Source organism: Onychomys torridus, chromosome 17 (genome assembly GCF_903995425.1).
Source record: "Onychomys torridus chromosome 17, mOncTor1.1, whole genome shotgun sequence".
NCBI classification, from domain to species: domain Eukaryota; kingdom Metazoa; phylum Chordata; class Mammalia; order Rodentia; family Cricetidae; genus Onychomys; species Onychomys torridus.
Window position 1 is genome coordinate 32,969,703 of NC_050459.1, and position 288,358 is coordinate 33,258,060.

The following is a 288,358-nucleotide window of genomic DNA, read 5'->3' on the forward strand; positions in this document are numbered from 1 at the left end:
GTTTGGGGTTGACACCATGAAGAAATTGTGACCATCTGTTCTTCAAAGAAGTGGCCCAAGATAGCCTGGGCTGTCTTTATTTATACAGTTTCAGTGGTTTGCATGACCGGTTTTACAATCAGTTTTTACTTCCTAAGTTTTAAAAAAATGGTTATAATAATTGCTAGTTTGTTCCTTGCTTCTTTCCCCTTCCATCTCCCAACTCTCCCACAGGTAGCCATTACCTTTTGGATTTATGTCTTTACCAGCAGAAGCATAATCAGTTTTGCAAACTATAAAGGAACTTTTCTAACTAGGCACACCTATGGGTAGAACAACGTGCCCAGTTGGCAGAACATGCTGGTGTAGCATCACGCAGGCCAAGAGACAGTTTTGTCTCTTGTGGTTAATGTTTGCATTTGATGGGGTCTGGGTTCTCATGATCCACTCACTAGCCAAAGCTGGATTAATCCATTCTACATTTTGTGCTGCGCTATCTCCTCTGGGTATACACATGAGTAGTCTCAGTCTTGAATTCTTCCTATAGGCAACGTAACCTGGAGACTTACTCCTAATAGTTGGCACTGTTTGTCCCTTGTCTATCTCTCTGAACTTCTCAGGATATTGGCACAGCTATTAGGATTGAGAGAACTGTGGGTGTCTGTGATTCTCCTTCATTCCCTATTCCACTGACTCTTGATACCATCTATTTAATAACATTTTTTAAAATGCTTGTGCTTAAAATCATTCCTTCCAGAATAGTTATGCAGATATGTAATACTAAGCTTCAGGACCTACTGTGACTCACTCAGGCCAGCAGTATAGCTAGAACGGTGAAGGCGGGGTGGGGGGGGCACTTAGCACACATACTCCCAGGGTCACACCCAGAATCATACAATGAACTGTCCACAGGTCCTTACAAAGTGGGTCAGGGTCTCCAGGGTCTTGCCACAATGAGAGCAATTCATGCTATTCTTAGGCATTGTTCCTCAAAGAAGTCACATGGCTCTTGCCAATTACTGGAGACAAAAAATGGTTTTGCTCCCATATGACATCACACAGGTCTCTGCTGGATCCCTGGCACTGTATTGTTGATGCAGCAGCTAAAGGACATCTTGAAATACACTGATGTGCTTGTTCATCTAATATACATGCTTAATATGTGGGCCTGCTTCTTACAGAAGACATTTCTTTCTTATCTCTTCATGTCTGCATTGCATACAATGTCTATTGAATACTCACTAACATAATGGGAAGTCATGTCTAGCATTTTACAGTTTGGGTGCTTGTTGTATAACAGACAGACTTTTCCTGAGGAGATGCAACACAAATGTCTACTCACTCTAGATAAGGAGCCTACAACAGATGGAAGTACAGATAACAACTTGGTGAACCAGTGATTTTATTGGAGTGAATTTCAGAAATATGAGTGTGGGTTACTTACAGTGGAAAAAATAATTCAAAGTCAGATGCATCACCAAAGCCCACCGTAGCAAAGGGGACTACTCACAAAAGCTGGAAGTCTAAAGCACACTACAAGCTTCGGACAGTATCTTTTCCAGGTGGCTGAGTTGGCCTAAGCTCCTTTCTGCAGCTTGCTGTCCTCTGCCCCTTTCAGGCTGGTCTCAGATTTTTCTTTGCAGCTTGGCTTGTCTGAGAATGACTCTCAGGAATCTTTACTATTTTCTCTTGATAGAGAGGAGCCTAGTAAATCTGGTGGATTTCAGGGACTTTCTGAAGCTACTTGAGTTGTTTATTTCCTCTCTTAAGAGATTTCCTGCAAAATGGGATGTTTCAATCTTGTAGGGAACTACTATGCAACAGTGGTGTTATAAATGTTTTGCATGTACTCATTTATTTCATGTTCACCATATAATATTACTCCCATTTTACAAAAATTTATGGTTGATAACAACAATGCAGAAATAGGGCCTGAAGAGTCTGTGGTCCAGGCTTGAAAGGGTTATGTAGCTTCTGTGAAGGATTCTGCAATAGTTTCCAGAGCCCCAGTTGTGGCCCTGGTGGTGATGGCTGAGGCTGAGACCGATTATGGCAAAACTGAATGCAAGAAGTGGATTGCTATCACCAATGTAGATCACCTGGTCAAGGACATGAAGATCAAGTCTCTGGAGATATGCCCATTCTTCCTGCCCATAAGAAACCTGAGATTGGCATATTCCTGGTAATACCACTCTTAAAGATGTGGTACTATAGATCAAGCTGATGAGGAACCAGACTTGGCTGGCAACAGACCGGTTCAAGCCTTTTGTTGCTATTGGGGGTGACAATAATTAGGCAGTTTTGGGTGTTCAGTGCTCCAAGGCATTAGCCACTGCCAGCTGAGGCGTGATCATATTGGCTAAGCTTTATCGCTGCTGGGCAGAGAGCCTACTTGGGGAATGGGATTGGCAAGTGTCACATAGTCTCATGCAAGGTGGCAGCTGTGGGTGTGTGCTGATGAGTCTCCTCCCTGCCCCCATAGCCACTGACATTATCCCTGCTGCTGCTGTACCAGAGAGGCTGCTACACATCAGCCAGGGACAACACTGCCATTCCCAGTAGCTTTGCTAAGGCCATTGTTGAAGCCCTCTTTAAGATTTACAGCTAACTGACCCACTGACCTCTGGAGGGAGAGAAACTGTGTTCATCAAGGCTTCCTATCATGAATTTACTGACTGTCTTATAAAAACCCATACCAAGGTTCCAAACAGCCAGCTCATCCACCAAGGACAGGTCCCAGTCCCACTGCCTTGGGTGCCCCCCAAACAGTTCAAACTATTCAATTGTCTCACTTATCCAGAGGGTCTGATCCAGTTGGGGGCTCCACAGCTTTTGGTTCATAATTCATGTGCCTCCATTCGTTTGGCTATTTGTCCCTGTGCTTTTCCAATCTTGGTCTCAACAATTCACACTCTTACAGTCCCTCCTCTTTCTTGACAATTGGGCTTACACAGGGACACTTTGCTCAGCCTGGAAGGAGGGGACTGGACCTGCCTGTACTGAATCCACCAGGTTGAATTGAATTCCCAGGGGAGTCTTGGCCCTGGAGGAGATGGGAATGGAGGGGAGGGGGTGGAGGGAAGGTGGGATGGGGGCGGGAGGAGCAAGGACAGGGGAACCCATGGCTGATGTGTAAAATTAAAACACAAATATAATAAATAAAAAAAGGAGAAAAAACCCATATCAAAGGACCCAGACTCCAGCAATGGTTACAAAATAGCATTTCCATATTAAAAATTTCAAGGTAAACTGAATGTATTAAACACACACACACACACACACACACACACACACACACACACACACACAGGAGAAAGAGAGAAAGAGCACAAAAGCACACAGACATGAAGTGAGCTGCCTGATATTATAAAAGCTAGAAGCAGGAGTCTAGCTATATGGCTCATGTTCCCATACAGTCCACTGTGACGAGTGGAGGGAGTATATATATACATGTAAATAAAACACTGTTTCTTCCCTTAAAGTGTTCACTCTCCAGAAAGAGGGAAATTGGCATACCTTTGATGTAATTCTAAGTGCCAGGAAGGATGTGACCATCCAGTATTTATAAGTGTGTATCTATTCTGTACTTTACAACTATCCCTTTATATATACACGGCTTCATTTTTACAAGAATCTCATGTTTTAAAATTAGAAAATAAAGAGTATTTTATCTATTGTGGGAAATAATAAACCAGACTAATTTTGTCAGCAATGGTCTCTGAAAAGAGGTCAATGGCAAAGTGAATACATTATATATTCTGTTCATTATAAGAAACCCACAGAGGGCCAACACTGGACAAAGCTACTTTTTGATCCTGAGAAAGACAAAAATAAGTACCCTCCTAGATCTTGTCAGATCATAGATAAAGCATAAATCCTGTCCACACTTCAAAATTGGTCCAACATCCACCTCTCTCAGCTGATAATATATAGCTCGTCCATTTTCATCATTTTGCCCTTAGCTCTGATCTTTTCCCTTCCTACTTTCTAGACCAAAATCATTAAGATACACTCCCAAGGGATCTCCCATTTCTAATATCTTCTCATCTGGAGAAACACACTTTCTTGAACTCTCATGAACACACCCAGATAAATCCTAAACCATAGAATGAACTCTTCTGACATAGTTTCTCTGAGACTTTACAGTTCTTACTGTGTTACCAGATGATAGCATGGAACCAACAATCTCAAAGTGGCTGCATTTCAGCTGTGCTCCCGGCAAGGTTCAGCAGACAATGACAGTGTGGCCCGTATGTGTGTCTACTGACACACTTGCTGTGTTAGCAATAAACTAGGCTTAAGAGTGGTGTGTGCATTGGAAAATGCTGGGAATTTCTTCATGTTCAAGTGTGCAAACAAGCCAAGTGTCTTAGGGTTTCTTTTTTTATTTTAAGAGAAGAAAGAAGTTTACTTTGATGTAGTTTCAATTACAGTCCATCATTGTGGGACAATCAAGGCAAGAACTTCAGCTAGCTACATCATATTCATAATCAACAGCAGAGAGAGATGTATGAACATATTCATGCTCAATCACTTGCTTGTGCTCAGCTCAATTTTTCTACCCTTAAACAGTTCAGGACTTTTAGCCTAGGGAATGATATTGCCACAGTGGAATGTGTCTGCTCAATTTGGGAGTTATTTATGAATTTTATGTCTACATATATCAGTACACCAGAAGAGGGCATTAGAACCCATGAAACTATAGTAATAGGCAGTTGTGAGCTGCCATCTGGGTGCTGGGAATTGAACCCAGGACCTCTGGAAGAGCATCCAGTGCTCTTACCCACTGAGCCAACACTCCTTAGTTAGGGTTTCTATTGCTCTGAAGAAACACCATGACCATGGCAACTCAAAAACATTTAGTTGTGGTGGTGGCTCACAGTTTCAGAGGGTCAGTCTGTTCTCATCATATCAGGGAGCATGGTCATGTTCAGGCAAATATGGTACTGGCTACATCTTGATCAGAATGAGACATGAAGTGGCCTGAGGCACTGGGCTTGGCTTGAGTATATCTGAGACCTCAAGCCCACTCCCACAGTGACACACTTCCTCTAACAAGGCCATACTTCCACCAACAAAGCTGCTTCTCCTAATAGTGCCACTCCCTATGAGCTTATGGGGGGCCAATGACATTTAAACGACCACACCTTGAGTAGGAACTGGATTTCACTCTGGTCAGAGCTTTGGTTAACATTTGACTGTGACATTCAAACCCTTTTCTTTGGTTATTATTCATTTTCTTAGGTGCATATTCTGCTTGGGTTTGCTGTCACCTGACCAGATCTTTGTGTGTGTGTGTGTGTGTGTGTGTGTGTGACCCTGCTCTCTGGTCTTGAAGTAACTACTTCTTTGGATTGTCTATTGTCAAGTCTGTATCAAGGAACCATCTATAAGGAGAAAATACACAGATCTTTAAAATCCATCATTGAGTCAGTGATAAGAAAGACTGAGTTCTGAAAATATCAGCAGATATTCAAGTTTTGTTTTGTTTTTTGTTTTTTGTTTTTTTTTTGTTTTTGTTTTTGTTTTTAAGAGACAGGGTTTCTCTGTGTAGCTTTGCACCTTTCCTGGAACTCGCTTAGGAGACCAGACTGGCCTCGAACTCACAGAAATCCACCTGCCTCTGCCTCCCAAGTGCTGGGATTAAAGGCGTGTGCCACCACTGCCTGGCTCAAGTTCTTTAGATCAAAGGAAATTACTGTCACTATTTCAAATCTGCACAAGGACTTTCCTCTTCGTCTAAGAGAAATGGCTTGTGCAGTTTCTTCTGTCCAGTGCCAGGGCATTTTCTATGTCCTCTAATTTTTTCTCTGTCCTCTAATTAATATCAGTTACCATTTGCCCAGGTTTGACAGGCACAAAATTTCAAAAAACACACTAACCTCAGGAGCCTCATGGTGTCTTCTCAATCTAAACTGGCACCTCTGTACAAATAAAATGCTGTTTGGCCAGTGGCTAGGCAGGAAGTATAGGCGGGACAAGAGAGAAGAGGATTCTGGGAAGTAGAAGGCTGGAGAGAGACACTGCCAGCCGCCGCCATGAAAAGCAACATGTAAAGACATTGGTAAGCCACAAGCTATGTGGCAAAGTATAGACTAACAGAAATGGGTTAATTTAAGATAGAAGAAGTAGATAACAAGAAGCCTGCCACAGCCATACAGTTTCTAAACAATGTAAGTTTCTGTGTGCTTTCTTGGTTGGGTCTGAGCGACTGTGGGACTGGCGGGTAAGAGAGATTTGTCCTGACTGGGCCAGGAAGGAATACTCTAACTACACAGGTCAGTAATATATAATTACTCTCTGATTATTGAAAATTTCAAGAGGCAATTCAGAAGTATAGTGGCTACTTAGGAGACCCTTGACAATGTCAAGAACAAAGCAAGGCATACATTAGACTGTGAGGACACAAAGTGGCATTACAAACTAATGAGTACATTAATAAAAATAATGGCATATGGTGATAGTACTGCTAAAGCAATACTGCAAGAAGTTTGGGTATATGTAAAGTTTCAAGAGTTTAGTATTTTCATACAATTTAAAAAATGGAGGTAACATTTTAGGAGATCTGAACCTTATCATAAATAAATGGATAGGTGAAGATCTATTGCTACGATGAAATGTCATGAACATAAACAACGTAAGGGAGAAGGATGTATTTCTGCTTCCAACTTTCAGGTCACCCTTCATTGCTGAGGGAATTCAGGGCTGGAATTTAACAAGTACCTGGGGTCATGAGCTGATGCAGAGACCATGGAGGAGTTTGCTTATTGGATACTCAGTTTGTTGTTCTGACTCTTCTTGTACCCACAGTCAATCAAGAAAATGCTCTATATCTATAGACTTACTTACAAGCCAGTCTTTTGGAGGCACTTTCTTGATCAAGATTCTTTCTTCCCAGATGACACTGTCTTGTGTTAAGCTGACATAAACTAGCCACCATAGATGTGAAACTTTATCTAGGTGAAAAAGTTTACACCAATGAGATCATCAGTGCAGAGGCAAAAGATGGAGTGTAAATGATATATTTAAGGGAATCAAAACAACTAAGCAGAACACAGTGAGAAAGTAGAAGAGAAAATAGAAAATGAGTTAGGAAAGGTCACTGTGGACAAGGCAATGAGTTCTTGAGGACACGGAATGTTATGCTTTCTCTAGGGAGGACAGAGAAAAAATGCTTTACATAGGTTTCTCTCTGAAAGGGACTGCTGTAAAATGCAGGGAAGCAGGATTAGGAGCCTGGGATTTTGGTAACAGAGGAGGATGGTGAGACTTTTAAAAGTGAAGCAGCAATGTTAATAATGATGTTTGATATTTTTCTTATGAGTGGTAGAGTTACACAATTGCAAAGGAAAACAGGCTTGCAATACTGTAGATGTAGAGGATACTGGAAACTGTGAACCTCAGGATGGATCAAGAGAATGAGGGAAATGGAATGGTGCTCTGAGGAATCAAACATCTGTCATTGGGATGGTGATGCTAATTGCTGCAAAGAAACTAAGACCTATTTGGGAGATGAACGGTGGGATAATGGGTATTGATCACATTGAGTATGTCTAGATTGTGGATGAGGATTTGCTGTCAATTATACATTTCCTCTTGTCCCTAAATAGACAAAACTTAAGGCTCTTTTCTAATGCCCTAAGGTGAAAGTAAAGGACTGTTCACTTTTAGAAGAGTAAAAGCAAAAGGAGGTGAGGAAATCATCTGCTGAAAGTACAATCTTTATTTTATTTTATTTTATTTTTGAGCTGAGGATCGAACCCAGGGCCTTGCACTTGCTAGGCAAGCGCTCTACCACTGAGCTAAATCCCCACCCCGAAAGTACATTCTTAAGACACAAACATTTCTTCTGTCTTGGTCACTGTTCTATTGCTGTTAAGAGACACCGTGGCCAAGGTAAATAGTGAAAGCATTTATTTGGGGGCTTACTTACTGTAGTGGATAGCCATCCCAGCATTGGCCTGGAAGTTCCAACCCCCATTGAGGCTTCGGTAATGATCACGCCCACAAGGCGGGGCAGAGGAGGGAGTGGAAGACCGAGGATCAAGAGAAGCTCTCTCTCTTGCTTCCGGGACCCTGGACGCTGGAGGTAGACCGAGCAGAGTTCTCCAGAGAACACCGCCGGACTGTGCTATACCTTTGCCAGACCCTGCAACTTACCCCTTCATTTGTAAGTTACCCCACAAAATAAACCTCCCTTTTAACTACGTGGAGTGGCCTTAATAATTTCACCAATAACTTACAGTTTCAGAGGCTGAGTCTATTATCATGGCAGGGAACATGGCAGCATAGGGGTAGATGCTGGAGCAGTAGCTGAGAGCTACACCCTGATCCATACAAAGAGAGAGGGGAGGGAGGAAAGCAGACAGGGAGTGAGTTAGGGAGAGAGAGAGAGAGAGAGAGAGAGAGAGAGAGAGAGAGAGAGAGAGAGAGAAAACTGGTCCTAGAAAGGTCTTTGAAATCTTAAAGCCCACCTCCAGTAACAAACTTCCCCCAATCTTCTAAGCATTCAAATATATGAGCCTATTCCGGCCATTCTTATTCAAACCACCACATATTGTGTATATATTCAATCCATAATCCACTGGCAATAACCACACAGTCAACCTGCAGATGGGTTATGCAACAAGGATCTCATAATAGATCGCTTGCACAGTCAAATGCATAGCTATGGGCAATTAGGTAATAGCCTTACTCAGCTTTAACTTAACTTAGTTCTTTTTGGAGCTTAGCTTTCTGAAAATTTTCTGATTCCAAGTACTTCTATAATTATGAATTATTTATGCTCAACTGTTAAGTTTGTCTAAAAATTTTCTTTAACAATGAGTGATCAAACCAGGCATGGTGAGTAGATGTGTATATCCTGTGCACCTCCTCTGTAGAGGCAAAAGGTTCATGATTCAAGATTAGCCTTGGTTAGAAACACAGATATAGAGTGAGACCCTGTCTAAAAAACAAAATAAAAGAACACGAACTAATTAATATGAACAGAATGCTCACTCAATTTTGGAAAATCAAAAGGCTAGAAGACATAAAAGAGACATTTATGAACTCCTTTAAAAAAGGTGATGGGTTGAGAGATGGCTCAGTAGTTAAGAGCACTGGCTGCTCTTCCAGTGAACCATCATTCAATTTCTAGCACTTACATGACTTACAACTATCTGTAACTCCAGTTCCAGGTACACTAAGAGGTATGCCCACCAAAAGGTATTTGTACCTCAATAATAGGTTACTCTGCCAATGCAGTAAGCTATATTAAAGTGAATTAAAAAGACCAGGTTTATTGGGCAAGGCACTCCCAGGTGACCTTTCCAGCCCCCAGAAGTGAGGCAGGAGAAGGGAGCAGGAGAAATCAAATGAGAGGGCTTAAATACCCTGTAGGCATGTGGGCAGCTAGCAGCTTCGGGGGGAGCCTGGACTTTTGGTGGTCTTTCTGAGAAGGCATGGTTTGGAATAAAATAAACATAAATAAAACAATTAAAAAGTTGATGTTACATATGCATGGTTACAGGGTTGAACTGACAGAGTTCCGATTTCTGCTTCACCCTTTTGTAGCTGTACCACATCACTGTTGAGTGTTAATTTATCTTAAAAAACAAAACAAAACAACAACAACAAAAACCTGTTTACTATAACTTTCCTGATAGCCACACTATGCAGTACCAGCAGTATTTATGACTTTGCAATGGAATTGACCTTGCCATATCACAGCACTGTGACTGCAGGTAACATGGGATGTTGTGATCACTATGTGAAAAATCACTAAATTAAAACTGCTGTTAGATAGCACATGAGAACATTATTTAAATCTCATGTGATAGTCTTACTGGCTAAGTAACTGTAGTCCCATGACTTTTTGTTATGTCTAGTAATCGCCTGTTGTTTCTCATATCTACAATGTTGTCTGATATCTCCCCAATACAAATATTTGTTGGCTAGAAAAAGTGAATTATTTTAACGTTAATAATATTGCATTATAATTGTTTCTTGATAATCTTATATATATATAATTATATTCATTTAAATGTACTTTTAATGATGTCTCTAGGTTTCATCACGTTATCAAAGGTGTTCATTGTACGAGTGAAAAAAACCTTGAGGTAGAGGAAAACAATGGATGTACATGCGCACTGACTATGCTCTATGCATTTTTTTGCGCAGAAAGCCTCTAGAACAAGGTTGACACTCCATGAAAAGTGAATGAATGGCTTTTAGCTATGTTGATTGCTAAGGCCCTTGATGGATGGTGGAAGAAACCAAGGCAAAGTTGTAGAGCACTTTCAATGCATCCAGGAGACTAAGCTGTCTGTTAAGTGTGGTGGGGGCTCAAGAGGCACAGCGGGGTCCCCAACTTCTCAATGGGAATGGAGCTTTCTGGCGGCTAGAGAACCAAGACGCCCATGGGATGGCCTCATGATGCAGGTGGACTTCTGGACGAATAGGCTCACTGAACACTCCTGCTTCCCAGTGTGTGTGTGTGTGTGTGTGTGTGTGTGTGTGGAGGGCTCAGACACGGCACAGAGGTGAAGGCAAGGGGCGCCGGTCCCCCTGGCTAGCACACAGGAAGACCCTGAGAGCGAGCGCAGCTCAGACGCGCGCGCACGGGAGCCGCCTTCTCGCCACGCCCACTTCCTGCTCCATCCCGCGCCATTCCCGGTCCCCTCTCCCGGTGAACCGGATGCGCTGTCAGTCTCCTCCTCCGCGTCCTTAGCCTCCACCCAGCTCCCTGGAGAAGCCGCTGCCACCCCGAGGCCTTGGCCAAGAGGCTGCTGGCGACTGGCCCGGCCCGGCGGGCGCGGGCACGGTAGGAGCTGGGCGCGCACGGCTACCGCGCGTGGAGGAGACACAGCCCTGCGGCCATGGGTGCCAGGGCCGCTCCTTCACGCAGGAGACAGGCGGGCCGCCGGTTGCGCTACCTGCCTACTGGCAGCTTTCCCTTCCTCCTCTTGCTGCTGCTGCTCTGCATCCAGCTCGGGGGCGGACAGAAGAAAAAGGAGGTAGATTGCATCCTCCGGGCGATCGCCTGAGGGCCGGGGCGGGCTGGTGCTGGCCGCGTTGCTAGGAAGCCCCGTCGCGTTGCTAGGCAGCGGGATGAGGGCGCTGGCGCCCGGGGGCGGGAGCCACGTGGGCGGGAGCGGGTGGGGCGTGTCCCTGGGGCGGCCCAGGCTGTGGATGCTGAGGGTGACCCTATTCCTACATCCAGGAAGTGGGGGCTGAAGTCGGACTGAAAGCCCATGCCTCCGAGACCATGCATGGCTGCGCTGAGCCTCAGGTGTAGGCCCGGCTTTTGGCAGTTCCTTGACATGCTGGGTGTGAATATAACCCATTGGAAGTACCTGTAAGCACAGAGGAACGATTTACCTCTTATTCAGCTCTCTTGTTTATGTTAAGACGTCATATTGGGTGTGTTATTCTGCATTCCTAATTATACCCTTGTAGAACTAAATGCTTATTTCTGTGTTCAACTCGGTGTGTAATCGAGAGAACAATCGAATTTATTTATTTTTGTTACTCTGTACTTGTTTGTGAAGTTTGGGTCTCCTGATTTCAGTTTCAACCCACCATTGTTTTGAGGGTGAGGTTTGACGTTATCTAAATGAGTTGTAAGAATTATTTGTGAAGTCAGTTTTGCAGAATTAATGTGGAAATCTGGTCTAGTCGCTTCACAAAAACGTTGATTGTGGAATTGTGACTAGAGTTTCTAATTGTAGATCAGTTTGATAAGAATACTTTTTTTTTTTTATATGGGGGAAGGTGGTTTTTACTGTTGAAATTACACAATTACATGGGGCTCATAATCTGACTCTGGTTCAATTTATTACCAGAATTCCCTTAGTAAGGTAGAGAGTGAGTAAAACTAATTTCACAGGTGAATAGTAATTTCTTCTCATCATTAATTTAAAAACATTTTTTTTAATGTTATGTGTGTGTTTTGTCTGCATGCATGTGTGGTGGTATTGTGTTCCCCGAAATATTGTGTGTTTTGCCGAAATAAACTTATCTGGGGTCAGAGAACAGGACAGCCACAATATTAAACATGAGGATAGGCAGTTGTAGCACATGCCTTTAATCCCAGCACTTGGGAGGCAGAGCCAGGCGCATCTCTGTGAGTTCAAGGCCACATTGGAAACAGCCAGGCTTGGTGACTCACACCTTTAATCCCAGAAAGAGAGCCTTTACTCCCAGGGAGTGATGGCAGAGAACAGAAAGATATAAGGTGTGAAAACCAGGCACCGGAGCTAGTTAAGCATTTGGCTGGTTAAGATTTTAGGCTTTGGAGCAGCAGTTCAGCTGAGAGCCATTGGGATGAGGACACAGAATCTTGCAGTCTGAGGAAACAAGACCAGCTGAGGAACTGGCGAGGTGAGGAAACTGGTTTGTTCTGTCTCTCTGATCTTCCAGCATTCACCCCAATAACTGGCCTCAGGTTTGATTTCATTAATAAGACCATTTAAGATTCATTCTACATGCATGTCTGTGCACCACTTGGGTTCCTGGTGTCCCAGGAGGCTTCTGACATTTGATCCTGTAGAACTGGAGTTGCAGCTGGGTATGATGGGTGTTGGGAATCCAACCCAGGTCTTCAGGAAGAACAACTGGTACTCTTTAGCAGTGGAGTCCTCTTCAGTCCCCACTCTTTACTTTTGCTTGAAATAACCTTGGGTATCAAGAACTGCCCTCCCCTTTGAAATTTTCTTTCTTTTCCTGAAAAGTTGAGCATACAAAGTTCTTGGTGTTTTGGTAAGAGATTGGAGAAGCACCACAGCTAAATTCACACTTCCAACACAAATGAGATCTTCTAGCACTTTCTCTTTTGTGGCATATTTTCCATATTTTTAAGTTCAGTCCATGAGTAAGGTCCAAGGTTTGCAGCGGGCATTTTTTTGGGGTGGGTGGGTGGGATTGTATACAAAGCAGGGCGATAGAAATTGATGAGGAACTTCGTGGGATTTGTGATGATTTTGCTCTTAAGAATGTGGCCAGGACCACTGTAAGTTGGAGGGAGACATAATAGGAAGTTTACAGGCTCATAGGTCCTTAGCATCACCAATCCTGAGGTCATTTCAATATGTAAAATGTTGGGAGACTTACTATAATTAAATAATTAAGCTTACGGTACATATTTGCTTTCCTTAAAAGTTAGAAGAGCTATTTTGGAAAAGGAAGAGATTAGGAGGCACTGAGGTGGAGGCCTTTGCCATCAAGCCTAATGACTTGAATGAATTCCATTCTGGAACCCTCATGGAGGAGAACACCAACTCCTGTAAACCATCCTTTGACCTTCACACATGGTCTTTGGCACATGTACATGCACAGACACACAAATGTAAAGGTGGGGGGAAAACATGATTCGAGATCGAAAAGGGATGTCTTCCCAAATTACCCTCTTCATAAGAAAGAGAATCAATACTCTGGTGATATTACAGGGAACGCTAGTGTATGTAAAGAAAATGGAGAGGAAATTAAACTCTTGAAGTGTCTTGAATGATATTTAGTTCACAAACTTTGATGTCTTCTAATTCTAGAAGAAAAACATACTTTGTTGGAAATGATAAAAAATGGCAGTCCAGCATTGTTTCCAGTAGATGTTTTTGTTTTTTCCTCTTTCCTGGCCTAAGAACCCAATTGTCAGTACAAGATCTCATAACATTGAATCAGAAAGCATAGCTGTTGGAACGTAATTTAAAATAGACGTAACTGACTTGTATGTCAGAATAGCAACTTGGCATGAACATGCTTTCTCTTTTAGGTGGCAAGCCGTGTTAAAGTCTGAAGTTAAACTGGGAAAATGGGTGGTGTTTGCTTTTAATAAGGATTATGACAGAAACATCTCATGGATTTTTGAGTGGCAGACAGATGGTCCAGTTGGAACTGGATCTCTGATTAGCCAGGTGGCAAGCACTTAACCTTGAAGTTTAGAGTGCTTATTTTCAAATCTAGACACCAAGTACTTCCACCTTAGGATACTGAGGTGAAGACTGTATAAAATGTCCATTACAGTGCCTCACACATAGTAGCAAGTGAAAACAGTGTTAGCTACTATCGTGTGATGCTTATAAAACGCAAGTATTAATATGATGGGGTTCCAAATTGAGAGTTAAAATTTTTCTTTTTTTTAAAATTTTCTTAAACTCTACAAAAATAAATGGTAATAGGCTCTGTAATAAATTACTATATTATAAAACACTTGAAATCTAAAGTTCTTAGGTTGTTAAAGTGCCCCGCTTTTCCATCACACATGTTAGTATAGTTCATAGTTGGTGTATGTTGTGTACACCTGTGTGTATTATGCATGTTTGTACACATTTCTTCATAAAATGACATTTACATTCCTTAAAATGAGTTTTGTTATATTTTCTGTTGAAGATCATACCCAAGAAAAATCACTGAGTAGCTGGAGACGATAGAAGATTATTATAGTTATTTCCCTTAATTACATTGAATATAGCCATTATCAACAAACTTTTGAACCCTTGTCATGCTAGGTGATAGGACTTTGTGGGAAAATTTGCAGTTTCTCGTTTTGTTACATCATTAATACTTAACCAGTTAATCACCTTCATTTAGAATTGTTTTTAATTTTTGATGACTTCTTCTGATTATGTCAAAAGGTGCTTTAAAGTGTTTTCCAGTAGACTTAGTGATATGCCAAACATTGGAAGTGTCTGTTAGAATAATTTATTGCAGCTGCTCAGTGTGATTCATCAATAGGCCGCAATATGTAGGTGATAATGCATATGCAGTGTGAAAGCCTGGGTAGCTCACAGGTCTTTTCTGAGAGAGGACCAATTTTTCCATGTGTCCTAACTAAAACATTTCCTTTTATGTATGTGTGTACCATTAATTGTAAAGAGCATTTACATGGGAATGTATAATAATATCCAGTTGTTCTAATAGTTCATCTATGAGAGACTTGAATGTATTATTGAATGTTGGTAACTAGTATATTTGAAGCCTAGAACTGAAGTAGAGGAGACAGTTTGTGACTATAGTACAAATTTCACAACTGTGTAGTAAACAACAGGCTGCTGCCCACACACATATCAAGATGTGTGATTTAATTTAGCTGTTATCTGCTAGCATGTTGAAGGCTGATTAAAAACAACAGGCCTTACCTTGAGTAGCCCAGACTGATGGTGTGTCCTGCCACTTTTTCAGAGGTGATGGGGAAAGCCATGCAGTTCTTGCGTCACAGCACCAAATAAATGATTTCTGCTCTCATCAGCTGCTGTGGTCCAATTGCTCTATGGAGATAGGAATACTGGGTCTGTGAGGGAAAGCTCTTCCAGTGCTTGCCTGACAGTTTCGTGTTTTGTCATTGGTGGTGTTGGATAGCAATGAGCAGCTATGGACCACAGTAATAGTAACAGATCAAACCCATGGTGTTACAGCTCTTGAGTAGGCCCAGAATTCCGAGACCCCCTCGGTCTACAAACATTACAGGTCTTGTGGATGTCTGAGTAGTTGCTTCTTGACAGCTGCTAGTATTGGCATTCTTGGGCCTACTGTGTTAGGATTTCTCAGGCCCTTGACTATAGCCAGAGTTACACATCCTTGGCCTATCATCCCTAAGCCTCTTACGATTGTAAGCTCCCAGGAGCCTTTCTAGTTTCCAGGACCTGTGGCTTTTCTTCCTTACAGTCTTCTCTCCTCCAGCCTTTGCCTTTTGGCCTCCGCTTGCCTTGATTTCCCTCTCTGGAACTGCTCAGCTGCCTCTTTCTTTTGCTGTGGCTCTTGCCTTGTGACCTCCCTTGTGGCTTTGGCTGTCTCTGCTTCTCCAGCTACTGTTGCTACCTTGACTCTACCGTGGGTCTCAGGAAACATCCCTGTTGCTACAGGGAGCTTCAACAGTGCTACGTCTGCAACTCAGCCTAGTGTCTCTTCCTGCTACCTGTGGACCCTGAGGGTTGAGGGTGGGGCTCACCCTTATCTGTCTTCCCTGTGGCACACTGTCCCAGGACTCTAATACATGGGAGTTCATGACTCACAATGCTAGTATTTTCTAGTCTATTGCATAAACTTCCGTTTCAGAAGATTTGAGTCAGGGTGTCACCATTTGTGCTGGCTGCTTCACTTTGATTTGACAGAGGATAACATGGAAAGGATTGTCCAAAGAGCTTGCTCACTCCTGTAGTGAGGTGCATTGCAGGAAAGGAACCTTGAGGTTAAGGAACCCAAATCTTTTGAAGAGAGCAAGTGGTTCTATTTGACCTTTGTTTTAGAGTGAAATATTGTCTTCTTTAAGCTTGAACCCCCCCCCCCCACACACACACCACCTTCCTTCCAGAGTGCACGCTCCATCATGGCTGTACTGTACAAGCATTCTTGAAAAGATAGTCCAAAACCAAGTCAATCTGTCCCTCCACTCACAGGTTATGTAGAAAGCTGTGGAGGTCCTGGCCAGCACAACTGCTAGCAGGGGATCTATCTGCATAAGGTAAGAATGAAACTCAGTTCAGCATGACTTAGCCAGTGCTGGCTCAAAATTCTGGAGTCGGGTACCAAGAGATTTATTTATTTTTTTTTTCATTTTTAAAGAGAGTACAACTTTGGAAAAGAGTTTCCTGGTGACAGTTTTCACAACAAAGCTTAGAGGCATCCAGGCATCGGATCTCCCTTGCAAAGTACATCTCTTTAGCAAAGCACCTGTGACCTTTTCCAACAGAACGGGTTCTGTTGACTGAGAAATTGTGCCCAGCATAAGGGTTTAGGGAGGAAGGGTTTGTAATAAGCATAAGGATGGGTTCTATTGACTGAGAAGCAGTGCTCAGGATTTTGGAGATTCAGATGAGGGCTGCCTCCATAAGCTAGCCAAAGATCACCAGGTTATCAAACAACATCCACTCCAGCCTTCTGGGGAAGAGGTATCAGTTCCTTCTGTTGAAGGAAAAAGCTTACCAATTCTGGTTCTCTAAGTGCTTATCTGCAGGCACCTGGACCTCCTGTGTCCTATCCTTCTACAGAATCCCTTGAAGAAAAGAATTAGAGGTAGGAGCTTTGTCAGAAGGGATCGTTGGGAAGGTGTTTTCTTCCACAGCCACATATCTGCTTCATGTGCAGTCTCATAGATTGCTTTTAACCTTCTTGCTTCCTTGCTCTTTCTAGCCCTGAATGAATATTCATTGGTCTTGGATTTGAGCTGTTATTCCTTGTGACTGATACTACATTATTTTTGCATGTTCTTATTTCCATAAGAATCCCTCGAAGCACCATGGCAATCCTACTGAGATAGAGAATTTTCCTTTGATTAAGTGTAGGAGTAATGCAGTGCTTGTTAGAAAACAGGTTGATGATGAACAACACATATTTATTGTTGTGTGTGTGCATTACCAGTGGGTGAAATCTTTACTGGTATCCAGTTAGTTTTTATTTAAATATTTTGACCAAGATCTGAGGCATCTGGCATTGAGCAAATCTAAAAGCGAGCCTTCCTTCTTTTCTCTGGTCTGGTCTTTCCGGTTTCTTCTTGCTGTTAATAGTTCTATTTGAATGGAAATTAAATGATCTATATTTAAGAACTCGATTTTTATCCAGTTACTTGTATAATGTATCATGGTCATTCTCATCTTGAGTTTTGAGTGTAGTGCCCTGGGAAGCCGGCTGCACAAAATTTCCTGGGGATTTATGCGTGGATTTGTGAATAGCTTCTTTAAAGTAGCATGCTTTTATACAGATATATAAACACACAGATATTTAGATCAAATAATTAAAGTTTCAAAATGTTATTCAGAAGCCTAAGTTGTTTTTCCTAGTGATTTTTTTTTTTTAAGCTTTGGAAGAAAAGGTTAACAGTAAGCATATAGAGTGATTTGAAAGCATTAGGTTTTAATATACACAAAATAGCACCTAAAGAAAATAGTGAACTGAAAAATAGTAAAAATAAAAGGAAGTTCTAATTGGAATGCTTGTTATTAAACTTTTAATTCATTATATAAAACTATCTACTGTGTTTGACATTTGAAGATGAGAAGGACACTTGTATTTTATGTTACCATGAGAAATCAAGTGTGTGTGTGTGTGTGTGTGTGTGTGTGTGTGTGTGTGTGTGTGTATGGAAAGAAACACACTAGCATAAATTAAGTAAGTTGTACCCAGTTTATTGAATGGGAATGTTGCTGTTTATTTTAGAAATGTGTTTTTAAAGATGGCGTAACATTATCAGTAGGATTCTGTTCAACTACTGGAAATAATTTGGTACAGAATCTTCTCTGCAGATGGAGCCAAGCATTGGCAAGCCACTTCTTTTATCTGTAGGAATTTTGTGACAAAATTTAAAGATGATATACAATTGGTTATAAACTGAGTAATCTGTTAAAATAATGAACAAATACCATAGTATACCATGCTGAATGTAACAAATTGGGATTGAGAACAGTCTTAGATTGTGCTAGAAAATGATAAATAGTAGCAGAGCAGAGAAGCTCTATTGTGCCCTCAGTTAGAGTACGCAGTGAGTGAATGCCCCTGAACCCCCTCCCCACAACTCACAGCTTCAACCCTGACCTGCAAGTGATAGCTACAGAGATGAAGGGAGTGATTAGGTCCTGACTTTTCAGTCCCTCATCAGTGACTTTCCATGAAGGAGACTGCAGGGAGAGCTCCTGCTCCCTTTGCCATGCAGTGTTAAAAAGGCAGACCAGTTGGCCAGCTGAAGGGAATCCGCAACAGAACCTGACCATATTGGCACCTGGTGTTGGATTTCTAGATTTCTGTATCTTGGTTGGTCGTCCCCCTTCTGTCCCCCCCCCCCCCATTGCCTGTAGGCAAGTCTGAGGACATTTTTGTGATTAATGATGGATGTTGGAGTAGAGTCCAGCCTCCACTGTGGATGGTGCCACCTCTGGTCTGATTCCTTGGGGTTTATACAAAAAATTGGCCTAGTAAGCCAGGAGGAGCAAGCCAGTAAGCTGCAGCTCCTGTCTCTAGGGAGACTGTAAACTGTAAGATTAACAAAAACAGTTTCTCCACAAGTTGCTTTTGGTCCTCATGTTTTATCTCAGCAATAGAAAGCAAACTAAGAACCTTATATATGATAGCTTGGTATAGCAATCCAGCCTACCCAAGACACAGATACAGGCATATTTTAACAAGATCATATGTGAAAAAAGAATTGAGCCATCTCTAGCTCAACAATGATCATCTATTCTTCTGGCTAACATTTGAAATAGGCTTGTGCAAAGTATACAATTAAAACCTCTCTTAAAGAGGAAGCTAGGTAGCAAGCAGCATTCCTTTGGCTTCTCTGCTTCACTTCCTGCCTCTAGGCTTCTTCCTTGACTTCCTTTCATAAGGGACTGTAAACTGTCATTTTAAATGCCGCCTTGCCTCCCCAAGTTGGTTTGGTCAGTGTTTTATCACAGCAATGGAAAAGCAAACTAAGACATAGGGTAAGCTGAAAACAGAGCAGATACCCAAGGGATATAAGCCGGTGAAAAGGGAGAGCGCTCCAGGCGAATGGAAGAAAAAAAAAAAGCATTGATAAAGGGCTCAAAATATGACAAAGAATAGCAGATTTGAAGAACTTGAAGGAGTTCCTAAGACTAATAAGCACTATATGGAGGAGTCATGGCTTGAGATTAGAGTGGAGGCTTGGGGTCAAGTCCCAGGGAATCCATGGGCTATGTAAAAGTATACAGCTTCATTCTAAAACTCAGTAGAAAGACTGGGAGGGTTTTGTATTCTGGAGGTGAAGTTTATGTTCAGAAATGCTTCTCTGAGTGTGATGTGGAGAATAGCTTTGATGGGGAGGTGAGATTAGAAAAAGTAACAGTAGTCTCTTAAGAGGTATTGCAAAAATATGAGGAAGTGTTGACTTGAACTTGGTTGTGGCAGGGAAATAAGGAAAAAAGGATGGATTGCAGAGCTGTTTAGGAACCAGACAAGACAGCACTTGGTAATTGATTGTGTGGGGTAAGGGAGGGGTCAAGAATGGTGACTCTAGTTTTTAATTAAACACAATTATGTTCCCTGAAGTAGTAAATGGAAAGGAAGATAATATGTTCAGTTTTTAATTTGTGAGATGCTTTTGTGAAAGTCAAAGCTGCATGTTTGGTGACAGTAGAATATATGTGGAACTTGAGTAGATGATGAAATGGATTTAGAAATCATTAGCGTAATTGTTAATGAATTCATGGTTGTTGATAATTGAAGACAATACTAAATCCTGAAACATGCTAATAATTTGGTGTTGTACCAACAGTGTCTATGTGGAAGAACCAAAGACTATATTACTAGAGAGCTAGGAAGAACCCTGCTTGAGCTTAAATGTCACAAAAGAGAATATTTCAAGGACAAATCTCCATGAATGGTGTCTGCTGTATAGTTTAAAAAAAATGTCCTTTGGATTTAGCAAGATCACTTTTACTGTAAGGATCAGTATGCATCCAGTTAGTGAATAAGAAGGCTGAGAGGAAAAGAGAGCAAGGCAGCAAGCAATTTTGTTCTTAATGGGAGCAGAATTTAGCCGATGGTAGCTGGGAAAGAAGCTGAAAAGAAAATTGATAGAATCAGGTGACAAAGAGTAGGATAAAGAATGCCATTTGAAGAGGTGTATTAGTCTCATAAAGGAAGAGATATGGTGGCTCAGGGATGCTTTCAAATGTTTGGCTTTCTTACATATATGTGGTAGTGCCTTAGTCGATTGGGACCACTGGACAGTGAAAACTAGCTTCAAAGCAGTAGAAGTATATTTGTCAGCGTCTGGGGGCCTTGGACATCCACAGTCATGATGCCCTCAGATTTGGTGTTTGATTGGAGGAGGGGACTTTTTCATAGCTGGTAATTTTTGACTGATCTTCATGTGGTGGCATTGTTACAGGAGGCTAGGTAGAAAGAAGGAAGGGTCCCTGACTTTGTTCCTAGGACTTTCCTTCTACTGCTTGCCAGAGAGAGAGAGTGGATGCAGATATATGCTTTTCTTTTCTTTCTTTTTTAAATTTTATTTATTCATTTACTTATTTAACTTTCTGTTTATTTATTTAATGTGGTGTTTTTGACTGTATATAATCTTTGAGGGTGGTGGATCCCCTGGAACTGGAGTTATAGACAATTGTCAGCTTCCATGTGGGTGCTGGGAATTGAACCTGGTTCCTCAGAAAGAGCAGCCAGTGCTCTTAACCACTGAGCCATTTCTCCAGCCCCTGAGCTTATGTCTTTTTAGTAACCAGTGTTTTTTGTGCATGGACAATGACTACATGAACATATTATGAACAGTTGTAGAGAAAGACCTCTCATGTCATTTTCCTGCTGTGGCTTAGCATTTCAATCAATATACTGCATTATATATATATTTTTTATTCTAAATTGTCTTAAAGATAATTATCATTATCAGTTTTCTCTTTATAGGCACAAGCTCGATGGCATTTCCTCGTCGGCTTAGTGCCATGAGAGTGCCCGGACACGATCTGATCTTTTCCCATCTTTCTCTGGTCATGAGACCACCCCTTCACCATTACCGTCCACTGCTGTTGCCAGGTCTCACCTGTGTTGCATTAAAGGCTTCCTCTGAGTTTCAGTGTTAGTGTGCTCTTGAGACTAGGAATGTAGAAAGGATACACACAAGTCTGGTTGATTTTGGTATTTGTTTCCTACTGCAAAGTGCCACATTTTTATGGCTCTGAACAATGACAAGTTACTGTTTCACAGTCCTAGAGATGAGTTGTTAAAACCTCAGCCTCACTGAACAATTAGCTGTGGGTAGAATTTGTTCTTTGAAGGCACTGAGGAGAATATTCAGTTTCTTACTTAGATAGCTTACTTAAAAACAAACAAACAAACAAACAAAAACAAACAAACAAAAAAACCACTATGACAAGTCCCACCTCTTCTGTGTGTTTAAATATGCTCACTTTAGAGTAATGCATTTTCCCTGCATGTGCATCTTGGGAGATACTGTACCTGGAGAACACTCACCTTTACCTAGCATCTATTAAAAGCCACTGAGCCTCCAAACTGACTTATTGGCATGCATTCTCAGTGTCTTCTCTGGATGACACTGTCAGAACATGGCATTGTTTGTACACTTAGAGGAGGATTTGCCCACAGTGTGCTCTTTACCTTGTCTAGAATAAAGCCTGGGACTCAATAACTATTTAATGGATGTCCCCTTCTTACATGAGATACAGAAATTGTATTGCTAGAATATTTTTATCACAGCATGTAAAAGAATGTTTCTGTGGGTTAGGAGCAAATTTCATTGGCTAGCCCTACTGTGAAAATACTGAAAAATGCTATATGGCAGTCTAGGAAATATTATTTAAGTTTTATTTTACTTTGCAAACAGGACTGAAGATAACATCTTTTTCACTATCCATATGGCTCAGCTTTGTAATCATTTACTTAACCCTACTGTGCACAGTCCAGTGAATGTTTCATAGAACTTTTTTCTTTTAAATGTGGCTAAAAAATAGCTTACGGTCCTTTATCTTCCAATCTTTCATGGAACCTTGCCTGCTATTCTGCCCAAAGTTATGTACTTAATATTAAAGGACTAGTTAATTATTCCTCAAATATACTAGGTTTCCTTTTCTTTAAATAGTGCTTTGTAAGAGAACTGCTTAGAAATGTAATTTAAAGGACTAACAATATTACATAGTGAAAAATAAAAAAGGCGTCACAATTACATTTTTAGCTGATCATATTCTTATAACTATTCTCATAGCTATTTAAAAAGTATTTGATTTATGTATTTACGTATGGGTATGTGTAGGGTGGTATGTGTGTATGACACATGCTTATGTGTTCGAACAGAGGCCGGAAGAGGGTGTCCCATCTCCTGATGACAGAATTACTGTCTGACCTGGGTGCTTTGCTGAGATGCAAACTTGATTCCTGTGGAAAAATAGCAAATACTCCTAACTGTTGAGCCTTCTCTCCAGCTCATAATTGGTCATGGTTTTGAAATGGTAATTATAAACTTTCATGAATTTTGGAAATTAACAAAGAATAAGTAAAGCTGATACTTTTTTGGTGATTTTTTTTTCAGTGAAATTGTATGAGAATGGAGTAGGATATTTTCAGTTATTATGTGTATGCTAGATTTTGGAACATGATTCTAGGTGCAGGTGGCATGTTTGGTTTTGATATGGGGATTGAGTCGTGGTCTCACATTTACACTTGGCAAGTGTTGCACTATTGACTATATTTGCAGTTGATGTGCATCCTTCTAAAGTCATTCTGAACAGTTATTTATGTTTTCACCAGCCTTTCTGGGGGCTTTCGTAACACCCATATTCTCTTGTGAAGCACCCAGCATCTTCATTCTTGTTCTTTTTCTCTTTTCCTATGTTCATTATTATAATCCTGTCAGATGCTCACTTATTGTTTGCTTTGTGTTTAATTTGAGCAATTTTCTGTCGTTTTCTTAAGTATGTTTTTAGTTAAGTATAGCAGTTGCCAAAAAATTTTGTTATATGATGGATTGATTAGAAAATAGGGGGAATAAAGATACTTGTTTGTTCAGGCACAGAGTACATTTTATAAGAAGTTGGTCCTTTGTGAATCTTACATGAACAGGTTTTGAGTGTCTATACACATTTGAGTTTGTATATATACCTATTACTTAAATGTGTGTGTGTGTGTGTGTGTGTGTGTGTGTGTGTGTGTGTGTGGGTGTGTGTGTATGAAGGGGAGGAGGAGGTGGAGGAGGAGAGATGGTCCAAATGGAAATAGCCAGCAGATGGCCTTGCTAATTGGCTTATGAAATAGGAAGGATGTATCTTCCATTCTCTATCACTTCTGGCATAGAAAACTGCTATATAGAAGCTAAGCAGAATCCAAAGAGTTTGTCATTCATTCAGTGAGTATCTTGGTATTAGTCTGTGCCACTCTTTGGTTTTGGCATGGCTGGTACATAAATAAGATGCAGCAGAATTGTGCTCCTTCAGTGTAGCTAGGGGAGTAAGACAGCAGCAGTCAAGTCTAGACACCCCTGAACGCAGTTTTAGCTCTGTCTTCCTTGTTTTGTGAACTACCGTACCCCTATCAAACTAGATTGAATTAGGTTTATATGTCTTGTAACTCCAGGACCACTGATAAATATGAACATATATATTTGTAGTTTCTTTTACCTTTCATTAAGCATATGATATTCTAAACACAAAACCCCTTGGATTCTGATGTTTAAGTTTAGATAAGCTTTTCTTAGATTTTGTCAGTGGAGATTCCCTTGTTCTTTCTTTCCTCATGTCATAGTTCAGGCTACTGCTGTTGTGATGAAACACTGTGATCAAAACACCTAGGGAGGAAAGGTCTTATTCCCTCACACTTCCATATCACAATCCATCACTGCAGAAAGTCAGGGCAGGAATCCAAGTAGGCAGGAGCTGGAGTAGATGCTGATGCAGACGCCATTGAGGAGTGATGCTTACTGAGGTGCTCTTCGTGGCCTGCTCAGCCTGCTTTCAGACAGTTCCCAGGACCACCAGCCCAATGATGGCACCACCCACAGTTGGCTGGGCCCTCCCACAGGGACCACTAATTAAGAAAACGCCCTGGAGGCTCCTTCCTCTCAGATGACTGTAGCTCATGTCAGGTTGACATATACAACTAGCCAGCACACCACATCTTCATGTTCCATTTCAGGCTTTAGCCTCTTGGCTTTATGGCTAACCGTTTGGGCTATTTTCTATAGTTATGTAAGATGATGTAACTATTAAGTAAATGTTGCTGGGCAGACCCACTTTAGGTCAGATACTTCTGGCAAGTCTCCTATTGTGTAATTACTTTCATATTGAATGAGCAAAATTAGAGAAATAAATGTTTAATGATAGTTGTTTGTTTGTTTTTGAGGTAGCAGCCTGTACATTGTACTACAGGCTGGTACAGAACTCACTGTTGGAGCCTCAGCTGGCCTTGACTCTGAGCCAGTTCTCTCACCCCAGTCTCCTGAGTGCTGGAATTACACTCATGGGCAACCTTGAGTGACTGACATAATTACTGGATTAAGACTATGTGAGACAAATTGTTTGCAATCTTGCTACTGCAGAAATGTCTCTGAGATGCTTCTGTATTGTGTTAGCAAGTACTGTAAGATAGATAAGCAGCTTAATTCCTCAGTCACTCATCTGTTGTACTCTGCTGTTTCCATTTGTATCATTTTCCACAGTCTCTGCTGGAAAATATACAGGTAATTTATTTTCATAGAAAGTATATATATCTTCTGTTAGTGTAGACCAATTTAAGCCAGAATCAGAGGAAAATTCCTCATATGATTTTGAGATAAAAAATTGTAGCGTAATGCTAGTGAAGTCACATAACACATACACATAAAGTTTATTTAACTCATCTCGGAATATCTATATAATTATCCTGACATCTGGATGAGGGCAAAGTTAATAGCTTATAGCCAGAAGGAGCCAGCTATTGAGAAGGAAGATGACTGTGTAATTTAATCATTCAAACCAGGACACTGGAGAGTAAAAGAGAGGATGTGTTTAATAATTTTGCTGAGATAACTGGTGTAAGGTGGGGCTGTTTCTGGGGTAGCTGTGAGATCTGGTGACTGACACAAGCGGCAGGGAAGGGCTTTGCAGTGACCACCCAGATCTGAGTAATTTCGCTGCAGAGTTAGTGCAGTTTTATAGGCTGCTTCTCCGCGTCCAGCACTGCCTCACTGATGGCGTGGCTTGTTGCTCTGGTGGCACCGAGCAGGGCGGTGTCTCAGGCTGATTGCCTTCCTGCTTCGGACTTCTACAGTTCCTGAAGTTAGCTTCTACACTGTTAGTATACCTCTTCCACCTTTTCATTAATTAAGACGCAACTTATTTCCATTCAAAATTAAACTTTATATCCAGTCATTTGTAAAGATGAGTTTTTGGACTATACGTATAACACAGTGGTTAAAAAGGTCTTTCCAGAGCATCCCCAGTTTAAGAAGAGCTGCCTGTGTCAGCATTGCTCATGCACTGCTCAGCCCACCCCAAGGGTTACTCTTGCAGGATAGGGAAAGTCTGGCTCAGCACCTCATGTTTCCTTTTCCCAAGGTAATTTATGTTCTAGAACACATTAGCATTCATTTTACTATTTTTCTAGTGTTAAAACAATAGTCTTATAGTTCAGTGTGTGTGTGTGTGTGTGTGTGTGTGTGTGTGTGAGAACTTATGTCATTGAATGATGACTGATCTTCCTGATGAGGCTTGATAGAAGATGAAAGAATGTATTCTTTGGTTTGACTATGCTGTGACTATGTTTATAACATATAAAGCTATATAAATTTAAATGGGGTCCTGCCTGCCTGCCTTCCTTAATTTGTAAATTACATTAGTTACTTGTCTTGTTGCGGTGATGAAATACAAGACCAAGTAACTCTTAGTTCAGCTTACAGTGTAGGGAACCCATCATGGATGGCAGGGACTGTGTGTGCTCCTTTGCTGCTGCTCCTTTGTGCCTCTACCCAGGAGGCAGAGGGCAATTGCTGATTAGGCTTACCTTTCTTCTTTTTATTCGATTGGAATCTTAGCCCATGGAATAGTACCACTCAGAGTTACCAAGTGTCTTCCCACAGTTAACCTAATCTAGGCAATCACTTACAGCATACCAGAAACTGGTTTCCATGGTGATTGGGAATTTTGTCAAGTTGACAGTCAAGATGAATCATCACAGGGGTAATTTTAAAACATGTAATTGTATAGATTTTATTAAAGCATGTAATAATTTACTTATTGTCGGTATGCTCAACATACTTCCCACAATATGGCATACTCTAATTATTTTGTATTATCTCACCACACACCTCAGTGTGAGTTAGTTTTGCAGATGAGCTAAGTAAATTCCAGTGTTGTATAGATTAGGATGATTTACTCTAAATCAGGACCCTAGCAACTGTACCACTAAGTTCAGAATTGACACCAAAGCTGTTCCCAATTAATCATCCCTCTCTGTGCTTTTAGACTTGAAGGGGAGAGTGACTGTATGTGTGAATCTCTGGGGATCAGGAGGTACAGTATGAAGCTAGCTGACTGCTCACAATAGCTTTGTGATCTTATGTTTGATTTATATTAAACCTTTTGCAGACTTTGCTTTCTGTTCATTTTCTGTTATTTTAGCATGTGTTTCATTTATTTATTGTTGTTTCTTCATTGATTATATTGCTTTAGGATTGTATGGCCTGTTTTTCTTGGCATGCTGTCTGTTCACCCCAAAGGGGTTTGGGATTATTCTGTCAGCATCACTGCTGTGTGTTGGAGTAATTGCCAGCTTTAGGACTGTGTTTGCAGCAGTAGAGCAGCTATGTAAAGGAGTGTGGGAGAAGTCCTGGATTGGCTGGCTGCACTTGTGGGATTCTGCTGCCAGGGAGACAGGGAGCTGAAAGGGGTTGAGAGTAGTACTTTACTCAGGACACAGCACACAGGTGACCCTCAACACACCAGTACTCAGCAGTCTCTTGTCACAACGGGAAAGCCTGTGTTTAGGCTGACTGTTGAATGAGCCACTTTAAAACCCTTCAGCTGGGCGCTGCAGGAGCCAGAGCTCCATCATTCTGGTAGGGAAAGAGTCTGTGCTCTTGACGCAGAGGGAAGCCCTGCTTTGGAAGCTTTTATGCAGATACTTATTTACAGATATTTCAAAATAAAGCTGTGAGAGGCGTGCAGACATGGTATGGAGCACCACTTCCCCACAGCATGCCATCTTGACACTGTTGATAGACTCTTAGAGGAGAGGGAAAGGCAGTTGCCTTCACTGTGGAAGGTAGAGTTGAGAAGGGACGGTCACCCTCGGCCTTTCCTTAGGGAATTTTAAGCATGTCTGTTTCTTTCTCCTTTTTTCCTTCCTTCCTTCCTTCCTTCCTTCCTTCCTTCCTTCCTTCCTTCCTTCCCTCCCTCCTTCCTTCCTTCCTTCCTTCCCTCCCTCCTTCCTTCCTTCCTTTTCTTTCTTTCTTTCTTGGAGCTGGTATTTTATTTCTCAAAGTCATTCTAGACTTTTTTTAAAATATGATTTTGATAACTCTTTGGTAACATGCCTTACAAAGGGTCACACTTAGGGTCTTAGTGGTTCTCATTTTACAGTTAAGATTGTCCTGTTGGTCTTACATATCTGAAATTATATTATTTTGAATATGCTGTTTCAGGGAAGTGAATTTGTTTTGATGATGAGTGTGTTTGTGTGTGCATGTGTGTGGTATGTATGTGTCTAGTGTATATGCTCTTTTGAGGCAGGGTCTCTCCCTAAAGCTGAAGCTTGAAGTTTTTCTGCTTGTCTCACATCTAGCACACACCCGCAGTCCTGTCTCTGTCCTCCTCAGTGCTGGGATGCAGCTGTCTATGAGAGCCATTCCCACCTGTTACTTGTGTGCTTCTGGGATCTGAACTCAGGGTCTCAGGGGTCAACACAGAGCTCCAAAGCACTGTACAGTGTTTCAGCCCCCAGACTTTGAGGTAGCTGTTACGATCTGTGTCCACACGAGATTTTATGTGGGTGTTAGTCACTGGGAAAGCAGAAGGCGTAGCCAGTTTAAAACCTCAGAAACCGGTTCTTGTAGTTAGAGTTCTTTTTTTGTCTGGTCCACAGTCAGGACAGATCTCTCTCACCTGCCAGTCCCACAGTCGCTCAGACCCAACCAAGAAAGCACACAGAGACTTACATTGTTTACAGACTGTATGGCGTAGCAGGCTTTTTGTTATCTAGTTCTTCTATCTTAAATTAACCCATTTCTATTAATCTATACTTTGCCACTTGGCTCGTGACTTACCTGTCCCTTACATCTTGTCATGGTAGTGGCTCGCAGCGTCTTACCACCCAGCCTTTCACTTCCCACAATTCCTTTCTCTCTTGTCCCGCCTATCCTTCCTGCCTGGCTACTGGCCAATCAGCATTTTATTTATACAGAGTGATATCCACAGCACTTCCCCTTTTCTTTTTTGTTAAAAAAGGAAGGTTAACTTTACATAGTAAAATTACAAATAACAAAACAATTATCAAGCAAGAATTACAGTTACAATTTTAAAGAAGATATCCTATCTGTCTTATATTTGTGAGTCTAAGGTTTTATATCTAACTTATCTTTTATCATAACTGAGAAAATTATAACTATCTAGTCTTTAACTATATCAAAGACCTCAGAAGGATATAACATTAACTGAGAAATGAGAGAAGGATGTAAGCAACTTTTGGGATTCTTGCAGGGTAGACAGAGACAGCTGGCAGCTGGACAGTCACCTAATGTTCCTTTGTAAAGTTGGGGCATTTGTCTTCAGCCCACAGGGCTAGAGTCTCTTGGTCACTTCTCTCAGTGTCCTGTAGAATGTCTGGCAGTTTCTTCTGTGAAGCAGGAACCTGAAGGGCCATTTTGTCAAGCAAAGTTTAGTGGTCACCTTTCTATGGGTCCTACATGTCCAGTTGATCAAGCAGTCCAGGCAAGATCAGTTTCTTGTCCAAATGGCTACTTTTGCCAAGGTGAAGATAAGATATGAAGTGTCTTCAATGTCCATCCTCCTCTCTGAAGTAAATCGGTGTTGCCAGGAGCAGACATGTCTCACTGTCCAGAAAGTTTATATTTTAAAAATATTTTAAATGCCATATTCTGTAGACCTTTGAAGTGTTTGAAGATTACCTGTCTATCTGAAATATATCTATGTATACCTATAAAACTTAACTAACATGGCTACAAGTATGATTATCATAAATGACTATTAATCTACTTTTAATTATCTATTACAATTTTAAATGAGCTGTACAAACATAATACCTTAAACAAGAGTAGAAATATATGCATAGTATAACAAAATTAACTTTAAGTTTGTATCAATAGACTAAAATCTATACCAATGTAAAACATTTTAAATGAGTTGTTGCTCTTTAGAAGTAAGTTTATTAATCTACCCATTCATCCTATCATATCTATATCATATCTCCTTTTTTATCTTTAGAAAGAGATTGCATTTATAATCAACCTGTTTTAAATAAAATGTTGGTTTTTTTCTGTCCCACACCAGAGGGCTCTTCTGATTTGGGACACAAGAATCTTTTAACCTTTTCTGTTATCAATGTGCTTGGGTTTAGAGAAGGAGTGAGCCAGTTCCATCTCCAAAGCCAGCTGGGAATTTGGGTGTAGTTTTTCTTACTACTTCCTGTTGGAGGGGGGGTGCTGTATCTTATGGGGACACAAAGAAAATTTTAAGATTATGGAGTAGTCCGTGAGGGTAAACCTCTGAGCCAGTTGCCTTGAAACCATTCTGGATGTCAGATCATCTGGGCCATGGTGTCATCGGAGACCTTTCAGGTGGTCTTGGCTGATCAAACCTGATGTATCTTAATCTGGAACAAATCGACAGCCTCTGGCTTTCTGTGGAAACAAAAGCAGAGACTCTTTTCCAAAGCAACATATCCTTATATCCAAATTTTGAAGTCAAGGTACCTTTAAAATTTACATATTTGTTTAACTCAACAGCTTTTATGATCAAATCCTTTTTTGTAGTTAAAAATCCCAAAGACAACACAAACCAGATTCTCTGTGTAATATCCATCTTTGTAAGACTGAAGCGCCGCTGTGGCTGCTGGCTCCGCCCACCTCAGCTTCCCAAAGAGGCTGTGGTCTAGCACACACCTGCAGTCCTGTCTCTGCCCTCCTCAGTGCTGGGATGCAGCTGTCAATGAGAGCCATTCCCACCTGTTACTTGTGTGCTTCTGGGATCTGAACTCAGGGTCTCAGGGGTCAACACAGTGCTCCTAAGCACTGTACAGTTGTCTCAGCCCCCAGATTTTGAGGTAGCTGTTACGATCTGTGTCCACACGAGATTTTATGTGGGTGTTAGTCACTGGGAAAACAGAAGGCGTAGCCAGTTTAAAACCTCAGAAACCTGTTCTACTCCATCTCAGTTATGTGGGAAGACTCCTGAGAGATTAACTATCCTCTTGTTATTACTTGATCAGGCTATTTTGAAAGAAAAAAGTTTAACTTGGGAAAGGTTACTTACTGCCCATGGAGTACTTCGTTTTTTATTGGAATGTTTCTTGAGTTCATTTTTTAGGAAATTTTAGTTTTGAGATTACTTTTCAAAAGTAGGCCTAGGCCTGCCAAGTAGATTAGTAATCCCAGTTATTATGGAGGGTGAGGCAGGAGGATCAACTGTTAAGGCCTGCCTGAGTGACTCCTGGGCCAACCTAGGCAACTTAGTGATACACCCCCCCCCCCACCCCCCCAAGTTTCAGTGTTTTTTAAGGAAAAAGAGGATGGCGGAATATCTTTGGGTCAATTTATAGTGTTGCAAAAAATCAAAATGAAACAAAGTACCCAATACACCCATTGATGTTTTTTAAATACTACATCGCCATTTGTATAAATAATGGAACATATATAAGTGGACAGTGTTGTTGAAGTATTTGTAAACTGAAAGCATTTGATTTTACTTTGTAATGATATTCACACTTCCTAATAGAATGGAATTTTTTCATGGAACTAGTTTAAATATTAAATAATTTAGATATGTCATGTATTCACATATATTTACTATAAAAGAATGGTATATGTTTTATTTCAAAAATTCTTCCTGAGATATGCAGTGGTTCTCCTTTTCTTTCATTGTTGTTTTTTATGGTTTCAGTTGCTCATGTTTAGCCACAGTTCAAGTATATTAAGTGGAAAACTTAGAAGTCAGTAACTCAGTTTTAGATTGTGTGCTGTCTGAGTAGCATCTCTCATGGTCCTACTTCTTTCTCATGATGTGAGTTTTCCCTTTGTCCTGTATATCCACACTGAATATGTATATTCACACTGAGTATGTATATGTATGCCATCCACAGCATATATGTATGTGTATATCCGCACTGTATGTGTATATCTGCACTGTATGTGTATATCCGCACTGTATGTGTATATCCGCACTGTAGTTGGAGTTTTCCTGCCTGGCCCATAGTCAGGACAAATCTCTCTCACCCGCCAGTCCCACAGTCGCTCAGACCCAACCAAGAAAGCACACAGAGACTTATATTGCTTACAAGCTGTATGGCCGTGGCAGGCTGCTTGTTATCTACCTTTTCTATCTTAAATTAACCCATTTCTGTTAGTCTATACTTTGCCACATGGCTTGTGGCTTACCAGTGTCTTTACATGTTGCTTCTCAAGGCGGCGGCTGGCGGTGTCTCTCCAGCCTTTTACTTCCCAGAATTCTCTTCTCTCTTGTCCCGCCTATACTTCCTGCCTGGCCACTGGCCAATCAGAACTTTATTTACACAGAGCGATATCCACAGCACCGCACTGTATGTGTATATCTGCACTGTATGTGTATATCCGCACTGTATGTGTATATCCGCACTGTATGTGTATATCCGCACTGTATGTGTATATCCGCACTGTATGTGTATATCCGCACTGTATGTGTATATCCATACTCTATGTGTATATCCACACTCTATGTGTATATCCACAATGTATATGCCTCTCACTAGCCAGTCATTTACTAGCTATTGAGAAACAGATGAGACAGATGGTTGGGCCAGGGAAGAGGGAGAGAGAAAGAGGAAGGGTGAGGAGGTAACATCCACAGAGCTTTCAGTATAGTATTCCCTGTTCTAATTGTTTTGATTTTACCAGTTACTGCTGAGTTCTTACTGTACCTAATTTATAAACTAAACGTATTATCAGTATGAATGCACAGGGCAGCAGGTAGTAAGTTAGAGGTTAGCATTATTCATGGTGTTAGACATCTAGCAAGTATCTTCAAACCTAGCAAACATTATCAAACCACCTAGTGGATAAGGAGGTATGTGTTAATATCATTACTGATAAAAATTTTATGTTTACACTTTTAAAAAATAACATTACCGGAGGAACCCTGTCTTGAAATCCAAAATAAAAACAAAACCAGCAACAGCAACAACATTACTGTTCAAGATTGAAATACATTTTCAATTGAAGGCAGATTGTAAATGTGAATCAGAGGTGTATGTTTTATTTGGTAAAATATGTATGAAATGCCACAGCAGTTACAATTACTGATTTCAGATTTTGAGACTGTTCTCATTTTTAAAATTTAAACATTTCAATTAGACATTTATTTGAATTCATCATCAAAGCTTCCATTTAAGTTTCCTAAAGAAAGTTTTTGTATTAAAGCAAGATATCAAAGTTTGTGAAAGATGTGTGCAGAGGTCTGCCATGAGTCCATTAGTTGATGACAATCTGTTCCTTTTCTGCTAAAGTGTGTTTTGTTGGACACGGTGGCTTGATGAGCTCCTTTCTTTAGCATGCTGGAAATCCTGGCATTAGAAAGCCTCTTAGAGACACATTGTGCATCTGTCAGATGATGGAATTAATACAGAAGTGTCTTAAGTGTCTTAAAGATGACACATGCCAACTGGCAATGACTCTGACCTTGTTTTCTTTCTCTGCCTTTATTCCATTTCATTCCATAAATGTCGTATTTCTTAAGTTATTATTAACATCAAAATGCACTGCTAAGATGTTTGACATGTCTTGAGGTGGAAATAGCTCCTTGAGTGTGGTTGATGCAGCTGTGCATCTGTTTGTTTCTTTGAAACCAGCATTTATGGGTCCAGGTTGATATATACTGCACTTCTGTACCAGCACTGCTGTAGGTTCTGAACAGACACAAGGTCAGTGCTGGGATTCCTGGTGAAGTAGGGCATGGAGCATGTAACACTTACAGTGGCACAGACTTCATTGTCGCTTTGGATTGTTTGTTACTTTGGATCTGAAAGCTAGAGAGGGTTGATAGATGGAAACAATGAAAGCCATGTTATATGGGGTGTACCGCAAGTTATGTAGTAAGCTTCACTTGGAATAGGGAAGGTTGGTGTTCATGGTGGATTTCTGAGTATTTAAAAATATATCACGTGTAGCAAATACTTTTACTGTATGGCACACTAGGACAACAACAGTAAACAAATACTAAAGCAGCCTAGACTTGGTGTGTGGTTGTTACCTAGGTTGTTGCATATATTTACGTTAAGGAAGCCTTTCTAAATGTTACTGTTTTGGAATGGAATTGGCTTCCTAGTGTGAGAACATGCTGTTTTTATTATTGTGTATGTGCATGATGTGTCTGTGGACATACGTGCCCTGGCATGTGTGTGTGGTGTTCAGAGGACAGCTTCCTGGGGTTGGTTTTCTCATTCCACTCTTCATTGGCTAACAGGCTAAAACTTACTTTGCCGGGTTTCTGCCGTCATCTTACCAGCCTTCAGAGCAAATTTATCTTTACTAGAAGTGATCACCTTTGGTGAGCCACTGTAAGTTTATTCCACATGCCACACTATCTGGAGACTTTAATTAAATTGTTTTAATTACTATACCAATTATATTGTTTTGTGGAGGGAACTATAATTAATTATTCAACCACTGTGGTTTTTTTCTCTCTCCTTGGACAGCTATTGGAAGAACATATTATATATGTTAAATGTCTCTCCATGGAGGTACAGTTTTTGAGAGAAAATTGGGAATGGGTCTTTCACCTCATCAGGACACGTGGAGTCAAGTCCTTTGACCAGTGGTATAACTAGTCTGCCTGGTCCATCAGGGGATGTTTTTGAAACAGATGTAAAACAGCAACTTACAATGCAAGCGGTGGCTTAACAGTTTTAATGTCATCATTTTTGTGTGGCAATTTAAATATGTTTAGATGCTTTACTGATATTTGAGTTTTTAATTTTTTTTTCTTTTTTAGTATTCCCAGTTGTGAACTTTATAAAGTATTATTCTGTTTAAGTAAGTCGATAAAGAGCAAGTGTATAGGTTTGTCGTTATGAAATTGGCCAGTCAGTAGAACTTGAAACAAAGCAAAAAGGCCACTTAGTAGAACTTAAAAAGCAACACACAACTGATCCGTGAGGAGGCTGGGGACTCAATTTGGAATGTGTGTGCTTGTAGTGGTGCTGAAAAATGAGAAAGGTCTGTGAGGAATCTCAGGTGGGAATGGCTTCCCAAGGAACAACCATGTTAAATTAAGATGAATTTAGAAGGTTTCAAAATAGTAAGACCATTTATGAAGGGACCTGTCTGCTGTGGGGTGCTCCCTTCTAGACCCCAGGTGATGCACAGACCACATAGACACTGGACCCTGAACGGCCTTCCCCGATGACCTGGGGCTGTTTAGGACAGAGAGGGTGGGAGTCTTCCCAATTGTATGTAAGCTGTTGGATGAGTAGATCAGGCATCAGGAGGACCAGAAAGTGTGGAAAAGGGTTGGGAGGGGGTGTTACTAGCCAATCCCAGTCACAGCATAAAAATGAAGAGACTAGCATTCAGCAGGGTGCTCCCCTCTGGACCCTGGATTAGGCACAGACCACACCCAAAAGCCAATGTCCAGGCACAAACCAAACATAAAGACATCCTTTATTAAGCAAGACAGAGACAAGGTGGCTGACTCTGAATCAGGCAGAAACAGCAGCAAATAGCTTGGCAAGTGTTAATTTTAAGAGGGAAAAAAGAGATCTGTATTAGAATGAGCTAGGACATGTTGGTAAGTTCTGATTGCGTATTTTAATTAGGTCAGTCGAAATAATGAATTTTTTGTTTTGTTTTGTTTCTCCATGTAGTTTTGGTGCCTGTCCTGGATCTCACTCTGTAGTCCTGGTTGGCCTCGAACTCACAGAGATCCACCTGGCTCTGTCTCCAGAGTGCTGGGATTAAAGGCGTGCACTACCACTGCCCAGCAAAACAATGAATTTTGAGTTCTGGACCTTGATGTTTTGATAGCTGGATCTTGGAGATTAGCCTCAGGAATGTGTCAGGCATAACAAAGTGGCCAGATAAGGGAGCAGACCTTGGTGGCTAGCTTTAGGAATGATGTCAACAGTTTAGCAAGGGAGAGGGGAGAGGAAAGGACAAGACCTGCCGGTGCCACGTTTGCCCTGCTCGGGCCTGCTAGAGACTTCAGTGTGTGCTCAAGCTTTTGCTGGGGTCAGCATGGAGTGAGGCTGGAGAGGTATAAGTTAAAGATATTTTAAAAAATATGGAATACTTTATAATATTTGGAGTTTATATTGTAGGAGATGTAAAGATTTCAAAGGATGATATGCAGACACATGAGGTACTATGTATCTGCTTACAAATCATAATTGTTTCAGTAATGTACAAAGATATTGATGTGCTCCAAAATAAGTCTCAGAATTAAGGGTATGATAGTACTACTTTGGAAAAGATCATGAAAGTCGGCTGTTAAAACAGTGGAGAGAAGAGGATGGAGTAAGACAGAAATTGTAGATTAGACAACCTCTGAAATCACTGACATTAAGATAGAGTTACCCAGCTGTGTTAGGTGCCAGAAGTTGAAAGCCACAGTTTTGAGATTGAAGTAGGTGTCATAGTTATGTAAGTCAGTAGCTAAATTCATGGAAGTACGAAAAACTGCCTGAGGAATTCGTACAGAACAGAGAGCAGAGAAAACAGAATTCTCAAGACTGTGGTAAGGGAATTAGGGAAACTTGGAGAATGGTAAACTAAGAGAACCAAAGAAGTTTCCCCGAAGGAGGGACTACATGTTTTCCGATAGCATGCAGACCAACAAACTCTCCATCGAATTTGCTCATTAAAAGATCGGTTGCAGTTTGTCAGGGTTTAATAAGGCCAGTGGCTGAATTCAAGGTAAAAACAAGAGGGAAGGTTCCTGTTGGCAGGGCTTGACTAGGTAGCGTGGCCGAGAACAGCTAGAGGTAAATGCAGCTGGAACGAAAGAAGGAGCTCCTGGGGGTGGTGGGAAGGTCAGAAATAGGAAATTGGTCTGTCAGCCACTTGTCGCTGTGGCAGAATATGTGACAGACACAGAGAACAAACTCATTGCAGCCCATGGTTTCTGGGTTTGTGTCCACAGTGGTGGTGAAGTGTGATGCAGACGCCCTGGAGTGACTTCTGGCACTGGAGTGTGTAGTGAGGCTTATGACACAGGGCCTAGACCTGAAAACTGAGACAGTGTCTGCTCCTAGATCCTCCCTCTTCCACTTACACCCCATCCCTACAAAGAGCTCTCTACCTCCTGGGGGCCAAGGTTCAAGAATCTGACCTTGTTGGGGGGTGTTTCTATTCAAACCTTAATAGGGTAGCAGAGTACTAAGTAACAGAAAAACACCTCGAGGGACTGGATCTCTAGAAACCAGTGAAATGGGTTGTTTCTCAGCTGGACCTGGGACACATACTTCTAGAGTAGTGGTAAGTAGTGTTTTACATGCATTTGAGTGAAGTGCTCAGGGGTTTTACGCCATATATTTTACTTCAGTCTATGAGGTATAAGTCAAGAAACTAGATGCAGCTTGAGTCTTTGTCATTCAAAGATGTGCATCTCGTGTGCATCTCGGGCTTACATGAAACAGTGGCCGGACAGGAGTGTATCATGTACTTAAATGATACTAGTATTAGTTTAATACAAGGGTTTTCATTGTGGTCCTCATTCTGCTGCTGGCTGGTGCTTTTGCTCTGCTTGTGTAAATATGGGGTAGGCAAAGAGGAGCTGTTGGGGGCCTCTGTAGCAGCTTGGCTTTCCTTCTAGCAACAGCAAATAGAGGCAGTAGGTAGACCCTAGCAGCAGCAGCAGCAGCAGCAATGGAGGCAGTAGGCAGGCCCAAGCAGCAGCATAGAGCAGCCTGCAGTGCTAAGAGTCCTCAGGCTATCCCCTGTGTCTCGGCAAGGGCCAGTGATGGAGTCTGACAACTTGACAGCTCTCTGAACCTCCCCTGGCACCAAGTTTCTCTGGCTCATATACTTTTTCTCCCAGTTAAGTTTGACTCTTTGCTTGCTTTTCTCTTCTTTCTTTATGTTTTCCTCTCGTCTTTCCTCCCTAGTTCTGGAACTGTTCATTAGTTGCTCAGGTTGTCAGGGAGCAGGATGCCCCCCTCCTTCCATAGTTGACCGTGCCAGGACTCCCAGAGGTATCTGCTTTTCAGACTGCTTCCTCCTCAGGGTGTGGAAACCAGAGTGCATGTTGGCATGCTAGGGAGCTCGTGCTGCCCTCTCTGCATCCATGACCACCCTAGGGACCACTGCTGCTGCTTCTGCTTCGGCTGTCATGCACTCACCTGCATTGCTGCCTTCACAGTTTGTACTGGCAGTTCAGTTATTGCCACCACCACTGCTGCAGCTCCGTTGTCACCACTGTTCTCTTCTAGCTCTGATGCTCCCTTATGTTTTGCTGCGCCAGTCAGAAGGCCACTGGAGAGAGCTCTCTTTATTGGGTTTGCTGTCACACCAAGGGAGGCGGCATAGGAATGTGTCTTCATGTGCATTCAGAGTGAGCCTGCTTGAGTAGCACACCAGTCACTGCCATTGCAACCTCTGATTTGGACCAATCACAGTCTAGTCTCTAAAACACACCAGCCACAGCAGATTCTCTGCTACTATGTGGTCAGGGGAAATGCTCTTCCTTCTGCCAAGGTGGAAATGCTTGCAGGGTCATGGTCATCTAGAGTTCACTGAGGCTTGTTGTGGCCAGCTGTCTGGCAAACATTGTTTCACACATCCGAGCTATGACTGCACGTTGAATAACTAGAGCAATAGGTTCTTAAGGTGTTCATGCACTATTCCAAACAGCTGGTGCCGGCAGGATAGTGTGGCAGGCTGTTAGATTGATAGCCCTTTTATTCAAAGTGGCCAGGGCCTCAAGGGAGACCCCAGCAGCTGCTAACTGGGGAGTCAGTTTGTCCAATCCCCATTCCTTTGCTTATTTACCGGACATGAATATCAGAAACAGTGCTTACACACAAGCTTCAAGAAATTACCATTGTCCCTTTAATCCCAGCACTCGAGAGGCAGAGGCAGGCAGATCTCTGTGAGTTCAAGGCCAGCCTGGCCTACAGGTTGAGTTTCAGGAAAGGCTCCAAAGCTACACAGAGAAACCCTGTCTCAGAAAGAAATTACTGTTGGCACTAAGAACAGTTCACACAACACACACACACACACACACACACACACACACACACACACACACACACCTTTAGGGTCTTTCTATTATCTTTTCTCTCTGTTCTTTATTTCTTTTCTTACTTCTATCCAGAAGTGTTCTTTTTGTCTCTCTTGATGTCCTCCTTCTAACTAACTTTGTTTTTCCCCTTATAGCTTATATATTCCAGTAAAGTCTTTCAAATAGTATAAAAATTATAATTTGATGACATTCTATTTTCTAAGTGAATGATTATAATGAACAAATACAAGTAAACACCATGTTTTCCATATCCCTTACATGATTAAACATTTTACATATTATAGGGGGAAAACAGATTATCCCAAGAACCCACATACATTCATACCAAGCAACTTGTTATATATTAAACAGAGTGTGAGCAAGCAAGATGTTTTTCTCAGCCAGTTCTTTTGCGGGCAGGCTGCATTTTGTGGTTACAAAGAAAGGACTGATCATTTTATTATTTATCTCAAAAGGTAATCATATAAGAAATCTTAGAAGAATCAAAAATCTAAACTTTTATATATGAAAAACAGTCATCTTTATTTAACTCCCCAGGGTGCTAACCCATTCATCATCAGTTTTTTTGTATCAGGAAGCTCAGGGCAGAAATGAGCACAAGGAATTAATCATCATCTTTGATCACCAACCCATCCTAACAAGGAAGGCACATCAGCTAATAATTATGGGCTCCTTTGTTCTTGTTCCTTGACCTCAACGAGTCCCTCACTCAACTGTGTGCCTTTCTAAACCTCAGATTGTTTGCCAAGGGTTTTTTTTTTAAACCTCAAAGCAATTAACAAAAACATACTAATCTAACCTTGTCATTTTTGAAGCTTTGTCTAGGCTATGATGCATACAGAAACCTGTAAACATATCTCTCAACATTAAGGTTAAAAGAACTTGTGCTAACTTAGCTTTGGGGACTCCATTTTTTTTTTTTTTAATTTATTAACCTAAGCCACAGTCTATATGGCTTCTCTAGAGAGACTTGCTGTGAGTTACTTCCTTGTTCTTATTTTCTATCCTCTGCAGCCCCTCTTCTATCAGGGGCGGGGCAGTGGAGGAGGTCAACACTTTAAACAGTACAGCCTAAGAGGAAATCATCTTTATAACAATTCACAGGTAAAAATACCCAGTAGGACAGGATATTTCCGGGAGATGCCCACACTACATTAAAGGTAGTGGGGATATCCCCACGCCCGTTCACACCATGCCAATACTAGAGAAAAAAATGGCAGTGGCAAATTGGCCACCTGCACCTTGTGGGCACAGCTTCACAGTAAACTCCCTGATCCTCTGGCTCTTAAAATCTTCCCACGCACTTTCTTCCTCATTGCTAGCCTTAGTGTAGGAATGTTTTGTAGTTATATCCTTTGGGAATGGGCTGCACAATTCTCCATTTCGATTGGTTGTCGTTTTTCTGTAATGGTCTTTTTTGCAAAGAGAAGTTTTCTTGATGGTGGGTGAGGACTACATGTATTTGTGGGAAGGAGAAATATTTAGAGTGTACTTAGGGTTCATGCTGGTTTAGTTTAGCAGCAGGGAGAGGTAGGTCTCTCTGACCCTTCTCAATTAGACCAGCACAACCAGCTTTAGTGGAGCTTGTTAGAATGAAAAAGTTTAGGTCCTACTGACCTGGTTTTGAAATGTTCAATTAAATAAAGAACAGCTCCTTGCCAAATTCTGGTCCATGCTAAAGTTTGAGAATTGTTGCTTGGTCAGTTACACTTTGAAAACCACTGCTCTTCATATGTTAGTAGCTAGCTCCCTTCACTTTCTTACATAGGCCTATCTGGATGTCATATATAGGTTGTTAATGTTTTAGGTGCTTTTATATACATCATCTAAATATTATTTTACATTTTTTTAAAATTGTGTGTGGTGTTGTGGAATGCTTTCCTTTGGGTGTGACCTGATGATTGCTATCTTGAAACCTCAGTTGTTGTAATTTTTTTTTTTTTTTTCCGGTAGGAAGTGCTCACACTATTGGTGCTGTTAACATCCCTCCCAGAAGAGGGACTAGGGAGGATCATCAGATCCCTCATGTTTACCCAGCATCATGGAATCCTACCACAGCTGCATCTGTGGGCTTTGGGGAGGTGGGGGACTATGAAGGGGATCCAGGTGATGTACCTGTTGTGAGTCATAAACCTGTGTTGGGCGAGGCAGCTGCCAATCATCCATTCTCCTGTAAGTAACCACAATATGTTGATTGATTGGCTGAATTAGACTTGCGTGGAATTGTTTCTTTGGTTTGTTAGTATCCTGTCTGATGCCAATAGGAGGTTCGGTATGTTTCTCCAGGAAAAGTCACACACCATCTGTCACATGTAAATAGTTATGGAGGTTTAGATCCTGTTGACATGCAAAGGATTTTAGGTTTTGGAGCACTTTGGATTTCAGGGTTTGGGGTTGGAGATGCTCAGCTTGGGACATAAGGTTTACTTCTAGCTGTGCAGAACTGAAGCTGACGAAGCTGCCCTTTGTGTCTCTGTCTGGATCTTCGATGCTTTTGCCTCTGTCCTTTATGCTTTAAAAGTCTCTTTACAGATACATTGCATTCCAGAAATGCATCTTTTCTATTTAATGTGACATTACTACTTTCAGTTTTGTTCCTGTTTCTGTCTGGTAGATGTTAAAGAAAATGACCCAGAGTCTTTTCACACTCTCCCTACCCCAGTTGTACTTCATAGCTTTGGAACAGCCATTAGTATGGCATCTCCTGTTTCCTTCTGGATCCTGTAAGCTTACTGAAAGGAGCTTTTCTGGGTATACTGTTTGAAGTATTTGAGTGCAATGACAATGAAGTTTTGGGGACTGCTTTGCTCAGTCTGTTGAGAGTTGACACTTACGTTTTCAACCTGACCTGCATTAGTAAACATGGTGGCAGCTAATGATGCTGTGGTATAATTACATACCTAATATCTTTACATCATTATTTTAACATGTTTTGAATTCTTTAAAAATTCTAATTTATTTCAAATATATGATCTCTTGACTTTATTATTTTCAAATTCAAACTTCCTATAATACTTTACAGCCAACCCTTTTTCTTCACAGGTAACTGTTGTGAGGGTGTTGGTACTTACACTTTTTGTTCAGTGTGGTCCATTGTTGGTATCACCAGAGGAGCATAGAGCTGCAGTGTCGCAGACTGCCCTCCAGGAGCTCTGCTTCAGAGCCTGTTCTCTATCAAGATGCCTAGATACCCATATGTACACAACGGCCTTCTCAGATGGAATGAGATTAGGATGCAGATTGATTTTCGTAAGTGGTCAGTTAGAAAACTGAGCGAGAGGTTTCGGAGGGAAATGTAAAGTGCAAAGAAAACCTTAATGTTAGATTAGTAGTGGGTAATTAAAAAATTAAAATGACTCTGAGATACCACCTTACACCTGTCAGAATGGCTAAGATAAAAAACACAGAAGACAGCTTATGCTGGAGAGGATGTGGAGCAAGGGGAACTCTCCTCCACTGCTGGTGGGAATGCAAGCTTGTACAGTCACTTTGGAAATCAACATGGTGTTCCTTAGAAAATTGGGAATCCATCTACCCCAAGACCCAGCTGTAGCACTCTTGGGCATATACCCAAGGAATGCTCAATCATACCACAAGGGCATTTGCTCAACTATGTTCATATCATCATTGTTTATAATAGCCAGAACCTGGAAACAACCCAGATGCCCTTCAACTGAAGAATGGATAAAGAAAATATGGTACATATACACAATGGAGTACTACTCAACAGAGAAAAACAAGGACATCATGAGGTTTGCAGGCAAATGGGTGGATCTAGAAAAAATCATCCTGAGTGAGGTAACCCAGACTCAGAAGGACAAACATGGTATGTACTCACTCATAGGAGGATACTAGATGTAAAACAAAGATGACTAGACTGCTACACAACTCCAGGGAGGCTACCTAGAAAATGGGACCCTAGGAAAGACACAGCTAGATCAGGCCCTCTGGATAAGTGAGACAATTGAATAGCTTGATGTGTTTGGGAGGCACCAGGACCTGTCCTTAGTGCATGAGCTGGCTGTTTGGAACCTTGGGCTTACACAGGGACACATGCTCAGCCTGGAAGGAGGGGACAGGATCTGCCTGTACTGAATCCACCAGGTTTAAATGAATCCCCAGGGGTGTCTTGGTCCTGGAGGACATGGGAATGGAGGGGAGGGGCTCGGGGGAGGTGGAGGTGGGGGCAGGACGGGGGAAGACAGGGGAACCCATGGCTGATGTATAAAATTAAAACACATAATTAAAAAAAAATCCACAAAGAATCAATAAAAGTCAATTTAAAAAGTTAAAAAATAAAAAAATAAAATGAAACCAATTAAATTTACCTTGAAATGGAAAATTAGTGGGCTTCTCCACATTGATATTCATAATTATCATGGCAGATGTGTAAGATAGTGTTGCTATAGCCTGTACTAATTAATCCTTATTAAAATTCCACATAGAATTTTGTGGTATATAGCTATGACCTTAGATTGGGGCAATATGTGTAAACTTAAGTAGAAAGTTCAAAACTGAAGATGGAATTCAAAAGGAATAGTAAATAGAGTTTTAAAATGATATTTATACCTTGAAGTAAGAATAGTATTATTTCAGTATTTTCTCTTTTGGGCTGCTTGGTAGGATACTTATCTATATTATTATCCTAAAAATGAATAAACCAAATTTAATTTAGTCACTGTGACACTAAAAGCGACTTAATGATTGAGCCAACACAGTATCCAAATTTTGATACTAGAACACTGATATTTGATGACTTGTATACAATATGTAGTGGTCCATATGTGTATAATATGTAGTGGTCAAATCAGGGCTATGGGGATATGAATCACTTTGAAAAATTATTGTTTCTTTATTGATAGTATTAAAAATCTTCTGCACTACTTTGAAGTGTATTGTTAATTACTGTTAATCATAGTTATCCTACTAAGACTGTAAAATTATTTTTACTACATAAGTACAATAGGGTGATTTTTAAATTATTTTTTCTCTTAATCTTGAAATCTTTGTAAATAGAGGCACATACGCAAGTATTTGTGTCTAGTTATGTCTGTGTCTCTCTTAATATATGTATATATACATATATATACACATATGTATATATAATACATGTGTGTTTATGGTTGCTTCACTGTGTGTCTGTTAGTATGTGTGTATCCTTCATGCCTATCCATCTATCTAGCCATACGTTTAAACTAGTGGATCCAGTTTAGTTCCAGTGAAAGGCTTATGGACTCTATTTATACTTCTAGTAAATAAACTCTTTAGTTTATTCTCTGGGTCATCAATTTCATATTACTAAATACTAAAACACATTGTCTAAAAGTAAATTAACATAAAATGGAAAACCATAAAGAAAGTAGTGTTCAAAGTTCTAGTCATTTTTCTCTCCCTGCTTCCCATCCACCTGCAGTTGTGCATTGCAGTAGTAATGCTTATTCTGTGTACTGCCTTTTATGAAGTAGGTTTGTAAGTTCAGTAGATCTTTAGACTTGGTGAGGATTTAAAAGAAGGCACTAGAGAGAAGGAGAGATGGACAGCAGTAACCAGTAATACACAGGCATAAAGACTAAAGAACTTAAAATGTTGGGTATGGAGAGGAAAGGACAGTGAAAATTAATGAAATGATTCTAATTTAGTGGTTGGAAGAGAGAAAGATCGATGGCAGGGTGGCATGGGTAACTGGTATAGGGGAAATGTGGGCATTGAATTTTAACTATAAATTCTTATCTACCAACCTTGTGGTGTAGCTATTGTAATGCCAAACATAACATGCTGTTTGTGATTGTAGTGGTTAAAAACCTTTCCATGAGCTGTCAGACAAATATAGAGGCATAATACTTGATGTATCTGATTATCATCTCCAGTATTGATGCTGTCATTATGTCTGTCACCCATTTTGGTGTTTACTATTGATAGCAAGGTGAGATGTGTCTTAAAATAGCCTTTTGTGTTGGCTAATTTTTATATGAATTTGACACAAGTTAGAGTCATTTGGAATCTTAAGAGAATGCCTCCAAAGAATGGGCCTGTAGGCAAGTCTGTGGGTCATTTTCTTGATTGGTGATTGATGTGGGAGGACCTGTCTCACTGTGGGTGGGACCATCCCTGGGCTGGTGATCCTGGGTACTGTAAAGATCAGGCTGAGCAAGCCTGAAGAGCAAACTAGTAAGCAGCTGTCCTCCATGGCCTCTGAATCAATTCCTGCTCCTGGGTTTTTGCCCTGCTTGCGTTCCTACGTTGATTTCCTTTGTAGATGAATTGTGATGTGTAAGTGAAATAAACCCTTTCTTTCCCAAATTGCTTATGGTCATGGGTTTTATCAGAGCAATAAAAACCCTAACTAAGATACACTTCTTACTAGCTTGTATGTTACAGTTACTTTTAAATGTAAGTATACGTTTATTATGCTATCCAAAGTTGTCTCATTCTGCATTAATTCTACCAGTAAGATTTTCATCCTAGACATTCTAGTCTGCCTCTAGAATTTAAATTGACTACTTTTTTATGTCTGTTGTCTTGAGCATGTAGAATGCAGTTCATTGTCATTCCCTGCTAATTTTACCATCTGTGTTGTGGGTTTTATTGATTACTCTTCTCCTTATGTTTGAATGTGTCCTGTTTTGCTTTATGCTTGGAAGTGCCTGAGTGGATATCATACACTGTAAGTTTTACTCAGATGGCTACAGGATATGTTTGTCTTCTTCAAAGTATCACTGAGGTTTATTCTGGTTGTGATGCAAGTATTTTGATGCTTTGAAGTCTTTGTATAAGATTTATTAGGCTGAACCAGAACAGCATTCCATATGAGAGATAATTATTTTCTACAGAGGCAAGGCCTTCTGAGTACTCACTAATGCATTATAAATTATGAGTTTTGTTCCATGTGGCTGGTAGAAATGGATGCTATTCTTGGCTGTGAGTGTCAGGTAACTGATTTTCTTAAATACATGTACTGTGTACTGATTATCCATTGTCTGAGTCTCCTGAGATGGAATATACTCATGTGGCAAGTTATATGAAGCAGGTTGTTACAGGGAGCCAGGAAGGACAATGGATGCCTAGTCTGCTATTCACAGGGCTCAGGAAAGGTACCCATGTAGATCAACTCTTGATTATATGTGCCCCACTTGTACCACTAGAGTGAACTCTAGGAAGCAATCTGTCCTTGACTCAGGGCAAGATAGCAATCATAGACAGACCTCCGTTTCTAGTAAATCTCGTTGTAGTAAATCTGGCCACAGGTACATCTTCAAATGTAGGATATGATCAGCATTTAGGTGAGTATTCAAGATCTAGAGTTTTTCAGATTTCTCTCTAACTCATTAGTTCTTTACTTTGGTTCTGGTTTCCTTGGGTACCTGGCCTCTCTGTTGGTTGGTATGGCCTCCAAGGCTCAGCCTTGTATCAGTCTCTCTGAAGGAAGTAAGGCTCACTGTGTTTCCTATCTCTTCAACATTAATGCCTTTTATTTCCTGATGTGCACTGTCCTATAGTTTCATTGTGATTTCTGTTTGCTTCTGTTGGGGAGATAAATCTGTATACTTTTCTCTGTGCTGGCTAGTCTTTTTACTTGACACAAACTGTAGAGTCACCTGGGTAGACTGGATCTCCACTGAGGAGTGGTCTGTAGGCATTGCCATGGGGCAGTGTCTTCATTAATGATTGGTGTGGGAGGGCTCAGCACAGTGTGTGTGATCCCACCCTTGGGCATGTGGTCCTGAGTTGTATAGGAAAGCAAGCTGAGCATTCCTCTTGGTGTCTGCTTCAGTATTTGCCTCCAGGTCCCTGCCCTGAGTTCCTGCCTTATTTTCCTTCACTGAGGCACTGTAACTTAAGAGATGTAATGTAATAAACCCCTTCCAACCTAAGTTGTTTTTAGTCAGTGTTATTTACAGCAACAGAGAGGGAAATGAACAGAAACTTGTATCAGGAATGTGGGGTATTCTGTGATGAACCCAAACGTGTATGCTTTTTTTTTTTAGAGGATTCTGGAAGGATTTTGGAGCTTTAGCTAGAAAGTACTCTGAGCTTAATGAGCTGTTATGGGAGCTTGGAAGATAGAATGTTGAGAGAGATACCGGGGATGAATGCCTGGCTTGTGAAGTTTCAGAGGGAAGCAAAGACTGTCACAGCTGTTCATGAGATGTTTTGAATTAAGAACCATGGAAGTAAAGCATTTGCTTTACTGGGGCAGTGGATGCTGGATACCTGGGAATGATGAATCAGCTGTGATTAATAAGAGGTTGGCATCATTGAGATAAAAATTTGGGGGTCAGCATGTAGAAGCTGTGATCCAGAGGGATCCAAGGCTCTCCATCACACTGACAGCACACCTGGGCAAAGGATGCGTAATACTCACACAGTGGTGCTGATTTGAAGGCCTGGAGGGCTCATGGAGAGCAGCTGAGGCTTGGTACTGTGTGGCCAGGTCAGCATCTCCCTGAAGAGAGAGAGTAGGACAGGCTGTTGAGGAAGGTGAAGTCACAGTTGTAGTGGAAGCTCCAGGATTAAAGGAGCTGTGTAGGGAAGCTAAGGCTTCCGCCATCAGTCAAGGTCAGAAGCTAAAGAGAATCTAGGAGAAACACTGACAAAAGTGCGGCCTAAGGGACCATGGAGACCCCAGCGTATTGGAGGTAACCATCAAGGACGGTATCATGTGTGGAGTGGAGCTGACCACCACCAATGAGACAAGCTGTGTGTCCTGAGGATGGCAGAGGTACCAGAAATGGAACTGTCCACGGGTCCAGAAGATCAGAGTGAATCCTAGCTGTCAAACACTCAGTAGTTTATACTGTTGGATTTTGCATGGCCTGATTGTAACTCCACTCTGTTTCCTTCCTTTTGGAATAAGAAAGTATATAACTTATTTTGGAATTTATAGGAACCCACAATTAAGAGACTTTCCTTTTAAGATTCTCAATTTTATTCTCTTATATGTATGGTGTTTTGCCTGCCTGCATGTATATGTACCACATGTGTACCTGGTCCTCACAAAGGCTGGAAGAGGACATTGGATCTGCTAGACCTGGAGTTAGAGATGCTTGTGAGCTGCCTTGTAGGTGATGGGAAGTGAACCCAGGTCCTCTGCAAGAGCAGCACGTGCTCTTACCAGGTGATCCATCATCAATCAGCCTTGAGTCTTTTGGCTTTGGAAGTGTTCAAGTATTTAAAGTGTGAGAATTCTAAAACTTGTGCTGTTTTATATTGTTATGTTAATAGTAAAATGAAATCATTGGGGCAGAGAAATGGAAGTTTATGGATTAATGTGATGTGCCTATTTCAGGTTGTCACAGAGTCAGCTGTGCTTGCTAGCTCCTGTCAACGTGGCATGCCTGGGAAGATGGAATTTCAGCCGAATTGCCTTCTTTAGACTGACCTGTGGGCACGGCTGTGGAATAATGTCGTGATTATAATTGATGAGGGAGGGCCCAGCCCCCAGCCCACTGTGCGTGGAGACTCCCTGTGTAGGTGGTCCTGGGTTGTATGAGAAAACAATCTGAGTAAGCCATGGAGAACAAGCCAGTAAGCAGTGTTTCTCCATGGTCTTTGCTTCAGCTCCTGCCTCCAGGTTCTTGGTTAATCTCTGTAGTCAGAAATTTTCCTGTGTCCCGCCTGGCCTGGCCCATTTCTCCTACTCATGTCCCGAATCTGCTTCGTCCCAAGTAAACACACAGAAGCTTGTCTTATTTACAAACTGGATGGCCTATGGCTCAAGCTTTCACTAGCTAGCTCTTATAACTTAACCCATTTCTATTTATCTGTAAGTTGCCATGTGGCTTCTTGGCTTACTGGTACTTTCACATCTTGCTTCTCCTAGCAGGGGCTTGCAGTGAGCGTCTCTTCCACCTCCCCTCTTCCTCTCTCTTCAGTTGGAATGTCCTGCCTAACCTTTTTCTGCCTCACCATTGGCCAAAAGCTTTATTTATCAACCAATAAGAGCAACACATATTCACAGCAGAACTCCTGCCTGGCTTCCCTTGATAATGAACTCTGACCTAGAAGATGTAATAAATAAATCCTTTTTCTTCCCAAATTGGTTTGGGTCCTAATTTTACCATGGTGGAGAAACAAACTAATACACTATGCTATTCCAAACATAAGAGAGTTATATGTAGTGTTTTGTTTTCCAAAGTAATGTGAGTCTCAGAAACATTTCCAGTGTCCTGGAACTCATTCTGTAGACCCAGCTGGCCTGGAACTCACAGAGACCCACCTGCCTCCGCCTCCCGAGTGCTGGGATGAAAAGTGTCAGCCACCACCTGCCAGCTGAGAAAAATCCTTAAAGGGGAGAATTCACTTGTGTGCAAAGCCAGTGCAGCACGACATCACTCATTTTAGCTTTTCCTTTTTAAAGTGTGTGTGTGTGTGTGTGTGTGTGTGTGTGTGTGTGTGTGTGTGTCTGTCTGTCTGTCTGTCTGTCTGTCTGTGTGTAAACTAGATTTAAAGTGAGGTGTTGCCTGTGGAGCCTGCATGGGACTGGACTAGGCCTTCTGCATAATCGAGACACTTGTGCAGCTTGATCTGATTAAAGGGGCCCCTGGAAATAGCATCAGGAATTTGCCCTGGTGCATGAACAGGCATTTTGGAGCCCATTACCTATGGTGGGACACCTCGCACAGCCTTGGTGCAGTGGGGAGGGTCTGGGACCTGCCTCAACTGAATGTACCAGGCTCTGCTGACGCCCCATGGGAGGCCTTGCCTTCTTGTAGGAGGTGATGGGGGGTAGAGTGGGGAAAGAGGCTGGATGAGGTGGGAAGAGGGAAGAGGGGGATCTGTGATTGGTATATAAAATGAATAAAAATATTTATTAATAATAAAAAATAAAGTAAGTTGTTTGTGTGTGTGTGTGTGTGTGCGCATGCTCATGTGTATACACTCGTGTGTACAAGCATGCATGTATGTTAGTGTTTCACTGGTTGCATTGCTCTTTGCTCTTATATTAAATTAAATTCTCTATCATTTAATTTGCTGTATGCTATAGAGACTTAAGTAGTTAATAATCACTAATATTAATTGAATAATGAATGTGTAAAGGATGTATCTTTAATGTATTTAGTTAGACTAATCCTTAGAATTAAGATAGATAAGCCAGCTTCATGGTGATAACTAGTGTCTACTCCCTAGCTGTGGTTTCAGAGTTTTCCAGTCTTGTGTCTAAGTGTCACAGGTTCATTTTGTCAGAGTGATTTTTACAAGATGCATACTGAAGTCTGTTAGTCATTCCCTGTACAATTAGATGTTCTAGTTGTGTGTATTGTAAAAATGAGGCAGTTTCTAAAACAGAAGGATTTCTTTATAAAGTTGATATTATTTGCTTAGATACACACAGAAAAGACAATAAACTATTTCTTAGGGGGCTTTATTAAAAATGACCTGGTTGTTTCATTAACATTCACAATACTGTCCGACTTCAACCCTTACATATCAATTGTACTTCTGTTTTCCTTATAAAATGACTTGTTGACATAAAGACGTCAAAAGTGATGTGTATGTATAAGTAGCAGAAAAGTACAGTGCTCATATAAGTGCACACAAAATATTAGGTTGCATTTGAATAAAATTTTATTGATAATTCTGTTTTATGAAACACAGAGAGCCTTTTCAAGTCACAGAAGAGCTTTTCTGTGCAGCACTGTAAACTGCCCATGTTCTGCAGCGAAGCTGTTCCCTGGGGAGTGACAGATGGCTCTGTGCTCCTTGTCCACTTCTAGCTTCATTCTCTGGGTCCTACTTTCAGTTTTCCAAGATAATTTTTTGAGTAAATTCTAACTTCTTTTCCCCCCTCAAAGCATTCTCTTTGGCATGATGAGCTCTGCCCCTTCCCTCCATTAATTATAAACAGTCAAGTATATAAACTAGTAAAACTGTGAGCAGTCTAAGATATTACTGACATAAACCTAGAGCACTGGTTGTGTATAATAAGGTAAATAAATATACAGGACTTTTGATTGACACTGGTTCGGACATCCTTAGTGGATTGTTCTGCATCCTGCCACATGCACCTTCAAAATAATACAAAACAATGCCAACAACAACAAAAACGGAGTTCTGGGCTTTAACTCAGGTCCTCCATTTCAACAGAAGGAATTAAGGGCATATACTAAAAGCACATGGCTGAACCTTACTAAGTTTTTGACATTTTATAGTCCATCACTTGTCAGAAATACGTATGGGCTAGATTGTAAGGCATTTGGGGTTGTAGCTTGAGAATTTAGTTTATGTTGTGAATTGTTTTCACTTTAATTCTTTGAAGTAAATGTCTATTTTCCAATATGTGTGATATGTAAACATATGCATTGTTTTTAAACACACACGCACACACTCACTCACTTATGGCTTTATGGGCCTTTTCTTTCTTAACCTATGGCACAGCATTGGCATTTTTGGATGATGTTTTTCATGTAAAGTGGTTCTTTGTAGATTCAGTCTAAATAATTCCCATGAGCATGAAGTTACATTTAAATTGTGGGTTTCTGGCTAAATAAATCTTGTTGAGAGAAGGGGTTAGAAAACTTAATTTAAATTGTTATTTTGTGTGATATTTGTATTTATCTAGGATCCAGTTTCTTCCTCATATACCTATATAAGTCAAATGCATATTAATTTATATATTGAATTGTTTCTTTAGCATTGTATTGTTCTATAAATACTTTAGTTTCATGGTGCTTTCTTATTAAAAAATACATTTTGGAGGAGCTAGGAAGATTGCTCATTTAAATATTTGTTTTCAAACATGAGGACCTGATTTAAATCTCCCAATTGTGGGTTTTAAATGTATTTTTTTTTTTTTTTATTTAAAGCTGTATGTGATAGCATGCCTTGTTATCCTGGTGCTTGGTGGTTGGGAGCAGGTGGCTCCCTGGGGTCTGCTGGTCAGCCAATCTAACCTCTGGGGTAAGAGCCAGGCTGGTGAGAATCCCTTTCTCCAGAACCAGTAAGAAGAAAGACAGAGCCCGAAGATCACCAAAAGTCATTCTCTGGCCTGGAGATGCACATGCACACTTTTTATGTGGGGAGAAGATGAAATTCACAGGTAAATAAAGTGGTGGTGCACAGGTAGGCAATCCATCCTTGTTGCCGCACATTTTCCCGGTCTCTGCCAGAGTGGGGCATTTGTTATCATTGATGAGTATCATCAACATGTGAAGTCCAAAGATTTCACTGGGCTTACTCTTAGTGTTGTATGTTTGTGGTTTAGTTAGATAGATATGTGACTGTATCCTTCATTACAATATTAACACAAAATAGTTTGGCAACGGTCAAAATCCTGTGTTCTACATAATCACTTTTCTCTCTTACCCAGCTACTGAAAATTATTGGTCTTTTCATTGTCTCTGTAGTTTTTTTCCTTTCTAGAAGGTTCTGTAGTTAGTCAACAATAAACAGACTTACCAGATGGGTTTCTTTCCTTAGTGGTAGGTGTGTGTAAGTTTCTCCTAGGCTGTTCTGTTTTGTTTTATAGCTTATTTCCTCTTATCACCAAAAGTTCTCTATTATCTGCTGCAACTGTTTATCCAGTCACTGAGCACAGGTCATTTGGATGCTTTGGGGTTTTTGCAATATAAATAAAGTTTCTGTTAATGACTCTACTGGATTTTCTGTAGACATAGTTTTTAATTCCTTTGTGTGGGTGCAAAGGAATATGATTTGCTGGATTATATGCTCAAAGGTAATGTTAATACTCAAAGAAGTGTCCATTTGTCTCTGAAGAGGCTGTGATGTGTATACCTCCATCACTGAATGAGAATTTTTGTTCTTCCACATCTTTGTCAGCAGTAGGTATTATCATTGATCTGGATTTTGGCTATTCTGATGGGTCTTTGTCTAATTTGCATTTTACTGGAGATATATGATATGGAGCATCTTTTCATATACTTATTTATATATTCTCTAGTGATTGTGATTTAAAACAATCAGTTTGTACTCTTATCCCTTTCCTTAGGGTTTTTTTTTTTGGTATGTTTTAATTAATTAATTTATTAGCCACATTTTCAATAAGTATTTTCTCACAGTCCATTCCTTTTCTCCTCATTCCTCTGGTATTATTTTTTTTGTAGAACAGACATTTTAATGAAATTCAGAGTATGACTTTTTCAGTCATTTTTCTTGTAGATCATGTGGGTGGTCTGCTGGTAATACTTTCTCAATTTATATTCGTGGAGAAAGTCTTTATTCACTTCAATTTTGAAGGATGTCTCTTCTTTGGGCATAGAATTCTCAATCTCCTCCCCTCCCCCAGTAGTTGAACTATTTCAGTCCAGTTCTTGAATTTCTGAGAAGTCAGTTGTAATCCTTACCTCTAGTCTTCTTTAGCTAATGTTTCCTCCCCTCCCTATAGTGTTTTATCTTTGATTTTTCTTTCCTTTTAAGTGTGTGTGTGTGTGTGTTACACTTGATGTACTTGGTAGTTTTCTGAGCTTTTTGGATTTGTAGTTTTATGTCTGAAGTGAATTTGGAGAAATTCCTCACCATTACTGTTTCACATGTCTCTTCCTGTTATATCCCAGTATTTATGTTAACGATTCATACTTGTCTTACAGGACTTGGGTACTGGGCGGTATTGTGCTCAGTCTCGTTTGCTCTTCAGTGTTTTAGGTTTCTGTTTATACAGCCTCATGGTCAGAGACCTTCCTCAGCTACGGCCAGTCTACTAATAAGCTCATCAGTAGCACATCATATCCCCCTCCTGTGGCTGCCTCTCAGGAATATGTAGAGTTTATCGTCTTTATTTTTTCTTCTGGTCCTTTCTTAGGGTATCCACTTCTTTGCCTCCTTGTTTATTTTTCTTCCATTCCTGCTCCTGGCTTTCTTCATCAGGGCCTTAGCACGTAGATCATAGTTGTTGTGAATTCTCTGTCTTGGTTCTTTTAGCATCCCTGCTGCTCTGGGCTATTTTGTAGCTTATGCTTTTCTTTTTGTTATGTGTTTAATTTTTTCATAGCCATAAATGTGTCAGCGTAAAGGAACTGTTGGCTAGGCATATAGGAGATACTGTCTAATCGATTCCTTTTTCTGAATGGTGTGTCAGGTACAATGAATGGGATGTGACTGGGGAAGAGGGGAGACAAGCTTGAACACCCGAGGAGGGGCGCAGTGTGGTCTGCGATGTGAGGCTGTGGGTCTTTTGCTGTTCTAGTGTGGAAGCCGTTGAGCCGTTCGTGTGCTGTGCTCTGAATTTCTCTGTATTTGTTTAACTAGTGCTGTTGCCCACACTCATACAGAGTTTTGTCCCCAGTTGTTTGCTTAAAATGGACTGGCAGTTTAACATTGCTTAATGATAGAAATAACTAACCTGATTACTTAATGGTAGTGATTGTCTGAACTAATGTGTCCAGCTGTATGGTAGACTGTTATACATTTAATGGAGCTATTAGGAAATACACATGCTCAGTGAAATCGAGACAAGCAATTAATTAAAAGTGCAAATCTGTGACACTGTGGACTTCAGTGTATGAGTTCACTTTGCGAATGGTATATGTATTTGTTCTCATGGGTCTTTTATCCACTATTTTAATAGGCAGTACTTGCATTCATGTACTTTTTTTTTTTTCTTTTGGTGTGGTTATCTTCTGTATATTTTTGCTTTGGCATTGTATAGTATTTTCTTTCCCAAACTATTATATAGTAAACTATTCCCCAAACTGTTTTGTCCCCATTGTTCACTCTCCTAAAGAAGGGAAGGGCTGAAATGGATAAAGTGCTTTAAGGTTTGAATGGGATTTATGAAGACATCCTAGCCCACTGAATTCAACCTTCATGTGGCTTTTCCACCTAGTGGCAGAGTCTGGTAGCTCAGTATCTCAGCAAAGCAGAGGTCCTGACTTGATTTGCTTGATGTTTAAAAGCTGGGTGGATTTAGGAGGAGTGGGAAGTGAGTGTGACTGGGGTGCATGATGTGAAATTCTGAAATAATCAATAATCAATATAAATATGTGAGAAAAGCTAAATAATAAATAAAAATTCATAGACCATAGCTGATCAGGGTAGAACCTGTATTAATTTCATAACACTATAGATTTAGTTGCATATTTTGTTTTTGATTTTTTTAATCATCATCTATAAAATTGGTGGTTCTGAGGCAGAAGGCGCAGCACTGCCATATGGGATTCGAGCTAAGCCTTAGATAGCTTCGAAGGGAAATAGAGTTTTTACTTAGCATTTTGAAGACAGCAATGATGATTGTAACGTGGGGATGTTATTCATTAGTAAGAGACTGCCTGAGTGTCTCAATAGTGATGGGGTTGAGAGCTTCAGGAGGATGCTTTTTTCCTGGGTACTTAAGAAGTCTTACAGTTCTGCTTCTAGTATGTAGTAATGCTAGTCACGAGAGCAGTGGTTCTCAACCTGTGAGTGAAAACCCTTTGGGGCTGCATATCAGATATCTTGCACATCAGATATTTACATTATAATAATTCATAACAGTAGCAAAATTACAGTCATGAAGTAGCAACGAAATAATTGTTTGTTTGGGGTCACCACAGCACGAGGAACTGTATTAAGGGTGTCAGCATTAGGACGATTGAGAACCACTGATCTAGGTGAATTTCAGCCGGAATGAGTTAGTTTCTCTTCTTCAGCTGCTACATGTGCTCAATGAAGCATTTGTTTTTGCTACATGTGTGAGTAGGCTGGGGTCCTCAGGGGATGCAGTTCCTTATTCATTGAGCAATATTTTTCCCTTCTAAATAAACAAGAAAACTTAAGAGTTTTAGACCTTTACTCCACTTAGTGTATATTGAGGCTTGCTTTGTGTCCGTTTTTACAGATAATACTTGGTCTACATAAACCATGGAAGGATTTAGTCATTTGTCTCCAGTGATTTTCTTTTTAAAATTGTAATGTGCCTTTTTCGGTCTTTAGATGTAACTGCAGTACAGAGCCAGCATTTAACTCTGTTTTGATTTATATTATGTGGGACTTAATTTTCTATGAATTACTGGGCTTTTTTTCCTGCTGTTCACTCAGAGCTTTTTATATCTTATTGATTCTACTACAATATACATTTTTGGATATAACCTACATTAAATGGATTTTAATACACACATAGTGAAAAAACTTCCTACGTTTTATTTTTGGGTGACCCAAGTGAGTTGTGCCTTTAACATCTTACATTTTACATGCACTTGTGAAATGTCTTTTTTTATTTTTACTTTGATTTTTTTAGCTTATTCAGGGCAGGGTTTTCCCAGTGGTACAGGAAGCAAAGCAGTGGTCTTACATAAGGAGTATGCAATTTCTCGGTAGACAGCATCTCAGGGTCCATCTTTGTGACCACCAGCAAATCTTTATGTTGGAATTGTAGTGCTTCCTCTCTTTCTGGATTATTGGGAATATTCAATTTTTATATGTATATTGTATTCATGAGTGTGCACAAATATTGCACACAGATGAGTGCATTGAACATGAGTTTATTTAATCTCTATTAGGTTTTTATTGTTACTTGATATATTTTGCTTCATAAAGAGAAAGAAGGTAGGGTAGGGCACAGTGACATGGCTCACCGGGTCACAGCATGTGCTGCCAGATCTGACTACCTGAGTTTGATTTCTTGAATTCCACATGACGGAAAGAGAGGACTAATTCCACGGGTTGGTTGTCCTCTGATTTCCACAGTCCTACTGTGGCACACATGCTTGCACACCTATGCAACAAAATAAATAAAATGAGGTGAGGTGATTAAGGAGAATGCTTAATATTGACTCCTGATTTCCACATGCATTGGCTTGTGCACCCCACCACACACACACATATTGAGGGCGTTCTTGTTATTTTTTTTCTGGAGAAGTGCTTTGGAAACATCTTCTAATTGATTGTTAACTTTAAAGAAAAAATGTGCTGAGCATAATGGGCAATATGGTGATAGGGCCTTTGCATACTAATTCCATTTTGTTTTGTTGAGACACGTTTTCTATGTGTAGCCCTGACCATCCTAGAACTCTCTCTGTAGACCAGACTGACCTCAAACTCACAGAGATCTGCCTGCCTTTGCTTCCTGAGTGCTGGGATTAAAGGCAGGTACCACCACCGCCAGGCTTGCATACTAATTTTTAAATGCATATATAAAATGATATATATTAGAGTATAGGAGATAATCACATTGAAATGTGTTTCTCAGAATATAATGTGATTTTTATGAGTTTTCCTAGCAAGGATCTAATAATAAGTTTGACAAATATTATGATTTCAAAATAGTGCTGAGTGTGAATAATACCTTGAGCTCTCAGGAACATCAGGAACAGAATAGGAAGCAGTTGTAGTTTCTGTTGGTTGTAAAGACACAGAAACTGCTATTCATACTCCATTTGGTGCCCCTACTTAAAATTGAGATATCACATTTTAGAGAATTGTAAAACTGAAGGAATCCTCCCTCCCACTTCAAAATTCACCACTCCTGTAATACATCCATGGTAACTGTAGATCAAGATTAACGGCCTTCCTAGGATGTCTCACTTAGGAACAGTACTAATGAGGTTAGCACTCTTTATAACAAGAAAACCAAACCCCAAGTGATCATTATTAAGAGAGATGAAGCCCACGTGGCAACACACTTGCAAGCTCAGTATGTGGGCAAAATAAGTCAACTGATGCCAGGTAGAGACCAGCCTGGGCTACAGAGTGTGTTCAAGGCCAGCCTGGGCACTTCTGGCCTGCCTGAGCTGTACCATAAGACCACCTCAAACACTTAAATGGGAAAATAAAAAAGGAGGGATTTAATGTGGCGAATTAAGTGCTCCATATCAGTGGAGAAAATGGAGACACACACCTATGGGTGTCATCATGCTTACATTTCTCATCCAGAAAATTTATTTGAAATTGTCAGTATGATATTTTAAGAACATATTACACAAATTAAAGATACATGAACAATCATTGCATATTTCAGATTATGTGCCTGTTTGTCTTTAAAAGTAATACAGATAATGCAATACAGATTTAAAAACAAATGACATTTTATTGTTTTTATATAACATCACCTCAGTAAAAGAGACTCAAAAAATGGTAGAGATTAAAATGAATTCACATAATTGCATAGTTTAGTTGTTCCTGTTAAAGCAAACCAGCAGTTTAGGAACAAACCAGAAGATCCCAAGTCACTGAACATAATGAGCAGTAATTATATTTGTAGATGGTTCATTCTTGGTCATGCTTTTTATTTTTTATACTGTCTAAATTAAAACAGTTCACAAGTTTTTCAAAATAATGATTATAGTACAGAGGTATCTTATTATAGTTATTATAAACTTTCTAATAAATGGGAGTGCTACCAAGTTGGCTTAGCAGCTAGTTAAAAAGGAGTTTAACTTGTGTGCTGTGCGCTGTGTTTCTGTGTGCTGCTCCTGGACTGAAGCACAGGGTTTCTGCTTACTACCTGACTTGCTTTTCTGTTGGGAAGGTCAGACAGCCTTTGAGCAGGTGGTTATTTAGGGAGGCGCAGCGCAAGCACTAACGTGGAATATGCTGGGTGTCCTCCTCAGTGCCAACTCCACTTTGTGTTTGAGACAGGATCTCTTCACTGACTAACCCACTGAAACTAAGCAAGACTCAATTAATTATTTTCTCTGTAAGAGTTGTCTTTGTCTTGGTCCTGGTGTCACTTCATAGCAATAGAACACTAAGACACCGTCACCCCCATTTTGTTATTTGTGAAGTGATGAAGGTAAAAAATTCAACAGTACTGACTTTTATGAAGTAGAAATACACATGCACATCCATATCAGTGTGGTAAATACATGGCAGAGTGACCTTCAGGAAAGGACTATTTATTTTGGCCCCTGGCTTGATGGGTGTTGTTCAGGTCTAGAAGGCATGGTGACTTGCTTATTTGTAGTAACTGAAGCCTGCAAATGTCTTGCTTATGTGGTATGGACCAGAGAGCAGAGCACTTGGTACTGTTTCCCTCTTGAACCTTCTAAGTTACTGACTTCTTAGTTCTTTCTTATGATAAACACATAGCACCTGTGTTGTTGGGTAGAATTAATTTGGGTATAGAATAATCTGTTGCAAATTGAAAGTAGCCACTGTGAATAGTAGTCACAGAAATAAAATCATCTTTACTATCTTTTTAGAGTTATTGTCATGAAGCCATTTTCTTTTTCTCTCTCTCTTTTTTTTTTTTTTTTTTTTTTTTGAGCTGAGGATCAAACCCAGGGCCTTGTGCTTGCTAGGCAAGCGCTCCACCACTGACCTAAATCCCCAACCCTGAAGTCATTTTCTTAAGGGCCAAAGCCCCAAACACATATCACTGTATCACCACATATCACTGCTAAAATGTATTTGCTCTAATGATCTGTCTTACTCTCTTTAGAAAGTAATGCCAAAAAACATCAAAGTGATTTTGCCATTTCATAAACACAACACTAATTATGTAACAATTTCTCACTTTGTCTGTGAATTTAGCATAATGTTTTTCATGTAGTGTAAGTACTCAAAACATTGGAAAAGTCTGAGATTTAAAGTAATAACTAGGTTTTCTTAAGTATAAATATTTCCTTATGTGCTTTCTATTAATGTTGTTGAAAGAGTTTTACCTGAAGAGATGGGAACAAAATTTGACTTTCTTATCGTTTGTAGTATAAATGTTTTCCATGTGTTAGTTAATCTTGCCAACATCTTTCTAAGATTTTATTTGAATTTTGTACATGTAAAAAGATTGGAATTTGGATAAATCACAGTGCATATAACTTCAGTCATATTTTGAACTTGTCATCAAATACTTTGCCAATTAAAAAAATTAAGATATGCGTTCTCTTTTTAAGTTATATTTATTTTATATGTATGAGTGTTTGCCTGCATGTATATATGTGTATCAGATATAAATCTGGTGCCTGAGATTAGAAGGGACATTGGATCACATGGAACTGAAGTCAAGGGTGATTGTGTGCCACCATGTGAGTGTGGGGATCCAAACCTGGATCCCCTGAAAGAGCAACAAGTACTCTTAATCTCCGAACTTCTCTCTAGCTCTTTAATTCCATTTGTTACAGGTTGCAATATATTTTAGTTCACAGAAATTTGTTTGCTTACTTACTCCATTAAGTTCCATAGGCATAAAGCATTTTCACCTGTTTGATTCCTTGGTTGAAGTGAGGGTAGAAATTCATGATCATCATTCTGTTTAAGAGACCATGAGGGACTCAGGAGAAGTTTAAGTCTTTGAAATATGCTTTAGACATTGACTATTTCTCTATGTTGTCTCAAATGTACTAGCATGTGTGCATCTTGTTAAACTTCTGTTTATTTATTTTTTGCTTGTTTAGCTGTATTTTAAAGGTAGGCCCAAGTAAAAACCATGAATAATGCAGAAAATTACGTTCTCTCCTCTGCAAGACTGAGATCCTCAGATTGCATAACATCAGAATAATTGTTCTTAGGGGAGCTAGCATTTTCTGTATATTACCTCCTAACACATTTTCATTACGATTTGTCATTTTTATCACCTCATGAAAGCACTGTGTAAGGACAAGTACAGAACAAGGAGTCTAGATTATGATCTGAGTATTCAGCATTGCACCCTGCTCTCTCATGCTTGGTAGCCTTTCTGCTCCATGAGAGCCAGCTTTTTTATTTTTTAGATGTGTTTTACATTTCATAAATTTATTCATTCCAGTGTGTAATTCAGTGATTTAGTAACTTTCAGGAATGGTATATTCATCCCAGAAACATGTTTTATAGCATTTATGTGTTTCCAGTAAGAGACTCATACACATTTATCGTTCCCCAGCCCCAGCCAATGGTTTCTTTACTATTGTATCTATAGATAGTTTTCTGGACACATGTCCTGGAATCACACACTATTGTGTTCTCTGGTATCTGCTTTAAAGTGAGTAGTTTTGAGGACTATCCATATTAAATATTTATGTGAATTTTGCCTGTTTCTTCCTCAGCAGCATTCCATTATGTGGATATGCTTCATTTTCTTTATTCATTAAGCAATTAGTAGATGTTTAGGGTTTTGTGACACATAAGCACAAAAATCATGGTTTTGAAAATGTGTAAATTGTTTTAAATGTCATAATAATTTGAATTAACTTTCTCTTCTGCTGACAATCTGTGATACCTCAGTTGATTCATGAAACCAGGTCCCTTGAGTTAGAACTAATATTGAGTTTATTTTCCATTGTGTTAAAATGATTTTTAATGGAATTTCCTTTTGAACATTTCCATCTCTGCAATTGTGTTCTTGATTGATAGTTAATATTTCTGTAATTAGGAGCCTCTACTTCTGCAATCAGGAGCTTTAAGTTCATTGTTTGTATGTTGATGCTTTTAAAATAGACTCATTAAAAACTTGTTTTTCTGACCTAGTTTGCTATACATGCTGTAAGTTGATAAATAATTTGTCTAAGATATATCTTGAATAAATTATAGTAATTCCTTAATAGACTATCTTACTATAAAAGTTTACTTTTGCTTAAATATTATCCATTATAAAAATTTGCAACACAAATACCCATATTACATAAAGGCTAAGTAGTACATTTAACTGCTTCTTGATGAGTAATGATACATTTATCTCTGTAGAGTAAGCTATTGGTGTGCTACCCAACATGCTGGAAAATGGGCTTGTCTAGTGTCCTGCCTTGATGGGTTGGAATTACTCAGAAAGAATATCCTTATTTCTCCTGGTTTTCAGATTTGTGTTATGGGGCAGACAATCAGACCACATTAAAAAAGAAAAGTTTCAGCCAGGCGGTGGTGGCACACGCCTGTAATCCCAGCACTCGGGAGGCAGAGGCAGATGGATCTCTGTGAGTTCGAGGCCAGCCTGGTCTACAGAGCTAGTCCAGGACAGGCTCCAGAGCTACAGAGAAACCCTGTCTCTAAAAACCAAAAAAAAAAGAAAAAAGAAAAAAAGAAAAGTTTCAATTTCTGTTACTCATGTGATAAATTATCATTGACACTCAGTAATGACACTATAACACTTCTTATGCTAGTAAGGTAAGACACATTAGTTTGATTTAGGTAGAGTAAGCAACATTTGCATACTTTCTATTGTTTCCTTGGGTTTTTCTGGTTGTTAAGCCACAGGTGCCCTGTAGTAAGTAACTGCTGACTTTCTGAGAAGGTGAAGATGCGTGAGATGATACCTTTGAAAGTGCTCAGCTCGTTCTGAGTGGCAAGTAGAACACAAGCAAGATGACTTACTGTATTCTAAGAGTAGGTTCAGAGATAAATACTGAGCAAGCAGAAAAAGAGTAGAGGTCTTCTTGTGTTTTCTGTAGTGGCTAATTTTTTCTGCTTTAGAAATATATAATTAGTGATATGCATGTACACACATGCACACACACACACACATATTTATTCCTAGAAATTAATTTATGACATACTGTTGTAATTTAGAGTGTAGGTCTCAGAACGGAAGCTGTCATGAATTACCTCCCAGGCTGCTTTTTAGTAGAGTGACAGCATCACAGTCAGAAGTGGGAGGAAAGAAGACTTCAGTTCCCTTCAGTCCCCAAGGAGAGGAGAGTTGTTGAATTGGGTCATGCAGCTGTGCAATAGGGTGCTCAAGTGAGAGACCCAGTTCCCACATTAGAGTTTTAGCATATCATAGGCAGCTTCATGGGGTCTACAGACCCTAAATTGCAAAACATAAAGGGAGTTTCCAACTCTTACATGTTGTTTCAGGGGGTGAGGGTTAAGCTCATCACCATTTGGTCTAGGCTTTATATTAGGAGTCATGGAGTGGGAAGGCACTAGATAAAATGTCAAAGTTGTCATTGGCATGGTATCGGGAAGCTGGGCTGGCCAGCACTGGCAAGTGGGAGGGAGAGACCTCAGCTCTGTGTAAGAGCCATAATGCCATGTTGGAGAATATTAAAATATGTTGCATTTTTTTTCCTACTGTTTTTGTTAACAATTCAAAGATGTGTTTGATTAAATAAAATTAACCTGCAAGCAGAAGGCTGAGTCAGCAAGTCACTGACAGGAAGTGGTAAGGAGGAACCACATGTAGCAAGGGTTTTTTAAATGGGGGCTGAGAGAAGGATGCTGGGCTTTTTGGAAGATGCCACCAAAGGGAGAAGGTTAGCTACTTGCTGTTCAGCTTCTCTGAGAGAGCAGAATTCCACCTCAATGGTTGAATTGTGAGTTCTGTAGATATAGATAAAGTTTTCCTTAGTAACGTTGAAAGAGTCAGTGCCTGAGAGAACTGCGGCCCTTGCTGCAAAGCCCTTGCTTAAGGGACAACCACTGTAGATAATAAAAAAGATAACAACAATGCCACATCTTGTATAGCACCGGGAGCTACACTGATTGTCTGCACAGGTTGCTCAGTGATCTCTAGGAATCTGCCTGTCTTTGCCTTCCAACAGTGGAGTTAGGACATGCAGTAGTACATCATGCCTTACATGGTTTGTGTGTGCTGCAGTTCTGAATTCTCCTGCTTGTATCTTAGCATTGTATTTGCTGAGCCATCTCCTAGACCCTCCTTACATTTTTAGCTTTCTTCCATATTTATTGCAGTATTGCAAATTATGGATTCATCCTAAGTTTCTATCAATGATTGAAGGATAAACACACTCACACATGTACATATACATACAGTATGGCTTTCTTCAGATACTAAGAATAGTATTACATTGTCTGTGGGAGAATGGAACTGGGGATTAGTACATTAGTCAAAATAATCCAGATTCACAAAGATAAATCCCACCTCACCCCCTCCTCACTCTACTGTGTCTAGTTTCTTTTTTTTTTTTTTTTTTTTTTTTATAAAACATGAGCCTAGAAGAGGGAACTATTTGAAACAGGAAGCAAACTATCCAGAGATAGGGCAGGAATCGGCATAGCGGGATAGCTATGATCAAAGTACATGATATATTTAAATGAAAATATCACTTGATAGCCATCATTTTGTATAATGAAAATATGCTAATGCAAAATTTTAAATTGTATTTGTGAGTAGATGAAAGAATTAAGGGCACAATATAATTAGTAAATGAGAACATAACTATGTGAAATACTTTGCCATAAAATACTAATACAAATTAAAATGTTGAGATACTTTTTCTCTATTTCAGAGGTGTACACACTTGGACATGTATAAGAGAAAATGAGAATTAATACCAGATTCTGGCTAGAGAATAGTGAATCTCACATTCTAACACACTAATACAGTGTAGATAGCTTTGAGGCAGTATTGTTATTGGAGCCCAAAGCATCAATAATTCATCTGCCAGATTACACAGACTGATGAATGTTTCTTTAAAAAATACCATATTTTGTAATGAGAAAACTATATGATTGCAGTTCCACTTTCTTTCAAAGCATGGATAGGTAAAAGTTTTATGTCCTTTCTTTTTCTCCTTTTGCCCTAGCTCTTTTTTGGTTTATTGAGATAGGGTTTCTCTATGTAGCTTTGGTGCCTGTCCTGGATCTCGCTCTGTAGCCCAGGCTGGCCTTGAACTCACAGAGATCTGCCTGCCTTTGCCTCCCGAGTGCTGGGATTAAAGGCATGTGCCCTGGAGCTTGCCCTAGGTCTTGCACCATAGTGTTTTCTTACTTGTAGAATGTCAATAATAAGAAAAAGCCATTTCATTTGTAGGATTCGGAGGATTATTTTAATTTCCTAGCAGTGACATTTGTAAAAGTGTACTGTTGAAAGGGATTGGTTAAGTCATAAACTTTGAACATTCTAGGAAAACACTCGACCACTATTGTGTGTTTTGTTTGTTTTTTAAAAGCAATTATAACTTATTTTGTCTCTTGCCATTGAGTAGAAATTATTCTGTTGCTGAGGATTTTTCATTGGTGATTAGGTCAGATAATGAGGGTGCTATTCCATAAGGGAAACCTAGATTCCATCCTCGTTTCTTTCAGCACACAGGTCGGAGTGGAATACTTATCAAGATAGGTGAATATTTTTGTGGTGCATAGTTGATGGATCTTGCCTTTGAAATCTTGAAACCTTAAAACAACCTCAAAGCCTGCCAGCGATGCCAAGACTGTGTGAGGCTATATGAGAAGCCACATACAGTGCTGCCTTGGAACCCAGTTTTGAGAATGTGTGTGGGGGGGTCAGATGCGCCCCCTTTCCACTCATGTTTTTACCTTCCCTTTAAGCATACATACTCCCTTTAAGCATACATACTCCCTTTAAGCATACATAGCAGAACTGGAACTTTAACTTCTAAATGGCAAGCAAACCTCTCTGTCACATTTGAGGTTTTAAAATTTTTGGTTATTTCTGTAAATTGCCTATTTTAAAGAGTAAACATCTCAGCATTGTTAGGAGGCCTTTCTCCATGGACCACTCTTGTTTCATGTACCTCCATACCTGAGCACACTTGTGAACAGGTTTGCTGGTGGGCTGTCTCTACAAGGACGTTGTTCTATAAAGTGCTGTGAAGATTGGGGTGTAGCAGCTCCCTCCTGGCCAGAGGGTAGAATTACTTCTCCATAAAAACAGAAACTTTTTTTTTTCCTCTCCTGGGTAAATGTTGGGAAGATTGCTAGCAATTCCTTTAAAAGCTTGGTGTTTCCACAGCAGGGAAGCTGCTTCAGTTAGTAAAGCAGCTGTTGTGGGAGCATAAGGAGTTGAGTTCCACTCTCCAGCACCTAGGAAAGTCTGAGTGTGGACCCTCACACCTGTGTCCCAGGTATTGGTGATTGTGAAACGGGAAAGTGTATGGAGCTCCAGCCAACCTAGCTGACTTATGAGCTCCAGACTCAGTGAGAGAACCTGCCTCAAAAAATAGAGTACTCCATCCGCTCCAGTCTCCACATACACTGTAGGCACACACAGTCACACCCACCCCTGCACATGTTGACATAAACGTGTGTGCCCCACATATCTTGTATAATATTAGAGGACCAGCCTTAATATTAATACTTTCCAGGGGCTCAGGAGAGAAACTATGAACAGCGAGGACTATTTTTGGGAAATAGAATCTCAGCACACCGAGTTCTGTAGTCTACTTGCTTTAATTCCTCTGGGATAACATCCTATTTACATGGCTTCAGTTCTGTTCTCATGCCTAGTTCCTTTCTTGCCTGATTTCTCTCTATAGTTATCTACTGCTCCCTCTAAGTTCTATCTTAATTCTGCCTCACCTAGGTCCTTTTCATCTTTTTCTTACCCAGCTAGTATTTCCCCATCTGACTCTTCCTCATCTTCCATCTTGTCCACACGTTCTCTCTGGTCAAAATCCTCCTTATCCCTCTCTGTTTTCTGTCTCTAAGTTCTACATGTGCCTCTTAAGTCTCCCAGGAATACAGTTATAAACCCAAGCAATAGCAATCCCCTGGTGGAGCAAGGTCACCAGGCTTGAATTCTATGGGGTTATAAAGGTAGGTAAGAATTTTCCTTAAGCAGTGACCACCAGGCTTTCTTTTACAATCCAAAATGGGAGTGGTAAAAGAGAAGGTCAACTGAGTGCTAATGATGGTTAGTATATCAAAAAGGGGATCTGTGTGCTCAGTCTACATTCCTAGAAGTGGTGAAGAAAGGAGGGTCTCACCCTAAATTGCACAAGAAATAAAGGTATCCCCTGACCTAGGAGACAGGTGTTGTTTCCTATGGCCTTGGATGCTTGATGGGCATTTTAGATAAATACACTATTAGTAGTTCTTTAGAAGCACACCGAAAATCATTTTAGGAACCAGCTAATATAAATATGCAAAAGCTAAAATATCACCAAGACTTTGTTTTGTTTTGTTTTTCAAGACAGGGTTTCTCAGTGTAGCTTTGCACCTTTCCTAGAACTCACTTTGTAGACCAGGTTGGCCTCGAACTCACAGAGATCTGCCTGCCTCTGCCTCCCGAGTGCTGGGATTAAAGGTGTGTGCCACCGCCGCCCTGAGTTCACCAAAGCTACTTAGGCCACAGCTTGACCTTTGGAGAAGTCCTTGACTTGTCGAAGTAGTATAGTAGCTGGATTCCATTACGTTTCCTGCAGTTTGCAGCACACACCCACAAACAGACACACAAAAGACTGCAGCTTTCTGAGCTTGGATTCTTGAGCTGTCAAATAATCCCTCTGATTGTACATCATTCACTTGGGTCACTTGGTTCCTATTGGGATGCAAATGACATCATTAAGGTCTCATCCAGAGAACTATCTCTGGGAATTTCTTCTTGTCTCGGAAATTATGATACTTTGTAAGTGGATTGAGACACTTAACTTGTGTTTTAACAGTTGTTTTAACTGATAGATAATGGTATAATTATGTGACTAAACTATTCTACACCTGTAATTTGAAGAAATTCCAAGTGTGCTGTGAATATTTGTGTTTAATGAGAAAAGCACATCTCATTAGAAACTCCCCTAGGAATCAGAAAGGTAGTAATTTCTAAGGCCAGTTTGCTCTGCTCTATCAGCGACTTTGCTCTGCTTAGTTTCTGGTTTGGAGACTCTTGATGCTTAAAGTTCACAATTCTTAAATATTTAAGCCACATTTTACATTTATATTGTACCTCTTAGTTAAACTGCAGAAACGTAAAAGAACCGTTGGGTCCCATTGATTTCATTGAGCACTAGAGTGAAAGTTGACTTTTACATTAATCCTATGAGCATCTAGCAGTTTGCTGTAAGGCAAACATTGAGCTGAATGTGCATTCCTATCCGTCTCCTCCGAATTAACACTAAGAACTACCCTGAGCCGGGCGGTGGTGGCGCATGCTTTTAATCCCAGCACTGGGGAGGGAGAGGCAGGCGGAACTCTGTGAGTTCGAGGCCAGCCTGGGCTACCAAGTGAGTTCCAGGAAAGGCGCAAAGCTACACAGAGAAACCCTGTCTCGAAAAACCAAAACCAAAACCAAAACAAAACAAAGAACTACCCTGCCTGTGTAGTCCTTAACTGTTTGGGGCTGTTGATGGGGCAGAACATTTTCTTCCCATTTAACTTTTGTTTTTTTTTTCATTTTAATAAGATTATTAGCCTTCTTAAAAAAAATGTACTCAGACTTTTAGGAGGAATTCACATTTCAATTTATCTGCATCTAAACAGATTGTTTTCAAGTTAGAGTTAATGTCAGTTCTTGGGTTTTTGTTCTAGCCAAATCACCTCATTGAACAAACAAATAATTAACCCAATTTTGAGCCATAGTGATTTTTCATCCAGTCCTTCTGTGCCAACTGTCTCCTTTCTGCTGACTCGTCAGCCAGGCTGTGCTCCCTCCGTCCGTCCCGTCCGTTTCTTTTGATTTATCATTTCCCTTTGCTCTGGTAGGCACAGAATACTTCACTGAGGTTTTGCTTGTTTGCTTGTTTTTTCCTAAAAGCCAGGGAAGATGCCTGTCTTCCTGCTTCTGTTTATGTCCACCTCCTCAGAGTTCATAGGGAACCACTGAGAGTTCTACTTGACAAGGAGGGGAGAGAGTGCCTGTCTCCCTAACTAGTATGCTGGCTTAGATACAGTACTTCAAGTCTGCCAGGACCACTGACACCTGTGTGGTTGGCAAGGGCAAGGACAGACAGTTTTTTACTTTTAGAGGTACATCCCTATGGAGGTTTTTCTGTTGAGGCTTTTTCAGGAACAGTGAATGGTCTGAGGATGAGGCTTCTGCTTACAAGCTTTGGTGTTCTCTCTGGAAGAGAGTGGCAGTAGACCTCTAGCTAGTCTGTGTTATCTTTCCATCTCTGCTTTTCCATTCTCCCTCTGCCTGCCCCACATCCATCACCTTCCTTACTTCATTTCTCCTGGTTTTGACCTTTATAAATAAAATTACACAATGCTCTTTTCATGCAGTTTTGTACTTGAAAGATTTCTCTGCCGATGTATATTAAAAGCTTAAAGAGAAATTGAGTCAAGGGAGAGGCTCCCACTCCACAGTTTGCTAGAGGGCATGGTAAACACACACACACACACACACACACACACACACACACACACACACACACAGAGAGAGAGAGGGGGGGAGAATGAGAATGAATGTGCATGTCTGCAGGCTGTGTGTGCACTTGCACTAATTTGACCTTACTGGGTTGCCCCTCCCTGCCCTCTGAGCAGTAGAACAAGTTTCCTCATGTCTGTTTGGTCTGCAGCATTCCCGGTCTGTGTTTGCAGGCTCATGCGCAGCCAGCCTAGGACATCACCAACCTGCAGGGAACTTGTTGCCTTGTCGTTCTTCAGATCTTCAAGTCTCTAGCCTGTCTGTGTGCCTTCCACTTCTCATAGGCTGCCTGGCTGTTTTTATAGAATGAAGAGAAATTTTAGCTGTATTTAGAGCGAAGATTAGGGAAATATATTCTGTTTTTTTTTCCTGAGATCAGAAATTTGATTTTCTTTAATACCATTTTATAGACATTAATGTCATTTGCAAAAATAAAATATTTTGTGCTAGTCAGGTCAATAAGGAATTTATTTGTTCAAATAAAAGCCATTAATAAAGATTAATTTTGGGTAATAATATAGCCTTGATATAATTCTATTTATATAAAATTTTAGCTTCTCATGCATTATTTACATAGCACGACAAATGTAGACTTATTAAGGGAAAGTGAGGAGCACACCCAAGAATGGGAGGGGCTCCAGAGGAGGAACATCCTATAACTTTTCGTTCTATGTAATTACAGAACCTTTTGGCTGAAAAAGTAGAACAGCTGATGGAATGGAGTTCCCGGCGCTCCATCTTCCGAATGAATGGCGACAAGTTCCGGAAGTTCGTTAAGGCTCCGCCTCGAAACTACTCTATGATTGTTATGTTCACTGCTCTCCAGCCTCAGCGGCAATGCTCTGTTTGCAGGTAATTTACGTACCAAAACACTTGCAAAAAGCACTTCCCCAGCTTATATGCTTATTCCAAGATATACATGTATAAGGAAACTCAGCCAGCTTTCTGTGTAAACTGTAACTGAATTGAAAACCTAAACTGTAAATCAGGATATGGACCAGTGTCACAAGTATTTGTTAAAGCTGACTTCTCATCATCATATCTTAACCTTTTGTTTAGAGGTCAGTAGGTAATATCTGTGGTCTATGAAGTAGTTACCTGACGTACTTCCTTTAAAATGTTTATAAAGGAGACTCTCAGCTTCTAGGGAAGTCCATTTACTTTTGGTCCGTCTAATCATCAAAAACTTCTTAGTAGATGACAGAGGTAAACAGTTTGAAAGGAATGACATGTTCGTCAGAAAGACATTTTGGGAAGAACAGATCTAGTGCAGGCGCATGCAACACATACTGAGATAATGAAGGAGTCATGTGTAAGGAGTTGCTAGAAGTAACACAGAGACTCTTGGTGCTACTTTCCATGTCGGTGGCAGACTAGCTGAGCAAAGTTGACAAGAAGCGGGGAAGGATTCATGTTGATCAAGTTTTCAGAGATTGCAGTTTATTTTCCCCTGGTTTTGTTTTGGTGCCTGCAGTCATTGATGGAGGAGGCCCAATGTAGATCAAGGATCCAGGGCTGATACAGTGCTCTCAAAGGCAGACCCCTGCAGCCGCCTTTTTCGCGTGAGAGACCACCTCTAAATAGCCCTTTCTACTCTGGATTTATCAGTGGATCAAACCACTAGGGGTGTGTGTGTGTGTGTATGTGTGTGTGTGTGTGTGTGTGTGTGTGTGTGTGTGTGTGTGTGTGTGTGTAGATACGCACACACAAACACATGTGAAGTTATGAGCTTTCATGATCTAGTAACTCCTCAGTAGTGCCAGCAGCTGCATACGAGTCTGGAAGACATCTATAATCAAACCATACTTTTCCATAGATGGTTTCTTCAGCACCTTCTACTAGTTACATCTTGCAAAGGCACAATACCACATTCTAAGCAAATAGATACAGAGAAGTTAGATCATCATATTTTTGCAGCCTTATCTACTTCATATTCCATTCTGTGCCTTGAATTTGGCAGCTAGCTGATTGATTTCCCATTTGTATAATTTTATTATTTCAAGAATGTTAGGAAATTTAATCATTGTAAAATCTTTTGTAGCCCTTCTTTTTTAGTTAGCATAATTCCTTCAAACGCCACCCAAGTTGTTACATTTATCAACAGCTTGTTCTTTTTATTACTGAGTAATAATTTCATAGTGCAGATGTTCTGCAGCTTATCAGTGTGTTTGTGCTAGGCCACAATCAAAAGGCAGGCACGCTATTTTGCAAAATTACCTGAAGGATATGTGTGTCAGATGTATGCAAAATATTATGAAATAAATGAATCTCATATGTAGATTTGATTCCCCTTTCCAAGTTTTTACAATATCTATGTGTATATTTTTTAAAAATTTGAAATAATCCTAAACCCAAAGCACTTAATATAACAAGCATTGTAGATAAAGCATATTCAGCTTGTTCTAATGAAACAACTGAGCATTTTCCTGATGGCTGGTGATGATGATTGCCTTCTTATATGCATATTAATCTTGAACATCTTTTTGTATTTGTTATGAGATACCTTTGATGAAATACCTGTTCATGTCTTTTGTCCATTGTTGTTTGTTCTTGCCACCATTTATGTGTGTGTTGTGTATGTGTATGTAGCTCACTGTGTATGTAGATAAGGCTAACCTGAAACTATCTGTGTGGTCTTGACTGGCCTTCAGTTTGCAGTCTGTAGTGTTAGGATTACAGGTGGGTGTCTTCATGTCTGACTGTTTATACCTGTATTATAAAGAACCCCAAAGGGAGACACTCTTTCAGCAGTGACTTCTCCCCATGCCTGCCTCCATGAATGAAGTTTTCTGGTTCTTTCTATGGCAGTATAATTTTGGATGGTTTCTACACTGCCATTGTAAGATTTTACAATTCTATACAGTCTTCAAAAAGTTCCTAGTATTTTTCAAAAATACATGCTTTTTATTTTTAGCCTTTGCTGCCTTTTTTTTCTCTTTAAGGCAGAGAAGTTTCTTGTAACTGCAAGTCCTGTATGGTTGCTTGCAGAGAGGCTGGTGACTGAGCTTTTGGCTTCCTTTAAGCCCTTCATCACTTATCCTGCTCTTCCTTCAGTCAGTTTATTGTCAAACTCCAAAATTCAATTCTCACCTCCCTCCTGGTTAACATCAAAGACCTTAGCCAAATGAAATTGCTAATTATGACTATTCAATACAATTCTCACCTCCTTTAAGTGTTAACTCCAAACTTCCTTTGCTAAATTATACTGTAGAGTATATTCCCATAAGTGCTTAGATGTGTTCTTGCACAAATTTACTCATCTCCAGAATTTGACTCTCTTCTAGGAACAAAGTAGCCTCTTTTAAGGTTGTTATGGATCAGTAGATTTTTTTTTTTAATGAAGGGAAATAAAAACTTTCAATTTAGACTCAAGCAAAGTTTATATATAAATAAAATCCTGATGATATGCTAGAGGTTAATGTAGTATTGAACTTCAACTAAATCATAGTAAATTATAAATATATTTTGATTAGATGTTAACTGACTTTATATGTGTGTATATATTCACATATGAACACACAAACATATGCTTATGTGTTATTTTTTATACACACATACACACACACACACACACACACACACACATATATATACACACTTGTTATTCTCATTCTGAAAGTTATATCTGATAAAATCCATTTTATCAGTGACATTAAAGCTGAGAGGTTATCTAATTTGTCTGAAATCATATAGCTAATACCTGCCAGGGTAAGGATGTGTGACTCGAGAGCTATTAGAACGTAATGCTTTTCTTAAGTGCATGTGTTCATCATTGTCCTTGCCCTGTGCGTTGTGACTTGTGTCTTGCCTTTGCATAGCCCACTAAGATCTTAGTCTCTTTTGGGACTCGGTGCATCAGCCAGCACTTCCTAAACAAATGGTCCTGGAAGCTTTGCTTTAAGGTGGTGGCTCCTGATGGTCCAATGTGTAGTGTACTGAGCCAAAACCATGCAGGACAGAACTCATCAGACTTCTCTTGACTCGAGTGAAGTCACTTGTAGGGTTAGGTTCTCAAGTTGGCAGCTAATATGAAATGCATGTATAAATGACATTATGCTGGCATGTTATCTAGAATCCATTGTAAGTAGCTTACCTTACAAATGATTTGGAGACTTCAACCCTTACTCGTTTTTTATTCCTTAGTGTATCTCTGAGGGCTTTAGTTTTTAAGTCTCACTCATTTGTTTACTTCCTAGAACAAGGTCTTTCTCTTTGTCAAAGATTAGAAAACTCCACTTCCATTCACTTATTTTCTGCCTCATATATTGGTTTATACTTTAGGAATATTTGGACTCAAGGCAAAATGTTAACTAATTTAATAGTAGAAATGATGCCGGAGTTGTTGTAATTCAGCAATTTAATTTTGTGTTGAGGGCACATGTTGTCATTTCAGTCCATTGGGATTATAGAGTCTATTGGTATTCTCTGTGAGTTCTTTGTCAGCTCCTGTACTGGTTGCCACGCGTTTCGATGATGGAGAGGTACTGTATCATTTGCCTGAGCTCTTTTCTGTTTCCTGAATTCTGCATGTAAGGTCTTGTTTTAATCTTTCATCTCTACCCCTATTGTAATTTCAAACATACAAGAAATTGGGACAGTAGAATATTTGACACCAGTGTTACTCTTTACGGAGATTTTACAAATGGGTAACATTTACCACCTTAGTTTTTTTTTTTTTTCTCTTTCATGTAAAGGTCAAATAACCTCAGTCAGACATCAGCAGAGTTGTCTGTGAACTGGAGCAGTCAGTGCCATGCCTAAATTCCGTAGAAAGCTTTGAAGGTTGAAGCTGTCCTAACACAGTGCGAGGCCTTCTTTCTAGTCTGTTTTGACCTAGTCAGTGTTGATCTCTGTATTTGATTGCATACCTCTTAGTTTCTTTCCTGGATGTCATTCTCACATATTAAATTTTTGTTTTGTTTCATTGTAAAGATACTTCTTTCTTTCTTTTTCTTTCTTTCTTTCTTTTTCTTTCTTTCTTTCTTTCTTTCTCTCTCTCTCTCTCTCTCTCTCTCTCTCTCTCTCTCTCTCTCTCTCTCTTTCTTTCTTTCTTTCTTTTTTAAAAGGAATCCAAGATCTTGTGGCATGTACTCCCAGTTTTCTTACAGTTAGATTTAGGTATTTATTTAGTGTAAGAGTGACACAAAGGTCATTCATATATTCTCTTGCCAAGAGGCATATAATGGTAGGTTGTTTGGAGTCCAATGTAGAGATTGACCATAGGTGATGCTCTTCTTATCTGTGTATCATCCAGTAGGTTTTCTTTTCTCCTTTGTAATATATATTTGAGAGTGATAACTAGGTTTGGAGGGAAGATACTTAATTATTGTCTTTGTTACTTCACTGTTGCTGTGATAGAGCAGCATGACTAAGGCAGCTTGAAGGAGCTCATTCAGGTTTGTGGTTCCAGAGTTAGAGAAAATAAACTCAAGGAAATTGTTGGAACCTGGGGAAAATTAGAACTCAGCATGTTAAGTAAAACACACCAGGCTCACAAGGAGACATGTTCCATATTTTAGCCATGATTAGGTGGCATTTAAGGAAATAAACAGAAATCAAAGTAAATTAGGGACTATAGGAATGTGGGAGGTAAAAGGGGTTAGTGAAGGGAGGTGGTTAAGAGGATCAAAGAGTAGGTGAATATGAATCGGAGTATATTATAAACATGTGAACATTATCTTTATGAGGAATGTTACTTTGCACAGTTCATATATATAGAAATTAAGTGATACTGTGATAAATATATATATATATGTGTGTGTATGTATTTTCTAATTACCATTTTCACTTGTTTGTACTATATCTAGTTTTCTTATCAAGTGCGCTGCACCCAGACTATTGGTTTTCTATCTGTTTTTGCTATATGTGTTCAGGAATGAAGAATAGGTTTTCAAAACTGTCTACCCATGCTTACTTGGATCATAATCTTGACTACTTTTATTTTATTTTATTTTTTTTTTCTTTTGGAGACAGGGTTTCTCTGTGTAGTTTTGTGCCTGTCCTAGATCTCTCGCTCTGTAGACCAGGCTGGCCTTGAACTCACAGAGATCCGCCTGCCTCTGCCTCCTGAGTGCTGGGATTAAAGGCGTGCGCCACGCCGCAGCCACCCCCCCCCCTCCCCCCTCCCGCAACTATTTATTTGTATTTTTACTTTTACTAATATCAAACTGTCGTTCATTCTTTGAATTAAACTTTTTGCTGAAGAGGCGAGCTGTGTGTAGAGCAAAGAGTAGTTGCTCCTAGGTGGGCTAGGATTGTAGAGCATCAGTGGAGTGCCTGCACAGTGCACAGTGTATTCCATAGTTAGGTGTCCCAGCCTTGGAGGTTGGGAGCACTGGGAGCAGTATAGTAATAGCAGCAAATTGAAGTGAACCAGAAATAGAGAAAGACTTAAGTTCCACGTCTCTCCAAAGCTCTAATGTGTGTGTGTGTGTGGGGGGGGGGGGGGCAAAAACACACGTGCCACAGCACACAAGTTTAAACCACAGGGCAGCTTACGGGAACTGGTTCTCTGCTTCCACTGTAGTTCTAGGAACTGAATTCAGGTTGTCAGCATTGGTTGCAGATACCTCGCTGGTGGTGCCATCTCTCATTGGCTCTAAACCAAAAAGTTTTGAAAGTGGAATTTTAAAAAATGGGATGAATTAAAGGAAGAACGGAAGATGTAAAGCAAAATTTGAAGTAATACTGAGAAATTATAAAGAGAAAGCAAGAGAAAGGTGTCGAGAGAGAGAAGGATGGGAGAAGGAAGAGCAGATGGAGAAGGAAAGAGTCTTGAAGCATAAGGAGGAGCCCACGTGATGGATGAGCCAAGCCACTGAGGAATGCAGGGTGAGCACCAGGACCGGGGCTTGTGTTTTCACCACCCAAGCCCCTTGCTTCTCCCACTCATTTCCTGATGCAATGGCAGGTCCCTGCTCAGACTCTGGATCCTCTAAAGCTGGCCATCTTCACCTGTGCCGTGGATCTTAGGAGGAAAGCAAGCTCCACTGTGTCCCATGTCCCAGAACCAGATCCCACTATTCCACCAGTGCCACATGAGGTCACATGATAGATGATGTCCAGGACAGCATGGCAGTTCTTGGTGTTACAAATGAAACATATGATCAGGGTTTTCCTGTGTAGTTCTGACTGTCCTGGAACTGGCTCTGTAGACCAGGCTGGCCTCAAACACACAGAGATCCACCTGCCTCTGCCTCCAAGTGCTGGGATTAAAGGCATTATTTGTTGACTGTCATTTTTCAGTGATATGTAATTTTCTAATAGCTTTATTCTTTGAAAATAAAGTTGAAATCTGAACAGAAATCTGAGAGCACTTTTTTTAAAGACATGGAAAGATGATGGTGGTGATGAGAAGGATGAGAACTATGGCTTGAAGTTCAAGGTTTTGTATGTACTTGTGTACTTAGTAGAATTTTATTAAATAAAATGAATGAGAGCTGATATTGGTGACATTCATAAACTTAGTAGTAACCACTGTGGAGTTTTTGGTATTACTACAGAGTTCTGCTGAGTATATAATTTGTCTTTAGCAACCTTGACAGTTGTTATGTAAGGTATTTAGCTGGGTACCATGACGATAACCGTGAGCAGACTCATGACTGTAGCTCTCCATCTCAGAACAGACTTGAAATTCTGGACATTTGACAAGTACGTATTTCTTAAACTGATACTTACCTAAGCCCTTAAATGCCAGGAAAGAAAAGTAGAGAGATCAAGGACAAGACCTTTTATTACTTATTAATTGGAATATTCAGAAACCATATTTTAGAAGGGGATCCATGAGTTAATAGGATGTACAGACTGTCTGGAAAGTAATATGCCATGCTAATATTCTCTTGTCTGTTGCATTGGGTTCTTTGACATGTTCCTAGTGTGCATGTTGTGTCGTGTGTAAGTTTAGGAGAAGCACAGAAGAGCATGTTGATATACCCCTGTCATTAATCAGGTGGGAAGTTAAAGGAGACGTCGGGATTTGGTGGAGAGCGAGAGCAGAAGTAACTGCTGAAGAAGTGGAATAATCAACTGTTCAGGTAGTTGATGGACACAAAGAGGTTTATATAACCCTTTGTCACTTTGCTAGGGATTTGGCACACCTTATGCTTTCACCTTTTAGTAACCCTTCAGGGAGGAATTACTCATATTGTCATGCAAAAAAGGGGGAAGTAAAATGTCTATGACATTTCTAGGTTTGAACATCATGAATTGTAAGGCCTATCCTCAAGTTCAGATCTTGAGAGTTCAAATGCTGTCTGCAGTATGTGACTGCTCTCACCACACTTGGTAGGTGTTAGTGTTACAATTTTGTGTTTTTAGTAACTTGTACTTCTGCACATTGATTTTGTTTTGAACACAGACCAAACTTTGATCTCTGAGGCTACAATCCAGACTGGATCATGTAAAAGCCTCCCTCTCTCTAAGCATTCTTTTATGCTATTTTCTTGATACTTGTGTGTGCATAAATAATATTGGGAAAATTGGTATAAATATTCATATACATATACACACATGCATTACAAAACACATTATTAGAAAGGCTTAGCTAACTTAACATAACACAGGTTTAATGGATTTGCATTGAAAATGTTGGATTTCTGATGAGGGCTGAGAGTGATTCTGAGAATTGAGAACATATTTGTATCTTCATAGCCAAAGATGTAGTTATAAACATCTCACCGATTGAGATTGAGTTCTGGTTTGTTCCATTTATTCCTAAATGTGAGACACAGATAAGTTGTTTAGTTTCTGTGATTCACATTTCTCCTGGGAACAGGAATAAACTCAGTATGTGTATCAACGCCTCCCCTAAAGCAAAACCAGACAGATTCATATCAATAATCAGACGCAAGAAATCATTGAAGGTGTATTTGACAATTCTCACCATAAACTTGGCTAAAAGATCTTAGCAATAACCATGCCTCAGTTGGCTTTACTCTACTAGTGCTGATTCTCTGTGCTAGCTAGCCTGTTTGTTTAAGTGACAAGTACCCGAGAAAAGTAACTTAAGTGAGGAAAACGGTACTTTGACGCGTGGCAGAAAGAGCATGGCAGAGCAGAGCATCTCTTATCATGGTGGCAGCGAATGCAGAGGCAGGGATGGTCTGCTAGTGGGCTTTGTGCTTTTTCCCTTTCACTCTGTTCTGGTCCCCAGTCTGCGGGATAACAGAACTCAGATTCAGGGTGGGGTTTCCCTCCTTTTGGTTTGTTTCTTGAGGATCTCACTATGTAGACTTAGCTGTCCTAGAACGCATTATGTAGACCAGTCTGCCCTAGAATGCCTGGTGCATCGCCTATTTCTGTTTCCAAAGTCCTGGGATTAAAGATGAGTGCTACCAAGCGTGGTTGGATCTTTCCTCTAAGCATGTTTATGGAAATACCATCACAGACTCATCTGAAAGTATGTTTGCTAGCTATTTAAGCATCTTGCCATGTACTGAAGTGGATAAGATTTACAATCACAGTGGGTATGTTAATCATAAAGACAATCGGCATCATTTTTAACTTGTTCACTGATTATTTTCTATCGTTAACATAAATTTTGTGTTTCTTAGAAGGTATTGGAGTATTGAGACAAGGAACTATTTCTTACTTTTTCAGACATCTAATTAATTTATATGTTGATTTAGTTATTTTTATCTTCATTCCTGTTTTCACTTTATATATAATATAGTCTTCCTCTGAATTATGCTGATAGATTGTAAAAAGATTGCTCTGTGAACAAGTGGTATATCATTTTGTTTCTTTGCTCTGTATGTTACTTATCTCGGCATCCATATTTAAGCATTTCTATGTTACTCAACTGTTTTTCCATTTATATTTATGTGTACTTTATATTCCTATACATTTCTGATTTAAGATATGGTTGTATTTGAATCAAAAATCACTATTTTGATAAAGGAAGACAATGTGGATATACAAGAACTGAAGAGTTGTTGTTGACGTAGTGTGATGTGTCTCAAAAAAAAAAAACAAGACCCTTGTAGTCTCATGAAAGCAGTGTTTAGCAGTGTTTAGTGCTTGGCTCTGGGAAAGTGATTTATTTTGTGAATGGATAAATCTGTTGCTGCATTCAAAGTTTATATAGGTAGTTGGTGGGGTTATAATAGCAGGTGGACCTGATTAGAGAAAAATAGAAGTATTTCTTGTCTTGTCTCCTCTTTCTGTACACTGGTGCTGGCCATCTTGAGGTGAATGACATCTTCATCTGCTTCTGCCATTATCTTATTCTTCTTGACCTCAGACCCAAAGTAATGTGTAATCAATATGTGATGGACTAAAACCTTGGAAACTGTGAGCCAGAGAGTAAATATTCCCTTAACACAGTTGTATTGGGTTTAGTAAGAAAAAGCCTAACACACTAACCAGCTTAGCACAGCCAGCAAAACAGTTACAAGCTTTGAAAGATGCCATTTAGTGTTTTTTGGTTTTTTTTTCCTTTTTTAATTCTCCACATCCGTAATACAGAAGCTTTTTTTTAATAGGCAAGTTGGCTTATTTCAAGTGGGTGCAAATCACTTTCTATTGAAATTATTTGAGGTTCTAAGACATACTTTGAAATAACTATGTGATATATGTTTATGTATATGTAATTCATCATAAGTGCATAACTATAATGACATATACTCTTAATATGAATCTATGATAAGAAATTTGAATAATGTTATGAGGAGAAACTACTTAAAACATTCCTTAAAATGCTTTAAAGATGAAAATTACATTCACCTTGGGAAATATAAAATATACAGCACTATAGATGAGTTAATAATCCTTTTTAGTTTTACATAACCTTTTAAAGAAGAGTATAATGTAAAAAGTTATAGCATTTGAATTAAGTGATTTTTTTTCCTGTTCTTGAATAAAAAAAAAAAATGGAGGAGATTTAATACAAGAGATTTAACAGAACAGTGCCCTGCAGTTATGACTTAACACTGCTAGGGCCTTCTCATGCAGCTTGACTGCCCTCTTCAGGCTCCATATGAGTATATTAGAACAGTTCATATTGTTCCCTCAGCCTGCCCAATGATTCTATTAAATGTGTAGTTACTTATTTGTGTGCTCTTGGTGTTTGTGGTTTTCACTTTGAATTTTGAATATCAGTGATATCTGAGTGTACTAATAAAACACTAATAATTGTGTGTGCTTTTAGTATAAAGTGATAAATGTACTAGGTTCCACTAGATTTCTTTTTTCTTTTTTGTTGTTATTGGATTTAATTCCCTGTTAAGAAGTTAGAATATTAGTAGAAATAGAGGATAATTGGTTTCACATTATTGCACATATTTATTCCTGATAAATTGCTTGAATTTTGAACATATAGTAATAGTAGTACATATTTATTAAGCATATTTTATTATTTTTCATTTTGTTTTAGAGATAAAGTTGTTCATTGGTCCTGTTGCTACGCAGTACACCCAAACAGAAGAAAGCTCATTTACTTTGCCACTATTACCTTTGCTCAAAGTTTTGTATTTGAGTTCAGAAATTGTAATTTGCTTTGGCTTTCATGGACTGTCTTACTAAAATTAGAAGTATTTCTGAGGGTTTGTCTTAATATTTTCTCCTATCGCTGTACTAAAATGGCCAGACAACAAAGTGAGACTTCCCGTCTTCATTCGCTCAAAACCCATCACAGGCATGTGTCCAGGCCATCACTCCTTCAGATTCTCTCCCCGGTGACTCTGCTGTGTATGAAGTCTACAATCAAAACTAGCCATCCAAGGATGTACAGAACTTTTAGCTGGCTGTTCTGGCCATCTTGATTTCAAAAGAAGAGTATGTACAAACTAGGTCCCAAGATTATGTAATATTTTAGTAACCTGTGTCTTCCCAACTGGACCATCATTAGCATTTCCAAGGGGCTCCAGACCTTTACCCTCGCCCTCAGCCATGGCTGTCAGACACAGCCCAGATGCTGATTTACAAAGTGTGCTTCTTTCCAACCCCCAGAGCTGTTCACTGTGACAGAATGAAGCCACGATCCCACTTCTCTCTTAGTCTTTCCTTGTAGCTTGATAGGAAGAAGCCCAGATTCTCCTCACAAGGAAACATTGGAGAGTAGCTCCTTTGTGTTTGTTTTTGCCTGTCTTTCCTTCTTAGTCTGGCTCATAATTTCAGTCATTTAGACAGACCTTTTTTTTCCCCTGGATATTTCCAGTCACTGTGGTTCTAGCCTATTTTCCCCCATCTTATGTATGCAAGCAGAAGCCACATTGTTTCTTATTTATGTGTTATCATTGCATGTCTGTTACTTTAAGGGGGCCTCTTCAGGTAGGCAGTGTGGGCCATTTCTCTTTGTTACTGCAGCATCTACTTAAAATGCTGAGTATAAATATATTTGTGTTTTAAATTCTACATTTGCATATAAAACTGACATTATTTACATGTCTCACAGTAATTTATTCATTATAATGGTGAGAGTCATAAGTAGTTTTCATTTGCCAAGTAGTATACATTGCTTTGGCCCTGTTATTGTTCCTTGTTGGTGGTTTGCTCTATTGAAGATGGTACAACTCGGAGTTGATTTGTAACAAGACGGCTTGGGCCGTAACACCTCTGCTGTTACCACATTGTCCTTTCCCTCAATCCACTGTATACCTATTTTTATAATAATAAAATGAATCAAGTTATTCAGTGAAATCAATCTAAATGAGAATAATTATATTATTTATAGTGGGATAGATAGACAGTTCAATGTTCTCCCCCCAGAGCCCCTAAATAGTGAAATAAATCTAAATAATTCCCAGAACTGAGAATCTCTGATGTAGAAAATTCATTTTAAAGTATTTATGATATACTGATTGGGGATGAAGTGTATTATTCATCATCACTAACAGCAAATCTTTTTTATTATTATTTTGTTTTATAATTAATTTAATTTTACTTATCAGCCACAGATTCCCCTGTCTTCCCTCCTCCCATCCCCCAGCTTCCCCCCCATCCACCCTCCACTCCCACCTCCTCTAAGGCAAGGTCTCCCCTGGGGGATTCAGCTCAGCCAGGTAGATTGAGTTGAGGCAGGTCCAGTCCCCTGCTCCTTACACCAAGGCTGAACAAAATGTCTCAGCATAGGCCCTAGGTTCCAAAAAGCCAGCTCATGCACTAAGGACAGGTCTTGGTCCCACTGCCTGGGGGCCTCCTAAATAGTTCAAGCTGATCAACTGTCTCACTTATCCAGAGGGCCTAATCCAGTTCCACGGGGGCTCCTCAGCTATTGGTTCATAGTTCATGTGTTTCCACTAGTTTGGCTATTTGTCCCTGTGCTTTTTCCAATCATGGTCTCTATATCTCTTGCTCATATTATCCCTCTCTCTTGCCAATTGGACTCCTGGAGCTCCACCTGGGGCTTGGCCGTGGATCTCTGCATCTGCTTCCTTCAGTCTCCGGATGACTAACAGGAAAATTTGATGGAAGTACAGCTTCTAGCTATTGGACAGTCACTACTGCCAAGGAGAACAGCTAATGTACATCCAGTAAATCCTTCTGCTCTTTCGTCGAGAGTTTCTGTTGCAGTCAGTGGCATCAGCACGCATTTCAAAGTGCCTTTCAAAAGAAGTGCCAGGTTTTGTACTGACTTGAAGAAAGAGAGGGAATTCTAAACAAAATATTTAATATATGTTTTAAGAGTAGCCATGATATTTTCATGAAGTATATCAAATGTGGTATGCTTCTAGAGCCATGGTATGGGTATGGTTGTGGTGTGGAGGATCTTGTGTGGAGGATTTTGTAATGGAATCACAGAGTGCTAATTGGAAAACTACTCTAGAAAAGTAGAATCACAGTGGAGTACAGACTTAAAGGCAGAGACAATTCACCTTTGATTCGTTGTATTTTTTTTAACACATACTCTTTAAAAACTCTTGAGAGAACTAGAAATGATCTGGTGGTTTGTGTTTGTATAAGATCTTCCTCCCTAGAATGGAAGCTTCTTGAAGTCAGGGACTTTGCATTTGTCATTTGCACATTGTTTTGCAATTCATGTGGATTTGTGGATTGAATTATGAGTCATATATGCATATTTAATAGAATGGTATGCCTAGACCTTCTTAAACATTATGAGAAAAAGAAATTCCACATCCTTGTTTTAGGATGTTTTATCCTAAGCTGTTATATACACAGATGCTGAAAAATCTAAAATATGATTTTATTCTTTGTTTTATTTTATAATGGTGCATTTTCATTTTATATATCTCATTATTACAAGAATGCCAGTCAGTTCTTAATGATTTTACATTTCCTAGATTTGACTTTTTATAGCAAAATGTTTCTTAACAAAATACTTGAATTATGCAGTTTGTTTATATACAATCACAGTGTCATCCCTTTAATGCTACGGGTCCCATATCAGCTATTTGCAGACATTCAGCCAGAGCCTGTTACTGTTCTCCCTGTGTTTCTTAGGATTTGATGGCCCCATATGTCTGACTATTATATTATTCATACAATAAATTGATCTTTTAAGTTTTTTGCTATGAAATGTAAAGATTCAGCTCATCTTATCATTAGAGTAGTTATAATTTTTAAGTTCTATTTGATGAGCACTAACAATACAAATAACATCGTTCTGTTTCCTGTCCCTTAAATATAGATGATGTTTCTGGATTATCTGATTTATATACAACGATTTAGTGAACACCCTAATTCCTTCACTCTCATCCTCTACTTGACTTGTCCAGCCCTCATTAGTGTTGCCGTATTTAGAAGCATTTATTGCCTATACTACAAAGAGTTCAGTCTATTAGCTGTGTATAGATTGGTTTAAAAAATAAAAGGAATTTGGTTGCATGCACATGAGTAAGTAGTAGTTACACTGTTTATGAACAGTAAACTTGTAGTTTGATGTACTTCTTCCCTTTAGAAACTATTTGTTGATCTTGTTATGTTGTGCAACAGTTTAGTTTTCAGTTTGTACAAGGATTATTGAGATGACAGTCCATACAGTAATTGATTAACTCTGCCCCAGAATTACTCATTCTGTTGATGGCTCTGTTCACTGCATACTCAAATGTTTTTGTTTTGCCCATTATCTGTTCCAGGCAGGCTAATGAAGAATATCAAATCCTGGCTAATTCCTGGCGTTACTCATCTGCTTTCTGCAACAAACTGTTTTTTGGAATGGTGGACTATGATGAAGGGACTGATGTTTTTCAACAGGTAAAAACTCTGTCTGTTATTTCGAAATGCATAACTGAGTTTGTTATTTTTGATACGTTTTTGATGGCCAGATAAATGGAACTCACTGAGTGAGTATGAAGTAGTGACAGTAAATCTGGTGGTGTGGTTAAAACAGAGTTCCTGTTGGGAGACTGCTAGTCCCATCTTTAATAGGCTTTGCCTTATATTATAGTCACAGCACTTTCAGTTCTCTTTAGAGGACATGTGCTTTTTAGCATACAGTGTCCATACTTGTGCATTAAACTTACTATGATATATATTGGTTAGGTTGTATTTCACACAGGCTTATGACATTTCATATTGTATAAGTGCAACCTACTTATTTTTTGTTTATGTTGTGTATACGCATGTGTGTGCATATGTGGATGAGGGTATGCATGTATATGTATATATGAAAGCAAGAAGTTGACTCGAGTGTTTTCTTTTTGCTCTCCATCTTATTTATTGTTATTTTGTGTACATGTATGCATCATATATGTGTTGGTGTACATACCATAAATTGCACGTCAATTTCAGAGGACAACTTTGTGAAACTGGTTTTCCGTTTTCACTGTTACACTTTTTTGAGCGGAGGGGGGTCGAACTCAGTTTGCCTGGTTTATGCAGTGAGACATCTTCCTGATCCTGTTTGTTTTTGAGATAGGGTTTTTCACTGACCCTGAGTATTGAAAATTCAGCTTGGTTAGCTGGCCAGCTGGCTCATGGCATTGACCTGTCTCTATCCCAGCCTCAGTGCTGGGGCTACAGATATGTGGTCCTGTATCCAGGTGCAAGTGATCTGAGCTGAGGTCCTCATACTTCTGTAGCATGCGCTTTGCCACTTAGCTCTTTCCCGGTTATGTATTTTCTACTTCAGCAAATAGAATTTTATGTGTAAAATATTCCATATTTATCAGAAGTGTTTTCTGTCTGTTATGGCCTAGATCTCGACCAGTGTTGAAGCTATAAACCACCTGTGACCATATTTGTAAGAGAGAACATTAAAGAACTCCTGAGGATGAATCACCAATCCAGTAGGACTGATAACCTTCTTAAGAGGAAGGAATACCAGGAGGGCATGTGCTCAGAGTCAGGCCCTGAGAAACCCAAGAATAAGTCAGTCTTTTGTTAGCTAGGAAGAGAACCTTCCTCAGAAACCCAACCTCACCATTCACCTCAGTTGTGCACTTTAAACCCCAGAAATTTCAGGAAATAAACTTTCTTTAAGCCACCTGTTCTGTTACAACAGCACATATGGACTTGTAAAGTACTCAAATGGAAATCTTCTCAGTGGACAGAACCTTGTGTCTGGGCATGGGGATGCTAGTCACCACTGGTGGCACTGTCCCAGTTGTGTCCCCATGCTTCTTTTACCAGCACTGCACGCTGAGTACTTCATACATGCTCGCAGTGATGCCTCTCAATGAACCAGTGAGAAACAAAATCATTGTCTCCACGATGACCACCTGTCTAGAGTGATAATCTGTTGAGATGTGGAATAAGATAGTGACCTCGTACACAAACACGGTTTGCACCATCCTATGTGTGAGACTTTTGCGGGGGGAAATGAAAATGCACATCTACCCCCCAGTTAGGGAACTGATAACAGACCAAGATAATGATTGTACATAAAACTTGGGAGCCAGGTGTTTATTGGGGTTACTTAGGAGTATGTTTAAGGGTTTCCTTGCAGACACCCGGGTGCCTTGCAGGAGCATCCGGATCAGTGATGACACATGAAAGCTGCAAACCTGGAGCTCTTTGCTGCAAACCTGCAGCTCTTTGCATGACTTGTAGGCAGTTCGCCAGGCTGGACAGTCTCCTGCAGACAGCTTCAGAGCCTTCCTGCCAGCAGTGCTTTCTGCTTCTCTGCTTCTGGAGCGCTCTGCAGGCTTTTAAGGTTGTTTACTGCTCAGGTCTCACAAGCCTTCTGTTCTCCAGGAAGTATTATGTCAATTCAGAGAGGATTCTTGTATGACACATGTATACCCATGAGACATGCAGTGTATATCCATATATACCTATATGAGATATACACAGTGTATTAATGGTATGTGTGTTGTGTGGTATATGTTGTGGTATGTTAGAATTTGTTGGGTTTTTACCATATTCTAAGAACTGGTTTTATAATTTAGTTTTATAATGGACTTGTTCAAAGCTTCTCTTAAGATTCTTTATTAAACAGTTACTGTGGAGTTGTTTTCAAAAGAGAAGAGTTCTGAGAAAATTGTGCTATGGTGGCAATGATGAGGCATGGGGTCAGAAGATCTGAGGTCACGTTATAGCTTTACCTCTTCATAGTTGAGTAACTCGAAGATTTCAGCATCTTACTGTGCTCTGTCTCTGTATGTAGACAGGAAAAAATAACATTTGGGATCACTAGAATAAAATATTAATGTGTAAGAATGCTTAGTTGTATTCCTGAGATATGTGTTTATTAAATAATTGCTATTGTATTAGTATAAATAATAGTATTGGTATACATTTGTCATCCTCCTCACACTACATTATTTTTTAATCTAAATTGTGCAGAAGAATAGAAAGTTAAGCTAAACAAATGAATACTAAGAAAAGAAACAGAGCAAAAACGTAATCACCGAGTTTCTTTTAGAAAAATTCAGTTACCTAAATGCTGTGTTAGAATGTACAGTGTAAGAATAACTCACACTGGGGTGTTTAAAGTGAACCCAGTGTACAGAGACGAATATAACAGTGTCAGCATATGGAGAGCTCCCTCTGTAGCTGTGGGAGGAGAGCAGGGAGGAAGGAAAAGGGAAACTCAGCCTTTTCTGCAGGTGGCCATCCTCCCCATGAGGGTAGAGCTCTCCATCCTGGGCTCATTACCTCACGAAGGTCCCACTTCTCCAGTGACAATTGAAATTTAACATGAGGGTGTGTGTGTGTGTGTGTGTGTGTGTGTGTGTGTGTGTGGTGTGTGTGTGTGGTGTGTGTGTGTGTGTGTGTGTGTGTGTGTGTGTGTGTGTGTGCGTGTGCGTTTTTAGGGAATAAATAGAAAGCAGGGCAAGTAGAAGCCAAGCATACCCTGTCTACCTGGAGCATTACGGTAATGTAGAGGTGAATAATGAGTGCTTGATGGCATTCGCAGTAGTACAGATGAGAAATATTTGGTACAGCTATATTGCTTTTGAGAGTTCAGATTTTCTTTGCTAAGCTGGTAAGGCTTAGGGCCAGGAGCTGGTTTGCCTGGACTGTAAACATTGTTATGCTTGGCAGCTAAGCTTTCGGTGATGTCTTCCTTCCCCTGTTGCTCTCTGCCATCTGACAAGTCCCTTGATTTTGATTTCCGTTCTCATTGAACGAATCTCTTTGCCTTTTACCTTAAGGCCTTTTTAATATAACCTCTAGATAGCAGAAATTCAATACATTGATATTATAGTTATCTTTTCTGTCATGTTTGAACATATTTTTAATAAACACAAGACTATAGCAGTGTTCTCTTTTGTATATTTTATGAGGAGACATTTTCTTTAGAAAAGTTTTCTTTTAGAAAAGTTTTCCATGATTTAGTTATTTTAAGACAAATTATTAAGAAGTTAAAGCCAGGCGGTGGTGGCGCACACCTTTAATCCCAGCACTCAGGAGGCAGAGGCAGGAGGATCTCTATGAGTTCGAGGCCTGCTTGGGCTACAGAGTGAATTCCAGGAAAGGTGCAAAGCTACACAGAGAAACCCTGTCTCAAAAAAAAAAAAAAAAAAAAAAAAGAAGTTGAACAGAGACTGTACTAGGCATTTTTCTTATCTCTGATATATTTGAGTTGTTTATAACAAAAGGACTTGATTCTGTTGTTTATTAGCCATCAACTAAAAAAGAATAATCTTTGAATTTTTATAAGAAATTCGATGTACTTGTAATGACCTTGAAAGCAGTTCCTTAATGTGCCCCCGCCCCCATACTTTTGCACTGTTGCAGGAACTGCTGGAGAAGCGGAGTGATCCACGTGCTGACAGGTCACAGTATTGTTTGCTCTTCCAGGCATTTTGCACCATTTTGATCATAAATGTCTAGAGAGACAAAGAATGAAAAACTAGTCAAAATACCAAGCTAGGGATATGAATAGTACGTTAAATGTGACAGTTCAGGCAGCTTAAGCAAATTCAGCCATTCTGCTTCACTTAATAGTGCATCAAGATAAAGAAAAGTAGAAATTAAGCTCCAGAGAGCCTTGCAGATGTTCCTAATAAACTGGTTTCTTTAGTAATTCAGATAAAAACATAAAATGTTGGATAAATAATATAGAATATTGGGGTGTTGTTATAATTGGCATTTTATCACTTGCTTTACAGCTCAACATGAACTCGGCTCCCACATTCATGCATTTTCCTTCGAAAGGCAGACCCAAGAGGGCTGATACTTTTGACCTTCAACGAATTGGATTTGCAGCTGAACAGCTAGCAAAATGGATTGCAGACAGAACAGATGTTCATGTATGTTTTTATTCACTACAGTAAATACATCTGTGTGACAGTGTGTGTTATGCATACACTTATATATGTTGCGTTGATTAGCTTCGTTTGCTAGACGGTTGTAATGAAACAGCAGGGTTTTTATTTTTTAGTTTATCTGTGACCTTTCTTTTGTACTTTTCCTTGCTTCAAGAAAACTGTGTTTTTGCCATGCTGGGTTGAACCCTGGACCCGTGTAGTCTGAATATCTGAGTATGTATTCTGCCATTCAGCTACATTTCCAGCCCATGAAACCTAGACTTGGCAGCTGTATCTGGTAGTTGAACTTCAGTTAGTTGATTCAGATGCATTGCTGCATAATGATTAATCAATATTGTAAACAAATACTAAAAAGTGTATTAGCTAGGTTTAGTGTAATTTCAGGGAATGGAAAATACAGTGAAAATAGTTTAATATTGGCAAACAAAGAAATTCTAATTAAGAAGCAAGAAGTAAAATGAAAATCATGCATCTTTTCTATAACTAGAGAAAGATCTAGAGCTGTAGGAAAACACCTGCTACCGTGTCCTATTCTTGAGACTGGCCATTGGTCTCACCATTCAACCAGCATGGCCCCTATGTCTGTCTTGTGTAATTTAACTTAACAGAGCCTCCACTTCTAGGAACTGAAACTGAAGGAGGATTCAGATTCTTACCCTGGAAAAAATTCTGATATTCCTTTTAATGGACAAAGTTGGAAACAAATCAAATACCCAAAAAATAAAACTTTGACATTGAACAAAAATCATTGTTTAACAAGTAAAAATGTCAGTTAGAAAAGTAATATGGACACTATGATCTGGGGTTTTGTTCCAACCAATATTGTATACATAGATTGAGACAGATAATTTATTCTGAATGTAAACTAACAAAAATTATGATGGGTACTAATTTCTTTGTGGAGGGCTCATGGCTGACTTTTTTTTTTCCAGTTTTTTAGGCAGTTATTTTTAAAGTTATTCAAAAACATTGAGTTTTTACTAATGTATAAATACGTTTTTCTGAGACAAGATGTCTTGTGGTATTACCTATTCAGTGCTCTCATCTGTGTCATTGGCTTTAATGATACTGTGATGAATAAATAGTTTCCTAAATTTGTTCATTAAAAAAAATCTTTTGGTTTGTAATGTTCTAACAATGTATGGTCTGGTTGATGCCAGACATCAAGGGTTATGCAAAAATACTCTTATTAGTTCAATATGAGAAATAATAGAGGCTTAGAGTATAACAGCCCTTCCTGTTCTTAGACAGAACTAGAATTCAGTTCTTAATACCCATGTCAGACAGCTAACAGTCAACTGTAACTCCAGGTCCAGTGATCCTGATACCCAAGTCTGGACTCCTTGGGCACTTGAAATCACATTCATGCACACACACACACACACACACACACACACACACACACACACACTCTAAATATTTCCAATTTGTTTAAGATATACTGGTAATTAGAAGTAATTCTGACTTGACTACCTACCACACTAATGTATTTAGTGCTTTAGTTGGATTAATTTTAAAATACAAATTGAAGTTAATTACAAATCGAAAAGTGTGCTAAAAATGGAAATAGTACCCGTTTTAGCAGCGTATCCTTCTCATAGATTGATCTGTTATCATTGTAGCAGGTATACTTGTTGATTTTTATTCTTATTCCAACCTTCATGACCAGTCCCTACGCCTTGATTTATATACACAAATTCACTTTTCCCCTAAAAATTACGTGCAATGAATTATACTTACAAACACATTAAGGACAGGAGTCTGATGAGTTGACAGAGGGTCTTTTTTATGAACAGGGACCCTGTCCATAGTAGAACCCTCTCAGGTGACGGCTACTGTTTCCCACCTTGTGACCCAGCCAAGTCATTCCTTTCGTTGTCATGTGTTTTCAGTCTCCTTTAATCTGGAGCAGTTTCTTAGCTTGTCTATGCTGTTAGATCCGATAGCTTGGATACACCAAGACAGCGTCCATGAATATCCTCCTCTTCACCAGGATTTTCTCTTAGATAAGTATTGGTTGCCAATCCTTGCCTGGTTGACTTGTTGCCACAATGGCGGCTCCAAAACAATGACTAGATTTCTGGCTCTTTCTCAGAAGTTTTTGTCAGGTTTCACCCCTCTGTTGATTGTGGGGGACTTGCTATCTTTGTGTTTTAATTGTTTATTGATGACCTACTCAGAATTTCTTTGGTAGTGATTTTTTAGAATATTGTCCAGTAGTGTGGTTTGGTATCTCAAAAACAACTTCTTTTTTTTTTTTAACACAAGAGAAGAAGTGATTGCTGCTTCTGAGACTAGTCATTGGAGGTTCTTTGCTGGACAGAGTCCAGCCATTAGCATATCTTGGATGCAAGATGTTGAGATCTCCCTGTATTTAGACTGTGTATATCCAGGGAAGAAATGGTGGCCATCCTTCCCTACTCTACTGATGGAAACTATATATCAAAGGTCCTGAACTTTCTCTGGCTCCATTCTTTTGCCGCTAAATCAATCTGCCTGCCTTCCTTCCTTCCTTCCTTCCTTCCTTCCTTCCTTCCTTCCTTCCTTCCTTCCGTCCTTCCTTCCTTCCTTCCTTCCTTCCTTGCTATTGTTAATTAGCTGAGTGCTAAAATTGTCTGAGATCTGACTGTCTGAGTTCACTGCAGACCCCCCTACACACACACTTTCCCCCCCACCCCCCAGGCTCCTGATCCCTGAGACATGGCTCCATAATTGTTTTCAAAGTGTGCTCTTATTTTCTGGTACAGTAATTTTCTCTAGGCTCTTGTTTTTGCTCTGTACTCTATCTACCTAGCATTCAGTTAACCATTTCATAGAGTATTGTGGGTCCTTTCCATAGAAAGTGTTCTTACTAGAACCAAGATCTGAAATTTATAAATCATGAGTTTGTTTTAATTGTATCACTTTATAAATATAGCTTTTATATGTTAAAGTACAATAGCATAGATTTGAGTTGACAGCCTACAGAATAAGAGTGAATATTTGCAAATCATATTTTCTGAAGACCTACTCTCATATCTAGGTATATATGTGTGGCTCTTAAACTCAATAAAAAAAATACCAAATCTCAATAAAAAATTAATTTGCATAAACAGTTCATTGAAGAAAATATCCATATGGCCCATAAGTACACAGAAAAATGTTCTTCATCATTACATTGCAGGCAGTGTCAACCCAAACCACAATGAGATAGCACTTTACACCCAGGGGATGTCTGGAGCCAGGATGTTGATAATTGGTGTTGGCAGAGAAGTAGAATAATTGGAACATATCTGTACTCTGGGAGGATGTATACTGGTACTGGCACTTCAAAAACAGCCTCATCCTTCTTCAGTTAAACATGGTGCTTCTGTGTTATCTGTGGAAGAGTAATGAATGCACAGATACCTGCAAACATGTGTGAGTGGACGTATCTCCACTTGTATGCTGTAGTTGCTTGTGCAAGTAGAGGTCAGCTCAGGAGAATACTGCATTCACCATACACCTGCTTGAGTGGGTAACTTTGTTAAACATAGCATCTGAAGTCTCTAGTTGAGATAATTCACTTGTGCCCACGTCTTACCTTACCATGTACTAGCTAGTTGAAATGATTTGTTGTTTGATCCAGAACAGCTCACGGCTTCATGTATAGCATTTGCATAGACTCCAGCATATGAACTAAAGGAAGAGAGTATCTCTGTACAGCCAGGATATTCAAAGCATGTATTTTGATTCATTCAGAGCTTAGTAAATGTAGTGTCAAAATTTGATGAGAAAAGTAAGATGTCAGTTCTCTGAATTTTTTGTGTTAAAGGAACACTATAGGTCAATTATGTTTCAGTGGATGGCCCCAACCCAGTAGTATACAGACAGCACAAAGAGAGTTAGTAGGTTATTGTTAAAAATAAAACAAACAAACCAACAAATAGAGGATGGGAAGTTGAGGGCAGATCCGGGAGGAGTTAGTTGGGAATAAATATGATCAAAATACACTCACTGTATGTAATTCTCAAAGAAAACTACACATTAGTTAATTAAAGGTAGTGCTGACCAGGGTATGACCAAAAGAGAAGTATTAGCGTTTGTTTATTCCTCACTCTTTAACTATCTTCATTTTTGCAGATTCGCGTTTTCAGGCCGCCCAACTACTCTGGCACCATTGCTTTGGCCCTGTTGGTGTCCCTTGTTGGTGGCCTGCTCTATCTAAGGAGGAACAACTTGGAGTTTATCTACAACAAGACTGGTTGGGCCATGGTATCTCTGGTATGTTATCACATATCCTGCTGCCTCTGCTCCTTGTACAGTTGTGGTTTATAATAACAAAATGGGCCAGATTATTACTGCCATGAAAATAACCCAAATGAGACGTTATTTTTATAAGTAAAATAGATTAAATTTATCATTCAGCTTAAGCTATGTGTATGGTTTCTTCTATTTTTTACTATTAAAGTATAATGATTATAGTGTGAACCTATTTCTAAGTATGATGATAAATTATTAAGAATTAGCAGCTTGAACTAATTGGTTAGTTAAAGAGATTTGGGTATATACTCATTCAGTGCCGTGTCCCTCCCCAGCCCCAGCCAGCCGTTGTTCTTCTATCTCCACTGTGTGTCTGTTGTACTTGTTACACACTGGTTATATAAAAAGGAGACACAGACCTACCTGTAATAAACTGCTGGTGGCGGTACAAACTGGTCACCCCACACGGACAGTGCGAAGTTGTCCAGGATGTAATGGAGATCAACAGGGAGTGCTGGAGGAGTACACAGGGGGGAGGTGCCTAGCTGGAAGAGAGGGAGCATCGGACGGGCAGCCTCAAGTGAGATGGCAGCTGAAAAGGGATGGAATTCTGAAGTTGTTAGGGACCATGAAAGGAGACCTAATGGCACGGAGCAAAATAAAAAGTGAACTCTTGTATGCAGTGCCAGGGCAGAATGGGAAACACAAGAGTATGCAGAGTAACTAAAGTGATGTTGAATGCTCACACCTCCAGCAGGGGGCAGTGACTGAGTGCATGTGAAAGATGGGAGATGGGTCCAGGTGGATTTTTGTCTGTGGCTAAAATCATCCTTTCTTTTCCTTTCAATAATTAGCTAATTAAAGGGGCCAGCAAGGTGGGTCACTGGGTAAAGGCCCCTGATGCTGAGATAGTCCACGTAAATTCAGTCTTCAGAACCCATGCGGGAGAGTAGGAGTGCCAGCACCAGCTTCTCCTCAGACCTCCCCAAACTGACACTGTGTCCCCCAAAAGAACAAGTGTAAATTACTGTTAGCTGAAATGAAATAAAATGCAAAATACCTCCGAAAATGACATGCTTACTATGTAACACTTGACTTCATTAAAATATCAGTGTTAAAATCTGTATTACAAGGATGGAGAGATGCCTCAGTGGTCAGATAGCACTGCCTGCTCGCCAGGTCTTGGGTGCCATTCCCAGTACCCATGTGGCCGCTCACAGCCATCTGTGACTGCAGTCTGTACCTGTCATCTGGAGGGACCTGATGCCTTCTTCTGGTGGGCATATGTGTCTGCAGACCAATCACTCGTACATAAAACACGTAAATAAGTATTTTAAAAAACAAAAGTCTCCTCTTTAAAAAATATATATTATAAATCAAGCCAAAAATTTATGTTACAGAAGTAGGCCTAAACTATTACTAGGAAACAATATTTCCTAATATTTGAAGGATTATTAGTTTTTTATTTGTCAGTTAATTTGAAACTTATGATAGAAAAGCATAATTTGTAACACTGGATTAATGGATTGTCTGATTATTTGTATATGTGTATATCTGTGTACGATTAACAATAACATAAAGGCTAACTTGGTATTGGCTCATGCACTGTTACTATATCTTACATGGTTCAGAATCATAGTTAAACTGATAGGGATTAGTTTAAGATACATGTTGTAAATCTTCAGAGAATAGCAGGGGGAAAAAGCAGAGATACAGGTAGAAATCTAAGGCAAAGGTTGAAGTGGAAACTAATATAATTAATTAGTACAGAAGCAGATATGAAAACAACAGAGGGAGAAAACCATGTGACATGTAAATAATGAGACGCTTAAGTTCGGCCCAGTCAGTGTATTTATTGCATTACACGTAAACAAGTTTAGCATGTAATGAAGAAGCAGAGATTGCCAGACTGGATCTAATAATTCATTAGCAAACTGGCCAGGATACTGCCACAGGAAGAACAATTTGAAGGCACTTGGTATTAGCTATCTAAGCACAGAAAACGATACTTAATAAATGGAGATGTATGTGTGTTCAAGAGCATAAGATTTGGTATTATGTATCACATTTCTTTCATATCTAAATGACAGTTATATTCCTGTAAGGCCTTTTCAGAGGAAATCAAGAAGCTGGTTCTAAAGTTCATATAGAAAAGCAAAGCCTTTGGAATATTGAGGTAATTTTTTAAAAGAAGAAAATCAAAGGCCTTACATTAGCAGATTGTGTCTTACCTAAAGCTGTTGTAATTAGAATAGTGTGGCATTGGCCTGTGGCTTGATACCTAGATCATTGGAACAGAATGCTGGGGACGGAAACAATCTACATACGTCCATGTTCAATTCACTTTTGAACACAGGTGCTAAGTAATAAAAAAGAGAAATACAGGCTGGTGCAAGTAATGCTGGAAAATACCTAAGAGCAAATAATGAGTCAGTTAAACTGACCTCACATCTGTGAAATGTACTCACTGTCTTATGGTTCTGTGTACAAGAGCTTAAATGAGACTTCCAGAAGATCACAGAAAATTGTTGTAGTGCAAGATGAATGTAAGTGAAAAAGGATGAGGTAGTCCTAAGGTTAAAACTTCCTGCTCTTGAAGAGATGCCCTGAAAAGTAATCCATATTGTATAAACAATGTATATATTTGGAAAGCATATGATAAGGACACATACTTACAAAGCTACTGGGTGATAAGAAAACAGTGCTCTCATGTTTAACCATAGACTGTCAGCTTCTACTTAGGATGGAGTAGATGCCTACTACCATTTGCTTCACCATGATGGAACTGTAAAAGCTGGAGAGAATGTGAGACTCCAGTGTTAGGTTTTTCTACAAAGTAAATGTCAATAGACCAACCATAAAGGAGTAGTGACATTCAAACTGATGTTTAATTAGCAGAGCATTGGTAACTTTTTATTTATGGGATTGCATTTAGTACAGATCAGAAGGGAGCAGAGGGTAAGGAAATCTGAAAAGCTGAAAGAGTAGAGGGGCATCTTGGGATAGTTTAGTTTTCTTCTAAAGGGTCCTTCCTGTGTTTCTCTTCCGTGTACCACACCCACCCCAATCCTGAATACAGAGTGGAAGGGTGTGTGTGTGTGAAAGGAGCCGAGTAGCTAGCTGGCTTTGTGTGTGACTAGACCTTTTAAAACCAGGAATTCTCTAAACCAGTAAAGAGGAACACATAACTTCCTGGCTGAGACTTCTCGCTTGGAGACTGAGGACAGGGCCCAGAAGGGACCAGTTCCTCTTATAGCCTGTTTCTGTACGGAAAGGATCTCACATTTCTGAGGTAGCAGGTCATTCAGGTGTCTTCTCCATTCTTAGTGCTGGTTAGAACCATAACCGAATTTGTGGATAGATTCTGGTTGCTTCCCGTATACCTCGTTTTCTTTTCTTTTTTTTAGGAAGAAAATATTTATTTGATATTCTAGGAGTCATATAAGGAAGGAGTTACAAATATTTTTCTGGAAATAAAAAAAATTTTTTTTTCTTTATTATGTGTTTTAATTTTATACATCAGCCATGGGTTCCCCTGTCCTCCCCCCTCCCGCCCCCACCTTCCCCCCCAGCCCCTCCCCTCCATTCCCATGTCCTCCAGGACCAAGACACCCCTGGGAATTCATTTAAACCTGGTGGATTCAGTACAGGCAAGTCCTCTCCCCTCCTTCCAGGCTGAGCAAAGTGTCCCTGTGTAAGCCCAAGGTTCCAAACAGCTAGCTCATGCACTAAGGACAGGTCCTGGTGCCACAGACTGGGTGCCTCCCAAACAATTCAAGCTATTTAATTGTCTCACTTATCCAGAGGGCCTGATCCAGCGGGGGGTTCCACAGCCTTTGGTTCGTAATTCATGTGCTTCTATTCATTTGGCTATTTGTCCCTGTGCTTTTTACAATCTTGGATTCAACAATTCACACTCTTGCAGTCCCTCCTCTTTCTCGATAGTTGGACACCTGGAGCTCCACCTGGGGCCTGGCTGAGGATCTCTGCATCCACTTCCATCAGTTATTGGATGAAAGTTCCAAGATGACTGTTAGGGTGTTTAGTCATCTGATCACCAGACTAGGTCAGATCAGGCTTTCTCTTGACCATTGCCAACAGTCTACAGAGGATATATCATTGTGAATTTCTGGGGACCTCTCAAACACTCTGTGTATTCCTGTTCTCATGTGGTCTTCATTTATCATGGTCTGTTATTCCTTGTTCTCCCTTTCTGTTCTTGATCCAGCTGGGATCTCCTGCTCCCCTAAGCTTTCTTTCCCTCAGACCTTGCCCTTCATTACTCCCACTGTCGTCCACGTTGTTCATGTAGATCTCATCCATTTCTCTGTCATTGGGTGATCCCTGTGTCTTTCCTAGGGTCCTGTTTTCTAGGTAGCCTCCCTGGAGTTGTGTAGCAGTCTAGTCATCTTTGTTTTACATCTAGTATCCTCCTATGAGTGAGTACATACCATGTTTGTCCTTCTGAGTCTGCGTTACCTCACTCAGGATGATTTTTTCTAGATCCATCCATTTGCCTGCAAACCTCACGATGTCATTGTTTTTCTCTGCTGAGTAGTACTCCACTGTGTATATGTACCATATTTTCTTTATCCATTCTTCAATTGAAGGGCATCTAGGTTGTTTCCAGGTTCTGGCTATTACAAACAAAGCTGATACGAACATAGCTGAGCAAATGCCCTTGTGGCCCGTATACCTCATTTTCTACAGGTTATATTTGAAGCAGGCATCCTTGAAATCTACCTGACCTACCACTAAATCCTGATGGCAAACTTAAGTGTCTTCCAGATTATACAGAGGAAGAGCTGCCTCAGCCTTTGTTACTCCTGTCTTAGAACTGCCCACTTAGGATGCTCTGAAGAAGTCTGTAGACTTCTCACCCCATAGAGCATCTCTCATTGAGTTTGTCAAGGTTGCACCATTGATTTTGGAAGGGAACTCATCACATTGTTAAGGTCTCTTGGGTTTGTCATCATTAGTTTTATGTTTTTCTTTCATTGAAAGTTTAGGTGCATGTCTGTATCATGAGACCTCTGAAAGCCAGTGGTCACTGGGTGTATGGCAGCTGCTGCTAGGAACTCCTGATGGGTTTTGGTCCTGTTGTCAGAGGATTGAGTGTGGCTTGTGTTATTTCCCACCATTTTTAGAGTTTGTTTTTTGTTTTTCGAGACAGGGTTTCTCTGTGTAGCTTTGTGCCTTTCCTGGAACTTACTTTGTAGACCAGGGTGGCCTCTAACTCACAGAGATCTACCTGGCTCTGCCTCCTGAGTGCTGGGATTAAAGGCGTGCACCACCACCGCCTGGCGAGTTCATTTTTTTAGGTTTTTCATATAACCTAGTATGCAAACTTGACTAGGAATGTAGAGCTAAAGGGAAAGACAGACCTACAATTTTGATACACAATCTAGAAAAACTACTCAAGGCCTGCTGTCATTGCTGCTGAGGTGTGTTTTGAGTACCTATGACCAGTGTATAAGGGCCCATGAACCCCTCAGAATAAATCATAATTTCAATAGCAACTCCTAAGAGTGTCTAAAAGATGCATTTTTTTCTTCAGAAAATGCATCCTACCCAGTTACTAACATCTTCCCTTGCTAATTTGTTGAGATTCCAGGTGTTACATCTATTAAGACAGGTAACAGAACTGTAGCAGCCTTTACTCACTTACTGAACCTGTGAGTCAACAGACAGTGCACAGCAGCCTTTCCTCACTGAACCTGTGTGAGGTAACAGAACTGTGCCCAGCAGCCATTACTCAGTGGAAGGGAGTGTCTTACTCTGGAGAAGCCTTACAAAAGGGAAATGCATTTTGGGGGTGGGGTGGTTAGGCAGGGTTTAGGAGTGAAAAAAGTCCTGAGTGAGAGTGGAGGAAGTTACTCACTCAGTTAAGGTCTTCTCAGACAGGTCTCCTGATTATGTTTCCATGGTGCTGATAAATGCCTTATCTGAGGACCCTGAAATGGCCAGGAATTCTGATACTCATGTAACCATAGGTGGCTTAGTATTGATGTTCTTGAGTCCTTGACTCAAATCCCTGTAGGACATTGGGATGGAGTAACTGTGTATTCCAAGGGTAGGAAGGGCACTCTACATAGACAAGTTTTCCTGTGTCCCACCTGATCAGCAGCCGCTCAGATCCAAGTAAACACACAGGGGCTTACATTAATTAAAACTGCTTAGCCCTTAGCTCAGGCTTAGTAATGACTAGCTCTTACACTTAAACTCAGCCCATTTCTGTTCATCTATATGCCACCATGTTTTCCATGGCTTTACCTGTGTGCCATTACTTGCTGCTCCTTGGATGGTGGGTTGGTATCTCCTGATTCAGCCTTCCTCTTCCCAGAATTCTCCTTGTCTGCTACTCCCACCTATACTTCCTGCCTGGCTACTGGCCAGTCAGGATTTTATTTATCAACCCGTCAGAGCAAGATATTCACAGCATACAGGGTGACATCAGTTATCACTCTACCCTTCTCCACTGTGATGAGCCCTTTGAATTACTGATCTCAACCTTGAAAGATGAGCACATATGGTTGTAATTAAACCGGACTCTTCAAATATTAAACAGAAAAAGGGAAGATGGCTGGAAGACAAATTTAAGTGTATAGAAAGTAATTGGACATATTATTATGCAATAATGACATGCAGAGGAAGAGTCTAAGCCTTTGGATGTAAGGTTGCATGTAGGTTGAAAGTAAAATACTTAAAAGGTTCTATCTGTAAATGGTGATAAAATGAGAGAAAGAGTGGTTATACTTCAAGTGTAAAATCCAAAAGAGAGGGGGATATTACATAACAGAAAGGAGCCAGATCATGATTGCTTGTGTAATGTGTGGAGGAGCTATGTACACAACGGAAAGATTAGTAGAAGTAAAGGAAGAAATAGACAGCCATCCTTAGGGGATTTCAGCTCCCTGCTTCAGCAATGGAGACATCAACCAGACCGAAGACTATTACGGCAACAGTTGATGTGGACAACACTAGAGAACAAAAGAACTCAAAAGACATAAGCAGAAAATACTTCACAGCAGATGCAGAATACAGATTATTCTCAAGTTCTCAGAGATCTTTCTCCCAGATAGGTTGTATATTGGTACACAAAATTAAGTCTTAATAAATCTAATAATACAGAAATCATACTAAGTATTTTTTTTTGACCACATTGGTGTGAAACTAGCAATCAGCAACAGGAAAATGAGAAAATTTACATACAAATCTATGGGAATTGACTTCTGAACAATTAATGATGAAAGAAGAAATCCTAAAGATTTAAAAATGAAAATGTCAACCCAAATGGTTGGAAGGAGGATATAAAGGGAAATTAATGTAATTATATTTTAATTAAAAACAATGAGTACAACATAGCCAAACTTTTGCAGCACAGAAGAACCCTTTCAAGAGGGAACTTGCAGCCAGTCTTGAAAAAGCCAGAGGACTCAAATGAACAGCCTGGCACCTACTGTAAAGACAAGAAAAAGAATGGAATAAAGGCAAAACTAACAAAGGATGAAAGCAGATTTTGACAAGACATGAAATAGATGGCAGACTCAGTGCAGGGATCAATAAAACATTTTTGTTTTGATAAAATAGCAATAATGAGAGAAAACTCACAATAAAGGGAGGTTGCATCATGGTTTATACGTTACTAATAGAAAGGATTATAAGCAACCACTGTGAACTGCGCACTGTCAAAGTAGATGGCCTAAAGGAGGTAGGAATGGTTCTAGACACATAGAAACTACCAAGGCTAAACCATGAAGAGATAGAACGTCTGAACACACCAGTAATGAGAAAGTACATGGGTGTGATCAGCAGTCTAGAATATGAAAAAAAGACAATACTAAGAACAAACAGCTTCTTCTACTAAACATGAAGAAAATTAATGCTACTATTTTTTTGTTTTAAAAATCAAAAAGAACAAATCTCAGTATATATATATATATATATATGAGACCAACAGTACCCTCAAAGTCAGACCAGGCACTAAGAAACTTACAGGCCAATATTCCTAATTAACATAGATTCAGAAATCCTCACTAAATTATTGGTAGACCAAATACCAATACTACATTTAGCAGACTATACAATGTGATTAGATAAGATTTTTTCCCAGATGCAATATGGTTCATTATGTGGAAATCAATGATAAAAATATGTAACATTAACAGAATGAAGACTCATACCCTTGTAATTATTTCTGTGTTGAATGTCTTTTAATTATATAATCTCAAAAAAAAGTTTCTATAGGAAGGGAGTCCCTCAGTATATCAATAATTTTATGTGACTAGAGCTTACCTCATAACTCAGTCACAAGAATTAAAACTTCTCTGAGAGCAGGACAGGACATGGATGCTGACCCTGCCATCTGTTCTTGACATTATATTGGATAACCAGAGCAGTAGGCGAGTGATAACTAGACAATATTTATACAAACAAACCAACACAAAGAAGTAAGCTTCCCTACAGAAAACTAAAGAACCAAAACCGAAAAAACCTTAGTATTTGCAACTATAGAATAGAAAATTAACTTTCAAAAATCAGTGATTTAAAGAATTAACAAAATATTTCTAAAAATTAATAGTGACTCTACACACTTAATAAGAAATTATTTAAAAGAGAAAATAATCTCAGAGTAGTATCAAAATGAATAAAATACTTAAAAATAAAGGTAACTGAAGAAACCAAAAAAAAAAAAAAAACAAAACAACAACCTTGTTTAAATCCCAATGACATTATTTTTTTTTTTTCATAGAAATGGAATAGTACATGTATGTAACCACAAGACTGGGCAAAAGAATAAACCTGAAGGTATCACACTTCCTGATTTAGAAGTTTTCAAAGCTGTAACATTTAAAAGAGTAAGCTATTAACATGAAAACAGATGAATGGAATAGTAGAAATAGATAAAGAATGTGGAAGTAATTCTGCATCTGTATAGTCAGCTGATGTTCAGTAAGGGTACCAAGAATACACATTAGAGAAAGGATAGTCTTTTTAACAATGGTGCTGGGGGAACTCTACATCAACATGTAAAGTAATGAAATGAGACCATTTTCATAAAACATGGTAAAACTCAAAATGCATTTAATATTTTAATATAACCCCTGTAAATGTAAAGCAAATGGAAGAAAGTATAAATGCAAAACTTGATAACATTAGTCTGGACAAGGAGATTTGGATTTGTATCCTGAATCCCAATAAGCAAAATAAAATAATAATAATAATAATAATAATAATAATAGTAATAATCCAAAGTGATTACATTAGACTGAAAGACTTCTCCCAACCAGTGAAACCATCCACATAGCCTATGGGAAAGTCGAATAAGAGATTATTCAGCATCTAAAAATAGGTAATCCTATTAATCAACCAGCAAGGGATTTTCCAAAAAAGGTATAAAAGTGCCACTGCTCATAGGAAGTGTTACTCAGTATAACTAATGCTCTGCTCTCTATTACAATGCCTAAGGTAAAAGGGCAAAAGAAGTGTTGCTGGAGATGTGGAGGAAAGGGCACTCCATTCTGTTGGTAAAGTGAATTGGTGCAGCCATTGTTAAGAATGCATAGTTTAAAAAAAAAGTACAGTTATCTTATGATCTAGGAAATTTATTGAGCATATATTCAATGGAATGATGTCTATGTGTCAAAGACATTTGCAATGTTATCTTCATTGAAGTATCAGTTACATTAACTAAAATGTGGCATCAACTATCTATGAATAGATGATGAGATAAATAAGATTTAAAATATACACACATTTGAATATCCATACCTATGAAGGAGGAGAACCCATGTATAAAATTGTTAATGATCTGTAAGACATTTTGTTTATTGTAATTAACCACGTACAGAAAGACCAATACTATATGACCTCCTTTGTGTGTAGAACATTTGAATTGTAACTTGTAGAGCCAAAGAGTACATAACAGTTGTCAGAGTCTGAAGCTGTGAGGAAATTGTTGCCAGTGGGTACAAACTCTTGTTATACAGGATGAATACGTTCTTAATATCTTATTTGTAGCCTGGTCTAGAATAAATAGTAATTTATTGTCTATTGAACTTTGCTACAGAAGTCTTATCATGGATCATCTCCCTGGACACAAAATAAAACTGTTTAGTATCCATCAAAAGATGCTATGCATCTATGAAAATTATTTGAAACATATTGAAAGATTGGATACATTACTAACAAAAAAATAGAAATAGTCCATTGTAAAAGATTTTAATGTAATTCTGTTAAAAAGAGGTACCTGACAAAACACAATTAAATGGAGCAGCAACGTATTACATGTTATAGGTAGATATGTTAATATCAGTTAATATATGACCTAAACTCTATACCCAATGAAAATTGCACATTCTTTTAGGCTTACGTGAGACATTTAGAAAAATTTTTCTTAAAATTCATCAAAATCCAAACAGGGAAGAACACATCAATCTAACACCAAATGGTCAGCCGTGAAAACATTCATACAAGCAATATGATGTAAATGGAGCATATATAACATAATGATAAAAGAGGCCATGATTTGAAAGAGAGAAAGGAGGGGTACAAGGGAGGGTTTGGAGGGAGGAAAGGAAGGTAGAAGTGATATAATATAGTATTAAAAACAGAAGCTAGCATTTATTATGAGGACTCCAAATGTTGAAATGATTGTAATATGGATTCTTTGTTACATTTCTGTTAGCTTTGACTTTTTATGCTTTTCCTAAAAGCTGCACATTCATTTACATAGGGATGGACTTCATAATGATATTTCTCATGCATGCATATTGCATACTTTGATAGCATTCACTCCTTTTTCCCTCTATACTCTTTAATGTCCACAACAACCTTGCTTTTCATCAGTGTCATTTGTGTGGTTTATATTATAGGCAGGATACACTTCTTCCTGATTCTGTTAATACACTTAATATAATGCTCTCCAGTTAACATCCACTGACTTGCAAATGATAGAGTTCTGTGCTTCATTATGGCTGAATAAGATTGCACTTTGTATCTACCCTACATCATTGTTTGCATCTCATGATGGGCATCTAGGTTAATCCATAAATGGGCTGTTGTGAACAGAGATGCAATGAGCATGTCTGTATGTTGACTTTGAGACCTTTGTCTGTGTACCCAGGAGTCCTTTTCAATGGTTTCTATAGAGGCTGTACCAATTTACCCTTCCATCAGCACTGAATAAATAAGGTTCCATTTCTCCTCACTCCAAGCCAGCATTTGCTGTGTGTTTTTTTTTCTTATGATAGCTGTTCTCACTGGGCTCTGGTGGGATCAGTGTAGTTTCAATTTGCATTTCCCTTGATAGTCAAGGTTGGTAAACACTTTTTTATGTTATTGGGCATTTGTACTTTTTCTTTTGAGAACTGTTTTTCACTTGTCCATTTTTGATTGGATTGTTTATAATAATATATAACATTATATATGATATTAAATGTATATCTGGCAAGATGTTTTTCCCACAATCTGTATGCTGTCTATTTAATCATTTCTTTCTTTTAACTTTTATGGAGTCTCATTTGTAAATTGCTGATATTAGTTTCTGAGCTACAGGAGTTTATTTCAGAAAGCCCTTGCACATATTCATGTCTTGATGTATGGTCTCCATGTTTTTTTCCCCTGACATTTTCAGTTTCCTGCCATAAAGTAATACACCTGATTCAGTTTTAGTTGTCTCATTTCTTTTCCATGTTGAAGTTGTCTTCCCAGGACCAGTAAATGAAAGTATATTTTTTCTGTTATATTTCATTGGCATCTTTTTTAACAGTTGAGTGGCTATAACTGTGTGGGTTTATTTCTTTATCCTCTTACCTATTAACCTATGGATCTGTTTTTGTGTGAGTATGATGCTATTTTTGTTACTATGGCTGTGTAGCATTATTTGTGTATCTGGCATTGCTCTTTCTGCATAGAATTTATTGAGTGTCTGAAGTACTTCTTGTTGGCATATTGGTCCTAAAATTGTTGTCTTCTCTCTGTGAATTCTGTCATTGGAACTTTTATAGGAATTGTATTAATGCATAGTTTGCTTTCAGTAACATAGCCATTTTCATTCTGTTAATTCTGCAAATAAAGGAGCATGCCTTGGATGTATGGAAGTAGAGGACTTTGCATCCTCTGGTACTGTCTTCAGTTTATTTCTGTGGTGTCTTAAAATTTCACTGTTGAGGTCTTTGGTCTCCTCGACTGAATGGCTTCTACTCTATTAAAAATGTTCATCAGTTCTGAGACTCATCCATATAGTTTATAAGCTCTCTTATGTATCGAATGGTATTGTGGCAAATAAGGATGATTTGACTTTCGCCATTCCTGATTACCTTTTCTTTTGATTTTATTGCTCAAGCTAAGACTTTGACCATTGAATAAGAGCTGAGAAATTTTGTATCTTTGTGTTATTCCTGATTTTAAAGGAAATACTTATGGATTTTCTTCTAATAAGTATAAAATTGATTGTATTTTGCCATGTATAGCAATTAACTTTTTGTTGTTGTTGTTTGGTTTTTCGAGACAGCTTTGCACCTTTTCTGGAACTCACTTTGGAGACCAGGCTGGCCTCGAACTCACAGAGATCTGCCTGCCTCTGCCTCCCCAAGTACTGGGATTAAAGGCTTGTGCCACCACCGCCCGGCAAAATTTTCTGTTAAACCCAAGAATATATATATATATATTAGCTGAGAATCGAACCCAGGGCCTTGTGCAGCAATTAACTTTTGAGCCAAGTTCTTTCTGTTCCTAGTTTTTCTGAGTTTTTATTTTGAAGATACTTGGTTGAAGACTTTTTCTGCATGTGCTATTCAAATCATATGACTTCTGTCCCAGAGCATAATTACCTTACATAAATTTGTGAATGTTGAAAACGTCCTTAAACCTCTTGGCTGGTGGATAATCCCTTTGAAGTGTGATTGTGTACACTTTTCCAGTACTTACTGGCAACTTTGCATGTGTTTTCATCAGTGTGGTTGGCCTATAATTTTTTTGTTGTTATCTCTAAGTTTTGATATCACAATAATGCTGGAGTGATTCATAGGTAACTTTAAGTGTTTCTCCCCTTGCTGTTGTAATAGTTTGAGGAGCCTTGTTGGTTATTGTACAAGTGTGGTGGTACTCAGCAATGCATCTAGCTGAGCTTTAGCTTCATTTATTTGGAAGTTTTTTTGGTGTATATTAATAATCCAGTCTTCTGTTTAAATTGTTTATTTTATCTTGGTTTAATTTTGTTTATATAAATTTGCCTATTTCTTTTAAATTTCCCAATTGTTGGGAAATATAGCCATCCGCTTAATTTCATCAGTATCTGTTGTAATGTTTTCCTTCTCACCTTAAATTTTATTAATTGAACTTTTGGTTATTTTTTCTTTCTGTTTTTGTCATTCTTGTGTATCACTTGAAGAACCAGCCCTTTGTTTCATTGTATTGTTATTTTAATTTTTACTCAGTTTCTGCCTTGGTCATCATTGCTTTCTATTTATTTATTTTCTGTTTGGCTTATTTTTATTTTTCTAAGACCTTAAAGTATATCACTGAGATGTGCTGATATTTCTCTAATCTTTAAATTTAGCGACTTGTAGCAATACATATTCCTTTTAGTGTATCTCACAGCTTCTTGTATATTATTTTATGTGTTCATTTTCATTCATTTCTTGGATTTTTAAATTTGCCTCCTGTTTTTTTTTTTTTTAATGAACAATTTGCTACTTGGAGATGTATTGTTCTGTCTCTGTGAGTTTACATACATTTTCTGTAATTTCATATTTCTAATTTTATTTCATTGTGATCAAGTGCAATGCAGTACTTTTTTCAATTTCTTATATCTTCAGGTATAGCCTATTTTAAAGCGCTTCCACTACTGAGAAGGTGTCTTCTGCAATGTTGTGGGTTTTTGTTTTGTTTTTTTGTTTTGTTTTGTTTTGGTTTTGGTTTTTCGAGACAGGTTTTCTCTGTGTAGCTTTGCACCTTTTTCCTGGAACTCACGTGGCAACCCAGGCTGGCCTTGAACTCACAGAGATCTGCCTGGCTCTGCCTCCCGTGTGCTGGGATTAAAGGCGTGCGCCACCACCGCCTAGTGGTTTGAGTATTTTTAAATGTCTGTTATGTCATTTTGATATGCATTGTCCTTTACTTCTGATAACTTCTTTGTTGATAAATTGTCTTGATGGCTTAGTGGTATGTGTGGAGATCAGTCTATGGTTTTATGTGCAGTGGTGTTTAGTCTATGAAGTTGATTGGGCTGATATTTGATGTATATATATTTAGAACTGTTATATGTAGTCATATATCATCCTGGTAGGGTGTTATTATATTGAGCTGCTCTTCTTTATCTCTTTAATATTGACTTGAGGTACTCAGATACTAGTATGGATATTTATGCTTGCTTTCTGGTGGCATTTGCTTGAAATAACATTTTACATCTTTAATTTTAGGTCTGTGTTCAGGCATCAAGTTGAGGGGTCTTGTTTTTTTAATCCAGTCTGTCAGTCTTTTGATTTGAGGATTGAGTCCATTAACTTATGGTTATTATTGGAAAATATTTTATGATTTCCTAATTATGGTAGAGCCACACCCTCTGATTATGGCAGCTCTCATTTGATCTTGAAAGTTAAGCAGTCTTGGGCCTAACAATGGGAGAAATCAAATGAGTGAAATTTCAGTGAGCCCAGATAGGTTCTGATAGACCAAAGAGCTGTGATTATGTTGAGGTTTTGCTTTTGTTTTTGCTTCCTTTGAGACAGGGTCTCACTGTGTCTTAGAACTCACTGTGTAGACAAGGCTGGCTTCAAACTCACAGGGATCCATCTGTCTCTGCCTCCAGAATGCTGGGATTAATGGTGTATGCCACTGCACCTGGCTGTGTTGAGGTTTTGAATTTTAATGAAACAACAGATTTCTTTAAAAATAAAAAATGGACTCCCAAGCTTTGAAATTTGCTCCTGTCTCAAAGTAAACTCTTGCTAATGGCTAGTTAAGGAAAAGAAAACCATATTCATATACTAACTGTACAGATAATATGGACAAAAGAGCAACACGTGCACATATATAGTATTAAGTGAGTTTTAAATAAGGAAACTGTTTGCATCAGAAAAATGTGCCACAGAAATTGTAGCAGTTATTCTGTGGGTAATAAAAACGTTACAGCTTTCAAAAGTATTCAGAAGAATATGAGAATTTAAAGAAGGCTCAAACACAGGAATGTGTCCAGGCATGTTGCAAACTGCACTTACGATTATAAAAGCAGAAATCCTATAGGAAATATTGCAAATTGTCGCCCGAATTTTAAAATAAAAAGCATAAAATAGGAAGTAGTATGTCATAGGAAATGTTAAGTGTTACACGTTTTGTAAATTGTAAAACATCACAATGATTGTTTAGAGGAGAAATAAGATCGTGGTTGTGAATATGACTAGATGCCACATAAATAGTAATCAATTATAATTTCAAAAGGCTAATAAATTATGAGTTATATGAACATTGTTAGTTAGGTAGTGCTTATCTAGCCAAAGCCGTAGTCCATAACGTTGCAGTGAAGATTAAAGTCATGCTTAATTTTGTCTCACTGTTCTTCATTTTACTCATGAAGTTAGTCATGTGTGCAATAAAAGAATTATAAAGGAAGAGGAAATTCACTATTAACACGATTTGCTTTTAATCTAGTTGTCATTTGAAGATTTAAGACAGTTTCTGGATAACTGAAAATAGTGTACTTCAGCAGTGTGGTCAATATCTGTTCATAGGTTTCTTATAGATGGCACAATTTAGATACATAATTAAAGATAAGGCCTCTTTTATAATAGGAAGAAAGTATTTGGTAATAAAATATCTTCTAAGTATCCTGAAGGAAGAGGAAAAGGTTAGGGGAGAAGATGTCAAAGCATGATATATGTGTGTGTGAAAATGTCATGGTGACACCTGGAAATTTGTCCAATTAAAAGAGAATGCTGTGAAAAGTTAATCTAACAGGATACCTGAACTACTTATGGTTAGCATATTAAAAGCAGACATGTGTAATGCAGTATGTATAATCCAGTGACATACTTGTCCAACTAATTCTCACTTTGCCTGTGTCCAATAGCCCTTTATGTCCTTCACACTTCACATTTTATTTTCACCAAGTTGTTAAGGATCTTCAGAACTGAAATGTAATTCACAGGGCAGACTTTGACTAGCCACTCTAGGGCAGACTGACAGACCAGCCACCACAGGACAGACTGACAGACCAGCCACCACAGGACAGACTGACAGACCAGCCACCACAGGGCAGACTGACAGACCAGCCACCACAGGACAGACTGACAGACCAGCCACCACAGGGCAGACTGACAGACCAGCCACCACAGGGCAGACTGACAGACCAGCCACCACAGGGCAGACTGACAGACCAGGCAACTGGCAACAGGGCAGACTAGGAGACAGACTGGGCAACATCCATTTGAGAACAGTTCTCTCTTCTCCTGGAACATGAAGAGTTTAGAAATCCATGCAGAATCTCTGTGCCTTTCCAGTATCATGGAATATTCCATTTGAGTTCATGTTTTTAAGAGTGAGGAAGGCAACACCTATCTAAGAAAGTTTTGTTTTCTTTGTATTGATTGAGTTAAAGGAATGGAAAAGAATGAGACAGAAGGTAAACTGAGTCATATTACAAAGTAAGGTAGGTTTTGTCTTGGCTGGATTTGGAATTGATTGTTTCAGTGAATACCCAAATTTCTTTGTAAAAGTATAAAATTTCTTTCAAAGTATTGTGGGAATTTTAAAATTCACTAGTATTTAAAGATTATCATACCGAATCTTGCCGCTGTTTGATTTCAGTCTAAATGAATAAATACTGGTCAGTTTCTTTGAATTCTCATACGCAAGAGGAGCCCCCACTTAGCATATCAGAAGGCATTAATGATTGATATTACTATTTATAGAATTTTCTTTATTAACGAGTCTTACAATAGTTATGCCAAAAAGTTTATATTATTTTACAAGCAAGGAAACAAAGAATCAATTAAAGTCAACTTGCTACAGCTCGCACAGCTGGAAACTCTCTAAACTGGAATTTGAACCTAATTACCTGTGGGGGACCAGCCCCCACACTTATTTACCCCAGGAACTCTTGAGGAATGAGGGATAAGAGACTTAGTTAGAAAGAGAGAGTAAAGAAACAGAGAGAAAACACAGGATAGACTCGGATGGGCCTGGATCCTTATCCACTGGCCCAGAACTTTATTCCAAAGGTCTATTTATAACAATGCCAAGGGGTGGAGCAAAAGACCTCCCTCTTACAGTTACAGTCCCCTGGTACTCAGGCCTGTCGTCCACTCTCAACCTCTTATGCAGTCCTGCTGGGTACAGCCACTAGAAAACCTAGTGGGCTCCAACAGTTACCTGTGTTGTGTCTATAAATTCAGGTGCATCTTTTTTTCTTTTTCTTTTTTTTTTTTTGATGTCGGGTGTTAGCCCACTCACTGGACACAGAAACCCATTATGACAGTGAGAATGCATAGAAGACCATTTGTCTGATGTGTTTTCAATACAGCAACAGATCAGTTTCTTGTGGCCTCTGCATATAGTGTTGTTGTTGTGATTTACTTTGAAACCTTGAAAGCTAATTAACTTGGCATAGAAGAAAATATTCTAACATTCACAAATACATACTTGACCAGGGAACCTTGGCAGGTGAACTACTCCCCAGTGGAACCTTTTAGAAGTTACTAACAGACTTCAAGAACAGACATGTTTTCAGACAATATAGTTACAACTCTACCCTGATGAGAAATTGCTGTTTAAAAAAAAAACAAAACAAAACAAAAAAAACGCATACTTTTTATATCTCTTCCTTTTTTTTAAACAAAGAGATTAAAATCTCTTGCCCTGTGGTGGTGGTGCACACCTTTAATCCCGCACCCAGGAGGCAAAGGCAGGTGGACCTCTGTGAGTTCAAGGGCAGCCTGGTCTACATAAAGGGAATTTCAGGACAGTTAGAACCACACAGAGAAACCATGTCTTAAAAAAACGAGAAGGGTGGGGGTGGTGACTGAAACCTCAGTGTCCTAGCTATCTGGTCACGGATAGAAGTGGAGTCATTGCAATGGCAGGAAGATCAAACAAACATGTCCTTTGAATATGATTTTCTCTCTTCTGCCACCATTACTATCACCCTACTGTCCCAAACTCAGTTATTTGTAATGTGAAAATATAGATTGCTCGTTTGTATATATTCTTAACCCGTTTTGGAGATTTCCTTAGACAATAAGGAGGCTATGCTAGAATGCTGTTTTGTTGGTTTCCCAAATATTTATTTGTTTTAAATAAGGGACATGTCTTTTTTTCTTTGGAAGCCAGACTATACATTTCTGTTTTGGCAGAAATATTAGTATCTGATTTGGACAAATGCTATTAAAAGTCTCTGTGTACCAAAAGGAGTTCTTGAAACACTGATCAGCTATACATCAGTAATACAAAAGGAATTATCCAGAAAAATAGTACTTATAGGATCTCTTTTCCTATGCCATTTCTTTCCTTGCATGTGACCTCGTGCGTGTGCGTGTGCGTGTGTGTGTGTGTGTGTGTGTGTGTGTTCATGTTCATGTGTTTGTGTAGTAGTCATGTTTGTAGGAGCTCCCATGGAGACCAGAGTCTGCCATTGGGTATCTTTTTCTATTTCTTTCCACCCAATTTTTTTGGACCCGGGATCTCTCATTGGTTGTGAAGCTCAGTAATACAACTAGAATTGGTCAGCCATCTCTAAAGATATTCCTGGCTCCCTTTCCCCAGTACTAGAATCACAGGTGTTTGTCAACACATTTAACTTTCCTACAATGCAGCTGGGAATTGAACTTGGGTACTCATGCTTGTGAAGCAAGCAACCTATTCTCTAAGCCATCTCCCCAGCCTCTACCACATGCTATTTTCTTGTGAGGAATAAGACTAGATACCTCTAGGTGTATGCTTTATAGGTGACCCTTTAAAAACATACTTTCCAAAGAATTAATTAGTGTTATAAGCCCTTACCACTGAGTAAACTGTCCTGTAAGAATAGTAATTATGTTTACTACTACACTTACTTTATTGCTTTTGGTTCATAACTATAATAAGAATTACTAGGAGGAAATTACTCATCATGGTTCATGTGTAGGATAGTCAGGAAGATTTGAACTTCCTGGCAAAGAGGAAATGAGCTCTGGAGATATTACCACATACATATTTCATAGCTTCCTAGGCTCTAAGTTAAATTACAAAAGTGAGAGGTAGACTTTACTGCCTCTTGGGCTTTTTTTTTTTTTTTTCTTCGAGACAGGGTTTCTCTGTGTAGTTTTGGTGCCTGTCCTGGAACTCGCTGTATAGACCAGACTGGCCTCGAACTCACTCTGCCTTCCAAGTGTAGGGATTAAAGGTCTCCACCACTGCCCGGCTCTCTTGGGCTTCTCGAGCAGGAAAAATGATTCTTAAATACTTTCTATCCACAAAAGCAATGATGGTCCACAGAACAGAATACAGGTCATTGGTTGATTCTAGTTTTATTCTACTTTCCTTTCACTTGGAGACTTAATCGTGTCCTGATTTATGATGCTGTTAAAGAGTGATTGAATAAAATACTGAATTATAGTAGTATACAATTTCAAGGAACATAGGACAAATGTAAACATTGTAATTTTCAAAAAGCAGTGTTTCTTGAAATACTAGAATGAGTTAAAATTGCGTAGTTTGTCGCCCATAATGCAGAGCCTCATGGCACCTATAGGTTTTCACAGATTACTGTCATTTTAGCCTAGGCAATATTAGTTTGGTGAATAGTAACATTCATTTCAGACACACAAAAAAACATCCCAAAGATGTGCAATTAAAAACATAAAAGATAAGACATCATTAAAAGTCTAATAAGCCAGCCTTATTATCACAGTAAATCACAGTGGGATAGAAGCTCTTTCTGCCTGTTCCCACTGATGAGCTATGCTTGTAGATGATTCTCACATCCTAATGTTTCTCCTGCCTCAAAGAAATTATATCAGTTTAATTACGTAGATTTTATGAGAAGCTTAAAGGCTGAAGATTAGTATAAATTCCCAGACAATTTTCACATTCAGGAAAGGCCCTTAAGTCTTAAACACATTGTGATTTGTTGGAATAAATATTGAAAGTTATTGGGTGGCTCTAATTTCACAGAGGGTAGAAAGAACTCCCCCTCCCCCCAAGTATTTAATTTAATTTAATTAATTAATTAATTTTAGATTTTCAAGATTGGGTTGCTCTGTGTAGCCCTAGCTGTCCTGGAACTCTCTCTGTAGACCAGACTGGCCTCAAACTCAGATATCCGCCTGCCTCTGCCTCCCGAGTACTGGGATTCAAAGCATGTGCCAGTGCCATATGTATTTTAGTAAAACTGTATCTTTTTTTTTTTTTTCTTGGTTTTTTGAGACAGGGTTTCTCTGTGTAGTTTTGTGCCTTTCCTGGAACTCACTTGGTAGCCCAGGCTGGCCTCAAACTCACAGAGATCCACCTGCCTCTGCCTCCCAAGTGCTGGGATTAAAGGCGTGCACCACCATCGCCCTGCTCAGTAAAACTCTATTTTTTGATCTAATGCTGCCTCTCTGATTTGCTGTTTGCTCACCTTTATAAGTGGGAAACAAATACTTGTTGATGTTAATTTTTTCAGTGAAGTGGGTATTTTAGCAGGGCCAAAAACACTTTGTTTATCAAAACTGAGTCATTGGAAGGGGGTATGCCTTTTTTTTGTAAGTAGGTAGTTTTTATATACACTCTAATGGATATTTTTGGAGAATTCTGACAGTTCTCCAGAATGAGTTTGTATCTTTAGAATGCATGGGGTTTTTTTTGTTTTTTGTTTTTTTGTTTTTTGTTTTTTTTTTTTTCAAACCTGTTTCTTTCTTTTGTCTACTAAGGAGAAGCAGTTTAGTATTTTGACCATTATGTGCTCTGGGGAATGTCTTTTCTCATCCTGTCTATTTGATATTATGTATGCTTCATGTACCTTTATAGGCACCTGCTTCTTTAGGTTAGGGAAAATTTCTTCTACAATTTTGATGAAAATATTTTCTGTGTCTTTCACCTTGGATGTTGTTCTTTTTCCTCCTCCTCTCTTTTTCTTTTCCTCCTCCTGCTGCTCCTCCTCCTCCTCCTTCTTCATTATTCCCATTATTCTCACATGGTCTTTTCAAAGTTTCCTAGATGTCCTGGATGTTTTGTGCCTGGAGGTTTTTTGTTTGTTTGTTTGTTTTTAACTGGGATATCCACTTCTTCTACCTCTTCTTAAATGCCTGATACTCTCTTTTCCATATCTTGAACTTTGTTGGTGAGGTTTACCTCAGGTTCCTATTCAAGTTCCTAAATTTTTCATTTTATTTACCAACAAATTGTCCTGTCTGTTATTGATATATTTTTATACTAGTGTCTAGGCATCTGGATTTGGGGTGATTGTAATTGTAGGTATTGATACCTGGTCTTGTCTTTGTTGGATGTGTGTTCAGTTCCTTGGTTTCTGTTGCCCTTTCTCGTTCTTAGGAGAGTGTGGTGATTGCATATTTGCTAGTAGGGAATGCTTCACTGATCCTGCCAAGTGTGGCCATGAGGGCTCCTGGGTAGAATGGGGTTCTAAGTATTGAGAGCTAACACTAAGGATGGGGATGGCCTAGAAGAAGGGTTAAAGGGTAGCGGGAAGGAAGCTGGATGTGGCATCTGCATCTGTGTAGACGTCTGGGAAAAAGGGCAGAGAGGAAAGCCACAGCAGTAGTCTGCTACAGAGCTGGGGTTAAAACTCAGGGATTGGAATTGGCAGAGAAAGGGGAGAGTTAAAATTGCTGACATGGCAGGTGGGTTTCCAGGAAGTGCCTGAGAGTTGGTAGCTGAGACAAAGGGATGGGATGTTAGAGGTAGGCTGTATGAGAAGATGTCTGCTATCTCCTGGGAATAGGAAGGGGAGGCCACAGTAGGTGGTCTACAAAGCTGGTGAGGGGGGGGGGGGATTGGAAGTGGAGGAGTAGGAATGTGAAGATTGTCTGAGGGAGTTGGCCGCTGAAACTAAGGACGAAATAGGATGGTGGAGGAAGGCTGTGTAAATCGGCTGGGAATCTTCACTTGCATTCTCTTATTTTAAGTATTTAATATTAAAATCATATAAACTTACGTAGACTTCTGAATCTCTTAGAATTCTTAGTACTTGTGTTCTTTCATAATGTGGGAGATTGGTTCCAGGACTCATCTAGGTCGCATAGTCTGCAGGTATTCATGTCCTTGATAGAAACATCTGCATTCAAACCATTTGTAGGTTATTAAGTACCATGTAAATGCTTATCACATGTTACTCCTTTGGCACAAATACCATGGGAAACATGTCTACATATTGCAGAGTAGTCAAAATTTCTTAAAATTGTTTCTGATCTCTGGTGAACTGAATTTACATGTGAAACCCACAGATTCAAAGCTATAACTACATTTGATTTTTTTTTTTTTTTTTTTTTTTTTTTTACTAACAATTAGTGTTTGGTGATTATAAGGCCTTAAAATACTTGGAATCTTATTTAAATTTTGAATTTTGAAGCAAAATAAAAAAAAAACTTTTTTACTGTAAAGTTTGTCTCTGATGCTTAGTAGATGTATCTTTAAAACAAATATAGAACTTAGAAATGATAAAGCATGTTTTCCTATTTTGTTCATTTTTTAAACAAATAAACATACATGTTAGAAGGAGTGCTTTTAGTTTATCACAGGGTTCTAGAAACTTCTCTTTATGAGAGGGATGCCACTTTATGCTGAGTTCTATTGAATGTTTGCCAGTTATACAAAGACTAAAAAAGTCTGTATCCCTTACAACTATGAGAGAGGAAATCTATCCTAGTAGACTTGTGCTTAGCATATGAAAGTGCTCAGTAAGGATTTGTTGAATGAGTGGAAGTTAAGTGAATGGATGGTTTAGATATAATGGAATTTTAAGACATGGGTATTTTCATTAGTATTGTGCCATTAAGGTTCCTGTTGAGCTAGTACATTTTATTTTTTCCTTCTTTATTGACTTCTCCTTAATTTAGATCAGTTTTAGAATAACAGTTGTGGTTTTAATGCATTTACCTTTCCTTTATTCAGGTATTTATTGAATATCAAGTGAATTTGAAAATCTGTATAATCAGAACTTTCAAGGACCTTAGGGTGACACAAAGCTAAGCCATGATAAAACTGGGATGTGAACTTTGCCTTCAGAACCTTCCTTGTGTAGTTAGCAAGGTCAGGCAGCTGTGTGTATTAATGTGATGCTAGTGCTTTGATAACATGCTCAGCTCTTAGTTTTCCAGGATGGAAATTTAACACACAGCTCTCCGAGCCTGAAATAGTTCCCATTGGAACCACCTCTGAAGCTGTTCCTTGGATGAGCAGCTTTCTCTGAGTGACTTTTGCTGTTGCTGTTTACAGTGTGTCAGCTTTAGCCTCACTTTTGGTCTCAATCTGATGCTTACAAATTTATGAAATTTTAAATATCCAAATATCTGATTCCGTAGAGAGACAGAAAAAAAAAAAAATAAGTAAAGTATTTGGCAAAAAGTTCAGATGTGTAGTGTCTTAACACATTTGCCAAGAACAAAATAATTTTAAAACACCAGAAGCAAGGTAAACTCCTCTTTAATACTGTGATGTGACAATTCAATTGGGGGACCCAGTTTCTGGCAGAGGCTTAATAAGACAAAGATTTGAGCTATATCAGGGTCATAATGTAGCCATGACTCAGTAGATACCTGTTAGATTAAGAGGTGCACATCAATAGTGTAACTGGCAATTATTAATAAACGAGTGAATTTAGTAAACCAAATCAAGGGATCAGAGAGAGATTGTCTGCACTGTATGCTATTGAGTCCATTCTTAAAACCCTCACATTAAAATAATTGGTAGCTAATTCTCCCAGACAATTTAGGAGAAATATTCTTACCATATAAAGATTTTCATGAATAAGAATGCAAATAGTCTTAGCTTTCTGAAACAAAATAACTGATTTTTAGTTATGACCCAGACATTTAAAAATGGGAAAATAATAGGTCAGTCCTCATGAATATAGATAGAAATATTTCAAACAAAATATTGATTTTTTTAGTATTAAATAATAACAGTAATATAAGTTATATTTGTTTCAATAATAGAATGCTACTTTAATATGAATTTAATGTAATTTTCTACACTAACAAAAAATGTCATGATCTTATGTATATGAGAATTTGCTAGGCTCAGCACTCATTTGGAATAAAAGAAAATGAAAGCTAGTTAGGAAGGGATCAGTTATTCTGACAGGGAAACCTGTAAACATCCTAGTTCACAAATTTTGACATCTCTGAGATGAAGAATAAGATGCTTTTATTGGAGGTTTTATTGTGGGCTCTGGATGTGCAAAAGTGGAGGTGGGAAGAGAATATGAATGAGAATGAATAGAAATATTAGAGCTATACTTATAATTTAGCAAGGTTGATATAGTCAATATACATAAATTAACAATATAAAGTCTTTCAGTACTTTAACCAAAGAAAATGAAGTTTTAAAGAAATCATCCATTGTTATACCATCACTCCTCTGTCAGTCCAGTAAACAGTAAGTAAACTATCCTGACAACTACTATATTATACTTAAAGAAATTATTTAAAATAAGAGAGATTTAAGCAAAGGTATAATGGGATCACAGATTGGATGACTCTACACTGTAAGAATATACATTTCAACTGTGAGAAAATTCTGGAAAATTTTTGTGACAGTTGACAAAAGACATGCTAATGTTTCTGAAAATGTGAAGGGCAAAGACTAGAATAGGCATGACTATATGAAAGAAAAGCTACAATGGTCAAAAATGTATACTTACAAAAAGCCAACAAAAACTGTAGATCCTAGACCAAATTTTTGTAATGTTCATTTCATAGCAAGATATTTAGAATACAGGTGTTGTCTATAAACAGGTTTTTGGCTCTACAGTCATGCATTTGACTCTTTTGAGACAAATAGGTTTTACATGCAGTGGAGCTGTGAAAAACATGAACTTCTCTCACTTTTAGCCATGTATAAGAGAACAAACTGAATTCTGAATCTAGTTAGTAGCAAAATACTTTCAACAGAAAGTGTAGGTATTCATTATTAGACAAGAATATCTCAGAGTAGAAGATGAAGTAACAGTAATAGAAGAAATAAATGAGCTACATTAAAGTTAAGAACTGTTTGCTAAGTGACACTTAAGGAAACGAAAGGAAAACCGTCCATTTGTTAAGTCTTACTTGTTCTATATTTAAAGAAGACTCTGGATCCACAAGTATGTAACCAAATACAGAAGACAAATGATTCACACTGTCACCTCATGTCCAAACTTCATTAAACATATGAAAATACATTCATCTGCCTTAATCTCTAAGGCATTGTAAAATTAAATTGTTATATGGCACTCCCAGGCCTCAACAAGGTTATGCACGTATCCACATCTAATCCCAAGTATTAGAGAGGATGCTTAGCATTGCAGCTGCTTTGGCGTATGTGCAGTTAGTTCTTCCTCTTGGGTAAAGCTTCATTGCATCTATGAAAGAGAGCCTGCATTGATGTTTACTGCAGCATTTTCAAGAAGTTGCCCGCCCACTGGAGTCTATCTGGGCAGCTATCTGAGTGACAAAGGGGGCTCTTGTCTTATGATTGCAGTGTTTTATAGTTTTCTTTTGTAATTTACAAGAGTGTTCACTTTGTGATGGTTCATAGACACTATTCTCACGAATTATTCATTTTCTGAATAAATCATTTAGTAAAAGTCCCTCTCATATTAATGGCAAAAATTGAAATATCCAGATTAAGAAATATACTGAAATGATGACATTTTCGCAGTTAAGACCAAAGAGAGAAACATGTCATACTTAAAGGCTGGTTGGCATAAACGTGGCATCTCTTGTATTTTAGAAGACTGTTAGTTCAGGATTTTCTTGTGTCTTGTGAAAATTGCCACAACTTGGTTGAGTCCAGGATTTCTGTAATTATGTCTGTCACTCCCACAGCTGGCTCAGCAGAGAATCCTTTCCTTAAGGTTCCATTATGTTTATTACTCCAGCTTCTGGACTCCTGAATAAATAATTAACTAAGGGTAATTTGTAAAATTTAAATAACCTACCATAAATGGTGTTGTTGCTTAATTTTGATATCTAAAGTTTAAGAAAATTTGGTCATTTTTTCCCTTGAGTACCAGAAAAACATGTTTACATTTTTGTCTAATGCTATATTAATATGTTAATATGTTCATAATTTAGAAGTAATTCTGCATTTTCATATATTGGCTAAATTCTATAACGTGGAAATCTTAGGAAAACTTATGTATTTGTCTTGTTGAGAGAAGTTCATATGCTACAAAAATGGTTTTGATCTGGCAGCCAAATGCACAGTTGACAGTGATTATGTAATTTTTTATGATTACAAATGAAGATTTGTTTCTTCCTGATGTAGATTTGCAGACTCCCTTGCAGCACCATGTTTCATAGATGTATCTCCTGTGTCTTGGACTATGTTGACACTGAACAGTTTCTATAACCATTTGAGGTTAACACCTCTCATTCATGCGCTAGATTATTTCCCTTCTCACTTACTCAATAGTAGTACTCCAACCATCCTCTCTTCTTTCAATATCATTGTAAAGTCTCCCCTTTGTAACTGATTCCCTGGCAATGCAGCAGGCCGGAGTATAATTATAATTATAGTTTTCTTTCTAAAATCCTGTGATAGGATGTTGGTTGGCCCAGTGTGTATTGTTCTGTGCATGCCTCTGTGCTGTTGAGTTTATTGTTACAGCATCATGTCATGTCCAGCACACAGCTTTCACTGTACTCCTCTCTACCCCTCAGCTCTTGTGTTCTTTCTGACTCCTCTCCTGTCATGTTCCCTGAGCCTGGGAAGAGGTGATATAGATGTCCCAGGTGAATGAATACCTTCCACCCTCAAGTTGAGGCCTGTCAGGCTGCTTTATGTTTGACCTGACCCAGACTATGATGATCGCAGATCACTATGACCTCATTTTCTAAAATATACTGTTTGCCTACTATTTATGTAACACTTTCCACCTACATCAGACCTCTGGGTTCCAATTTCTGTGATGACTCGTATTTCTGAGTCATCTTCTGGGGTTCTTCTTAGGCCTTGTTTTAATCTCATCCTACCTAGTGTTCTTGGGTAATTTAATTTCCTCTCATACTATAGTAATGATACCAGGTAGCTTCCTTTTACTTCCATTGTTATATAATATATGGAAGTAAATTTCTTTTGGAAATGAATTTTTTAAGATTTGATTTTATGTATATGTATGAGTGCCTGCTTGTATGTATATGCACTGGTATGTTCTGGTGCTTCCCATGGAGGCCTGAAGAGAGCATGAGGTCCCCTTTATCTGCAAGTGCAGGGGTCTGTGAGCTACCAGGTAGGTGCTAAGAACTGAGCCCAGGTACGCTGCAAGAGCAGCAATTGCTCTTAGCTGCAGAGCCAGATCCAGAAATGAGTCTTTTGAAGACATATTGTGGTTACCTTTTTAAACTTAATTCCAAGTCTTTATACCTCCTTATTTACTCTTGCAAGCCTCATCCTCACACTCTGAGTAGCTCTTCAAATTACGCTATTGCTCAAGTCAGAAACCAGTAACCATGCCATGTATAGTGTCCACGGTAGTCCTAGACCCAAGGAGGTGGAAACTATGGGTCACAAGCCTGGTTGAACCATGTAGTTACTTCCATGCCAAACAGAGCTTACACATTGACTGTGAGACCCTGCCTCAAGGATAAAGAAGAAACCAGATACCTGGGTTTTTAGTTGTAGTTCTGAGTCTTTTCTGTCAGGACAGTCAACCATCAGGATCCATTGATTCCACCTCTTATACGGTTGTCCTCCCAGTTCTTACAGTAACATGGGATAGACCACTGTAATTTCACCTGCTAATTTCTCCAAGCTGTTCTCCATACTGCATGTGATGTATCTCCCCGAAGTCTAACCTTAGCCATGTCTTTTCATCAACCATAGTAGAACTGGGTTAACAAAGCAGTTAGTATACGAAGGCAAAGAACAGGGAGATGCATGGGGGAGTTTTAGTTGCAGACTTAGTCCATGTGAAGACCAAGCCTCCAACTGGCAGAATTCTAGTGTCTGGCTATCTATTAAAGCAACAGAGGTCACCTGTCTTACTATATATATATATTTGTAGGATCCCTAAATACATTCTGCTTGAAACAGTATATGTCTTTTAGCACAAAATTTTAACTCACCAGTCTCTAAATTCACTGAAACTAATATATGAATTAAAAACAGAATTAATTTTTCTCACATAATTGCATCATAAACTGTATTTTTAGATGGTTAAATATTTTCTCTACTTATAGTAGACCTAGTATTTTAGTATATTGTCTTAAGTTTATGTACAAATATTTGTAAATATCTGGCTTCAGAAAATGTCCTATTCAACTCTGCTCACATCAGTTCTGGCTTCTAAGAAAACAAAGCTAGTTTAGAGTTACCTTCAACAAGGCAAGTAGAAAATTCAGATTAACCTCTCTAAACTAGTTTACTATTTTCTGCTGAAACTGTTTTACACACAGTTATAGAACATAATCCAACTTCGTTCTCTGAGCTTTTATATCCTCCAAAGATGTACCACATAATGCCCTTCTTTGTGTTCTCTTTTTAAAAACAAAACAAAACAAACAAACAAACAAACCACACAAAGCTGGATTGTTGTGTACTGCTATTTTTAACCCTTGTTGAGACAGGTAGTTACCAGAGCTAGGAAGCTGAGTAATTGGGCACATTACAGGGCCAAAAGAGTAACATTCTGACCTGAGGCACACATTTTATTCTAGAGGTGTGTTTGAGTTTATGGATTTTAAAGTAATTATTCAGTATAACTCACATAGCCATAAGTTACCATGGCCAGTGTGTGACTTCTTGTTCATTACCACCCCTACATTACTGCTGTGATATCAAGATTACATGCCAAATAAACTTTTCTGGTAGAGAGCCAACAGATATGAAAATAACCCCTAGGAGTTATGCTTGAATGCATCTTTTCATAGCTTCCTCCGTCTCTACAGGTCTGGATTTGTATTGAGGCACTTTGTGGAAAACAGCTATGTAGTAGTGGAGACAGGGCTCTGGTAACCCAAGGACATTAGCTTTGGATGGTCCCAGCTAGTGTGCAGATGAAGTTGGGAAGATGGAGAGAGGATCATGGTCTTTATCGCTTCCTCATAGCTCAGCTGTTCTTTTGACTGGCGGGTTGGCAAGTGCTGTTGGTTGTCACTCTGCCAGGGGCCTAACATGTTATGTCATTTAACCATCACTGTATCTCTTGGGGAGAACTAGTTTCATAGCTGTGGAATTAAAGATGCAGATAGAATAAGTAATATGCTCAGGATCTTACAGTAAACTGACTTGTTTTCTATTGTGGGAGCTGATACATGATTCTTAAATGGAAGTTTAATGGTGAGCATTACTTTTTAAATGCATTATTCTGGCATTCCCTGGCTTATGTATTGAAATATTGTACCCTGGTTTGCAGTGTATAGTCTTTGCTATGACGTCTGGCCAGATGTGGAATCATATCCGTGGACCTCCATATGCTCATAAGAACCCACACAATGGACAAGTGGTAAGTGTATTTTCTATCCATCGATACTATAAACATTCTCCCTCTTAAATGAAGTTATGATTATCCTCTAGTAAGAATAGGTTTTCTTATAAAACAACACATCTTTTCATTTACTGCTTTTGCCCCATATATGCACCCATGCATAAACACATAATCTATATTACTTTAGAGTAAGGACCACTTTGGTGCTGACATCCTAAAAATTATTATGCCCACTACAGAACACACACATACAATATTTCTTCAAGTCTGTAAACTACTATGACAACAATATGAAATACAGCATGAGAAAAATTGAACAAGTATCTAGTGTCCCATCAGTAGTAAGTTTAACCTTCAGAAGTTAATTTAAATATCATTAAGAATTCTAACATCAGATTAGAGTGTTAAGAAATCTTTGCTACAGAACTGAAAGTAGAGTTGAAAACATTGTAGAATTAAAGTTTAATATTAGGTTTCTGAGTATTAAAAATATTTAGAGATGTGCTTTATTTTCTCCATTGTTCTTTTTAGTGGATTACATAATGGTGTTTTTCAGGTCAGTAGACACCAGGTCGCTGCATCCCCCATTCATTCCTTAGACCATGTGAAAAATGTTTACACAGGTGCTCATCTTACTTGGTCTCCTAAGTCATTGCTTCACTATGTAGCCAGTTACAGTAACTGTTGTGTTGCTTTAACGAAAACACTCAGCAGAACCTCTCCAGGAAGAATGGGAACATGAGGTGGAGGCTGCATACACTGTGCCAGACCTGCAGACGGAGAAAGTGGGCCCCAGAACAGGGGCAGTTGGACCTCTCAAAGGTCCTTGTGACCTGATGTCCTCTAGCAAACCCCACACATGTTCACGTTCTGTAGCCTCTCAGGAGAATGCCACTAATTGGGGAACAAATGCTCAAAGCATGACTCTATGGAAGACATCCAGCCGTCCTACTCAACCCTGGCATCCAAAGCCTTATGACCATCTCTAAGCATCACATGCATTTATTCAATCCCAAGAATGCCTAGTGTCCTAAAAATTCTTAAGCTGTTTAGAAGTTCCAAGTTTCTACAGACATTCAAGGAAATCTAGATGTGGTCTAATCAAATTTAAGAACATAAAAAAGTGAAAATACAATGACTCAGAGTCAGTTTTCCCATTCCAGAAGGGAATGAGAGAATATGAACAGCTGAAAACCAGCAGGCTGACATTAAATCTGTGTGTCGTGCCATGGGACGTTCAGCTAGCTTGGCAGCCTCAGATGGGTGGCCCTATTGCTTGCAGTTCATGGGGGGTTTTCTTTTGGCCACTCATTTGGCTGGTGTCTCCTATTTCTGGCATCTCTGCCCTCCAGAGGTCTCCATGCTGTCTTCGCTACCACTCTCACATCCTCATGCACCGACTCATGAAGGACTCCCTACCTGTGCTGCTACTGCACATTGGCTGGCCTCATCAGCTTTTCTGAGCAGTCTTGGTGCAGACCTCCCCGTCCTGTAAATTCTTTGCTGTGCACACAGGCCAATCTAACATACATGAACAACAGCAGCTTCCGTTTCCACGTGAACAAGTATCTAGACTTGCGTGGACTCGAGTTGCTGTTCCCTCTCTGTGCTTGTGCATCATGACCAGGAAAGTACTTGGCTCGGTGGCCCTGACAAGTAGGGCAGCCCTGCTGCTCTTTCTCTATGAATGAAAGTCTTTTCAATGGATTTATACCCTGGCTTTTTCAGTGGGTGGAGTTTTGCCCTCGAGATGCTTTTCTCTGTGCCCTATTGCAAACAGCCCCGATTCTCTTTATTGATGTTACTCTTACTGTTTAAAGATTAAAGATGCTTTTTAAAAATTAATTAATGTATATATTTTACATCCCACCACAGCTTCCCTTCTCCCCCTCCTCCCATTCCCTCCTTCCATCTGTCTTCTTCTCTCCCCTAAACATACCCCTTCTCCGTATTCACTCAAAAAAGGCCAGGACTCCCAGGGGCATCAGCAAAGCCTGACATATCAAGCTGCCGTCAGACCAAGCACTTCCCCTGTATTCAGGCTAGGCAAGGCGATCCAGCATGAGGACTAGGTTCCCCAGTGCCAGCCAAAGCACCTGGGAGAGCCCCGCTCCCATTGTTGTGAGTCTCATGTATAATCAGGTACACGACTGTCACATATATGCAGAGAGCCTAGATTGGTTCCATGAAGGCTCCCTGATGATTGATTCAGACTCTGTGAGTTCCTGTGAGGCAGGCTAGCTGTTTCTGTGGGTTTCCCTGTGATGTCCCTGACACCCCTGGCTCCTACAACCCCTCCTCCCTCTCCTCTGCAGGACTCACCTAGCTTGGCCCAGTTTGGCTGTGGGTCTCCGAATCTGCCTGGATCAGTCCCAGATGAAGGCTCTCTGCTGATAATTGGGGTAGTCACCAATCCACTCACAGGGGACGGCCAGTTCAGGCTATGCATCCACTGCTGCCAGGAGTCTTAGCTGAGGCCATCCTCATAGACTTGTGGGAGTTTCCCTTGCATCAGACTTACAGATGCTTTATTTCCTGTACTTTTTTGCCCATGATATTAAATCTACTCCTTTCTATCAAATTTTATGTATTTTACATTTCTCTGCCACAGTTTTTGCTCCCAGGTCTTTGTTCTGTTTTGTAAATAACCATTCCAAAGCTTGAGCACTGCAAGACCATTCATCTATTACTTTAGGATTTGTACTCACTCAAATTTTAGAGGCAGATTGTTTGACACAATGTAACATTAGCCTCCAGTGCAGGTCCTGAGGGACTCTGCTCTCCCTGGAACCTCAGGACCAAGTTACTGTCTGTGCTTTTGTCCCTGTTGTGGTCTTCTGAAATCTAGTGTCTTCCATGTAGTAGAGGTGGTAGTGTTTTATGGGTTCCTTTACCTACACATCTTCAGATTTGCATTCTTACTGATAAGCTCCAAAGGCCTGAGAGTCACATGGTCAGTACGGACACAGAAATGACACAATCTTGGTACTAACTTCATGTAACAGTTACTTATGTGCTGCTGAGACCAAAATGCCTAATAAGCACCTTATTTTCTCTTAAAAAAAAAAAGTTCTTCAATAAGCCATTAACATAGGAAATGAATTCAATCTTAATGAGCTGTCCAGTATGTAACTATTAGAAATATGATTAGTTGCTAACATACACTCAACAAAATAAGTAATATTGATGCTGTTCAGAGTTTCACCAGGTGGAATGTAAACACTTTCATCTATGTTAAAAGTTGAGATTAGGTAACAGTACTGATCACACTTATACTCCATGGTTCTATGTTTTTAAACCATAGATTTTCACACACGTGTATGACTTACAGATGTACAATAATAATAGCTCCATTCTTAATACCCTTAACAACTCCCAAAAGGTCCATCAGCAGAATAAGTAAGGAAACTGCAGGAACAGAGAGTGGGGCATATACAATAAAGCTACTTTTACATGTAGCAATGACTGGTCTCTACAGTATAAAGTAAAACTAGACACATAAATTATCAGTTTTTAGATTTCACTTATTGATGTTCAAAAACTAATCTGTGGGTTAGTCCTCAAGAGAGCAGCTTCCATGCTGGGTGGAGGAACTACAGTAAGTCATTTGGTGGCTTCTTCCTGCATATTTTAATCCATGTGACACATATCTGTTTGCACTGTGAGAATGCTTCTAAGCATAAATTTATAAATTAGGAACTTTTCTTTTGCATACATACTAAAAGTTTCCTTTTAAACTATAAGCTTTAAATGATGTTTAAAACGTGTCCCATTCAAACTTCTCAAAATTTTATTGGTATCTTTCAACAGTGTCCTTCCACTTGTTATTCCATAGATTATTTTGAGTTCACACACCATGCCTTTCTGTGTCTTACCATGGTTCATGTTCTAGGCTGCTGTATATGTGGCACTATGGGCTGATATATTAGCCTCCTAGAAGATCCCCAGCATAAACAACACAGTTTTCCAGTGTAGCACCACTAAAGGATGCCTTGGAGTCCTACACTGAACGTTCCCATTAGGGTTTCCACACCTGGTAACTTTGGAATCTGAAACAGTAGGTGAACATCATCAGGATGCAACTTTTCCTCATTTGTGAAACTCTGGGACCATGTGAAGGGGTATATTCTGTACTACATCAGACTTCACTGTCCTGCCAGATTGCATTTCATGAAAAGATGTCTAGACTGTAGAAGTCAAGTCATACAGCCTCAAATGATGTTTAGAATGAGCAGGTATATTTGTGGCTGTTACAACTGCAGCGGCAGCTCTGATGCTAAATAGCTTAAGGTCAGGCCGCTGCTAAATGTCCCCTACTAGAAACTGTAGCCAAATCTGGGAAAATTTCCCATTCTACACTGTGTGATTGTTAAAAGGGAAAAGCTCCCCTGTAGGTCTGAGAAAGTCTGATGTTTGGCTTCTAAAATAACCACTATAGACCTGATGAACAGCAGTGCTGGGGAACAGTGAAGGAAGGTTGAGCCAGACAACACCTGACCCTTACCAGGGACTGGCCTGCAAAAGGTTCTTTCTAGGGGCAAAGGTGGAATGAGTAGAGCCAGACAAACCAGAGGCCCCCAGGAAAGAAGCCTGCGGGGAGTGGAGAGCAGGGACAAGAGACAGCAGCTGTGCAAGTGTGTTTACCAGTGAGGGAGTAACTTGACCATAGATCAGAGTGGAGGTGAAGGGAACATAGGAGAATTGTTCAAGTCTGCACCTACAAAGCGGGGATAGCCAAAAAGATTCCATTACCAGGTCAGTTAGTCCTGTGAGCCACTGGTGCTTGGTGCCTCTCGAGAGACATCCCTCAGGGTGTCTTTGGAGCCATGTGTGGCAGATGCTAGCTCTCATGCAGTAATAGGAGGCATTTATACACCCTCCTGTCACACATTTGTTGAGTGCTTGTTGCCTATCTAAAGCATTGCTCTCTTGGCACTGGCGAACTTCATCAAAAGAAATCCAAGCAAACAGAGCTCCAGGTTCTGGGGGCAAGTCAGGCTGGAGTGCAGTGAGGTCCTGAGGACAAGGTTGTACATTGCAGTACCTTCATAAACAGTGCTTCCTTCAGCTCCATAACATACCAGCCTTTTAGATTCCAAACAAAAGGGAATGGTGGGCTGGGGATTTAGCTCAGTGGTAGAGCGCTTGCCTAGCAAGCACAAGGCCCTGGGTTCGATCCTCAGCTGCACAAAAAAAAGGGGAATGGTATATGAAAAAAATACAGCTTCAGGTTAGTATTAAGTTACCATGCTTTGAAAAAAACTAGCTAAAATAATAATTAAAGTATCTATAATGGTGGGTTCTTTTTTTTTATTTACTTATTATGTATACAGCAGAGGGTGCCAGATCTCATTACAGATGATTGTGAGCAACCATGTGGTTGCTGGGAATTGAACTCAGGACCTCTGGAAGAGCAGTTGGTGCTTTTAACCTCTGAACCATCTCTCTAGCCCCAATGGGTTCTTTTTTTAAGGAAATTATTATGTTTTATAAACCTGCAGAGAAAAGTATTAGAGGTGCATACATTGAAGATCTGTCTCTATTGTAGATAATTTTATTTTTATTACACATTTTAATGTTTTTACATAGATGGAAAGTTTCTTCCCTGATGGAAATTTCATCATTGACCAGTTTGTTTGTTGGATTTGTATTTGGACTGTGCGCTTCAGAATTGGTACCCATGGCAGTCCTGTCCTCTAAGCTCTCCCTTCCCATTTCCCTTATACATCATTTGGACCTTCAATAGAGTGTATTATATATGTTGTCTCACTGCAGGGGAACCTTGAAGTAATGAAATTCAGGCTGTCAAGGATTTACAGTCAACCTGCTTTGGAAACGTTAAGTTACACAAACTAGAATTTAGCTAAAGGAATGCTCCTGCTGCTAAGAGTGAAGCTGAGTAGGGAACTGAGCAGGTTTGTCAGAAAAGTTTGTGCCATAATAAAGTGTAGGCTTGCTGGCAAACCACTTCTGCAAGTGTTCACCAGGATTGATCTCAAGTTGGGCTCCATTCCCATAACAAAAGGAGACAGCCCTGACTTCCAACCAGCCATTAGACCTACCCCATTTCAAAGAACACCTGCAGCTCAAGCAGGCCACAGCCTGTAACAACCATCCTTAAGTCTTTATCAGGAGAAGCATAATGCTTGCTGCAAGATGGGCAAGCTGAGCCTGGGTAACAACTATTGGAAGAGAACACTGGTACACTTAACAAGTTATTTTGACAATATCATCTGCCCATAAGGGTAGACTTGCAGTCTCCAATCACTGTTTCAATTGTTCAAAGTGTAACCTGGGGCCTGGACCTGAACAAGATGTATTGATGATAGCTTATGTGGAACACATAAACCTGTATATGCTGGTAAAATTGTCTATTCAGGGTTGGTTTCCTAGTGTGCATTAGCTTAAATAGTCAAATGCTATTACTAGTTTTATTTATTTTTTTTATTTTCAAATCTCTGTATGTGTGGAATGGTTTCTCATTGGGAACACACACACACATGCATACACATTTGCACACATGCATACACATGTGCACACACACATAAATACTATAGCAGTATGTAATATAGAGAAAGTACATATAATTGATAGATGACGTGTCAGTTCTGAACTTATTTCGTCTTTAATCATGTAAGCTTCTAACTAGACTAATCAGACTGGACCAAACAAACTTAATAAAAATAAAATAGCATTTTGGGATATGTTTTGACTTTTTCATTTCATTTCCAATGCTTTATACATAAAAGCTATTTTTATTACAGTGGTTTTGTTCACATCATCACATATGAATTATGAAATAACACATACTTTAAAAAGCTGAAAAAATTAACCAAATTCTATTTCAGTGTAAATGATATGAGGAATGTAAAGAATTAATAGTGCAGGAGGAGAGTGCAGAGCTGATGCGAGTTTGTTTGTCACTGTTGAGATGCTGTGTAATTGCACTAGTCAAGGCCTAATGATCCACTTAACAGCATGAAAGTCACCATAAAAGCAATCATTACTGTGTAGCTAAAGGGAAACTATACAACTCGTGGTTATATGGGACACAAAAACCTTTCTGTTAATAAACAGTCATCTTCAAGAAAAATGCGTCAAATACCACAAAGCGTATACTTAGGTTATTACTGCTACAGAAAACAAATGCTGCAGTTTCTCTTGAGATTTAGATGTAAGCTGTGTAATGATACTTGATATTTATGTAATGTGTGTGAGAGGCTCTGGCGGGTTGAGCCAAGGTGCCCTGGTGGATGAGGGAAACACACCATACAGACACAACAGCAGTCTGCGGTGGAAAGTCAGTCACACCATGCAGACACATGTCCACCTGGAAATTATTTGGGGAAAAGGGGAGAGAAAATAGAGGGATGGAGAGAGAGAGAAAAGGAGAGAAAGGAAAGCAGAGGTGCTCACAGCTTCATGGAAAAGAGAGAGGAGAAGGGGAAGAAGGTGGGGTTTTTCCTCTTAAAGGGGCTCTATGTCGGGACATAGGGTAGGTCCTGAGGGGCAGGCCAAAACGCCAACAACTGTTGCCTAGGATTACCGTCATTGCTCATACATAATCCAAGGTTTGTTACTGCTTTGCAGTTGAGTTAAGAATATTCCAAGTGTTCTGCCCACATTTACCCATGCAGAAGCATTGGTCGTACAGTGGTCCTGCTGCTGATGGAGTCAACATTAGTACTCTTGCCCCCCTATACTCTTATATATCCACATGCATCACTTTCATGCCTCAGATCTTACCCATGGTCAATCTTTGAGGGTCTTCTTAGTCGTGTAATCCCATCCCCAATGAGAAATTGGAGATTGTATGTACTTAAACTGTTTTTGTGATATTTTGATTAGAAATATTTACAAATGCTGTTCAGTACCATCTACAATAAGAATGTTGATCGTATCTTTATTTAAAAATAATAATAAAACCCAGAAAGTTAAATACAGTTAATATCTAAAAGATAGGAAGGGGATTTGTTGTTGGGATTAGAACCAGATTTCTTTCTGTCCTGTTGATTCATCCCGTTATCTTTCAGTGCAGTGAACATGCCTTGAGAGTGCACTGATGTCAGGTGTAATGGTTGGTACAGCTCTATTGTGAGACCTCATAAACTAGAGAGGAATTGTATAGTGTAGTGTGGGTCAGCAGAGAGTCTCATCTGTAGATCCGTGCCTCTTACTATGCTGTGTGGTTATTTACGAAAGTGACCCCACATCTGTCTGATCTTTTCCACATACTACTTCCCTATATTCCCTGTTACTTTGGATAGCTTTGCCCACTTACCTGCCTTTGGCAAAATGCCCGCCCCTCTTATTATTTTCATGGTTTCTCTTGTGTCTCCACCTACTTCCTAGTTACTTTCATCATCACCGTTACCTGTGTGCACTCTCAGCCAAAATTCTAGCTGTGTCCTGTTGAACTTTTGAGCAGTATAAATTGCTTTCTTTCAAGGATTCTATACACCACAATCACAAGTCATTAAAAGGGACTGTTAAAGGGACTTCCGTACAGGGCAGTCCACATAATAGACATTTAATAACTTTAGATAAATAGATGTTTTACTTAAAAAAAAAGTAATTCCAGGCCTTTAACTTTGAAAGTATATCAGGAAAATAAGAGTTTATTAGTTAAAACCTTGACAGATGGCAAGGTTGCTCAGTGGCTAGTGCCGCCTCCTCTGGAGCCTGCAGTCCAGAATTTTGTTTCTCCAGAGCCCACATCCTGGAAGAAGAAAGTCAATACCTGTATTCTGTCCTGTGACCTCCACAAGCACATACAGCATACCACTCCCACATACACATATTATAGAACTACAAAATGAGAATGTATTTTCATATGTCAAACTTTAATACAACTAAATATTCTCTGACAACCCAGAATTGATTTGATATTACATAAAAATTAAATGCTAAAAGAATCTACTTTCCCACAGAGTAAATGTTGAATTACTCATTAAATTCTTAACATGGCTTAATTTTTTCCAATTATGGAAATTATTTCAAGCTTTCAAAAATTAATGTGCTAAATAGAACCCAGTTGTTGAAAACCAGAGATTATTCTCAATAACTCAATATTATTGAGTCATATTAATATCATATTAATGACTCAATAATAAGCATATAATTTGAAATCCAGGGAAAGCATTTTAAATGTATATCATTAGACTTAAGAATAAGACCTTATAAACTTCACCAATTGACATTATTCTGTGAATGCTACCAAGCATAATACCTTTTGACATTTCATAAAAGTAATGAAATCTGAAGTAAATAAACATTCAAAACCTATCTCTTTAGTATTCATATTATCTATGTTACTTCTGTGTTCATTAAAATGAAAATTTAGAGTAAGTTTTAAATATTTGCCTTAAAATAGTTTTAGTGTTTTTATAAGCCTAAGTAATTCTGTGAACTTTAACCCTATGTTTTATGTTACATATGTTATCAAAACAAAAATATTTGTTAACTGCCTTCTACTAAAATAACTTTGAAAGCAGCATAATTTGCTTATGCCATAGGCCAAATTAAGCTTTAGTTTGTAAATTTAAAATTTCAAAATAATACTACTATGGGGTTGAAATGGGTATGCATTGGGAAATTTTCACATTTCTTTGCATAAATAATACTGAACAAACTCATATCAATAGATTTCTCTCATCCTCTGACAACTCATCACTTGTTCCCTTCCTTCAAATATTATCAGACCATTATTATCATTATGTTCAAATAACCACATAATCCAGAATATCATGGAGAGAGAAGAATGAGTCCAATATATTATATTTAATTTAATTCTTGTTCACAACAACAAGAACACATTTTCTTTTCTTATGTGCTGTAGGTTTGGAATGGCATTCCTCCTTTCTTCATTCCCCAAGTCCCTCTTTTTCCGACACAAGTCATATGTAACTTTTTCAAGAAAGTACTTGAGTGAATATAATTATTCTGAATGGCACGATCTTGCTTATTGTAATTCTTTAATTTAATCTTATTTTTTCATAATCATGTCCACTAATGAAGTAAAAATATCTTGATCACAGTGCCAGAATATTCTTCACCTTTGTTATTCTCTGCATGAGTCTGTGTAGACATCTTCAATGAAAAAATGTGCCAAGAAGATGCATCCAAAATAACTAGGCTGGAGAGATTTCATTCTTTTTCTTTTTTTCTTTTTTTAATGTTCCCTGTATGGTAGTTTTCCACCTGTGAATTCATAAATCATCTTGAGCTTTACTTTTTTTTAAGCCTTTTGGAATAATCTGGGAATATAATAGCTTTATATGTATTATGTTTTACTTACTAGTAGAACATTGACTACACAGAATATATAGATTATTATTTACAAAACTATATTTCTGGCTTTGTAACATTAACTGTTTATCCTGCATGATCAATTATCTATTGTAGTTTATAATTGTTACCAATACTAAAACTTTATCCATTTGGAAAGTTTGGTATTTGGCCAAGATGCTCAGATCAGACTTAAATGAACCTTTGTGTCAAAATATAGTTATACATACCATACCATGTTTAAATGCCTTCAGTCCCTGAATGTACACTTAAAGATACACACTGTTGAAATGTACAGTATACAAAGTAAGCTTTGTTTGCAACAGTGAGTTTTAGACTAGATGAAACAACAGAGCGGCTGTGTGAATGGGGTGCCAAAAGGAACAATTACTGTGAAAAGAAACAGCTTCTCCATGAAATCAAATGGTTGTGTCCTAAATCAAATCTTGTAAAATTCTGTCAGGAGCCCAGAATGTTAGGCAAAATTATGTATCATCTCTTCCACTGAAAGAATGGAAAGTCATTTTTACAGTAACAGAAACTTTGTAAAATATGTAATAGCTATATATTGTGTCTGATATTAGATGTCCAGTTTATATATTTAGTAAATGTTTATGTTATGTTTTCCGAATGTAACTATCAATCTTTAGAAATGCATCTCTCTTTCTATGAGATTGTTTCATGCCGTTCTATTCTTTCTCTGGGACCCATTCTGCCATTTCCAGTTCAATTCCCTGTGCACTCAAATCCGTACACTTTCTTTGCACTTACTCAATAATAACAAGAAAGCAAAATGCTGCCTGGAAATACTAGGAGAAAGGTGGTCTCTAGGAATAAGAGTGCCATAAACAATACATCATGGAATGGTTACTACAATTTGGGGATTTCTAGTTATTGTCATTGAGCATTTTAATAAACGTGGAGTTTTAAAATATGCTGAAAGTGATCCATGATTGTAGAACTTCATCTATTAACCAGTAATTAAACTGGAGGACCATATGGTTTCTAGCAAGGAATGAGATTGTGTGGCAAACGCAGCACTCTTGAAGAACACTGAGCTAAGAGCTTACATATTACGTTACATACAAAATATACTGTTGCTTTAGTATACCGTTGTTATGAGAAGTTTTAAGCTACACTGTTATTTAAATTATATTTAATTAAATTCTAGAAATTGTATATTCTATAGGAAATTACATGAATATTTATTATTCTGTAGCTAAGTATATAAGAAATATATAACATCTTCTGTTGTGAAGATGTTTGGGAGTGAGGGCGGTAGTTGACATTTTAGGACAGATGTAGGAGCATGTCAGTGTTGAACTACCCTGTCAACAGACAACCTGGATATGAACTTACTGAAGAGGAAGAAGCAGAAATGGAGTCTTCCTGGAGCTCTGGAACTGGGCTTAAATGGTATAAGTGGACATTTCCAAGGCAGGCAGGCAGCTGATAGGGATTTGAAAAAGAGTATGACATACCAGTTTGCATTTCCTGGCTACTGTAAGGCAAGACTCTTAAAGTAAGCTATCTACCCAGGTGTGTGGACTGTTTATGATAAATTGATTTCTACAGATTTCCTAAAGCAAACACTATCGTTCTTTGGCTTATCTTTGTCAGGCAAAGATTTCCTTGAACAAACTACTAAGTCATGTTGACACAGATGTTCTCAGTTCTCAGCGATAATTCAGGAGGTTGTTGATGGATTTCAGGTTGTCAGAGTTAGTTTCAGGATAAACGCACCATATGAGAAGAGAAGAACCATACCTTACAGAGCAGTAGTGATAGTATTCTCATGGCCACGTAGGACTTACTTTCTGTACTTGCCTACTTTTGAATTTATCCTTCAGGGTTCTTTTTTTTTTTTTTTAAATACATTTTATAAATGGTAGGGAAACTAGATGCTACAAAAATCAGACTTTATTTACAAAATACTTTTACAACTTCCCTTATTAAAGTGTAATGGTGATCCACTTCTTATATTAAGATGGTAGAGAACTTGCTTTCTCATGAGACAGGCAGCACAGCTATAGAAAGCTTTGTGTGTTGGAAAGCATGTGTGCACATCTGCGTATGCATGTGTGCACATCTGCGTATGCATGTGTGCACTGTCTGAAAGTGAGTCGGGAAATGTGTGTAAGTGACAAAAGAGACTTCCGCACCCTAGAACAGAAAATCATCCCCTGAAGTAATCATCTATTAGAGACATGGTGGCTTCAGAACTCTACTGGAAAATGCTGTCACCAAATACATGAGTAGCTTTTAAACAGCTCTACTAAGGGAGTCCTCTGTTCTTGGCAATTAACTTCAGGTGGGGAGAAATGAACCCTCTACTCCTGAAACTGAGGGTAGTTCTTCAAAGCAGCATCCCTGAGGCTCTGCCACCATTATTTAACTAGACCCTCAGCATGGAGGTAAATGGGTTGCTGTATGTCGATTTCACCAAATGACTACTGTGTCTCCATGTAGTTGCAGGTGCTTGCTTATGGTAGAGAAGAGAGTGTCTTCTAAACTCTTTGAACCCACGGTTGTAACCCCTTTGAACCAGGGGTTGCCACAGCAGGGGTATTAGTGTAGGTATAACTTAGAAGACTTGAGTTGAGCCTAATGCAGTGTAGTCTGGAATGTTACAGAAGGAAAAGAAACTACACCTTCAGTTACCTTGTTCTTAACTGAATGGGAGTTCCTTCACATTTTATGGTTTCTGGGTTACAATTGAACTATAGAATTTGAATTTTTAGTGTTCCTAATGTATGTGTACTTTATTAGTGATGCTGAAAACAATAATTTTGGGAAACCTCATATTCAGATATTTGTTCATTTCATTGTCCCATCAACAACAGTTTTAAAAAAGTATACTGTGTGTTCTGTAGAGATCTTTTGTTTCTGTCAGATGACCTGTTCAGACACGTAGATGTGATGAGTGGTGGTCCATACATTGAGAGGACTGACTGGAGTCAGGCTTGAGGACTGTCAGAAAGACTAGATTCCAATCTTAAGTGAGGCAGAAGCACTTAAGAAAATACAAGCAGTCATGGTAGTGGTTTAATACCTTCAAATCATCCCCTTTTCCTCCCCTTGAAAAAGAGGGCCTCATAGCCTGTTGTTCTTAGCCCACACTGGCAGCTGCCTAAGTGCCAGCTCTGCTTCTCCACAGGACAGACTGGACAGCTCCAGAGCTTTCCTTTGGCTTCCCCTCCCTTTTCCATCACCGATGTCTCTGCCTCCAACCCTTCATGTTAGTGTTCTGTGTTGTCATTCTCCCTCCACCTCTCTCTCCTTTCCATTCTCTCTCCCCCCTCCCCCCTCCCCTCTCCCCCCTCTCCCTCTCCCCACCATGCTTAGTTTAGCACAGTGATACTGGTTCATCTTTAGTGTGTGTGTGTATGTGTGTGTGTGTGTGTGTGTGTGTGTGTGTGTGTGTGTCTGTTGGCAGAGATTTTCTGTCCGACCACCTGTTCCCAAATAACCAGCTGCCGCTTCCCAAATAACTGACTCAGAGACTTAATATAAATTGTAAATGCTTGGTCGATAGGTCAAGCTATTACTAGCTAACTCTTACATTTAAATTAACCAATATTTCTTATCTGTGCTTTGCCACATGGCTCATGGCTTGTTACTTCATTTTTTACACGTCCTGGTTTCTGGGTAGCTGGCTGACTGGTATCTCCCCTTGACTCTGCCCGTCTTCTTCCCATCATTCTCCCAGTTTTGTTGTCCCACCTATAATTCTGGCCTGGCTACTGGCCAATCAGCTTTTTATTAAACCAATCCGAATGACAAATCTTCAGTGTACAAAGGATTATTCTACAAGGTAGTGTGTGTGTGTGTGTGTGTGTGTGTGTGTGTGTGTGTGTGTGTACACTCACATGGTCATGACTGTTCATGTATGTTGATGTGATCATGCAGATATGAAAGCAAGAGGTCAGCATATATATAGGCCTCTGCTTGTCCTCCTTGTTTGAGACAGAGTCTCTTCCCTTCTCATAAACCAGGCCAGCTGTCCCATAAGCTTATTGAAAATGTTCTCTCTCCAGCTCCCATTTTCTTGGAATCGGAGACACTTTGGCTAATGTGTTGGGCTTTTATGTGAATGCTTGAGATTTGAACTTAACATTTTCAGCCTTGAACTGCCCTTACCTACGGAGCTATATCTACAGCCTCACACCTTTAATTCTTACATTATTAAACTTTGCTGTAGGATTTACAATCGGAAATCTTTACTCCAATCACTTGATATATCAGATCTGTAGGGAATTAGTAGGATTAAGTGATTTCCTTAAATTAATAAAACAAGTTTGTCACAAAACATTAAATTCAAATCAGTTTATATTTCTGTCTTATTTTAATGTCTGGTGCCTTCTCACCTTTTGTTTTTGTTTTAAGTCATTATTTCTATCTTTCGTTACATGATTTTCTAGGTTTTCCTGGAGTCATATACCCTGTGCCTTTATTTCATTAGCATGCTGCTGTTTACATTACTACTGATACTTATATTTTCATGGCCCATCTCTTTCCAGACACCTGGAAATGGTCCATTTGTATGCTTTTCTTTCTGTGCCCTCCATGAACAGAGGCTTTGGAGCTGTAGTCACCCAGTGCAGAGGGGAGGAATGTAGAGATGTGGCTTAGATGATGCAAGGAGGTGTGCATGAATTTTCTCTTTGCCTGTTAAGTTGACTAGAGCTGCATGGTAGGACTGATATTTTTAAATCACGTACCTTGGAAACTATGTTTATACAAGCTGTGCCAACATAATTATTGCTAGATGGTTCAGAGGTACTGATACTCAGAACCAAGCCTGACAACCTTATTGGAGCACCAGGATCCATTGGTGGAAGGGGAACTCTACGTGTTTTTCTGCATTACCTTCACCTGTGTGCTATATTGCGTGTGTATATGCATGTACACCCCCTCCATGCATACACACTTACTGTAATTTTTACAATTTTAAACCGTTATTAATGAAACGAATTTATCATCTCAGTATTATGAAGCCATTTATAGGTAAATTAGAAGGAATATAGTATTCCACTAAATTAATTGACTATCAAGAAATAATATAATTTATGCTATTTTGCATAAACCTATTTTATATTAACTCTGAATGAAAATTTCTATGTAACTAATTTTTGGTAATGTTAGAACTAACAAATAACCTTTAAAATAATTCTTACTAGGCTATTTATAACATGCTTTGGTCAAAAGTTTCTCAGAATACTGAATGTAAGTGTCGTCAAGCATAACAGTTTGTATGTTAGAAAATAAGCTTGGTGTATCTCACCTGTAGTCACTGCTTCATGCCAGTGGTGATGCATGCCGTCACACTGACAGAGAATGTGAGGGCAGCTTATCTTTCTGCTGTGACCTCTTCTTTCATGCTCTTAAATCTTATTTCTTACTTGGGAAAACTGCTTAAAAACCCTCACTTCCTATGTTAGGACACAACAGCACTCCTAATCAAGTTTATGTGTACCTAGGTGTATCAGTATTTAGCATGCATGTATGTATGTGCACAACACGCATGCCTGATGCCCACGGAGCTCTGAAGAGGGTCTCACCATCCCCCAGAACTGGAGTTACAGACAGTTGTTAGCCACCATGTGGCTGCTAGGACTCAAGTGTGGCCCTCTGCAAGGACAACAATGCTCTTACCACAGAGACAGCTCTCCAGCCCTTCTAATCTTTCTTGATGACTGTGTTCTCCTCCTCCAAGCAGATAATGGAAAACAGTTTCAACTGTCAGTAGAGCACTTCCAATTATAAGACATGAAAGCAGTCGAACGTGTTATCTGTTCAAAGAGAATGGACAGCTTTATATTGCTCATGCTGAAATGAGGGTTGTAATATAAGATATGATACAGTAGTAAATTTTACATAGCTTCCATTTGTGGGGCTGAAACACAGCTACATTGCACTCTGGAAAGCACAAGAATATGACCTAAGAATGATAGTTTCAACGTTGTGGGAAACTAAAATACTGAGGAAAGATCTGCCCAAATGAACATTGTTTTCTAGTTTATGCATTTGAAATTGAAATGAAGGTATAGGGAGGCCCATGAATTGACTTAGCCCCACCGAACAACATAAAATCAGTTAAGTTATATCTTTTGAGGGAGTTGGCTCTATATTTTTCCCAGAATAATTAGTTTATTGTGGTCTTAAGTATTGTACTTCCAAAAGCCCAATGCCATTGTCTAATAGTATACTAAAAGTTTGTTTAGCTAACCTAATTTTAGATGGTATTCTTATCTTTGATATTCAGCCATTTTCCTAATGCCTTACAAAATAATTAAATAATTGTTGACTATAAAGCATGGCTGTTTAGAAGATGATTATCCCAGGACATTATCAGTGAGCTTTGTAAGTACACATTGAAAATGCAGTTGTTGGTTTGAAGTTGTTGGACTTTGTTTCTTATCTTCAATCCCATGAAGGGCCTTTCAGATACACTCTTTTCATTGACTGAATTTAGAGTAAGAATTTCTAAGATGTGTAGATTGTCATATTTAATCCTTCTGCAAGTAATAGTTAATTATCTACTATACCAACCCCTCTGAATATTGGGCACTAAAGAATAATGACCATTTCTCTTGATATGTTCACAGTTCTAAGGTGGAAAGGATATGATAATATACATCCACCTTCCAGCTCATTTATACTTAAACATCAAGTTAAAATTATTTCTGTGCTATTAGAACTGAACAACAGCTTTCTACATGTGAATACACAAAGCAAGGAAGGAGAAATGTGAGAGCCCAGATCCTTAGTTTCTTTTGGATTTTGCAAGTGGGTGATGATATATTATTGACTTTCTAAAGCTGTCATGCCAAGTACTATTCACTGGGTAGTGGAGCACATGAGGCCTGTGTTCTTAGCGTTCAGGAGACCAGACATGCAAATGCAGGCAGACTGTAGAAGTCACCTTCTCCTGGAGGTTCTGGGGGAAATCCCATGCTTTGCCCATCTTCTGACAGTTGTCCAAAGTTCCTGGCGTTCTTTGACTTGTTGACGCACCACTGCAGTCTCTGCCTCCATCTTCATACCAGTTTTTCTTTTACTGTAATGTCCTTGACTATTGCCTACATCTTCCAAATAAAACCACGTTGCAAGTTACTGTGTATCGATGGATCTGGAACAGTTGTTATGTAACCTGCTCTTCTAGGCAAGGTAACAGGATAGGCATTCTTGAAGAAGGGGCAGGCCAGAAAAATACTGCAAGATAAAAAGTCTTTTTGTGAACTATATAATCGTCCTTGGTTTATATCAATAAAGATAATGTTGCTTATAGATGTTTACCTATATATTGAAAGAGTTTTTCATTTGAAATTTTCAGTAGGAATTGAAGTGGTGAGAATATATGTAAATGAGAATATATGTAAAAATGAATACTTCTTTTTTTCCCAATTTAATATAGTCATAGTTTTAAGATATTTAGGGAATCTACAGAAAAATATCTATGAGAAGCTAATTTTATGAAAACTTTAAGAAAAACATGGCAGCAGCAGACAGATGATATATCAGTTCCAGTAAATGTTGTGTGAAAATTGTTCATTCCTTTGTAGAAAAAAAAATAAGTTGATTTGCAGTTTCCTTGTATTGCTGTATTTATATTGGTTGGATTGAATAATATGTTGTATCATTTGTACTCACATTAGAAAGTGTGATTGATCTGTGCTATATATTATCTGAATGAATCTCTGAATAACTTAATTGAAAAATATGATCCAGGGGTTTAAAGATTAGTAAAAATTATCTAATTGTTCTAATGCCCTCACTTAAAAACCGATCTTTCCCTTTCTTTGGCAAGTCCATAGTTTTATACTTTTAGTGTGCTGTTTCTGTGTCAACATTTTCCCTTAAATTCTGTACCTGCCTTCTGAACACACGTTTAGAAACCTCCTGACACTCATCAGATCCTGTATCTTTCCAACAGTAAGGGCTTAAGCTTGAAAGGTAGAGTTCTGAAGTGAGGTCTTGTTTGCTATTAGCCTCTTCTGATCTTCAACCCTGATTGTTTTTATTTCTCTTATTCTCTTCTCTTCTCTTCTCTTCTCTTCTCTTCTCTTCTCTTCTCTTCTCTTCTCTTCTCTTCTCTTCCTCTCCTCTCCTCTCTTCCTCTCCCCTCCTCTCCCCTTCCCTCCCCTCCCTTTCCCTTCCCCCCTCTCTCTAACACACTCAGAAGAATACCAACAGACTCTTAAGTCTCTTTCTCCAGTCTCTGCCCACTATTCACACATCCCTTCCTGCCCTTCCCTCCTTGTCCACCATCCCTTCCTGCCCTTCCCTCCTTGTCCACCATCCCTTCCTGCCCTTCCCTCCTTGTCCACCATCCCTTCCTGCCCTTCCCTCCTTGTCCACCATCCCTTCCTGCCCTTCCCTCCTTGTCCACCATCCCTTCCTGCCCTTCCCTGATCCTGTTAAGCTCCGCTGTCTTCTTTACTGTTATTCGTGAAATATTAGAGAAAGCAAAGTTTTCAATGTAATATATTCCATGTATGTTCTTGAAGTTTGTGACTGTATACCACTGTCCTACCTTCTCATTTTTCACTGAAGGTCAATGTAGGTTTTTTTTATTTTCTCCATGAGCCTTAAAAGAGTTGTCTGTACCATCTAGCAGATACTGGTTATTTCTAGGTTAAGTCATTTTGATTAATATTTTTCAATCATTTAAAAAATGTAATTTGTCTGCAGCATTTGTAAACAGTTCATATTATGCCTTAATATTGTCAATATTGATGGTAATAATATATACTTGTCTGAAAGAATATGTTGGGTTGAGTATATAGTTCAGTAGGAAAGTATTTTTGTGAAATGCACAAAATGGGCTCTATGACCAACAATGACAGGAAAAAAAGAAAAAAAAGAGGAAAATTTATCCTCAAATAATCGTTTTTTAAGTTTAAAATAATATCAAAAATCTTAAATAGTAGAAAGTGTCACTTTCGTTGCTCATTTTCTTTCTATCAGTTTTATATGAATATTTCAGGTTTCTTTGAGCTCTTCTATACATACATCCAGTAATAGTTATTATGATGATTCCTTTTAAAAGTGAAATCAAACAGTAGTATGATTGTTCTGGGAGTTAACAGTAAGAATTGCAGGCATTAGTGTCAGGTTCTGCCTCCCTTCCCTCACTCCTCTCTTCTGGCATGTTAATGCTCTCCTGATAAAGATTCTCCTGATGAAACTTTACCTGGGAGGGAGTTACCTACTCATGGGAGCTGCAGCAGCTTTGTACAGAGTAACTCATAGTAAACTTGCCTAGCTCATTCTGCATCTTATTGGTGATAAAAAGCACTTTAAAGACAACACATATACTAATTCCATTGTATATTTTTACATTGTGTCTCTATTCTAGGTAATTATTTCCAAAAAGATGCCATGGTTGTATGTAGGAAGATTAACATTGTTCTCTAGGCCTTTCTTCAAACACAAAGATTTGGCTAATTAACCTATGAAGTAACTTTATGTAAATAACTATAACAATATGTACAATAATTTTGTTCTGAATTTTCATTTTTGAAATCTACCAATCTATTGATAGTATCTCTATCATCTGCTGATTGAACAGTAAGTAGCAGCTTCTTGGTTTCTTTCCAGCCATACGATGTTTAATCTCCTTAGATTTATACATTATCAGAAAGATACTGAATTGTCTGTAGGACAAGACTTCGAACTGACAGAATCTGACTGTGAAATCATTACACTACTGAAGAGTCATAAGCTCCCCTAAGGCATATAATGCTAATCCCAAACAGATATTTCATGCTGACTAATTTCCAAGGTTGTACTCCCTTCCTAGCATGAATGATAAGTGCACACACGTTCTTTTCTCTGCTAATTTCCAGTTTAATCAACTTTCTGAAGACTCAGTCCATTTGAAAACACGTTTAAAAAGAAGATTTTATTAACTAACCTTAAACAGTGTCTAAAGTAAGTAATGTTTTAGCCTATAAAGAAAAATTATTAAACAGTGAACTGTATTCACTAAAATCAATTTCTGAGTAAAATGTTAATTGAAAATTACTATTTACCTATACTAATATACAAAAGCACTAATTACTAATATAATATGCTTTGGAAACATCTGTGGAAAATATCCTTTGGATTCAACGTTTAGCATGTACTAGCAACAGTCTCCAGCTCAGAGTATTACTTGTCTTTACCTCCTGAGTAAAGTATGCACCACCATCCTTGAACTAAAAGAAGATATTTTCATATTTTCTAAGCGTGCATACATCTTTGTAACCATCTTAGTTTATGCTGCATAAGGTAATTTTGTGCCTATGTTGTCACAAAACACTACAAAACAATCATTTGAAGGTTATTGTTTTTAAAGCAACAAAGAATTCAAACTCAGATTATATAAATTGTATCTTTTCTCCAAAGTGATAGCAATATGGACTTAAGATTGATATAGACATCACTATGACATAAGATCAGCTGTGACTAAAGTAGAATTTTAGTACTACAAGCACTAAGTATCATAATATTTTTAAAACAATAATGCTATATCATGGAGATGGACAAATGGAGAATCTTTGCTGAAAGAGGTAAATGTGTTCTGACCTTAAAATCAAGATGAAACCTAGTGAAATGATTAGATTATAGGTCATTCCATGATAAACGTCAGTGCAACTATGACACAACCGAAAGAGACTTTGCAGAGGTAAGCTGGGGATCACAAGTCAACGCTACACAAAGAGAGTTTTTATTAGAGCAGATTTGGATCTAAGTCTTACAAAATTTAGTTTACCAAGTACAGTTCTTAATGCGCAGAGTTTGGGCAGTGGTGGTGCATGCCTTTAATCCCAGCACTTGGGAGGCAGAGCCAGGTAGATCTCTGTGAGTTCAAGGCCAGCCTGGTTTACAGAGCAAATTCCAGGTCAGGCACCAAAACCACACAGAGAAACCCTGTTTCAAAAACACCAAAAAGCACAGATTTTGTGAGTGCCTTACATGATTAGGTAACTTACACATACATGCTGCTTTTCTTCAAATGTGCTGTTTCATGTTTCCATTTTTTCTTATTCATTTGAGTATAGCCCTTCTCAGATATTGAGTAGATATTTAATATATTGAGTCATTAATTAAGAGATATTTGTCCTTGATTGCCCAGGTCTGTGAGTGGCTTGTGTGAGGCATTTTATTTTCAGGGTATTTTGAGCAGTAGACTCATGAACATGGTCACCTGAGAACTTTGAGTAAGAGTCAAGTGATTTCAAAATAAATATTAAAGAGCCCTTACTCCAAGCTTGATATGCTCAGCACTGAGACGGGGTCAGTTGTGTGGAATTGCTTAGTCTTCCTCTAAAGTTAGAAATCTAAACAAGGTAACTTGGTGATTGATTAGACAGAGGGTGGTCAGAGCTGGGGATTAAGTAATCAGGTCATTACTGACAGAAGCACTTAAGACTGGCAAACATACTTTGACTTTTTCCCTTCTGTTTGTATACCCTTGATCTTCTTCAGTTGTCTTATTGCTGTAGCTAAGACTTCAAGCGCTATAGAATATAGGTATTGAGAGAATAGAAAACCTTGACTTGTTCTTAATTTTAGTGGAATTGCTGTGAGATTTTCTCCATTTAGGTGGATTTTGGCTGTGGGCCTGCCTCAATTTTGTTGAGGTGTATCCCTTGTATTCCTAGTCACTCCAGGTCTTTTATCATGAGGAGGTCTTGGATTTTGTAAAAGGCCATTTCTGTATGTAATGAGATGATATGGATTTTTGCTTCTCTGGTGGATTACATTTATTGATTTACATATGTTGAGACATCCCTATGTCTCTGCAATGAAGCCTACTGGATCATGGTGGATGATCTTTATTTGTGATTGTATTTGGTTTATAAGTATTTTATTGGGTTCATGTATGTTCATGAGGGATATTGGTCGATTGACTTTTTTTCTTGGGTCTTTATGTGGTTTATATATCAGGGTAACTGTGACCTAATTAAAAGAATTGGATGATGTTCCTTGTGTTTCTTTTTTATGTAATAATTTGAGGAGTATTGGTATTAACTATTCTTGAAAATCTGGTAGAATTATGCACTAATACCTATGATCTTGATCTTTTGTTGTTGTTAGAAGACTTTAAATTACTTATCCTATTTTGTTAGGGAATATATGTCTGTTTAAATTGATTGTCTGATCTTGATTTAACTTTGGTAGGTGGTATAGATCAAGAAAATTATCCTTAACTATATTTTGGCCATTTGAGATTCTTCTATTGAGAATTCTCTGTTTAGATCTGCATATCATTTTTAAATGGATTGTTTGGTATTTTGATGTCTAGTTTCTTGAGTTCTTTCTCCTCTCTCCACTCTTCTCATCCTACTTACACACCCAACTTCTGTTCATTCTCTTCCTGTCTCTCTCAAAACAAAAATCATAAAACACCAGCAAAAACAAACTAACCAAACAGATAAACTAAAACCAGAAATTAAATAAGACAACAAAATGCCAAAACCAAAGATACACCCCCAAAAAAGAGTGTCCTTTTGTGTGTGTGTGTTGGTCCTGGAATGTGGTTGATGAATGCAGCAACACTCTGTTAGAGAAAACTTATTTTCCTTTTTTTTTTTTTTTCTGCACTTACCAATTGCAGTGAGTTTCTTGGTTAAGTATGTCACTTTCTGTCTGTTTTTCTTCTCAGAATTGAGATCTTATCTGATTTGAGCCTGTACAGGTCTTGTGCATGCTGTCACAGTTTCTGAGGTCATCTATATTAGTGCTGTTGTGTATAGAGGGTGCCATTTTGTTAGAATCATCTATCACCTCAGGCTCTTAAATTTTTCTGCCCCATCTTCTGCATAGATGAGTCTTGACGTAAGGGGTGTGATAAAGACGTCCTGTTTAGGATTGAGTGCTCCAAAGTATATTACTCTCTGTACTTTCTGATATTGTAGATCTCTGTTAATTAACATTACTGCAAGAAGAAGCTTGTCTGATGAGTACTGAGCAATGTTTTGTTCTATAGGTAGAGCGATATGTGATGAGGAGTCATTTTATTATTATGTTTTTTAGAAGATTAATAGTATTAGATTTTCCCCCAAGCCCATGAGCAATCTTAGTCTCAGGTTATTGACCACTTTAGCAGTCAGTTATAGGTAGTAGACCTTAAATCCAGTAAAAAGGGGTAACTCCCAAAACATCTGTGCTACTGCTGCCTCCATATATCTTGCAGGCAGGTCTTTTTTAAGTCCAGGATCTGTAACTGGGTAATACTGATGATTATTTTTCTCCTCTAGTAACATACAAAATTCCTTCTAGCACCACAAATACTAGTTATTTGGGTGAGGTTTCTAGCGGGCCCCAACTTACTTTCTCTACATTCCCTCCCATAAATAAATAGCCAATAGTCTTGGCAATAGCATTCTGATCATATGAATGAGAAAGTCTTTTATCCCTATTTTACAGGTGAGAAAACTAGGTTAGTTGTAGAACATGCCTATTTCATACTGTGTGGTATAGAATCACAATCCCTTTAATAATGAGCCTATGGAACTCTTCTTGAAGATAATTACTGTATTCACTGCTATAGCTTTAGGGGAGAAGCAGAACTTATATTTCATACTCTTACACATGTTGCATATAGAGTACTCCTCATACATGTGGATTCTTATTGATGGTGTACTAGGAAAAAACAAAGATTGGTGTTGTTAATATTTAACACTTAAATAGCCTTAAAAACAGAAAACCATGCCAGTACTGCAAGGTTTCATTTGGCAGGTTAGCAGGCTCAACCAGTAACATTCATTATTAGGCACATCTAGTCTGGAGACCTGCAAAGCTGTGGCATTGTCAACTGTGTTATATGTCTACTATCTGAATCCTTATTGGTGTCATTTTCATTTCTTAAGCAGGTTTCATTTACCGTGCTGTCACATTGTACTTCACATACAATGTCAGGGTCAAATCTACAGTCAATATTTAGAGGCGGTATCTTCACATACTGGTTAACCAGAATGTAGTAGTCCTGGCTAGGTGGAGAAAACGGATGACCCTGGATCTCAGGAGCAGTTGACTTTGTGTAAAATATAGGAGCATTGTTCTTAAGACCATATATAAGAACTCTCAAGAGTATAACCTGAAGTACTGTAAATAGGAGATGTACGACAGCAGATAGTCCAGCCTAGTGTAATTGGACAAACACTGGGCATAAGTTGCAATCAGTGAGGCAGTGGCCAACAGTAAATACAAAAGTAAATCAAAGTAATGATTCATGAGCTGTCTACCAGTTACTATAAATGATTACTATTAAGGAAAAACTTGCCTGACCACCCAGGCATTATTCATTATACATATGACTGCCCATAGAGAGAGAATTATCAGAACACTGTGAGGTGAGGACTGAGAATCTGGCCTTACTTACTCACAGTTCCATAAAAGGGAGATCAAAGGTTAGAGATTTGGTTCAGTGGTAGATTGCTGGCTAGACACTTGCTTTCCTGGGATGGAAGGAAAAACAAACAGAAATTCCCATAGTTGTTTATTTTCCATGATAAAAAGGTTATTCAAATTCAAAGTTTAATTAATTACCCTTGTCATGAATCCCTGATGTGACAAAGCTATAAAATCATTTACGTTATTGATTACATACTCACAGTATTTCACTGTTAGCTATTCAGTTAGGTGTTGAAATGCAAAGGAATATAACAAGCCATTTTTTATTTGATTTTTTTTATTATAATAGTAAAGAAAGAAATTTCTATGAAAGTAAGAATGTAATACTTTTCAAATTTTCTTTTGTTACTGACTAAAATGAAATCTGTACGTATAGAACAATGTCCCCAACAAAGTTCTTTGTTCAAACTCTTTGGAAGGTGACTCAGAGAGAGCAGCCTTTCAGCTTGTGCTTTGCAGTTGAAGCCTTCTTCCTCTGATGAACCTTCCTTCTCTTGTCTCTTTGTCTGCAGACTAGAAGGTCTTCACAGGGCTGTGGCTCCTACTTTGTTCAAAAGGGACAAACGGCTCTTCAGAGACAGCTCCTTCCTCCAGCTGCCCTTGGCCCTTTAGCTCGGGATTTTCTGTTCTCCCTGGACATTTCTAGCCCTGCCTGTCTTTCGTGACTGACTGTCTCGGGAGAGACAAGTTCTGGCTTTTTGAGCTTACTCTGCTTAGAATCTCTCCAGTACTGTTTATTTGTTGTTGGATCTTGCTTTTCTCTTACTCACAGTACCTGTGTGGCTAGTGAAAGTTCTTCACTTCCCTATTTAGTCCAACACATTTCCATAGATGGGCCAGAATTAGATCCTGCCTGACCTAGGGCAACAGCTAAGCAGACACTGGATTTCTTAAATCTTCTGTTAAGAGTGCCTAGTGTACCTTTGGATTCACAGTCCGTAGTGGACTTGCTTTCTGACTCCCTGCCATTACCACTCTGTCTCTTATACTATGCTAGAAAATCTGAAACTAAACATGATTATTGAAATCAGAATTCTTAGAGATTTATTGGTTGATGTTTCTGCTAGATAGTTTTGTGTCAAATTAGTACAAGCTAGTGTCATCTGAAAGTAGGGAACCTCAATTGAGAAGATGCCTCTATAAGATCCAGCTGTAGAAAACCTATTGGGCATTTTCTTAATTAGTGATTGATGTGGACCCAGCCCATTGTGGGTGGTATCATCCCTGGGCTGGTGGTCCTCAGTTTTATAAGAAAGCAGACTGAGCAAGCCCTGGGGAGCAAGCCAGTGAGCAGCACCCCTCCATGGCCTCTGCATCAGCTCCTGCCTCCAGGTTCCTGCCCTGTTTGAGCTCCTGTCCTGACTTGTTTTGATGATAAACAGTGAAATCAAAGTGTAATATAAATAATCTTTTTCCCCCGACTTTCTTTTTGGTCATGGTGTTTCATTGCAGCAATAGAAATCCTAACTAAGGCAATATTGCCTCTCTGATTTATGTCAGGTAGTTTCCTCCTGTTGATTCTGTTCAGTTTTCCACCATCACTCCAAATTCCTACATTTGCCATGACAGTCCATTCAATGTGTTAAAGAACATACTAGTAAAATGTTTCTTCTGAGCTTCTAACCTTTGTAAAATACGTGATTAAGGCATTGCCCATTTCCAGAAAGCCTCCAACATAATGAAATGCTAACTCTGGCTCACTATTTCTTACATGCTCTACCCTGCTTATAAAAACCCATAGTATATTTTTTTTAGAAAGTATCTCAGATCAATTTCATGCATACACAACTTGAGACTTCTTTTGAGAAATACTTGCATAGGATAAATGATCAGCCTTTTTAGTCATCAAGGGGGATGTTGCAATTAAGGAAACCTTTGGGAGTATGCCTGAGCCAGGTTATGTGCTGTGGTCATTTAGCTCTGAAGAGTAATAAAAAGTGCCTGCAAATGTTCATGTAACATTAGATTTGAGATTATTACTAACAGTTGACAGTTACAAAGTACTTCTAGTGACAAATAATTGAAGTTTATCACAGTTTTCATGAACTTTGATTTCATAGTTTATATCACTTTTAGCTCGGGCCCATTATTTAATGAAATGCATAGAAAGTTCGAGCACAGGGTATGAACAACCTCTAGGGAAATCAAACACTGAAGGTAGATAATACCTATTTGTCCCTCTTCTTTTAAATGAACCCAGAAGGACTTGACCTAGCCATTTTATTATCTCCAGCTCATCTGCTCTGCAATGTAGCTCCCTAGTAAAAATTAATCCTGCCTAAAGAAGTTGATATCATTTGAGGAATACAAAGAAGGTTCCAAGGATAGAGCTGGAAATGTGTAGCTATACAAGATAAAGGAACCTTTTATTAGAATACCAGTGAGGGATTTTGGCATATTTTGCATAGTGATCTTAGTGACCCAGGATGTGTCCTCCACCCTTCCTGCTTGCATACCATCCTGTCTGTCTTCTTCCTCTCTTTCTTCTTTCAAACTTGCTTTATGTTTACATGCTTTTTACCAAAGGCTCAGTTGGTTCTGCCTTAGGCAGGATTATAGTTAGACACAGTGAGACATTCATTCTTAGGCTACCTTTAAAGTTTTTAAAAGTGCTAACACTAAGTGCAATCAGTTGTCTGTCCAGTCTTTACAGAACAAAAGTATCCATTCTTGACCTCTATTATTCTGGGAAACCGAAAAGGAAATTGTATTATTTATTTTATATATTCTGAATAACTTGGCACACAAAAGAATCTGAAGACCAGCGAGTCATCCTGCATCTCTCTTGGATGGTGTTAGGAATGGTGTATTCCCATGGAACCAGGAGGTACCGTGCTCTAAATGGTGCCCTTTGCATGGGTTCCTATGTTGATATATGAACAACAGTCAGTTGACAATATTTAGAAGTCGTGTTTTCAGGAAGTAGAGGTGAGAAGGTCATAAAGAGAGGACCTTCATCTTACAGGTTTGGTGGCTCTGTGAGCAGAAAGGAGAAGCTCCCCCCCACACACACACACACAACAGTTCACCAAGGAGTTCGTGTGAGTGTACAGTGAGAAGATGGCTCTCTCGAAACCAAGGCAAGAGAATTGCCTCTTGCATACTAGTCCCCCTGGTACTTTGATCTTGGACTTTTCCTTCTCCAGCCCCTGTGGTTCTGCCCCATCCCCGAGCCCCCAGTTCATGGTGGTTGGTTTGTGTGTTTGTGTTTGTTTGGGCTTTCTGAGCACACTGAGGCACATCATAAGCCTAATTCTGTCATACAAAGAAAAACCTCTCATTTTCTATAGGCTGTGGGGTCCGTCAGCAAGGCTCTGGCACTCCTAGTAGAAAATCCCCAGCAACCAAAATGAATTTCAAATATTTTAAATATCAGAAGATTAAATTCAATGAATTTAAATTCCAAATTTTAAATATTAGAAGCCAACCTTTTTTTCCACATCCATGCAACTAGAGCTGACATCTTTGAATTGAATTCACAGAAAATACAGAAGTCTATTGGATATGTTTCTCTCTCTGTCTCTCTCTCTGTCTCTGTCTCTGTCTCTGTCTCTCTCTCTCTCTCTCTCTCTCTCTCTCTGTCTTTCTGACTATTGTAATAATTTCAATACTGAAAAAGAAATTAAATCACATGCTAGGTAGCTGATAGATTTTCTTAGATTTCAAGTCTAGATTTGAGTCCAAGATCCCCTTGTATGGTAAAATAATAAATAAGCATTTGTAACAGGCTACAGGGATTCACTGGAGTACTTTTCATGATGCATCCAAAGAGGAGGAAGGAACTTCTATATCATGGTAGACGGAAGATTATGTAATATGACACAGGAAGAATTCGTGTAGAGCAGAAAAGAAAAAGAGCAGTGCTTCCAGTGTTTGACAAGCTCTGGGGTCCTTGGCCATCAGCTGCTTTTGAAGAAAAGAAATGATTAAGCCAGGCACAGAAGTACATGCCTATAATCCCGGCACTTGGGATTGAAGCAAGAGGGTCATGAGTTCAAAGTCATCATCTCTACATTGTGAAGTGAGTTTGAGGCTGGCTACCTTAGGCTGTGTGAGGCCCTATCTCAAAAAGTCAAAGGGGGGAGGGGCATGGCAAAGATAGTCTAGGATTTTTTTAACTTGGAAATAAGACAAACTGTAACTTGAATAACCTAATATTGTTGAATTATTTCTATCATTTAGGCTTTGGTTTGTTTTTTGAAATTGTGTAACCCAGATTAGCCTCAAACTGTCTCCTGTATCAGCCTCCTAAGTACTAGGATTATAGCCATGTGGATTTTATGTAACATTGATATTTTAAATGTGTCTTTAAAAATTAAGCACATGTATACAAATGAAGAAAATAAAAATCATATATCTAGATATTGGATTAAACAGAATTTTTTTCTACTAAAGAATTTAGGAATAGAAATAGATGTTGGCCTGTATTTTTTTTCCATATAGTTTTTGGCATTCTTCTTAAGGGTAATACTCAACATTTTCCAAAACCTTTTTAACTAAAGCATATTCTGTTTAGGTTCCTAAGACAGTAGTTAAATTCTTACCTTTTATTTCACAGGTGATATCAACTTCATATAGGAGGCTTGAGTAAACTTAAAAGGATGTGTTTTTCCATGGTAAAAAAGAGTTAAACCAAGACATAGTCTGCTTTTTTATGTCTAATAATATACATAAGCCAGTGGACAATAGTTTCCATTTGCATCCTATGACTAAAATAGAAAAACTAATTTCAAAATAAGAAAATAGTATAATCCCATGTCTTTTTATGTTTTGCTGTGCAAACTTAATGCTGATGAATTTTTATTCTAAATAAGAGTAGGACCACTATAATATGACTATGGTGGATGATCTGTATGAACTGTTCTTTCAATTTTATGTTACATGTTCTGTGAAGTATTCAGTACACTCAGTAAGTGAGCAACATTTCTATTGTTTTGGCAAATGTCTGTCTGGTAAAATGGATATGTGTAATGGCAAAGATAGTACAGTTTTTTTCTTCAACTGACTTTCACATTCCGTACCATTATAAACATAAATTAACTATACATTTTGGAGTAAATTACCATTAGCTTTTGATACTTCTCTCTTCAAAATGAGGAAAACTATGTAAATGGATATCTTGCTTTAGTTTCAAACGAATCATGATTGATTTTTTTTCGAAGAGTTTGAAAGTGCATGCACCAGTTAAATACAAATCTTTAGAGCCAGTTTAAATCTGTGTGTCTTAGTTTAGTCATAATTGAAGCATAACAAAAGACATCTATGAACAAAGGACATGAGTTGGAGTTTCTAGAGAGAGTGGTAGAATTCATATTTGTCTGTACTGTTCCCTTGTTTGCCTTGTGGTTTTCAGTGGATGCCTGTACTCTCGCTGTTGGACTTTACTAGCCATGTTCTTGGAGTTGAATGTGTGAATTAAGAGCTGAAATCAATGCCTGATGATCATTAATTGCTCAGTAAAAATCAAATTAATGGTAGTTAATTAAATCCTAGAGTTTTATGTTGTTTCTGGCCTCAGAGTAATTTTGAAGAATAAAAACAACCCAAGGATATTACACAAAGAAACCCTGTCTCGGAAAAACAAAAGAATAAGAAAGCCAGGCAGACATTTTGTCTTAGGTCTATAATCTTAACACTTGCCAGGAATTCAAGGCCAACCTGGGCTACATAATCACTCCTTCTTTAACAACAACAACAACAAGACAACAAAAGTGAAAGCCTGTAGTGATACTTTTATCACCTTTTAATATTATCAATTCAACCCACTACTTTCACATGAATTCATACAATGAATTTGTCAGTTGTAAGTACTTCAACATAGTTCTTTATTGTTTGTAAATTAGCTATTTGTGGTGCAGTCTTGATTTTTTTATTTGCTCTAAAGAGATAGGTACTATATTAATAACTTAATAGAACATCCTTGTATTTATTATTCTTATATTTAACCTATTAAGGAATATTCATTCTCCTTTTCTCTTCCTAAAGTTGAGATAATTGAGTTTAGTTGACATGTTTATGGTAAGGTACATAGATAGTTTCAGGTTCAGAACATTCTCTGAAGGCCTCAGATGCTACATATCCATCCGTTATGAATCCATAACTCTAATGCCCAAGTATACCTGTTTGGTATTTCCTTCCTTCCTTCCTTCCTTCCTTCCTTCCTTCCTTCCTTCCTTCCTTCCATCCATCCATCCTTTCTTCCATCCTTCCATCCTTCCATCCATCCATCCATCCATCCATCCATCCTTCCATCACAGTTGTGCATACAAATTGGAGTTAAATACACAAGTCATTGTATTGTGACTGGAAACAGTGCATTCTGTGGTAAGATTTCCTGCACACATTTTGGAAAGCATTGAAGGATTCTAAGCAAGGTAATGATAGGATCTGGCATGCGTTAAACAGGATTAATTTGACTGGCAACTAGACTGATGGGGTACAGCAAAGAAATGAAGGTGTCCTTGCAGTAAGCTGACAGTAAAGCTCAGGCTCTTTTCTGTAGGCACCTTTGCTGGTTCCTCTGTAAGTTCTGACAATGCTGAATTGGGAATGACATTAAAAGCAGAGCCCATGGTATTTTCTGAATGGTGGGATGTATGGGAAGAGAGAAGAGGAGTCGGGGGAAGGATGCAAAGATAATTTCAACGTTTAGCCTAAACAACTGGATAAGTCAAGTTGCTATTCCTGAGATAAGAGAAATTTCAAATTCTGTAGTAGAAAGGAAAGTGCAACAAAAGTTTGTTCAGTCCTCTGTAAGTTTCAGATCTCCAAGTGGGATCTATTAATGGCAATTGGTAGAAGTGGACATATCTTATTGGTCTGCAAGCAAATGTGACCACCATGTGTACAGATTTAATAACTGAAGTACTAAGGTTGAGTAAAAATGCCTTGGGAGTACAGAAGAGAGGCCCAAGCCTCTGGATCTCTGAGACATCTAGAGTTAGGAAGTAACTGAGTACTGGAAAGCAGGGGCCCAAGCCTATGTATCTCTAGACACCCAGAGTTTGGAGGTAACTGAGTTCTGGAAAGCAGGGGCCAAGCCTATGCATCTCTGAGATACCCAGAGTTTGGAGGTAACTGAGTACTAGAAAGCAGGGTCTAAGCCTATGGATCTCTAGATACCCAGAGTTTGGATGTAACTGAGTACTGGAAAGTGGGGGCTGCCATAATTTTCAAGGAAGAGGATCCAGTGGAGGAGCAGAATCAAGAGTGGCAACCTAGAAATGAGTGGAGACAGTCACTAGAGGGGACAGGGTTATCGGATGGAGAGTGGATACGTGATGTAAGTTTGAGAAATGACCATGGGGTCATTTCTCCTCAGTGGGAACTCCTCAGTTCCCTAACAGAAACTTTATTGGAGAAGATTCTGTTGCTTAGAAGAAGCAGGAGAGTTTTGAAATCTCTCACTTAAAAAAAAAAAAATGCCTGAATTTCTCCTCATTTTACTCTAAAATAGACATGGTGCCTTGCAATTGTTACATAAGTTGGGGCATATTGTACTAAACTGATATATTGAGTTATTTTAGGCAGTTATATAAATACTGACTTTAATTTCTTTATGGTTCAACAATTGCTTATCTGATTGCCAAGTAAGGATTAATTTAAAAAAAATTAAACTTCGTTGATATAATGAAGATAATTACTAATTGTGCAATGTTGAGCAAAGAATTAAATTTCTAAGTTCCATTTTATCATAGGGAGATGACACATAATAACTATTTTATTTGGTTGTTAAAAGATTAAAGTAGGAAATTATACATCTTATCACACATTCAGCAAATGTTGTACTGCAGTAGAATAAAAGCCCAAGTTTTGAATCACAAAGACAAAAGTTCAACTCCCAAAGCTTGTGAAAACCTGGAGATTTCTGTAAAATGTATAAAATGGCTATAATAAATCATGGTACATTATAGGGCTGCAAGCTTCAGGTAGACTTCTTAAATGCCTCCGTCAGAATGAATCGTCCATAAATTGTAGCTATTACTATACTATTACGGATATAATTCTTATTATCTTTATGATTAAATTAATAAAAGAATAAAACCTTACTCTTGGTTGGTTCTTTGAGTCTTAGCTCTAGTCAGACTTGATGTCAACTACAATTCGTAGTATTTATTTGGATGGTAGTTTTGTTTTGTTTTGTTTTTGAAATAATTTTGCCAGTGTCATGTATTTGTGAGGATTAGTCTTATATGATTAGCAGGTAGATTATGTTTGTCAAAGTTATAGTAGCTTCCATGAAAGAATATTAAATAGAGTCAGAAAAGAATATAAATGACAGAATTTTAGAGGTCATCTTATGAATGAATTAGAAGTGACTAATATTAGGACATTCCTGAACCAGTGCTTAAAGAATACATCTGAACACAACAACCCGTCTACAAATGAGGCAGTTTGTTGTGAAGTACTTAGAATGAGAGGTAGAAACAGATGATTTAGATCAGGAGATACTGCTCTTTTCTGGAGGGAAATGGGGGGATGTGTAGGAGAGGGCAGGAGGGGGAGACTGAGAAGAGTGGAGGGACAGGAAACGGAAGTGGGGATGTAATGTATAAGAGAAGAATTTCAAAAAATAGACTACTTGAAGATCCGGGTGGACCGATGGCTCAGCAAGTAAGAGCTTTTGCAGAGCGTGCCTAGTTAGCTGAGTTTGAATCCCAGACTCCAGGCAAAGATGGGAAAGAGGACTGACGCCACAGAGTTGTCCTCTGGTTTGCACAGGTGTGCCCTGACATGTGGTCCCTCCCCAACACATTGTGCGCGCGCACACGTACACACACACACACACACACACACACACACACACACACACATACAGTAACAGTAAAAAATAAAATACTGGAAAAATTAGAATAAAGCACCAAAAACAACACTGATGAAAAATGTAGGCTGTACTTCAAAAGACCTAGGTGGTATCTTACGAGAGTTCCTGATGTTACTGGTAAGACAATACGGAATTTATTTTGTAACTTATCCAAGGATAGCACCAGGAAGGAATAATCTGGTCCCTTGTTAAGTGTGCTTCTCATTAAAACACACAGAATACTGCTGTTTGTTGTCACAAAACAAAATGGAACACAAGAAATTGCAGGACCTTTTGGAACTCAAATAACGTAATTGTGTGCTGTATATAATATAAAAAATTAGAATGCTAATTTGTATTACAAGATGCTGTATTTTTTTTTCTCCAACATGAAAAAACAAGGCAAGGACTATTATTTAAAGCAACTACCCAGAAAAGGGAACTGTTTGGGGGCACTAGCAAGAGTGCAGAAAGGTATTTAAGATGTGAAGACCAGGAACTAGAGGGGTTAAGCTTTTAGGCTTATAGCAGCAGTTCAGCTGAGACCCATTTGAGTGAGGATTCAGAGTCTTCCAGGCTGAGGAAACAGGATCAGCTGAGGAACTGGCGAGGTGAGATGGCTGTGGCTTGTTCTGCTTCTCTGATCTTCCAGCATTCACCCTAATACCTGGCCCTGGGTTTGATTGTATTAATAAGAACTTTGAAGATTCATGCTACATCTGCTTGCTTGTTACAATACTCTGTCCATTGTCTTTACAGGGAACTCTGCTAGAGTCACTGCTTCATGTGTTGGTGTGTGTGTAATGTTATTAAGAAGTAAAGTTTATACGTGTGAGATGACTTGCTATCCAGTTGTTTTCTACATTTATAGTAACATCATCTAAACTCTATAATCTATTCCCAGTTAACTAAAAGTTATTCAAAAGAATTATAAGCAGGAGCTTAATTGGTAGATGACTGTATGGGTTATATTCCTCACACAACTGTGAACCAATTACTTTTCCCCATTTGTGACCTTTTATTTTCTTCATTTACAGAGCTATATCCATGGGAGCAGCCAGGCCCAGTTTGTGGCAGAATCACACATCATTCTGGTACTGAGTATCCTTTAAAATATGAGGTTCTGGAAAAGGTAAAGAAGAGATGCATGCTAACAGATTGCTATTATTGTGGCAGTAAATATCAAGGCTTTTAAAATATATTAACCTTAAAACTAACTTTTCTAATTCCATGTAATTACTTCCTATATTTTCTGTTATGCTGAATCATTTGTAGATTATAAATTTCTCTTTCTTACTGGTTATTAAAATTCTAAGTATTGAATTTACTCTTCATTGATTATCTCTGATCTCTGCCTAGGTGTTGGGCTCTCTCTCTCTCTCTCTCTCTCTCTCTCTCTCTCTCTCTCTCTCTCTGTGTGTGTGTGTGTGTGTGTGTGTGTGTGTGTGTGTGTGTGTGTAAATAATTTTTCTCTAATGGGAGCTTACTAAAAGAGCAAAATGTGTGTCTGATAGTAGGACAAAAGTATACTACTTTCTTCTGTGTGGGCTAGATGAAATAGCACACATAAAGCATAGGATTCAAAAAACCACTAGTTTAATCTCTATTATATTTTTCCCTTTAGAATTTCACTAGTCACAAATTGAAATAAGAGATGATTTTATTGGTCTAAATGACAAAGGTATAGATTATCAGGAAAATACAGCCCTTGGTATCATTATAGTCATAAAATATGTACTGGAAAATGCTGAGATAATTTCATTCTTCTAGGGTGAGATGGGATGCTTCCAATTGTTCACTTACAGGTTAGTTTTAAAAAAAGATACTCTTTATAGGCCTGAGCCTTGAGAAGAGGTTCAAAAAGAGTTTTTAAATGTCTAGTTTATTATTCCAGGGAAGTGAAATGCTGTGTTTCTGAAATTCACCAAACCATGTTGACCATCTTCTATATCAGTTTGTGTCTTGTTATCCTCTTTGTTGATGACACAGTTGGATCCATACTTTGAATTGCATGTAATTTCAGCCTCCTGCATTCATTGACTTAGTAATGTATAATTTCAAAAGCAAAAAAAAATTTGCTGTTTATCAGAATGGCTTTAGGAGAGAAAGTAAAATAGTTGTATGTTGATAGGACCAACTCTTCATTAAAAAATAAGAGCAATGAGATATTTACTGTAAGTTTTTATTTTAACTAGTTCCACATATTCATGAAATACAAGGCATGCAGCTTGAAGGAAGTGGAAGGAGGTCCCAGGTACTGATTATTGGTAATTGTTTATTTACAGATTGTACTTTCTTCCTTTCTTGGTTTCTTCCCTCTGTGGTCCAGCATATTTACAGCATGCTTTCATTTAAGTAGCAAGTCTCTCGACACTGAGGAATACCTAGCTGAGAAGCTACCAGATCTTCCTTCACCATATCCAGGAATTCTCCAAGGTTTCATTGCCTGCTTCATTGGCATCACCCTGAGATTTAGAATAGAAAGATATTTCACAAGCAGTGTGACATCTTCCATATGGATTTATTAATTATACATAAAACAAAAGTCTCTGTTCCCTTTATTCTCATAGCAGTTCTTTCTTTCTTAGTCCCATGTATTCCTACTTCATAGAAAACTGTTAAAAAGTGGGGAGAGGGGAGTGTACTACCTTAAATGTTAGCTTACACTTGTTACTAGTGAAGTTTGAAAGCCATTTTGAAATTTTCCTTATTTGAATTTCTCCCAATAATAGTCTACTGATATTTTTTGACTTAGCATATTTTACAGTAATTTGTATGAAGGTCTTTCTTTTATAGAAAACCCATCATTGTTTTATATGAAGCTTGGTTAAATGCCTAGAGAAAGTAGACTGAGTCTAGTGTCGTTTGTTAGAGATTCATATTGACTGGCGCTGCACGGTTCTTCCTATCACTAGTGCTTTGTTGATGTGTAGGAATGGGAGAGGGAAACCAGTTCTGCAGTGTTTTGTAGAAAAGTTATATGAAAAGTACTAAACAGCATAAGGGTATTTTATTGGGTGTAAATCTGAAACACACAGAATACCTAACATATGCTTATTACATTCCTCCTAGAAAAATTTATTCTAGCTTAGTTCTTACTCAGTTCTGTCTTCATCAACTGAAATAGCTGTGAAATTTTCACTGTTCACAGCTAGAATGTCTTACAATATAATGCAGTGTTGCATGTGCTGCGATCACTCCAAGTGACAACAGCAGCAGGAGCAGCAACAGCCAGCCTAGAGAAGGTGAACTAACTTCCGTTGGACTTTGGGGTGTAAAAAGGATTTCTCTACAGGCTGGGGAGGGAGCATGAAAGTACTCACTAGATACTTGCTGTCTGTGTATGTGTGCACACACATGCATGCATGCATGCATGCCTGAGTGTGTGTGTGTGTGTGTGTGTGTGTGTGTGTGTGTGTGTCTACGCGCGGGTCTGTTTGGCCTTGTAGTGTTGCTTAGTGCTAGATAACACAATTAGGAGCTCATCCCTGCAGAAGACTGATTCTCTGTCTCTTGACTGTCCTTAGCTGTCTGTAGTTGTTTGTCTAGGTTCGGGGCCCTGTGAGAGTCCCTCTTCCATGTTAGCATGTCTGTTGGTGGACATTGTAGGTCTTTTATGGCAGCCATGCTGTTGAGGTGTCGTGAGTGCAGACTCCCTGGCGTGTCTAGGAGACAGAGTCTCAGCAGACTTCCTGGTCCTCTGGCTCTGAACAGCCTTTCCAGCACTTCTTCTGTGCTGTTCCTTGAGCCCTAGGTGCAGGAGTACTGTTGTGGATGTTCTCCCACAGTCACTTTGTTCTCTGCTTTTTGACCAGCTGTGGTTGTCTGAGAACTCCTGGAAAGAAACTGTGTCGGCAGAGCTGATTGGTTGATTAGAACTACAGTGCTCTGGAGAGACTGGAGTATTCCATGTCCAGAGGCATCACCTTATCTTGGGCTAGTTCTAATCCTGCATAACTATTCCTTGCCCTTGAACATCTTGTAACTAATAAATAAAAAAGGTTTGGAATCTGTTAGCTGAGCAGAACACTAACTTCAACCACCAAAAAGCTAAGAATGTCATCGAGTAGCATCTTCATCCCAGCCATCTTGCTGTGTCAGTCTGCTGTACCCACTATTTAGCTTTGACTTGCCTTACTATGACTTCCTTTGTTCTGTAAAACTGTGAAACTTCTTCCACATTGGAACAGAGAATTTGGGATCTGTGTTCCCAGACCTTAGTCACTCAGAAAATGTTTCCATAGTAAACTTTCTTTAATTCCCTTTATGATGAGAGCTGTGGTGTTGTGTAGGAATTGTTTTCTGTAATGGTCTCCACCTGCACATAGAGAAGCTTCTCTGATAAAGAGTGAGAGCTACCTTATTCTTCATGAAGTGTTCTGGTAGAGAGGATGGAGCTCTTTGAGGTTTATAGATACTGTCCTTTAATCCATATGTCTTCATTATTACCAGCAAATTCTAAAGTCTGGCTGCTCTGTTCTACTAAAAGCCCAGAAGATTAGCCTTCACAGAAATCCAAGGAGGAAGCTGTCCCTCCTTGTGACCTGACTGCTGGCACTGTAGTTTACCTTTGGCTTATACACAACCTGCTGTCAGTCATCCCTCCGGGTTAACCTCGCTCCCTTAGTGTTGTATGCACAGGGGTTTACGAAAACAGGCACTTGAATTTCAAGTAAAAAGAGTTGTCCTAAATTCCTAGTCTATGTGATTGTTCTGGTGTCACACTAGGACGAATGTAGGCAAAATCTACCCTACCTGCTCCTTCTTTGAATGAGGCTGTTTTGGCCCACAGTCACACTTTTGTAACCATATTTTTAATTACAACAGCTAGATGAGTAGTAGCAACAGACATTATGTGGGATACATAGCCAATAGTAGTTACATCTTTAGGCCTTATACCTTGCAGAAAACCTGTAGTCAGTAAAGAAAACAAAGACCTACAACTTTACTGCCCCAAGAGTAGATGTGATTATCTGTTTTAAATTACGTTTCTCTTCCTCATCATCTCTCTGAATTTGAATGGAAAGAGATGAAGTTAGGTATTTATAATATTTTATTTTCATTTAGCATGAGAAAATTATGCTTTATTAGTAATAACTTCTGTCACTTTATTTTATATGACTAGTTTTCCACATATAAATGCATTGAACATTATAAGTGACTTTCTGTTTTTAGTATCTCAATATTACAAGTTATCCTTAAGTATTTTTATTTTGGCAACATAAAGGCACGTTGAAACAAATCCAATGTGAGGAGAAAAGCAAAGACTTTACTCAAAGTCAATTGAGGATGTCAGCTAGGAACTATGTATTGTGATGCCCAGAAAAGGGGTTTTGAATGGTGTCCAAGGACATTGATTTTGTTAAGAAGTAAGTTGGAGTCAGTTATGGATTAGGGAGGGGCTCATGAGTTTCTCTCTTCCTGGTGAACTATTGGCTACAGACGGGTTTTTGGAGATAGACTGTTGTTGTCTTCACTTGTGTGCCCACTGTGTTCCAAACCTGTGGTCACAGATGATCCAGTGGGTTATAAAACAAAACAGAAAGATGTGCACGTTGGAAACATGTAAGGAATAAGAGAGGGTGGGGTGAGAGTAAACAATGTATAATGTACATGTATGATGTTGTCAAAGAACATATATAAATCAATAAAATTAGGTTGGGGAATAATAACCCAAGTTGTTGAGTGGCTGGTCACACATGGCTCAATAGGCTCTACAATCCAGGGAAACCTCTATAGGATAGGTGGAGGGTGCTTGTAATGTAGTCACGATCTTCAGGAGTTGGCGGACGCTCTGGTGCTATCTCAGTATAATCTTGCTCACTGTGGTCCATGCCTCATTCTTCCCCTCAGCCTCATTATTTTGACATTTCAAAGCCCTTGTCACTTGTATGCTAAGACTTCTGGTATTTTAGATTTTAGATTATAGTAAATAATTCTAGGAACTCGTAGGAATCCCTTTATGGAGTGATAGTAATTCCTGATATATACACTCAGCACTGAATTTCTAATATCCTGAAACCTGAGAATTTTAAACCTTAGGTTTCTAGTCCCATCTTGCTTGGTTAATAGGAATTATCTCTATGTAGAAAATCTTAGATAATTTGTCTGGTAGTACTCTGTCACTCTAGTCTACAGAATATTTTGAGAATTTGATTTCAATGTGAAATATGAGCATATAATGCTAGATCATATTCTGTGTGTTTGAGAAGGAATTTAATATCTGCACATTGGTTTCTAAGACTCTACTATGTCTGCCTTAGGATAGTAAAATACGATTTTGTGTTTACGGAAACAGTGTTCTGTTCAGCATTCGTCATGTACTGGCTCTCTTTGCTTTTCTCCCTGTGGTCCCATTCTCTCCATCTTCCCATTGTCCCAAACCTCTCCATCATTTTGTGTCTGCCTTTAAGTTTTCCCAGTTTGCATGTCTGAGTGACTTATTCAGACGCTCTGTAAGCTCCATTTATTTTATTTACAAACTGGTAATAGTACCTGCAGCAACGTCTGTAAGATACTCAAGGAAAGAATTTTCTTTTCTTTTCTGTCCATTGTGGTCTAGGGTTGCAGTGGTAGGAAAGCAAGGATGAGATGGTACGTGACATGACAGTGGTGTGGCTTGACTTTTAAAGCTCTGAGAAGAAAAGGTCAGGGAATGTTTGAAGACCTAGAGATAGAAAGTCATTTCATAAGCAAGAAAATGAGCAAAACATCAATTTCTCCACATTAAAAGTAAAAACTTCTGCATGATGAAGTAAATGCCAAAGACATAAAGTAAGAGAGTCTGTGGATAATACTTTGTTCAACTAGTTCATTCAGAACAAAGTGGGGCCATAGCCATTGGCAAATACAGATGTTTAACTGGGAAGAGAAATGGCAGAAGCAGTAAGCATGGCAGAGATGCCCAGACTCATGGCACTGCTGCTTCTTCCTTACAGCTTGCTGATATCAGCAGTGCCACTTTACCCCATGCGAGGTAAGGAAAATGAAAATGCTTTTCTTCCTCCAGGACTACCGGTACTGTTACAGCTAAGGAGTTGGAAAGTACACATGCCTAGCCTTGAATGCCCTGTGACTGGGTGCAGGAGATCTGTGCATACATGTAAAGAGCCCTGTACGGAGTAATCCTTTGCAGCCGGATCTGTAAGAGAAAGTGTGGTGGTGGAACAGCCTGGTGCCTTGAGTAAGACAAAGTAATAAAATATTTTATACTCTTGAGAAATCTTAGAATCTTCTATCAGGGCGTCTTCAATTTGTAAGGAAATTCAAAAGCTTTTCAGATGAGATGTGCAGTATTGAGTATTCAGTACTGAAAACTCATCGAAGTGACATCCTGTGTTTTTTCTCTGACATGGAAGACAGAACCCAGGGCCCAGTAGGCTGAACCTAGTAGGCAAGTGCTGTTGTTCTTTTACTTTGAGTTGTGGTCTTACTGCTCAGCTTCCCAAGTGCTGGGGTTGCACATCCTTACACCACTAAGATATACCCTCCACGGAGGTTACAGTCTGTGTGTGTGTGTGTGTGTGTGTGTGTGTGTGTGTGTGTGTTTATAAACACAAGTGGACATTTGTAGTTTGTACATGACCTTACACCACTAAGATACACTCTACTAGGTTACATCTCTGAAACACAAGTGGACATTTGTGTTCTCTGTATATCATTTGACTCTGAGACTATCTTTACATATAGCTTTATGTTCATTAAAATTGCCTGGGTTTTAATTTTGAAGACTTAGTTTTCTGTCACTTTATCTACACTTTATTGACAGATTTGAGATAGATATTTGTCAGATATAATTGTGAAATTAATATTGGCTTTTGTTTGATTACCTATAGAATTCTAAACATTATAGCTACATTTTTAATATTCACAAAGATTTTATTTTGGTTAAAATTCTTCACAAGTCTATATGAATTATCATTTGATTAAATATATGTAAATGAGTAAGTTATAATTTATATATGAATATAAATGAGTGTTATAGAAAAAGATTAAAATCGAAGCAAAAATCCCTTAAGGATTAACATCAGTCATATTCATTTGTAACAATAGTATTTTAAAAATAATTACAACAAATAGCAGAGCCGAACACTAGAAATCCTTGTCTCTTTATAAAAATGACACAGGTTTTAATCCATTTTTCCACTATGTATTATTAGCACTCTGTGATAACAGAGTAAGGATCTCATACAGTAGATTGTCCAAAACATTTTAAAAATAATGAACTGTTAGTCTGTAGGCTTCCTCTCACATTTACTCTGCAGAACAGTTCTCATGACCAAGCAAGATCTAGGGGACTGACACTCAGGAATTCAGTGACATTCAACTTGAGCAGACTCATGCCTCTGTGCTAAGACTCCCTTGAAAGCTTGAGGGAACATGGAGTATGATGGTGTAGGGTGGGACAGACAGCACTACACAGTGCTGGGGGCGTGTACATCTCTGATAATGTTCAGCCTCTAACGAAGATTTGTTTTTTCCAGAAAAGGTTCTAGTGCTGTAATAACTGGAACAGTTTGAAAATCATTTATATAGAGAGGTCATGGCAACATAAAAGAATAACTTGAAGATTTGGATATTAGCATCCAGATGTTGGGTAATGAGTCTTGGCACTAACTCAAATACAAATGTAACTTTAACTTCAATACTGTTGTTGTGGAAACTAACTCAGTGTGGGAATGCATACTCCACCTAACTTTCTCTGACTTCCTCAATTTATCTGTATAGACATAGCCAAGAAGTACCCTTTGTGCGTTTGCTATTTATGGATGAATCAAGAGACTTACTTGATGGTTCCATTTTCACATACACAGTAGGAGAAATGAAGACAAGGAAGTTATAATTAAGGAAATGGAAAAAATTCTGAGCTAGAATTCCTTTATTTTTCTCTAAATTGTTTAATTCTTTAGCCATTTGAACAGATCCATACTATGCATTTCCAGAATTGGTAAGGTGTAAAATCTTTGCAGTAGATAATCTCAAAAGTGTTTGGATAGCATGACAAGATTGTTTTGAGAAGTGAGTGAGCCCGTCTTTCTAACACCTGGCATTTGAGCGTATGGTCTGAGTAAATTAATCAGTTGTAAGCAGACATTAAGTCAGTGAGTAGTATCCTTTTTCTTGTTGCTGTATGAAATAACGAAAGGAAAGCCCTCCATAAGTGGCTTACATCAAGTCCCTTTGGGAGGGGCCACAGTCCACCACGGCAAGGAAGGCATGACAGTGGGAACATGAGGCAGCAGGCCACACTGTGTGTGCAGTCAGGAAGCAGAGAGGTGACTGCTACTCTCTACCCGCTTCCTTCCTTTATATTTTGGTTGGGATCCCAGCTCATAGGGTGGAGCTGCCCACATTCAGAGTGTGTCTTCTCTCCCAATAGACCTCAGAAAACAGCCTCCCAGGTGTGCCATGGGCTAGGTCTATGTGGTGATTGTAAACCTAGTCAAGTTGACAGCAAATAGAAATATCAATAGCACAGTTGTTTTTCATTCTTAAAACGTCAGGTGACTGGCTCAGAGTCCTTCTCAATTGGTCAGATTGTATCATAATATGCTTGCTTGATTGTATAAGGCTTATAAATGATTGTTCTTGGTACCTGAGCTAAAGACTCTACAGAGTAATACATTTAAAATTCAAGAACTACATACATAAACAACATGATATAACAATGAGAAAAATGAAAAAGAAATCCTGGTGAGTAAATTCTACTCTAGAATTGCTAATAATGTGTGTCACGGTAACTAAACATGGAATATATTTTATGCAAAATATGAAATTTTATAACATTTAAAAACTATATAATGCATATATGCTAATGAAAGTCTGAAAAATTAAAGCAAACTCCAAGATTGGTAATTGTAATATACAAAGAATTGATTGTCATTCACCTGTTCACATTTGTCCTTTATCCGTTCTGGAACATTGTATTCAGACCCAGGGAAAAAAAGATAGCAGATTTTATTCGCACCTGTCTATGGTTTCCTTGACAACCACTGTAGATGCTGCTATCACCATGGGGATGGTTCTTCTAAATGAAGCAGCGACTTCCAAAGGGGATGTCGGGAAAAGACGGAGTAAGTTTATGTTGCCATATCTGTTGTTTTGTGTTTGTCAAGGGGGAAACAGAACTTTTTGTAAACACAGACTTCCCTAAGAAGAGAGGTCTGTGATGAAGGAAGTTAAGATTTTCGTTTACTTTTTGTTCTTTATTTGATGTGTGCAAAATGAACTTGAAAACATTTCTTCCAAAATGGCATTTGAGTGCTTTCTGTGAGTGACATGCACAGGCAAAGGAGGTGGCATCACCCTGTCAGGGCTGCTCTGCCCCATTTCTGATACAGCTGGTCTGTGCTGGCACATCCTCACGGCACAGATGGTCAGTCTTCAGAGATTTTATTGGCAGCAATGTATTTTTATGTCATGAGACTCAGGTATTTCCCCAAAGCTGGTGCAGATGGGGGGAGCTACTGCTGAAGCTTCTTTTGTGCACAGATACTTGATTACTTTCCAATCCCCTCCATGTCTTTTACTGACATTTAGGAGACCACAGGGATCTCTGTTCCAAGAGAGGCAGGAGCTGCCCTTTCCAGGGACTTTGCTCTTCTGTTGCTATCCCATAATTTACAGCACTGTAGGATGCCAGCATTTTAGGTTTAGGCAAGTTAACTTTTGTCCTTTGTTGGGACTCTTCTGTATCAAAGGATTATAGACAGAATTTAACTCTTAAAGTGAAGGATGTTGATGCAAACACGCAGAATATGGGGAATGTCTGCTGCCCTGAGAAGGCTGTCGAGACAGGACAAGCTTGAGTCTCGGTTTCCTGCCATGGAACTTTTCAGAGTCCTATCATTCAGTAAATACAGCTAGAGTTTGCAGCAACCCATTCTGTTGTATAATTCCTGAACTTGTTTTACAACCTAAATTTAAATATGAAAAGTATGTGGGTCCCCAAAAGAGTATTAATTCATTAAAATATTTAAAATAAAAATGTGGGTTAGTTTTTTTTCTTACTGTACTTTGAAGGATTATGAATGTATAAAAGAGCCATAGTGGCAGGGCAGTGGTGGCGCACGCCTTTAATCCCAGCACTTGGGAGGCAGAGCCAGGAGGATCTCTGTGAGTTCGAATCCAGGGTGGTCTACAGAGCGAGATCCAGGACAGGCACCAAAACTACACAGAGAAACCCTGTCTTGAAAACCAAAACAAAACAAAAAAAGAGCCATAGTGACTTCTGAATACTTACAGGCATGAGGTACTGAAATGTTTGGAGGTAGTGTAGAGTTGAGCCTGGCCTCAATGGTCCTCTGATGCTATCTACACTAACACAAAAAGACCAGAACAGAGCACATTGGCCTAAGCATAGTGACATCAATAAAATGCTACATCTTTTGAATAAACAAATGTTGTTGGGGAATTGGCAGAGCATTTTTATGAGCCCATATGCTTAATATGGTTATATATTAATGTTATTTCTTCCAATATAAATTACAATAAGAGCTATGTAATGAATTGTTTAATCTCACAACTATGATAGAGTTTAGGAAAGCATTGCCTTGAACCTCCATCTTAACAGATGTGCCTGTGTAACACCTGCTCCCCTTACCTCCACACTAACTTTTATGTGTGGACTGGAAGGGCTTGGATTCATGTGAGAAAGAAAGGGTTTTGACGTGCACAACTGCTGGGATTATCACTGTTGCCTGTGGAAGAGTGTGGGCCTCAGTGAAGCCCCCTCCCTGCTGTTATCTCACAGGCTCCTCCATTCCTAGCCTCAGATACTGTAGTAGCACTTTGCTCTCACTGCAGAGAGTCACGTTGGTCCGACAACTTTGCTTGATCACAGATGTGGAGCCTCGTTCTCCATTGTTCCATTCCTCTTCTAAATGGTACCCTAAGGAAGTAGGAAAGAAAAAAGTATGTGGTCGATACTATATTTGAGAACGTATGAAACAAAACTATGTAAGCTCCGTGAGATAGTTGTAAGAAATTTACATACTATATATCCTGGGTCTGATATGAGTCATACTCAGAGATTATACAGTTTTTTAAAAGGCACTTTACTTTATTCCCTGGTAGTATTCATGTGAAACTAACAGATCAGTGTTGTCACAACAGAAGCTGTGACTGACTGCTACTAAATGTTCCTGATGTTTTATCGTGTCTACTGTAAACAGCAATTCATATTCCTAACCAAACTGCATGGACACCAGCACATCTCAGGATTGCTGCCAGACCTTTCCTCCAGGCTCCTTCCCCACTGTCGAAGCAGAGATCTGTTTGAATGTGGTGTCTTCTGACTTAATGTTTCAGTCTCATTATGTCTCTCTCTTAATATTCCCTCAGACTAACAAATGCATATTAATTATCTCGCAAATGCTTTATTCATACCTGATATTTAGGTAACACTAATGTCTAATTCTATAGGACAGATTTAGGAGACAGAGTTTCTCTGTGTAGCAGCCCTGGCTGTCCTGGAACTCACTTTGTAGACCAGACTAGCCTCAAACTCAGAGATCCACCTGCCTCTGCCTCCTGAGTGCTGGGATTAAAGGCGTGCGCCATCACTGCCTTTTTTAGTCTAAGTATGTCTACATTTAATTGGGTGATACAGCTTAAACTTTAGAAGCAGATTTTAATTTTACTAATAGCAGTGACTGCTATTTAAATATTATATGTATCTGCAAAGGAGAACTAATGTGTTTCATTAGTCACCTATCCCAGTCATAATAGAAGGAAATGAAAACAGAAAGCAGTGTCCCTGCTGTCTGGTTCCAGACCTGCAGTGGTGATGAAAGGCTGCACCGCAGGACCAGGAACATGGCCTCCCCTCTATCATAGGGAGCACAGCTGCCTCACTCCAACACCTAGACATGCTCTGGATGGTCTCTTCCTCCCTGGCTTTCACTAAGGACAGTTTCCTACCCACAGGATTTTGTTCCTAGCCTTTTGTTTGCAGAGATATAGTATTTCTAAGTAACATGGGCTCTCCTGAGACAGTCAGGAAACCAATAGCTAGAATTACATTTTTGTGTGATTCTAAAACTGCAGGGTGTCAGAAGAGGTTTTTGTTTTTTTCTTTTAGCATCTGCCAAGTCCTATGTTCCTGCTGGCTTGGCCAGAGCTTCATAATCTGGGGGCTGATAATCTTGTTTGTGGCTTGTCACATTTGGTTCTGTTTTAATCACTCTGGGACTTTATAAAAGAAAATCACCACAAGTCTTAGATCAGTCAATGTTGTTGTTTTCATAGTACCCCAAATAGTACATTTTCATTGAGAAGAACGTGGAAAATAATGAATACTTTGTATTGTGGATTATCTGATTTGTGGTCCTTGTATGTGCCTGAACTGATGCCTGTAAGTATTTTGGAATTGGATGCATTTCCAAAGAACCGACATTTGCATGTTTAAGCCCCTAACAGTGTTGTCTCTTTTCCTAGTAATTTGCCTCGTGGGATTAGGCCTGGTGGTCTTCTTCTTCAGTTTTCTACTTTCAATCTTTCGTTCAAAGTATCACGGCTATCCGTACAGGTGAGACATTTATAGTAATCTGGATGTTTTCATTTTAAACAAACTGTGTTTCAGTGGTTAGTTGGGGTTAATAATATAAGGTCCAAATCACTAGCCCTCTGCTTTAAACACTGTTAAGCAAGGTCTGAGCACTCAGCATTTCTTTAGCATCATGAACTGTGTAGAGACATCAGACAGTTTTTGTTACCAATGTGTACTTTCATCTTAGAATGCATGTACATGTGTATGTACACAGGTAGCAAAATGACTTTTAAGGAACAGACTTTGACACAATCACTTCTCTTTGTTATTTTGCATAACTGGGACTTCATTTTCAAGATTGCTTTTTCATATTATCTACTTTTCAGTGTCCTTTAAACATTGCAACATCTTTTGAACAGTACAAAACATGTAACTTTTCCAAAAATGGAAGATCCAACTGGAAAGGTAAAAATTAAAACCTTACCTCTGGCCACTCTTAAGTCATCATACTAAAAATTATGCAAGATCTTCAGTTCACCAAGTGTCAAGGTTAGAAGTGGGTAGACCTGGAGATTCACTCTAAGAATTACTGTTGGATATCTGTCACTAAAGCATCTTTCAGTCACTGTGCTGGGCTATCATTTTGGTTACTTCTAAGTGTTTGTCTCTTAACCAAATACTTCCCTGTTTAAGAGCCATGTTTAAAGCTTAACCACCTCTCTCTCTCCTCTCTCCTCTCTCCTCTCTCCTCCTCCTCCTCCTCCTCCTCCTCCTCCTCCTCCTCTTCTTCTTCTTCTTCTTCTTCTTCTTCTTCTTCTTCTTCTTCTTCTTTTCTCTCTCTCTCTCTCTCTCTCTCTCTCTCTCTCTCTCTCTCTCTCTCTCTCCCTCTCTCCTGAGAACATAAAAGCCCTGTGTATCCTTTCTTGGAGAGTTTGATGCCCATGTCTGCTGAGGTGTTAGGAAAACTAATATTTTGATAGAAAATAAACCCTCATCAGACCCTACATACTTACCGTGCATGGACAGAGAATGATTCTGCTTAGACCATACCGAAGATTTATAGCATTCTCAGAACATCAACACTAGTCTCTCAGTGCTGTTGGACCTTCCTTGTTCATTTTCTTCTTGCCTCACTCATTGAAAAGAAATTTAGTAAGGGAGAGGAAGAATGTGAGGATGAGATGTGATTTGTGGGGTCATCTGCCTTTAGACATTTTTAGGAACACACATTCTGAAAGAAATAGTGAAACAGACGGAATCTCTCAGGTCTTCATTGTATTGCCATCAGACATCAGTTTCAGTTCTATGTGTGAGGTGGGTAAATTAATTAGATTATTCTGTCATGTGTGGTCTATAATGGATATAGAATATGAAAAGAAACAATGTTTTGGTCTTTCATCTAGAATGCTGGAGTATTTAAAAATTAGTTGATTTCTATCTGTGTAGCATTTAGAATATATCAAAAAAATAGAAAAACAGAATACCTCTCTGGTTTTAAAACTTATAAAAGCTAGCAAGAGTCATCATGAAGCTCTCAACCTTACTTAGTTAACAATAAGGAAGTTTAAAGGGAAAATTAATATAAGCTCCCCTGTGTATCAGAGCATGTAATTGTATTGAGAGGTCTTATCCTATGTAGATACAAATGTGATGTCTACAAAAAAGAGAAAAAATTTTAGTTACTTATAAAAGTGTTATATTTGTCAGCACTATTTTTACTATGAGTAGTTTTCCAGTGTGCACACTTCTAAGGGATTGTTATTTAGTACAGTAACTCTCCACTGCTCTGAGTTTGGTTTAGGTTTTGTTGGTGGTGGTGGTGGTGGTGGTGGTTGGCTGGTTTGTTTTGTTTTGTTTTTTAACCAGGTAAAAGGTATAAATCACTGGGGAAGGAAGGTTTTCGAACTCTTAGCAAAAGCCTTCCCCTTATTATCCTACACACAGTAAGACCATCTGAACCTGAGTCCCTGCCTGCTTACCCTATTTCCAATGCGAAGTGGAGCTTTCACTGTCTGAGGTGACTCATTCCTTGTGAAGGCCCCACTAGAATTGGACTCATGTGGCTAGAAATGTAGACAAACTCTCTTAAAATAACTCAGAGGTAGGAATCATACTGAAGAATTGGTTTGTGAGCATGAAATCCAGTAGATTAGATGAAAACACGTGAAGAGTTGCTGCCAAGCAAAGGAATCAGTGGAAAGAAAGCTGGCTAAGAGGGCCTGGGAACCATGGTATTCTGGGGAGAGGTCAGAGTGAGGAGCAGGAGGCAGTCTTTCCAAGCACCCAGCCCTGTGTTGTGCTGATGCAGGGGGAGGAGGGGCACTCTACTTGTGCATACTCAGAATGAAATTACTATCTTGAGTTTATGTTATAGTATTCTTCTTTCAGTGTCTTCTTAGGAGTTCCTACAAGTTTTGCCTTTCATTCCAATATCTCCTTTCCTCACAATTTTTAATTCATTCCATTATATTCTATAACCTTCAATTTCCTCTATGTGAAGTGATCCTTTCCTGATTATTGATTTTCATTTGTACTTTGATTGAAGTTGGCCCACACAACACATTTTTCACACAAATTTTAAAATTTCTTTGTCTTCATATATGTACCTGCTTAAAGCATAAAAGTCTACTTTAAATCCCTGTCTTTTTTTCTTAAGGCTTCTTCTTGTTAGTATTAAGAGTGGTCTGCAGCACCAACCTGTTCCACATGCTAACTAAATTCACAGGTTGCTTTTGAAACCTTAACAAGTAGACCTGCCTTGAATCCTAGTCTGCTTGTGACCATAGGCAAATTGTTAACTTTTTTAACTTTAGGTAATCTTGTTTACAAATAAAGACAATTTTATATACCACATTTTTGTTTATATGAGATAATATATACATAAATCACTTAGAACACCAGTGTATAGTAGTAATTAATTACTCTATAAATATTTAATGCTAATTATCATTAATTCTGATATGAATATTTTACTTTTCTCTAAAAGGAATTTTCTTCACAGTGTACACCAAACAGCTTTGGTTCATATTTACATAATTCATTTGGGTAAAGAATAGATTTTCACTGAACCTTTTGATGAATTTAATTGGGCTCCAGAGTCCCTTGAAACTTGCCAGTGAAATACCAAGATTCTTAGAGATTTTATCTAATTACCATCTGAGACATAATTCCAAGGCCATTTTGCTGATAGCACTGACTTCATTTATATATTGAATAAGAATTGACTTTCCCCCTTGCTCTGTTTTCTAAGAAGAGGATGCTGGCATGGATGGATGGTGGTCTCTACTTAGAGATAATTACCTTCTCAGCCTTTTCTCCTGGCACTCACACTCACAAGCATTTTCTGTAGATGCCTCTTAGAAACTTGTGTGGATCATCAAAGTCTCTACTGTAGTAGGAGAAAACATGAAATCTCTGTATTTATCCCGTCATTGTGTTAGCTGTCTGAGGAGTCTTAATTGGCTCAGAGTGACACAGCAGCATAAAGAGAAAATAATCATTAGAAGCACAAGATCGGAAGACAAGTTCTGGGCTTATTTTTGCACTTGAAATAAGAGGTCTCCCTCTTTAGTGGCACAAAATCAGTATTGTTATATTCCATTGTGGTGTGTGGGAAAGTGATCTGGACATTGAGTGAGAAGATGTGATTTGGACCCTGGCACTTAAACTCTCTCACCTCAGGCTAGTCTTTTCATCCCCTCTGAGCCTGCGTCTTCCCACCCTGCAAACAAAGACCATAATGCATCTCTTAGGTTGCATAGATGCTGTAGTGTGAGTAGGTACTGAGATAAGCCGAGTGCAGCCTGACGCTGCCTTACTTAACAGTTTAAGGACAAGTCCTCCAAATAGATGACACCAATAGTCCTTGGTGCCAAACTAACATGTTGGCAAACTGTGTGCTGTTTAAATAATAATGCACAAACACGTCCCCTCCATTTTGGCTCACTTATTATGTTGTCACGTTACAGAATATAAAACTAAATTGATGAACAAAGATATTTAATTCTACCTAGGAAAAAAGTGTAGCCAATTCCCTTTTGTTATTAACAGTACAATTCTTAATATCTAGTACTAATATAAAAATGAGTCCCAGATCATTTTAATAAAAAGTTCAGAATAGTGTCTGGATTCTTCACCATACATTCTAACTACTCAAATCTCAGAACAGAAGAGTACCCTAGAAAGTTTTTTCTGAGGTGCAGTGGAGCTTCTTATTCTACCAGGGGCTTCACCCATGAAGCAGTGCTAAAGCAGAGAGGAGTTGGTCCAAGTAAGGTATTTCATACATGCTGGCTTTATTAATAGTTATGTCATCCAAATTCCTACTAAGTATGCCTCTCTGTACCAACTGTGTAGAGAACTGACCTTGCCTGTAGTTAAATTTGGTAGCTATTACCTTCTGTAACTATAAATAGAGAAATTTCCTTCCCTGGGGTCTCTTATTCCTAATAAAGGCCAGGATGTCTTTAGACCTTTTCAAGGGATAAGTTGTTTCAGAGCTGAAGACTTTCCTGGGGTTCTGTAGACTCTTAGTAAGGAAAGAGCCTCAGGACTTTAGGCTAATGAGATCTGGCTAAGGACAGTAATTACTCTCACTAGCATCCCCATTTAACACTTGTAAATGTAGAGGATTACATACTATTAGAAACCTGAATCAGTGAAAGAAATCACCAGCTACAAGGGGAAGAAATTCAGTTAGTGGTCAGTTGTGGTACACCTGCGCTTGTGACGGAAATACAGGAAGATCAAGAACCCATTGCAAGTCCTGACTACACAGTGACACCTTGCTTCAAAAATTAAAAAAAAAAAAAAAAAAAAAAAGGCAGGGAAGAAGAAGAAAAAAGACCAGAGCCAATCCTCACTGTACTTAGTGGATACATGAAGCCCTTCTTCCCCCTGAACACTTCGGATGAGAAACCAGATAGCATCCCTTTTAGCACAGATGAGACTCTTGTCAGAGACTCCGTCCTGGCCACCAGAGCTCCTGACTCTTCCCTTGCCTTGAGGACAGGAAGAGCAGGGAATGAGGAAGTACATGCAGTCAAGGATCTCAATACTTCATTAGCTCCCAGTTGGACAAAAGTGCATTTGTCCAAAACACTGTGTACATCTTGGGTTTTCAAAACATCAGGAAGCGGTGAAGAGGTGAAAACCAAGAGAAACAGTGAACTGCTGTTTCCTAACATTTCAGACAATGAACGCACTCGTGGGGGTGGGGGTGGAGGTGACTGTCGGGATAGACCTTTGACCTTTATAGCACATAAGTGACTAGTTTTTCCTTTCAATCTTCATGCCCTATATTTTTGTTTCATGACAACCATGCCTCTGTTTTTCTTTTTGTATTATCTCACTGCCAGATGTATTAGCCCTGAGATCCAGCCCTAAATAATTACTTGAGCAGCTGCCTCTACATGCCCCAAGTCAGCATCATCTCTGCATCCAAAAGGATGTTTTCTCCCGCTTCTCCCAGATGTGGGCGTTGGAAACTGTAGAGCCCTTGAATTCAGCCCACATCCTTGTCCTACCCTGTCAAAGGACTGATCCCCTCATCTTCTCACTGCTGCCGATTTAATGACACGCTCTGTGCCTGGGACTTTCTCTCTAGAGAAAAGTGTAAGGAACATGGCTTGTCATTCGACTTCCTGTAGCACCCTTCTGTGCCAAGTCCTCACCAGTGATGATCCGGAGCACTCTGCTAACTGCTGCTTAAAAGTGACTTAAAAGGAGAGGCTGTGACTTGAGAAAATTTGTATTATGTTCTATAAAACGTTATTTTGAATTTTAAGTAATGACCTTACTAGTGTGCTTCTGGAATGTTACCTTCATGAAGCCCAGGGCAGTGTTTGTTGGTTTGTTTTGTTTTTCTGAATCCTGGATATGAATGAAAGAGCCAACATAAAAGAAAGATGCATTTGAGATCATCCTCCCATTCAACATTATAATCTAGTATTTCTCAGTGTCCCATACATACTTTGGGCAGTAGGAAAGCTTCAGGGACAGTGTGAGCGTAACTCCATACCTGAGGCTAAAGTAAATGAAGTGTTTAAGGATATCTGTACAAGTCCTACCTGGTGTTCAGTCTCCATTCGAACAGTTCTCTCCCTTGCTCATTAGCTTCTAGCTTGTACTGTTACCTCAGTTGACAGAGCATATGTTCACATCATTACCAGCCAGCCAGAAGTCAAGACTGTGAAAACGCAGAGCCCTCTTGGCACAGTGAGATTTGCTCCTGATGGAGAGTGCTATGGGGACAGCAGGACCTAAGGTAGCACCCAAGGCAGCTTCTGGCTCGTCCAGAAAACTAACGGCCCTGGAGAATACAAACAAGAGAATATGTTCAATATTTGGTAATTTAGCCTCAAGTACAAAAAAAAGCATTTATACATCTTTATGATGTATAAATAATGGAAGGGGAAATATCTAAGCACCAAAGTGTAAAAGAACTGTTAAACTGATAATATATCAACATTGTGAGGCAGACACAGATAAAAAGAACTATCACATCAAGCTAGATAGAAATAAGACTAACTATGTAATGTTGATACCAGTATGCTGTATTCAGTATGCTGCATTCATGTTAAAACATATCTTGCGTATTCCATCTTCATATAATGGAAATAAAACATGAAATTCTGAGTGATCGCCCAGAGAATAACAGCTGGTACTTTTCTAAGAAACTGTTTTTTGTTTTTTTTTGGTTTTTTGAGACAGGGTTTCTCTGTGTAGTTTTGCGCCTTTCCTGGAACTCACTCTGTAGCCCAGGCTGGCCTCGAACTCACAGAGATCCGCCTGCCTCTGCCTCCTGAGTGCTGGGATTAAAGGTGTGCGCCACCACTGCCCGGCCCTAAGACACATTTTTTAAAGATTCATTTTACATGTATGAATGTTTGCTGCATGTATATATGCGCACAGCATGCAGGCTTGGTAACCTTAGAGTCCAGAAGAAGGCATGAGGTCCCCTGCAATGGGAGTTACACATGTATGACAGTGAGCCACCGTATGGTTGCTGGGAACCAAACAAGAGTAACTGTTCTTAACTGCAGAACCCTCTTTCCAGCCTCCAGAGCAGTTTTTGTTAGTGTTTAACTTCAGGTTTTTCTAATACTTGAACACTATGTTAGTATAATTTTCATAATTTTTAATGAAAATGAACATTTCATATGTAGAAAATGAGCAAATATTTTACTTACTCAACTTATTGCTTAGTATAAGACATTTAATAATGATCAGTTTGGTTACACTTGTCATTTCCTAATGACTCCTAACAGTGATCATTGGGAAAACAACCCCACCAGAGTGAACAGATCGCATCTTTCAGTCATGAGTCAATTTTTATATTACGAATGCAATCACAGGGGGCTGGAGAGATGGCCCAGCAGTTAAGAGCACTGGCTGCTTTTCCAGAGGCCCCGGGGTTCAGTTCCCAGCACCATGGTAGCTCTGTACCTCCAGTCCCAGGTGATCCGATATCTGTTCTGGCCTTGTTAGGTACCAGGCATGTATGAGATTCACAGACATAGATGCAAGCAAAATATACGTAAAACATAAATTTAATAAAAATAGTGTAATGGCAGAATTCCTTTTACTCTGAAAATGTGGCAATCTAAGTATCAGATTTTTTTTTTGAAACCTTTCTATTTCTAAAATGGCACAGAAATATAAAGGGTGATATTAACTGTTTTTGCTTTTATAGAGGCATATTTTTAGCAATAATAAAATGTTAACTTAGATGATCTATATGTTGAAATTTTCAGATAATTTCTTTAAAAGCAAAACAAAGACTTGGTCAGTAAATTGTTTGCCATGCAGGCTTAAGGACAGGAGTTTGAGCTCTGAAACCTATGTAAACAAATCAGGAATGGTGGTGGGTACTTGTCCCGGTGAATTGAATAGATAGTCTTCTAGACATGTGAAAGCCAGAGTCAGCTATGGAGAGGCTTTGGTGGGGATAGCAGAGAAAAGCACATCTGTGAGGTTCTCTACCCAGCCAGCCATCCAGCCTAGCCACTTGGTAAGTTACAGGCCAGCGAGAGATGCTGTTCAATTGAAAAAACGAAAGAAGTGTACAGTGCCTGAGGAACACCAAGACTGTTTGTTCTCCGGCTTCTGTACACAGAGAGGTGGGAAGAGAAGGAAGGAAAAGAACAAGTAACTCAAAAATTCTCAGATTTGAGGTCCCCCTTGTTCAATTCTAATTAAAGTCTGTGGCAAAGAGAGTGCTTGCTGCACCCACATACAGAGCCAAGCATGGTGGGGGCGGGTGCCCGTAACCCCAGCTCTGCAGGAGCAGAGAAGAAATCCCAAGAGCCAGGTGTGGTGGGGCAGATGCCTGTAACCCCAGCATTGCAGGAGCAGAGACGGAATTCCCCAGAGCCAATAAACTAAGAGAGACAGTGAATCAGAGAGAGACTTGACGCCAGACTCTGGCCCCCATACCCACGTGCCTATATGCATACAAGCACAAGTTTACTACATGCACACAATATCCGATAAAGATTTCCCTGTTAGCTCTCATTCCTCAAGGTGGCTTTACCCTCTGAACAAACTGTCACTGAGGACAGAGAGTGCCAGTGAGGGCATGTGCATGTGAGTAGCACAGCTCTGCCTGGCCAGCTGCTGTTGACATTTGTGTGGGTGCAGCAGTAACTGTTGTTTGTACCCACAGGGATGACTAATCACTTCCTTGCAGAGGTGACACTTGTCTACTGCAGTCATCAGGTGCTATCACCCAAAACAATAGCACATACTTTCTGTCTTTAACAATTCTGTAAAAGCAATTACACCCTACAACTACTATATGTACATTACCTTTATAGAATCACAAATTATAAAATAATATCAAAGCACTATATAATGTTTTATTTGTATATGTAAAGGTATTATATATAAATTTAATATATTTCTCAGTGTGTTTTATCTAAGCATTATAAACATCATTAGCATTGGACAGAACTTTAGATACAACAACATGTGTTCTAGTCACTAACGAGGGAACAAAGGTTCAGGAAGACAAGTCATACATGCCAGGACATAACTTAAACATCGAAATATTAAACTTACTAGGTTGAACAGTTTTCTAACATCTCAGCTGCAAAAATCATTAATTTATATTTAGTTTATGAGTGGCTTATCTGCAAAGTTGTAATTAATTACTGTTTTATATAAGCAAATGAATTATAAATTTAGTAGAATGTAAAATTTCTTCAAGAAATTCAAACTTAGGTTTTATTTAGGTCCATCCCTTTATTTCCCCTTAATCTTCATTTTAAATGCTGATTTTGATGTTGCTCACTTAGCACATATTGGTCACCTCTGACCTCACTGGAAGCCTGACCCTGTTATAGGAACTTGTTTCAAAACCAGACAGACCCTAATAGCAAAGTTTCAATTAGCTGAATGTAATGATGGTATTTTTGTTACATTATGTGAGCTAATTTAGAATGGAAGAAGTAGCTGTTGTGCTTTTCTTTTGCTCATTATGTAATAATTTTCTTTCTTTTTCAGCTTTTTAATTAAATGAAGCCAAGTGGGATTTGCATAAAGTGCGTGTTTATTGTGAAGAGAAGCGGATCCCAATGCTATCTTATTTGGAACTCTTGAATTCATTCTTTGTTGATTGTGATACGCTAGCTTATTCTTGTAAAATTTTTTTAAACTGTGGATTTTCCTAAAGAATTTAATTTATAAAAGTGGATATGTAACATTCAGTAATCCACAATGGAACATCAAAGTGTTTTTTCAGTATTTTCAGTGTATGCCACAGGAGTGAAATAAATAACAGTGTAACTATGAATTCACGTTTTAGAACTGTGTTTGCTCCTTAGTAAAGAAACCACATGTTAGTAAAGGAATCCATGGAATGTATGTCAAAGAATTATTAGTACTGTACAAGGATAGAGCCTCTGCATGAAATATGTCGTGTGGACATTCTTACTGCTGTTCCACTTATAAAGGATGTACACTGTTACAAAAGTGTTTTGTTCTTCTTACCATAACTATACCATGATGCATATACGGCAACGGGCTGGATAATGTCAATGCCAGTTCAGATCCTTAACCTAGAGAAATGAGGGGACCCAAGACTCAAAAGTGCACTATGTCACCATGACTCAAATGGAATCAGGCAGTTGAACCAGCACATCATGACTGTCACTTACTATCTTACTATTTCTCCATCTATTGAAGTATTGTTCAGAAATTCTGACTTATGAGATCAAACCTAATCTTCCATGGTCATTTTCCTTTTGTTTAATGAAAGCATCTGCCTTATGAATGGCCTGGGGATTCATTAACAGTTAATTTTCCTAGAATGACACAAATGAATTTTTTTTTTTGAAAAACCAAATATAGGAGTATAACCATTGTTACCTTTGGAACTGACTTAAATTTATGTAGCACACCTACATGCATTACAGTATTCATTCCTCACATCTTCTAAATGGACAGAAATACAAGAAATTTTCTGCAAGTTACAGCTGAAAACCAAAATATAAGTTGTGCTTATAACCAGGTTTTCAAACTTTAAAGCCTATTTTTTCACTCTGTACTACAGCTTGGAGATGAATTCAGGAGAGATTTCCTTATTTGATTCAGTAAGTTTTATCATTTTTAAAAACTTATTAACTAATTTACATTAAGATCTGAATAACAGAATTGTGGAGTGATTTGTCCACTGGCAGTCACAGCTATACAGTCAAATAGGAACATGGTGTATAGCCACTGAGTTTATTTATTTTGTACCTAAGAATTTCTACAAAAGTGGCAAATGTACAAGTTTATTCAGCTATATCCTAGGAGAATTGTGTATGTTTGTTATCTTTTTAAAACATGGTAATATTTTATGAAATTATATAATTCAGAATTATATTATCTTTATTATATAGCCTTAAATCTGTTATTAAGCCATAATTTCTTTAGTTCAGTTCACAGTCAGTAAATTGAGTATTGAGATGTCATTTATGGAAAATGTCAGCATCTATTTGATGCCTATCCCTAGTTATCATTTGAATTATTCTGTATCCATCTATTATTTCTATAGTCTTGAAGTTAATTGACTCAGAACTTCAGAAAACGTAAATAGAATTTGTTGTCAAACTTTACAAATAACAAATATTATAATTAAATTTAATTGTGGCCTAAATCTCAAAATTATCATCTACTTATACAGTTAATTAAATGATATTAGCAAAACACATCAATGCTTGCTCTAAACCTTATATCCATGACCACAGCCAGGTCACCCTCAGCCCATGTGATAGAGGTTGGGAGGTAGGTATTTCCTTATCCTATATTAGTAAGAGTTTTTTTTTTTTTTCAGGCAAAATTTAGCAATTTCCTCAATACCAAAAGCCAGTCAGTTAATTACAATTATTTTTCAGGGGCCATAACTCTAGCTCCAGGGGGATCCAATGCCTCTGGCCTTCCTAGCACCTGCACGTATGTGCACATATTCACACATAGACACATAACAAAAAAGTTAATTTTGTTAAAGATTTTTTCCTAATTTATTAACTTAAATTTACAGGTGGGACAAAAGTGATGGCTCAGCAGATGAGAATGTTTATTGTTCTTCCAGATGATCCAGGTTAAGCACTCACATCAGATGACCTACAACCACCTTTAAGTCCAGTTCCAGGGGTCTGACACTTATAACCTATATTCACTGTATTGAAAATTTTCATTAAAAGTCATCATATGTTTGACAGTCTCTCACTAGAATTTAAAAATTTTAAAAATGACTTCTTCTAAGAGAGAAAAATCATGATAGAAAAATCCCCTTTCAAGGAGTTTCATTTTATGATGATATATGCTGGTCAACTTGTTGGATTTTCTTCAACACAGTGCTCCTTGTATTATGTATTCAAACAAATAAACCCAATAGTATGTACTAGCCATAAATTTCTCTTACAAATGAAATAATATTTCTCATCAGTTATAATTCCACAGGCATGGTGATTTGGAGAAAGTAGACCTGGCTGTAACCAGAGAGTTTAGCACATATTCTTGTGTTGATCCCTAAAGATACATGAAGGTGTATCATTGTTTTAAGATCAGTGACATTATACATTGTATTTCAAGACTCTCCAGCCATAGGAACAAACACATTAGCCAGGCCATCTGGACACAAAACATTTTGATGTGCAGTTAAAATCTTAATGTTTTTTGACATCCAAATAGCCCACTAAGTTTAAAATACTAAAACAAGGTTCTTGCTATATTTTAGCAAACCGATACTATATCAGATCAATAGTAAATCTAGTAATACCTACTAATGATTGAAAAGGGTGGGCATTATAAATATTCACACTTAAAGCAAACATGTGTGTCATGCAGCCCCCAGATTCCCTATAATTCATGAGGATCTTTTATTTCTGAGTTTTCTCACATTCCTTTTGCAAACATATATGGGAACCAGTGCATATATTTTATCATATAGCCAGAGAATCTAATGTGTTAAAAAAAAAAAAAAACCTGAAATACATTAAGAGCAAGATAGGACAATTGTGCTATTGGTTGGTAGATACAGAAAAGGAAGGGTAGGAAACTCAAGGAGTACATGCCTCCATTGAAACACTAGAAACATTGACAGAACTGCCAGGATCAGTTTGGCTGCAAGTTTAGAAAACAGGCTTATAGCAACCAAGCAAAGACTTTAATCAATCGAGCATCAACTTGAAACCATTAGAAACCAATAGATAACAGCATTGTATCTTACTTCTCTACCTTTATAGTTCCCTGTTGGCAGTAATGTTTGAAAATGCAGCCTTCATGTGTGATGCAGATTTCTAGTTCAGGAAGGAACAGAACAATCCTTCTTCCTAAGAAAGCACCAAGAGTCTTCCCTTTGTTTCATTAACTCAGAACTGTCTTGAGGAGAGGAGGATGCAGGAACAAGGACAGAAACTCATTCAAGGGAGAAAAGACCTTTGGTAAAATCCAACATCCCTTCATGATCAATTTCCTAGAGAGTCTAGGGATACAGAGTATGTATCTCAACAGAATAAGGGCAGTATATAGCAAGTCCATAGCCAACATCACATGAATTGGAGAAAACTGCAAAGTATTTCAGCTAACAACACTGACAAATCTAGGCTAGCCACTCTCTCTTCCTGACTCCTGTTCAAAATAGCACATGAAGTCTTCGTTCAGTAAGACCAAAGGAGATAAAGGGGATAAAGATACAATAAGCAGTCCTTTTCTTATACCTGGAATGATCTATACATAAAGGACCATAAAAAACTACCAGAAAACACATACCACTGATAAACACTTTGAGCCAAGCATGGGAATACAAACTTCAATGACTGGACACGAAGTCACTAAGTAACTAATCTGTCACTGACCTGGATTTTTCATCCCAACTAGCTAACTTTCACAGTGCTGGAAGGTGCTTTGCATACCAGTAGAGGAGAAAAGTGATCATCCATCTTACCAGCTGTGAAATGTGCAAACTACACTAAAGACCAGACTGGCAAAACATGAACATTGGTGAAATCATAGTATGAATGCCACAGGAACCAAGCACTGATTGGATTTAAGGCCCACACCACAAGATGAAACCCATACTTGGCATAGTTCCTAGGACCAAAAATGGGACTAGTAAAGTCAAAATCCCTAAGGGGGAATCCTACAATGATTATCGTAAATGAACTTGACATTAAACCGACTCAAATGATGTGTGTAATACTCATAAACCAGTACATCTCTCAACCTTCATCAGAGAAACTTTTTTGCAGTAGATGGAGATTAAAATTAAGACCCACAACCAGTCAAGGGGCAGAGAATATAAAGTTTAGGGTTGTTGGGCTCTAAATGGAATATATATCACATCATCCTCCCCAGGTTCAAGGATCACTACAAAAGAGGAGTCTAAAAGGTTTTAAGAGCAGATGTGATGGGTGACTGCAGCAACAGTGTTCTGGACATAACTGGGATGTTGCAAATGGGAACTCACAGGAGTGGTGACAGCATGCACAAGACTTGGACAATCTCAAGAGAAAATTCCAGTATAGAGGAGGTAGATAGGTAAAAGTTTTATTCTTACTTAAGGAGCTTTTGGCAATAAATAGCTGCTCAAAGAGAGAATCAGTTTCTCTATGGGTGTATCCCTGATAAGTCAGCCACAATACAGTGGTTTCACACACATCCAAAGGGTTTATGTGAAGCAAAAATTTGACTTGATAGGTGTTTTGTTTTATTTTTCATGAAAGAAGAACACAAAGTGGAGTGGATAGGTAAGCAGAGGATAGAGGATTTATTTGTCCAGAATTATGGCAGGAGGTAAAAATTACTAAAATATTTTGTATGATATTCTCAGAGAATTCTTAACATTTTCAACTTAAAAATAATATTATGAACATAAGGAGAAAAACCATTTTACTTACAAAACACAAGAAAAAAGACACTTAAAGGGAGGAATAGTTGAATAGAAGAGGGCAGTAAAGGATCAACCATGTCCAAATGAGTAAAGCTCTAATACTAATAGGAAGAAGAAATGGACTACAAATATGCCAATCAACCTATAAAGTCATAGGAAATAATTAGGGACTTTGAATATGTAGGGTAAGTGGACTAACATCCCTATGTATTGTCTTGAAGCTCATATAATTTCCAAAGGAATCTAAAAATTGAGAACCAAATGTTGAAATTCAACATATCAAGCATGTGGAAGTCATAACCAAGCTGAAGTCGTGATTCTCATCTGATAAAGTTATGCCCAACTATTCAGAACAGAATAAAAAGGATGGCCACAGGGTTGGGCAGAAAGCTCAGCTGCTAAAACCCTTCTTGCCCAAGCATGAGGAGTACAGCTTAGATACCTAGACATCTCATAAGTGCCAGGTAGGTAGAGGGATCCATATGTAATTCCAGCCTTGGGCAGCAGAGTCATGAATCCCCAAAGCAAGCTGCAATTGATTGGGAGACCCTGCCTTGACAAAAAAGGTTGAAGAGTGATTAAGGAAGATTATCAGCATCAACTAGGCCTACACACACATGGAAGAATGTGCATACAAACACATAAGCACTTCCCACACATTCACATAAAAAGTCAGAAAAAACAATGATTTTAAAAGCAGGATCAGTACATATTAATAGAAAGAGCAACTCATGAAGATTAACAATATATACACATGCACCAAATCTTGTTGCTACCAATTTCAGAAAGCAAATGATAAAGAGTCCATAGGTCCTGAATCTCTAATGGGAAACTTACATTCTGATACTTACACAGAGCTTCCAAATGAAAAGTCAGCAAAGGAATCTCCAAGAGCTGAATTACACATTGCTAGAGGTATCTCAATTGTCTGATCTCAGATTATACTCTGGAGTCTCAGTGACAAAGACAGTATGGTGATGGCACAAAAACAAACATACAGACCAGTGAAACATAATAGAGAACCCAAAAATAAAGCCACACAGCGATGGTCACCCCGATTTTGACAAAGGTATCAAAGAACATTCTGGACAGAGCCTGTTGAAAAAAAATGGTATTGGCCAAACTGAATAGCCACCTGAAAAAGAATCAAATTAGATCCATAATCAATGATCAAGATTCAAATGTGATCAAAGTGCTTAACTTAAAACCTGGCATACCAAGAAAAACATAGGGAACACATGTCAAGGTATCAACATAGGCAAAAACTAAATGCAAGAATATTAGCTTAGAAAATAACCCTAAGGACTGAAAAAATGGATTACTCAACCATAGTCTCAAAAGACTAAAAGGAGTTTTTCAATAAAAAGAAGCATGCTTTGAAATTGAAACAAAGATGCGGATGAGAAAGAAAACTTAACAGCAGAGTGAGGAGACCAGAATGGGAGATCTTTGTCAACACAACTTGAGACAGGCTAATATATAGAATATCTGAAGAGCTGAAAAAAGTTCAAATACAAGAAACCCAAACTGCTGATCAAGAAAGGGGCTCCTGAATTAAACAGTCTATGCTCCAAAGGATAAAATCAATTGGACAATAATAAATAAATAAATAGAGTTCTTCATCCTTAGCCATCCAGAAAGTGGAAATTCAAACTTTCTTTGAGATTCTATCTCACACTATTCAGCAGGCCTGTTATCAGTCAAGTATATATGCCAATGAGGATATAAAGTGGTGCATCTTCTATGAAAATGAATGTAGGGGTGTTGTGGAATATTATTTTAGGGTGTGCCACTTTTGTTTATGCTCTGGAACATCTGCTTAATGATGCAAAGATGTGTTACATTAATTTGGTTAAATTCACATGTGGTCAGGAGGCTGCGTCAGCAACTAGCTTACAGGAAATGGTAGGAAGGAGCCAGGCAGAGAAGGGCTTTTAAGTGGGGGCCAGGGGAAGAAGGACAAGAGCTTTTTGAGAGATGAGAGCAAGGAAAGGAGGGCAGCGACTTGTTATTCAGCCTCTCTTTGGAGAATTCAACCTCAACCTTTGCATCTTGAGTTCTTTAGAGAGACAGAGATTTAGGTAAGTTCCCTGGGTAGCTTTGAAAGAGTAGGTACCTGAGGGGATAGAATCCTCTCCGGCTGTAACCTTTGCAGCCAAACCGCTGCTGGTAGAGGGGAGTTGCAGTTTCTGATTTAGACAACTGTGGCTTAAAAGGCAGTGACAGTTTAAAGAAAGGACAACGTGGAGGTTTCTCAAAGATTAGTACTAGACCATGACTTGTCTATATTATTTCTGGGCATATACCCGAAAGATTGTATTCTGCAACAGAGGTACGAACACATGTATGTTTATTGTTGCTCTATGCAACAGCAAGGAAATGTAGTCATCCTATACATTCATCAGTATCTGAACAGATAGAAAAATTGTGCATGGAATTTTATTCACCCAGAAAAGTATGAAATTTATAGGAAAAAGGATGGATTTAGGAACTTAGTATATCAGGTGAGCTAACCCAAGCTCAGAAATACAAATACTGTATGTTCTCTTTCATGTGGACTAGCTTCTGATTTTTACATGTAGATTTGTGAAAGGGAGTGAGTATAGGTCATAAAACTAGAAGGGACCAAGAGAATGGAAAAAGGGCTTTTAAACTCAGCCATAAGAAGGGTAATAGAATGGGTAACTATCGCTGTCATGAGGACCAGCCTCCAGCACTTTGGGATTGAGTGGGTGCCTGTGGAGTCTATCACTCAACTTGGCTTTTCTCGCTAAGGTAGCAGTCTAAACTTAACTTTGTCTGTGGCTGGTGAAAATGGGAAAACACCCACACCTTCTTGGGGTCTCTCTTTTCTCTCTCTTCTCATGTCTTTATTTTTCCTGTACAGCTTATATATCCCAACAAAAATCTTTCAGTCAATATAAAAATTACAATGTGTTTACATTCTATTTTTCAAATGAATGATATAATCAATATAGGTAAAAAAAACATGTTTCTCATTTCCCTTCCATGATTAAACATCCTACATATTATAGATGAAAAACAAATTATCCCAAAAACCCACATACATTCATATCCAAGAAACTTGTTATAGACTAACAGTGTAAGAAAGCAAGGTCTTTGTCTCAGCCAGTTCTTGCTGGCAGGCTGCATTTTGCAGTTACAAAGAAAGGACCAGTCATTTTATTATATATCTCAAAAGGTAATCTTATAAGAAATCTTAGAAGAATCATAAATCTAAACATTTATATATGAAAACAATTAGTCATCTCTACTTTAAATCCTCGGGGTGCATGCCCATCCATCAACAACTTTTTATATCAGGAAGCTCAGGGCAGAAATGGGTACAAGGAATTAATCATCATCTTTGAGCACCATCCCATCCTAACAACAAAGGCACATCAGCTAATAATAATTGGGCTGCTTTGTTCTTATCCCTGACCTTAACTATGCTGTGTATGCTATGGTCCCTCACTTAGCTATGTACCTTGCTAAACTTTAGATTGTTTCCCAAGGTTTTGTTTTTTTCTTTAACCTCCAAGCTATTAGCAAAACATCTTAATCTAACCTTAAGTCATATTTAAATCTTTGTTTTTGCTATGATGTACACTGAAACCCGTGAACATATCTCTCAAGAATTAAGATTAAAAGGACTTGTGCTAACTTAGCTTCTGGGCTTGAATTGTTTTTCTTAATCATTAGTCTAAAACACAGTCTATATGGCTCCTCAAGAGAAACTAGTTGTGTGACATTTCCTTGCTCTTATTTTCTATCCACTGGAGCCCCTGAATTATCAGGGGTAGGGGCAACACCATATCTTACTTCTCCATATATTAAGTTTTTCCAATAAGCTAACCTCTATTATAATCCCTTTACAATATTTATTAAAGACCCTTAATCATCAAAATCCTATTTAAACTAACACAATTATTGTATAAAATCATTGCTTCCATTCAACAGTACAGCTTAGGAGGGAATTATCTTCATAATAATCCACAGGTAAAAATGCCCAGTAGAATGGGATATTTCCATGAGATAATTGCACCACATTAAAGACATCCATTCACACTATACTAGATACCAAAGGAAAACGGCAGCTGCAAACGTAAACACAGAGACATTCTGGGGCTAAGGCTCTCAGGGCCTTCCCTAGCCAAGATTTCCCCATCAGTGCCTTGCGTGCTGGTGGGCCAATACCCTGAGTCAGTTGCTACCTTCTGCTCCTCTGACATGGTCACCAGCAGGTGACATCAGAGAGGGAAGAGTACTTATTAGGTTTGAATTAAAACATTGTTTTGGGAAAGGAGAGAATAGGGGTAATGAGTGGGGGAGAAAGATCAACCAAAAGTAGTATTCAATTGCCATAATTGAGCCTGTTACATTATATGCTAATTAACAATAAAACTAGGTAGGTAAGATATACAGATAATGGATAGACAGGTAGACAGTATTTGCAAATAATATTGGGTCTTAAACTGTACCAAGAACAAGTGACTTTATAATAAGTTATTTTAATAAGGCTATAATAATTATAAAGATGGAAATTAAATCAAATATATCTTCTAAGATATACACATTCAGAATACAAATTCCAAACTAGCACAAGTACCTTCATACAAATATTTTTTAATATAAATTCATTAAAACTGGTGAGAAGATATTAACAAAATGGATTCTTAAACAATGAGCCACCTATTCTGCCTATGACAGTCTCAATCATACAAAGACAAAAATAGGTTATAGTCAGTCAGTAGAAAAAGATAGTCTGTGCAAAAATGGTAATTTTAAAACGGTTAAAGAAATAAACTGAGAGACAACTATCAGCCAACAGATCTTACAATTAGTTATATAACAATACATCAAGAATAGAATTTACATTTTTCCAATTTCCCTTGAAATATTCTCCCATCAAATCAAAAATTTTCACAAATCTTGATTTGTAAACTACTGAAATCACATGGTATTTTTCCCAATTGAAATAGAATGAAACTAAGAATTCAATCATGAGAAATTTAGGAAAACTTAGGCAAGCTGTGGTGGCACATGTCTTTAATACCGGCGCTGAGAGGCAGAGGCAGAGGCAGGAAGATTTCTGTGAGTTGAAGCGCAGCCTGTTCTACATAGGGTCTTTCAGGTCAGCTAGAGCTATACAGAGAAACCTTTTCTCCTCAAAGAGAGAAGAGATGGAAAAGTCACATAACTTGAACACTTCTCTTGCGATAGATCATAACGGAAGTCATAATGTAAATTAAATACCTTTCGATGAAATAAAATGAAAACACAGCAGAGCTATAGATGTGCAAAAAGGCAACACCTACCCCACAGAATGGAGAAAGAAAGCCCCCTCATAATGATCTCAGTTCATGATAAAAAGAAGCACTTGAAGAGACTCAACAGCCAATCTTAATAAAAGTAAAAATTCAACATGCTTGAAACTCAAAATAAGAGCTTCAATTTATGTTTTCAAGGACGTTTCTGAACAGCACGCAGCTGACATCACATTTGAACTGTGAGAGATATAAAGCAATATATGAAGGATTCTCACCTGCACCACTTTCTGTGCTATAGATATTCTAGAGAGGAAAAGGTAAGTTTACAAAGACAACCACATTTGGTCATTGGATTGAGTTGTACAAGTCTTTGCCTAACACACACACCAAGATGTTTTAAAATCCTAATCTCAGCATTTCAGAATGTGATGTTATTTAAAAACAGGTGATAGAGTTACAGTCAGGAAAGATGAGATGATACCAAAGAGGGTAGGCGTCTAGTCCAATATAATTTATAAGAAGATATTCATATGCAGACAGACATGGAGGACACTTTCAGAAAACAGACATTAGGCAAGTGTATCCACATTCCAATGAATTCCAGCAAAGCGCCCAAAGCCAATCAGTGCAGTGAAAGATTCCTATAAAGACTTCACATGAAACATGGCACTCCTAAGAGCTTGACCTTCAACATGTAATTTCTAAAATAATAAAACTAAGTTTTTGTTACTTGCGACCATCCAATTTGTGTTAGTTACTTTGTTACAGAAGACATAAGGAATAAAATGATCAACTTGATTGGGCATTATTATACAATATACAAATTGTGGTAATAATTTATTAAGGAAGTTTTTATCTAAATTACAATAACTTCCACTTTGCAACCTCCCAAATAGGTACAAATCATGAACTGTTTAGGACAATGTGGAGAAAGCAAAACCTTCATATACTGCTAATGGGAATGTCACAGTGATCTACTTTGGAAATAATTCAGTGGTTCCTCAAGACTATACACATATTCTTACCATATGGCCTAGCAATCAAATCTATTTCTTGGATTTCACTAAAAGCATTAAAAATAATTTAGACAAAAATATGCACAAAAAGTACATCATTCACAAATGCCAATCACAGAAAATAACCTAAATATCCATCCAGTATTAGGACAAGTATAAGACTACTCAGTTATAAATATTAGGGTGAGGCCCTGATATACACTACAGATTGAATGAACCTTGAAAACACTAAGTGAAATAAGTCATATTGAGAAAGCCACATGGTTCAGTATTGCTTTCATGTAAAGTGTGTGGAGTGGGAAATCCATTCTCCTAGTTTCATTTCTGTAGCTTTGATAAAACACTGGCAAAACAGCTTTAAGGGAGGCAGTTTTCTTTTACCTCATAATCTCGGATTCCAGTCCATCACTGCAGGAACTTGACAAAGCTAAGTATGTCACATCTACAGACAAGAGCAGAGCAAAATGAATGCAGGAGTGCTTGGTGCTCAAACAGCTTTCTCTAGTCACATACATTCCAGGGCCCTGAACCAGAGAATTGTGCCACCCACAATAGGCAGATTTACCCACTTCAACTAACACAATTGGCAATCCCCCACAGACTTGCTGATGGGCCAGTCTGATCCAGACAATACTCACTGACACTATCTTCCTAGGTGATTCCAAGGCTGTGCTAAATTGACAAAACTAAACACTTGCTGTGGGATATTCTGTATGTCAAATGTGTTGCTCTGATTGGTTAGTAAATAAAACACTGGTTGGCCAGTAGCCAGGCAGGAAGTATAGGCAGGACAAGCAGAGAGGAAATTTCTGGGAAGTGGAAGGCTGAGGAGGGAGATACTGCAAGCCACTGCCATAACAAGCAAGATGTAAGGTACTGGTAAGCCACGAGCCACATGGCAACTTATAGACTAACAGAAATGGGTTAATTTAAGATATAGAACTTGATAATAAGAAGCCTGAACCATTAGACCAAACAGTTTAAATAGTATAAGCGTCTGAGTGATCATTTTATAAGTGGGCTGTTGGACTTCGGGGCTTGGTGGGAACTGGAGAGAAAACTCTAGCTATAACCACTACTTTCATCATTAGACTAGCACTTAACAGGAGGAAGGGAAGGGCTTAGAAAAAGGAGAAGATGTGAAGTAAATGCTTAATTATTTGTGGGTGTCTCTTGAAGGGGAAAATTGTTTTGGAACTAATTCGTTGTGATAGTTAATAGGCGTTGATTATTTGACTATCTACAGAATCATGATGAGAACACCCAGATGTGTCTATAAGGGAGTTTCCAGGAAGCTTTAACTGGAAATGACCAGTTTGAATATGATAAAATCATTCTATGGGCTGGGGAATTCATAAACTGAATAAAAAGGTGAATATGAGCAGAGCCCCACCATTCATCTTCTTCCTGCTTATGAACATAAAGGAACCAGCCACCTCAAACTCATAGCAACATGTCTTCCTGCCATGATGGACCCTTCAAACCATAAGCCAAGATAAGTTGTCACTTGACAGGTACTTTAGCCACAGCAAGGAAAAAGTAACAAAAACATCAAATGGATACTCAGCAGTAGAATTGTTGCTATGATAAATCTGACCATGTGGTTCTTAGTAAGACTTTGGAAGTGGCTTATGGAAGAGATGTAGAATAATTTGAAACTCTAAGCTAGAAGAGTCCTAGAATGATGTAAATGGCAATTAATGGGCCATTCTGGTATGAGTTTCTAAGACTAGAATGATAATCAAGGCACGACAGTAGAGGTTTAAGAAGGGAACAAGGGTAGACTCCCTTCGAGTTATATGCTGGCAAAGAACCTCACTGAGCCCTACCATTCCCTAAGGATTTGAGTGACTGAAAGCACAGGTGATGGAGTCATTTGTTTGCTGGGGGAAATTTTGAGACAGAGTAACTTCAGGCTGTGGTGTGAGTACTGCTTACTGCTCTTATTCAGATGTTCTCTAACACAAAGAGAGAGCAACATGTGGGGAAGAGAGATTGTGGTAATATATTGTGTACCCCAATATATTATGTGTCCTAATGAATTTATCTTGGGATCAAAGGAAAAGCCATCTACTAGATTAGACACAGAGGCAAGAGAGTGGTGGCACACACCCTTAATCCTATCACTCAGGAGGCAGAGACCCATCCGAATTCCTCTGAGTTCAAGGACATACTGGAAACAGAGCCAGGCATGGTGGACATATTTTTAATCCCAACACTTGAGATCTCATGCCTTTGCTACCAAGTATTTGGGAAGCACACACGCCTTTAATCCTAGCACTGGAAGGAAGGAAGATGGCAGGGCACAGAAAGGTATCTAAGACATGAGTAAACAGGAAGGCTCACTCTAGAGGCTGAAGTGTTGGTAAGGTAAGATTGGATGTGGATTGTTCTGTTTCTCTGATCTTTCAGCTTTCACCCCAATATCTAGCTCTGGGTTTTCTATTAATAAGACCATTTAGCAATTTGTGTTACAAAAGATAAGAAAAATTGGGCCACTTAGTGGGTTAATGAATGAGTTTAAAATTGCTGTCAAGACAAAATAGCTACAGTTACCAAAGAGCTTAGTACCATTAAATACAGCCTTGACCCTCACTACATTACAACGATGATATAAGTATAGCATTAGATGTCTAAAGATAGTGATAAAGAGGTATATTTGAAAGTTGATGGGTTGTGATGCCAGTCGTGCACTTTCAAAACTATTTCTTTTAATTTTTGGTAGTTTTATTTTCAGATATGTCTATAAACACAATCAATATATAAATTCATGAAATTTCTTAACAAGAACTATCAAAGTATAGTTTATGTATCTCTTGGAAGAGTTAGCTTAATGTCAATACAGATTAACCAAATTCAAAATAGTCAACAAGGAATATATGGCTATTACTTCAAAGCATAAAGCTCCAACAGTCTGGTGATATCCCTCAGCAGTAGCATAAATACAAAAGGCCCTGCAAAATATTTTCATTTCCCTTCCCTAGCCCATCCTCAAAGGAGCATGCCTTTATATCAACATCAAGCATTCCAAATCCACAATGACAGAGAGAAACTTTGCCACCACCCATACTCACAAATAATTAGAAATTGCTTCTGCTTCTACTTATGCTGCCTGATTTACAAAGGCCCTGACTAATTCCATCCATTATGAAAACTGTTGTTCTTGACCTGGGTGAGAAAGTACTACCAACATTGCTAACTATTTCCTGAACAGTGCTATTCTTCTAGGATTCTAATAATAAAAATGGAATAAGATACAGAGAACAAAAAACAAGAAGCCAAGCGACAAATCTTTGGATTCTAATAATATTGGGTATTTATTGAATAATCATCACCTGAAATCTAGGACACTTAATTCAAATCCAACTTTATAAATTTTATAAACACAAAAACAGACCCTCTTTAAAACCACATCCACAATTTATCATCACCATGCTGAATCCAGTAAAAGGACTCAGAAATAATGTTAATGTAGTAAGTTGTCTCTTCCCTTTTAATCCCAATATACATATATATGTAACTATAATTCTAGAAGCCTGGGGCCACCATTTAGAGTAATTATGTACCAAGATTTTATACCAAAATAGTTATATTTTGTATATGTTTCCAAGTGTACCTTTTCTTTATTGGAAAGCCTATAAATAGCTGAGCTGTTGTCAGAAGTCAACATGTTAGATGTACATGGTTGTTAAAGAACAACAGAAGGTAAGTTTTCTGTTCTTAGTTTACATTAATTGTATTGGAATATCCAATCTGTAGTGGCTGAATAGCAATGCCCCCATAGACCAATATGTTTGACTGCTTAGTCATAGGGAGTGGCACCATTAGGAGGCATGGCCTTGTTGGAGTGGGTGTGGCCTTGGAGGAAGTGTGTCACTGTGGAGGTGGGCTTTGAGGTCTCATGTGCTCGAGCTATGCAAAATATGGCTCACAGTCTCCTTCTGTTGCCTGAGGATCAAGATGTAGAGCTCTCAGTTCCTACTCTATCACCATGTCTGCCTGCTTACCACTGTGCCAGCCACCATAAAGATAATGGACTAAACTTCTGAACTATGAGCCAGCTCCAATTAAATGTTTTCCGTTATAAGAGTTGCTATGGTCATGGTATCTCTTCACAGCAATAGAAATCCTAACTAAGACAAAATCCAAAGGAATATTTCATTCACTGTATTCTTTCTACACAAGGTTGACTTTAGCAATACCTTAGCACAAGACTAGAGTGGAAACATCCCATTTCAGTTATAGCTGCATTTATCATGGAAAGTACCAGGAAAAATATGAAACTATATAATTAATAAGATTATATGTTTAGAAATACTATTAATACGATGGAGGAAAACCCATGTAGAAACCAGATATTGGATAGAAACTAAACAGTTGGCGGTATAAGGATAGTGTCAAATTGAGTAGCAATCCTGAGGAAACACTGACTGAGATAATGTACTCTCAATAAATATCTCTGACTTCTGTAGCAATATTTTATAAGAAAAATATCACACATCCTATGAATAAATTATATTGCCCCAAACAAAGGAAATGTAACAGTAAATTTACAAAACAAAAAATTTAAAAATACTGTTATACTGGGTACCAAAATAGGTGAAGAAAAAGAACACTATAAGTTGACTACATAACTTGGTATCAACACTCAGACCTATGTCAAACTAAGATGATTTAAAGATATTCGAGGGAGGAGCATATTTATAAGCTGTAACAAATCTACATTAAAATGAGTGATGTAGTGTTTACACAAAATAGTTCTCTAAGCCAATTTCTTCTCTCCTATTCTCAATGACAGAGAATTCTTTTCTTTTTCATTAATAAATTGCCTTCCACTCTTCTTATGTATGTGAGGTGATCTCAGTTTTCCTTAATAAATGTTACTTTCCAGTTTATAAAACTGTTTATTACAGTGTTCTGCTTTTGTCTCTGAAGCCACACTTGCTCTGATCTGATTTCAAGTGTCAAGTGAACACCTGTTGTGCTTTGCAATTAAGTGTGTGTGTGTATGTGAGTGTGTGTGTGAGTGTATGTGTGTGTGAGTGTGTGTGTGTATGTGTGTGAGAGTGTGTATGTGTGTGTGAGTGTGTATGTGTGTGTGTGTGTGTGTGTGTGTGTGACAATAATTACAGAAGAAAAGATCATCAATTTTGAGAGGTACGGTGGGGAGTCAGAAGGAGAGAGGAAGCAATGAATTGATGTGAATATAATACATAGGTAGGATTTTTTAAATGTAAACCAAAAAAGAAGGTCTAGAGAAACAGCTCAGGTTAAGAACACTTGTTGCTTTTCTAGATGATATGGGTTTGATTCCCAGCACCCACAGGGCAGCTCACAAATGTTCATAACTCCAGTTCTGTGGAATCCAATGCTCTCTTGCCACTACAGAAATTAGGCTTACAAGTAGGGCACAGGCATACAGGCAGACAAAGCATCCATATACATAAAATTAAAATAAAAATAATTAATTTAGATAAAGAATAACTAAAATTTCAAAAATCGACCATAGAAGTATTAGGGGAAACATTAAGGAATATTGAGAATATTGAGGTTGTTATTCATATCTTGGGTACATTAAAATAATATAACCACTTTGAAATACATTTTCATACTTGCTTAAGTCAACCTTCAAGTTACCATACACTCCAGATATTTTATTTCTAGGTATTTTCTCAAGAGAAGTGAAAATGTGCAGGTATATAAAAATGTCTATTACTACCAGCTTTATCTGTAATAGATTAAAAACTATGAACAACCCAAACTCTCCCTGAGAATACAGATGAATAAACAACTTTTGGTTTATTCATTTATCCATTGGAATGCTACTGAACAAAGGGGTAAATCATTACAACAAAAAAGATATGAGAAAATTTCAAAAGAAGTATGCAAACCTAAAGAAAAGAAACTGTGCAATTATGTATACATAGATATATTGGCTAGCTTTTATGTCAACATTCACAAATTAGGGTCATGTGGAGAATGGGAATCTTAATTGACAAAATGCCTCCATAGGTTCAGCCTGTGTGCAAGTGTGTAGGGCATTTTCTTGATCAATGATTGATGTGGACGGGCCCAGCTCACTGTAGGTGGTGCCACCTCTGGGCTGGTAGTCCTAGGAGCTATAAAAAAAGCAGGCTGAGTAATCCATGTGAGAAAGCCATAAGCACCGCTCCTTCATGGTCTCTGCTTCAATGTCTGCTCTGGCTTCCCGAGGTGATGGAATTACAAGCTGTGAGGTGAAATAAACCCTTTCCTTTCCAAGTTGCTTTGGGCCATAGTGTTTTATCACAGCAATGGAAACTTTAACACAGTTGAGACCTAGAAAATGTACTTATCTGTAATAACAGAAAATGTGTGATTTTTGTAAGAAGAGATAAAGAGTGGGGACAAAAGGCATAAAGAAAGGGGCATAAGGAAGCTAACACATGGCAAAAACATCCAATTGTATGCTTCCAATATGTGTAGAGCACTATAGATCAATTACCCATCTAGAAAGCTGCAGAAAATAAATTTAGTTCTCAAAGCACAAAGAAAATTAAAAAAAAACAACTAAATTTAAAGTTAAATAACAAGCAGATTTTTTTTTACCAAACATAAAAACAGTAAAATACAAATAGCAGTGTATTTGATACTTTGTGTATTTTGATATTTTATTTGGCACATCAAGGAACAACCATTACAAATAAAAACAAAATTACTAAAAATAAAATTTTAGCAATAGATTTTAACACCTCTATCAAATTTTGACAAACTAAGCAAAAAGTGAAATAGTTACCACATTACATTTCTATAAAAATGTTTTTAAGTTATGACTTATGTAATAAAACTTTAATAATGATACATATGGAATTTTTGGAACAGTTAAATTCAGTAAGAAGCATCACTTACTTATATCATTTAAGATGATACAAACCATCTAATGCCATCAAAAGAATGGACAGAATATACCTAAGAAAAATGGGAATAATCTGTTTTGAAAACATAAACAGCAAACAAAATAGCAACAGATCATAGGTGGTAAAAATCAGTTTTACTAAAACTGTAAATGATTATGCTAAGACCTTAAACTTTTAAATACCACAAACCTAGAGGTGAAGATTTATTACTATAATTCAAAGTGGTTTAATTTAGTGAATATACAAGACCAATGTGAAAAGGAAATTAACTATTATTTTGAGATTAGATCTCACCAAGTGTCCACGGGTGTCCAGGAACTAGGGCTGGCCTTGAACTCACAGCGATGCACCAGCCTCTGAGTCCCTAGTGCTGGGATTAAAGGCATACACCTTAGAATCCATTGAAGAGTTTGGGAAACTAAAAATCTTCAAACTTATGCCTTGCCTATTTATTTTCAATACCCAGTACTCTTTGCTATTTATTGAAGATGGTTGAAATCAAATAAAATATTTCATCTACAAAAACAACACAAGGCTGGAGGACAGCTCAGTGGGTTAAGTGCTTGCTATAAAAGCCTAAGGGCCTGAGATTGTAGGTCAAAAGCCTACATGAAGGCCAGCTGTGGCAGAATTTAGCCCAAACCCTAGTACTAAAGATGGACAAATATGAGGTGAGGATCCCTGAGACCTCCCAGGCAGTCAATCTAGCTGCAATGGTAAGCTTTAGATTCAACAATAGACAGAAGAATAACTAAATGAGTCATTCCTTCTCAGAATCACACTGGTCTTTCTCAATTAGAAGTCAGAGAATAAGTAGAGATTTCCTATTCCCAAACAAAACAAAACAAAACAAAGTGCCTATAGGCCAGTAATCCTGATGAACACAGATGCAAAAATGCTAAATAAAATATTTGCAATCAATACAGGTATATATCAAAGAGACCATTCATCATGACCAAGTTGGCTTTATTCCTGACGTACAAGGATGGCTCAATGAAAGCAAGTCAATAAATGTAATAGAGCATATAAGTGGGCCTCAATATGAAAATCACATTATCATCTCAATAGATAATGAAAAAACTTTTGACAAAATTGAACATGCCTTCATAAGAGGCCTATAGAGAGCAGGGCTGGAGGGGACATACCACAACATAATAAAGGCTGTAAGTGACAGAGTCATAGTAAATATCGTCCTAAGTGGAGAATCATGCAGAGCAATACTATTAAAATCAAGAGTGAAACAAGCCTTTCTACCATCCCCACTCCTGTTCAATATAGTTCTATAAGCAGTAGCTAAAGCAATCAGGAAAGAGAAGGAAATCAAAGGGGTACAAGAAGGGAAAGAAGTCAGATCATCATTATTTGCAGATGATATGATATTCTATATAAGGGATCCCAAAATTCTACCAGAAAACTTGTGGAAATGATTAACTGTTTCAACCAAGTGACAGGATCCAAATAGACTTGCAAATATCCGTCGCTTTTCTATGCATCAACTACAAACACACTGAAAGGGAGATTGTGGACACATTTCCAATTCACAGTAGCTTCAAAGAAAATAAACTATCTAGGAGTAAACCTAAGTGAGGAGGTGAAAGACCCATTCAAGAACACTTGACATCTCTGTGTAAAAGGATTGAGGAAGACACCCCAAGCTCAAAGACTGGTAGGGTTAACACTGTGAAAGTGACCACTCTATCAAAAGCAATTGTAGATGCATGTAATCCCAGTCAAAATCCCCAACATTTCTCACAGAAAAATAATCCTAAAATTCATATGACACCACAAAATACCTTTGGTATACAAAACAATACTGAGCAAAAAGAAACAAGCTAGAATGATTACCATTCCAGAGTTCACGATATATTATAGAGTTATAATAATAAAAACATATGTCTCCAGTACACAGACAGACACTAAGACCAATGGAACGAAGTATAAGACCCAAACATGAGTGCACGTTTCTACAAATATCTGATATTTGACAAAGATGCTATAAACATACAATGGAGAAAAAGAAAAGCGTCTTTAAGGGGCTGGGGATTTAGCACAGTGGTAGAGCGCAAGGCCCTGGGTTCGGTCCTCAGCTCAAAAAAAAAAAGAAGAAGAAAAAAGAAAAGCATCTTTAGCAAATGGTGCTGAGAAATGGGATTCTGAGTATAGAAAGAAATGAGATTCCTATTTATTATCCTGGACAAAAATTAACTCCAAGTGAATCAAAGACCTCAAAGTGAAGTCTCAAATGCTGAAGTTACTAGAAGAAACCATGGGCAGTACTCTACATGATTTAGGTGTACAGAACTCTCTTCACTCAAAAATTGAGATCAACAATTGACCAGTGGGACCTCATAAAACACTATAAAGCTCTGCACAGGTAAGGACACAATCAAGTACAGAGGAAGCCATATATGTGCCATACATATATATGCATACATACACATATTATATATATAATATGTATATGTATATTCAAACAAACAAACAAACCTAAAGAAACTTGATGTGAAGAAAACAAATGACCAAAATATATAATGTGCTATTTATCTAAACATATCATGAGCTCTCAAAGGCATTACAAAATGGCTAAGAAGTATCTCAAAGAATTTTCATTGTTCCCAGCAACTGGGGAAATACAAATGAAAACAACTTAGAGATTTGATCTCACCTTAGTCAAAATGGCAATATCTCTTTCTCTGCTGGGGTAACTATAAACTGATGCAACCACTATGGAAGTCAGTGTGGAAAATTCTCAAAAACCTAAAGCCAAATCTACCACATGAGCTACACCATGTCTTTGCATATACCCAAAGGACAAGACATCAGTTCCACAGATAATTGCTCAGCCATGCTCATTGCTAACCTACTAACAATAGCTATGAAATAGAAGCTATAGAAATGCCCTCTAACCAATGAGTGGATAATGAAGATGGGGTCCAATGCTGCCTCTATCCCCTTTGGACTCCTCAGACCTTCAAAGGACCCAGACTTATTTCTAACCCCATCACTCTGTGTGAGGCACTCTCTACCAGGAAGAGCTGGCTATGTAGGCCAGTGAATCAGGAAGGCCATCTTTACTCTCTTTCCTGCCCTGCATTGCAATTTCCCAAGTCTTATCCCAAGCTATGTAGCAGACCATCTGCAGGGGTCTAACCTCAGTTTCTACTTCACTCCCTGGGAAATCCTCAGATCCTAGTAACAGACCCAGTTTTCCTCCTTCCTGTGAACCCTCTCACCGACCTCCTTCTAGTCTATCTCCATTCTTTCCAGTCAGCTCGTAATTCATTCTAACCAGGACCACCAGTAGCAACACCTGCCAGGGAATCAATCAGAAATATTTCTTGTCAAGCAACTAACAGCCACAACACTCTCAAAAGATCAAGAGACCACAATAGAAACCAAGGGATAGAGCATCCATCCAACAAAGACAAGACCATACACAAACCCCTAGAATTACAATAATCTCAGACACCAGAGTCAAATACTACCAGTAATACAAACAGAAAAATATGTCTCTACCATACCATAGCAACCCTACTACAGTAGGCCCTGGGAAATGCAACATAGCTCAAGCCAAGACAAGGACTTCAAATAGCCTGTATGAATTTGTTCAAGGATCATGAAGAGGGCATGAATAAATCCATCAGTGAAGTCTATGAAAACACAAACAGTGGACGAAATGAAGAAAACAGCCAAGACGTGAAAGTAGGAATGGAATCACTAAAGAAAACCCAAAACTGAGGTGAAACTGGAAATGAAAAATTTAAGAAGTCAAAAACTTCAGAGGTAAGCCTGGCCTATAGAGTAGTGGAAATGGAAGAAAGAGTTTCAGGCATTGAAGTCAGGATTGAATAGCTACTTCAGTCAATGAAAATGTTAAATCTTAAAAAATAAAGGAAGAAAGGAAGGAAGGAAGGAAGGAAGGAAGGAAGGAAGGAAGGAAGGAAGGAAGGAAGGAAGGAAGGAAGGAAGGAAGGAATAAGAAAAGAGAAAAGAAATAGAAATCCAGGCACAAAACATCCAGGAACTTTGGGTCACCATGTAAAGACTAAATCTATCGATGATATGAATAGATCAATGGTTCTCAACCTTCCTAATGCTATGACCCTTAAATACAGTTAAAATGGTTTAGTGACCCCAGTCATAAAATTATTTCCGTTACTACTTCATTACTGTAATTTTGCTACTGTTATGAATCATGATGTAAATGACTTCACTGTTATAAACAGAAATGTAAGTATTTTACATTTCCGATGATCTTAGGCAACCCCTGTGAAAGGGTCATTTGACTCCATGGGGTTGCAACCCACAAAATGAGAACCTCTGGAATAGAGAAAGGATGAGAAACCCAGTTCAAAGGCACAGAAAACACTTTCAATAAAATCATAGAAGAACATTTTCCTAACGTAAAGGAGATGGCTATAAGTTCCAAGAAGCATACAGAACACCAAAGACCAGAAAAGAAATTCTCCACAACAGGTAATAAACGAACACTAAGTGTATAGAACAAAGAATGTTAAAGGCTGCAAGGGAAAAAGACTTAAGTAACATAACTGCAGACTCGCTCATTAGAAAAGTCTCTGACTTTTCAATGGAGGCTCTAAAAGCCAGAAGGGCCTGCAGAGATGTTCTAGCACTCTAAGAGACCACAGATGCCAGCCCAGACATTCAATTACAATAGATGAAGAAAGAAAAGCATTCCTTGATAAAGCCAAATTTAAGCAGTCTCTATATACAAATCCAACTCTACAGAAGGCATTAGAACTAAAACTTCAATCTGAAGAAGTTAAATACACCTAAGAAAACACAAGACCAGCAAATGAAATGATGAAGAAAAAAAAAAAAAACTCACACTGTAACAACAATATAACAGGAATCACAAACACTGATCATTGATCATTTTCAACATCAATGGCCTCAAACCTTAAATAAAAAGACACAGACTAACAGTGAAAACAGGATCCATCCTTCTGCTATATCCAAGATACATGCCTTAACCTCAAGAGTAGACATCAACTCAGGGTAAAGTGATATTCTGAGCAAATGTACCCAAGAATCCAGCCAATGTCACCCTTGTAATATCTTCAAATATAAATAGACTTCAAAAATAATCAGAAGATATGGGAAAGGACACTATATATTCAGCAAAAGATAAGTTCGGTATTGAAATTCTGAACCTTTATGTACCAAAAACAAGGGCATCTATGTTCACAAAAAAAAAAAAAAATGCTGCTATATGTAAATCACATACTGACCATCACACAGTGACAGTGGGTAACTTTTGCACCTCACTCTCACCAACAGACAGGTCATCCAGACAAATCAAAACAGAGAAATGCTGGAGGTAAACAATGGCAAAAGTCAGATAGACCTAGCAGATATTTACAGAACATTTTACCCAAACATGAAAGAATATACCTTCTTCTCAGCACCTCATAGAATGTTCTCCAAAACTGAGCAAATTTTTAGACACAAAGTAAGTCTCAACAGATACAAGAAAGTGATATAACCCCCTGCATCCTATCTGACCACCACAGACTAAAGCTGGGCATCAACAACAACAGAAAAAGAAAAAACCCAGAAAGTGTACATACTCATGGAAATTGAACAACTCACTACTGAATCAAAAATAGGTCAAGACAGAAATTAATAAAGAAATTAAAAACATTTTAGACTTGATTTAAAATGAAATTACAGCATACACAATGAAGACACAAAGAATATGGTTCAAAGAGGGGGGGTCTGTAGCGCTAAGTGCCTACATACAAAAGTCCAAGAGATGCCATATTAATAATTTAATGGCACACCTGAAAGCTCTAGATCAAAAAACTGCTGCACCCAAAAAGAATAGACAGCAAGAAATAATCAAACTCAAAGCTGAAATCAATAGAAACAAACCAACAACAACAAGAAAACTACAAATCAATAGAATGAAGAGTTGGTTCTTTGAGAAAGTCAATAACATTGATAAATCCTTAGCTAAATTAACTAGAAGGCAAGAACAGAAGATCCAAATGAATAAAATTAGAGACCGGAAAAAAAAAAAGGGGGGGGGGCAAATAGCAGCAGACAGCGAGGAATTCCAGAGAATCATAAGGACATACTTCAAAAATAGGAAGTACACCAAACTGGAAAACCCAAAGAGCAGTAAAAATATACAGTCTGTAACTAAAAAAAGAACGGAACAGACAAGATTGTCACTTTTCCTCAGCCCACCCCAGATCACTGTTATCTGTCACTTAGATTTTGAAGTGCCTTCTAATTCTTCCATCTTCGTTTCCACTCCTTTACTCTAATTTACTCTCCTTTTGTGCCCAGAACAACAAAACTCATCCTAATAAAAGTATGTTTCTCTCTTTTTAAAAACATCAGTGGTGGGCTGGAGAGATGGCTCAGCGATTAAGAGCCCTGACTGCTCTTCTAGAGGACCAGGGTTCAATTCCCAGCACCCCATGGCAGCTCACAGCCATGTCTGTAATTCCAAGATCTGGCATCCTCACACAGACATACATGCATGCAAGACACCAATGCACACAAAATAAAAATAAACAAATTATTTAAAAGAACATTCAATGGTTTCTAGTGTATGGAAAATAAGAAAATGCTCTCCACAGCATACATGCAAAGTCTGATTTCCTCCTTTATTTCAAAACTGTCCCTGTAGTTCCACTGTTTTGTACAGCCAGTAGATGTCACTGCACATAGCAGATGGTGGATACTAAATTAACACTTATTAAATAATCAATTAGTCTCAAATTATTCAGTTTTGTCAGCCATCTTCTTGTCATTTTGAATATGAAAATAGAGAATTGCTTAAAATTGCCACTAATCAAAGGATATAACTCAAAGAATATCTTCTTTCAAATCAAATGTAGTTTTTGGGTATGTGACTTCCAACATTCTGGGCATTTTACCATAAACTTTAGCCATTCCTTTGCTACAAATTGAATTTTAAGTCCAATTTTAAAACAAATATTATGCTTAATGAAATTTCCACTTAATGATACTTTTACTCCAGTATTGAATAAATTCTCAAATAGCATGAGCAATAGAAAAAGATAATATTAATTGATAATACCATACAAAATATAAAATATGTGATAATACTATTTAAATTATCATTCTGATTTATATTGTAACAATTATAAAGTTTTCCTTTCTAAAGAGAAAGCAAGAATTTTTTTTTAATTTTATTGCTTTATTTATTCTTTTTTTTAAAACTTTCTTTTTTTTATTACATATCAGCCATGGGTTCTCCTGTCCTCCCCCACTACCCCCCATCCCTCCCCCCCATTCCCATTTCCTCCAGGACCAAGACTCCCCTGGAGATTCAATTCAACCTGGTGGATTCAGTACAGGCAGGTCCAGTCTCCTCCTTCCAGGCTGAACAAAGTGTCTCTGTGTAAGCCCCAGGTTCCAAACAGCCAGCTCATACACTAAGGACAGGTCCTGGTCCCACTGCCTGGGTGCCTCCCAAACAGTTCAAGCTATTCAATTGTCTCACTTATCCAGAGGGCCTGACCCAGCTGGGGGCTCCACAGCCTTTGGTTCATAATTCATGTGCTTCCATTCATTTGGCTATTTGTCCCTGTGCTTTTCCAATCTTGGTCTCAACAATTCACTCTCTTACAGTCCCTCCTCTTTCTCGACAATTGGACTCCTGGAGCTCCACCTGGGGCCTGGCTGAGGATCTCTGCATCCACTTCCATCAGTTCTTGGATGAGAGTTCCAGCACGACCTTTAGGGTGTTTGGCCACCTGATCACCAGACTAGGTCAGATCAGGCTTTCTCTCGACCATTGCCAGCAGTCTACAGAGGATGTATCATTGTGGATTTCTGGGGACCTCTCCAGCATTTTGCTTCTTCCTATTCTCATTTGGTCTTTAATTATCATGGTCTGTTATTCCTTGTTCTCCCTTCTGTTCTTGATCCAGCTGGGATCTCCTGCTCCCCTAAGCTTTCTTTCCCTCAAAGCTTGCCCTTCATTACTCCCACTGTCGTCCAGGTTGTTCATGTAGATCTCAACCATTTCTCTGTCATTGGGTTATCCCTGTGTCTTTCCTAGGGTCCCGTTTTCTAGGTAGCCTCCCTGGAGTTGTGTAGCAGTCTAGTCATCTTTGTTTTACATCTAGTATCCTCCTATGAGTGAGTACATACCATGTTTGTCTTTCTGAGTCTGGGTTACCTCACTCAGGATGATTTTTTTCTAGATCCATCCATTTACCTGCAAACCTCATGATGTCATTGTTTTTCTCTGCTGAGTAGTACTCCATTGTGTCTATGTACCATATTTTCTTTATCCATTCTTCAATTGAAGGGCATCTAGGTTGTTTCCAGGTTCTGGCTATTATAAACAATGCTGATATGAACATAGCTGAGCAAATGCCCTTGTGGTATGATTGAGAAAGCAAATTTAGAGAACACTATTCTTAATGTCTAGAAATGAATTAACAGAGTTTTAAAATCCAGAGAATCATAAGGTCATACTTTAAAAACATGTATTCCACAAAACTGGAAACACTAAAAGAAATGAACAATTTCCTTGATAGGTAGCTCTTACCAAAGTTAAATCAAGATAGATAAACAATTTAAATAGACCAATAAACCCTAAGGAAATGGAAGCAGTCATTGAAAGTCTCCCAAACAAAAAAAGCCAGGGATAAATGGGTTTAGTGCTAAATTCTACCATACTTTCAAGAAGAATTAACACTAAATACTCCTCAAATTATTCCATAAAAATAGAAACAGAAGGAATACTGCCTGATTCATTTTATGAGGCCACAGCTGCCCTGATATCCAAACCACATAAAAACTCAACAAAGAAAGATTTACAGACCAACTTCCCTTATGAACAGAGATGCAAGAATAGTCAATAAAATAGCTGCAAACAGAATCCTAAAACACATCAAAAAGATCATCCACCATAATCAAGTAGGCTTCATCCCAGAAGTGCATGGATGGTTCAACATATTGAGAATCAGTAAATGTAATCCACTACATAGACAAACTGAAAGAAAAAAAAAAACCACATGATCAATCTCATTATGGCAAAACTGAATAATTAATTAATCCACAGTATAAATTTAAATAAAATGTAACATTTTAAGAGATTGAGAATGGACTTTCTGAAAACAGATGTTAAGAAAACCCCTTATAAGATGGCATCAAAAACTAAATGCTTAAGAGTAAATGTCACTAAGGAGATGAATGATATGTATACTGATAACAATAAAAGATTGATAAGGAATGTGAAAAAAACAAGTAAATGGAAAAATAGCTTGTGTTTATTAATTCTGAAGGAATTAATATTATTAATAAGTCCATAGCATGCAAGGTTCTGTGTAGGGACAATGCAATCACTATCAAAATTTCAGTGTTTTTTTTTTAATAGAAATAGGAAAAAGAATCCTAAAATTTGAACAGAAACGTAACTCTGTAGAGCTCCAGCAACTTCAGACAGAAAGAATTGTTAGAGGCATTATTCTAACTGATTTTAAACATAAGATAAACTTATAGTCAATCCAACACAGTGCTAACACGAAAGCAGACACAGAGATAAATCCACATATCTAAGGTGCCAAGAGCACAAGATGGGAAAAAAACAGTATCTTTGATTTATGGGGCAAGTAGAAGAGATTATCCACATGCAGAGGCAGAGTCATTATGAACTTCCATGTAAGAGTAATAGTGGAAGACTAGAAGCAACATGGAGTAACTCTCCATGATGTTGCTCTGAGCAGTGACTTACTGAACATGATCCCAAAGCACAGGTAACAAACACAAGAGCAGCCCCCTACCACCACATCACACCAGAAAGTTCCTGCATGAGAGAAACAACAGCAAAAGACAATCCATGGAACAACATATGTGAAAGTTATATGTCAGAACAAGGATTACATCCTAAACATGTACAACTCAAGCTATAATTCGAAACATACTTATTTAAAAGTGAGCAAACATCTGTATGAACACATCTAAATCATGGCCTATGAAAGGGCAAGAGGTATGTGAAAATGTGTTAGTTACTTGTCATCAGTTGAATTTAAAAGAAAACCACAGTATCACCTTACTGCTGTTAAATGGCTATTACCCAAACAGTAGAGGATGTGTTGGTCCAGACTCATTTCAATATGATTTGAAAAGCTTGTACACTTACCATTATTCATTGAATAGAATAGAATGATGATGTGAATACACTGGTTAATGCTGGATCCCAACTAATCCTTGGCAATGAAACAGGCATGGATATAAAGTCTAATGAAAATTGCAATAGATGATGGTTTCATCTGTGTGAAAACCTGTCAGTAGATTTTATATATTTATCATTGGTTATATTTCCTGCAATGTTTATGTCAGTCTTGTGAAAAATATGTAGGTAAAACATATAAATTGAATGATTTTATGATGCCAGTGAAAACAGTTCTTAGAAAAAATTACTATCAATCCTTGTTGTATATGTATTCTTCAAAATAACCAATTAAATTTTACTTCTGTGACATATATTTCCAAAAATAAAAATAGAATTCAGCGTTTTTACCTCCTAAGAGCTGTTGCCTATATTGGGTCTTAATATACAACTAAAATCAATCAGAACAAAAAAACCTATTATTAGATTATTCATTCCACTTCAACATCCTCTTCCCATCACTAGTATTAAATATACAATTCACTTTGTGTATACCAATGTGTTGTTCATTCAAAAAAATCTTTGAAGAAATGATAAAGGTTTAAGAAGATAGTATGTCTAACCTGATGTAGATGTAGACATATGTGCAGGGAACATATATGGTACAAGTTATATATATGTGTGTGTGTGTGTGTGTGTGTGTGTGTGTGTGTGTGTATGTATGTATATATGCATATATATTGTGCTTTTATGCATCAGTTATAAATAATATTAGAAATGATATGAATAAACAGTGTTCATATAATTATTGTCCTTTTTTAAAGAACTAATGTGTGCCAGGCTGAAATTCAATTAAAGAATGTCATCCTTTGGATGGAGTAAAGCAGTCAGACCTGGTAAATTATGGCTACTTAAGTGTTTCTATTTTCTACAAATACAGACTAATTCAGGAAGGGAATGTTTCCAAGCCTGCTGACTGCCTTGGCTCACCCTGTTTTCCTGCTAACCTTGTTTCGCCATCCACACAGGGTGATTGGGCCTTTAACAAACTATGATTATGAGGATCTTTGAAAACAAGCCAAAAATATCTAGGAGAAAATGTCTGGGTGAAGGGCATATTTGATCTTGGTCAATATGTAATCTATGTTACCTGCTTTCTTTTTACTCTGGACTTCCTCCAGATCTCCAGTCATGAGTAGTAGAAACATGGATGAGGAATCCTGCCAGGTGAATGGTTTATTGTTCTCAAATGCCTGTCATTTAATCAGTCATTTATTTCAAAGAGAATGTTCCAAGACCCTGCAGGTACACAGGAACCAGAGCTTAACAACACAGAGATGATGCTCCTAAGAGAGATGCGGACCTTTTAGATTGAACAGGTAAATTGGAAAGCCACTCTCCTTGTGATGAGGGTGGGGGCTTGAGGGAAATTATTGTTACTGTTTCCACAGTTCTCAGCCATTTTGGGTGTAAGATGAGTCTCCCTAGCAGGTGTTAGATTATTAGGGAAATTAAGCAGATGGCTTTGGCAAGCCGCACCTCCCATTCCCTCTGTTGCCAGGAATTTCAACCCTCTAGCTCAGCTTCACATATGCTTGTTTAAAAAGCCCCTGTCATTCACAGGAATGGAATCAGTGTCATCATTTGAGCATGTCTGGAATCATGAAGAAAAGGCATCACCTTCAGTCTCTCAGAACATTTAGCAAAACCCCTTCTCTGTTTTCATGTCACTCATAATGTGATAATAGGTTCCACTGAGGCAGCTCATGTCACTGGCTCAGAGGGAGAAAGTATGTGCACCACAAGCTGTCTACAGTGTTCAGCATACTGTAGAACAGATCTCATAACCTATGCCATCCCACAAGGAAGAGCAGCCAAGCCTTGCACTGCCACATGAGGAAAGAGAACATAGCATTTCTAAGAATGGTTCTTCGTGTTTTGAAGCCCAGTCCATTTTGCTAACATCAGGTCTGTCTTTTAACTGTAGATTCACTTGGTTTAACAGCCAGTAAATCTTAAGAGACTGTTTACCAACCTGACAGGATCTCACACAGATGCCTAATTGAAGTCATTAATGTAATGATGCTGTGAGATATGAACTGGAAACATTCAAAACATTCACACCATCCCAAGAGTAGTAAAAATAATCTGTGCCTGTATGTGTCCATTATCTCTCTATAGACAGGAGTGATACCTAAAATAATTTATTTTAAATCTCTTACATTGGGCAAAATATATACTTTTCAGCAATGGTATCTGGAATATTTACCATGAATTCAGCTTGATGGAATGCATTAGGGTTATCATAGGAAACATACCAGACCATAGTTCCTGTTTTCAAAAAAACTTAAGAATAGAAAGAAAATGGGCCTCAGTGGGAAAATATATATATATATCTGGCTGCCTGTGAGTATACAAACATTCAGCATCTGGAAAGGAGAACTGGAAAAATTCCTTGTGATACATGATGGATTCATGGGAATGGCCAGACCATATGTCTCTTCATAAAAACCTGAACAAGAAGAAAGAGTGCAGCGATGAGGAAATGAAGTTAGTCCCCCATGGGTAAGACGAGAAGGGGGCCACAGAGGTGATTAGAGTCACGGTTGAGGTTCATACTATCAAGGATCCTCAAAATCTTCAAGGCATCACTACTGAGTAACTTGCTGAGGCTTTTAAACAGGGACAGGCACCCTTAGATTTGGGTTTTAATTTATTATCATAATTATTACTGTAATTGTTCATATTAGTGAGCTTCACTTTGTGTTTTCATACATGTACATATCATGCTTGGGTCATACCTAACGTCTCGACAACGCTCTTTTTGTCTCTCCTCCCTTCCCTTCCCCCTCAGTCCCCTGAACCCTAGTTGTCCTCTTGTTATTTTGCTATTTTCACATCATCTTTTAAAGAACTATTCTAGCTTCACTATTAGGTAAAACACATGATACTTGTCTTTTGCATATGGTATATATGACTTAACATAGTGATCACTACTTCATTAATTTTCCTGTAAATGACCTGACTTCGGGATGACTCATACTTCCAGGATAACCATATCACCAAAAGCAAATGTACAGATTCAATGCACTCACCATCCAAATACCAGGAACTAGGGGATGAATGAACGTGGACATGTTGCTGCAGGTCTCTAATGCCAGGCCTCAGGAGAAGATAAGATCGTCACAGGTTTCAAGTCAGCCTGGGCCAGAGCGAGAACTTCAACAAAAGGGAAGGGGAGCTCGAGAGCAGTCTCAGCGGTTAGGAGCACATACTGCTCCTCCTGAGCACTCAACTTCAGTTTACAACTTCAATGTCAGGTGGCTCAAAATCACCCATGACTACAGCTTCAGGGGATCGGACATTACCGTCCCAGTAATGTCATAAATGCATAAGCCACCCCCAAGGTTCACACATGTGATCATACATAAAATAAGTATTAAATAAGCAACAAGACAAGTTGAAGGGAGAGCAGAGAAGGGGGCAAGAGAACAAACTGGAAAAAAACCCCTAAAATTCATGTGGAATCACCCAAGACCCCCATAGCCAAAGTAAACCTGAGCAAAAAGGACAATATTGGAGGTATCACTATTTCTGATTTTTAAATATGCTATAAAACCATAGTAATAATGGGGGAGGAATATGCTATGGAACAAAAATGGCCATATAGACCAATGAAATAGAATTGGAGTTTAGAAGTAAATGGCTACAATCATCTTGATAAAGATGCCAAAAAAGATGATGATGATGATGATGATGATGATGAAAAAGAGCCTCTTTTACAAGTGGTGCTGAGGAAACTCAATGTCCATGTGTAGGAAAATGAAGTGAAATTCCTATCTCTCACCTTGGACTAAAATAAACTGAAAGTGGGTCAAAAACCTTCATTTAAAAGAGTTGAAACCTGAAAAACCACTAGAGCAGTAGTTCTCAACCTGTGGGTCATGACCCATGCGAGGGTTACAAATCAGATATCCTGCATATCAGATATTTAAACTGCAATTCATAACAGTAGCAAAATTACAGTTGTGAAATATCAACAAAATCAGTTTATGGTTGGGGATCACCACAACACGGAGGACTGTATTAAAGTGTCATGGCATTAGTAATGTTGACAATCACTGCACCAGAAGAACTTAAGTATATCGGCACAGATGATGCCCTGCATAGAACTCTTAACAGCACAGGAAAGAAAAGCAAGAATGGACAGAGTTATATTAAACTAGAAATTTTCTTAGTGTTTGGAGAGATGACACAGTGGGTAAGATACTTACTGCAAAAGCGTGAGAACAAGTTCAGATTCCAGCACACACATGAAAAGCTTGGTGTGGCCCGGACATGATGGTGTGTGCCTTTAATCCCAGCACTTGGGAGGCAGAGGCAGGCAGATCTCTACGTCTGAGGCCAGCCTGGTCTATAGAGTGAGTTCCAGGACATCCAGGACTGTTACATAGGGAAACCTGGTCTCAATAAAAAGAAGAAGGAAAAGAAAAAGAAAGGCTTGGTATGGCTGTGCCTGTAACCCCAGAGCTGTGGTAGTCAGAGACAGCATCGTGGGGCTTACTGGCCATGCCTAGCTCTAATGTCTCAGTTACCGTGAAAAGACACCATGACTAAAGGCAGCTTGTAAAAGAAAGCATTTTCCTTGGGGGCTTCTCAAAGTTTTAGAGGTTAAGTCTATAACTGTCTTGACTGGGAGCATTGCAACAGACTGGCAGGCAGGCCGGCCTCTGGAACAGTAGCTGAGCTCTTACATCTAATCTTTGAGATGGAGGCAGGGATGGGGACAGGAGAGAGAGAGGAGGGAGGGAGAGACAAAGGGAAAGACAGAGAGAGAGAGAGAGATGCTGTGGGATAGTCTGTATGTCAAATGTGTTGCTCTGATTGGTTAAAATAAATAAAATGCTGATTGGCCAGTAGCCAGGCAGGAAGGATAGGGTAGGTGGGACAAGGAGAAGAGAATGCTGGGAAGTGAAGGCTGGAGCAGGGAGACACCACCATGAGAAGAAAGATGTAAGGTAATGGTAAGCCACGAGCCATGTGGCAAAGTATAGATGAACAGAAATGGGTTAATTTAAGATAAAAGAAACAGATAACAAGAAGCCTGCCACGGCCATACAGTTTTTAAACAATATAAGTCTCTATGTGTTTACTTGGTTGGGTCTGAGTGACTGTGGGACTGGCGGGTAAGAGAGATTTGTCCTGACTGTGGGCCAGCAGGAACACTCTAACTAGAGAGAGAGAGAGAGAGAGAGAGAGAGAGAGAGAGAGAGAGAGAGAGACAGAGAGACAGAGAAGGGATGGATGGATGGATGGATGGATGGAGAGACAGAGAGAGTGTGTATTCCTGGCATGAACTTTTGAAACCTCACCCTCCCAACCCAGTAACACATCTCTTCCAATAAGGCCACATCTCCTAAGCCTACTAATCACCTCTTAAACAGTCCACCAACTGGGAACCAGACATTAGAACATATGAGCCTATATAGGAGACATTCTCATTGATACCACTATATCTGGCTTCAAAGGAACGAGGCAGGAAATGATAGAGCAGGATATCCAATGTCCTCCTGTTCTGACCTGTGTGGCCATGCCTGTATACATATATGCTCCCTGCCACCATACACACACACACACACACACACACACACACACACACACACACAGTATTTTTCAGCCATAAGGAACATTTTCATTTTTAAAACAGACCTCTGACCACCATGTGAAGAATGGATTAGATGAGAGCAGGCATAGAAAATGTTTCAGCTCTTGGCAGAGGTTGACGGAATGAAGATTTCACTTTAGAGCAATGCTTATAACTTGCTTCTAATAGATATTATATAAGAATTACCAGTGAACTCACCACTACCATCTGTTCTATTTTTTTTTCTTTTGCCCATTCCATGATAGAGATACCAATGTACATTTTTAGAGAAGGAAATTTCAAAGATGACATGTATTTACATGGATAGCTCTATAGTGATATTTTATTTGTACTGAAATGTGATTTTATTTGTATATTAATAAAGTTGCCTTGGGGTCAGAACTAACCATAGTAGAAGCTGGGCAGTGGTGGTGCACGCCTTTAATCCCAGCACTTGGGAGGCAGAGCTAGGCAGGATCTCTGTATGTTCAAGGATACAGCCAGCATGGCAACACATGCCTTTAATCTCAATACCAACCATAGAAGACCTGGAGGTCTGTACAGACAGGCAGTGACGAGGAGGTCATGTGGCTGGGTTTACAACCAATGAGAAGGCAGAACAGAAAGTCTATATAAAAGACAGGACACAGGAAGTAGCTCTGTTGCGGAGAGGAAAGACAGAGCAGTAGTGAAGGATAAGGTTTTCAGCTCTCAGCTATTGCTCTGACCTCTTGACTTTTAACTCTGCAATTGGCTCTGTGTTCCTATTTAACAAGACAGTTACATCTACATAGCTCAGTGACTATGGTCATATACACTTACACAGACTAATCCAATAATTTGCTTTTAAGTATACATTTATAATGATAAACAGTACTAGTCCTATTACTTATGCACCAATGGTAGAAAGTACCCTTTGAGTGTTTTAATGTTGGTATACATGCCCATGTCTGTCCAGCATTGATGAAAGTGCAAACTCACTAAAAGACCATCCAGTCCAGTTCCTGTTTGCATGGTAGGATTAGGGACTCCACTATTTTAAGCATCACTCTTTTTTAATGGCCAGTTTTGTAGCTTATTTTATGTCTCATGTCCTACCAATATATTTTTACTAAATCCGTAACTGTGGACTATAAAACCCTTTCCCTTATCTTATACATGGGAAAATAACTGAAGAAAAACAATGAAGTTCATTTGAGCTATGCCTTCCTTTTACTTTTAAAAATGTTCGCTACTTGGCTATGTTGAGATGTTAATAAGTCCATAGGTCTTTTGCTGTGTCTTTTGTTGTTTGTTTTTTGAGCCTATGTTTCACACTATAGTCCAGGCTTGCCTTAAAATCATGGCTCCTGCCTTAGCCTTTCAAGTGCTGGGATTACAGGCCTGAACCATTGCACCTGGCTTCTACCATGCCAATTTATCAGCACAGCAGGAAAAGGACCTATCGATCATTTTACCCCTTTAGCTTATAACCTCTGCTTCCAACCACAGATGGATCCATTCTTATCACCTGTTTGGCCAACTTTCCTCTCTTCCTCTTTTCCAGTTAGGAAAAAAAGCTCATCCATTAAGGGAGAAATTCAATAATGAACTGTCCATGTGAATTTTTTCCCTTTCTGGAATATAAAAAGCTAGAAATAAGCAGAAATGTGTGGTGGTCTGTGGAATCAATGACTGTTTATTAGCATTACATTATGCTGCCCAAATAACAAGTGAAATTCTCTCCAGCCAAAACTTGTATATACATAACACTGGAATGAACATTTAAACACTTGCTTTATTCCAGCACTATTTTCAAACTTTGCTGTGTCTGAGAAGCAAACAGCTCTGCTCTCATCTTTCCATGTGAGAAAAAAAAGTATTACTCAGAAAGCTAAGTCAACAACAAAACACTTGATACAAAGCTTTGTAGAGAATTAAAGTATGGTCATGTTCTTGAGTGGCCCTCGAGAGTGTTGAGAGACATCTCTAAGGGATGATATCCATGTTGGGTTATGAATTACTTGCTTATTTCATACCTGTAACTGGCACTGAATTTAGCCTGGAGAAAAATGTACTACCGTGATAAAGAGACTCAAGAAACTAATGATTGCAAACCTCCAGAGGACTCTTCACATCCCTATGAATAGTGCTAAGTTTTCCAGTCAACTTTCTTCTAGTTCTAAACAAAGCTCTACAACTTATTTTCACACTCTACTGAGAGTTCTGATCTTGCTTCATTAAGAAAGTAGTTGTGATTAGAAGGAGTTTTCCTTATTCATTATCAAATCTATCCAAATCTGTTTATGCTATCTTTCCTTCTGTTGGAAGAGAAATATTCTGCAATCCTATATATGGCGTCCTTTTACTTCTGCACTGTGTCCATAGGCATCTGACTTTCCCTAAGGGAGGAGAAGACAACTGAAGCTATGTCCTGCCCACACTTCCTGTTTTCCTTTGTCAGTCCACTCACCCATCATTCCATCTTGTTAGAATCTATGAATTCTACTCCATTTGATACATAGAAACACCTATACTCTCTATAAGGATGCTGAGGTTCTGTGTGATCCAGCTTCAGTACTTTCATGACTTAGCTCCTTCCCTTTCCCTCTCTCTGCCTCACGCCTTGGCTGGTCCTGAAGTTCATCATAGCGCAGACCTCTGTACTTCTGACTTAATTGTCCCTGACCTGGCTTCCTCCAGATATCTACACATCACTTGTTCCCTAACCTGTAATGCTCTTTCTTCTCATGTTCTCATGAGATGTTTCTTATATTTTATTAGAATTTTCCCTCAATTACCTGATTACCTGTTACTATCGCTCCCTCTGGTTGTTTTAGAGTATTACTCAGGGTTCTTTAGGATAACAAAACTTAAAGAATGATTTTTCTCTCTCTCTCCTCTACACACACACACACACACACACACACACACACACACACACACACACGATTTATTAGAATGACTTAAGGGCTGTGGTCCAGGTAATCCAAAAATGGCAGGCTATGTATGGAAGGTCCAAGAATATAGTAATTGTTCATGACACTGGATGTCTCGCTGGTCTTCAATATATGCCAGAATCCCAAAGAAGTAGGCTTTAATACCAGAGAAGGAATGGACATGCTTTGCTAGTGAGAGAAGCAGGAAGCACACAAAAAGAGGAGTCATCTCTCTTCTGTGGTGATATTTTTTGTACCTGAATAAAATATGCCTGAAGATCAGAGAACGAAACAAGCAACTAGATCAAACATAGAGGCCAGGCAGTAGTGGCATATACCGTTAATCTTAGCACTCAGGAGGCAGAGATCTTTGTTCAAAGCCAACCTGGATTACATGGAATTGATTCAGTCTAAGAGAGAAACAGAGCCAGGCAGTGGTGGCACATACCTTTAATCCCAGTACTTGGGAGTCACGGCCATTTAGGAAGGATGTGATATGGCTGGGTGTGGAAAGTATTTATGGCATTAGGAGACAGGAAGTAAAGCTTTTCTGTTGAGATCCCTTTTGGCTGAGGACTCAGACTTTCAGACAGAGGATTTGTATAGTTGGTGAGGTAAGACATGGCAGTGGCTGTTCCTGCCTCTCTCTGATCTTTTAGCATTTACCCCAATATCTGGTTCTGGGTTTTTTATTAAAAGACCATTATAGATTTTGTGTTACACTCATCCATGATTTTTATATGATTTCCCAGCAGAAAATGTGGTCCAGATTAGAGGTGGGTCTTCCCACCTCAAAAACGTCTGGATTAAAGGTGTGGGTTCCTAACTCAAAAACCCAGATTAGAAGTAGATCCTCCTACTTTAAATGATTTGATTAAGAAAAAAAATCCCCTCACAGATGTGCCCAGGCATTTTTGGGTTTTAGTTAATTCCAGATGTAGTAAAATTGGCAACCAAGAATAACCATCACACTCAGGGTTTCTATTGCTGTGAACAAACAGCAAAAGCAACTTGGGGGAAGAAATGGTTTTTCTCACCTTACAATTTAAAAGTCCATTACTGAATGAAGTCAGAGCAGGAATTCAGGAACCTGGAGGCAGCAACCCGTGCAGAGACAATGGAGGAATGCTGTTTCCTGGTTTGCTTCTGGCTTTTTCAGCCTGTTTTCATACATACCCCAGGACCACCACCTGCTTAAGGTTGATTCCACCAACAATGCAATGGGACCTCCCACATCAATGTACAACAGGGTTGCCTACAGGCAAATCTTATGAAGCCTTTTTTTTTTTTTCCTCGAGAGTTCCTCCTCCCAAATGACTCAAGCTTGTGTCAAGCTCACAATAAGCTACCCAAGACACTAATTTGTTTTTCTTGGTAATATTTGTTACCTTTTGAAACACCATTTGTGTCATTTATTTGTGTACTGGATAGTCTGTGCTCCCATATTCCACTAGTGTATAAATTATTTGAGAACAGGAATTTTTATTAATACACCGTTGCTTTTTGTTGGCTTTTACTTTATCTAAGCATCATAGAACAAATGTCACAGGTAGGATCTCGCCTAAGGTTTGTTGAATGGACTCAGTAATTACAAGACAAAGACCACAGGAAGAAACATCAAACTGAAAGAACGGCTTGTGAGATCCCCTATAATGGGAGGAAGTTCATACTTTATGAATGAAACAGAACAAGCGGATGTGGCTGGAATGGGTTGGAGGGGAAGGTGAATGTGGTCCACAATGCCTCCTCTGAAATACAAAACCAGAAAACTGATAGCTGCTGCTCTTTGTCCTTGAGTGAATCCTGATGAACCCTGATGCTTTTTTCTGTGTAAGGCTAGATGGGGACCTCACCACATCAACTACTGAATAAACAGCACATCTCAACTGTAGGAGTGTGGTGGCTCTTGCTGCATAATGGTCCTTATAGAAACTGCTCATGACCTCAACAGGACCTTGGCTGCTGAGAACTATTCTTGGCTAAGTCCTTGGTTTTCTTTAATCACCTTACTTTCTGACAACTCATCCATTTTTTTAAATGTAGTAAATCTTTTGGCAATAATACAGCCAATTTAGAAACTCTTGTTCTTGCCTCTACCCTAATACCATTTTAGAGATGTTTCTTATTGAACCTCTCCCAGTGCCCTCTAAAATCAACCAGATGATACACTCTCATATGAACAGGACAACTTCTCTCAAATAGAGGCATGGGGCTAATGTCTAATTTGCATCTACTGGAACTTGTGAAGGACTCTGAATGATGTGAGTGCTGTCCTGCTACAGTTGCATGGAAGGAAATAGAAATCACTTGGTTACTAGTCAGAGATGAACCACATTTGTTAGTCAAAATAATGACTTCATGTTTCTTCTGGTTTCCTGAGTGTTAGATGACAGACAGCAAAGGATGACCAAAGGACACCTTAATAGGAGTAGCCATAGATATGGAAGAGGAAATGTAAGTTTTGATAACCCTGTTGTTATAATCGGTAGCCAGCATTAGAACAGAAACTCTGTCTTTACCATTCTAAACAGTAACATGTTTGTCCTTTGTACCAGAATGAGTCAAGTTCTCTGCTTTCCCTGACTGTTTTCTGGACGAAGGAAATTCCAATATTTCTCACAAGATACAATGATATGTGAGGTTCTTGTGAAGGGGTTTCTTCTTAGGTTACCTGTTCTCCATTACTTTATCATTCTGGCTTCAGATGGAAGTTTCGTGAAGAAGCCAATCCAGAGCAACTCTTCTTAACCTGACTGACAGGAGCTGATGACACTTCCTTTCCAATCTGTCTTATGTAGCATTAGACTCAGTTTAGTACCAATATATTCCAAGCAAAATTAGTGAATTCAAACAAGCTCCTTGGGTTCCTATTCCCAACTAGCTAAACAGATCTCAAAAGCCATCCAATTCTATATTGACTTTTTGGCTTGTTCAAGGCATTAATCCAGCATGTCTTAGCATTTGCACAGACTTGGAATAGTCCCATAAATACAAAACACTGGCCTAATCCTTTTGTCTAAAGAGGTAGTCAGTGAACAGAAACCAATTTGATGATTTTTTTTTTTTTTTAGCATCACATTGAACCTCATGGATCACTTCAGCAGAAGTCAGGGATCAATTTTGTCCCACTATTTCTAATTGGAGGACACCCAAGGTACAGATAACTGCTAGAGCCTACTCATAAATATGTTTAAATTGTGTCTAAAAAGAAAAGTAAGAGAGTCTCCACTGGAAAGACACCATTACTTATAGTGTGTATGCCAAGTATTACTATACTGCTTTAGTTAAAATATTCTTAGGACTTTTCATGTGGCTTCCGAACTGTCTGAAAGCGCTTATTGAGAGAGTCCGTGTAAGGCCAATCAGTCATATCTGTCCTTTCTGTTCATTCTCCAAGCTGAATGGCATTTGTTTGCCAGAAATGATGATGTCAGAGTGGCAATAACGTGACCTACAATCGTAGCAATAGTGGTAAAGCACTACCAGCAGGTCTGAAAGGGATCAGAGGGTCCGTAATTAGTCTTCCAGCAATGGAACAGGGCAACACTCTAATCAATAGTTAGCAAGAACCACAAGCTGAGCTCAGAGCAACAGCCTCTGTACCAGAAATATAGGATCTGTTGGTGGATGCATTCAATATCTGACGGAAAAAAAAAAAAATCACAGTTTCGATAGGGCAGACTTGGTTGGGTACTTAATTATAGTGGTTTCACCAAAAAGCAGGGTCTTGCTGTATAGCCCTATCTGAACACTATAATTTTTAGCTGTGAACCATTGCCCCTCTTCTAGCTCTCAAGCAGAGATATCTCGAATCTGCTGGCCTGTAGTTTTCTTTTTTTTTTTTTTTTTTAAGCTGAGGATCGAACCCAGGCCCTTGTGCTTGCTAGGCAAGCACTCTACCACTGAGCTAAAGGTGGCCTGTAGTTTTCTAAGTGACATGGCAAACATTGAGGCCACTGAAACAGGAGGAGGAGTCAGCAAAAATGTAACAATGATCCCCAAGGATTTTCTGTCCAGAGCACAGAGACTGGCCAAAAGTTAGAACCACAGATTAGAGTGAATGGCGCTCATTTCCTATAGGACCACCAAAAAATGGATAGCCTTGGAAATAGAAGAGATGCTGTTTGGACTCAAATAAGCCAACCCATTAGTGTACAGGTGGGGCGGGGATCCCAGTTGTGAATTGAAAACGTGGCAGTGAGGGAATGATAACATGACAAAACTTGAAAGAGGAACTTGTGTATGAAAGCCATTTGTCTTCACCAGAGGCTCAATGTGGCAAAGCTTTGGTCATTCAAAGCTGATATTAGAGTTATAGAACTCCAAAACGGACATAGGCTGCTGACTCTGGCCTTATTCAAAAGGAGCTGATTGATGGATTGGCTTTATAAAGGGCTAAGCACAGTAGTGCAATAAGCCTCTATTCTGTAAAGAGCCCAATCAGGCCCCAGTTCCTGAAGTGTCCAATAACATATTAGGCCCTGGAGAGACTGCAGTTTTTCCTACTGCTAGACAACACTGTAAATCTATCCCAATTCAAAACTATTGCTTTATAAGCAATCTTCTGCATGTTGTCAGGGTTTGTCCATCACCCCTGGTGGAAGAAGTGTGTGTTAATACTTCAGGTGGTAAGTACAATACTTATGAGTGCTCTGACTGACATTATGGAAATAGGATACACTTTGGAAATTGCATATTGAAGCACTTGTGATAAACGCTGGCTCACTTACTAGTGGTAACTAGAGGGGAGGTTCAAGTTCACCTTGGAGAGCACTAACAGCGTAAGTGGGAGACCTTGCCGTGTAAGTGAGACATAGTCAGGGACCTTTGGTACAGCAAAATAGGCCTGGCCAATGCAGAAGACCACACACCAAGTGCTGGCAATCTGTTCAGTGGGGTCAATCACACACAATGTCAACAACTGCCCAGGTTATGGGAGCGGTGTCTGACTGGAACTGGTGATTGAATTCACTGCGAACTACTGTTAGTTGTTTTTATTCTAACTATCAGTGGGTTTTGTACTGAGCTATTACATCTTCTACTACTCTTCCTACCTCAAAACCTTCATTAAGGAAGTGGTTTTCCTTTCTTTTCTAAGATACTATGCAAGATATTTTTTTTTGCCTTAGGGAGGAGAGGGATGCAAGAATCATAACAATTTCTGTACCTCATTAGATATTCTCTATATTCAGCTCTTCCCAGACAAGACAGACAAGACTATATTGCCCGGCCACCAAGGAAATATAATCATGTAATATACATTAATGTCTCCCATACATTTAGACTTTGGAAACACCTTTCAAAAGAACACTGAACATCCTGGCAGTTGACATTTGCTCCTTATTTCCACTTGGAACATCTTCCAAAGCCCATTAGCTGAATCCAGGAACATTTTTCTGCCACAAGTCAGGAGAGGAGAATGCCATGGCAGTCTCATGTTTCTTTTTTTTTCCCCAAAATTTCTAACCATTCTATAGATCCTGATTCGATAATGAGGACAGAGGCACTTTAACTCCACTTAAAATATGCTTTCTCTTTAAACCAGTTGAGATAGAAGAAGAGATAAATTATGATTGAACTTGGAAGAATGGTCTATGGCTATAGTCCTAGCCCTTCAGGAGGTGAGGAGGTAGGAGAATCAGGAGAGCAAAGTCATTCTTAGCTACAGAGGGAATTTAAGGCAATCTTGAGCTATATGAGATAATAATAAGAAAGACATACAGTCATAAGAGGAGATAGATGGGGGTAGGGGTTGGGGGAGTCATTTTATCTTGAACCTTAAGCAACATCACAGCAGTTTGGTAGCTTAGCTTAGCTCCCAGGGTTTTCATCGCTCTAGTACTCCATATTATGATGCAAAACTCTCTTGCTTCTAGCACAGAACTCTGGGATCAGCAGCTCAGCCACATTGCTCTCCAGCCAAGACCACTATGTCCCCATCCTCTGGCAAATCCAGGCTCCTGTGGTGTATAGCAAGGCAACATTTGAAAGGAGTTCATTTTGATGCAACCTCCTGCAATTCTGTGTGCCACTAACATTGGCTAGACTCTGGCCTTTTTTTATATATCAAAAAGGTGAGGTTACTTTTTTTTCTTACCACTGTGATTAAATACCTGAAGGAATCAAATAAGGTGGGGAATGCTCCCAACAGGTTCAGTACATGGTACTCCATTATATATGCTTAGGTACAACATCAGTACTGCTAAAGAGAAAAGATGATAAGTTTCTTCACGGGGGACTAGAAGCAGAAAAAAGAAAATACCAACAACTGGATGGTTTTCTCCATTTCCCCCTTTGATTCCGTCTTGTGTGATGGTGCCAATCACACCACATAGTTGGTCTGATCTTTAGTTCTCTCTGGAACTGCTTTACAGATACACACTCTGTTGTGTCTCATCATCTCATAGATGGCTCTAAATCCAGTCAGCCTGGCAATGAAGATCAGCTACTGTATTAGGAAAACTTCCAGGGAGATGGGCTCACTGCCTGTTTTATATAGATTTCATCAGGTCAGGTCTCTTTCACCCCAAACATTCCTTTTTATCAGCTTTTAAGTCAAATCACAGCAGTGAAAAACCACAGCATTTATCAAGTGTTTCTTCTGAGTTTTCCCAAGGAGTTTCACTATCACAGAGAAAGTTTCTTGAGAGGGAAAATCCTCCGTAAAGAAAGAAATAACTGGAGAGCAGGAGAGATGGCTCAGAGGTTAAGAGCACTGACTGCTCTTCCAGAGGTCCCGAGTTCAATTCCCAGAAGCCACATGGTGGCTCACAACCATCTGTAATGAGATCTGGTGCCCTCTTTTGGCCTGCAGTCATACATGCTGTATATATAAAATAAATAAATAAATAAATCTTTAAGAAAGGAAGGAAAGGAAGGAAGGAAGGAAGGAGAAAAAGAAAGAAAGAGAGAGAGAGAAGGAAGGAAGGAAGGAAAGAAAGAAAGAAAGAAGCATCCACTATAAAACAAAAGACAAGCAAACAACAAAAAACCTAAACAATAGAAATAACAATCTGAATCCTTAAACTGCTTTCAAAGTAACCTCAAGCCAGGTGCATTGGCAGCCAACTAGCTTAACGGACTGGGAAAGACTGGGCAGCATAATGGCTCAACCACTGTTGTTCTTCTTTATCATACTCTATCTCCCATAGTCCAAGAGAACCAGCCAAAGGTCAAACACTTAGCCTGCTTTGTTTGCTAGCCTAGGGTGAGGCTTAGTAAGGCTTTCTACAATGCAGTGGCTCTGAGCTGGCCATCATATTGCCTAGCATGTTTCTCTGCCAAACATGGTTGTGAACTGCAGTAACATACCATTTTAGTGATAGCCTAGAGCCTGTTCCCCTGTACTATCTGCCTGCACCCGAGTGTCTTTTCATCAATGTTCAGTAGAGAAGGAACATTTATTGTTCCATCACCCCTTCAGTTTGGTCGACATGTCTACTACCATCTCCATGGATTGCTCACAGATCTTCACTACCAGTCCACAGTTCTCATCTTTTATATTCTCAACATATATACACCACCTGAATATGCATATGGATGCACAGGTGCCTATGTACATGTGAAAACACATGCACATGGGAAAAAGAAAAAGGAAAGGAAAGTCATGGTCTTTTTTTCAGTGTCTTACCCCGTCATCGAAACTGTCAATGACTGTCATGGTTCTGAAATCTTATTCCACATACAAGCTACAAATTGGCCTTCCCCAAGTTCAGGATGTGGGTAGATGGCACTTGATTTTTTAAGGTCATTGCTAAAAGCCAGTTGCTTTAATCAATAGCAACAGACAGAGAATTTGTACCTGACTGTCAGTGTCCTGCTCTCTAGGTCCCACAGGCAAACACAAAGAATGCCAGTAAGCACTTGCACATGCAGTAGGCTGTAGAGAAGCAGACCCTCCAGCTTTGCCTAAACCCACTTAGGGAGACACGCTATGTTCCAAGCCTGAAGTAAACTTGTCCTCTGTTGTACAGTGCAACACTATCTCCGTGTCTAAGGTTCCTCCTGGACAAAGGACAAGGCAGTGGCTTGCTCACAGACTTTCAGAGGCCCAAGGGACTCATGGGAAATTTGTCTTTTTGTAGCTTTGCCTTGATTGTGCTGCTTGTAACCTACCTTTCCGATGCTTTCTCCTGCAAGGAACTTACATGATAGCTCTGCTGCTTTCCTGACTCCTAGTCTAACATGTGCTACCCACTGACTTACCCAACTGTAATACTACATGCCCAAAATGTCTGGTGTCTTTTCATCAGTTTCTGAAAACATAGGTGCTGTGGCCCTGTCATATTGAAATCATTTTAAAAAGTGAAAATGTAAAATTTTTCCTGATTTTACACAGTATTCATTAGTTTCCATCTGGCTCTTACCAGAAACCGTAAGAATCTAGCTTTCTTGATTTAAAATCTCAAACAATATCACTAGAAGTTGCTTTAGCTGTCTGACATTGCATAAAAAAAATGTTTATGTTAGTTCTATACTATTTTGGCCATTGAGGACAAAACTGTGAAGACCTCAAATATTTGGAGTATAAATTCTACAGGAGGCAAAACTAAAATAAACTAATAAAAAAATAATGCCATGTATGATGGATGAAAATAAACAATAGAAAGGTAACAGGGGACACTGAATCGGGGTCATGATGCTATTTTATATAGAGATGTCATGGCAGCTGTCTATGATAGAATGACATCAGAAGGACATTGAAGGGCCCTAGAAATGAGCCATGCCACTCAGTACCCCAGGCATCAAGCACAGCAGTGAAAGGAAGTGGGAAATCACCTTGCACACAAACTAACTCCAAATGAGTCAAAGCCCTAAATGTGAAACCATAAACACTGGAACTTCTAGGAGAAAACATAGACAATACCCTACATGATGTATATGTAGGAAAGGACGTTATGACTAATACTCTATTTGCCTAAAAACAAAGGCCAATGATTGATATCATGAAACTCAAATGCTTCTGCAGACAAGCAGGTAAAGAGGAAGCCCAGAATGGAAAAGAATCTTTGCCGGCTATACATGTGACAGAGGATTAATATCCAGACTATATAAAGAACTCAAAAAAGAGGGGGAAAAAAGAAGCTTGGGATCTGAACAGAGAGTTCTCAACAGAAGAAATAAAAGTGGGTAATAAATACCTCAAAAAGTATTTATTGTCTTTAGCAATTTTGGTAAGTGCAATTTTAAACAATACACAGATTTTTACTTCCCACTAGTCAAATGAAAACCATGTGTTGCCTGCTGGATTTGAGAAATTGAACTTGTTCACTAAGAACAAGTTCAGCAGAGAGTTAGGCAGATCTTAATTGGAGTTACAAGAGCTCAAGAGTATGCAACAGTACCTTGAAATAATGAACTTAGATAACTTTTTCCTGCAAAGATGTAAGGAAATGAGGCATTAACTACAAAATTATGCTGAGTTAAGAGATTGTGTGTTTATCTACCTATCCATCTAATATCTATCTAATCTATCTATTTATCATCTATCTACCTATGATCACCTATGTGAATGTGTGTATACGAATCAATGACATATGGAATGCAGTTATTGAGAAAGAAAAGCAGGATTTCTGGAATAATCCTCAGAGTGAGGGAGAGGATGGGACCCAGAGTAAGGGAGATGGTGGAACCTAGAGAGATGAAGAAATTGGGACCCAGAGTGGTGGAGACAATGGGACCCAGAGAGAGGGAGAGGATAGGACCCAGAGTCCAAGTAGAACATTCAGCATTGGAGACAGAGAAGGGCAGTTGCCTCTATGGGGAGGTGTAGTGAAAGGTAATAAATGCTGGATAGTAATCAAAATATTTGGACATTCTCTTCCTCTTACTGAAATAGGGCAGAAGGAGAATGGGAGATCGGCTGTTTCAGGTCTGAGGCAGAGAGAAAGAGGTGACCTGACAGAGTCACAGCAGGGAATATCAGAACAACAGGGTTAGGAAAACACACCAAGAGGCCCAGAGGGCAGGCAGGCTAGATTTGAGTAGGGAGATTAGACGGTTCCAGGAACACCATTCCATGTGACTCTGTGTTTCCTTTGCCAGCCTGAGTTTTCTGGCTGTAGTGCAGAGGAGACAAGGAATTCCTAGTGTGCGATTTGGACTTGGTCCCATTTAAAGGACAGTGGTTTGCGCTAGTGAATTAGTCAATTAGTAAAGATTCTTAATGGCAAGCCTGATGAGCTGAGTTGTTACATGGTAGAAAGAAAAGTAACAGATGGCCACTGATTTTCCTCTAACTCTGTGTGGTGATATTTTATTTGTGTTGATTTGTGATATTTTATTTGTATGTTAATAAATAAAGTTTGCCTGGAGATTAGAGCTCATGGCAAGCCATAAATAGAAGTGAGGCAGTGGTGGCACACACCCTTAATCTGATCACACAAAAGGCAGAGTCTCTTGTGTGGTCAAGGACACAGCCAAGCTTGGTGACACATGCCTTTCATCCCAGTACCAACCATATAGACCTGGAGGTCTGTATAGACAGGCAGTGATGAGGAAGTAATGTGGCTGGGCTTAGAGCCAATGAGAAGGCAGAACAGGAAGGCAATAAAGGCACAGGTTAGACAGGAAGAGGCTCTCTTGGGAAGCTATGGCTAGGTGGTAAGCTAAGGTTAGTTGGAGGCTATTGTTCTGACCTTTATGGCTTATACCTGTGTATTTGCTCTGTGTTTCTTATTTAATAAAAGACTGTTTAGAAATTCATCTACAACTCTAACTCACTCTCTCTCTCTCTCTCTCTCTCACACACACACACACACACACACACACACACACACACACACATACTATGATCTATGATGTATACATAACAAATGTAATTTTTTTAAAAAAAAAGGACTGTGAATTCTACACTGTTATGAGGGAAAGAGATGCTATGGTTTGAATATGTAATGTTGTGGTGCTATTTTGTGACCATATGGAAGCTTTGGGACATGGAACATGACTGACAGAAGGGGGCTCTAGGCAATAGGGGTGAGATATACGGGCAGCAGCCTGTCCCTGGTTCTGCCCAAGTCCTTGCTGGTAGGTACCTGGAACAACTAACTGCTACCCTCCTTCCTTTGGGTGCTGCCTGCTGCCATGACATCATCATCATGGTAGATTTCATTCCCTCAGTCCATTATCCCAAATAGGTCTTTGCTGTCTTAGGTTAGTTCTTATCTGGTATTTGTTCATAGTCATGAGAAAAGCAACTAACTGATAAGGTAGTAGCAGAGGAAAAGTGCCATGTAGAGCCTTAGGCTGAGGTACAAGAAGTAGTCCATACATTGCAGGATTCAATTCATGGACCTCCTTATAAGCCAGGGGAGAACTATTTCCACTTCCTTTAGCCCATTGCAATAGTGAAGAACATTTGACTGAATTCAGATTTGCCCTGCTGCCTTCTGCTATAGCAGAGGAAATGTTTTATGTTATAAAATTGTGCTAAGTACTCTGCATACTCCATGTGCTTTAATTCTCCTCAAGTAGGTTTATTGCATTTTCATTTAATGGTGTGGGGTGCAGTAGGGAAGAATGATAGGAAATGTCAGTGTCCTTAACCTGCAGCATGTTAAGTCATGACCCTGTGAGTCAACATCCATAAGCGTGGATGTATATGTAACCACTATACTTCAAGTTCTTCCCAAACCCCATTGACTAACAAGTTAGATTTAAGTAATGGCATATTCTGCCAAGCAGCTAAGTCTAGTGTTTCTCATTTTTCTAACACGCAGACTGATTTTGACCTACTGGTCCTGTAAAGACAGAGCTGGACTTAATCTATTGCAGATAAGACATTTTCTTCAGGAAATATTCCAACTCCCCTTCCTCCAAATATAGATCCCCACATGAAGCTTTAGTGTTTTCTAACCTCCCAGTACTTAGCAGACCTAAGGCCTGTCGCTCATGTGTTCACAATCTATCCTGAAGTTCCCAGAATGGAGAGAGAAAATCCTCAGGTGAGAAAATAGAGCAGGGTGGGAGCAGTTTGCAGTGACAGAGACATGCTTCAAGCTTCCAAGTTCACATGTGAAAGGTACAATTTTTTAAGAGTTTATTTAAAGTGTGTGTGAGTCTACCCAAATTTCATTATTTCTATAAGGATAATAAAAAAACTCCAATACAAGTAAATATTCACAGTGAAGAACATAACTAAATATGAAGTTGAGTTTTTCTGGGAAGATTCTGAAAGCACAGAACCAGGACCGTGCATATTCTGTAAATGAGGTCTTGCCGACGGGTGTGGATTCATGAATTGCAATGCTTGAGGTGGTCTGAACTCATTTCATGAATTAAGACAAGTCCATGCTGGGTGTAACAGCACAGCCTTTAACACCAGCACTTGGGAGGCAGAGGCAAGTGAATCTCTTTGAGTTTGAAGCCGGCCTGGTCTACAAAGTTGAGTTCCAGGACAGGCTCCAAAGCTAACCTAGAAAAACCCTGTCTCGAAAAACCAAAGGGGTAAAACAAAAAAGAAAAAGAAAAGTCCACAACACTGTTTCCTGCAAATAAAAATGGCAGGAAATATAACTATGCTCCCCAAGACTAATAACATTGCAACTACAGTACAATAATTACTGACAGTTCACAAGACAGCCATCAACTCCAGGATTACCACGGAGAGTCATTGAATGAAGACATTACATTAGTTGCAGAGTCTCTTAAACAGTCCAGTGATTCTGATGACTGCTGTGCTCCTTAACTTGTAAGAGATACATTTTTACTGTTTTTGCTTAGACCACTAAACCTTGTGAGCACGTGGAAAGATAGGCAGAGAGATTTGAGGAGTTAGTGGTGTGGAACTGAGAGGCAATGAAGGGGCTGACTCTTCTGTCTTACCTTTAAGCCCTTACTTTTTGAGTAACCGTCCTTGGGGAAGAATCTTGAGTTAACACATGCATGGAATAAGGAATTAGGGCCTGTGGACTGCAGTAATAATAAGCTCAACTCTAGCATGTTTTAATAAAGTGTTAGAAGGTGTGGGTGACACAAGGAGAAATCCCACACACAGTCAGGGCAGAAAGAGTCTCAGGCAGTCATCAGGTAATGCAGGACTGTTCGCGGAATTAATAAATGATGACTACTTATGGCCCTCATGTGAATACCATCATGTTTTTAGTAAGCCTTCCAAAAGATTCATTATGTAGACTGCAAAAGGAATAGAAATACTAATATTTGCAAAATCTTGTTTTGTTTTGTAGTGCTAATGTTGGAATTCAGGGCTGTACCACATGCCAGATAAGATTTTCCAGGACTGAGCTACATCTCTGCTCTTCACAAATATTTTTAAATATTTATTTGATATGTATATGTATTTACCTGAACGTGTGAATGTGTACCACCTGTGTGTCTGTTACTGCTGGAAGACAGAAGAAGACATCAGATCCCTTGGTACTGGAGTTATAGATGGGTCTGAATGAATATGTGGAGCTAGAAACTGAACTTGGGTCCTCTATAAGATCACCGAGTACTCTTAGCCACTGGGCCATTTCTCTAGCCCCTCACAATAATCTTTATAAAACATTTTTCTTAAGCCAGGTGTGGTAGTACATATCTATATTCCTAACATTTGAGTGGCTGGAGCAGGAAAATCATGAATTTTAAACCAGTCTAAGCTACATAATGAACAGTACAAAAAATATTTTCTTTATCCAGAAGCCACTCTTGTTTATTTAAAAATTATTATCTGTTAGACTACAGACTCCCTAAACCCTTTGGACTCTTCTACTTCAAATTATGACAGGTCAAGCAAAGGTAGGAAGTTGTGAGTCACCATGGAACATTAGAAGAAATAGTTTATAAAACACATATCTGAAGTATCTAGAGGCCCAGATACACACACACACACACACACACACACACACACACACACACACACACACACACACTCCACAGGCACAAACATGGCAAATTGGAGATCTCACTGTATTTAATTTCTAAAGAGATTTCTAGGGATGCTGGGAAAGGGGGATGGAGATGAAGATGACTCTGATACCTCCTTTCATGTGGCTCTGTCCCCATCACATCTGCTCCACCTCTGGGACCATTTCGCCCAAACCTAATTACTACAAAGTTCCATCTTTCAATTCAATCCCATTGGGAATAAGGACTTCAGTTTGTGAGTTTAATGGAATCGGTCTGTGCAGATGTCAGACAAGGTCCGTAACTCGACAAAGAGAACTTTCCAGAATCTGTGTCTGTGGGAGAACGGACCATGCAGAGATGATTCTGGAGCTTGAGATGCAAAGATTACCCTAGATTTGGTCTGTAGACCAGAGTGATTATAAGGCTACACATAGGTAGAAGTCAGAGGGTGAGCATCAGAGAGGAAGATATGATGATGGACATCAGTAGAAGAGATAGGAGCCCTGAACCAAGGAATTTGGATAGGCTCTAGAAGCTAAAAAGCTTATGAAGGGAGGACTTCCCCCTAGGAGCTCCTGGTAGAACACATCTTGATACCATTTTAATTAGAGCCTGCTGACACTGATTTTGTACTTCTAACCTGTAAACTGCAAGGTACTTGTGTATGGAGGCATAAAGGGGGAAATTAGACTAGGATTAAATGGGGAGAGGAACAGGAGATCAGGGTAAATTAAAGGAGGTGACATGGGGAGAGACAATTAACACTAAATTATTTTGAAAAATATGTTATGAAAATTGTGGGGACTTCAGTGAGAATGGCTATCATAGGCTCATATATTTGAATGCTTGGTTTCGAGTTGGTAGAACTGTTTGGGGAAGAATTAGGAGTTGTGGCCACATGGAATGAAGTGTGTCACTGGGGGGAGGGTTTGAGGATTCAAAAGCTGATTCCATGCACAGTCTGTCTCTCTGTCTCTGTCTCTCTTTCCCTTTCTCTCTCTGTCTTCAACTTGAAGATAAGATATAAGTTCTCACCTACTGTTCCAGATCCATGCCTGTGTTATTGTTGCTATGCTCCCTGACATGATAGTTACGGATTTGTCATCTGAAACTGTAGCAAGTCCCCAATTAAATTCATTCTTTTATAAGCTACCTTGGTCATATGTCTCTTCACAGTAAAAAAGAGTAAGATAGAAAACTACTACTGTAGAAGCTTTCTAAATATACATACATGAAAAGAATTTAAATGTAGTCAACATACACTTGGGGAGACAATCACTCAACTAGACATCTTATGCTAACAAGTAAAACATCCAGTACCATGAACAGGTTACATTGTGTTGAGTCATTGGCTAAAAGAGTGCCGTGAACTTTCCCAAAAATCATGGGCTGTCGCCAAGGTTATTTTTCCTGATGGTGGGATCCTATTTCTAAAGACAATATTTACATCTTTAGACACAAAAAAGCTGGGCTGGTACCCAACTAGAAGCTTTACTCTTACTAGATATCACTAATGATGTTGGAGACACTCTACACACTACCAGAGGACAGAGGTAATCACCAATATCACCCAGCTCCAAATCCTATAAGCCACTATAGCAACCCACTTACAAGATATACTGGTGCAATTGTGGCAAGTATTGTAGGGTTAGCCAACCACTTTTTGCCTGGATTTAAGGCTTACTCTATGAGATGGAACCTATACCTGACACTGGCAAAGAACTAGAGACTAGATAGGTCCCAAGCCTAGGGAAAACTCATTAATATTATTTTGCTAAATGAACATAGTAATAAAATGACTCCTAATGACATATTGCTATGCCTATATATAAGTGCCTTCTAGACCTTTTCAGAGAAGCTTCTTTATGCAGTAGGTGAGAATTAACACAGAGACCCACAACTGGACAACGAGCAGAGAGTGAGAGAGCTAAGAGCATTTTTTCCTAAGTCAGTTGAATGTCTTCATCAGATACCTCCCTATCAAGACTTGGATACAGGCAGAAGAGCAGGCATAAAAACTGTAAGAGCTAGAGGTGGTAGATTACTACAAAGAAAGTGTCTTCCAGGCACAACAGGACTAATGCATATTGAACTCCCAGAGTCTATGGCAGCACACACAGGACCTACATCAGTGCAAAGTAGACAGGGTCCTAGCACTGAAAGGAAGATAGGGATACAGGTTCCCCCTTCTAACCAAGAAGCTATTTATAATTGACACCTTCTATCAAAAATAGCACCCCCCCAAATGTGGAATGTTATTAGGTATATTAATCACACTGCAGGGCAGACCCCATGCTCAGGTATAGCTGGTCAACACAAAATAGACACCATTTGTGTGCGTGTGTGTGTGTGTGTGTGTGTGTGTGTGTGTGTGTGTGTGTGTCTGTGTGTCTGTCTGTCTGTCTGTCTGTCTGTCTAGGGATATACACATCCTTGTCATATAGTTCTGTTGTCATTCTAAAGAACATTAATCAGACAACAGAATTCTCAGGTAACTCAAATGGAACACGTGTTCTTAAAAGAGAAATCTATTTGTATACCCATATGCCTAGGATTTTGCTAAATGTAGCAGCAAACTGCTAATTGCAGGTATGCTCAGTCAGTGGTCATTCCAGGACTAACATTAAGGGGAAATGTATATGGGATTTTCATGTGTGTCCTGTGTCCGATAAACAACAGCTGGATAAAATAGTATTTGCTTATGGTTCACATAGGTAAATTTGTGGGTTTTTTTCTTTTTTCTTTTTCTTTTTTCAAAGATTTGGAGAAACATTTGCTTGGGGAAGATGTGAGAATTACACTCAAGAATGCAGTCAATGCTGCTGCTTCCTTCTGCATCCAGAGTGTTTGCTTTTCTTAAGTCACCGTGGTTGATGTACCACTTGAACAACAAAGCATGAAACATTCTTAGTTGTTCAAAAAGTACTTTAGTTTTTGAAAACATTTCTTTTTGGGGGGTGAATTCAGAAACTCACCTTTATAGCCATGTTAAATCAATCTTTCCCAGGAAAGGAAAATACAATAAGAAATATTACAGTTAGGGGTTAGAGAAATTGTTCAATGGTTAAGAGCACTGGCTACTCTTCCAGAGGACCCAGGTTTGATCCCACCCACATGGTGGCTTACAATTGTCTGTAACTCCAGATACAGGGGATCCAACACCTACTTCTGGTCTGCTGGGGCACCAGGCATGAACATGGTACATGAACCTATATGTAGCCAAAACACTCATACAAACAAAATCAAAGTAAATAAATCTTTTAAAAAGGAAGTATAACATTGAAGTACTTTTGTGTTAGTAACATTGGTGTTATTATCCCGATTAGGCACATACAAACCAATTTCTTACTATAAATCTGTTGTTAGGGTATAAAATAACTTTATACACTTATATACTACCATAAAAATTCTATAATTTCTTTCAGTCTTATTATATTTCTGAAATAAAAACACTTCTAATTGATAAAAGGGCATATTAAGCAATAATCATTGGGGCTAAAGATGGCTCAGTGGTTAAGAACACTCACTATTCTTACAGAGGACACTAGTTTGGTTCCCCTCACCCACATCACGGATCTCACAACTGTCTACATCTCCACTCTAGGGAATTCATTGTTTTCTCCTTGTCCCTGTAGATACCGGAACATGCATAGGTGTACACACACACACACACACACACACACACACACACACACACAAAATGAGAATTAAAGAATTAGTTGTGGCAATAAAACAAATAGCAAAATATATACCTATTATGCCAGGTTGAAATAAAAAACGTAAGTGGAAAATCCGATAGTATAAAAAATACATAAATATTTAAAAATGTTTATATACTATTGTAACTTTAAAACCTCTTACATCTCCTAACTCTTGAATGTGTTGTTTAAGTACTAGTCCATGTTTTTGGAGAGATAAGAGAAATTTTGTTTCCCCACCTATATTAGTATTGTTTACATAGCAATTAACCACCTCTTTTCTACCTGATAAAACATGTTCCTTGGAGGACTTAGGAATGTTTGCATAGACTTAACATAAATTTTGTTTCATTGTTATTTTTACACTGCATTTTACTTTAAGCTACTAAGCATAATGAGTACATAATCAATTTTAAAAACCATATATTCTGAGTAACAAAGGATGCAATGGACATCCTTGCTTTGATATCTTCAGAGTATTCTATCTTTTCATTTTTTCAACCACCACAAAGTTTTGTAGTAGAGAAAAAAAACTACAGGGGTAGATAACATTTTTCTTTGTATAGCTTTAGCTATTTCTGTCTTTGGCCTTTACTTAGTGATACTGTGTAAATTTATTCTTTGTAACATCTTTCATTATTCTTGACCCTGTCATTATTACATCTTCCATGAAGCTAATGATGTGGTAAACAATAGCAAACCATGTGTAAGTATATTTAGTTGTGCAAGAATTATGATGCCAGAGAAGCTGCTGCTGAACATTCGCTTGACAACATCTGCATTTTTGGCATGTCTAGGCTCAGGTGGTTGACTTATGTTAGCACTGGCCCACTCCCCTTTGCTGGTCTTAAGTTTCTGGGGTCACAGGACTTCCAGAGATTAATTTCTTCAACCTGAAAAAGCCTTCTTAAATGACAAGATTTGTCTGTTTGTTTTTTGGCAGGGGCATTATCAGATGATCTGTTTTATTTGTTTGTTTGTTTTGTTTTGTTTTTTGAGACACGGTTTCTATGTGTAGCTTTGGTGCCTATCCTGGATCTCGCTCTGTTGACCAGGCTGGCCTTGAACTCACAGAGATCTGTATGGCTCTGCTGTGTTTAAAACTGTTTGCCAACATTGCCTGGCATCAGATGATCTTTTATTAAAACATTTTTCTTGTTGCTTAATTATCTGAACATTCTTTTATATTACTGTTGATGTCATCTATGATGTCATGAGGGTGGTGGACTGTGCTGTACCCAGGATCATATTGATAGTGGCAGAAAGTCCTTTGGCTAGTGTTTCATCTGTCTGGCAATGTTGACAATTTCCTCAAAAGTGTTGCTTCTTCTGTGTTTTGTGTCTTTCTGCTTCTTTCTGTCTCTTGGTGACTCCTTGAGGGCTTGGATGATGAGGGTAGAGACAGAAGGTACCACCACATGTGGGACTGGATTTTCTGAGTGGCCAGTCTGACTGTCATCCTCAGCCCGTTCCAATCACCAATTGCCCTGGGGATGTCATCACCTACTTATTTTAGAGACAGACTCCAGGGGACCAATCTTGGGAGCCAAGGCAGATGTGGCACCAGTCTTACCTCAGGTACGTGGCTTTGAGGTCAAAGTTGGGTGACATGATGGAGGCAGCTGGAATTGAATAAACCTGCAGCCACCTCCAAGCTGAAAGCTGGCAGTTGCCCTGGCTGCTGCATAAAATAAAATATTTTAATGGAAATGAAAATTATTTAACTATTATTTAATGCTATTTAATTTTACTATTATTTAATGTTGCTCAAATTTGGTTCTCTTCACTCTTGGCTGTAACGGTTTGAAGAAAAGTTGGAAAGAGATGAACAAGAGACAGAAAGCACCAGTATGTGTTTTTAGCAGTTTTCTTGATGAAATAGGAGGAATAAAAGCAGATTCGTTGAGAGTTTTTTAGTAGAAAGATGTACTTGGCAAGAAAGCTGGAGAGTTGGTGGAATAAAGTGCTTGAGCCAGAGAGAGGGAATTGGGGTTCCAGCAATGCCAACAGCAGGGAGGTGGGTTGAAAGGAGGAAGGCACAGATGCTGAGGGAGGAGGGAGGAGTGATGATGTGAACCTTTAGCAGTTTTCTTTGGATCACCCTGGGACTCACTATTACAAAGTTGGATGTAAGCAATGGAGTGAGGTATAGGCACTTGGAGAAGAGGAACTATATAGTTTGCTGAGTGTCAGCAGGGTCTGACCACCACTGCAGGTTTTAAGAATGATCCCAGAGGAGCCAGAGATAAGAAGTAGAGGAGTGAGCAACCAGAGAGATAACTGACATTGAGATTCCATTTGAGAAAAATGGAAGAAGGGAATGGCTAGGGGGAGAAAAGAAGTGGCAGAATTCATGGACATTTTAAACACACAGTTCTCTAGTCTAGTATAGTAAAGGTTAGGAGAGTTTTCTCAGATAAAAGTGTCAATGTCAGCTGCCACATTTGTCCAGGTGGCCAGTTTCCTGCCACCTGAATTGGCCAAGCTATTTCTCAGTTACTGACTTCTGTCATAAAAGAAAAAAACAAATCCAGCAGTTTGATGAACACAGAGCTTTATGATCTCTTTGACGATGATACATTAAAGTGTTTGCCCAGGTTTTCTCCTGGCCTTAATTTGCATTCTTTTATTTTTCAAAGAAAAAAAATGCACAGGATGCAAGACTACTTTCATTGGTTTTGGGGACATCCTACTCAGTCAAAAAGTTTTAATTTTATTGTCAGTGTTACAGTACACACTAGGTTGAAATATATTTGTTGCTATGAATATAAAGCAAATAAATAAGTAAGCAAGGAAAACAACCTCTTTTGCTAGAGCACTGTAGACTAAAAGGCTCAAAAGAACCTAAAAGAGCAAATTTAGAGGTGGGAGTGCAAAAAAGATAAGCCATTGGATTTTCTATGCATCTTCTATTTTTTTTTTTTTTTTGGTAGTCAATATTTAACTCAAGGAGAATTTACACACTGAAACATGTAGCAATTTCTTTTGAGTTCAAAACATTCCATCCTGCAGGGAAGCTACTCAAGATAAGTAAATGACTCAAAAGAGCTTCAGAAAGTTCCTAAAACTGACCAAATTCACTAGACCCCTCCATCCCAAATATAAACAGTAAAGACTTTTGAGACTCACTCTCAGACAAGCCAAGTTGCCTGGAAGAAGGAGAGACTAATTTAGCTGCCTGGAAGAGGTACAGACCAAATGAGCTACCTGCAAAGGATGCTCTCCGACCAGTTGAGTCGCCTGCAGGCTGTGCATTATGCTCCAGATGTTCAGCTTTTGTGAGCTGTCATCTACACAGGGATGGGCCTTGGTGATAGAGTTGACTCTGAGTCATTTATACTCTTGTAACCCCTTCACCCATATTCCTGTAAGTAACAATAATGAAACTCGTTGGTTTACCAAGTTTGACTTTGGTGATAGGAGTTCTGTTGGCTCCTTATCTGGAGTGAGGGGATGTGTATGTGCTGCAACTTCCCATGAAAAATCTATAACACAACCAATACCTATCAATTACAAAATTAAAAAAAAATGATTGGATTATAATGTAGGTACGTTCCTGTTAACAAAGTGTTCTCAGGCTGGGAGAGGCTCACTGGGTGGGCTAATTTTCAGATCTTGAGTTTCAATCTTCAGTACCCATACATAAAAGCTGGCCTATAACGCTAGAGCTGGGCAAGGGACAGAGAGGAGCAGATCCTAAGAGCTTGCTGGCCAACCAATCTATCTGATCATTGAGCCTCAGGTTCAGTGTGTGGTCCTGTCTCTAGGGAATAAGGCTGCAGGCATAGAGGTTGCAGCTATGCTATATTTTTATTCTAACCATAAGTCGATTTTATACTTATTGTAGTATCTTAAAATATTTATTTTTAAAATAGCACTTTGTATGTGTGGTGTGTATGCATATGTGTGCACATACATGTGGGTGTGTGTACCTGTGGAGACCAGAGGATGACATTAGGTATTCTGCTGTATCATTCTCTGTCTTAATTTCTTACAGAAAAGCTGTTTACATTTTTAGCCATTTGCACATCAGTGAATGGCAATGATCCATCAAATGGCAGCCTGCTGGGGTGGAAGGCAGTGGGAATTCAAATAACACCCAACAGACAAGCAGCAGAAATGTATTGCTAATAGGCCGTGGTGCTATCTTAAGTACATATTGCTTTACTCTATTGATTCCAACATCTTTTATAATGTAAGACACCCCATGATTTTAAATGATGCTCTTTAACTGGGATGCAGTGTTCTGGTTTTCCTGGGGGATTTACATGTCATACTTTCTTCAAGAGTTCATTCGTGCTCTGCTGACTCCCTCTGGGAGACCTTGATTTGAGGGACGTGGGGTGGCTTGGGAGAGAGGGCTAGGGAGTGGGAGTAGGGAGGAGATGGGATCTGTGGGTGGTATGTAGAGTGAGTAGAAAATTTCTTAATAAAGAAAAATAAAAGAAAAAAAGAGTTCATCAGTGTGGCTAAAATTCCTGAATGATCTAAATTGGAATTTCCCCTATCCGAAGTAGCTTTTCACTTGAGAGAGTTGTCCCTCTGTGCCATTCATAGTTTTACACTAATGATAATAATATCCTTTCCCTCATCGGGTGAACTTCTGGGACCTTTCTGAGAGATTGGACATCAGTTGTTTCTATAGTTTACCATACTGGATCAGGTGACAATAATTACCTCACTGCATGTTTGCTGGCATGAATGGGAAGATGCTAGGACTTTAAAAGACATTTCATTCTTAGAGCTAAATTAACATAAAATCATCACTTAAATGATTTTAAGAAATCCATTGTCTTAGTATTTTAATCTATGATATATAGGGGCAAATGGAATAATTTTAATCAATGTATTTATTTGTACCTATCATATATATACTCCTAGAATAAATAAAGCAGCTTTTAAATCCCAAGAGTTTTCTTTTTGTTATTTGATATTAGTCATCAATCACTTAGTTTTAGTGCTGGCAATATATCATGCTGGGGCAATACAGTGGAGTAACACACAGACTTTGGAATCAGTAGCCTCGAATATAAAAATCTAAATTTGCTATTTGTTATGGTACTGAGGAACTAATTTAGTTTCTGTGTCTTAGTTTCTCATGTTAAGAATATCTAGGACTGGAGAATTGGTAGGGCTAACCTAAATCAGCACCTGAAAAGTACTTAGAGCAGGGTATACAAGGAGTTTGTGTAATAACATCCCTATATTATAACACTGCACATTTTATCTCTGCCTGGGGTCTTCATCTAAAAAACGATTGCATAGTGTCACTTAGTACACTATAGAAGCAACATACATCTCTTATCAATATTAAGAAAATAAGAACTTAATTTAATGCTGGACTTCCTTGTAGACTGTGTTAGAGTGGGTATAATATTAATATTAATATTCACAATAAAAACAACAACAAAACCCTTTACCTACATACATGGAAGAAGACACAAATTACTCAAGTGAATTGCTACTGTACTTTTTTTTCTATTTTATTCTTCACAGGCAAAAACCCAAAATCTACCTAGATTTAGCCATTTGTGGAAATAAAGGGGTTGTAGTTTTCCATAAAAGACACAAATCTAAGTGCTGGATATTTAAATTCTATCATACAGTACATGGACAATAAATATACAATTAATTATAAATTAGTTCATGTTATTTCTAAAGATTTGATGCTTACACTCTTTCAAAGACTTAATTTGCTCAAGCCCACATTATTTATTTGGACCAAGAATCAAACTAAAAATATATGCTGATGTTCAAATGGAATACTCATGTGCTATCAACCATTTTAATTCATTTGTTTTAATTATCCAAAGAGCTGCCTTATCCAAAAAATCTTTCCCTTGAAACACCAAATATTCCAATGAGGTTGCTCAGCATGTAAAGGCACTTGCCACCAAGACTGAAGACCTAAGATTGAGCTCTGGTACCCATGAGATGGAAGAAGTAAAGACAAATTCCCTCAACTTGCCTTCTGGCATCCATTTGCATGCCCTGGTCCATGTTCACACATACAAAATAAATGAATGTGACTTGAAAAACTTAAAGAATTAATAGACAGAGAGAGAGAGAGAGAGAGAGAGAGAGAGAGAGAGATACCAATCTACCCTTGATATAGTGATTAGTCAGTAGAATCTTGTCATATTATACAAAATTACTGGAGTTGGCCAGAACTCAATACTGAATACTTACTGAAAACTTAATAGTCAAGTTAGCTCTGTGCTAAGTATTGCTGAGTATGAGAGAAATATAAGTTATGTGTTAGTTATAATTATTACAGAACTGATAATAAAATTCATCAGAAACAAGTTATACAAAGACACATTCAAGTTAAATACTACTACTATAAGGTAATATTGATATAGGGAATGAGGCAATACAATAAATTATTATGAAAGTATATTAGCTGAAGGGTAAATGGTAAATGCTTGATACATAAAACCTCTGAAGGGAAGTGATTGTGACTCATTACAGAAGATATTACATGTGAGGTAATGTTGAAGAACGAAGAGATTATTAACATAGATATAAGAGAATTCTTGGGTAATCCATAGAAGCAAATACATAGACATAATCCTGACAGGATTTGGGAACAGGAGGAGGAGAGAAGACACCAATATTGTGAATCAGATGCACTTTCTTAGTGAGATGATTAGAAAGGATGTTTTGTATTAAAGATTGAGTCTGAATTTAGAGACCCTTAAAAGTAATAGATATGCTTTTGAGGAATATTATAATAGACTGTTAAGAGCTACTGAAAATTCTTGAATGCTTCAGTACTATTCTAAAGCTCAAACCTAGAAATATATAAAGGTGATTCAGCCGAGGCGAGGAGAGACACAGGAAGAGCAGTTAAAACTCAGAATAGAACTATCTGCCTGTGATCTTCGCAGGATAATCTTTACCTACTCCCAGAACAAACATTAGGTAGAATTGTGCATTCATAGCATGGGGCAGATCCTGTTTCTTATGACAGTCTGCTCATTTGTTTTCTCTTTCTTTGAACAGTGAGTTCAAATCTCTTGATTCAGATAAATTACAGCTCAGTACCTTATTAAGTAATTCACAGACAATGTTTTCTGAATGCTTTCTAAAGGTGAGCACTACAAATTATAGAAGAGCAAACCTGGCATTAATTCTAGGAAAAAATGTAGAATGCATTGTATTATAGAATACTTAATGTGGAGGATGTGCACTTTAACTGCCATCGTGGGACCATAAATAGAAAGGCCTGGGAAAAATCAAATTGCTTTTTAAGGCAAGACTGTCAAAAGAGGAGGAGTACCAGCATACTGAATCCAGCTTCCAATGAGGCAGTTCTCTTCCTGCATCTGGCAAGCTGTCACCATGAAGGGCAATTAGGATGTATGACTGTTGGGACAAGTGTAACCTAGGGAAGCTTAGGAGAACCTATAGGGTGTTCTCTTTGGCTTTGCCAATGATAATGAGTTACATTCTAAGATTATCTCAATAGTTTTAGATACTTAGTCAAGCCAAGGGTTTAAAGAAGAGTAGGAAAAAGTCTCATTCGTTGGTTTGGCTTACCTCTTGTATGAGTGGAGGCTGAGAACCCTTAAATGTTGAGGAAATAATGGAAGGAATAGCATTGTACATATTGTAATTATTCCAGCAAACTATTCTACTAAATGGCCAGTTTAGGCTCTCTTATAAATAAATTATTTCTAGCAGTGAAAATTCAAGCAGAAACCAAGGAAATGAGGCATAACTGAACAAAAGTATCTTCCAATGGGTGACCAAAGGGGTAAAGAGTTGTCTCTTCCTGTCCAGAAATCCTTGGAGTTGCTGGCCCCACCTGTTGGGAAACTTTATTCATATGGTAATTTCCCTCAGACTGGCACTGCACTCACTACAAGATGTTCAGGCAAGGCTTTGATCCACAATTTTTATCTCAAGCACTTGGAAGGAAACAGACACTTTCAATTTAGAGTTTCCCCAACACCTAAAAGCTCTTGAAGTACCTGCATGCTTTGGCACAAAGGATATAGTTCAGCATCCTTCAAATCTATGGTGCTGGGATCTGACAGTCACAGTGGAGGCTGAGCTTGTGTTTACAGCAGGATGCAGATTTACAGCACCCAGGGGCACCAGCTTTCTTATATTATTACATATGAAAGGGAACAAGAGTGAAACCTTTATTTCTATTTTGGCTGCACCCAACGTCTCTCTCTCTTTTATTTGGTTGGAAAATAAAACCTAAGACGAGAAAGCCAGAAACTGAAATTGCTAATTAGTAAGTTGGAACTTGAGGTAATAAATCAAACTGTAATCCTTTTATAATCTTGTCACTATCTGAAAGAGACAGCTTTTCATTGCAGACTTCTGCTATTAAGAGAGGTACGTGTGGTGTCTTTCACTTGTAAAAACACAAGAGACTTTTTTCTGTTTGTTATTTGGAAGTACCTACTGTGAAATTGTTAATGAGTATCCTGGTTGCTCATGATGTCTCCTGGCTGTCCTGCCTAGTTTCTCCCATATTCATAGAACTGGAGAATAAAGAAATCAGAACTTGAAAAGTACAACCTCAAAGGGTAACAATATAATATACTTACTCAATCACATAAAATGCCCCTAGAGATAATATGAGCAGAAACTGTATTTATTTTATTTGTTGTTGTCTTTTAAGTGATCATTCAGCATTTATTTAGCCCTGCACACAAGATAAAATGCTGTATTAAGTATAACTACATAATACAGAAGCATACAAAACATCAACATGTATCATGAAAGAATAAAGATTAAAAAATATTGTCTGTGCTTATGTTATTAAATTAGCCAGTAGACTTACATTGATAGTCTGTTGGTAGATGATTCCTATTTATTTGTAGTTTTCCCAGGAAGGAAGCACTTATAAAGTTATAGCCAATTAAGGATGGGGTTTTAAAAGATGCTTTTAGTGGTAACACAATTAAGTCCCATTATTCTCATAAGAAGCATGAGAAAGATGAAGGCATCTTAAGAGTTACTGAACTTTGCAGCCAACTATGATTTGCAGGCTTGAGGGTGCCATGGGTGTTATCTCATTGAAAAGAGTTTGTCCTGAGCTACAAGGTGTAGTAGCACAGCACCATTTATGGAATAGAAGTGTTCCCCAGTGCTCATCCATCTAGATACTCAAGGACTGCAATAGCCATGCTCCACAGGTACTTACCTATTTCTCACATTGGCAGAAGTGCTTGTTACTATGTGATGATTAGTTTTCAGGCACACAAAATTGTAAGCATTGTAATGTGATGGAACTATTTATCCAAATTTCAGAGGAAAGCCTGGCAATCAAGGTGATTGATATGGAGCAGGATTGGGATCTCTTCTGGTAGTTGCTGAGAGGATGCAAGGGCAACGTGTGAAAATGTGATAGGGAAAAGGAAGATGAAATAGGAACTTCAGAAAGTCAGAGATGCCAAGATTCTAACAAGCCAAGTACAGAGAGACAGAGTCAGCCAAGAGAAAGGCCATGTGGGCGTGCCTCCAGGAATTCCAGACAGACAGCTGCCCAAACTCTTTTGAGCACACAGCCATGTGTCCTGGATACCAGAATTGCAGCTAGAGAGTTTAGTGTTTGCCCTGATGGACTTGCTGTCCTCTTGGTGCTATCCCTTCTTTCTATGAGCACATTCCTAGACTTTGTAATGAAACTGTTGTCTCTATTTCACTGTATTGAAGTCTGCGAACTGTTTCTCATTCCACAAGAACTCTTAGCTGAGAGCTGCACTGAGTCTCCCAAGATACTTAGGATTTAGTTTCCTGAGAAATGCTGGAACTCTTGAGATTTGGGACTTCTAAAGATGGAGTAAATATATTTTGCATTATGAAGTAGCCATAGCTATATAATATTATAATTTGGATATAAAATATCCCTCACAGGGGTTCAAATATTGGGGATTGATTGCAACATGACATTACCTTTGGTGAAGTTAGTGGATCTTAAAGGCTATGACCTAATCAATGAATTAGACCCTTAATAGATTTATATTTTATGACTTTTTTTTTAGGAGGTGAAAAGTAGTTCCTGTGACTACACTGGCGGAAGAAGGCCATGTTCCATGGAAGGACGTTTTTTATGCCCTGCTCTTTCTTTCTTTCACATTCTTAGCAATCTGGCCACCATAAGTGAATGATTTTTTCTATAGTGATGCACCACCAAAGGTAGAACCACAGAATCCAGAGGTCATGGAATAACACTCTCTGAATCTATAGATGTAAACAAATCTTTCTTTCTTCAATCCATTTTTAGAGGTATTTTTCCCAGTGAATGCTGCAATAAACATTAGTCAGCTGGCAAAACAAACGAATGAATGAATGAATGAATGAATGAATGAATGAATATTAAAAATTTGTAAGAATCAGAGCTTTACTTCTCCTGTCTGTAAGCTGGGACCAAGTTCAAGTTGTCAGTCTTTGCAACAAGCATCTTCATCCATAAACCATCTCACCAGCCCCTTTCTCTTATTTACATCAAAGGAAAAAAACATCCTTAGGCAAATCTTAACTGTTTCATTTCTTTTCACTGTATAAAGTTTTAATCTGTAATTGAATGTTACACTAATCTTATCAACAAAGTTGCTGAAAATCAATTCACTTTCCCAGCTTCCCAGCCACTGGTACTGAGATTCTTTCTTGGTCTGACTCATTCTCTAGTTACCTGTGTTTGGCCATCCTGCCACACCAGACATCCAGCACAGAAGGAAAGAGGTGAGCTGAGAGAACTGTAGTGAACAAAGAAAAGACAGATTAGAAAGGGAAATAAAGAATGCATAGGATGTAACAAAAAGCCTGAAGATATAGAAGGACCAGGAAAATTCATTATTAGAGGATGTGAAGAGATTATGACATGTAAAAAAAAGGGGACTAGGCAACAATATTTAGTATGCCAAAGGTAGCCAGGAAGTCATTTAAGTCTCCTTCTCCTCTTCCTCCTCCTCTTTCCTCCTCCTTCTTCTCCTCCTCCTCTTCCTGCTTCTTCTTCTTACTATACTAAGTTTGTGTGTGTGTGTGTGTGTGTGTGTGTGTGTGTGTGTGTGTGTAAATAATATGGTCAAGGTGTGAACATAGATGCTGCCTACCTTGGCAATGGAATCCTTAGACAGGATGTAGCTGTTAGTCTATACAGGAAGCTGCCTCAGCTAAGGTAACATCCTTCCTGTCATTTGGTTAGAGCTGAGAAGTCAGCTAAGTAAATGGCAGTAGTTCTCACACATGATGCTCACAGGTGAGATGTGTCAGACCTGCCTCCTTCTGCTGTCTTGGATAGATATTGATCCCTAATAAAGATCTTGTGTTCCTAAATTCTGTTTCAGGGACTTCTTCCAGAAACCCAATCTAAAGTTCTAAAATAAATTGTGGAAATGTGAGAGGCAGAAAAAGCAGGTAAGCTTTTGTGGGTCTAGAACCAGGTCTAAGCTCCTGACTCATGCTGGGTGGTGGCTCAGGAACAGAATGCAGAAGGGCAGCTTCAGAGTCAAAAGAAGGAGAAAGCAGAGGATGAACACCAGTCATGGTATCTGTAACACCTCAGATAAAAGTTCTTGCACCTTAGAGAAAAACAGAGATGAAATTAGGATAAATTAGTCTTGTGTGGTGGTTTGAATAAAAATGGCCCCTGTAGGCTCATAGAGTTGAATGCTTGGCCACCAAGGAATGGTACTGCTGAAAGGAGTCTGGTGTGGCCTTGCTGGAGGGAAGTATGTCACTGGGGATGAGCTTTGAGGTTTATAAAATCCCAAGCCAGTCCCAGCATCTCTCTTTTCCTGCTGCCTATGGAGCTAGACATACAACTTTCAGCTACCTTCCCAGCAACATGTCTGCCTGCATGCCACCATGCTCCAGCCATGATGAGAATGGACTAAACCTCTGAAACTGTAAGCTAGCCCCAATTTAATGGTTTCCTTTGTAAGAGTTGTTGGGTCCTGCTGTCTCTTCACAGCAACAGAACATTAGAACATAGTGGAACCACAGATTCTGAGATTTTTGTCATGAAGTGATATCAAAACAAACTTAAAAGTTCCCTTTTCTAAGTTGATAGATTATAGTAATTATCCTTCTCAGTGACCAAAGAGCCTGTTTTCAGAGGCAGGCGTCATGTAAAGCTTACACATCTTACTATATGACTTCAGTAGAAATCTCTTTTGAACTGCTTTTCTGTTTTTCCTTCAAGCTGACTTTTGTATCAATTATTGTACCTTCATTTCTGCTTTCAAAAATACTTCAATATATTCTTTTTTAATTTTCACAAAATTGACAAAATGTAATGTTTTTAGATATGCTGATTGAACATTTGAATCTAATCATTTCCCTCATTCTTGCCACTCAACTACTGCCTTTGGCAGATGATTAAAAATGAGTTTCTGAAAGGTGTAGAGATGTTTCAATTCTCCAAATCCCCATGACTGACACCAAAGTAAAGAAAAAGAAAATTTAAGCATAATAGTACCTAGGAAACAATTTCTCTTTTGTTGTTTAAACTTCTGAAAGGTAATAGTATTTGCTGCATAAAAATGGAACAAATGTTTCAAGCTATTTATTGATTTCTCCTTTTCCCTGAGGATTGCATACATATATAATGTGTTTTCTTCAAATTTACCCATCATTCTCTCACCCATAATCCCCAGCATACCTCCTTTTCCACTCCTGCTTATATGTACACAGATACACGATCATTCTCTGGAGCATGGACAACTTCTCACAGCCCATATCCCTTAAGAAAACATATTCTCCATCCTCTGTGTGCTATATACAGTAGTAGACAGGGTCTTATCAACAAGTCCTGCAGGGTAGTCAAGAGTAAGGCCTTTAATATTTGAGGGTGGGTCTGTGGTACCACTCAAAAAAACCTATCCTTACCTGGTGCTGTGTTTGTTGTTTGATAACCTATGGCATCTGGAAGAAGTATTGTCAGGTAACATCATGTGAATTCATGGATAAAATACATACATACATACATATGTAATTGCATGCACACACATATAATATATCCATATGTATATGTTTCAGGAAGCTTGTACTACATGATTTCATAAGACCTTTTCAAAGCTTTTGAGTGTTAGTTATCTCTCCCCATAATCTCTCTGCCTTGCTCTCATATCCCCACACTTAACTAACTCTCCCACCCCATTATTCACCTTGCCCCCATAAAACCACCTGAGTTCTACCCTCTTTCTCTCAAAACCCACCCTACCCCCATGTAGAAGATGAAACTAGATCCTTATTTCTCAATCCACACAAAACTGAACACCAAATATGTAGTTAGAGTTTTCCTGCCTGGCCCACAGTCAGGACAAATCTCTCTCACCGGCCCAGACGCTCAGAACCAACCAAGTAAATGCACAGAAACTTATATTGCTTACAAACTGTATGGCCATGGCAGGCTCCTTGTTATCTACTTCTTCTATCTTAAATTAACCCATTTCTGTTAGTCTATACTTTGCCACATGGTTTGTGGCTTACCAGTGTCTTTACATGTTGCTTCTCATGGCGGCGGCTGGTGGTGTCTCTCTCCCTAGCCTTTACTTCCCAGAATTCTCTTCTCTCTTGTCCTGCCTATACTTCCTGCCTGGCCACTGGCCAAACAGCACTTTATTTAGACAGAGCGATATCCACAGCACAAATAGATCAAGGACCTCAACATAAGATCATCCTCTGGATCCATTAAAGTATAAAGTTGAAAATATGCTTCAACTTACAGGTACAGCAAAGGACTGTATAGAAAAGATGCTAGTACTTCAGGTCTTAAGGCTGACAATTGACAAATAGGACCTCTTGAACCTTAAGAAAAAAGTCTGTTTATTAAAGGACACAATCATTCAAGTGAAGAGGCAGCCTACAGAATGGGACTTTTTTTAAAACAAGATACAAATCTAAGAGATGATTAGTGTTTATTGTGTAAAACAAGCTAAAAAAAAAACTTATCCTGGCAGTGGTGTCTATGCCTTTAATCCCAGCACTCTGGAGACAGAGGCTAGTCTGGTCTACAGAGCAAATTCCAGGACAGCCAGGGTACAAAGAGAAACCCTGTCTCAAAACACATAAACAACCAACAACCAAACCAAACAAAACAAACCAAAAAGTCACCTCAAGACCAAGTAAATTACAATCTACTTAAAAATTGGGCATGGAACTAAATGGAAGTTCCAAAACAAAGAAATACAAATATTTCATAAATTTTTTAAAAATGTTTAACATTTTTAGCCATCAGGGAAATGCAAATTAAAACTACTTTAAATTTTCATCTTACTCCAGTCAGAATAGCTAAGATAAAAACAACAAAAATCAAACAAACAAAAATCTCCCCCAAACAAAAGCAACAGAAAACAAAACCCAAATGATAATAAATGCTGGCATGGATGTGGGGGAACAGGATCATTAATTGTCTGATGGTGCAAGTACAAACTGGTGCATCCTCTCTGTAAAATAAGTGTGGTGGCTTCTCAAAAAGCTAGAAATAGATCTACCACAGGGTCTAGCTATTCCACTGTAGGGCATACACCCAAAGGATTCTCTGTCCTGATATAGGGACACTTGCTCACCCATGTTCATTGCTGCCCTGTTCACAATAGCCAGCAAATGGAAACAGCCCAGATGTCCACCAACTGATGAATGGATAAAAAAAACTGTGGTACACTGACATAAGGAAATATTATTCAGCTGCTAAGAAATATGAAATTTGAAGCTAAATGGAGTCTGAAAAAAATCATCCTGCCTGAGGCAACCCAGACCCAAAAAGACAAACTCACATGTTCTCTTTTCAGAACTAAATATTATTGGTTTTCTTCTCTTACAAGTGTGCATTTTGTTCCTTTACCCTATCTTCACTTTTATTTTTTCTTTTGTGCGTAATTTCTAAGGTAACGTTGAAGGCTTTATTTAAATGTGGAATCTGTTTATTTTTTTCCTCCTAAGACAAGTCAATGTGGAGAAATCATTCCTTTTTTTCCTAATTTTTTTTCTTTTTTAGTGCTGGGTTTAAACCCAGGAACTTGTGAGAAATGAGTGCTGTACTATGTAGCTAATTCTTTAGTCTCAGGAACTTACCTTTTACATGATGGAATTCAAAGTATTCTTGGTTCTAAAGTTTATTTCTTTATTCCTCAACATCAAAACTCACTAGGAACTCTCTGAAGGTATATGTATAATTATAATTTTGTATCCTTCTATAAAGAATGTTATTGGGTTAGACATCAATGATTAGTTTTAACTAAAGGAAGACAAGTATTGCCAATAAAGAACATTTTACTGTTCAAAATTATTCATTACGTTCTATCTCTTCTCAAGACTTGCCCCTGCTTTTTACCACACTTGATTACCAGGGATAAACAAGAATTAGTCACAAGCCTGCCAAAGATATAAGTTGTCATTTGGTAAATACAAACTACTCATGTTGGAAGAAATCATGAATATTACCACTTATAATTTATGGAAAAATAGATATTCTTCAACTAAAAAAGGCCCAGTCATCTTGCCACCAACTAGTCACTTGATATTATATATGTTGTGGACTTAATCTATATACATTGCTTTTAGTTCAAAAGTGTGCAGTTCACTTCCTTTTCTACAATCTGAGAAGATTAAGTTGTGAAAATAAAACTGCTTATAAACAAACTGAGCCTGGTAGTGCATGCCTATAATCCCAGCCTGAACATGGTAGCACATACCTGTAATCCCAGCACACAGACTAAGGCAGGAAGATTTCAGATTCAGGTCAGCCTGGGCTATATAGAAAGACCCTCTCCCTCAAAAAAAAAAAAAAAAAAAAAAAGCTAATTAATATGATTAAGTAAGTTGAAGTCTCCCCGACAAAAAAAGTTAATTAATATGATTAAGTAAGTAGAAGTCTAACAGAGTAAGCAATCTCTTTAAGAATGCGAATCTGAGTTCAGACTGAGTTATAACCACTATTTGGCATTTACCAAGCTATTTCACCTCCCAATACCTCATTTTTCTCATTTGTAGTGTAGTTAGAAGAAAAGTATTCTTTCTTCAAATAACTATTGGGGCTGAGGGGGAAATGTTACCTATTATCACCAATGACACTGTTACCTTTGCCACCTCAAATTCAGTTAAGACATCTAAAGAACACAATGGATCCAAGGTTATAACAGAGAAAAGTAGCTTCTGACCAATTGCATTACATGTAACAGCTTAATGGTTACTGATTGATAAATGCAGAGTCCACAGGAGAATATATTGTCTATCTGTTGCTGCCAGGTTCATGGTGCATGATTCCTGGGCTACTTCTTGATGGATGTTCATTTATCCATCAAATTCTATTTAGTACTTTGTGTCTGCTAGAGCCTGTTTTGTTCCTGGGAAGAGAGGGATGAAATAGGTCAGAATTCTTACATTTCCAAAGTTTATGTTTACTAAGGCTCTACAGCTGCATACATGGTAAATGTCATAAGGTGATAAGTCCCAGGGAAAACAAAGGTAAGTAACATGGATGGGAGCAGCAGGAAATGTGGATAAGAACAATGTTTTAAATTGGGAGAGTAGATTTCACTTGAGATGGTTAACAATCTTTGGAAATATCTTGTTTTCTAGGAGTGGAAATTGTGAGGTGTATTAAGTCAAATGTTAGGTTTTCTTCAATAAACTACCAAATTATATTTTTTCATATTTAAAATGCATTCTCTTTGGCTGGAAAGATGGCTCAGTGGTTAAAATCACTGACTGCTCTTTCAGAGGACTCGGGTTCAATTCCCAGAATCCACATGGCAGCTAACAACTGTTTATAACTCCAAAATCTGACACCTTCACACAGACATACACAGGCAAAATGGCAATGCACATAAAATAAAAATAAATAAATTATAGAAAAAATGCATTATCTCTTCAAAGCATTTTTCAAGTCATGTGCTCATTCCCATACAGGACTAAACTAGATTAAACTCTTCTCTGCCTTCCTCCATCCCATAATATTTCCTCCACTGTATCTCAGATGCATTTTTAATAAAGGAGTTTTAACCTTACATGCTGATTGTTTACTCTGGATGAAAACTCTTCATTGGATCAAAGCAACAACCCTCAGCCAGGCTGCCTCTATAAGCTTGTATTTCTTCCCACAGTATACCCCTTTATTTGCATTGAAGAGTTTGAGGACAATTTTATTTTCCTTTTATTTACTTTGATCTTTGTGGTCAGAATTTACCATTGGAATTTGTGGGAGAATCGAGTTTATACATGCACTTATACCATTAAAGTGCAACTCAATTCACAATTCCATTTTAGGGAAATCAGCTTTGCTGCTTGGTTGAACTTAGTCCAGAAGGATAAGAAAAATAAAAACTATTATGAGACTATTGTACAGATGCAGTAACAGATTAGTCACTTGACATGGCCGGTGGCAGCAGAGATAAAAATGATACGGGCATTTTGTGAATCTATTTTGAAATCCAACAGGACTATATACTAAATCAGATATGGGGCTTAAGTAGGGAAAAGGAAGGATCAATTATATCTCTAAAATTTCTCATTTCAGCAACTGGAAAGCAGATCCATTCTTTAACCAAAAGTGGAAATACTACAAGCTGAGTGAAAGTGGAGGTATTATCAGTAGATTAGTTTGACAGGTAAATTCATATTACATATCTAAATGGAAAGATCCAATTAGAAATCTATGTATAAACTTAGATTTCTATAGGACCATGTCACAGACATAAGAAAACAGAGTACACACTTTTCAGTTGGTACTAAGAGTCCAGACTCTAAGATCCTGAATAGAAATGTTTTTCACTTTATTATCTAATAGAATCACGATTCTTGTTAAAATCCCAATTTCTGGGTCTGATTAATTAGGTCTTTAGAGAGTCTTAATAATTTGCATTTCTTACATGTTTCCCAGGTGGGTCACTTGTGTGGAACCGAACAGCACCTTATTTGGAGAGACACTGCCTCTGGGTGTGAGGTTTGTCCTAGGTTTGGGCTCTTAGGAGCCTGTGTTAAGAGATCAGAGAAAAGATGAGGAACAGCAAACATATCAGTGGAACATCTTGTGCAATTAGAAAGCCAGAAAAACTGGGTCCTAGATAAAAAATGGCTTCAAAGACAGAGTGGTGACCCACTGCCTTTTATTGTTGATGATTCAAGTGAAATAAAAAGAGTAGAATGTGGCATATGCCACTTGGGAGTCTATTGGTGGTCTTTTAAAGTATCCATTTTATGGAAAAATTTTGGATAAAAATCCATAAAATACCTTTGTAGCCCAGTAATGAATGTCACAAAAGGTCCTCTTTGGAGAGTTACACTCGGCGATACTGTTTGTGATGGGTTTTCTGAAGAGTTCTAGAGTGCACAGATCAGCCAATACAATTTCCTTGTTGACTTTCTAAGTAAAATCCTTAAATGTAAATTAATACTTTGGTTTCTGCTTATGTTACCTGTCACTTACTTAAAAGGTGATTAAACCTGTGTTGGTGCTCCAGATTATCATCTACTCTAGTTTTGCAGTATGCTGAATTTCTAGAGCTCATCCTGACTTGAGACTGAACAATGGGCTCTACTGACACCCCAGCCTTCTGAAGCCCAGTTTTGTTTTTCTCTTTTTACTTTTTACATAGCTATAACCTAAGTTGAATCTTATGCATAGTTGAGAGTTTGGAGTGTGTGGTTTCCAAAGCCTTGCTCAAACTTAAAAGTATATTCTTTTATGATATGATAGCATCATTTTATCAAGTTTCTATATTGTTCAGAATCATTGTCTTATAGTACTAGAGAGAATTCATTCCTTATTGTAGATTACTCTAAATGAAAACTCCCTATGGAAGAATCCTTTTGTACACAGTGAAGATATGTCTTTGCCAAGGCACCAGCTGATTGGTTTAATAAACAGCTGAATAGCAAATAGGTAGGGAAGAGGAGGTTAGGTGGGACTTCCAGACAGAGAAATGGAGAGATGAATGTAGGACACATGGAGAAAACAGGAGCTGCAAGATGGAGGAGAGACAAAAAGCCATGAGGCAAAATGTAGGCTAATATAAATGTATTCATTTAAGTTATAAGAGCTAGTCGGACAAGCTGAAGCTATAGCCCAGCTTTCATAATTAATAACAAGTCTCCATGTCAATTTTTGTGATCTGACAGCCTAAAGAAAAAAATCTATCTACAAAAACTCTCACTGCATATTGAAGTATTTTGTTTATCAAAATCTGAAGTCTGGAACATTTACAAATACAGAATATCAAAGAGATCTTTGACACAGTAAATTTGTTGCATATATAATGTTTTCACTCAAGTGTAAACAAGGCAGGAAGCCTCTATTATTTAGAGAGAAGTCACTGGTTATAGACTTAACTGTCAAAATCAGGACTCTAATCCTGTAGTCAAGTCAAAATGAATTTAGACATGTAGCCAGTTAAAGATTTCCATATGAACACTAAATAAAACTTTCTGCTACAAATTTCCTCTAAGAATTATATATTATTCTTTCCATTAAGAAATAACCTGATTTTAAAAAGAACATGAAACCTTTTCAATATTGACTTAAGCACTAAGGAAAAAAAATTCAATTTCTCTTTTATATTATTTTGGTATTAAAGAAAAGAGTTAATTATTACAATTAAAGATTTGCTTTCAAAGTCAGCTATGTTTTAGAAAGAGCAGTCCAATGAAGTCCAATACATGTACACTAACAATTCAGAGCATAGTTCAATGAAGAATAATTTTATTATCTCACAGAAATGAATAATCATGTATGGGCATGTGGAAAATAGTTTGTTACTTATTTGTAGTATTCAGTTATGTAATTCATGAATTACTCAATAATCTTCTCATATATTACTTTAAAACATCTGTTTATGTGCTAAATCAAATAAGCATACTTAAAACTTGACAGTGTATATTTTAAAAAGCTTTATTTATTTCATGTGTATGAGTGTTTTCCTGCATGTATGTACCTATAACATGAGTGTACACTGCCCACAGAAGTCAGTAGAGAGCATCAGATGCCTTAGAATTGGAGTCACAGGCAGTTGTGAATTGCCATGTGAGTGCTAGGAACCAAGCTGGGGTCCTCTGCATGAGCATCAAGTGCGCTCCCATAATGTGTTTCCTTTAAAACAAGAAAATTCATTAGCAATATATGAGAATCAGCTTAATAGACTTAAATTAAATTCTTTTTTTGTGCTGGGACTCTTTAAAATCCTTGGAGGTGTTCACTATTATATAGCCATTTCATAGTTACTACAGGATTCCCATCATGAATGCAAGCAACACATTTTCTGCCACTCTTGAATTAGAATGGAAGGTAATAGTATCTGTAATTTACCTGACCCCTGCCTTAAGTGACCAGATTTTGACTCTATGTGATCTAGGAACTAGAGAGAAAAGTCATCTTCTCTATAATGATTCATTTGAATACTATAGGCTAATCAATATTCATTACCCTAGAAACTAAGCTTTCTCCAAATTTTATGTTCTTGCTGTTATGACCTCTCAATTTTCCTTTTACTGTTTCTAAGAATTACAGTTATTACCATAGGAGAGAAGCAAATGACAATAGCAATTTTAATTTAGCTTTTATTTTTATTTTATTTTGTTTTTATATGTATTTTCTCTTCTCCCTTCTTACCCTATAGGTCCTTTGTGTAAATGTTAAGGCTTCCAGTTTAATGTTTTTGTGGGATTCCTGAGTGTGTGAACAAATGGATCTCCATGTCTATAGCTGATTCTTATGCCTTTTCCTGGGCTTTTCCTTCTGTTTGTCTTGTTCTATTCTGTTGTGTTAGTTTTTATCATAATATATTGCCTTAGTTATGGTTTCTATTGTTGTGAAGAGACACTATGACCATGGAAACTCATACAAAGAAAACATTTAATAGGTAGTTTATTTATAGTTCAGAGGTTCAGAAAATAATCAGCACACTTCCTACAAGAGCACACCTACTTCAACAAGGCCACACCTCCTAGTAGTGCCACCCCCTTTGAGAATCATTTTCTTTCAAACCACCACATATATTTTTATTTTATTTCTATGCATTAAGACATGTTTGTTTTCTAATGAGAGACAGAAAGAGGGTGGATCTGGATGCAAGGGGAGGTTGGAAGGAACTGAGAGCAGTAGAGAGAAAGGAAGTTGTAATCAGGATATATTATATGAGAAAAAAATCTATCTACAATAAAAGGAATTAAAAACAAGATTACAGAGAGAAACTCCCATTTGTCTTTTGCTCAAGTAGTCCATAATCTTAAGATCATTCTTTTGGATGTACAATGTATAATGAATGATGCTAATAAAATGATTGATAGCCATGAGTTACTGAATGGTTTAATTTTTAAGTCAATATGCAATAAAATAAAGAATTTAAAACAATGCTCTTTGTCTTAAAAATGAATGCATAAATTAGACATTAAAGCAAATTTCTCTCATATGACTTGGCGTGATATGACAATAAAATGTGTGTTTGTGTCATCTTCTACATTACATCTTAGGTACATCTTTGCTGGTTCTGAGCTAATTAAGACATATCCACAACATGGTGTGCAATTTTTAAAAATATGTGCTTTTATTTTCTTTGTAGAATTTAGGGACTTAAGAACGCAATGCAAGGAAATCGCATTTTGGGCTACATTGGCAATGTTTAAATTCATGAAGCTCTGAGTCATTTGGGTTATCTGACTTTAACAGAACTCAGCCAGCCAGCTGTCCCTCAGCTATAATCTCCCCTTCCAAATAGCAAGCATATGATGGATAAACATCAATTATCATAGTTTATCTTTTAACACTTTTTCCATTGCATTTCCCCCTAAAAATGTAAGCCTCTGGGTTTATAAAATCCATAATCAATAAATGTAACAGCTATTTTTAAAGCTCTGCTCACCCACGTGGGGCATCTGTGTTCTGCTTGGCTCAACAGTTAATGATCCTGGGCTTGAATTTTTATCTGAGCTTCTTTCTCCTGCTTTTGTGGTGAAGTGTTGCTGCTGTCGACACCCAAACAAGAGCAAGCAGAGTCCACTTTAGCATAGAATCAGTCATCATCACTTGAGGTACAAGACTGGGAAGCATTTTACTGAACAATAAAGCCTCAGATATGTTCACGCTGAAAGCTGTTGACATATGAGATGCTAGAGATGTAAAAATAAGGGAGTTGTAGCTCAGGATTTATTTGGCTTTCACTGGTTGGTCTTGAACTGGAAATGTGGAAGAGAATAGGGACCTTTCATTATGGGAACAAAGCCTGACTATTTTGGTTTAACTAATATTGCAGAGGTCATGGATGTAGTTACTCTCATCCTTTGAGTCCTCCATACTTTTCTCATGTTAGCATCCTCTTCTCTGAATATTTTCTTACAGGTAGGGAGAGAAATTAGAGGCTGTGAATATACTCCTCTCTATGATGCTTGCTCCCAGAGAAGCATCCCTGGGTTTCAGCATGGGCTTTTCCAAAATAATCATGTGATCTTTTGTGATTCTACCTCAAGTGAGACTAGGCACACATTCAGGAAAAATGTCTTCTATAAGATGCACTAGCAAAGTATTTCTCATAGTATGTTCCAATAAATTATAGTGTTATAGTCTCTCTCTCTCTCTCTCTCTCTCTCTCTCTCTCTCTCTCTCTCTCTCTCTCTCATAGGGTGAGGCAATGCTTATACCCCTTCCTTATACTGGGGTTTAAACAACAGGGATCAGAGTTTAAAATGAGTTTTACTCATCCCGGATTTAGGCTTAAACTTGTCTTACCATAGTAGTACTTAAAATTCTTTTTCATCCCTAGATGTTGCTGAATTGTACATTTGGTCTTGGACCTTAGGTATTTTGGATGGGACTTCTTATAGGATCCTTTTCCTTGGTTTTATAATTTAGTCATAATTTCATAAAACCAGAGTGAGTAATACTCTGAATTGTACCTATAATTGATGAAAATAATGTAGATGATGAAATCTGGGACACTGACTTGATATTGATAGTGTGTATGTGGAACTCAATTCTGGGATGAAGAAGACATTTTGGGATGTTAGAATAGAGTTGGTATATTTTCACCATGTATGGACCATGAGTCTGGGAAATAGAGGATAAATAAAGTCAAATTGTGTCACTTACTACCTAAAACCTGTTGATATCCCAGGCTGTTTAGAAGACAGGTGCTATTTGGAAATTAAATCTCTTTTAAAGTCATTTAGGCAGCCTTTGATCCATTTGTTTGATGTTCTCACAAAGAAGGATGGGGAGGAGTTTGGACACAGAGGCAGAAATGCTAAGGTGGAGATGACAGGAGGGGGCTGGGCTATCTGCAAGTGAAGCATTATAGGAGGCAACCAGAAACTTTGTAAGACGCCCAAGACACATTCCCTGTCCCTAGAGAAGGGGCTTGATCCTCTTAACATTTGCCTTTGGCCTTTAGAACTATGAGACAAGATATACTACTGTTCTAAACCACCTAATCATGGCAGTCCTTGAATACTAATCTATAGCTTAATACTATTTTTGGTTTTTGGTCATAGCTTGAGTTTTACACCAACACCTGCAGATGCTCTTACACATTTGATGTAATGCCCTAGTGTCTTTCACTTTTTAAAAATACTGTTGAAGTCAAGGATGGGTTGATGCCTCAGTAAAATACTTAGACATAGGGACTTAAGTTTGGATCTCTAGTAAACGTAAAAGCTGGGCTTGGTGGCAATGGGAAAGTAGAGACAGGTCGATTCCCCAGGGCTTAGCAGCAGTAAGTTTACCCAATCAATGAGCTCTAATTCCATTGATGCTATGTCAAAAACAAAAAAGGTACAGAGCAATAAAAGAAACCAAAAATCAGCATCTATCCTCCACAGATGCATACCATACACATCAGCACATATCCTACACACACACACACACACACACACACACACACACACACACACACATATATATATATATTACACACACAGAGACACATACACACACACAGAGAGCTATTGAATTTGAAAATGATTACTGGGTTCTTTTGTTTTCTACATGTTGCCCTTGCAAATTTCTAATAGCTGAAGTGTGTTCCTCAGCTTTCATTTTAGTAAATGCTGAACACATGGACATTCTTTCTAAGAAAAACTGAATTAGAAGCTCATACCTTGACTATTGCTTTTGGTTTACAAAGGAATAATATATAAGAAAATGGGAACTAGATTTTTTTTATTTTGGAAAAATACAGAGCAAGTCATAGTGAAGGCTAATACCTCATATTCAACTCTTCCAGTTAGCAGTATTCCAGAGACAGAAGGTTGGCATGGCACACTTGCCACTTATTTATAACTTGGTGGCAACCGTGCTAGATGCTGGCTGCCTAACAAACCCAGTAAAGCTGCAACATTCTCTTTTGTCTCTTTCTTTGCACATTAAGTCTTATTATGCCATTTGTTTTGTCACTAAGGGAGGAAAAGAAGCCAAGCAAATGCTGGAGGGAAAATCATCACTACATGCATGTGCTAAATATTTAAATTGCAGTTTCCTGCTTGGACAAAAAGTTTGAATTAGAAAAACATCTAATTCTCCTGCAGCTCATGTCAGCCTCCCAAGTCTTGTTTTCTGCTTATCAATTTTCTACAAATTTTCATTTGTGTATTATTCTCATACTTACCAAATCTTTACTAATGTTATCATACACTTTTCTATTGTGTGTACTATAATTTCATTGTGTGTATACTGTAACTTATTTAACCAGTCTTCAATTAATTGTGTGCTTTTATATCCAACTCTATTTTTGATTTCTCATTTTAAATGATATTTTTAATTATAATTATACAAAGATGAATGAACATGAATCCATATTTATTTCCTTTCCTTTCTCTGTGCTCTTCTACAATACATAATTTCTTGGCTGTAAAAGCTAAGACATCCATTCAATTATGTAATTGTAATTTCCGTTTACTTGAAATTTACAGATGGATTTAGTATCAACAGCCACAGCTTTTTCTATGTTCAGTAAAACAATTATGATTTTGTTTTTAATCCTCCTACCATTGTTCTACTGTGTATAATATTCTCAATTATTGTCTTTTCCCTGGGGACCATTTGAAAACTATTGTCTGGCTAGCTTCTAGCCCTGAATGGTGTAGTGGGTAAGTCTGATTTGGGTAATATAGTTTTTTCCATTATAAGTGAATTTTGTTTTGCTGATACTTGAAAAAGGATTATATCTTTCTAAAATAATCAAATAACTCTTGAGTTATTTATTGATGTTATTTTTCTAAGGCACAGTGGAGTTTTACAAGTAGAAACCTTCAATGTATAAAGAACATTCTATTGTGTTGTTGCTTCATTTTGTCAGGCTAATTATAGACACAGCATGTTACTTACATTTCTACTGTCTAATTTTTATTCCTTTAGTTTTGTATTAAGTTCCATTTGGTTTTGCTACTTTATACTCCTGCATTCCTAACCCACAGTGCCAGCTTGCCTTTGTGTTATTTCCAGTTCTCCCTGTGTTCTGGTTCTGGGAATATTCTTCTTTTTCTGACATCTGCCAGTCCACTCAAATTTTATCTTTTTCTGCTACATTATTATCATGAATCTGAATTTATTTTTCTCTTTGTAGGTCTCCTGTTTTAGAATAAATTGAGTTTTTAAAAAAATTGCAGAAAGGAATGTGATTAAAGTTCATAGCTGTTCTATAATAACCATTCTCTGGAGAGCACTGTTATACTTTAACATTTTTGCATTATTTTGAACATCCTGGTTTTCTATAGCACCTTCATTTAGGTATTTTTTAGTTATCTGTCTTTGATTAAAACTGTATTTTCTTCAACCGTATTTTTACTCTAAGTTTATATGAAAGCAAAGAAGAGTTGAAGGCTGTATTGCAAACGGACATGGATTTTAACCATGATCTAGGGATTTTTTGCTGGCTTTACTTCTCTCCACTTATTGGAGATACTAGTTTCTGCAGCTGTTTATAGGTCAAGACTCACTCTCTGTTTTCCCATCTACAGACCACTATCTATGAATGTGGCTTGTTTCACCTAGTCGTTGCCGCTCTCTGAAGATATTTTTGCTAGCTGCGATGGCTATTCTTGGTGTCAACTTGACTATATCTAAAACTAAAACCCAAAAATGGAGGGCACACCTGTGCGAGATTTTTTACTTAATTAGAAGTAGGAAGATCTACTTCTAATCTGGATCTGTACAAAGATGTGATGGGCCTTTAATCCAGACTTTGAGGCAGGAAAGACACACTTTTAATCCAGATCTTTAATCTAGATCTAATCTGGGCCACACCTTCTGCAGAAAGCCTAGACAAGGACATAGAAGAAGGAAGATTTTTCTCTTTTCCTTCCTGCCTTTACCTTACTAACAAGACCATTGCTTTACTGGCATTAGAGTCTACTCTTTTGGGATTGCAGCATAAACTGATGACCACTTGAGACATCTAATCTCATGGACTGAGAAAACACTGGATTCTTGAACATTCTGTTCATAGGCAGACATTGTTGTCTAATCTAAATTCATTCTATAAGTTCTGTTACTCTAGAGAACCATGATTAATATACTGCATTCTCACATATTTCATTATTGTAAGTGGTAAATTTTACTGTAGTGTCTCTGTAAACAACTTGTCTCTGAAACTCATACTTAGAGGCATTCATGCAGTCATATAAACAAGTGCCCTCTCTTTGACCCATTTTGCTCCCAAGTTATATCAATACCAGGAAGACATTATAAATAATTTCCAGTTTAGATTTTTTTTAATTTCAATCAAGCCACAATTATTATGCTGAAAAGTTGCTCCATTTAGATAATCAGCCATGGATCATAATCATGAAAAGTTGTCTTCCTTCACTGCTCTTTCTAGACTGCATGATTAAGTCCTCACTTTTATGTTCAAACACAAATATTGATCCAGTTCCAGTTCCAGGAAGTTAAAGTGCTCTCAATGGAAAACTTTGCTGAAGCAAGAAAGGTGCAATAACTGAAGCAAATCATGAAAAATATTAAGACACCCATGCCAAAAGGGAGAGTTTCTAGGAATAATGGGCTGAGCATTGCATAGTTTAAACCATTTCAAAATAATTGAAAGCAAATAATGGTTATAATATGGGGGAAAGAAGAAAGGTGAGCAGATCGCTAAATTTTTAAGCCTAGTGGTACTTTTGATTAATATAGCTTATAATAATTTCCTATAAAGAGAGAGGGATCCAACTTGTCCTTGCCTTACTTCTGTTATTATGATAAAATATCCTTATCAAAGGCAGCTTGGTGGAAAAACCATCATTTCAAGGAAGTCAAGGCAGGGACTTAAAGCATCATATTCACAATCAAGAGTAGAGAGAGATGAACACACCCATGGCTTCTCATTGCTTGCCACTAAGTAGTTTTTTGAACTTTTATATAGTTAAGGACCCCCTTGCCTAGCTATGATGTTGCCCATAACGGAATGGGTCTCCTGTCATTAATAAACAAACAAAATATTCTCCAAAGACAGGCCAACCTGACCTAGATAATTCCTCATAAATACTTTCTTCCAGGTAATTTTAGGTTGTGACACGTTTACATTTATAACCAGCACTCTACTGCCTAAACTACATTAAAGGTAGTAATTTAAGTATGTGCATCTAGAAAAATTCCCATCACTCCTATGATTTTGCTCTTTGAAAAAAAAGATAATGATTCTCTCTAAATTAAACATATAGCTTTTTGCATACAATTGCCTCCTTGCATACTAATGCCAAATTACTAATTAAACATATAGATAGGCTCCATGGAAATTAAGTTAATGTTTCAACCAACAAGAACTAAAATTATTAATTCAATACAAATTAACCTTTAATATATGTATTACTTTTGAATAAAGAGATGTTTGTGTCCATTGTTTTATTGAAAGCAGTTACTAGAGGATATTTATCTTGTGTGGTTAAAAATCTATTATTAATTGCACTAGGAGCCCCTTTAGTCCAATTAAAACCTCTGCTTATATTTTCTATTAGCTGAAGTTGTTCCCTAGATTGGCATTAATTACCACAGCCATCTAGCCAGTATCTAAATTTATTGTACATCTGTTGTTTAGCCGCTGTAAATTTTAGATATGCATAGAACAATTTCATATCACTAAAAGATGCACTTATTTTAAAAATTTGTCTTATTCCTTATATATCTCAAACTGTGCTCATAAACTCTATATTCCATAGATTAGATTGAAGATTAAGTTGTACATTTTAACACAGTTAACTGTAGCATGTAGCTCAAGTTTTCCTGTGTCCCAGCCTGCCAGGGCTCAGGACAAATCCCTTTCACCTGCCAGTCCTGTAGCTGCTTGGACCCAAGTAAACATACACTGGTTTATATTATTTACAAACTGTATGGCCATTAGCTCAAGCTTATTACTGATTAGCTCTTACATTTAAACTAACCCATAATTCTTATTTATGTTTAGCCATGTGGCTTGGTGCCTTTTTCCAGTTCTGCCTTCACATCTTGCTTCTCCTGGTGGCAGCTGGCAGCATCTCCTGAGCCAGCCTTCTACTTCCCAGAATCCTCCTCTCTCCTTATCCCATCTACACTATACTTCCTGCCTGGCTACTGGTAGGAATCAATCAATCAGAGAAACACCTTCACAGCATACAGAAAGACATTCCCAGCACTCCCCCTTTCTTTTTTTTTCAGAAAGGTTTTAACTTTAACATAGTAAAATTACATATAACAAAACAATTATCAAGCAAGAATTATAGTTACTATATCTAGTCTATTTATAATATCTAATCTATTTGTATTTGGCAAAATTAAAGAAGATATCTATTCTATATTTGTGAGTCTAAGGTTTCACATCTAAGTTATCTTCTATCATAACTAAGGAAATTATAACTATCTATTCTTCAACTGCATCAAAGATCTCAGAAGGATATAATATTACCTGAGAAACTGGAGAAGGATGCAGGCAACTTTGGGAGTCTTGCAAGAGTAGACAGAGACAGTTGGCAGTCTAGACAATCATCCAAAGTTCTTCTGCAAAGTTGGGGCATCTGTCTTCAGTCCACAGACCTAGAATCTCTCAGTCATTTCCCTCTCTGTCATGTAGAATGTCTGGCAGTTTCCTCTGTGAAGAAGGAACCTGAAGAAACATTTTGCTAAGCAAAGTTCAGTGGTCACCTTCCTATGGGTCTGCATGTTCAGTCAATCAAGCAGTCCAGGCAAGAACAGTTTCTTGCCCAAATGGCTATTTTTGCCAAAAAGAAGATATAAATTCCATATGGAGTGTCTTCAATGCCCATCTTTCTTTTTGAAGTAAAACAGTGCTGCCAGGTGCAGACATGTCTCACTGCCCAGAAAATCTAAATTTTTGTGTGTAGGGGGAGGATTTTCAGTAAATTATCAAGTATTGAAAGTTAAATATTTTTCCTGTCAATTGGTAAATTTTGTTCATTAGTTGTATTATAGTAAGCCACCAAATTTTAATCACATTCTTAGGAAAAGGTTAAATTGACTGTAGTGCAAAGAATTAGGGTTTACCATGTTACTTGTGCTTAGTATATAACTACAGACACTTTTCATTCACTCAATTTAGAATGAACTTGGCTAAAACATGAGCCATATATGACATAACAAATCCAAATGTTTTCAACCCGTGTCTAAGCTTCTGAATATGCCCCTAAAATGTTCTTTGAAAGGTATACAAAAATGAGTGATAGGATTAAATCTGTCTGTTTTGTTAGTAAATTTTTAACAGAGGCTTGGCTTCCAAGTATTTTATCTATATTCCTAACTTGTGAGAGTATAACAGCAATCAGTCAAAAAGAAATGCTTATGGAACACCTACTGAGTGAGGAGCACTTTAGTGAGCCATCAAATGGCAAACAGAAAAATTGGTACCTACTGAGAACAGCTATGGCTTAATACTGTGATGATGACCCAGTCCAACTGGTTAGAAGAGCATTCCAGTTTGTGCAGGGTGTGTGATTTGGGGCTGATCACTTGCCAGTCTGAACCTCAATATCTTCTGCTGTGATTTATTGATAAATAAAACGCTGATTGGCCAGTAGCCAGGCAGGAAATATAGGTGGGACAAAAAGGGAGGGGAATTCTGGGAAGTGGAAGGTTGAGGGGAGCAGATGCTGCCAGCCTGCCATCCAGGGAGCAGCATGTAAAGGCAGCAGGTAAAGCCATGGAACACATGGCAACATATAGCTGAACAGAAATGAGCTGAATATAAGAGTAAGAGCTAGACAATGGCAGGTCTGAGCTAATGGCTGATTAGTTTAATTAATATGAGTTTCTGAGTGATTACTTTATAAGTGGTTGTGGGGTCCATGGGGCTGAGCAGGACCAGAGAAAACTCCAGCTACAATCTTCATCTATATGTTAGTCCTAATGTTGGCATTATATGGCTATTGTAAAGAAAAATATGATATTGTACACATAACTAAACAGTAGTTGGGACCTAACAAAGCCTTGGTAAGTTTCTAATGCCTATTGAATCTTGACAGTTACCAAAGCCTGTTGGGTGAGAAGCAAACTGATTAGCCTTCAAAATGAGCTTCATCAGTAGAGAGAGAAAGAGTACCACACAACTACAGGAACTATGGTAGGGCCATAAGTTGGGACAGCATGGGAAGGGAGAGAATAACATCCCAGAGGTGGTATGACAAGCTGGGAGGTGGGGGTATCACATACAATGTTAAAAATGCTAATAGAATTATTTAAAGGGAAGAGTAGATGTGATATCTGGTACGGATAGTATGTGATGGGGGCTTGAATAGGAAAAGAAGACAGTAGGGATAGCACCCTAGAGCAGGCCAATCAGAGATGAAGACTGAGAGCTGAGAGAACCCTTACTTTTTATTTTTTATCATTTTCCCAGCTGGTGGGAAGTCTGGCCATAGTTAGAAGCCTGTTCAAGAGCAGGCAAGAGTAGTTTGTTCAGCATAAGAGATCAGCATGTTCAAATTCCTATTATTTCCATAGAGTTAAGAGACTAGAGGTGTAGCTTGATTTCTGAGAAAGAGATGGCAAGGGTAAGTAGGCAGGCTGGCACAGCCAGACTGTATGTAGATAAGTGTGCGCACGTGCACGCACACACATACACTCACACTCACACACTCACACATGCAGAGTAAACTATTATGCCTGTTTACTCATACCAGAACTAGACATTTGCCCAGTCATCCTTTTGAGGAACTGATGACTCATTTGCTCTCATATAAACAGATCCTCTCTAGGAAGAGAATAGACAGCTCTTCCAGTGTTTAGACCTCTTTAGAATGTGAAAAAAAAATGGCTTCAAAGTAAACAATACCCTTATATCTTGTCAGTCTCTTTAGCTTTCAAAGTTTTTCCTTGTCAACTCTCCTTTCAGAAGTCATTGACCATGAAGAAACAAATTATTCAACTTGACTCTGAACAGGTTTATGTTAAATAAGTATTAAATACTACTGTTGTTTCTTTGTCTTCAGCAAGTGCATCATAAGGATACTGGCATATGCTCCATGTTCTCTCTCTCAAAGAAAGGAAGAAGACACAGGGCTTGGGGATGCCACCCATCCTTTACAAAACAAGCATATTCCACAGCTCTTGCTTTTCTTTTACTCCTTCAGGTACCTTTACACAGGTTTCTCTACCACTTAGAGCCTTGATCCTCAGACTGTGTAAATTCCAAGAAAATTGTCACCCAGTAATGTGAGTGAATTGAGAGTATCCCTTAATAATGAATTGGTTCTTCAATACTAGTTGAAAACATGCCTTTAAAAATACATCTGTGCCGGGCAGTGGTGGCACACACCTTTAATCCCAGCACTCGGGAAGCAGAGACAGATGGATCTCTGTGAGTTCAAGGCCAGCCTGGGCTACAGAGCAAGATCTAGGACAGGCACCAAAGCTATACAAAGAAACTTTATCTAAAAAAACCCAAAAATAAAAAAATAAATAAAAATACACCCACATCCAATATGTTTTGAAAAATGCTGTGGCACTCATTCTCCATCCTGTAACTGCTCTGCAAGAAATTCTGAAGGATGTTAATTCATTGTTTTCAAAATTTCAACTGTAAGGAAGTAAATTTAAAGAATAAATCTCTAGCAATGAGGTCTCCAATTCTCAGGCAGTTTAAAAGAAGAGCTAATTGTCAGAAAGGCCCCCATGTAATCATTTGATACTGGAGAAGAAAATTCTACAGACTTTAGCAATATGAATATAGGATAAGTATAGATATATCTCAACAAAACTTCATAGACAATTTTTTTAAACTATCAACTAAGGACATAGCTTATCTAGTAAAGTGCTTGCTGAGCACAAACATGGGGAACTAAGTTTGATCCCAAGAATCCATGAGTGAAAAGGTAGGCATAGTATGGTGATGGCATGGTGGAACATGCTTATTACAGCAGCTCTGGGGAGACAGAGACAGGACAATCCATGGGGTCCATCTAGCTAAATAAAAGAGACCAATGAAATCATGTCTCTCAAACAAGATGGAGAGCCCTGAGCAATGACATTTGAGGTTGTCCTCAACAGCACATATGCATGCATATCCCTGCACACATACAATCTGTCTTAGTCACTGTTCTATTTCTGTGAAGAGACACCATGACCATAGCAATTCCTATAAAAGAAAACATTTAATTGGGAGCTTGCTTATAGTTCCAGAGGTTTAGTCCACTATCATCTTGGTGGGGAGCATGCAAACGACAGGCAGACATGGTTCTGCAGAAGGTGCTGAGACTTCTACATCCTGATCCATGGGCAGCAGGCAGAGAGAGAACTGGGTCTGGCACAGGCTTTTGAAACCTCAACACTCACCCCCCAGTAACACATTTCCTCCAATAAGGCCACACCTACTCCAACAAGGCCACACCTCCTAGTCCGTCTCAAATAGCTCCACTCCCTGATGACTAAGCATTCAAATACATGAACTTATGAGAGCCATACTTATTCAAACCACCAACCAACCCCTTATTAAGATGTACATGTGTATGTGCATGGGCACATGCACACACCAACCCACCCCCCACCCCCACCCTACGCGTGCGCGCGCGCACACACACACACACACACACACACACACACACACACACACACACAATGTACTATGCACCATGCATTGTATTTAACATAGAAAAGTCAAAGAATCGTAGGACACACAGAATCTTAGAGATTTCTGACATATCTTTCCTTAAGATTTGTCCTCAATGTTAATCAAACCTCCTATAAATACTGCATGAAGTCTCACGACAATTCTATCTAAGCCCTATTTATGTCATTTGTGTTAAATAAATCAATCTCCTTGGTTTGCTGAAGGATAAAAGAAATTTAATTTCTGTGAAACCCATTAGATATCCTTTGACAAATATCCTTATAAGGTCCACCGAATCTATAAGTTTATTACTTTCCCAATCTAGTTATCTCTAAAGGGGTAATGATTCCTTTTCTCCCTTTCTTTTATTTTCTTTTGCTACTAAAGCAGAATTCACCATGACAAATTGTTTTAAAGCAGGCATAGAAAAAAGAAAAATATCCCCCAGAGTATTAGTCCTTAGGAAAGCTTTCATGTGCTTCTTTGGATATGCTTGCTCTTCATGAAGTAGGCAGAACTTTGATGTCTATGCTTCTATTAGTAACCCAACAGGTATTCACTGGCTTTTGTTAGTGTGGCCCACTGTGCTCTGCTAGTACAACAGAACAAGGCTTCAGAGTCTCCTTGAGATGCCAGAAAAAAAAACAAAACCAACAATAAAAACTCAATGCTTCCCCCAGTCAATGGCAAGGGCATCAGCAAAGAACAACAGGAAAGGGAATGTTTGGCAACCCTGACTCCTGCCTTAGAAAAGAGGAAAAGAAGCTTAGAGGAAGACCACATGTGCATCACTCAGAACTGCATCACACTTTGCCTCTGCTAAAGTAAGAAAAAGATAATGGTTGCATATTAATACATAGATAATCTCTATGATTTTGAGGAAACACAGGCGAATCTATAGCTGTCTGGTTCTAGGAGATACTTTCTTTAAATCCTTGTATTAAAGATTTAAGGTAAGCATGGTACCTCCTCATCAGAAACCCTGATAATGCCTGCCTATTTTAGGTTATCCTCCTACAGATGTCAGTGCAAGTGATGCTGCCCTAGATACATTAGCAACTATTCTAGGATCTCATTTCATTCTAAACTTAGCAATTTGATGGGGTAGCATGAACATCTGATACTCAAGAATTATTCCTGGTATGAGTGGTCTTAATCTTTTCCTATCAGACTCTTTTTTTTAAAGGGATATTTCACCTTGACATTTCAAAGCAACAATAAAAATATTTTTAAAATTTTAAGAAAAGAGTTTAGAAATATCAATTAATTAAATTATTATTACCTAGTTGATTATGTTTTCAAAAATAAATAAATCTTGTAAGTCACTAGAGGGGTTGAATAAGGCATACTCAATAAACTCTGCATCAGGGGGGCTCCAAAGATGGTTCAGTGGTTAAGAGCATTGGCTATTAAGAGGACCCGTGTTTATTTTCCAGCATCCACACAGTGGCTCACAGATACCTGTAACTCCTGTTCTAGGAGATCTGATGTTCTCTTCTGACCTCCATAGGGACTAAGAACACATGTAATGAACAGACATATGTGAAAGGTTAAAAAAAATAAAAAATAAAAAAATACAATAAAAGTAAAAATAAAGAAGATACAACAATTTAAACAACAAAGAAAACCCTGCTGGTTGACTTGAATCAGGATTCTTAGGCCTTAGCACTTGCTGAAATGTGGTGTTAACACTAATCAGATGTAGGTGAGATATTCACATGCCTGCTCTTTGTTCTGCTCTAGTATTCAGTTAAATATTTAACCAGAGGCAAGAAACTTGAACTCTGAGAAAGAGGAATTAGAGAGTTCTTACTGAGGTAAGAAGAGGATAAAGAAATTCCCTGACTTCCTGAACCTCTGTACACAGCTATTATTAATATGTACATGTGCATTTTCAGGGAGCAAGCCCCTAAATTACCTTATAATCTCTTCATTCCCCAAAGGTTAGTGACAACAGTACCAGATGACCCCTAACACTTCTTTGGCTCTAAATGCTTCGAGACTATGATTTTTACAGTTGAACACTTTCGTCATATTTTCTACAGATATAGGAAGTATTTGGAATGAAACAAGACCCATGAAAGAACTAAGGCACTTGAAGACCCAAGTTATCCCTTTTTTTGTTAGAGGAAAGAATTAGTATTTTTTTTTTTTTTTTGCTTTTGGGGTCTTGAAAAATGAACAGAGTGCCCACAAGCCCTTTACTCATATCAAATTGATTTGTTTCACCCCAGTTTTATGTATATGAAAACATCCTCCCCACTGGGTTGACACTCATTTGTAAGATATTCTCAAAACTTCTGAGGATAATCTCACTTTTTTATTGTAATTTTTAAGTAATTAATTAATTGTTTAGGTGCTGGGCAACCCCAGGGTACAGCATGTTAGGAAAGTGCTATAGCACTTAGTTACTTCTCCAGTCTTCATGGTAGTTTGGTTAAGCATGAAGTGCCACACAGACCCATGACCCAGTTCTTTAACAGCATGTATCACTTAAGAATGGAAAGCACTAGAGAATAGCTTACACATTTCAACAGGATCCCTGCTGCCTGCCCCCCAAACTGAATAACACATGCTTCTTTTTACCACTGCATAATCATTCCCAGCTCTGGGCTTCTCAGTGTGAGCCTGAGGCTGTGACAAGCAGGAAGCACAGCCCATGATGCCTGACATTAGATATACTGTTATCTATTTTGTCCCAGGGATTCCTAGGAGACGTCTGGGAAGTTTGTTGGAAAGTAACTATTCATAATAGGGAGGAGAAGCAAAGTGTGTGTGTGTGTGTGTGTGCGCGCGCGCGCGCGCACGCGCACATGCACACATGCATTGTGGGATGCATGTGAGTGCAGGTGCCTCCAAAGGCCAGAGGTATTGGTGATCAGGCTTTGCTAGACACAGTATTCACTGAGAAAATAGGCTCTGTCTCTTGGGAGCTGGAAGTGGTATTGAGCCATCCAATGTAAATCCTGGGAATCAAATTTGGGTCATCTGTAAGAGTATCAAGTATTTTTAACCTCTGGGGCATCTCTCCAGACCCTAAGCAGGAGAATTTTGAACTATTGGATTCTGGCATGTATGTGAAGGGGATGTGTAACAAGATAGGATAAAGAAAACTATTTTTATATAAATTCTGTAGTAAAGGTGAGGGGATCAATTACAATTGATGAATTTTTCTTTAATTTCCATTGTTCAAGTCTAACCCCCTGCTTCTTTTGATTTCTCAGCCTCCTCTGTGGGTACAATTTTGTCTCAAAGAGTGGTATCATCCTCTATCTGCTATATCCTGAGTTCTTATTCTGGGCATGCTGAGTGTCTAGGCTTCCTGCTTTCTCTGTGACCCCCACACCATTGATGTCCATCCTTACCTGCCTGGAATTTCTACACAAAATTGGCTCTGGAAGTCAATATCACTTTCTCCACTGTTGAGTTGAGAGTTGTAATGGAAAGAGTAGAGCTTTTAAGGTACTTTTTCTAAGAGGCTCAGATTTGGACATCTAACTTTTCTTACTTTAAGTTTTGGGGTCTTGTCAATGTAATGCTCCAAGTATGGTACAAAGGCAGAGCATACCTACAAATTCTTAAGTCTATTTTCTCACAGAACACAAATTGGGACCCTCTTTATGCCACTGTGTCTAACACAAAGCCCAATGCCCCCAAATCTATGAATGAACAATTGCTGAGCAGAGAGACTTCAACATCTTAGTAAAGTGAGGAGTAATCATTTCGTCACGGCATTGTAGAAGATAAGTGTGCTTATTCATTTTTTCAGCAAATATTCATTGCTGACCATCACCCACTGGTGGGCCAGAAAAGTGGTCGGAGAGACAATATGCGTAAAATTAACTTTTTCTTCTTTCCCTTTTCTCTGACTTTTTTTGTAGTAGGCACCAGAGGCTTCGATTTAGGAGCTAGCATGATTCGTGGTCTTCTTTCCTACCCTGCCTTTTCCCAACTGAAATTCAAGCTACTTGTGCTCAAGGCAGAACAATGGACCACACCTGAGCTGTCATCGATAGGAAACTTGCTTTTGTTTCTCCCCTCCCCTTGCAGGATAGCTCTCCAGATGGTCTTCGGCCACCCTTTCACATGTTTGGATTTCCAGAATCATCATAGAATGTGTTGGAAATGCAAGATCCTAAAATAAAGTGGAAGCTGATTAGAAAAGCCCAAGCTCTATCTCAGTCCTCTCTTAGAAACAAGATATTCTGCATGCTTTAGCCTAGTGTGCTCTGAGCTAGTGGGATGTAAAACTCCAAGTAGACTGCCTTTTGAGTTCCCTTAGTTACCTTCACATAAGACATGCACAGGCACTGCTCCACGTGGCTCCAGCTAATTCTTTGAACAATGAGGAATGGGCTTGTGAGTCCTAGGCTTACTTTGCTTGGTGTTGTGCATCTGTAACAAATTGATTGCAAATAATGTAGCTGTGTGTGTTCTGTGCTTCTGGGTTCATGACCACTGTTAGCCCATGTGCAGTGGGCTTGTCATGTAACTTGCTGTTGCTTTCACAGTGAAATTGTAAGGTTGGAGTAGACAGCTCTTAACTTGGAGGTAGGATACATTGCATTGACCTGTGTTTCTGTGGTCACAATTTCTTTGGAACTAATATTAAGATTCCATGAAACAAGGAAGGTGAAGTAGTTGCTACCAGGGATACTTCCTACTTTAGTTTTTTTTGTTGTTGTTGATGTTTGTTTTGTTTTGTTGTTTTTTTGAGTAAACTATTAGCAGAATTTATTCAGAGTATCTTATTTCTTCTCGAAATGAACTGAAAGCACATCACAGCCAAATGTTACCACATCCCTCCCACGCCCAGAACTCTTTCCACTAATATAGCAAGTCCTTGTTATTTAATGAGGAAGAGGAACATGAAGCTTTCAACTTGTTTAATAAACTATCAGAAGACTTATAAATCAAAAAAAAAAGAATCCATTTGGTCAAGTCTTTTTTTTTTTTTTCAGAGCTGAGGACCAAACCCAGGGCCTTGCGCTTGCTAGGCAAATGCTCTACCACTGAGCTAAATCCCCAACCCCATTGGTCAAGTCTTAAAATTTCAATTTAGAGTAGACAAATATAAATTATTCTAATTCTCTTAAAACATTCCAGACTGATTATATTGTATCTATTATTTTATACCTAAATCAAACACCGGTAATATCATTTCACAGAAGAAATGTACAAGTGAAACATCTGGAATTACTTTATGACAGCTTTAAAACTTTCCTAGAATGTAAGTCAATCAATTTCAAAATAAGATTCCACATTTGTATCTTCATGACCAAAGCAACTTGAGAAGGAAATGGTTTAATTGGCTTACACATTCGGATCACACAGTCGATGGAAGAATTCTTCTCTGGCTTATTAACCATGACTTGTTCAGTTTTCCTTTTTTATATAAGCCAGGACAACCTGTCTAGAGGAGGCACTTTACACAGTGGGCTGTGTAGATGGAAATTTCTCTGGTCCTGCCTTGCCCAGCAGTCTGGACGAATCTCTCCCACCCACAATCCCATAGCTGCTTATAAAATAATTACATAGAGGTTTATATTAATTACAAACTGTATGGCCTATGGCTTCAGCTTCTGGCTAGCTAACTCTTTCATCTTAAATTAATTCCCATTCCTATTAATCAATGTGTTGCCACGTGGCTGTGGCATTACCGGTCTGCTGGCATCTTGTTGCTCCTTGGGAGACCACTGGTATCTCTCTTGACTCCACCCTTCTTCTCTATCTGTGCTTAGATTTCCCACCTGGCTGCAAGCTTTCTTGCCAAAGGCCAAAACAGCTTTCCTTATTATTCAATGGGAACCACACATATTCACAGCATACAGAAAGATATCCCACAGCAGGGCTGGGCTTCTGCACATCAATCATTAATCAATAAAATGTCCTACAGACTTGCCTATAGGCCAATGTGATGGAGACATTTTCACAGTTGAGATCTCCTCTTCCCAGATGACCCTAGCTTGGGTCGAATTGATCAAAAACTAACTAGCATATGGGGGAATTATAGATTAAGAATATATGATTGTGGGGAAACAAGCTGGAAATAGATTTACTAAACACAAACATGATGACATTAAATATATACCCTCAGTGTGTCAGAGTGAAAGGACACATTTTTATAGGAATGTTAATGTTATATAATAATAAGAAACCTGCCTCCAGTTTCCTGCCTTGAGTTCCTGCCCTGGCTTTTGCTTACGGTCTTTATCACAGTAGTAAAAAAACTAAGACACATCATACAGAAACTTAATTGTAACTGAATGGTCAATCATTTGGCTCTGGAGAAAATGTACTTTTAAGTCCACAGAGAGTAAAGTAAAATAAAAGCATTATGAAGTCTAGATCAAAGAAATCTATAATAAGAGAATATAGAATCACCTTTACAACAAAATATGATTTTTCACCATGCATCCTTGGGCACAATCCTCTATATCTTTCAGTCTTTTCACATACCTATAAACTCCGATAGCAAGCCTACAGAATAAGATCAGGGGTAAGGGCATGAAGAAGGGTAGCTGGGATGGAGACAGCCTTTGTCTAGTGACCCTTATGTTTATCAGCTAAGACACTGGGACTTTTTCCCCTGTCTCAATGAATTGTGCCTATGGATAGGAGCCTGAAAAAGGAAAGCAAACATCTTGAAAACAGACTGTGTGCAGCCCTTGGGCTGAGCTATACAGAACTGGAGGAATTCAAAACAAGGATTTCATGAGAACCTCAAGGAAGCAGCCCAAACGCTCAGAGCACTCCAAGTATTTTTTTTCATTAAAGGTAACATCTTCCACCATTCATCTTTAACTTCCTGTGGGGCCACTGCCTCCATATCTGTTATGTTTGGCCCAACTGTAGAGGTGACAGTGATTTATCAAGTTGTTATATCTTGTTTATCCTTGTAGGGGAAGAGGGTTGGGCCATAGCTTGTTTCATAGACACTAAATCTCTGAAACATGCATTTTAACCTGTTTCTCTCAATTAAGTGTATGGTGTTCTGGGTCTATAAAATGTTAAGCCTGTTATTGTGTATAAAATGTGTGCTTTCACTCAAATAACATAGCATATGTTCTCTGTTAATGTTTTTCAGACTTGTTCTTCCACTGTTGATTTTATAAATGCCTATTCAATTTAGTTGTGTTCCTCACATAATTTTAATTGTTGATAACTAATATTTCCTGAAAATAGATGAATATTATTTTATTTGCTCATTTATAGTATCATATGTTCATCATTATCACCTTTTGAAACAGTTCTTCCTTTCCAACTTTCTCTATTTCAGAGCAATAGTCTGAATGAAATTATTGCTGACTTAAGAAAAATTCCACTTGTCTTCCCTAAATTTCCAACCCAAATGAATTAAAAGAATGAGATGAAATAATTTGTCAATAAATACTGAGTGAACAATCAGCCTAGTTTTCAAAGGGTACCATATAAGGAGTCACTGAAACTAAAATGAGTCAGTGTACTGGAATGAAAGCAGTGGGCATTTTTCAGAAGCAGGATGGCTCCACATCTAGCTTCTATAATTCAAAATATCCTCAACATCTCTGTTCTGTTTTCTTGTTAGCAAAGCTGTGCTCATGCCCAGAAGCAGCTTCCTCTAGATTGCTAACGACTGGAAAACACAGTTCATGACATTTTAGGTCTTAGTGGGTGACAGATTTGGTAACTGGGTCTGTCTGGTAAACAGAGGACCGTGTATGGGTCAGTGGATGGGTCCTTGCTAGAGAGCAACACTCAAACTAACTCAAATTCAATGAACTAAAAAGATTCATTATGTGGCCTCCAAATTGTTTCCCCTTTTGACTTCTCTAGCTGACCAAAACACTGTTATTTTTGTAGTCTGTTAAATAATACCTTGCTAAACACATTAAGTATTGGAGAAATGCTATATGTTAAGTACTAGTCTAGAGGCTGTGATATATTAATTAACCATAGGAGACAAAAATCTTTGGTTTTACTGACCTCATTTTCTAAAGGAAAAGTCGGTAATTATTTGATGGAAAACAGCAAACACAGAAACACACAAACCTGTACAAATGAGGGTGCCTCACTTTACAGCTCATTTTGGTTCGAGACCGAAGGACAGGAAGTGTATCTAGAAATTGAACCTAGACCACCGTGACTCCAAATCCTGAGTTTTAACTACAATGCTTGAGTACTTCTCAGACCAGCATTAGCTGACTTTCTTATCTGTGCCTTCCTGACATGCCGCTTTGACTGTGCTTCATTTTGTTGTTAGCATGCCACTTCTTGCTTACTGCTAATGTAGACTTCCCAATACATTCTTAGATTTTAGGAACTTCTCATTGATTGCCTTTTGAAAGTATCATCTGTATCATCTGTGTCCTCAGAGGCTCTTCAATATTACTTCAATCAGTGCTTCTTATCTTATTTTCTATAACCACCACATTTAGGAATTCCACTCAGAATTGACCATTCTTAGCCTTCTCTAATATAGGAAGATAATTTTACCTGGTAGAGTCTTGTTCATATATGCATAATATTTAACTGTAAAGGCCTGATGAAATGCCACCATTCTATGGAAACTTCCACCATCCTGGTTCACAGTGACTTCTTCACTCCACCTTGTGCCAAAGTTTATTAGGTGATTGCTTTGATAATGTGACTCATTTTATAAGATTCTATTTTAGAAACAATACATTGCAATTCTGTATACGTCAGACTTGGATCGTGACATGATGGAAAGACAACATTAACTGCTAAAAGCCATGACAGACCTGTGAATTTGTCATTGCACTCAAAAGCTTTTCAGCCTTGGGAAAGTTGTTCTTTTCTTACTCCCCCTGCCCCCTTCATTTTCCATAGATACCCAGTGCTTACAATTCTACTTCACCACAATCCTTCTGTGCACTGATGCTACCACATAATGGTACTAGTTGAAAGAAAGTGCGGTGTGGATAAATAAGGTCAAGGGAAAGTCATAGTCCTCATTTAGTCTTTCGTCATTAGCATCTCCACTGTTAGTTCACTATTTGTTCTAATGATCCTCACCCTAATCCTATCCAATCAACTCAGTTCTTTGTAATTGCACCAAACTCACCAGTAATCTAGTTCAAGTCTCAGTATCTTGGCCTTTAAAAGGAGAGTGAACCTTTACTTTAAATAATCTACATAAGTTTTTGCTTTATTTTCCCTACTCTGTCTTTACACAAACACCCAAAGGAGATGAATGTTTGTTTTTGCTATAGATTAAAATGAAAAGATAGGAAATTGATAATTTGTACTTAATTATAGTATATACTGTAAATACATATACAGCAAATACATAATACAGCAAATAATAATGTTTTGGGCATTTTACACATAGTGATTGAATTCTCACTATGATCAGATGAGATGGCTATTATTATTTCCATTTTATAGTTTTGGAAATGAGGGTATTAATGGGTTAGGAAATTTGTCCTGGATTTTATAGGTATTAAGCAAAAAAAAAAAAAATTTCAGAAAATATGTCCCCAGAGTCAGTTCTCTGCACTTATGTTATGGTTCTATGTACTACAATTATTCAGAAAAAGGAAGGAAGCCAAGTCTATCTTTAGAACTTTAGAGGACAGACAAGCTATGCCCAGGAAGCTTCCTTGAGTAAGTAACAATCAGAGGTGTTTACACACTGCTCTCTGAGCGCTATGTCCTTGCTGGAGTATTCCATTATGCCATGGGCTATCCTAAGGCACGAGAAAGTGACAGTTCTACTTCTAGTGTTAAAAACAGACAGCACAAACACAAAACCATCCCTTTGTACCATTCATGAGAGGTTGAGTTTTTAGTACTCTGTGACTACATATTATATTTCAGGTAAATTGTAGGCCACATAAGCTTTTCTTGTGGTGGTGATAAAAAACTACTTATGGAAAATACCCTTCACAATACAAATACTCTAAAAAATTAGCAATGTCCTCTTTGTTTTTCCTTTTAAAATTCCACTATGGGATTCTTAAGTAGAGTTGACCTTAGTCAATATTTCTTGCTGGTTTTTGATTTGATGGAGAAAGCTGTTTCTCCAGTTGAACTGATTTCCTGACCCTTAGCTTTGCCACAATTTCACATCGATGCCACCTCTTGCTAAGAGACCAAGTAAGAGACTATGCTCCGTAAGAAAGGTTAATGTTAAATGTATTCTTTGGGCATAAGATTCTGCATCTTTCTTAAGTTTGTTGCTCAGAAAAGACAAGTTTAGCATTATAGAGGGCATCTCTCTAGCCTTAACCTTGGTTCATATGTCAACTTTGCTCAAGACTGCCCCTAGTGGACAGGACGAGGAAGACAAGTGCAAGTGCTGATAAAATAGTCTTTTCTGTGGCACAATTATCATCATTTATCCCTCCAGTTTAGGGTATGAACACATAAAAATCACTTAAAATATTTTCATGGTCTTTTTCTCCAGTCGCTAACAAGCAATTTAATTGTCATCTAGCAACAGATGTCTAACTAAGAAAATAAAAAAGATGGGATAAAAGACCTTGAAGCCATTATTTTTTATTTTTCAGATAGGAAAAAATATTCATACATATTCACATATGAATAAATTATTACTTTTACATAAATATAACAGTGAGAATTAGAAAGCAGCAAGAAACTTTTTCCTAGAATTTGCATATGAAAAGACACATCAGGCAGTTTTGTTCTGAACTCAGTGTTCTTAATACAATAATATATCATATTAATGTTACCTTTATATAGCCAAGTGGTCGCAGATATATTTAGTAAAACTTCCTAATAAACACAAAGGACAAATAAATAGTAGACATAGTCATTTTCTTCATTTATTGCTGTACATGATCTCCATTTAAAGCAACCACACCATTGTAATAATGTAATGATTGTAGAAATATCACTGTGGAACAAATGAGATAGTTCACATCTTAATATGTGAACAGGGTATGCACTTACCTTCTTTTTTGCTCTACACAGTATGACATAAGCTTTTGCTGCATTTTAAAACCAGAATAAAAAATAAACCAGAAATAGATTGTCTAAGCTGGGCAATGGTGATGTATGCCTTTAATCCCAGCACTCAGAAGGCAGAAGCAGGTGGATTTTTGTGAGTTTGAGGCTAAAAGACATTGATGTTCTTACTCTGTGCTGAACACTGCATGTCACACTATTGACCCATGAGGCAAGATGTACCAACTGGTGTAATAAAGGCATAATGTGAAGCCATCTGCTTTCTGGTTGCATCTGATGTCTGCTCTGTGCTCTCAACTCTGACTCAGGAGCAACAAGCCCTCTACCATATGTAGTGTACTCATCTACAGTGTTCTCAGTGTATGCCACTAGCGTTATATTCAGGGCACTGGTTTATTTACAAGTCTGCTACTTGAGTGCTATCCATCTGAAGTTATGGTCTGTATTCCAAAGTGTGTGTGTGTGTGTGTGTGTGTGTGTGTGTGTGTGTGTGTGTGTGTGTATTTATTTCCTAACATGCAGGTATTTTATGGCTAGGAAAGTGCTTTGTTGCTGATCTCCATCTCCACTCCTCCTCTTTATTTTGGAGAGAGTTTTGTTAAGGATTTCAGCCTGATTTGAACTCCTGAGAGTTCTTTCTCCTGCAGCACCTTTAGTATCTGGCATTATAGGCAGGTGTCACCATGCTCAGCTACATAAAACATATTAGAGGGATTATAAGGGTCTGCTATAGACTTTACCATTTTGATTCATTTCATTAGAATTGGAGGATGGAGGAGTGGATGACATGGATCCAGTTACAGTGATTCACCTGGTCACAAGCATAATCCTCTGAAAGCAATCAGATTTGAGTCTCAGAAATGCATACCATCTATTTGTTTTTTAGCAACTCCTAACACGAATAAAATGTGTTCTTTTTTTAAACTGATGTCTTAGATTTCTGAACATCAGCTCTATTATTAAATCAGGTCTCTGTGCTCCTTCCTTTCTCATTAGCCTCTATATTTTAATCATGTCCATTGCTGTTTTATAGAGCAACAAAGTACCCATCAACATTGGGCCTGTATCCTTTGTTACTCTCACTCATTAGTTTAGGAAGAGCATCAGTGACCCTGTCCTTAAAGATCTATTTTGTGTTTATGAAACTGATTCATCAATAATGAAGTTTGGTATATTAGCATTTTAAAGCATGTAATTGTCTACTCTGCACTATTCAGAAAAATGGAAAACCTCAGTGGAAAAAAATAACCAAGGTGTTACTAGCTCTTGTCCAGACCAGTTTGCCCAAGCAGGATGAAGAGCAGTAAGAGCTATTGTGCTTTTATATTTTTATACACGATTCCAGGCAAGAAAGCTTGAGTGCCTTGTATTTGACATTTGATAAATGGCTATTGACATAGATTTTTTCCTGCTATAAAATAATCTGATTCATACTAAATATATTTTAATAAATAAACTAACAAATTCAAAATTAGATGTATCATTAATGAAATTGCTTTCATCTTAGACTTGACATTCAGGGACGTGTAGTTAGTACTTTCTCTATAATGTCTTTTTTAAATGAGTCTTTCTTGGGGAGATTATATAACTTGAAAATGAACTGATAAGGCAAACCTCATTTGTAAAAAAAAAAAAAAATTAATGATCAAAATAGTCATGTCCTGTACTTTTGGAAAAAATAGCTCCAAGCCTTACATTTATATAATTTCAGGTACAAGGCTCAGAATATGCTTAGAAATTTCACACTATAGCTTTGACCTTTTTGTGGCAATGGGTCAGGTATATCATTAATACCATGGTAACAACCAGGTACCCAGTTAGGTAACATTTAGTCATGAAGGATGATGGGAGAAGAAAACCCCAATTACAACTGTGCTTCTGAAATAAAACACTGTAGTGGTCACATGGATGCAGAGATACTAATTGCTCATTACTGATACGACAGCACAAAACACTGTCAATTTTGACTGGGAATCAATCTCCTATTTTGAACACATCCTGCTAGTTGGACATGGGTATGGCATTCTTTCATCCTTTTACTTGTCTTCTCTAATTTTTCCCTATTGTTTTCCTCTATTGACTTAAAAAAAAAGTCTAGTTCTGTGGCTCAGGCTGGCCTCCAATTCCCATGTGTGTACATGTGTGTGTATGCTGGGCTGCCATGACCTATTTATGGTCTTGATTTTCTACATATTAAACACATGTTTTTTGTTAGTCAAGTTTCTCTCCTTGGATTTTTAGTATCATCTATTATTCTTTATTTCTTCTACCATTTTTGGAAGTGCCCTCAGAGATTAAATACATGTCTCACCAATTTATAAATACATATAAATATGTATCTCACAAAACCTACTGTGAAAATTTTATACACAGTAAATTTCTATATTTTTATTGTTTATACTATTTAATATTGAATTTGGACATAAATGTCTGTGTCATGAGTTATTATTTTTAGTAACAATAAGACTCCTTGAATGAAGCATGTAGATGCATATTTTCTAATTATTATATTTGAGGCTTTGGTGTCCATTTCTTCCTTCTGCCTCGGACTTCCATCTTGAATCATTTATCTTCAGTCTAAGGGATTTCTTTTATAATTATGGTCCTTCTGTGAAAAGGGGGTTTATTTTATTGAGTTTTGAAGTCTGTTTTTGCTGGCTACAGAAATTTAGTTTGATAGGTTTTTTTCTTCAGGCACATTAAAAAAATAACCTTTCTGGATTTTGGTTTCTGTTGTGATGGGTGAAAAAGAAGCAGCCCAGCTTTTGTTCTTAATATCATTCACCCAAAGCCAAGTGTGGAGGCACATGTGTCTGTTATCCGAGTACTTGGCAAGCGGAAGCAATTGAAGCTTGACTTCAGTTCTAGCTTAGGCTACACAGCAAGACACTGTCTCAAAAAACAAACAAGCAAATGAACAGCAACAAAACGAAACAAGAAAAACAAAACCCCAAGCAACAACAAAAACAACAATCACAAATGGTTATTTTCCTTGTGCAAGTACATCCCTGACTTTGACAAGATTTTCTTGCCACCATATACACACTAGGGCACAACCCAGACATGTGAGCAGCAGTTGTCCTTACATGGAGAGCAAAGTTTCTTTCCTGTCTGTTACTGAGTTCATTTTGGACTTCCCTCATCAATAAACTTAAATTTAGGGAAGGATCTGTGGCTTAGTTTACCTTACATTCTCTTGCAGCAAAGGCAGCCTCATATCACTACATTTCCCACTCTTTCTGAAAATGGGACATCATAGAGTTTAATGACATCATGTTTCTATGATTTGACATTGAATCATTTTCAAAATATGACTGTTCAACACCTACTCAATAAGCCTGTTTAAGAATTTCCAAATGATTTGGTTAACCAAATATTCTTTTTCTTAAAAACTTGTCTGTATTTTTTATTTTCTTTCACATATTATATCCCAATCATAGTTTCCCTTCCCTATGATCCTACCAGTCCATTCTTTGCTTGCGCCTTGCCCAGATCCACTCCTCTTCCATTTACTTAAAAAAAAAGGAGTAGGCTTCTCAGGGATATCAACTGAACATGGCATAACAAGTTATAATAAGACTAGGTACAAATGCTCATATCAAGACTGGATAAGGCAATCGAGTAGGAAGAAAAGGATCTAAGCACAAGAAAGAGCCAGAGATAACCTCACTCTCACTTTCGGGAGTCTCACAAGAATACCAAGCTATAGAACCATAACATATATGCAGAGGATCTAGCTCAGATCAATACAGGGTCTATGTTTTTGTTCCAGTCTCTGTGAGCCTCTATGAGCCCGCAAGTTTGAAACACCTTGGACCCTTCTGAGCTTTCCTGAAAGATATAATTTGTACAGGTAAATGAGCCTTATAACTGAAACCAAATGCAACTCAGGCAGATGGGACAGCTTTCTTTACTGTAGTATAAAGAGTACACCTTCCATAGATAGATGGAAGCAGTGCTGACTTTCATCCCTCTCTTTCTATCAGAGTCACCTGATAAACCTTTGAAAGACTCAGTACCCATGATGAACTCTAGATCAGTCAAATTATAATGTCCAAGGGTCAGACGCAGACATCAAGATTTAGCCAATGTTAAAGAGCCAATGTTTTGGGTAGATAAATCGTTTCGGTCCTCTCAAAGGTCAAAGAAACATTAGTAAACAGTATTTGTGAAGGTGGAGATGATTAAAGATAACTGGGAAAGAATATTTGTTGGTCAGTTATTTCAGTCTGAAACTACATTTATTTGTGGATAGTGCATCTATTAGTTACTTCTGTTATTACTCTGCCCAAAATACCTGGCAGAAACTACTTAAGTGAGGAAGACTTGATTTGTTTCAGAATTTTAAATGGTTCCATCCATAATGGTGAGGAAGGGAGAGCAGAGAAATTCACACCATAAAAAGAAGGGGAATAAGAACAAGTAGAACAAGCTATTGCCTCCAAAATACACCTCATATAACTAATCCTCCAGTTAGATTACATCTCTATGTTTTCATTAACTCTTGAATATGCCATCAAGTTATTAACAATTAAAGCATTAACTCACTGTCTGCATCAGAGGTTTCATGGTCTAAGGTCCCAAGAATCATCCACATAGAAAGAAGCAAGTGTGTGTTGATTACTGCCTAATGTGTTTCTTAATCTAATCAAGTTGACAACTAAGAACAAATGTGACAGTGGATATTTCAGATAACAGGCTATTAGCTGTTAGTGATTGGTTTCTTTAGCAATCATCTTCAAATGTTGCTCTGTACATACTTTGTTTTATTATTCTTGTAAGTATGCCACAGGGTAAGTTAAAGGTGACTAGAGTCACAGAAACAATTTCTTTTCATGTGTGCTTTATTTTCTATTTCTATTTCTAATACCAATATATCTCCAATCTATATGGTATGTTCTGTTTTGTAAAGTTTGTGAACAAAGTAAAGTAGAACATAGTACATAGTTGCAGAATTTTATGAAAATCTCAAAAGCCAGCCCTCTACATCTGTTATTTTAATGATAACCTAACAATAACATTCAGAACTGAAAAAAAAAATCACTGATGAATACATCAGATTCCCTCTCAAAAGAGTTTGAACTAAGAGAATCAGAACAAGGTCTTCAGTAGCCATACAATATGAGATAAATTTTCCTCGTAGTCTTCAGAACTGACCAGCTTCTTCCCCTTTTTAAGTCCTAATAGACAACCTCCTATTTTATGTCACTGAATACCACCATATACTTCCTGAGGTATCTAAGTTAGATTGATGTAGTTTTCTGTGATCTGCAGCCAAGAGACCCATGACAAAGATTCTCTGCTTATAAAGAGTCTCGAGTCCTCTTGAGTACCTTTTCCATATTTTAGATTAGTGAACTGAGACTTGAGAAGTTCAGTCAATTGCAGTTGCAAAACTATATAAAAACATACCTCACTTGAAGCTCAGCATAATACTCTTTCAAGTTAATATCTTTACACTATAAGGAAAAATAAAGCAATAGAGGCATTAAATAATGGTAACATAATTAATGCCTTAAATTATTGCCTAGTAGTGAATTTTCAGAGCTTTGGGGTATAATTTTAATATTGTTGACCTAGTATTCATGTTTAATCTCTATACTAGAATAAAACTTTAAAAATGTAAAAGAAATTACAATATCTGTTTACTAATTAACCATCTTGAAGACTTATTTATCTACATCTTGTCTTCTAAGTAGCCACAGATTCTAACATGCCTAATGATTCTTATTTAAATGAAGATCAGCTTTTCTATGAGAAAGCGTTTCTGATTATGCTACTTTATTTGTTAAAGAACCGAGAAAGCTGTACATAATTTTTTTTAAAAAATTAAAACAGTCGCCTTTAAACAGCAAAACCAGACTCTAAACACGTGAGAACGTTTGGCTTTATCTGTCCCCCATCAATATCATTTGTTCTCCATTTCTCACTTTTTGACACTTTTTTTTTTTTTTACTATACGAGATTTCCCTCAGTTTATTATGATTGTTCAAGATCCACCTGTGTTGTTTTTTTCAGAAACTTGACTATTAAGGGGTAACGAGAATCCGAGATATCAAAGTAACACATGCACATTGAGTGGAAGTCTGTAGCTGACCAAGCGTTAATGTAGTTACCAGTATTATTGACAATCAGCAACATTTAGAATTCATAACAGGGAAAATACAGGAGCAGGGAGGGAAGAGGGGTGTGTTTGTTGGGTGTACAATGTTTGGAAGTCACTGAACTCGCAATTCCAGATAGCATGAGTGGTGTTTTCTGTTGTTCGTTGTTTTTGCTCTTTGTGGGGCCCACTGCCCAGCTCCCAAGTAAATCACACATGGAGGCTTATTCTTAATTACAAATGCCAAGCTTTAGCTTGCCTTATTTTCTAGCCAGCTTTTCTTAGCTTAAATCATCCCATCCACCTTTAGCCTCTGGGCTTTTTCTGTTCTCTTATTTCTGTAAATCTTACTCTTACTCCATGGCTTTCTGTGTAGCTGCATGACTGACCCCTGGAGTCCTCCTTTCCTGGCTCCTCCTCTTTTTCCTTCACTCCTCCATCATTTTTCTTCTCATATTTCTCCCTCTGTATATCCTCTATGCCTGCCAGCCCTGCATGTCCTTTCTCCTGCCTCGTTATTGGCCGTTCAGTTCTTTATTAGACCATCAGTTGTTTTAGACAGGCACAGTAACACGGCTTCACAGAGGTAGACAAGTGCAACATAAACAAAAGTAACATACCTCAAAATAATATTCCCCAACAGTTTTCCTGTAGCCATAGCCTCCTTTCTTTAGCAAAACATCTTTATTTGATGCTCATCTTTGGAAAAACCAAGAATTGATTAGAAGCAAGTGCCAACCATGTATCTGGATTCATTTGATAAGTAAAAATAGCAATATTTTAATTTGTGGTTTCCTTATGACATTGTACTTTTGTTCAATTTATTATTTTCATAGTACATTTTAGTTTCTTGTTTTATGAAATATGATATTTTATTTATTGTAACTGGTTGGATCATGGAGACAATTTTAGTTGCCTAGTAAATGTTATAATCATTCTAAACAGGTAATGTATGTTACTTGGTACCATGATTCCATAACATATGGCAAATCTACACAGTGAGAAACAAGCACCTTTAATACTAGGTACTTTTTCTGGCTGCATAGTACTTGTCTCCCAAATCCTACCAACATTTATAGTACAATGTGTAAGCATTCATTTTTTTCAAGTTATTTAAATGGGCATATATGTGGATTTTAAAATGCATAAGTAATCAGAGGAATGAAAGATTATTTAAAAATAAATCCACTCATATTATGGAATATATATATATTTTATCTTAAAATTAGCTCTAGAATAGTTATATGTAATTATGATATAGAAGGGTCCATTAAAAAGAGTTCTGCTGGAAGCAATATAGAATGGGCAAAAAGCACTAAATTTTTTTCATTGAAACCATTAAAAATATCTATAAAATTATGAAAATCAATAGTTTCATAACTTTGAAAAATCTGCCAGGTCATGAAGTATTTTACAAAAGCAGTTGAATTTCGAGGAGAATAAAGCATTTTAACCTACTTTTTTTCCATTTCTATACGACAAGAGTCTTGAGAACCGACATTTTTGTGAGTATCAGAGCTATGGAAACACTCAAGTAGCCCCTAGATTGGGAGAATAGGTTTATATCCTTCTCTCAAAAGCCAAGTTCTACAAATTCGTTAATATTTCTCTGAATGATAGTTTAGTTCTTTTATCTGGCCTGACTCAGAACTCCCACTGATCCCCAGAAGTCATCAAACAGGCCTCCAGAACTGATACTGAGTTTCTCACTTCCAGAATTGTGACAGTAAACTTATAGAATGTCATTAACAGCAGTCCTAGAAAATAACATCTACCTTGTCTTTTCCGTTAGAGATATGTGGAACAAGAGTCTCTTATGATCCCTCTAACATTTGATAAGAGGACCAGATTGTCATAGTTCTATATTTTTTTCTTCCATTGACAGTGTCTTCATTGTATTGCACAGAGCCTTCTGTTAAGCCCAACCTATGTATTGTAGACTTATTGCTTTGTGAATGCCCTAGAAGAACAAGGATGGTCACTTTTCAGACAATTATGTCTCTTGAACCTCATGTAGCTTAGCATTTAAATATGTCATGAGATGAAAATAGCATTTTCAAAAACTTTTAACATAACAGGAAACATGCATCAAAGTAAGCAATGGACTAGTCTAGTACTGTGGTGTATACAAAAGTGGGCTCAGAAGGTTGTATATATAAATTTGTGCATACATATACATATGCATATATCTGTATGTATGTAACAAAAACAATCAAAGAAAAAGAGATTAGGGGAACATGGGAGGGATTGGTGGAAGGGTAGCTGGGAGGGCCTGGAGGGAGGAAAGTGATGTAATACTATTTCAATTAAAAATAATCATAATAAAAGTGTAACTGCTTAGTTGACATGGAAGCTCTTTATGTGCATTCCTTATTTACCACCCAAATTTCTTCTCTCTTTGAATCCCTATGTGAAATAGAACAAATCTGACCCTTTGTTGAACTCTAAGTACATTTTTGCTTCATTCTGCCTTCATATTTTGGTTCCTCTAAGATTGCCTCAAAGCCTTACTCAAAATTATACTTTGCCCATTAATTCCCTGTGCTTCTCTCAGGTAAATGCCAGTAAAGTGTATTTCACTCATAGTTATAATGGAACCAGTAAAGATTTCCAAGGTCCACACCCCGTGGATTGTGACCACTTTGGGGTTGCATATCAGATATCCTGTATATCAGATATTTACATCAAGATTTGTAACAGTAGCAAAATTAAAGTTATGAAATAGCAACAAAATGTTACAGTTGGGGATCAGCACACCATGAAGAACTGTATTAAGGGTCACAGCACTAGGAAGGTTGAGAATCATTAGTTTAGACTCTAGGGTAATTACATATATATGCATGCTCATACCTGCATGAAATCTTTCCCTCTACTCATCAGTATTTTTTTTAAAAAGTGTTTTGTAGCAAATAAGTATAGGTACTTCATAATAACTTTCTAGATTGAAATGTTTTTCTTGATACATTTTTCTGTTCTTATAATCCCCCTTCTATCTCTGTCTCTGTCTGTCTTTCTCTGTCTGTCTTTGTCTGTCTGTGTCTGTCTGTCTTTGTCTATGTCTGTCTGCCTGCGTGTGTGTGTGTGTGTGTGTGTGTGTTAGTGGGGATTGAACCTAGGGTGTGGGAATGTTGAATAGGCTCTCTACCACTGAGTCATATCCATCCAAAGCTAGAACCTTTTTCCTCTTAGAAAGCATGCTTACTGCTACTTATTTTCCTTTTTTCTTTCCTCTTTCCCATTTTATGAGCCCAGGCCAGATGTGCTAGAGAATGACTTCAGGCAGGTTCTATCAAAGTTAACATTTCTATTCCCTTGACTTCCTACAACATCTTTATCTTCAAGTATCCTTTTTCTTTTCTTTTCCACCCAAATGAAATAAGTGTACACTTCACATCACATAGTCATTTCTGTTTGCATGCAGAAACCATCCTTTCTGATTCATTTGGCACTTAAAAAGATCTGCCTTCAGAGTGAGAAGTCTTTGTGTAATCTTGTCTCCAAGTTAAAAATGCTGGCTATTGTGTTCTCTAATTGCACTTCCATTATAAATCACTTCCTTTAAAACACAGAATACTTCATCAGGACCAAATCTACCATTTGCTCTCCCTGTACATCAACAAGTTTTCCATTTTATTCTGCTACAGTAAAATAGATTTGTTCTCACTGATGTTGCAGCTAATAGACGATACATTTTCCTATAAATGTTTACATTATTTTCACCTCATATTCTCTCCAATTCCTATTCTAAATCCTCTATCAACATATAAAGGTCCATTCAACACAGCAGTTCTTCTCTAATGTGTGTAGTTATTCATGTGCATTTAATAAAATTCACAAAATAAAAATGCACAGTTCGCTTCTTTACTACAAAGCAAATATTTGTTATGTCTACAGGTTGAAGAGAGAATGTTTCCATAGGCCTCCTTCCTGTACTTTCTTGATCATTATTCACCTTCTTTCCTAATACAGCTGCTTTCAAAAATAGTTTTACCTCTAAAATGTGTATTCTTAAGTAGTACTGTTTAACAGAAACCCTATAACATGTCATCTTTCATAGCAGGCTTCTTTTGCTCAGTAATATGCTTATGAAATCTATTCCCTATGGTGAGTATAGCAGTCATGAATGCATATGCAATTTTTGTCTTATGGAATATAATGAAAAATAGCACAACATATATTTTCTTCTACTGCAAGGTGATATTTTGCCTGTATTCTGTTTGTAGCCTACAAATAATGTGATTATGAAGAAATTCCAATTCTCTTTCAGGTACATGAAATTTATTGACTATAGATTTAGGAATATGATGTTTGCATTATGAGTCGTATGGTATATGTACCATTTGTAGATACTGTAAAGCAAGTTTGCACATTTTTAGGAACAATTTTTATAACCCTTTCAACATTGTAGCTGGTTCTTTTTGTCCAGGTTTTTGCTAATGTCTAGCTTGATCAGTTTTCATTTTCAACAATTCTGGGTGCTGGGCTTTGTCTATGGTGGTAGCTCAGGGATGTTTAATATATATTTGTAGGAAGACCAATGAAACTGAGTATTTCTTCATGTTTACTGATTGTTATATACTCAATTTTGGTAAGTTTCTAGTGTATGTGTCTTTCTCTTATGTTACTGGATTATCTGTCTTTTCCTTTATCAGCATTAAAATTATTGTGAATATAGCTCCTGTTATATGAAGCTTGTTCTTTAACTTATAACTTTAACTCAGCTTAATGATAAAAAGTAGTATTTTAATATGTCAAATCTAACAACCATTTCCATTATATGTACTGTTTTTTAATGTTCCTTTTAAGAAAGAACAAAGGTTGTCATGAAGATATTTTCTGAATTAGTTCTTTTCTGGTTAAGTGGATAATGTACCTGGAAATGATTTTTAGAGTTTCCTTCTTGTGAATAGTAACCAATCCTAGGGTTATTCATTAACAAGTCTAGTGTCAGTCTGCAGTTATGCAGGGCCATGGCCATCATAAAACCACTGTCAGACACAGAGATCTAAGGCACTTGATGCTAGAAAGTGTCCTGTAGACATGACAAGGAAAATGCACTCATGAAATCTCAATGATATGGTTGCCTGAACAAGACTGGCACAATAACACCACCACTTGACATGCTTTGTGCCCAGGGGAATTTCAACAGCGTCACACCTGTAGGTGAAGAGCAACAGGGAGTCAATGGACCCTGGGAGGGAAAATCAGTTTTCTCTAGGAACAAGCTTTTATATAGATTGTCAAGTTCCAAGTGGTCAGTCCTGGACACATGTTCACACAAACAATGTTATATAGTCTCAATAGTTTGTATATACATATAACAGTAATAGTTGAAAAGAAGACCATGGATTTGGGAGGGAGGGGGGACACAAGAAGAGTTGTAGGGGAAGGGGAAGGGGCACAGATGGAGTGATAGAGATACAGTGCTTATGTTTGAAGTTCTCAGGAAAAATAGGTATAT

At 38.4% G+C, this 288,358-nt stretch overlaps 1 protein-coding gene across 2 annotated transcripts; it reads left to right on the forward strand.

Annotated features, from left to right (window-relative positions):
• The first annotated feature begins 10,618 nt into the window (after nucleotides 1-10,618).
• Nucleotides 10,619-179,072, forward strand: Tusc3 (tumor suppressor candidate 3). Of its 2 annotated transcripts, none has more exons than XM_036166563.1 (10): nucleotides 10,619-10,976; nucleotides 69,365-69,534; nucleotides 83,715-83,832; nucleotides 88,137-88,277; nucleotides 92,397-92,537; nucleotides 122,044-122,133; nucleotides 156,649-156,712; nucleotides 165,610-165,684; nucleotides 169,049-169,139; nucleotides 178,605-179,072. In XM_036166563.1, exons 1-10 carry the CDS (start codon nucleotides 10,839-10,841, stop codon nucleotides 178,618-178,620), a joined length of 1,044 nt encoding a protein of 347 aa, XP_036022456.1. In that variant the 5' UTR covers nucleotides 10,619-10,838; the 3' UTR covers nucleotides 178,621-179,072. The 2 variants fall into 2 exon arrangements, with proteins under 2 accessions (XP_036022456.1, XP_036022455.1); XM_036166562.1 differs by lacking the exon at nucleotides 10,619-10,976 and adding an exon at nucleotides 11,167-11,317.
• The last annotated feature ends 109,286 nt before the right edge of the window (nucleotides 179,073-288,358 follow it).

Bases quoted from the DNA above. Each gene is read 5' to 3' on its own strand.
- Tusc3 (XM_036166563.1), top strand. From the start codon at position 10,839: ATGGGTGCCAGGGCCGCTCCTTCACGCAGGAGACAGGCGGGCCGCCGG. The intron at 10,977-69,364 runs GTAGATTGCATC...ATGTAATTACAG, and splicing joins GCGGACAGAAGAAAAAGGAG to AACCTTTTGGCTGAAAAAGT. The intron at 165,685-169,048 runs GTAAGTTTATGT...CTCTTTTCCTAG, and splicing joins GGATGTCGGGAAAAGACGGA to TAATTTGCCTCGTGGGATTA.